This window comes from Balaenoptera ricei, chromosome 1, assembly GCF_028023285.1.
Source record: "Balaenoptera ricei isolate mBalRic1 chromosome 1, mBalRic1.hap2, whole genome shotgun sequence".
NCBI classification, from domain to species: domain Eukaryota; kingdom Metazoa; phylum Chordata; class Mammalia; order Artiodactyla; family Balaenopteridae; genus Balaenoptera; species Balaenoptera ricei.
In genome coordinates, this window is record NC_082639.1 from 81,185,921 (window position 1) to 81,467,868 (window position 281,948).

Consider the following 281,948-nt stretch of genomic DNA (forward strand, 5'->3'; position numbering starts at 1 on the left):
AAAGGAAATTAGGAAAATAATCCCATTTACAAAAGCACCAAAAAGAATAAAATACTTAGGAATACACTTAACTAAGGAGGTGAAAGACTTATACACTGAAAACTACAAAACATTGATGAAAGAAGACACAAGTAAATGGAAAGACATCTTGTGTCCATGGATTGGAAGACTTAATACTGTTAACATGTCCATTCTGCCCAAAGTGAACCCATTCATCTTCACTCTGTAGGTGTATATGACCTTTGCCACCATCCTCTCTCAGCCTGAATTTCCTAAAGTGTAAAATTATATAAATACTTTCTTTGCCTTTTCACATTTGTTGTTCAAAACCCAGCCAAAACTGAAGTTCAGTGTGAAATTTCTTGTGTTTTCCTTTGAGCATTCCTTGTAAAATATATATATTTAAATATGTGTATATACACATTCTCATTCCATTTCTAACTGATCTTTTGTTTTGTGATAGTTATGTCTCTACTCTGAGCAGCCTTTAATTTTATTATCAAGTTTGAATCACTTCAGTTTCCTCTCTCTCCTCTTGTCTCCTCAAACTGCCTCTGCTGGAAGGAAAAGCCTTGTTTGTGGATGCCAGTTAAATCAAATAAAATGTTTATAAACTATCTACTGTGGACTAGTATGGAAGAAGATCAAAAATTGAAATATCATTAGAGAAGGCTTCATGGAAATGCTGAGGCATAATCTAAACTACAACATAACCATAGGATTTGAACATTCTAAGAGGAGTGAAAATAACAGACATGAAATTCTGTTACTTATAAACATAGGCCAGCTTTCCTTTTACTACTTTGAGCACCCAAACATTCTCTTTAAAAAAATTAAAATTGAGTTCAGACTTCTGGCCTCTAGAACTTTAAAAGAACAAATTTCCATTGTTTTAAGCTGCTAAGTTTGTGGTAATTTGTTAGGAAACTAACACAAGTCTACTTCACAGTCTTTTGTGATTAATTTTTGCTATTTTTAAAATTTGTTACTTGTTAATTGTTTTTGTTAGCTGTTTTTCTTTCAATGAATGTTTTGCAGACATCAGAGCAAAATTATATATTTAAAATGTGATAGGCAGAGTCAAGATGGCAGCTGGGAAGACAGGAGTTCGTGTCTCCCCACAACTAGGGTGACTGCCAGACACTGGTGGGGGACCTCGATGCCTAAGGAGACAGGAGGGACCCCCAAGCGAACCAGTAGGACATGGGGGGACTGAGGCGGGAGGAGAAGTGGTGGCCAGACAGGACCAGCGCCCCTGAGGGGTGGCTGGGAGGGGGGAAGGGTTCCCACGCCTGGAGAGACCCTTGGGGGCTCGGATCAGGGGGGGAGCATTTCCCCTGCCCACTCAGCCCAGGAAGCCTGCCTGGCTCTCAGTCCTATGCCCTCAGAGGCCCCCTCCAGGCTGCATTGGCCTTGGGGGCGTAGAAGGGAGGCCAGGGGAGAACAGGAGAGGCAGGTGGGAGGGGCCCTCCAGAAGGAGCGGGAGAGGCTCAGAAGGCATTTGCCCAGCCCTCAAGCCCAGGAAGCCTTCCAGGCTCCCAGTCCGGATCCCCCACCCTCTGAGAGCAGAGGCCTGACCCCCTTCTGTTGAGCCTAAGCCCCACCCCACACCATCCCCAGGGCCTTTTCCAGCCCTGTGGGTCCGAAGCATAGGCCCGCATGCCTAAACCGCACCCCTGCCTAAGCCCCGCCCTACAGCCAAGGCCTTTTCGGCTTTTATTTTTTTTCCTCCTTTTTACTATTGTGGTTCTGTTTTACCTTCTGGTTGTTGTTTCATCTCTATTTTTATTTTTATATTCTTTCTAACATATCTGTTAGTTTCCTAGTCTAATTTTATTTTTTCTCTTTGTTATTGTTCTCCATTTTTTTCTTTTTTTTGCCACTCTGCGCAGACTGTGGGATCTTGGTTCATGAGCCAGGGGTCGGGTCGAAGCTCCTGCAGTGGGAGCTCTGAATCCCAACCACTGGACTAACAGAGAACCTCAGACCCCAGGGAATATTCATCGGAATGAGGTCTCTCAGAGGTCCTCATCTCAGCACAAAGACCCAGCTCTACCCAAAAGCCTACAAACTCCAGTGTTGGAAGCCTCAGGCCAAACAACCAGTAAGACAGGAACACGATCCCACCAATCAAAAAAAAATAAGATGGCAAAAATATATGTCACAGATGAAGGAGCAAGGTAAAAACCTACAAGTCCAAATAAATGAAGAGGAAATAGGCAATCTACCTGAAAAATAATTCAGAGTAATGATAGTAAAGATGATCCAGAATCTCGGAAATAGAATGGAGGCACAGATTCAGAAAATACAAGAAATGTTTAACAGAGATCTAGAAGAACTAAAGAACAAACAGAGATGAACAATACAGTAACTGAAATGAAAAATACACTAGAAGGAATCAATAACAGAATAACTGAGGAAGAAGAACGAGTAAGTGAGCTGGAAGACAGAATGGTGGAAAAAATTGCCAAGGAGCAGAATAAAGCAAAAAAAAAAAAGAATTGAAGACAATCTCAAAGACCTCTGGGACAACACTAAATGCACCAACATTTGAATTAGAGCGGTCCCAGAAGAAGAAGAGAAAAAGAAAAGGTCTGAGAAAATATTTGAAGAGATTATAGTGGAAAACTTCCCTAACATGGGAAAGAAAATAGTCATCCAAGTCCAGGAAGTGCAGAGAGTCCCATACAGGATAAACCCTAGGATAAACACACCAAGACACATATTAATCAAAGTAACAAAAATTAAATTCAAAGAAGAAATATTAAAAGCAGTAAGGGAAAAACAAAAAATAACATACAAAGGAATACCCATAAGGTTATCAGCTGATTTTTCAGCAGAAACTCTGCAGGACAGAAGGGAGTGTCAGGATATACTTAAAGTGATGAAAGAGAAAAACCTACAACCAAGATTACTCTACCCAGCAAGGATCTCATTCAGATTCGATGGAGAAATCAAAAGAATTTCAGACAAGCAAAATCTAAGAGAATTCAGCACCACCAAACCAGCTCTACAACAAATGCTAAAGAAACTTCTCTTGGCGGGAAACACAAGAGAAGAAAAAAACCCACGAAAACAAACCCAAAACAATTAAGAAAATGGTAATAGGAACATACATATTGATAATAACTTTGAATGTAAATGGATTAAATGCCCCAACCAAAAGACACAGACTGGCTGAATGGATATAAAAACAAGACCCATATATATGCTGTCTGCAAGAGACCCACTTCAGACCTAGGGACACATACAGACTGAAAGTGAAGGGATGGAAAAAGATATTCCATGCAAATGGAAAACAAAAGAAAGCTGGAGTAGCAATACTTGTATCAGATAAAATAAACTTTAAAGACTGTTACAAGAGATAAGGAAGGACACTACATAATGAACAAGGGATCAATCCAAGAAGAAGATATAACAATTATAAATGTTTATGCACCCAACATAGGAGCACCTCAATACATAAGGCAAACGCTAACAACCATGAAAGGGGAAATTGACAGTAACACAGTAATAGTAGGGGACTTTAACACCCCACTTACACCAATGGACAGGTCATCCAAAATGAAAATAAATAAGGAAACACAAGCTTTAAATGACACAATAGAGCAGATAGATTTAATTGGTATTTATAGAACATTCCACCAAAAAGTGGCAGAATACACTTTCTTAAGTGCACATGGAACATTCTCCAGGATAGATCACATCTTGGGTCACAAATCAAGCCTCGGAAAATTTAAGAAAATTGAAATCGTATCAAGCATCTTATCTGACCACAACACTATGAGATTGGAAATCAGTTACAGGAAAAAAACTGTAAAAACACAAATACATGAAGGCTGAACAGTGAGCTACTAAATAACCAAGAGATCACTGAAGAAATCAAAGAAGAAATTTAAAAACGCATAGAAACAAATGACAAGGAAAACATGACAACTCAAAACCTATGGGACGCAGCAAAAACAGTTCTAAGAAGGTAGTTTATAGCAATTCAATCTCACCTCAAGAACCAAGAAAATCTCAAACAATGTAACCCTACACCTAAAGCAACTAGAGGAAGAAGAACAAAGAAAACCAAAGTCAGTAGAAGGAAAGAAATCATAACGATCAGAGCAGAAATAAATGAAATAGAAACAAAGAAAACAGTAGCAAAGATCAATAAAACTAAAAGTTGGTTCTTTGAGAAGATGAACAAAATTGATAAACCCTTAGCCAGACTCATCAAGAAAAAAAGGGAGAGGATGCAAATCAAGATAATTAGCAATGAAAAGGGAGAAATCACAACTGACACCACAGAAATACAGAGGATTGTAAGAGACTACTACAAACAACTATATGCCAATAAAGTGGACAACCACGAAGAAATGGACAAGTTCTTGGAAAGGTACAATTTTCCAAGACTGAACCAGGAAGAATTAGACCTATAAACAGACCTATCACAAGTAATGAAATTGAAATTGTAATTAAAAATCTTCAAACAAACAAAAATCTAGGACCAGGTGACTTCACACGCGAATTCTATCAAACATTTAGAGAAGAGCTAACACCCATCCTTCTCAAACTCTTCCAAAAAATTGCAGAGGGAGGAACACTCCCAAGTTTGTTCTGTGAAACCACCATCACCCTGATAGCAAAACCAGAAAAAGATATCACAAAAAAAGAAAATTATAGACCAATATCATTGATGAACATAGATGCAAAAATCCTCAACAAAATACTAGCAAACAGAATCCAACAACATATTAAAAGGATCATACACTATGATCAAGTGGGATTTATCCCAGGAATGCAAGGATTCTTAAATATACGCAAATCAATCAATGTGATACACCATATTAACAAATTGAAGAATAAAAACCTTATGATCATCTCAATAGATGCAGAAAAAGCTTTTGTCAAAATTCAACACCCATTTATGATTAAAAAAACTCTCCAGAAAATGGACATAGAGGGAACCTAGCTCAACATAATAAAGGCCATATGTGACAAAACCACAGCCAACATCATACTCAATGGTGAAAAACTGAAAGCATTTCCACTAAGATCAGGAACAAGACAAGGATGTCCACTCTCACCACTCTTATTCAACATAGTTTTGGAAGCCCTAGCCACAGCAATCAGAGAAGAAAAAGAAATAAAAGGAATATAAGTTGGAAAAGAAGAAGTAAAGCTGTCACTGTTTGCAGATGACATGAAACTATACGTAGAAAACCCTAACGATGCCACCAGAAAACTACTAACACTAATCAATGAATTCGGTAAGGTTGCAGGTTACAAAATTAATACACAGAAATCTCTGGCATTCCTATACACTAACAATGAAAAATCAGAAAGAGAAATTAAGGAAACAATCCCATTTACCACTGCAACAAAAAGAATAAAATACCTAGGAATAAACTTACCTAAGGAGGCGAAAGACTTGTACTCAGAAAATTATAAAACACTGATGAAAGGAATCAAAGATGACATAAACAGATGGAGAAATATACCATGTCCCTGGACTGGAAGAATCAATATTGTGAAAATGACTATACTACCCAAAGCAATCTACAGATTCAGTGCAATCCCTATCAAACTACCAATGGCATTCCTCACAGAATTAGAACAAAAAATTTTACAATTTGTGTGGAAACACAAAAGACCCCGAATAGCCAAAGCAATCTTGAGAAAGAAAAATGGAGCTGGAGGAATCAGGCTCCCTGACTTAAAACTATACTACAAAGCCACAGTAATCAAGACAGTATGGTACTGGCACAAAAACAGAAATATAGATCAATGGAACAGGATAGAAAGCCCAGAGATAAGCCTACGCACATATGGTCACCTAATTTACAACAAAGGAGGCAAGAACATACAATGGAGATAAGAGAGCCTCTTCAATAAATGGTGCTGGGAAAACTGGACAGTTACATGTAAAAGAATGAAATTAGAACACTCCCTAACACCATACACAAAAATAAACTCCAAATGGATTAAAGACCTAAATATAAGACTGACACTATAAAACTCTTAGAGGAAAACATAGGAAAAACACTCTATGACATAAACCACAGCAAGGTCTTTTTTGACCCACTTTCTAGAGTAATGAAAATAAAAACAAAAATAAACAAATGGGACCTAATGAAACTTAAAAGCTTTTGCACAGCAAAGGAAACCATAAACAAGATAAAAAGACAACCCTCAGAATGGGAGAAAGTATTTGCAAATGAAACAACAGACAAAGGATTAATCTCCAAAATATACAAACAGCTCATGCAGCTCAACATCACAAAAATGAACAACCCAATTAAAAAATGGGCAGAAGACCTAAATAGACATTTCACCAAAGAAGACATACAGATGGCCAAGAGGCACATGAAAAGATGCTCAACATCACTAATTATTAGAGAAATGCAAATCAAAAGTACACTGAGGTATCACCCCACACCGGTCAGAATGTCCATTATCAAAAAGTCTAGAAACAATAAGTGCTGGAGAGGGTGTGATGAAAAGGGAACCCTTCTGCACTGTTGGTGGGAATGTAAATTGATACAGCCACTATGGAGAACAGTATGGAGGTTCCTTAAAAAACTCAAAATAGAACTACCATACGACCCAGCAATCCCACTACTGGGCATATACCCTGAGAAAACCATAATTCAAAAAGAGTCATGTACCACAATGTTCATTGCAACACTATTTACAATAGCCAGGACATGGAAGCAACCTACATGCCCATCGACAGATGAATGGATAAAGAAGATGTGGTACATATATACAATGGAATATTACTCAGCCATGAAAAGAAATGAAATTGAGTTATTTGTAGGGAGATGGATGGACCTAGAGACTGTCATACAGAATGAAGTAAGTCAGAAAGAGAAAAACAAATACCATATGCTAATGCATATATATGGAATTACAAAAAAAGTGGTACTGATGAACCTAGTGGCAGGGCAGGAATAAAGATGCAGACATAGAGAATGGACTTGAGGACACAGTGGGGGAGGGGAAACATGGCGCAAAGTGAGAGAAGCATCTACATATATACACTACCAAATGTAAAATAGCTAGTGGGAAGCAGCCACATAGCACAGGGAGATCGGCTCGGTGCTTTGCGACGACCTAGAAGGCTGGGATAGGGAGAGTGGGAGAGAGGCTCAAGACGGAGGGGATATGGGGACATATGTATGCATATAGCTGTTTCACTTTGTTGTACAACAGAAACTAACAGCATTGTGAAGCAATTATACTCCAATAAAGATGTATAAAAAAATAATAAAATGTGATGGAGAAATGAAAAAAATTAAAATTATACATTTAGAAATAATCTCGTGTGCATTGGGTTTTTGTTTACCAGTATTTAACATTTATTGAAGCTTACTATATTTAATTATTTATTGATGCAAAGTGCATTTCAATAATGACTACTACTTTACTTACTATGTGTTCCACTGTTTTATTTTAAGTGCTTTATGTATAAACCATTGATCTTCTTAATAGTCCTATGGGGCAGGAAGTATTATTAGCCCCATTTTAAAGATGAGGAAACTGAGGCATGAAGAAGTTAAGTGATTTTCCCAAGGTCAGATCATTTACAACTGGTAGGTAGCAGAGCCAAGGATTCAAATCAGGCAGCCTGGGTCCAGAGGCCACACTTTTAACCAGTATGCTATCTTGCTACTTTTTGATCTGATTTAATCCTCACAAAATTGTTGTAAAAGAGGGACTGTTCTCTGCATTTTAAAATGGAGACAGCTGAGGTTTAGAGAAGTAAAGTAACTTGCCCAAGTGCATGTTAACTAGTAAGTGACAGAACCAGGATTTGAATCTGGGTACTCTAACCCCAGAATCTGCACTCTTGACCATTATGTTATACTGCTCTGAAGATGACTAAGATAGTCTTTTTAAAAATAACCTTAAAAACTGCATATTCTGGCCTTTTAAAAATCTAAATATTCTTGATCCCATTTACTTTTTTGTTTGTTTGTTTATTAATTTATTTATTTTTGGCTGTGTTGAGTCTTTGTTTCTGTGCAAGGGCTTTCTCTAATTGCGGCAAGCAGGGGCCACTCTTCATCACGGTGCGCGGGCCTCTCACTATCGCAGCCTCTCTTGTTGTGGAGCACAGGCTCCAGACACGCAGGCTCAGTAGTTGTGGCTCATGGGCCTAGTTGCTCCGCGGCATGTGGGATCTTCCCAGACCAGGGCTCGAACCTGTGTCCCCTGCATTGGCAGGCAGATTCTCAACCACTGCACCACCAGGGAAGCCCCGATCCCATTTACTTTATGTTTTGATTTTATGTTTGAGAATTCCCAGTATCTGTAGCTCCCAAAGCCATACTGGGTAGATCTCCATGCCAGGTAAACATTGCGCTCTCCTGAGTTTGTCTCAGTTTCCAATCCAGAAAGGTATACTTATCTGGGGCTTCCTTTCTTCTTTTAAGAACTCACCTAGTGCTGTCTTCTTCTTCCCTCCATGTACATAGAACTTATTATTGATATGCCCTCACCTTGGTGATTTCTGTGTTTTAAGAACATGAAGAATAGCTGCTTCTTACAAAAATGTGGGAGATTCCTGTTTCGATAACTAGATCTCTTCCATTTCATACTATTGTAAAAAATCTTACCACTGAAAAGAGATGTTGTGGAAGCAAAGACTTTTTTCTAGCCATATAAGCAGTACACGTTATTTTATCTAAAAGTTGAATGTGTTTTTCCTTTTGGAAAATAATTGGGATATGGTAACTTTGGGGACCTTTTTCAGTGACTATCAAAGTGCTTCAAAATGGTTATTTTTTACTTTTCTTAACAAAAGGTTAGTTTTGCTTTCTTTGCTTGATTTCAGCTGCATGGCATTAATTTTGGTTTGCATTGCTATGGAAAGAGTAAGCAATTGGTAATGGAGTAGCTAGAATTGCTGTAGATTTCAGAACCCCACCATTGGAAGTGTTTGGAATAGCTCCAGTGTTGAACACCTGTGCTTCTTCTTTTGACACAACAGAGTTTGTTAATTAAAAAATGATACACTCATTATTATAAATATATCTATAGCTATATTGAGGTATAATTGATGTGTAATAAATTGCAGTGTATGATACCATGTTTTGATACATTTATACACCTTTGAAATCACCACCAATCAATATAAGGAACATAGCCATCATTCCCAAACGTTTCCTCCTACCCTTTCTAATTCTCCCTTCTGTTCTCATTACTCCTCCATCATAACCAGTCTGTTTTCCATCACTGAATTAGTTTGCATTTTCCAGAGCTTTATATAAAGGGAGTCATACAGTATGTGGTGTTTTTTTGTTTGTTTGTTTGTTTTTTGGCTGCTTTCACTCAGCATAATAATTTTTTAGATTGACCCAGGTTGTTGTGCGAATCAATAGTTCATTCCTTTTCATTGCTAAGTAATACCAGTGTATAGATGTATCCCAATATCCATTCATCTGTTGAGGGACATTTGAGCTGTTTCTAGTTTTTGGCTATTATGAATAAAGCCTTTGTGTTTAAGTCATTGTATAGACATATGCTTTCTTTTTGCTTTGGTAAAATACCTAGGAGTGGGGCTTCTCTGGTGGCGCAGTGCTTAAGAGTCCGCCTGCCAATGCAGGGGACACGGGTTCGAGCCGAGGTCCAGGAAGATCCCACATGCCACGGAGCGCCTAAGCCCGTGCGCTACAACTACTGAGCCTGCGCTGTAGAGCCTGCGAGCCACAACTGCTGAGCCCGTGTGCCACAACTACTGAAGCCCGCGGGCCTAGAGCCCGTGCTCCACAACAAGAGAAGCCACCGCCTGCGCACTTAATCAAAGAATGGCCCCCACTCTCCGCAACTAGGAAAGCCCATGCACCACAGGGAAGATCCAGTGCAGCTAAAAATAAAAATAAATAAATAATAAATTTATTAAAAAAAAAAAACACCTAGGAGTGGAATGGCTGGATTATATGGTAGGTGTATGATTAACTTTTAAAGAAATTGCCAAACTGTTTTCCAAAGTGATTGTACCACATATTTTACAAGTAGCAGTGTATGAGAGTTCCAGTTTCTCCACATCCTTATCGACACTTGATATTGTTAGTCTTTTAAATTTTAGCCATTTTGTTAGGTGTGTAGTGGTATTTCATTGTGGTTTTAATTTGCATTTCCTTAATGACTAACGATGTTGAGTATATTTTCACATGCTTATTTGCCATTTATCTTCTTTGGTGACGTATTTGTTCAAATATTTTGCCTATTTTTAAATTGGGTAGTTAGGTTTCTTGTTAATGAGAGTCTATTTATTTACAGAAATAACTCTTTTTTTAAATTGAAGTATAGTTGATTTAGTTTGTGTTGGTTTCAGGTGTACACTAAAGTGATTCAGTTATATATATATATTTTTTTCAGATTATTTTCCATTATAGGTTATTACAAAATATTGAATATTCTTCCCTGTGCTATACAGTAAATCCTTGTTGCTTATCTATTTTATGTATAGTAGTTTGTATTTGTTCATCCCGTACTCCTAATTTATCCTTCCCCCCTTCCTTTCCACTTTGGTGACTATAAATTTGTTTTCTATGTCTGTGAGTCTGTTTCTGTTTTGTATATAGATTCATTTGTATTATTTCTTAGATTCCACATATAAGTGATATCATATATTTGTCTTTCTCTAACTTACTTCACTAAGTATAATATTCTCTAGATCTATCCATGTTGCTGCAAATGGCAATATTTCATTCTTTTTTATGGCTGAATAATATTCCATTGTATATATACACCACATCTTGTTAAGCCAGTCACCTGTTGATTGGCACTTGTGTTGTTTCCATGTCTTGGCTGTTGTAAATAGTGATGTTATGAACATTGGGGTGCATGTATCTTTTTTTAAAAAATAAATAAATTTATTTATTTATTTATTTATGGCTGCATTGGATCTTTGTTGCTGGGTGTGGGCTTTCTCTAGTTGCGGCAAGCAGGGGTTACTCTTCATTGCAGTGCACAGGCTTCTTGTTGCGGTGGCTTCTGTTGTTGCGGAGCATGGACTCTAGGCGTGCGGGCTTCAGTAGCTGTGGTGCTTGGGCTTAGTTGCTCCACGGCATGTGAGATCTTCCTGGACCAGAGCTCAAACCGGTGTCCCCTGCATTGGCAGGAGGATTCTTAACCACTGTGCCACCAGGGAAGTCCCATGGGGTGCATGTATCTTTTCAAATTAAAGTTCCCATCTTTTGCAGATATACGCCCAGGAGTGGGATTGCTGGATCATATGGTAGCTCTATTTTTCATTTTTAAAGAACCTCCCTACTGTTTTCATAGCAGCTGCACCAATTTACATTCCCACCAACAGTGTAGGAGGGTTCCCTTTTCTCCACACCTTCTCCAGCATCTATTATTTGTAGAATTTTTGATGATAGCCATTCTGACAGGTGTGAGGTGATAACCTCATTGTGGTTTTGATTTGCATTTCTCTGATGATTAGCAATGTTGAGCAGTTTTTCATGTGCCTGTTGGCCATCTGTATGTCTTTGGAGAAATGTCTATTTAGGTCTTCTGCCAATTTATTGATTAAGTTGTTTGGGTTTTTTTGTCATTGAGTCGTGTGAGCTATTTGTATATTTTGGAGATTAAGCCTTGTCAGGTGCATCATTTGCAAATATTTTCTCCCATTCTATAGGTTGTCATTTCGTTTTTGGTGGTTTTTTTTTTAATTTATTTATTTTGGGCTGCTTTGGGTCTTCGTTGCTGCGCATGGGCTTTCTCTATTTGTGGTGAGCGGGGGCTACTCTTCACTGTGGTGCGCGGGCTTCTCACTGTGGTGGCTTCTTTTATTGCAGAGCATGGGCTCTAGGCTCACAGGCTTCAGTAGTTGTGGCACGTGGGCTCAGCAGTTCTGGCATGCGGGCTCAGTAGTTGTGACCCACGGGCTTAGTTGCTCTGAGGCATGTGGGATCTTCCCGGACCAGGGATCGAACCTGTGTCCCCTGCATTGGCAGGCAGATTCTTAACCACTGCGCCATGAGGGAAGTCCTGTCATTTTGTTTTGTTGATGATTTCCTTTGCTGTGGAAAAGCTTATAAGTTTGATTAGGTCCCATTTGTTTATTTTTTCTTTTATTTATTTTATTCCTTGGGAGACTGATCTAAGAAAATACTTCTCCTCTTTAGGTCAGTTAATGTTTTGCCTATGTTCTCTTCCAGGAGTTTTATGGTGTCATGTCTTATATTTAGGTCTTTAAAACCATTTTGAGTTTATTTTTGTATATGGTGTAAGGGGGTGTTCTAATTTCATCAGTTTACATTGTAGCTGTCCAGCTTTCCCAACACCACTTGCTGAAGAGACTGTCTTTTCTCCATTGTTTATTCTTGCCTCCTTTGTCATAGATTAATTGACCATAGTTGTGTGGGTTTATTTCTGGGCTCTCTATTCTGTTCCATTGATCTGTCTGTCTGTCTGTGTGCCAGTACCACACTGTTTTGATTACTGTGTGTTACTTCGTGTTTTCATATAAATTTTAGGATTATTCTAGTTCTGTGAAAAATGTCATGAGTGTTTTGATCATCTTTTAGATGGTAGGTTAGGTTGTTTATTTGAGGTTTTTTTGGTTCCTTGAGGAAAATCTATATCACTACAAACTTCCCTCTTAGAACTGCTTTTGCTGCATTCCATAGATTTTGTAAGGTTGTTTTCATTTTCATTTGTCTTGAGTTATTTTCCAATTTCTTCTTTGATTTTGTTATTGATTTGAGTCTTTAAATATATATTATGTATACAAGTTGTTTACAAGATATACATTTTGCAAGTATTTTCTTCCATTCAGTGGCTTGTATTTTTACTCTCCAGTGTCTTTTGAAGGGGAGGAGTTTTTAATTTTGATAAAGCCCAATTTATCAATTTTTTTCTTTTATAGATTGTGATTTTTGTTTCATATCTAAACCTTCTTTGCCTAACCCAAGGTGACAAAGATGTCACTTTTTTTCTAGAAGATTTATAGTTTATGTTTTGCTCATAGACCTATGAACCATTCTGAGTTAACTTTTGTGTATGATGTTACTTATATATCCAAGTTCTTTTTTTTTTTCTTTTTGACGTATTGACAATAAATGTTCCTTCACACTTTGTTGAAAAGACTATCTTTCTCCATTCAGTTGCCTTGGTACCTTTGTCAAAAATCATTTAACCATAAGTGGAAGGGTTTATGTCTTTATTCAGTTCGCATGATCTATATCTCTGTCCTCATGCCAATATCACAGTCTCTTGTTTGCTGTGGCTTTATAGTAAGTTTTGAAATCAGGTAGTATAAGTCCTCCAAATTTGTTCTTCTTTTCCAAAATTGTTTTGACTATTCTAGGTCATTTCCATATGAATTTTAGGATCAGCTTGAGCAGTTCTACAAGACAAATAAACAAACACCTACTAGAATTTTTTTAATAGGGATTGTATTTGTTGAATCTATAGATTGATTTGGGAAGAATTGCCCTTACTAATATTGAGTTTCCAATCCATGAACATTTATTTAGATCTTCTTTACTTTTTTTTTCTCATTAGACTACCAGTTTATTATAAAAAGGATTTAACTCAGGAACAGCCAGATAGAAGAGATGCATATGGGGAAAGTGCATGGAGCTTCCATGCCCTCTCTAGGTATACCACTCTCCCTGCATCTCCACATGTTCACCAACCCAGAAGTTCTCTGAACCACATCCTTTTGGGTTTTTATGGAGGCTTCATTATATAGGCATGATTGATTAAATCATTGGCCTTTTGTTACTCAGATCTTCTGTAATTTCTTTCACAATGATTGGTTGTTCTCAAGGTATGTCTTACACTTATTTTGTTAAATTTATTTTTAAGTATTTTATTCTTTTTCATATTATTGTGAATGCAGTTGTTTTCTTAATTCCATTTTTAGGTTTTCATTATTGGTATACATTGATCTTATATCCTGCAATCTTGTAAAACTTGCTTATTCATTTTAGTAGTTTGTGTGTTTGTGTATTCTTTAGAATTTTCTAAATGAGGATAATGCCATTTGTAAATAAAGATAACTTTACTTCTTTCCTTTCCAAATTATATTCTAAATGCATATAAAGTGACCAGAGCAGGTATCTTTGCCTTATTTCAGATCCTAAGAAGAAAACATTTGGTATTTCACCATTAAGTATGATGTTGGCTGTAGCATTTTCGTATGTCCCCTTTATTAGGTTGAGGAAGTTTCTTTCTATTCCTGGATTGTTGAGTGTTTGTTTGTTTGTTTTATACATTTATTTATTTTTGGCTTCATTGGGTTTTCATTGCTGCATGCAGGCTTTCTCTAGTTGCAGTGAGCAGGGGCTACTCTTCGTTGTGGTGAGCAGGCTTCTCATTGCGGTGGCTTCTCTTGTTGAGGAGCACGAGCTCTAGGCGCACAGGCTTCAGTAGTTGTGGCACACGGGCTCAGTAGTTGTGGCTCGCAGACTCTAGAGCGCAGGCTCAGTAGTTGTGGCACACGGGATTAGTTGCTCTGCGGCATGTGAGATCTTCCCAGACCAGGGCTCAAACCCGTGTCCCCTGCATTGGCAGGTAGATTCTTAACCACTGCGCCACCAGGGAAGGCCCTGTTGAGTGTTTTTATTATGAATGTTTGTTGGATTTTATCAAATGCTTTTTCTGCTTTTAATGAGATGATCATGTAATTTTTGTCCTTTATTTTATTAACATTCTATATTACAATAATTTTTTGTAACATAAAACCAATCTTGCATGCCTAATGTAACAGTCTTGCATTCCTAACATAAATCCCACTTGGGTTAAAAGGTCTATCATTCTTTTCATATTAAATTTCATATTAAATTTCTGGATTCAGTATGCTGATATTTTGTTAAGGACTTTTCAGTCTATTTCCATGAAGGAACATGGTCTCTAGTTCTCTTGAGATGTATTTTTTGGCTTTGATATCGGAAATACTAACCTCAGAAAATGAATTGGAAACTGTTTCCTTCTCTATTTTCTGAAATAATTATTTGATAGGGTCCACTAATGAAGCCATCTGGATCTCAAGTTATCTTTATGGGAAGGTTTTTCATTACTAACTTGATTTCTTTACTTGTTTATAGACCTTTTTAGATTTCTATTTCCTTATTTCTGTTTCTTCACTATTGGTAATTTATATCTTTCTATAAAAGTGTCCATTTCATCTAAGTCATTGTTTGTTGACACAAAGTTGTTTATTTAATATAATCTTTATAATTTCTGAAATGTTGGCAGTGATTATCCTTCCTTCATTCCAGTCTCTGTAGTGTATATCCTGTCTTTTTTTCTTGGTTATTTTAGCTAAATGTTTGTCAATTTTGTTGATCTTTTCAAAGAACCAACTTTTTATTTCATTAATTTTCTCTGTTGCTTTTCTGTTTTCTAGTTCATTAATTTCTGCTTTAATCTTTGTGACTTCCTTCTTTCTAATTGCTTTGGTTTAATTTGTTCTTCTAGTTTTAAAAAAAATGGAATAAGGTACTAACTTGAGACCTTTCTTCTTTCCTAATTTAGTATATTAAAGCTATACATTTCTCTCTAAGTACTGCTTGAGTTATATACCATAAATTTTGATGTGTTTTGTTTTCATTCAGTTCAAAATATTGTCTGATTTCCATTGTGTTTTCTTCTTTGACTCCTGAGTTATTTATAAGTGTGTGTTTAATTTCCAAGTATTTGGGAATTTCCCAGTTTTTTCTTTATTTATATTGATTTCTAATTTAATTCTGTGGTTAGAGGACCGACTTTTGTTTCATGTATTTTGTGTTTCTGTTAGATGGACATACATTTATAGTTGTTATATATTCCTGATATGTTTGACCCTTTTATCATTATAAAGCATCTGTCTTTGTCTCTAGTGTTATTTGTGATCTTAAAGTCTATTTGTTTTTTACTAATATAACCAGTCCAACTCTCTTATGGTTACTGTTTGTATGGTGTATCTTCTTCTGTTCAATTTCTTTCAATCTACTTATATTCTTGAATCTAAAGACAGCATATAATTGGATTTTGCTTTGACTGGAACATTTTCTTTATGTTAAATGTTCCTTTTTCTTTCTTTTGTCTTCTTTTGGATTTCCAAAGTTGTTTTCTGTGTGTATACCTATTTTTCTCTATTAGCTTGGTCATCTTTTACCATAATTTGATGGCTAACTCAGATATTTCAACATGCATTATTGACTTATAAAGGTCCAACAAAATGACTACGTTTACCACTTTATGAGCAACTTAAGAACCTAAAACACCTTAGGTATATTTACTATTCTCCTGCCTTTTTTGCTATTATTGTCATATATTTCAGTCCTACATCTGTTTTAAACTCCACTGTACATTATCGTTCTTATTTATACAGCCATTACTTATTTAGAGGTACCTATATATTTTATATTTACCCTTTCCATTTCTCTTCATTTTTTATGGCATCTTTGTGCTTCCATGTGCTGTTTGCAGAAGAATTACCCTTAGTATCTCCTTTGAGTGTGGATCTACTAGTGACAAAGTCTCTGACTTTATTTTTCTCTTAATTTTTTTTCTTTCTTTCTCCCTCATCTTCAAAATATATCCCAAATATAAAATACCACGTTGGCAATTATCTTTTTTCAGCACTCAGAAGTTATTATTCATTTATGTCCTAGCTTCCATTGTTCCTACTGAGAGGTCAGCTTTCAGTTTTATTATTCCCCTTTCAAAGTAATATGCCTTATTGCACTGGCATCTTCTTTTTTTTTTTTTATACAGCAGGTTCATAGTAGTCATCCACTTTATACACATCAGTGTATACATGTCATTCCCAATCACCCAATTCATCACACCACCCCCACCACCACCCCCGTGGCTTTCCCCCTTTGGTGTCCATACGTTTGTTCTCTACATCTGTGTCTCAGTTTCTGCTCTGCAAACCAGTTCATCTGTACCATTTTTCTAGGTTCCACATATATGCATTAATATACGATACTTGTTTTTCTCTTTCTGACTTACTTCACTCTGTATGACAGTCTCTAGATCCATCCACGTCTCAACAAATGACTCAATTTCATTCCTTTTTATGGCTGAGTAATATTCCATTGTATATATGTACCACACTTCTTTTATCCATTCGTCTGTCACTGGGCATGTAGGTTGCTTCCATGACCTGGCTATTGTAAATAGTTCTGCAATGAACATTGGGGTGCATGTATCTTTTTGAATTACGGTTTTCTCTGGGTATATGCCCAGTAGTGGGATTTCTGGATCATATGGTAATTCTATTTTTAGTTTTTTAAGGAACCTCCATACTGTTCTCCATAGTGGCTGTATCAATTTACATTCCCACCAACAGTGCAAGAGGGTACCCTTTTCTCCACACCCTCTCCAGCATTTGTTGTTTGTAGATTTTCTGATGATGCCCATTCTAACTGGTGTGAGGTGATACCTCATTGTAGTTTTGATTTGCATTTCTCTAATAATTAGTGATTTTGAGCAGCTTTTCATGTGCTTCTTGGCCATCTGTATGTCTTCTTTGGAGAAATGTCTATTTAGGTCTTCTGCCCATTTTTGGATTGGGTTGTTTGTTTTTTTAATATTGAGCTGCATGAGCTGTTTATATATTTTGGAGATTAATCCATTGTCCGCTGATTCATTTGCAAATATTTTCTCCCATTCTGAGGGTTGTCTTTTTCTCTTGTTTATGGTTTCCTTTGCTGTGCAAAAGCTTTGAAGTTTCATTAGGTCCCATTTGTTTATTTTTGTTTTCATTTCCATTACTCTAGGAGGTGGATCAAAAAAGATCTTGCTGTGATTTATGTCAAAGAGTGTTCTTCCTATGTTTTCCTCTAAGAGTTTTATAGTGTCCCTCTTACATTTAGATCTCTAATCCATTTTGAGTTTATTTTTGTGTATGGTGTCAGGGAGTGTTCTAATTTCATTCTTTTACATGTAGTTGTCCAATTTTCCCAGCACCACTTATTGAAGAGACTGTCTTTTCTCCATTGTATATCCTTGCCTCCTTTGTCATAGATTAGTTGACCATAGGTGCATGGGTTTACCTCTGGGCTTTCTATCTTGTTCCATTGATCTATGTTTCTGTTTTTGTGCCAGTACCATATTGTCTTGATTACTGTATCTTTGTAGTGTAGTCTGAAGTCAGGGGGTCTGATTCCTCCAGCTCCGTTTTTTCCCTCAAGACTGCTTTGGCTATTCGGGGTCTTTTGTGTCTCCATACAAATTTTAAGATTTTTTGTTCTAATTCCATAAAAAATGCCATTGGTAATTTGATAGGAATTGCATTGAATCTGTAGATTGCTTTGGGTAGTATAGTCATTTTCACAATATTGATTATTCCAATCCAAGAACATGGTTTATCTCTTCATCTGTTGGTATCATCTTTAATTTCCTTCATCAGTGTCTTATAGTTTTCTGCATACAGGTCTTTTGTCTCCCTAGGTAGGGTTATTCCTAGGTATTTTATTCTTTTTGTTGCTATGGTAAATGGGAGTGTGTCCTTAATTTCTCTTTCAGATTTTTCATCATTAGTGTATAAGAATGCAAGAGATTTCTGTGCATTAATTTTGTATCCTGCAACTTTACCAAATTCATTGATTCGCTCTAGTAGTTTTCTGGTGGCATCTTTAGGATTCTCTATGTATAGTATCATGTCATCTGCAAACAGTGACAGTTTTACTTCTTCTTTTCCAATTTGTATTCCTTTTATTTCTTTTTCTTCTCTGATTGCCATGGCTAGAAGTTCCAAAACTATGTTGCATAATAGTGGTGAGAGTGGACATCCTTGTCTTGTTCCTGATCTTAGAGGAAATGCTTTTCAATTTTTTTCCATTGAGAATGATGTTTGCTGTGGGTCTGTCGTATATGACCTTTATTATGTTGAGGATGGTTCCCTCTATGCCCACATTCTGGAGAGTTTTTATCATAAATGGGTGTTGAATTTTGTCAAAAGCTTTTTCTGCATCTATTGAGGTGATCATAAGGTTTTTATTCTTCAATTTGTTAATATGGTGTATCACATTGATTGATTTGCATATATTGAAGAATCCTTGAATCCCTGGGATAAATCCCACTTGATCATGGTGTATGATCCTTTTAATGTGCTGTTGGATTCTGTTTGCTAGTATTTTGTTGAGGATTTTTGCATCTATATTCATCAGTGATATTGGTCTGTAATTTTCTTTTTTTGTAGTATCTTTGTCTGGATTTGGTATCAGGGTGATTGTGGCCTCATAGAATGAGTATGGGAGTGTTCCTTCCTCTGCAATTTTTTGGAAGAGTTTGAGAAGGATGGATGTTAGCTCTTCTCTTAACGTTTGGTAGAATTCACCTGTGAAGCCATCTGGTCCTGGACTTCTGTTTGTTGGAAGATTTTTAATCACAGTTTCAATTTTATTACTTGTGATTGGTCTATTCATATTTTCTATTTCTTCCTGGTTCAGTCTTGGAAGGTTATACCTTTCTAAGAATTTGTCCATTTCTTCCAGATTGTCCATTTTATTGGCATAGAGTTTCTTGTAGTAGTCTCTTAGGATGCTTTGTATTTCTGTGGTGTCTGTTGTAATGTCTCCTTTTTCATTTCTAATATTATTGATTTGAGTCCTCTCCCTCTTTTTCTTGATGAGTCTGGCTAATGGTTTATCAGTTTTGTTTATCTTCTCAAAGAAACAGCTTTTAGTTTTATTGATCTTTGCTATTGTTTTCCTTGTTTCTATTTCATTTATTTCTGCTCTGATCTTTATGATTTCTTTCCTTCTGCTAACTTTGGGTTTTGTTTGTTCTTCTTTCTCTAGTTCCTTTAGGTGTAAGGTTAGATTGTTTTCTTGAGATTTTTCTTGTTTCCTGAGGTAGGCTTGTATAGCTATAAACTTCCCTCTTAGAACTGCTTTTGCTGCATCCCATAGGTTTTGGATCATCGTGTTTTCATTGTCATTTGTCTCTAGGTAGTTTTTGATTTCCTCTTTGATTTCTTCAGTGATCTCTTGGTTATTTAGTAACATATTGTTTAGCCTCCATATGTCTGTGTTTTTTACGTTTTTTTTCCCTGTAATTCATTTCTAATCTCATAGCATTGTGGTCAGAAAAGATGCTTGATATGATTTCAATTTTCTTAAATTTACTGAGGCTTCATTTGTGACTCAAGATGTGATCTATCCTGGAGAATGTTCCATGCGCACTTGAGATGAAAGTGTATTCTGCCACTTTTGGGTGGACTGTTCTATAAATATCAATTAGATCCATCTGGTCTATTGTGTCATTTAAAGCTTCTGTTTCCTTATTTATTTTCATTTTGGATGATCTGTCCATTGGTGTAAGTGAGGTGTTAAAGTCCCCCAGTATTATTGTGTTACTGTCAATTTCCTCTTTTATAGCTGTTAGCCATTGCCTTATGTATTGATGTGCTCCTATGTTGGGAGAATATATATTTAGAATTGTTATATCTTCTTCTTTTTTTTTTTTTTATAAATTTATTTATTTATTTATTTTTGGTTGTATTGGGTCTTCGTTTCTGTGCGAGGGCTTTCTCTAGCTGCGGCAAGCGGGGGCCATTCTTCATCGGGATGCGCGGGCCTCTCACTGTCGCGGCCTCTCTTGTTGCGGAGCACAGGCTCCAGATGCGCAGGCTCAGTAGTTGTGGCTCACGGGCCCAGTTGCTCCGTGGCATGTGGGATCTTCCCAGACCATGGCTTGAACCCGTGTCCCCTGCATTGGCAGGCGGATTCTCAACCACTGCACCACCAGGGAAGCCCCTATATCTTCTTCTTGGATTGATCCCTTGATCATTATGTAGTGTCCTTCCTTGTCTTTTGTAACATTCTTTATTTTAAAGTCTATTTTATCTGATATGAGTATTGCTACTCCAGCTTTCTTTTGATTTCCATTTGCATGGAGTATCTTTATCCATCCCCTCACTTTCAGTCTGTATGTGTCCCTAGGTCTGAAGTGGGTCTCTTGCAGACAGCATATAGATGGGTCTTGTGTTTGTATCCATTTAGCAAGCCTGTGTCTTTTGTTTGGAGCATTTAATCCATTCACGTTTAAGGTAATTATCGATATGTATGTTCCTATGACCATTTTCTTAATTGTTTTGGGTTTGTTTTTGTAGGTCCTTTTTTTCTCTTGTGATTCCCACTTAGAGAAGTTCCTTTAGCATTTGTTGTAGAGCTGGTTTGGTGGTGCTGAATTCTCTTAGCTTTTGCTTGTCTGTAAAGCTTTTGATTACCCCATCGAATGTGAATGAGATCCTTGCTGGGTAGAGTAATCTTGGTTGTAGTTTCTTCCCTTTCATCACTTTAAGTATATCATGCCACTCCCTTCTGGCTTGTAGAGTTTCTGCTGAGAAATCAGCTGTTAACCTTATGGGAGTTCCCTTGTATGTTATTTGTCATTTTTCCCTTGCTGCTTTCAATAATTTTTCTTTGTCTTTAATTTTTGCCAATTTGATTACTATGTGTCTCAGCGTGTTTCTCCTTGGGTTTATCCTGTATGGGACTCTCTGGCTATTTCCTTTCCCATGTTAGGGAAGTTTTCGACTATAATCTCTTCAAATATTTTCTCTGGTCCTTTCTCTCTTTCTTCTCCTTCTGGGACCCCTATAGTGCGAATGCTGTTGCGTTTAATGTTGTCCCAGAGGTCTCTTAGGCTGTCTTCATTTCTTTTCATTCTTTTTTCTTTATTCTGTTCCGTAGCAGTCAATTCCACCATTCTGTCTTCCAGGTCACTTATCCTTTCTTCTGCCTCAGTTATTCTGCTATTGATTCCTTCTAGTGTAGTTTTCATTTCAGTTATTGTATTGTTCATCTCTGTTTGTTTGTTCTTTAATTCTTCTAGGTCTTTGTTAAACATTTCTTGCATCTTTTCGATCTCTGCCTCCATTCTTTTTCCGAGGTTCTGGATCATCTTCACTGTCATTATTCTGATTTCTTTCTCTGGAAGGTTGCCTATCTCCACTTCATTTAATTGTTTTTCTGGGGTTTTATCTTGTTCCTTCATCTGGTACATAGCCCTCTGCCTTTTCATCTTGTCTATCTTTCTGTGAATGTGGTTTTTGTTCCACAGGCTGCAGTGTTGTAGTTTTTCTTGCTTCTGCTGTCTCCCCTCTGGTGGATGAGGCTATTTAAGAGGCTTGGCGCACTGGCTTCTTTTACCATTTTCTTCTTTGTCTTTGGTTTTCAGTAGTTTTACTTTGTTAATCCATTACTTTGTTTAATCTGTTTGGAATTTACTATGAATCTTGAACCTGTGACTTAATGTCTTTAGTCATTTTTAGAAAAATTTTGGCCACTTTATTTTCGTATATTGGTCGTCCCTTATTCTCTTCTCTTTTTCTCAGATTTCAGTTATTTCTATGTTAGATCATTTCATATTTCGTGCTAGTAATGTCACATATGTGTATTTTTTCTGTATTCTCCATCTTTTTGTTTAACCTACTTTGTTCTGTGTATTTTCTTCTGACCTATCTTCTTCATTTGTGTTTAATCTGCTATTTAACCCATCCACTGAGTTGTTTCCAGATTTTGTACTTTTCATTTATAGAGTATCCATTTGATTCACTTCTATGGTTTCAAATTCTCTGCCAAAATTGTCATATAATATCTTGAATATATCAGTCACAGTTATTTTATAGTCTGGGTAGGATAATGCCAGTATTTTAATCTCTTGTCAGTCTCTTCTTTATAGTCAGCTTTTTCTCTAGGCTTTCACTTTGTTCTTATCTTTTTGTATTCTTGGGTGTTTTATATTATGTGTTTCATGTTATGATTGCAAAATTATAGTGTTAATTTGTAATTGGAGGCTCTGGATGATGTTATCTTCTTCTGTAGGGGATTTATTTTTTGCTCTGGCAGGAAGTTTTGCTTGATAGTGTGATGAAGTGAGACTCTTCAAAGTCCTAAGTGAAAGCAAATCACCTCCCCACTTCCCACCTCACTACTTGAGACTGCTGAAAGGTCTACTCAGCTTCTCAGGCTCTCAGCCACAGATTTCAAACATAAAATGCCATCAGGGAAAAATGGCACCACATGTTGTGTTTCTCTTTATGATTTAGTTCTCTCTAGGATCTTGGTTAGCAAAGTCTTGAGATCTAGGCTCGGCCATTTCATGAATACATTTGGTCTTATGGTTCTCAGTAGAGGCAGCCTACTAAACACTTGCTTTCAAAGTTCAGTATTTTAAATATCTATTGAGTGTCTACTATTTGCCAGTCATTGTGCTGAACCCTGAAGGTCAAATATGAAGACATAGTCCCTACCCTCAAGGAATTTACAGTTGGAGAGCAAGACAGGTGGATTAACAGGTGATCTCAATACAATGTGGTAAGTCACAAAACTATAAAATGAGAAGCTTGACCTGTAGAGAGTTGTTATAAAAATGAGTAAGATATGTGACGTGCCTAGGACAATACTTGGCGGTAGGAGGTGCCTTATCCCACTGAGAGATGTTAGAATAAGTTATATGAGGTGTTGCCTACAGTTGAAATCATTTCCTTGGTTACTAGAAGCTTACTGTTAATATTAACAGTGTATCTTATCACTAATGTTGTAGGGGCATAATTCATTGACCAACTACTTAATAAACAGTGCTGTACTAAGTGTTAAGGAATTATAAGATTTAGAGGGCAGTTTTCTAATGATACTGGTTAAAGAAAAATACTTGTGGAATAACATTTGTCTGGGAAGGTTTTGTAGTTTGAGATATGAAATTTGGAGTTGTAGAGATAAAAAGGGTGTTTTGAGAGAATTTTGGTAGAGTTTAGAGTAGGGATGGCATATATAAGTGATAGCAAGGGAAATAAAGAAGGAATTAATCAGGATAACACAGGCTTCTAGTTTAAAATGGCAGATTGACTCCATTTATTTATCTTCTCTGCTTCTCCAAACACTTCTGAAATGATAGTAAATAATTTTTTAAAAAAAAATTAACCTACATAGACAAAGATATTGTGAGGAGTAAAATAGCAAATGGGAGATTTGGATGAGTATTGGGAAGCTGGAAACCAGAGAGGAGTGGTAATTGATTTGGTTATAAAAGAAAGTTATCTAAGTGCCTACAGAAAGAGAAATTAATGAGAAGAGAAGAGGTTTGCCTTCTGAACCCCTTGAGAGGCTTAGTACTGTACTTGAAGTATCAGGTATTGGTGCACATTGGGAGCAGGGCGTGGAAGGAGGGAAGATTAGTTGAAAGTTTATATACAAATCCATTAGAATCGCCCCAGGTTCTCTCCTCTATCCTGAATATCTAGGCAAACTACCCTACAGTTCTCCTGTGGAGGAAGCCAGAGGTTTATTTTCTGGAGAAGCTGAACTGGGAAAATAGATTTGGGAATACCAGGCACATCAGAGGCTTGGGGTGAGGTATGTGGCTGAAAACATAGGAATTAAGTGAAATATGTGCATTAAACTATTAAATTCTCAGAATCCTTGCTTTCCACCTCTCCCAGAAAGTTTATAATCCCTTAGGTAGGAGATTGGAAGATTATTCTCCAGAGAAATTAAACAACACTATTAAATAGAACTCTACACATTAACTTGGGGAGATTATCTCTGGGAAAATGCTGATTTGCTGCCTAATCATTCTACTGTGTGCATTAAACTCCAATTGATAAGGCATGGCCAAAAAATAAAAATCTAGTTTGCTTTTTAATGGCTCAATTTAAAATTTTTTTAAATTTATTTTTTATACAATTTTTAAAGGTTACTTTCCGTTTATAGGTATTACAAAATATTGGCTATATAATCTATAAAACTTTTGAATCACTATGTTGTATATCTGAAACTAATATAATATTGTAAATCAAATATTGTAAATCAACTAATATAATATTGTACCTCAATTTAAAAAAAGAAAGTATTTTGGATTAGTTGTAAATGTATATTGCAAACTCTAGGGCAATCAGTAAAAAAAAAAAGTTTTAAAAAATTTCTTAAGAGTTGATTAGGGAAATCACATGGAAGATGACCCCAAAAAATTGAAAACAGGAAAAGACGTTAAAGATCAAGCTATGAGTCTAATACCCAACTAACGCAGTTCCAAAAAAGAGAAAACAGAAGAATGGGAATATCAAATAAATATTCTGAAACAGTTTTCTAGAAATGAAAAACAAGTGTATTCAGATTGAAAGGGCACACTGAGTACTCAGCACAGTGTAGGTAAAAAAAATCTACCCAAAGGCACATTTCTATGAAATTTCAGAACAACAGACATTAAGAAAGACACCAAACATTAAGGTATAAATGTCAATTAAATATAGAGATAGGATAAAGACTTTTCGGACTGCAAGGGCTCAAAATATATCTCTATCTTTATATCTACAGATAAATGTATCTGCCATGCATCCATTTTTTTTCAGAGAACAAGTGAAGAATGCTTCAGCAAACAAAAGAATAAATCAAGGAGAGGGAAACATGGCTCTAACATAGGAGAGAGGTGAAAGGAATTCCCAGGACCACAGCTAATGAATGAGGCCCAGAGAAATATCCAGTTTATATCGAAGAGGGAAGACTAGAGCCTGCAGGAGTGAGAAGAGATCCCTAGGCGAGAAAAATGTAACTGAAGGATTATTTGTGTTGGAGCATTTGAAAAAAGTACTGAAAGTCTTATGAAAGTGGTTTATTGTTTTGGTTTGGTGTAAGGAGTTGGCAAAAGTATATAATGATGGTAATAATACAATATATTTATATTTTAATATGTGTTATGTCATGTGATTTTCTTAACCATTCTCTGAGATAATGGAAAGCCCAGTATTATTCTTCTCATTGTTTGTCATTGTATTCGCGTGAAAATAGGCTCAAAGACATTGAGTGATCACAGTGTTAGATAACGAGACTAGATTCCTGGTCTTTCCACTACACCATGGATCTTCTACCAAAAGATCTGAATGTGTGCCTTATGTTATTCTCCTAAACTAGCTTAATCCATCTCTGTACCACAGATCTCTAACACCTAAGAAAGGCACATGGCAAAAACCTCCCTCTTCTTAGCAATCAACCAGGAACCCCCTTACTTGTTCCCAGTTTGCTGTGACCTTTATTTTGCTTCTGACCTCTGGACTTATTGTTTGAACTTGGTAAAAGTGCCAGGCACTGTGCTAGGCATTGAGAATGCAAAGATGAATAAAACATGGTCCCTCTCCTTGAGGAGCCTCCAATGAGAAGTCTTTTCATTGAGAATACAGCTATGTAAACAAATATTATAACTATATTAATGATTGATATAATAAAGATATGTTTGGACTACTATATTTCCTAATTGCCTGTAGAGAACAGGAAAAGCACAAACTGCTCATTATTAAAATTAAGTAGGAATTGACAAGGAGAGGTGGGGAGTTTTAGTTAAAATATGTAAAGGGACGAGGTGTGAAAAAACATCTTGTTTTGGACTACAAGGTCTTCAGAATAGCTAGAGTATATGTAATATGTTGGGGAATGTCAGGATGTGAGGCTGAAAAGGAAAGAATTTGTATACCTTGAGTTTAAACTTTGTTCTATAGGCCATGGTGAGTTATTGAAGGATTTTAATTGGGGAGGAATATGATATTTGTGGTTTTGAAAGGTAATTCCATGTTATTTCAAAGTCAGTTATAATTGGAAAAATTTGGGAGCAGATCAAATGCCCAATTTAAATTACCAATGATAATTGAAGGGTAGCAGAATATGCCACCTCAGAATATGCCTATTTGGCATAAGGATTATTTTGAGCTGATTATTTTTAAGAAACAGGCACAGAAGAAGATCTGAAAACAGAGTAGAAGTTACTCTTTTGTGAGGGACATTTACATTTATGAAGGAAACCTCCATTTGTAAGTGTCTCCTTGTCTGTGTCTAGAAGAGAAGGATGACTCTAAACCACAAGAAACTCCTATCAGTGGAAATGGCACCAACTTAAATCTGCATAACAAACCTTACCCTTGCTTACTGTGCTTTTCCTGATACCCTTCCATAACTGGCCTCCCTCACAACATCTTTCTTTTGTCCTTAACTGAAGATGGTATTTAAGGTGGTGGCTTGAGCCATCTCAGGGATTTACTCAATTTTTCTGGGTATCTCTCAGGTATACATGAGGTATACATGTTACTAGAATTCTGTTTGTTTTTCTCTTATCTGTCTTTTATTATAGGGGATCTAAGCCAAGAACTCAGAAGGGTGGAGGAAAAATTATTTTTCCTTCCCTACATAATGGGCAAATAAAGTGTGGCCTATCCATACAACAGAAAGTTACTCAGCCTTTACATATTTTTTAAAAATATGTAAGGAATGTGCTATGACACAATGTTAAATGAAAACACTTGAGAATAAGTCCTAAATATATGGAGAGATATATTCATAGATGGAAAGTCTCAAGTTCATAAAATGTTTCGTTTTGGGACTTGACTGGCAGTCTAGTGGTTAAGACTCCACACTTCCACCGCAGGGGGCATGGGTTCGATCCCTGGTCAGGGAACTAAGATCCTGCATGCCATGAGGCACGGCCCAAAAAAAGAAAGTTTAGTTTTTTCCAAATTGTTTTATAGAGAAATGCACTTCTAATTTTAAAAAGTCCCCCAATAGGGTTTTTTGTTTTTGTTTTTATTCTTTGGCATTTTATTTATTTTTAAAAAATATTTATTTGGCTGCGTTGGGTCTTAGTTGTGGCACACAGGCTCAGTAGTTGTGGCGCTAAGGCTTAGTTGCCTGGCGGCACGTGGGATCTTAGTTCCCCAACCAGGGATTGAACCCACATCCCCTGCACTGGAAGGCGGACTGCACCACCAGGGAAGTCCCTATTTTTTGGCATTTTAAATTTAGGTTGTTTAACGTTAAGTCCCTTTTAGGTTGTTTAATGTTAATGTGTTTCCAACAATACAGATTCTGCATCTGCGGCTCCGGTCAGATAACCAGTAGTACACATTAGCTTCAAGATACACACACTGACAGATGGGGATTAATGACATCTGCCTTTTCTAATGTGTGAAAAATCCAGAATATATTAATTTAATTTTACCAAGAATTAAAGGAGGCTTTAAAAAATAAAATTAAAATGAAATAATTTTCCTTTATAAAAAAAAAAAGGATACACACACTGAACAAAAGAGGTTGAGGGAGCTAAGCAGGGGAGGTGGGAGCCAAGGGGAGAAGGAAGGAGAAGAAACAAACAGTTGAACACACATGCAGTCTTTTCCATACCACCTTCAATTCTAACCTGCTTCGGAGGGAAAGTAAAAGTAGGCAGGAGTGAGCAACCACGGATTGTTGAACTGTTACCAGTACCATGCTTTTCAGCAACATTTCAGCAGAGTGTGAAACACTTTTTACAACAAAACCATTACAACAAACTCCCCAAACAACCTTTAACCAACAGGGTTTTTTAAAGCAACTGGCATGGTGACTCAAAGTTTACAGGGAAGAAAAAAGACCAAAGAATAGCTACAGCACAATGGAAAAAGAATAAGATGGAGGGACTTCCCATAAAGATATCAAGACTTTTTATAAAACTATGATCATTAAAAACAGTGTGACTTTGATTTAGGAATAATCAAACTGAGCAGTTGAATAGAGAACCCAGAAATAGACCTATATATATTTGGAAACAATGTATGACTAAGGTGGTATTATAAATGACCAGGGGGAGGAAGGACGACTGAATAAATAGTATTTGGACAGCCAGAAAGACATATTTTTAAAAAATGAAATTGGATCCCTACTTCAGACTCTATACAAAAATCCATATGGACTAAAGACTTAAATTTGAAAGGCCAGACTAAAAATTTAGAAGACAATGAAGGAGAATATTTATGACTTTGGAATAGGGAAGGAAAAGAAACAAAAAAGCACTAACCATAAATAAAAAGATTGATAAATTTGACAATAATGAAAATTTTAACTTGTGTATATCAAATACTACCATAAAGAAGGGGAAAAGACAAGTACAAACTGGGAGAAAACACACATAGCTGATAAAGACTGATATCCAGAATATATAAAGAAATCCTACAAATGAATGAGAAAAGGAAATCTAATAGAAAAATAGGCAGAAGACATACACTTGTCACAGAAGTGGAAATACGGCTTAAGGGTGTTTAGTCTCAATAATAATCAGAAAAGTACCAAATTTAGACCACAATGAAATTCAATTTAATGCTACTAGCTTTGCCGTAATTAATTTTTACCTTTCTTCCCACCCACCTATCTCAGACGTGTATACCTTCAACTTTAATGCACTGAACTTCTTAAAATTCTGTTATTACATCATTTTCTTTTATTGTCTGGTTGCCAGTGTACAGTGCTTTGTTGTTATTGCCACCTAGAATGCTCCTTCTTCCCTTAGTGCAGTGGTTCTTTAAGTGTGGTCCCCAGACCAGCATCAAGCATCACCAATGTATTTGTTAGAAATGCCCCACCACTGAACTGTCTTTTCAAGGATGTTTGTATAGTGAATAACTGTAAGTTAGAGACAGTATTTCACTCTAGAGCAGAGGGCAGGTTTCCTTGCAGCCCCATTAAAAAAGGTTGGGATCTCCTGAGCTCAGGGTTCCTTTCCTATAATGCAACCCACTGTGTGTACACAGTGTTACCTGGCTTTTGTCTCATCACCCGATGGAACTGCCCTTGGGGAACTGCTGGAAGAAAATGATGATACTCTTATTACTGTGAGTAGAAAGCTGTCCCTTTTCTCTAATCCAAGAGTCTTATGTCTTTTGTTATACCCATGAAACTCTGGCAGGCTAACTTTTTAGTTTGCAAGTAGGATAAAATTTCAGACCTTTCATAGTCCTTGACACACGTCTTTCTTCTTTAAGTTAATGCTCTGAAATGGGAACCATTGCTTTTAATAATTCTTAATAGGAAGCATAATATTGAATGAGCTTAATGTATAACAAGACATATATTTTTTCAGTGTCAATTTTTTTTTTTTTTTGGCTGTGTTGCGTTTTCGTTACTGTGTGCGGGCTTCCTCTAGTTGCGGCAAGTGGGGGCTACTCTTTGTTGCGGTGCACAGGCTTCTCATTGCAGTGGCTTCTCTTGTGGAGCATGGGCTCTAGGCACGCGGGCTTCAGTAGTTGTGGCGCACGGGCTCAGTAGTTGCAGTGTGTGGGCTCTAGGGCATTCAGGCTTCAGTAGTTGTGGTGCACGGGCTCTAGAGTGCAGCCTCAGTAGTTGTGGTGCACAGGCTTAGTTGCTCCGTGGTATGTGGGATCTTCCCAGACCAGGGATCAAACCTGTGTCCCCAGCATTGGCAGGCAGATTCTTAACCACTGTGACACAAGGGAAGTCCCAATTTTTTAAAAAAATTTATTTATTTATTTATTTGGCTGCGCCAGGTCTTAGTTGAGGCACACGGGATCTTCGTTGCCACATGCGGAATCTTCATTGCCGCATGCGGGCTCTTTAGTTGTGGCATGCAGGCTCTTAGTTGCGGCATGCAGGATCTAGTTCCCAGACGAGGGATGGGACCCAGGCCCCCTGCATTGCGAGTGTGGAGTCTTAACCACTGGACCACCAGGGAAGTCCCATCAGTGTCAAATTTTGACTTTCAAATATTCTTTAGAATGTCTCCATTACCCTAATTTTATTTCTTTCTGTAATTTACTCATTCATCAAGCAAACATTTCTATGTGTTCTTTTTGTTCTTATTTTTCTCAGATTGTTGGCACCACTAGAAGCTGGCTTGATACGGAGAGATGGCTGAAAGTGATGGAAAAGAAAAAATTAAATGGACAACCACCATTATTATTAGCTCATCTCTTAAGGTAAAAGAGGCATTTGGGCCATTGATCTTGAATTTAAAATTAAAAGCAATAGAACAATATTTTTAAATATCTTTAGCTTGATTATCCAAAGTTGTGTGAATCAGCAAGTACATAATCTAAAATGTATTTTAAAGATAAATTATGAATGTCCCTGCATCCATTTTCCTACTTCTCTAAATATTTGAAGGTTGGAAATTTTCTAAGTTCCTTTTTTTTTTTTTCTCACTAAGCCTATTCTAATAGAGATGTTAAATGATTACAGAAACAATGCATATGCACATATATATTACTTAAGGTTTTTTGGAAGGTAAACAACAGAAACTGATCTGTCTAGACTTAGTGGCCTTGGGAGGAGGCTGTCTCCCTACAGTTTGGATGGGGAGGGAATGGGAGTTGAATGCCTGAGGGCAGTTGGTCACTCCTCAACTGTTTTTAACTCCTCAGCCAACAGGATTTCTCCATTGCCCTGATGTTTATCTTATGGCCACCACCTAATGTCTAGAATGAAGGGGCAAGAAATGATTATTCCATGGTAAATAAGAGAGAGGCTAGAATAAGACTCTGAATACGATTTTTTTTATTCACCCTATCCATTCACTGCTGCCTCAAGCTGCACTTTGCTCTGTTGGCTTTAGCCATCTAGCACCATACCACGTACCCATTTAAGACAGCCTCAAGGGTCATTGGAATTTTTCATGCTTCTTTTTGTTAGGTTTCTGGAATCCATATTTCTCTCTTGTTTCTTTAGCTTTTCCAGACTGATTTTGAGAGCGGGAGACAGCAACCCATGCTAATGTGCTTGTTTTGTGCTTTCTATTTGTCCCACCTTTTCTTTTTTTTATTATTTATTTGTTTGTTTATTTATTTGGCTGTGTCGGGTCTTAGTTGCGGCATGCGGGATCTTTCATTGTGGTGTGCAGGCTCTTCGTTGTGGCATGCGGGCTTCTTTCTAGTTGTGGCGCGTGGGCCCCAGAGCGTGCAGGCTCAGTAGTTGTGGTGTGCAAGGCTCTAGAGCACACAGGTTTAGTTGCCCTGCGGCATGTGGGATTTTAGTTCCCCAGCCAGGGATCGAACCTGTGTCCCCTGCATTGGAAGGCGGATTCTTAACCACTGGACCACCAGGGAAGTCCCACGTCCCACCTCTTCTCTGTTTCTTTTTTCTCTTCTTTTTTGCCTCCTTTTGTATTGATTGGTAATTTTTTCTCATTTTTTTTCTTAACTAGCTTTGAAAGTTATATGCTCTATTTCTGTTTTTTAATAGTTACCCTAGAAAATTTAACATGTATACTTAGCCCCACAAAATCCAAAGTAAATAATTATTTTTATCTTCCTCTTAAATGACAAACAAATCTTAGAACACTAATTCCAATCACCCTTTTCTGTATTATATTTTGTTATCATATACAGTTTAATTCTATCAATTTTTTAACTCAACAAAGTGCTATTATTTTCTAAAGTTAGCGTTTGTTTAGATTTACTCATGTCTTTGTTACTTTCTTTGCTCTTCTTTTCTTCTTTTGGCTCAGACCTTCCATTTTGGATCATTTTCTTTTTTATCTGAAGAATATAATTTAGAAACTACCTAAATGAGGATCCTCTCAGTTTTTGTTAGTATCAAAATACAGTTGACCCTTGAACAACATGGGGTTATAGGCAGTGACGCCCTCACAGTCAAAAATTCACGTTTAACTTTACATTTGGCCCACTGTATCAGCAGTTCTGCATGCGAGGATTCAACCAACCTCAGATTGTATAGTACATGTATTTATAGAAAAAAATCCACATAGAAGTGGATCAACACAGTTCAAACCTGTGTTGTACAAGGATCAGCTATATTTTTGTCTTCCCCTTGATCTTGAAAGATGTTTTAAAAATCAATTTAATTGAAGTATAACTTACATACAATAAAATACACACATTTTAAATGTACAGCTTAATGAATTTTGACAAATGTGTATACCTGTGTAACCATCACCCCAATCAAAATATATAGAACATTTTCATCACTCCAGAAAGTTCCTTCATGCCCTTTTGTAGTCAGTCCTTTTCCAGTTCCCCACCTCAAGCAACCTTTGATCTGATTTATCACTATAATTAGTTTTGCCTGTTGTAGAACTTCATATAAATGGAATGATACAGTTTGTACTCTTGTGTCTGGCTTCTTGCATTAAGCATAATGCTTTTGAGATTCATCCATGTTGTTACATATTACAATAATTTGTTATCTTTTCTTTGCTGAGTAGTAGTGTGTTGTATGAGTGTGTGCCAGTGTATCTATTCACTAATAGATAGATATTTGGGTTGTTTCCAGTTTTTGGCTATTATGAATTAAGCTGCTCTGAACATTCATATATGTCTCTGTTAAGACGCGTTTGAATTTCTCTTATAAATACCTAATAATGGAATTGCTGGGTCGTATGATGAGTGTATGTTTACAAGAGACTACAAACTGTTTTTCGAAGTTCACTACAAATGAACACTGAATCCATTTAACTATATAGCTAAACTAAAACTAAACGCAGGGATTATGGTTTTATATTCCCATCAGCAATGTGTAAGAGTTCAAGTTGCTCCAAACTGAAAGATATTTTCCACTACAGTTACAGTTATTTTCCCTCAGTGTACTGAAAATATCTTCACTGGATTCTGGCTTCTATTGTTTTTTGTTTTTTCTTTTGTTTTGTTTTAATTTTTATTTTTTTAAATATCTTTATTGGAGTATAATTGCTTTACATTGTTGTGTTAGTTGCTGCTATATAACAAAGTGAATCAGCTATACATATACATATATCCCCATATCCCTTCCCTCTTGCCTCTCCCTCCCACTGTCCCTATCCCACCCCTCTAGGTGGTCACAAATCACCGAGCTGATCTCCCTGTGCTATGCGGCTGCTTCCCACTAGCTATCTATTTGACATTTGGTAGTGTATATATGTCAGTGCCAATCTCTCACTTCATCTCAGCTTCCCCTTCCCCATGTCCTCAAATCCATTCTCTATGTCTATGTCTTTATTCCTGTCCTGCCCCTAGGTTCTTCAGAACCTTTTTTTTTTTTTTTTAGATTCCATACATATGTGTTAGCATACAGTATTTGTTTTTCTCTTTCTGACTTACTGCACTCTGTATGACAGACTCTAGGTCCATCCACCTCACTACAAATAACTCAAGTTCGTTTCTTTTTATGGCTGAATAATATTCCATTGCATATATGTGCCACATCTTCTTTATCCATTCATCTGTCGATGGACACTTAGGTTGCTTCCATGTCCTGGCTGTTGTAAATAGAGCTGCAATGAACATTGTGGTACATGACTCTTTTTGAATTGTGGTTTTTTCAGGGTATATGCCCAGTAGTGGGATTGCTGGGTTATATGGTAGTTCTATTTTTAGTTTTTTAAGGAACCTCCATACTGTTCTCCATAGTGGCTGCATCAATTTACATTCCCACCAACAGTGCAAGAGGGTTCCCTTTTCTCCACACCCTCTCCAGCATTTATTGTTTGTAGATTTTTTGATTATGGCCGTTCTGACTGGTGTGAGGGTATACCTCATTGTAGTTTTGATTTGCATTTGTCTAATGATTAGTGACGTTGAGCATCCTTTCATGTGTTTGTTGGCAATCTGTATATCTTCTCTGGAGAAATGTCTATTTAGGTTTTCTGCCCATTTTTGGATTGGGTTTTTTTGTTTTTTTGATATTGAGCTGCATGAGCTGCTTGTATATTTCAGAGATTAATCCTTTGTCAGTTGCTTCATTTGCAAATATTTTCTCCCATTCTGAGGGTTGTCTTTTCATCTTGTTTATGCTTTCCTTTGCTGTGCAAAAGCTTTTAAGTTTCATTAGGTCCCATTTGTTTATTTTTGTTTTTATTTCTGTTTCTCTAGGAGGTGGGTCAAAAAGGATCTTGCTGTGATTTATGTCATACAGTGTTCTGCCTATGTTTTCCTCTAAGAGTTTTATAGTATCTGGCCTTATATTTAGGTCTTTAATCCATTTTGAATTTAGTATTGTGTATGGTGTTAGGGAGTGTTCTAATTTCATTCTTTTACATGTAGTTGTCCAGTTTTCCCAGCACCACTTATTGAAGAGGCTGTCTTTTCTCCATTGTATATTCTTGCCTCCTTTATCAAAGATAAGGTGAGCATAGGTGCTTGGTTTATCTCTGGGCTTTCTATCCTGTTCCATTGATGTATATTTCTGTTTTTGTGCCAGTACCATACTGTCTTGATTACTGTAGCTTTGTAGTATTAGTCTGAAGTCAGGGAGCCTGATTCCTCCAGCTCCATTTTTCTTTCTCAAGATTGCTCTGGCTATTCGGGGTCTTTTGTGTTTCCATACAAATTGTGAAATTTTTTGTTCTAGTTCTGTGAAAAATGCCATTGGTAGTTTGATAGGGATTGCATTGAATCTGTAGATTGCTTGGGGTAGTATAGTCATTTTCACAATGTTGATTCTTCCAGTCCAAGAACATGGTTTGTTTGTATGATCTTTAATTTCTTTCACCAGTGTCTTATAGTTTTCTGCATACATGTCTTTTGTCTCCTTAGGTAGGTTTATTCCTAGGTATTTTATTCTTTTTGTTGCAGTGGGAATGGGAGTGTTTCCTTAATTTCTCTTTCAGATGTTTCATCATTAGTGTATAGGAATGCAAGAGATTTCTGTGCATTAATTTTGTATCCTGCTACTTTACCAAATTCATTGATTAGCTCCAGTAGTTTTCTGGTAGCATCGTTAGGATTCTCTATGTATAGTATCATGCCATCTGCAAACAGTGACAGTTTTACTTCTTCTTTTCCGATTTGGATTCCTTTTATTTCTTTTTCTTCTCTGACTGCTGTGGCTAAAACTTCCAAAACTATGTTGAATAATAGTGGTGAGAGTGGTCAGCCTTGTCTTGTTCCTTATCTTAGTGGAAATGGTTTCAGGTTTTCACCACTGAGAATGATGTTGGCTGTGGGTTTGTCATATATGGCCTTTATTCTGTTGTGGTAAGTTCCCTCTATGCCTATTTTCTGGAGGGTTTTTATCATAAATGGATGTTGAATTTTGTCAAAAGCTTTTTCTGCATCTATTGAGATGATCATACGGTTTTTATCCTTCAATTTGTTAATATGGTGTATCACATTGATTGATTTGCATATATTGAAGAATCCTTGCATTCCTGGGATAAACCCCACTTGATCATGGTGTATGATCCTTTAATGTGCTGTTGGATTCTGTTTGCTAGTATTTTGTTGAGGATTTTGCATCTGTGTTCATCAGTGATATTGGCCTGTAGTTTTCTTTCTTTGTGACATCTTTGTCTGGTTTTGGTATCAGAGTGATTGTGGCCTCGTAGAATGAGTTTGGGAGTGTTCCTCCCTCTGCTATATTTTGGAAGAGTTTGAGAAGGTTAGGTGTTAACTCTTCTCTAAATGTTTGATAGAATTCGCCTGAGAATTCATCAGGTACTGGGCTTTTCTTTGCTGGAAGATTTTTAATCACAGTCTCAATTTCAGTGCTTGTGATTGGTCTGTTTATATTTTCTCTTTCTTCCTGGTTCAGTCTTGGAAGGTTGTGCTTTTCTAAGAATTTGTCCATTTCTTCTAGGTTGTCCATTTTATTGGCATATAGTTGCTTGTAGTAATGTCTCATGATCCTTTGTATTTCTGCAGTGTCAGTTGTTACTTCTTTTTCATTTCTAATTCTATTTGAGTCTATTTGAGTCTTCTCCCTTTTTTTCTTGATGAGTCTGGCTAATGGTTTATCAATTTTGTTTATCTTTTCAAAGAACCAGTTTTTAGTTTTATTGATCTTTGCTAGAGTTTCCTTCATTTCTTTTTCATCTATTTCTGATCTGATCTTTATGATTGCTTTCCTTCTGCTAACTTTGGGGGGTTTTTTGTTCTTCTTTCTCTAATTGCTTTAGGTGTAAGGTTATGTTGTTTATTTGAGATGTTTCTTGTTTCTTAAGGTAGGATTGTGTTGCTATAATCTTCCCTCTTAGAACTGCTTTTGCTGCATCCCATAGGTTTTGGGTCGTCGTGTTTTCATTGTCATTTGTTTCTAGGTACTTTTCGATTTCCTCTTTGATTTCTTCAGTGATCTCTTGGTTATTAAGTAGTGTATTGTTTAGCCTCCATGTATTTGTGGTTTTTAGAGATTTTTTCCTGTAATGATACCTAGTCTCATAATGTTGTGGTCGGAAAAGATACTTGATATGTTTTCAATTTTCTTAAATTTACCAAGGCTTGATTTGTGGCCCAAGATATGATCTATCCTGGAGAATGTTCCATGAGCACTGGAGAAGAAAGTGTATTCTGTTGTTTTTGGATGGAATGCCCTATAAATATCAATTAGGTCCATCTTGTTTAATGTATCCTTTAAAGCTTCTGTTTCCTTATTTATTTTCATTTTGGATGATCTGTCCATTGGTGAAAGTGGGGTGTTAAAGTCCCCTACTATGATTGTGTTACTGTCGATTTCCCCTTTTATGGCTGTTAGCATTTGCCGCATGTATTGAGATGCTCCTATGTTGAGTGCATAAATATTTACCATTGTATATCTTCTTCTTGGATTGATCCCTTCATCATTATGTAGTGTCCTTCTTTGTCTCTTGTAATAGTCTTTATTTTAAAGTCTATTTTGTCTGATATGAGAATTGCTACTCCAGCTTTCTTTTGATTTCCATTTGCATGGAATATCTTTTTCCATCCCCTCACTTTCAGTCTGTATGTGTCCCTAGGTCTGAAGTGTGTCTCTTGTACACAGCATATATACAGGTTTTGTTTTTGTATCCATTCAGCCAGTCTATGTCTTTTGGTTGGAGCATTTAATCCATTTACATTTAAGGTAATTATCGATATGTATGTTCCTATTACCATTTTCTTAATTGTTTTGGGTTTGTTATTATAGGTCTTTTCCTTCTCTTGTGTTTCCTGCCTAGAGAAGTTCCTGTAGCATTTGTTATAAAGCTGATTTGGTGGTGCTGAATTCTCTTAGCTTTTGCTTGTCTGTAAAGTTTTTAATTTCTCCATCAAATCTGAATGAAATCCTTGCTGGGTAGAGTAATCTTGGTTGTAAGTTCTTCCCTTTCATCACTTTCAATATGTCCTGCCACTCCCTTCTGGCTGGCAGAGTTTCTGCTGAAAGCTCAGCTGTTAACCTTGTGGGGCTTCCCTTGTATATTATTTGTTGTTTTTCCCTTGCTGATTTTAATATTTTTTCTTTGTATTTAATTTTTGACAGTTTGATTAATATGTGTCTTGGCGTGTTTCTCCTTGGATTATCCTGTATGGGACTCTCTGCACTTCCTGGACTTGATTGACTATTTCCTTTCCCATATTAGGGGAGTTTTCAACTATAATTCCTTGAAATATTTTCTCAGTCCCTTACTTTTTCTCTTCTTCTTCTGGGACCGCTATAATTCGAATGTTGTTATGTTTAATGTTGTCCCAGAAGTCTCTGAGACTGTCCTCAATTCTTTTCATTCTTTTTTCTTTATTCTGCTCTGCAATAGTTATTTCCACTATTTTATCTTCCAGGAAACTTATCCATTCTTCTTCCTCAGTTATTCTGCTATTGCTTCCTTCTAGAGAATTTTTAATTTCATTTATTGTGCTGTTTATCATAGTTTGTTTGCTCTTCAGTTCTTCTGTGTCCTTGTTGAACATTTCTTGTATTTTCTCCATTCTATTTCCAAGATTTTGGATCATCTCTACTATCATTACTCTGAATTCTTTGTCAGGTAGACTGCCTATTTCCTCTTCATTTTTTTGGTCTGGTGGGTTTTTACCTTGATCCTTCATCTGCTCTGTGTTTCTCTGTCTTTTCATTTTGCTTAACTTACTGTGCTTGGGGTCTCCTTTTCGCAGGCTGCACGTTCGTAGTTCCCATTGTTTTTGGTGTCTGCCCCCAGTGGGTAAGGTTGGTTCAGTGGGTTGTGTAGCCTTCCTGGTGCAGGGGACTAGTGCCTGTGTTCTGGAGGATGAGGCTGGATCTTGTCTTTCTGGTGAGCAGGACCGCATCCGGTGGTGTATTTTGGGGTGTCTGTGACCTTATTATGATTTTAGGCAGCCTCTCTGCTAATGGGTGGGGTTGTGTTCCTGTCTTGCTAGTTGTTTGGCATAGGGTGTCCAGCACTGTAGCTTGCTGCTCGTTGAGTGGAGCTGGGTCTTAGTATTTAGATGGAGATCTCTGGGAGAGCTCTTGCCGTTTGATATTACGTGGAGCCAAGAGGTCTCTGGTGGACCAATGTCCTGAAGTTGGCTCTCCCACCTCAGAGGCACAGGCCTGACACCCGGCCGGAGCACCAAGACCCTGTCAGCCACACAGCTCAGAACAAAAGGGAGAAAAAAAGAAGGAAAGAAAGAAAGAAAAATAAAATAAAGTTATTAAAATAAAAATTATTAAAAATAAAAAAATTAAAAAGTAATAGTAAAAAGAAAAATAAATAGAAAGAAGAGAGCAACCAAACCAAAAAAACAAATGCACTAAAAAGTATGCTAAAAAAAAACAAAAACAAAAACAAAAACAAAAGAACACCGACAGAAAGAACGCTAGGACAAATGGTAAAAGGAAAGCTATACAGACAAAATCACACAAAGAAGCATACACATACACACTCACAAAAAGAGAAAAAGGAAAAAAATATATATGTCATTGCCCCCGAAGTCCACCATCTCAATTTTGGGATGATTCATTGTCTATTCAGGTATTCCACAGATGCAGGGTACATCAAGTTGATTGTGGAGATTTAATCCGCTGCTCCTGAGGCTGCTGAGATATTTCCCTTTCTCTTCTTTGTTCGCACAGCTCCTGGGGTTCAGCTTTGGATTTGGCCCCGCCTCTGTGTGTAGGTCACCTGAGGGCATCTGTTTTTCGCTCAAACAGGACGGGGTTAAAGGAGCAGCTGATTCGGGGGCTCTGGCTCACTCAGGCCGGGGGGAGGGAGGGGTACGGCATGCAGGGCGAGTCTACAGTGGCAGAGGCCAGCATGACATTGCACCAGCCTGAGGCGTGCCATGTGTTCTCTGGGGGAAGTTGTCCCTGGATCACGGGACCCTGGCAGTGGCAGGCTGCACAGGCTCCCTGGAGGGGAGGTGTGGCTAGTGACCTGTGCTTGCACACAGGCTTCTTGGTGGCTGCAGCAGCAGCCTTAGCATCTCATGCCTGTCTCTGGTGTCTGCGCTGATAGCCGCGGCTCACGCCCATCTTTGGAGCTTGTTTAGGTGGTGTTCTGAATCCCCTCTCCTCGCACACCACGAAACAATTGTCTCTTGCCTCTTCGGCAGCTCCAGACTTTTTCCTGGATTCCCTCCCGGCTAGCTGTGGCGCACTAGCACCCTTCAGGCTGTGTTCATGCAGCCAACCCTAGTCCTCTCCCTGAGATCTGACCTCCAAAGCCTGAGCCTCGGCTCCCAGCCCCCGCCCGCCCCAGCGGGTGAGCAGACAAGCCTGTCAGCCTGGTGAGTGCTGGTTGGCAGCGATGCTTTGTGCGGGAATCTTTCCGCTTTGCCCTCCGCACCCCTGTTACTGTGCTCTCCTCCGTGGCTCTGAAGCTTCCCGCCTCTGCCACCTGCAGTCTCCGCAGGCAAAGGGGCTTCCTAGCATGTGGAAACTTTTCCTCCTTCACAGCTCCCCACCACTGGTGCAAGTCCCATCCCTATTCTGTCTTTGTTTTTTCTTTCTTCTTTTGCCCTACCCAGGTACGTGGCGAGTTTCTTGCCTTTTGGGAAGTCTGAGGTCTTCTGCCAGTGTTCAGTAGGTGTTCTGTAGGAGTTGTTCCACATGTAGATATATTTCTGATGTATTTGTGGGGAGGAAGGTGATCTCCACATCTCACTCCTCCACCATCTTCAAGGTCTCTCTCAATGTTTCCCAGTCTTATTTGAATAAGGAACATCTTTTAATATCTCATGGGACTAATATTTAATGAAACATAATTTGGAAAATCTAGTCTTAGCTCCTTGTTATTTTGAAAACTTAACTCTTGAACTTACCTATTTTTTTGTAATTCAATACTTGCTAATTTTATCTTTATTATTTTCTTCTACTATTTTCTTTTTACTTCTCTTAGTTGGCTCCTGGATAGGATAGAATTGAAATTCATCAGCGTGGCATACATGGTCCTAATGATCTGCCATCAGTTATTCCTAACACTGTCTCCAAATTAACTGACTCATACACAAGTAACACACTTAAAAGAATCATACTTTCAGGTCTGAATGCCTTTGTCTTTGTTTTCTTTCTGTCTACGTTCTTCTCACATTTGTCTTCTTCCTTCACTTGTCTGCTTAATAAACTGTTTTCCATTTAAAAGATTTGCCTCAAATTTTATGAAACTTTCCTGACTCTTTCACATCTGTTACATCCTTTTAAATAGTTTCTGGTTCTTTGCCAAAATTCTCAACCTTACCTTTCATCTCCTTGAACATAGTAAACAGCTATTTTAAAGTATATACATGATAACTTTACTATATGTATCCCCTATGACTCTGCTTCTATTACCTGTTGTTTTTCATAGTTCTCTTTCATGTAATTTTTTTTGTATGTCTGATTTTTTAAAAAAATTTATTTATTTATGGCTGTGTTGGGTCTTCGTTTCTGTGCGAGGGCTTTCTCTAGTTGTGGCAAGTGGGGGCCACTCTTCATCATGGTGCGCAGGCCTCTATCGCAGCCTCTCTTGTTGCAGAGCACAGGCTCCAGATGCGCAAGCTCAGTAATTGTGGCTCATGGACCCAGCTGCTCCGCGGCATGTGGGATCTTCCCAGACCAGGGCTCGAACCCGTGTCCCATGCATTGGCAGGCAGATTCTCAACCACTGCACCACCAGGGAAGCCCTGTCTGATTATTTTTAACTGTGTGTTGGAATTTGTATTTGAAAAATTGTAGAAATAATTTGAGGCCTAGAATAGTGTTATATTCCTCTACAGAAACCTTAATTCTGCGAGAGAATTAAACCTATAATGTCCTAAGCAGGGTTGCCAGATAAAATACAGGACACTCAGTTAAATTTGAGTTTCAGATAAACAATGAAGTTAGTGTAATTTCATCCCAAATATTGCACAGGACATACTTATACCAAAAAATTATGTTGTTTATATGAAATTCAAATTTAACTGTATGTTCTATTTTTTTATTTGCTAATCTGGCAACCCAAGCCCTAAGGCTTCTATTTTATGTAATAAAGGAGCTTATCTCCTGTTCATTTAGATGATACTAGTTATGTGAGAATTGAGAATATAGTCATTCAGATAATTTTCTTTGTTCTGTAGTTGAAATGAGGAGATCTAATTGAGAAGGGTCGCTCTAGGGAGTGCTTCTGCAAGGTACTTGGGAGAACTAGTAATACAGTATCACTTTAATACAATTTTAAGGATTGAAATGGTTTGAAGCTAGGCTGCAGCCCCTGTGAGACATGTTCTACTTTTGTCAAACGCTCTGTTCAGCCTCTCGTCTATCTCTTCCTGAACTGACAGGTACCCTCAGGAAAAAAAATCAACTAAGTGCTGATCTCTTATCTTTGAATTTCTGTATAGGTCTTGGTCTTGTAATTTTTCACTATCCTGCTAACTCTCTGATGCATTCAAGCAGATTTTTAAAAATTTCCAGCTTTTCTAGTTGCCTTCAGCAGGAGGGTTGGCCTAAATTACTTAATCTGCCATCACTGGGAGCAATGTGTAACTTTAAAACAGAAGAAAACTCATGCGAAGAGTCTTAATTGAACTCTAGGTCAGGATCTGTTTGAGTACCATCAAATACTCTTTTTAGAAAGGAAGGGAATCAAGTATTCTATATCTAATTCCAACCTGTGTACTTAAAATATACATGTTCTGAGGCTAAATATAAAGTTTATATAAGGGATTTTTATCTACTTGGAGACTAACAAGCTTGAGTTTTAACCAATCCATAAATAGTATAAACCACTTATATTTTAGTGCTTTGGGTAGTATCTAATTACGTGGGTAGAATAGGAAATTAGATGAATTTTGAAACTCTTAGTATTTAAACCAAAAGTCCTACTGCTGTCTTCACGTTTTCTAACTCACCTAAGGCTTAAAACATTTGAAAAGTATACTAAAAGTAACTGTAATGTAAACATGAACTGGAGAATTGGTTGTCTCCTTGTGGTACTCTGTATGGCACTTCATGGTTCTGTCAACCATCTAAGAAACACACCACCATACACCTTCTATTTATACATTAATGCATGTCAGAATCCATCTTCAAGTTGTTTTTCAAAGAGAAGTTTGTGTTTGCTCTTATAGTTTAATTCTTTAATACTGTCCTTATTTTCTTCCCTAAGTAACATAACTAGTACACAACTCATTTCCAAACCACAGTGTGTTTCAAAACTAAATATTTTACTTTTTAAAAAAAATTTTTTATTTATCTATTTATCTATGGCTGTGTTGGGTCTTCGCTTCTGTGCGAGGGCTTCCTCTAGTTGCGGCAAGCGGGGGCCACTCTTCATCGCGGTGCGTGGGCCTCTCACTATCGCGGCCTCTCTTGTTGCAGAGCACAGGCTCCAGATGTGCAGGCTCAGCAATTGTGGCTCACGGGGCCAGTCGCTCTGCGGCATGTGGGATCCTCCCAGACCAGGGCTCGAACCCGTGTCCCCTGCATTGGCAGGCAGATTCCCAACCACTGCGCCACCAGGGAAGCCCTTATATTTTTTAAAGTTTTTTTCTCCATAGAGAGAGCACATTTGGTGTCTCTGATGATCAAATCTTTAAGTGGTATAGTTATAAAAGAAGCTATTAAACTTATTTTAATTTTTTGATTAGCTTTCATTAAACTCTTTAAAACATGTCTTAAGTTTGTATTTCTGAAAATTTTTTTAAGAGTTATGAAGTTGCAACTGCCCTAGAAAATCGAAGCCATAAGGTTCGGTATTCAGATTCAGTGGAAAATGGATCAATTATATTTTCTCTTTCTGGTACAGTATATTTGCTAACTTCCTTGATTTAAGTTTCTTAATAAATATGTAAGTGTAAATTCTAATAATTTGGTAGTTCAGTAATTAAGTAATAAGCTTAAGGTGTTATCTTTTGGGAGAGGTAAATGTATAAAACTTTGTTACTGCTGCAAAAGCAGTACATATGGCCAATTACAAAATATATTCCTTTTTAGATTACAATTGTTGAACTAAAGCTGAACCAGTGGAGTCTGGTAGATGATGGTACAAACTACTTGCTTTGGAACGAAGTTGAAAATAGAACAAAGCCACCCTCCCCAACAATCAACACTTAAAATATTACCCATATTAACAAAGAGGCCAACATCATGATATTGGTCAAAATCCATATACAAAAACAATATAGAAGAATGTTTTTCATGATTCTGTACAAGAGTTTGCTGAACATAATATTGATATAAACAAATACTAACTAAAGGAAACAAATGGGGACAAATGTTCCTAAAATCATAAAACTGTACAACTGTGAGTCATGGGCAAAGTACAGGAAGGAATTAGATTAGGATATGAGAAAGCTGGGGACATGGGAAGGAGGCAGCTCCACTTGTGCTTGGAAAATGACAGAAGTGATAAAAAACATGGAGGTGAAGGATTTTATTAGGATGGTTACAAACAGACCTGTACTCTAGCAGAGATTTTGGAAGACAGGCACTTTCAAAAGCTCCTAGAAATAGACCTCCAGGCTGAAAATGGTCCAACCTCAAATTCATCTTTCCCGGTTGATTAGAGAGCCCTATATGCATTCTCTTATTTAATCCTTTCAACAAACCTATCAAAGAACTATTATTCCAACCTTACAGATGAAGAAATTTAGGTTCAGAGATGTTATATAAATTTTTAGCTCAGGTTGATTCAATTAGTATAATCACACAGTCGCTTTCCTCAGATTGTGTCTTCCCCTCATCTTTTAAAGAGCTAAGTAGATTGTTTCCATTATGGACCATTCTTATAGGCCTGATACTGTTTCAGAGATCCTAGATATCTACTTACTGTTTTAATTTATATAATAGTTTATGTCCTGATATAAAAGATTCTCCAAGAAATAACTAAAGGCTTGCTTAAAACTTTTCTTTAGTTGATTTCCAGCTTTTAAAAATCATTATAACATGAAAAATTAACATGTAACTAAAATTAGGCATTACTTTCATTGTGGATAGTGCCTTAGAGTAAAAAAAAAAAGGTTACTGACCAAGAAAGGGTTTTTCCCTTAAATATTTAGATTATCCTTTTATACAGAACACTTAAAAGAACTACCTAATTAGTTTGTCATGTAAGACTTTCATTATGGTAATTTCCATTTGTTATGGGTTTAGGGACTGGACACTTACAGCTATGTTTTACTTATAGTTATTTTTGTTGATTTTACTGAGTTTACAAAAAAAAATTTTATCAGTATGACGGTGACATTTTATATTATTATACTCACCTTTCCTAGGAGTTGCATTTTTACTGATGGATGCTAAGAAATGCTTTATGTCTGCTGAAGAAACTGAAGAAACATTTCTAGCCAAAATTGGGAAGTTTATTAACATTCACCGAAATAGTTTTTTGGTTCTGTCTGCTGCCCTGCATGGGCCTGAGGAATGGAAACTGATGTTCAGGATTCAGCAGAGGTATGGACAACAGCACTACAGACCTATTTTCCTGAAATTATTTTATTTACTCCGGTTCTGAATTATTTTAGGCAAGCGAATTATGTTTTGCCAAAAGGTAAACTTTATAATGTTAACCTGTCATATTTAATAAAATGCAGGCCAAATAGCTAGTCTATGAATCAGGGTGACAAGTTTCAGAGTGCATGCTGATTTATGGGATTCTCCAGCAAGACTAAATCAGAAGTGAACACTTTTTAGTCAATTAAGTTCTGGCTGTAAAGCCATATCAAATCCTCTGTGGAATAAGGCAGGCATGAATGAATAAACAAATGACAAACAATAAGAGGTTTGTCTCTTCTTTCCACTTAAGATAACAGATGTAAGTCATATGAACTATTTAACTTATGAATTTTTTTTTTCCAGATTCCTGGGTAGTAACCTACGGATACTTCCAGTACACAACACAATAAATGCTATTAATCTTATGTGCACCATAGCTAAGGTAAGTCATCTAAGGAAAATGACATAACGTACATACACAGATACACTTTAAGGTTCTTGACTTCAAAATGCACACCCTCTTCGGTAGAACTGACAAATATTCTACTTCTGTTCCCCTCAGAGAAGTTGCTATTTCCGAACACACGCAACTCTTTCCCAAGCCTGAACTTAGCCTCTCAAGTCTTCTCAATTTACTTCCAGTACCAACTACCAGGATCACTCATTTAGAGCCAAAAGAGCATTTGGCCATATATACACAGTGTTGGCCCTATTGGTTACTTAAATCTTCTTTCAAATTCTAAAGTACAAATATTGGTAGTCATGAACTGTCAGAGTGCATACATACTTTTTTATAACTTCACTGGTTATCCACTTTCTTTTCATACTTATTCTCCTCTGTAAAGTGTGCTCCCAACTCCCATAGGCAGAGTTAGGTGTTCCTTACTCTTATACTTGGAACAGATCCCTGTTGAAGCAATTCTTAATAGTATTCTATTTTTTGGCTTGCACGTCTGAAATCTCTTAAAGACAGAGATCAGGTATTTTTCTATTACTCTAATAACCCATACACAGTACTGACTGATGCTTGTTGAATAAATAATGTTAGGTATTTTATGATGTGACCCTGTAAAAATACCTTATTTCTCAAATAATGTTGCATGTTTATATCTTCTTCCAGATCACCTCCAAACCACACACAGATAGCATCTGCTACAGAATGATAACAACTAAAGCTTACATCATTGAGCAAAGTCCAGTTTGGAAAACACTTCAAAAGATAAAACTGAGTAGTGATACATTTAACCCAAATTAGATTATCAATTATAAATGTTCTTTTGGAAGAATATTAAAATAAAATACATACAATTAAAAATGATTTTATTTTCAGGAGTTCTGTTACTTCCTTTAATAGTGTTCAGAAAAGGGACTTCCCTGGTGGCACAGTGGTTGGGCATCCGTCTGCCAATGCAGGGGACACGGGTTCAATCCCTGGTCCAGGAAGATCCCACATGCCACGGAGCAACTAAGCCCGTGGCCACAACTACTGAGCCTGCACGCCACAACTACTGAAGCCCGCATGCCCTAGAGCCCATGCGCCACAACTACTGAGCCCATGCACCACAAATAATGAAGCCCGCGCGCTCTAGGGCCCACGTGCCGCAACTGCTGAGCTCATGTGCTGCAACTACTGAAGCCTGTGTGCACCTAGACCCCGTGCTCTGCAACAAGAGAAGCCACCACAATGAGAAGCCTGCACACCGCAACGAAGAGTAGCCCCCACTCGCTGCAACTAGAGAAAGCCCGTGCGCAGCAATGAAGACCCAATGCAGCCAAAAAAAAAAAAAAAAAAAATGCAGTATCTGCAAAATGCAGTAAAAAATGAAGTATATAAAAAAAAGTTCAGAAAAAATTGGTACATACATATATTATAAAACTCAGATGCAGTTTCTTAATGATACAAATTAAGTTGGATGAACAAATATTTAATTGGAAATAAATATACAGCATTTTCTAATTAGCTCCTTAGGTTAAAGGAAAAGTCATATATACTTTTTTATAATACAAGCCAGCCAGTATTTCTAAAATTAATCTTCACGTACGCTTTCACATTGTAACTACTGCTGGAGAGCTGGTGATTGATAGGACTCTGCCCCCTAAGACTCCTGAGGCAGGGAAAAAGAAGGAAATTAAGAGAAGTAGTCAGCTGGTCCAAACTCAAAATTTCTCTCTAAGCTCTCTTAGCTCTTAGTGGTGTGATAGCCAGTTTGATACTAGGAGTTCTAAAATGTAACACAGCATCTAACTGGAACATAAAGTGCATCAGTATTTTTATAAACTCACTACAACTGTATGAATGAATAAAGGCAATTCCAGTACATTTTATGAAGTCATAATATAAAATTATTGATTTGTATTGGATTTTCAATAGTAGTATTTAAAATACACATGGGCATTATTTACCATGTAGGTATCTTTTTAAAACCAAACAATACTACTGATCCATAATGTGTCATCGCTGAAACGGATAAATGAGAAAAGCTACATTTATTTTCTATCAGTGTGTTTTACAGAAAAGCTTTTATAAAGGTATTAAATAAACATAATGGAAAATAGTATATTACTAGTTTTTATTTAGGGGATGGAGCTTTCACTTTATCCCTTATTTTCCTCAGAGGTAGACTTTGTTTTTATTTCAATGAGTTCTTCTACTCGAGCCAGAACACTTTCAATCAAATCAAATGTGAAAAGAGCTGAATGTAGGACCTGCAATGCCAAGAAAAATTAGTGTTATTAAGGCTGCCTTTAAAGCAAAACAGAGCAAAAAAGAGAAAAGACTTCAGCTGTATGTAGCTTAGGAAAATTTCATATCTACCTTAAGCTGCATTTCAGGAGGCATATTCGGGATCTCTTCTCTACCTACAGTTAAAGAACAAAGATCTTTAGACTTCTGGACTTCTGTAAGAGAAAAAAAAAATCGTGTCACACTTAATCATTAAAACAACTCTCAGATTTCAATAATAAATTTATAAGCTACTTTAATCATTTACTAACTTAAAAAATGCCAGTTATTTGTGTAAATTAAGCCTTATTGTTTAATAGCTCAGGGTATGCTAAAATCAAGCTATGAACAAACAAAAATATTAAAATTCTGCAACATGTGAATTAATGTTTCTTTAGGTGAACAGTATTTTGGCAACTTTTTTCTTCAATATAAAATCAGAAATATACCTGCCACACTAAAAAAGACAAAATTTTTAGTAATGCCTACAGAAATACCACCATAGTGAAATAGAAAAGATCACAAGATTATTATAATAGAATTGCTGACTTTAAAAAGCAATTCTGGATCTAAGATTCTTTTTCATAATTTGTACAAACTTAGTAGAGGGTGAAGTGGGGGATGGACCCCACAATACTAAAGGAAGTACAATGACATCCAAACAGAAATACTTGTGATACAATTAGATTCTTAATCAGACCTTGAGGTTTGAAACCAGAATATGCTTCAGTTTGGTTTAAATCTTTGTTAACCCAATTTCAGTGTTAACTGGCATATAGATTTGCCAAGAATCATTTTAATTATAAATAAAATGACTTAGCTATCACAGTTCCCTGTTTGCTCTAAGTTAGACAAGTACAAGATAAAGTTCTTTATTTTGAATATAAATGACAGTTCAAAAAAATATGACTAATTTTTAGACCTAACTGAAAATGAAACTTCACATTACCAACCTTGGCTATTTTTAATTTCTGCTTCATAATGTGCTTTTGACATATTAAGACCTGTATGGAGTGGCTTTAAGAAATTATTCTCAATCTTTTCGAGTTCTGTCCATAATCCAGTCTGTTTGGAAGAATTAATGAAACAATTAGTTATTTGGTTCAAGATGTATTGATTGCCTACTAGTATTAAACATGTGCTGACAGTTGGAGAAACAGAAAGGAGTAAGACATGATCCTTGCCTTTCAAGGTAGAGTTGACTGTTTAATAATACATTCATTACTACATCTAGCTATTTTATCTAAATACCAGTCAAAACAAAAATGAACTTGTTCATACACTCATTACTGTGCCATTTGGATAGCTCCTGGTTTTGAGATCTGTAACTTAGAAGTTTTATCCATGAGAAAATTATTTGAGAATAATCCACACGGTCTGAGACATTTCTCTTTCCTTATAAACCATCCCCACAATGACTCTACCTTATAAGTCCCTTCAACTCTTTATCTTTCAAATGATATTCCTGTCACATATCTAGTTCCAGGGGATTAAAAGTTTTTCTAGGGTAGCATTTTTCAAAATATTTTTACCATGACCCACAGTAAGAAATATAATTTACATCACAACTCACATTTATTTATATAGTTGAAACAAAAGTTTCACAGAAATGTCCTTTCTATTTATAACATTAAATATAGCCTGGTCCTTTCCTTTTTATATATTATTTTTTAATGTCAGGTGTATTGAGGTATCATTTACATACAGTAAAATAAACATTTTTTAGCTGTACAGTTCTGAGTTTTGACAAAGATATATAGTTGTATAACCACCACCACTATAGTTTCACAACCCCAGAAGTTCCCTTGTGCCCCTCTGTAGTCAGTTTTCTTCCCCCACCCCCAGAGAATCACTGGTCTGACTTTTGTTTATATAATTTTTGCCTTTTCCAGAATGTCATATAAATGGAATCACTACTGTGTAGCTCTTTATAATAGAGTGATATTGTGATTTATAATAAATATATACTGTATTTGGTCTCCATCCTGTTCCTGGCAAAGAGCTCCTAAAACTCTTGAATTTCCTAAGTGAAGAACAGTAAAACTGTCTTTTGTTATTTATAACAAGCCCTTTCAGCCATGAATGTGACTTTTGGAAAGCCCCTAATAAGAATGGGGGCTGGTTGCCAGAGGAATCAACCATGTGATTACAGGGTTCCAACTTTCAGCTCCTCTCACCACAAACTCCTGGTAGGAGAGACGGGCTGGAGACTGAGCTCAACCACCAATGGCCAGTGATTTAATCAATCACGCCTATGTAATGAAGCTTCCATAAAAACTCAAAAGGATGGGGTTCAGAGAGCTTCTGGGTTGGTGAACACGTAGAGGTGCTGGGACAGTAGTTTAGGAGAGGGCATGAAAACTCAGCACCCCTTCCCTCATACCTTGCCTTATGCATCTCTTCCATCTGGCTGTTCCTGAATTACATCCTTCTATAATAAACCGGTAATCTAGTAAGTAAAATGTTTTCTTGAAGTTCTGTGAACAGCTTTAGCAAATTAATCGAACCTGAGGAAGGGGTCGTGGGAACCTCTGACTGATAGCCAGTCTGTCAGCAGCACAGATCAGTACCTGGACTTATGATTGGTATCGGAAGGGGGCTAATGTTGTGGGACTGAGCCCTTAGCCTGTGTAATCTGATGCTATCTCCAGGTAGAGTGTCAGAAGGAGACTGAATTGTAGGACATCTACTTGGTGTCAAAAAAAATTGCTCGCTATGGGAAAATCGCTACACATTTGGTGACCAGAAGTGTAAAAAATGAAGTGAAGTACTGAGAGTAGAGCAGAAACACTGGAATGTTTTTCCTCTACAGGTAGAAATTGACAAAATTATTCTAAAACTCATATGGAGAAGCAAAGGATCTAGAAGAGCCAAAAATTTTTTTGTTACCATTAAAACATACTTCTAAATAAATCAATAGACACAATCAAACACTGTATATGCTGGGAAAATAATCTTTCCAGGTCCAAATGAGCCATTTTCTCATTTGCCAAATAATATGCAATTATATACGCTGATAATAAAGTTTCTTTTCTACCTCTACAGAGACTAAAAGAAAGTTGGTAACTTTTCATCTTTCAAAACATTAGGGGGCTTCATTCACAAGTTCAGCATGTTGTTTCTAGCTGTCTCTAATTTTGAAAGTTTTAAGCTTTCATTTGCAAGAAAAATTATATTTTAGACTATCATTTTCATTGGGTATTTACTTTTGATGAAACTATCTTAAATAGTCTTAGCTTTAAAGTCTTACACTCATATTCTTTCTTTTTAGAATGTGGCTCAAATTAAGGCTAAGTTTACTAATTATTGAGTCAATACTTTTTTGAATATTGTCACTATTTACAGTTTCAGATCAACAGTTCAATGTGAACATGTTTCTGTATTTTTCATTTATTTTTGTTATTGTCATGAATTTGAAAAAATATATCTCCCTCAATAAAAGTTCATTCTGAAAATACAGATTAAAATAATTTGCTTGTAAAACTTCACAATTTTACTGACAGCAGGTACAATTTATTTCCCAATTAACTACATACTATGTTACTATAAAGTTAAACTGTACATTATCATAGCCTTTCTGCTAACTGACCACTAAATACATCATAAGAGATATTGGTAAGCAACATGCATCTTATTCCTAGCCAATCCGTCATATCCCTTCCACTTTCAAACACTGTTCTTTGCAATTGACCACAAAATTTGCTGCAATATCCATAACTCTTACTAAGAATCTGTGCAAGCAACCTGATGTTTCAATTATATTCTATTTCATTTTGTAAAAATTGCCAATCTGAACCACTAAATTGATTTAATGACTCTCTAATATGCTTGGTTATGACCAGCAATTTGAAGAACACTGTTCTAATTATATAGCTTAGGAGAGAAGTTGCTGAGTTAAGAGTATTTATTCTTCAACTCCACTGGATAACGCCAAATTGCCCAAAAAGGATTATCCACTTTGTTTCATCACTGTGCTGGATCCTAACCTATGCTACCCACCTTTTTTAACATTCGCCATTTTGATGGGTGTGCAGTGGTATCTTACTGCGGTTTTAAGTTACACTTCCATACACACTAGTTATACTGGGAATCTTGTCTTGTGGTTATTGGCCATTTGGGTTTCCTCTTCTGTGAGCTGCCTTGCAATATGTGTATCCTTTACCTATTTTGCTGATTTGTGGTCTTTTTCTTCTTGCTTTGTAGTTATTTTTTTGATACTAACTATTGGATGGAGAAAGGAAGATTTTTTTTTTCTCTTTTTGTGGCTTTTTCAGTTTGTACACATTTTCATTTCTTGAATAGGTTTTAGTTTCAATGTTATTAGGTTTATCAATCTACCTTTTTGTGGTTAGTGCTTTTTTACTTAAGAAACCCTTAAGTCACACAGATCTTCTCTTATAATGTGTTCTAAAAATTTCTAAGTCCCTTTTCAATGTTAAGTCTTTAATCTGTTTGGAATTTTGTTTTGTATATGTGAAATAGGCATCTAATCCCCCCTTCCCCAAACATATGACAAATTACCCAGCATCATCTATTGAAGAGTCCCATTCTTCCCTTCCAATTTGTAATGGCATCTCCATTTCAGACAGGAAGTTCAGTACAATGGTGTAATTAAGAATGCTAGCTCTTGGAGACTGCTCAAGTCCAAAAACTGGCTCCTTCACTAGCTATGTGACTTTGAGCAAGTTCTACTTACCCTCACTACGCCTCAATTTCCTCATCAGTAAAATGAAGAAAAAAGTAATACCTTGCAGGAGGATTAAATGAGTTAATACGTGCTTAAAGCACAACTTGGCAAATGGTTCTTAATAAATATAAGCTACCATTAGCAGCATCATCATACGTATCTATTATATATATTTTCCACAGATATCTATTTTTAGGTCCTCTACTGTTTTCTACTAGTCAATCTATCCAGTCCCATGGTGATACTACTCTAAACTACTGTGGCTTTATAATAAATTATGATATCTGGCAAGGCAAGTTCCTGTCCACACACCTTGTTCCTCAAAGTTGCTGTGGCTATTCTTGGCCCTTAACTGTTCCATATGAAACTTATAATCAATCATCAAATTCCATTTTAAAAAACTAATGGGTGTTTTGAATTATACTGAATTTTTAGATTAATTTGAGAAGAATTGACAACTTTAAGATACCAAATCTTTCCATCCACATACGTATTCAAATCTCTACTTATGTCTTTTTTTATATCTCTCTATAAAGTATTATAATTTTCCTCAAAAAGTTTTACACATATTTTTACATGTTTTCCTAAGTATCTCATATTTTTGTTGCAATTATAATAAAAATATTTTCTGGTTGACTAAGAATTTTTATCACGATTATGTATTGAATGTATCAAATGCTTTTATTTTTCCTGTAACTATGTATTTCCTCTACTTTAACCTATGAATTACATTACCTTGCATTACTGGAATGAAACCAACTTAGTCCAATGACTTAAAAAAAATTTTTTTTCCTAGATCTGGTTTGGTAATATTAGTATCTATATTCATAAGTGAGATGAGCTTGTAACTTTACTTCAGCATACTATCCTAGTCTGTTTTGGTATTAAGGTCATATCTTACTAAACAGATGCATAACATTAAGCACAACTATTCTTTTTCTAGTCTTTTGAACATTTTAAATAAGACTTGAGTATTTGTTTCTTGAAATTATGGTAAAAATTATCTGACCTTGTGATTTCTCTTAGTAGACTGTGGCAGTTTTGTTAGATTATATTTTCTAACAAATTCCATTTTATTGAAGTTTCCAAATTTACTGGTATGTTTTCATGTAATTTTCTTCCTGTTTTCCAATCTGTGCTGTATTTATACTTCCTTTTTAATTAACATATTATGTCTTCATGCATTTTAAAAATCAATCTAAACAAGTATGTATCAGGAATTTTTACAAATCGAATTATATAAGATACCCAGCTGATTTTGATTAGGACCATATGCCGAGAAACAATAATCTAGAATGGCCCTGTCCAATGCCAAGGAGGAATTGAATTTTTAATTAAAAATTTTAAAAAATTAAAATTTAAATAGTCACGTGTGGCTACTGTCTATTGGACAGTGTAACACTAGGAGGTCTTTATTAAGACTTTAGCTGTTCTTAATGGCAATAATTTAATACACAGCCCATAATCTAAAACTTACAATAAGGTAATAAAATGTGCCAAAATTAGGCTAAAGAAAATTTGTGCACATTCTGTTCAGCATAATTCCACAAATTTTTCATGTGATGAACAACAGTAATATTTTTAGAAGCATGTAGGAGTGAAGAAGCTATGGAAATAAGAATATTTTCTCTCTCCTACATTAAGATTACTAGATCTTTAAAATAAAAAAAAAAACACTACAAAGAAAATCATCTTAACATTTGTTTTATCTTCAGTGTCTAGAAAGTAACAAGATGTTAAAAAATAGTATTAAGGATAAAAATTTGAAATGTTCACAATGCTTACTTTAAAATTTTATATCCAAGTAACTCACTGGTGGAGTAGTTCTGAGATCTTTTCAGTTCTAGAGCTTAACTATACATTTCAAATTTCACTGCAGCCTGTCTCACAAAAGAGAGAAGGCAGTTTTATACCACAGTGAAATTTATTGCCAGAACAGACAGGGACCTTGCAAAGGACACAGTCAACCATGCTAATGAAGAAATAAAAAGAAGGAAATGAATAAGACCCAGTTTTCCCTTTCCTAATTTGTGTATCACTTATTTATGAAGTAATATTGTAGAACTTCTATCACTTGTAATATTAAGGAATGTGCATAACCTTAAGTCATTTGGATCTGCAAATAACACAGAAGGGATATGTTTTAATCTTGGAGAAAGAAACAATTTAAATGAGAACCTAAAATGTGGATTATATAGAACTATAAGTATGTGTTTGTATGCCAGATATTTGTTGTGTTTTCCTAAATGAAAAGCATATATGCATACATTACATAATTCAATTTTTAGAAATTCCTGATACATACTTCTGGCCTTTACAATCTTACATTGCTTCCCTTGACCCTGCTTCCATTCTACATATTACAATCACAAATTATTTAGGATAAGAATAGGTAAGCAGGTGGACAGGAAAGGATATGAGTAGATGGGACAGAAGGTGAGGGATAAATTATTATGGGCTATGTATTAGAATAAATTACTATAATTAAACAATTAACACTTACTTAAAGATACCTACCAAATAGTAGGGAACACTAGGTCTAAAAATTAAGTTGGTTTTACCAGTACAGATAGATGGAGGTTCAAGGTCCAAGAAGTTATGTCAAACTGAAGTGTGGGAGAAAGTGCCTTCAACTTATGCAAAGAGATAAAGAGACATGAAATAGTAAGGTAAGGAGGGGAATGATTTATGAAAAGAATAAGTCAGTTGACAGTAACCCAATATAGCAGGGAAAGAAATGGATTATTATTCAATTATGAATCACTTTTTTTCGTATTTTAATGATTGTTCTTATTTAATTTTTCTATACACCTTTTTGATTGCTTTTCAGCTTTTCATCTGACTAGTTACCACCTCAGCACACTTAACTGCTCAAAAATAGGTACTGGTAGGAATCCTTTTGAATAAAACTACCCACAATTCAGCATCACTAGAGTATCATTTTGTTTCTCCTTTAATCGCAATTTCTAAAACTCAGAAGACTCTTATTTTTTGATTAACCACAGCAGACAGATTTGCCTCTCATTTATATACATGACCTACTGTGACTACACTTGGAAGAAATGCTTCCATGATGAACAAGCTGCCTCAAAGATGTTAGGTTGCCATCTTGGACTGATTTTTTGGCCAATTTCCTTGGTATGATAATTCTTACAGTAACTTGCATGGCAATACTATGGAATATTTGATCCCTAAGAAAAAACTTTAAAAACCATTAAATAAGAAAGCAATCTTATAAGCTGGTTATATCCTTTTCTTCACTGTACAATGTTCAAGCTAAATACATGTGAGGTATTATCTGTGGATATCATAGTAGACATTGCACAATGCTAAAACTGCTTTGCCTTCCCTCTCTAGGCAGAGGCCCGTTTGCTGCCCCTGTAGGACACTGTGCTCACTCTTAATCAGAAAGATTCTTTTTCGTCCTGTCAGGCAAATCAGATCATTTCTAGGTATGGCCTCATCCTGATGAAAGTAAAAACTCATACCATACTCTAAGGACATCTTCCTGAAGCCTCAGGACTTCCACTGCCACTGAATTTACTTGTTATCTTTCTCTTTTTATCATAAAAAAGGAGTTAGGATTTAGTTTGTGATTCAAAGGTTCTGGTCACTGCCTGGGGTCATAGCTATTTCTGCCACTTACTAGGTATATGCCCTTGTGCAAGTTAAAGATTCTTTCTGTGCTAACACTGTCTATGAAAAATAAAAACTAAAGAGCACTTATAGCATAGTGAAGTAAATGATAGCACCTGGCCAGAATAGAGCTGCCACTGGCAGGGGCTAGGGATGGGTGTGGAATGATGACGTCAGAATTAACTGGGAGGAAAAAAGGGAACTTATTGTGATGATAGTAATGTTCTATATTTGGTAAGGATTTGGATAACAGATCTAAGCATTTGTTAAACCTCAGTGAATGTACAATTAAAATTTGGGCATTTCATTTTATGTAAACTTTAACTCAAAGAAAAACTACAGACAAATATTTAACTCTTCTTAATGAAATACATGCTGAAATATTTATGGTAAAGTATGCTGATGTTTGCAGTTTATCTTGAAATGCATCAAAAAATAAGAGACTGGTGGATGGAGGGTGGAGAGATGGGTAAGTGATAAAAGCAGAGTAAAATGTTAACAGTAGAATCTTGGTGGTGGGTAAATCAGTGATCACTGTAAAATTCTTTCAACTTGGCTTTATGTTTGAGGGAAGGAAACTACTACTTTTTCCATAAACTTTTGATCCCAAATTATGATTTACTTAAACTAAAAAAGAAAAAAAAAACCCTCTGGCATTCTTATATAAAAATCAATTACTTGCATTTCATTTATTACTTTCTAAAACGTTTAATCACGCATGTAACTCAGGTAGTTACAGTTAATAAGATGACACATATACAGAAAGCAACTATTAGAATAGAGTAGGTAGGGACTTCCCTGGTGGCGCAGTGGTTAAGAATCCGCCTGCCAACGCAGGGGACACGGGTTCAAACCCTGGTCCAGGAAGATCCCACATGCCACGGAGCAACTAAGCCCGTGCGCCACAACTACTGAGCCTGCGCTCTAGAGCCCGAGAGCCACAACTCCTAAGCGCATGTGCCACAACTACTGAAGCCCAAGCACCTAGAGCCTGTGCTCCGCAACAAGAGAAGCCAGCGCAATGAGAAGCCTGCTCACCACAACAAAGAATAGCCCCCGCTCTCCACCATTTGAGAAAGCCCGCGCGCAGCAACAAAGACCAAACGCAGCCAAATAAAAAAAGAAAAAAAAAAAGAAAAGAGTAGGTAGAAAGAGAGAAGATAAAAAGCAAATGTAATTTTACTGTATGACAAATCTCCCTCAAATAGTTTTCTATTTATTGAATACCTCTAATGGTGCACTATTTTAAAAAATTTCAACTGCCTACACATTATTCAAAAGGTGCTGTTAATGGATTTAGTGCTGAAAATGCTTCAATTTGTCATTTCTGATGAGGGGATAGCAAATGATCAATGATTTTATTTTATATAGCTCAGACTTAAATCATGAGCGATAGGTGGAGGTTAATGAACAAGATACGCAAATATATGTCGAGTTTCAAAAGGTTAGTTAAGTTAGGAGCTGCAACTTATCTACCTAACAAGGTTAAGCAATGTTTATAGCAAGAGAGCAGAGGTACAACAGGAAAAGAAAAGGGAAAGCTGGATGTGGGGTGGTAAGCGCTCCTGGGAATTAACTTCAAGTTTAAAGAATAATTGTTGGCACTTATCGGAGCTTCACAGCTGGGTAAAATATTAATTATGGCTTAAGTAGGTATTGATAAGAAAATACAAAACGCTCCTTATGCATTTGCATAATAGTTTCTTTTTCAAAAAATTCACTTACTTGATTGTCATTTTCATTATCTTTGATAACCAAATACCTCAGTAAGTTTAATGAAGCCATTATCCTGTTAATTAAAAATATATAATTTGTTACGTACAGTACAGGTTCATATAATCAACAATTTCAATGAATAAAGGTAAGTTAAAACCTTGGGTATATTTCTACAATTACGTTTGCCATTAGAAACCTTTCCCTTTAAAATATCTTATCAGCAAATGACGAGGTGGGCGAGTGGTTAAGGCGATGGACTGCTAAAATATCTTATCACATATCTTACCCCCTTAACATAACTTACTACTTTTGTTCTCCAAGTTCACAAAATATAATTGTGAAAATTACTATTCGTTTTTCCCCCAAGGGAGACTTGTTATCTTTAATGTCCGAGAGTACTGTCTTTTGTTTCCTGAATTTTAAGATTCCTTTTAAAAATGCTTACAACCATTTCTCAACATTCATTCGAGTATACTGAAAGTAAAATTACATGTTGTATATGAAAAAAATTGATGTATGTCCTGGAAATAAAACAATAAAATCCAAATGTATAAGCCTTTTATAAGTTATATACACGAAATTCTTAGTGTTTAGTCACCAGTGCTATAGTCCCAAATCTCTATGAGCTAGGTACATCAAAGGTACAAAATCATACTGTTAGTCATAGTTCTGGAAAGAATTTTTGATTTTGTCTTTATACAATATCTAATTACTTAAATATGAAAATCTTTATGTAATTTGATGAACTAACCACTGATTATAAAATCACAGGAAAATATGTTTTATTTTAGTTAAGGTTCCCAAAGCAGGGGTTTCACATTTTATTCTGAATTTACTATGTAAACCTTAGTAATGGTCACCTCACCTATCTGAGTTTTGCAGTAGATCTGTTTCAGCACCCTCTGGGAGAAAAAGTACCAAATCTAGAAGGGAAATCAGCTGCGGTCCTGTAAACCATTTGTTATATGTTCTCTGAGAAGCAAAAGAAAAATTGAGAAAGGCTTTAAATAATAGGTTGTTAGATATATGTGTTTTTCTAATACCTTGATACTATAAAAATAAGTTATTACACATTTAAAATATATATTTTTAACTTTAACTTCCATTCTTTCATTCACTATTTCTGGACACCTAGAACAAACTCTGCTAGTTTGAAAGCACTGGTGTGCTCTTTCTCTGTTCTCTATATAGAATTACTGAGTATTCACAAATAGACTTCAGTTTCCATTAACATTTCACAAGTATACAGCAGAACAAAAAAGTCATATTATCAGTTTGAAAAATTAATACAATTTAAGTCTATAGTTTAACAAATTTCAAAATCCAGGTTTTTAAAAAAGAGTAGAAATGGAGAAAAAAATATACAGGCATACCTCATTTTACTGCATTTCCCTTTACTGCATTTTTTACATATTGAAGGTTTATGGCAACTCTGTGTCAAGCAACTCTATCAGCACCATTTTTCCAACAGCATTTACTCACTTCACATCTGTGTCACATTTTGATAATTCTCAAAATTTTCAAACTTTCATTAATATATATTTGTCATGGTGATCTGTGATCAGTGATCTCTGATGTTACAATCGTTAACTCCTTTGGGGCACCACGAACCACGCTCATATAAGATGATGAACTTAATCAAAACGTGCTGTGTGTGTGTGTGTGTGTGTGTGTTCCAACTGCTCCAATGACTGGCCATTCCCCCCCATCTCTCTCTTTCTCCTTGGACCTCCCTATTCCCTGAGACACAACAATATTGAAATTAGGCCAATTAATAACCCTACAAAGTACTTAAGTGAAAGGAAGAGTCATATATGTCTCATTTTAAATCAAAAGCTAGAAATGATTAAGCTTAGTGAGGAAGCATGTCAAAGGCCGAGATAGGCCTCTTGTGCCAAACAGTTAAGCCAAATTGTGAAGGCAAAGGAATAGTTCTTGAAGGAAATTAAAAGTGCTGCTCCAGTGAACACATGAATGATAAGAAAGTGAAACAGCCTTATTGCGGACATGGAGATGGTTTTAGTGGTCTGGATAGAAGATCAAACCAGCCACAACATTCTCTTAAGCCAAAACGTAATCCAGAGCAAGGTCCTAACTCTTCAATTTTATGAAGGCTAAGAGAGGTGAGAAAGCTGCAGAAGAAAAGTTTGAAGCTAGCAGAGGTTGGTTCATGAGATTTAAGGAAAGCAGCCATCTCCAGAACATAAAAGTGCAAGGTGAAGCAGCAAGTGCTGATACAGAAGCTGCAGTAAGTTATCCAGAAAATCTAGCTAAGGTAATTAATGAAGGTAGCTATACTAACCAAAAGATTTTCAATGTAGATGAAAACAGTCTTACACTGAAACAAGATGCCATCTAGGCTTCACAGCTAGAGGAGAAAATTCCTGACTTCAAAGCTTCAAAGGACAGGCTGACTCTCAGAGTAATACAGCTGGTGGCTTGAAGTTGAAGCCAATGCTTAATTTTTACCATTCCAAAAATTCTAGGGACTGTAAGAATCATGCCAAATCTACTCTGCCTGTGCTGTATAAATGGAATAACAAAACCTTGATGACAGCACATATGTTTATAACATGGTTTACTGAATATCTTAACCCTACTGTTGAGACCTACTGCTCAGAAAAAAAGACTACTTTCAAAATATTACTGCTCACTGACAATGTACCTCATCCCCCAAAAGCTCTAATGGAGATGTAAAATGAGATTAATGTTGTCTTCACGCCTGCTAACACAATATCCATTCTGCAGCCCATGGAAAAAGGAGTAATTTCAATTTCAACTTTAAAGTCTTATTCTTTAAGAAGTACATTTCATAAAGCTATAGCTGCCATAGACAGTGATTCTTCTGATGGATCTGCACAGAGCAAATTGAAAACCTTCTGGAATCATTCCTGATTCATGGGAAAAGGTCAAAATATCAACCTTCACAGTTTGGAAGAAGTTGATTCCAACCCTCAAAGATGACTAGGAAGAGTTCAAGACTTCAGTGGAGGAAGTAACTACAAATGTGGTGGAAATAGCAAGAGAACTAGAATTAGAGGTGGAGCCTGAAGATGTGACTGAATTGCTGCAATCTCAATGATAAAATCTGAACAGATGAAGAATTGCTTCACATGGGTGGGCAAAGAAAATTGTTTCTTGACACGGAATGGACTCCTGGTGAAGATGCTATGAAGACTGTTGAAATAACAACAAAGGATTTAGAATATTACATAAACTTAGTTGATACAGCGGTGGCAGAGTTTGAGAGGACTGACTCCAATTTTCAAAGAAGTTCTACTGTAGGTAAAATGCTGTCAAACAGCATTGCATGTTACAGAGAAATCATTCGTGAAAGGAAGAGTCAATCTATGTGGCAATCTTCATTGTTGTCTTATGTTAAGAAATTGCCTCAGACACCCCAACCTTCAGCAACCACCGCCTTGATCAGTCAGCTGCCATCAACATCGAGGCAAGACCCTCCACCAGCAAAAAGATTACAAGTCACTGAAAGCTCAGATGATGGTTAGCATTTTTTAGAAATAAAGTATTTTAAAATTAAGGTATTTACATTGTTTTTTAAGACATAATATTACACTTAACAGACTAAATTATAGTGTAATTAACTTTGATATGCACTGGGAAACCAAAAAATTTGTGTGACTCGCTTTACTGAGATTTTTGCTTTATCGTGGTGATCTGGAACTAAACCCGTACTATCTCTGAGGTATGCCTGTACCCTAATACTAGAGATATAAAACATCCATAGAGCAAAATTCCACTTTAATATATTCCACAAATGAACAAATATATCCTAAAAAATAAAATAAATTGATAAGTGACACCTTAGTTATGCTCTTACCTTTAATGACATGTCAATTTGATTTTTGATATTTTGAATAATAAAGGCCTCCACACCTGAGTGATTACTTGTATTCAGTAAGCACCTTTAAAGCAAAATTACAATACATTTGAAATTATCTAGACTGCATATAATTAAGTGAAGATGAAAGTTTTACAAATTCAAATAGGGCATGTGCTATTTCTAGGAATACAAAAACCAGTGCCGACAACTAGCAAGGTGATCAACCAATTACAAAGTCATCTATTATGACTTCTGCCCTCACTAACTGGCAAATTCTATTTTAACTGGGTCTTTCCAACACGAAATTTCTATTAAACCAAATTTGAATCTTTTTATGCATATAGTTGCAATGATTTAACATGGCAAGGATGGTCACTAGTGTAATAGCCTAAAAACTCCCCAAATTATTCCCTGTTAGACTAGTCTGGTTAGACTAACTTAATTGCAAAGAAAGGAAACTTAGTAATGAGCTTAAGAAGAAGGGAGAGATTTTTGGGTAGGAATACAGGTAGATCAGAATAGGAAGCTGGTATAAGACATAAGCATCAAACTGAGGTTTCATAAACCTGCTCTGACTCTATCAATAGAAATGAAAAAAAGATAGAATCAAGAGTGCTAGCATTGGCCAATCCCAAAGAACACTTCTTAGCACTCTGACATTGCCCCAATTTGGTTTTAACTCATTTTTATTACCTAGGTATCAACAAACTAAGGTCTGTAGGCCAAATCCAGCCTACTGCTGTTTTGTTTTATTGTAACACTTACCCCCACTACAAAGTTGAGCAGCTGCAACAGAGACTGTGTGGCCCACAAAGTCTATACTTACTTATGGCCCTTTAAGAAAGTTTGCTGATCTTCAACTCAGAGAGTTGCTAGAATCTTTTCCTCCTCAAACAGTACTATTAATAAGCTCCACTGTTAAGGTGTATATAGCCTGTCAAAAGTTATAACTCCAAAGCCATTAATTTCAACTGTGAATAATGGACATTATTGACATATGTAAAGCTCTAGCAGGAGCCCCACCAATCTCAGTTTAACCTTCTAAGTCTATTTTAATTTTAGAGTATTTCAATTAAACTGAAATATATACTATTATTCATGTAATATATATTTATATATGTATCCATAATTTTTGATTAACCCTTCACTACCTATCACAGAGAAGAGAATTTAATATGGCTTCCAAGTAGAGAAGAATTACATGTAAAACATACCGAAATACAGTAACCTAGAATAATTAATGGCATTAATTTGGTTTTTAATCCACCACACATTTCACAATTAACCATTGATACATACCTAAATAAAGTATATTTCCCTTGTGGATCCAACTTGTTAATATACAGCTGAAGCATAGCTAAACCCTTTTTCCTCTAAAATGGAACAAATAATATTGTTACATAAACTAAAGATTAAATTGTTTATTAAAATTTCTCACTGCAACTCATTTAGTTCCAGACATTTACATACCAATGTCTCAGTGGGGCAGAGTGTCATTACTTTGACTAAGCCCTGGAAATAAAAAAAATTTTAATTCAAACGTTAGATTATACTGACTACAAAGAAACAACTATATTATCAATGGACACTAAAAATTCAGAGAAATGAGGGTAAGAGATTTAAAGATGAAGTAAATTTTTCCCTGAGCCTTTCATTCTACTGTTTTGTCTACAGGGAGCTTAGTACAATCCATTTTGTAAGTGCTATTGAGTGGGTGTTACAAAGTATATCATTAGAAGTAATTTTCAATTATGTCTAGAGTGGCCAAAAAAATGAAACCGAACATACAGAAATATAATCCATTAATTTAAAATAATCAGGCTTATTATACTAACAAAAGCCATATTTTTCTATTTAAATAGTGGAAAAACAATTTTCTACATTGACATCTAAGACCTACTTGGCTATGATAACTAATAAACAGGCAAAATAAATCACAGGAGGGAAAAAAAAATGTCTTTGTAGTAATGAGTTATACACGCCTTGATGGAGTCCTGAGGACTTGAGTTATGATAAAAGTAAGGAGCTTCATTTTCCAGGATTTCTACAGAACCAAAGTGTTGAGGACGCAAGTTATATTTTTCCACTAGATGCTATGCTGTCAACTATAGCAGCCACTAGCCACATATAGCTATTTAAGTTTAAATTAATTTAAATTAAATAAAATTTAGAATTTAGTTCCACATTTCAAGTGAACATCTCCGGTGTTCAATGTGGCTAGTGGCTTTCAAACTGTATGGCACAGATAATAGGACGATTTTACCATCACAAAAAGTTCTATTGGACAGCAAGGCACTAGAGTTTTCAAAGGATATGGAGAAGAAGGTGGGAGAGGAGTCTGAAAAGACCTTTACTTAAGTTCAGAATAGGAAAGGGGCTTTTTTCAAGATCAGAATACATATTTTACTTACCTGAGGTACAGTAAGAAAACTCTTGATTTCTAAGTACTGGTGAAGTAGACTGTTGTCCTCTATTCTCAATAAACCATTCTCCAACAGATCCTACAGGTGAAAATATATGCAGAGATACATATATGGTAAAGTCAACAGCTGTATTTGTCAACATGACTATGTATTTAAATGGGTGCAAACAAGTCTTACCAATCCTTTGGAGAAAACAGACTCCTCTGTTCTGGAAGAGAATATTAAAATTTATCAACATGGTTTTCTAAACTGCTCTAGAATTATTCTTCATTTTAGGAAAAATAAAGCAAAAATTGAAATTTAAATACTTAAAAAATGCATATTAAGGAGAAATTCTGTTGAAGAACCTAGTCAAAATTCTTAACCCACCTTTGATCTGTCTTTTGATTTGGCTACTGATATCCAAATCTAACCAAAAGCAGCCCACTCAGGGCTTATTTCCTGGTATCAGATCAGTAGATCTTCCACAGCAAGTGCTAAGAAATCAATTATACCTGATATAATACTAAGTATTCTAATTGATTAATTGGTAAAATCTTTTCAATTCTTTATATATATATATAAATTAATGCTTTCCATTTGTGATTATTAAGTTCTACAATCATTGTTAACTAAATATTTAAGATCTGTGGCAAAAAATATTATCTCAGGCTCCAGGTTCTTATTCTAACCATAAAAGGAATTAAAAATGTTATGTTTTTTGGCTCAATGACTAAACAGTTTGGAAATCTTAAGACTATAGAACTTAAGATTGAAATCAATACATATTCTCATTTTATGAATATAACAGAAGCTAAGTAAAAATGTAAAATCATTAAGACATACATAATACAGTAAATTTACAGAGTTAATAACTACTTGTGCCAGGAGACCCTTGGAAATTCCTGCCTTGTAGGCCGAGGCTTTGGACATTTGCCATGTTACAAATCTTCCTTCACCTGGGAAGAGATGGGATTAATAAACTGTCACTAGTATTCCTAGAGGATAGTACTGAAAGGCCCTGACTGATCTCAAGAGATAATTTAAACATGTTATAGAAAAAGAAAACAAAGCATATAGAGTTTTGCAAAATTCTTAAATTTTATCTGTCTGGGAAAACTATGCATACCCGTTACTCGGTAATTTTTTGTTAAAAGAGAAAGTCTTCCTTCTTATTAGTGCCTCAAATGAGAAAAGCTATTGAATGATATCACTATCAATAATCTAAGTTATAAAAGGTGGAGTTAAGACACTTCCTTCCTTTTGATGCAGTTCACAGATTGTGTCCATGAAGCAAAACCAAGGATGAATTTCTTTTATTGACCACCCCTCCTTAGATCAGACAAGGCTGCAGTGGGATAGAGGTGGTTTAATTTATCAACTTCTGAAATAAGCAAAGAAACCTTAGAAGCAGATGACTGGAAACCTCTTTAGAAGACAATATTTTAAAATTATCTTTCGTTTAAAATAAGAGATTTTGTTGTAAAAACATCTTTGGTTCACTTCTATCTCTGCTGTGAATATCTGCTTCACTATTTTATAAAATAATCAATTAATTAACTAGGGTCTGGCAAAGAGAAAGTAGTCTCCCCTGATCTTGACAAGAACTATTTTAACATTACTATTTAATTCTGAGATGCCATCTAAATGATCTTACCTTTGTAAAAGGACTTCAATATGCCCCATATTAAACTGCAAAAGGTATGATGGGCTAAAATAGAAAAAACATGTATATATAAACACACGCACACACACACACACACATACACATGCACTTTTAGAAGTTTTACATACATAAATACTGTTATGGGTTGAATTGTGTCCTCTCAAAAAAGATATGCTGTAGTCCTAACTGCCAGTACCTCAGCATACGACCTTATTTGGAGAAAAAGTCTCTCTTTTTTAAAAAGTTGGGGTAGTGATAGGCAGGGACAGAGCAGGAACCCCCCACCCTGGGGACAGGATCTTTACAGAGGTAATCAAGATGAACTGCGGTCATTAATATGAGTCTTAATCCAATATGACTGCTAAAGGGAGTCATAAAAAAGGGAAATGTGGACAGAGACAAGCACACAGGGAGAATTCTATATGAACATGAAGGCAGAGACTGGAGTGATGCACCTACAAGCCAAGGAACATCAAGGAAGGAACCAATCCTGACCACACCTTGACATCAGACTTCTAACCTCTAGAATGATAAGATAATAAATTTCCGTTATTTTAAGCTATCCACAGTTTGTGGTACTTTGTTATGGCAGCTCTAGCAAACTAATATACATACGTAAGTCCTTTTGGTGGCAGAGTATGATTAAGGGTCTATGCTCTGGGGTCAGACAGAACTATGTTTGAATTCCACCTATCCTACTAACTAGTTGTATGATCTTGGGTGGTATGTATCATAACTTGTCTAAGCTAGTTATTTTCACCTGTAAAATGAGATAGTGCTCTATTTAAAAGGGTTATTATAAAGATTAGATAATGTATACAAAGCTGTTATAGTGTTTAATACATGGTAAACATGAAAGTGGTAGCTATTATTGCTATATTTACATACAAATATATCTCCAGGTATATTCATACCTAAATATACAAATTACACAAATACACCCAAGGACTGCAACACAAATACACAATCCTTATTATCATGGACCTTAAAGTCTAAAAGGTGTTACATTATAGAAATATGTATTGAGAGAGGAACCAAGATGGCGGAGTAGAAGGACAAGAGCACCAGAATCACAACTAGCTGCTGGACAATCATCGACAAGAAGACACTGGAACTCACCAAAAAAGATACCCCACATCCAAAGACAAAGGAGAAGCCACAATGAGACGGTAGGAGGGGCACAATCAGAGTAAAATCAAATCCCGTAACTGATGGGTGGGTGACTCACAGACTGGCGAACACTTATACCACAGAAGTCCGCCCACTGGAGTGAAGGTTCTGAGCCCCACGTCAGGCTTCCCAACCTGGGGGTCCGGCAATGGGAGGAGGAATTCATGGAGAATCAGACTTTGAAGCCTAGTGGGAATTGATTGCAGGACTTCGACAGGACTGGGGGAAACAGAGACCCCACTCTTGGAGGGCGCACACAAAATAGTGTGCGCATCAGGACCCAGGGGAAGGAGCAGTGACCCCGGGGGAGACTGAACCAGACCTACCTGCTAGTGTTGGAAGGTCTCCGGCAGAGGCGGGGGGTGGCTCTGTTTCACCGTGGGGACAAGGACATTGGCAGCAGAAGTTCTGGGAAGTACTCCTTGGCATGAGCACTCCCAGAGTCTGTCATTAGCCCCACCAAAGAGCCCAGGTAGGCTCCAGTGTTGCGTTGCCTCAGGCAAAACAACCAACAGGGAGGGAACCCAGCCCCACCCATCAACAGTCAAGTGGATTAAAGTTGTACTGAGCTCTGACCACCACAGCAACAGTCAGCTCTACCCACCACCAGAGCCTCCCATCAAGCCTCTTAGATAGCCTCAACCACCAGAGGGCAGACAGCAGAAGCAAGAAAAACTATAATCCTGCAGCCTGTGGAACAAAAACCACATTCACAGAAAGACAGACAAGATGAAAAGGCAGAGGGCTACATACCAGATGAAGGAACAAGATAAAACCCCAGAAAAACAACTAAATGAAGTGGAGATAGGCAACCTTCCAGAAAAAGAATTCAGAATAATGATAGTGAAGATGATCGAGGACCTCGGAATAAGAATGGAGGCAAAGATTGAGAAGATGCAAGAAATGTTTAACAAAGACCTAGAAGAATTAAAGAACAAACAAACAGAGATGAACAATACAATAACTGAAATGAAAACTACACTAGAAGGAAGCAATAGCAGAATAACTGAGGCAGAAGAACGGATAAGTGACCTGGAAGACAGAATGGTGGAATTCACTGCCACGGAACAGACTAAAGAAAAAAGAATGAAAAGAAATGAAGACAGCCTAAGAGACCTCTGGGACAACATTAAACGCAACAACATTCGCATTATAGGGTTCCCAGAAGGAGAAGAGAGAGAGAAAGGACCAGAAAAAATATTTGAAGAGATTATAATCGAAAACTTCCCTAACATGGGAAAGGAAATAGCCACCCAAGTCCAGGAAGCGCAGCGAGTCCCATATAGGATAAACCCAAGGAGAAACACGCCGAGACACACAGTAATCAAATTGGCAAAAATTAAAGACAAAGAAAAATTATTGAAAGCAGCAAGGGAAAAACGACAAATAACATACAAGGGAACTCCCAGAAGGTTAACAGCTGATTTCTCAGCAGAAACTCTACAAGCCAGAAGCGAGTGGCATGATATACTTAAAGTGATGAAAGGGAAGAACCTACAACCAAGATTACTCTACCCAGCAAGGATCTCATTCAGATTCAATGGAGAAATCAAAAGCTTTACAGACAAGCAAAAGCTAAGAGAATTCAGCACCACCAAACCAGCTCTACAACAAATGCTAAAGGAACTTCTCTAAGTGGGAAACACAAGAGAAGAAAAGGACCTACAAAAACAAACCCAAAACAATTAAGAAAATGGTCATAGGAATATACATATCGATAATTACCTTAAACGTGAATGGATTAAATGCTCCAACCAAAAGACACAGGCTTGCTGAATGGATACAAAAACAAGACCCATCTATATGCTGTCTACAAGAGACCCACTTCAGACCTGGGGACACATACAGACTGAAAGTGAGGGGATGGAAAAAGATATTCCATGCAAATGGAAATCAAAAGAAAGCTGGAGTAGCAATACTCATATCAGATAAAATAGACTTTAAAATAAAGAATGTTACAAGAGACAAGGAAGGACACTACATAATGATCAAGGGATCAATCCAAGAAGAAGATATAACAATTGTAAATATTTATGCACCCAACATAGGAGCACCTCAATACATAAGGCAATGGCTAACAGCTATAAAAGAGGAAATTGACAGTAACACAGAAATAGTGGGGGACTTTAACACCTCACTTACACCAATGGACAGATCATCCAAAATGAAAATAAATAAGGAAACAGAAGCTGTAAATGACACAATAGACCAGATAGATTTAATTGATATTTATAGGACATTCCATCCAAAAACAGCAGATTACAGTTTCTTCTCAAGTGCACATGGAACAGTCTCCAGGATAGATCACATCTTGGGTCACAAATCAAGCCTCAGTAAATTTAAGAAAATTGAAATCATATCAAGCATCTTTTCTGACCACAATGCTATGAGATTAGAAATGAATTACAGGGAAAAAAACGTAAAAAACACAAACACAGGGAGGCTAAACAATACGTTACTAAATAACCAAGAGGTCACTGAAGAAATCAAAGAGGTAATGAAAAAATACCTACAGACAAATGACAATGAAAACACGACGATCCAAAACCTACGGGATGCAGCAAAAGAAGTTCTAAGAAGAAAGTTTATAGCTATACAAGCCTACCTAAAGAAACAAGAAAAATCTCAACAATCTAACCTTACACCTAAAGGAACTAGAGGAAGAAGAACAAACAAAACCCAAAGTTAGCAGAAGGAAAGAAATCATAAAGATCAGAGCAGAAATAAATGAAATAGAAACAAAGAAAACAATAGCAAAGATCAATAAAACTAAAAGCTGGTTCTTTGAGAAGATAAACAAAATTGATAAGCCGTTAGCCAGACTCATCAAGAAAAAGAGGGAGAGGACTCAAATCAATAAAATTAGAAATGAAAAAGGAGAAGTTACAACAGACACCACAGAAATACAAAGCATCCTACGAGACTACTACAAGCAACTCTATGCCAATAAAATGGACAACCTGGAAGAAATGGACAAATTATTACAAAGGTATAACCTTCCAAGACCGAACCAGGAAGAAACAGAAAATATGAACAGACCAATCACAAGTAATGAAATTGAAACTGTGATTAAAAATCTTCCAACAAACAAAAGTCCAGGACCAGATGGCTTCACAGGTGAATTCTATCAAACATTTAGAGAACAGCTAACACCCATCTTTCTCAAACTCTTCCAAAAAATTGCAGAGGAAGGAACACTCCCAAACTCATTCTATGAGGCCACCATCACCCTGATACCGAAACCAGACAAAGATACTACAAAAAAAGAAAATTACAGACCATTATCACTGATGAATATAGATGCAAAAATCCTCAATCAACAAAATACTGGCAAACAGAATCCAAGAACACATTAAAAGGATCATACACCACGATCAAGTGGGATTTATCCCAGGGATGCAAGGATTCTTCAATATACGCAATTCAATCAATGTGATACACCATATTAACAAACTGAAGAAGAAAAACCATATGATCATCTCAATAGATGCAGAAAAAGCTTTTGACAAAGTTCAACACCCATTTATGATAAAAACCCTCCAGAAAGTGGGCATAGAGGGAACCTACCTCAACATAATAAAGGCCATATATGACAAACCCACAGCAAACATCATTCTCAATGGTGAAAAACTGGAAGCATTTCCTCTAAGATCAGGAACAAGACAAGGATGTCCACTCTCACCACTATTATCCAACATAGTTTTGGAAGTCCTAGCCACGGCAATCAGAGAAGAAAAAGAAATAAAAGGAATACAAATTGGAAAAGAAGAAGTAAAACTGTCACTGTTTGCAGATGACATGATACTATACATAGAGAATCCTAAAAATGCCACCAGAAAACTACTAGAGCTAATCAATGAATTTGGTAAAGTTGCAGGATACAAAATTAATGCACAGAAATCTCTTGCATTCCTATACACCAATGATGAAAAATCTGAAAGAGAAATTAAGGAAACACTCTTATTTACCATTGCAACAAAAAGAATAAAATATCTAGGAATAAACCTACCTCTGAAGACAAAAGACCTGTATGCAGAAAACTATAAGACGCTGATGAAAGAAATTAAAGTTGATACCAACAGATGGAGAGATATACCATGTTCTTGGATTGGAAGAATCAGTATTGTGAAAATGACTATACTACCCAAAGCAATCTACAGATTCAATGCAATCCCTATGAAATTACCAATGGCATTTTTTACAGAACTAGAACAAATCATCTTAAAATTTGTATGGAGACACAAAAGACCCTGAATAGCCAAAGCAGTCTTGAGGGAAAAAAACGGAGCTGGAGGAATCAGACTCCCTGACTTCAGACTACACTACAAAGCTACAGTAATCAAGACAATATGGTACTGGCACAAAAACAGAAACATAGATCAATGGAACAAGATAGAAAGCCCAGAGATAAACCAACGCACCTATGGTCAACTAATCTATGACAAAGGAGGCAAAGATATACAATGGAGAAAAGACAGTCTCTTCAATAAGTGGTGCTGGGAAAACTGGACAGCTACATGTAAAAGAATGAAATTAGAACAGTCCCTAACACCCTACACAAAAATAAACTCAAAATGGATTTGAGACCTAAATGTAAGACCGGACACTATAAAACTCTCAGAGGAAAACATAGGAAGAACACTCTTTGACATCAATCATAGCAAGATCTTTTTTGATCCACCTCCTAGAGTAATGGAAATAAAAACAAAAATAAACAAATGGGACCTAATGAAACTTCAAAGCTTTTGCACAGCAAAGGAAACCATAAACAAGACGAAAAGACAACCCTCAGAATGGGAGAAAATATTTGCAAACGAATCAACAGACAAAGGATTAATCTCCAAAATATATAAACAGCTCATTCAGCTCAATATTAAAGAAACAAACAACCCAATCCAAAAATGGGCAGAAGACCTAAATAGACATTTCTCCAAAGAAGACATACAGATGGCCAAGAAGCACATGAAAAGATGCTGAACATCACTAATTATTAGAGAAATGAAAATCAAAACTACAATGAGGTATCACCTCACACTAGTTAGAATGGGCATCATCAGAAAATCTACAAACAAGAAATGCTGGAGAGGGTGTGGAGAAAAGGGAACCCTCTTCCACTGTTGGTGGGAATGTAAATTGATACCGCCACTATGGAGAACAGTATGGAGGTTCCTTAAAAAACTAAAAATAGAATTACCATATGACCCAGCAATCCCACTACTGGGCATATACCCAGAGAAAACCATAATTCAAAAAGACACATGCACCCCAATGTTCATTGCAGCACTATTTACAATAGCCAGGTCATGGAAGCAACCTACAACCCATCGACAGACGAATGGATAAAGAAGATGTGGTACATATATACAATGGAATATTACTCAGCCATAAAAAGGAACGAAATTGAGTCATTTCCTGAGACGTGGATAGATCTAGAGACTGTCATACAGAGTGAAGTAAGTCAGAAAGAGAAAAACAAATATCGTATATTAACGCATGTATGTGGAACCTAGAAAAATGGTACAGATGAGCCGGTTTGCAGGGCAGAAGTTGAGACACAGATGTAGAGAACAGACATATGGACACCAACGGGGGAAAACTGCGGTGGGGTGGGGATGGTGGTGTGCTGAATTGGGCGACTGAGATTGACATGTATACACTGATGTGTATAAAACTGATGACTAATAAGAACCTGCAGTATAAAACAAACAAACAAACAAAACAACTAATACTAAAGTTTCATTGGGTTATTTGTATGGAAATATGTTAATATAAATGTTTCAGACATTACATGAAATTTCTAAAAATCTTATATGTTCTGGTATAATGTTATAAGTCATAATTCTAGTTATTACTTTAAAATGTATATCTCAGAAATAACTAAATTTCCTTGTCAATTGCATTATTATGAACTTTCATCAAATCTTTAACCGTGGTCATTTTTAGGTCTTTTGTCATTTGCGGACAGTTCTGGGTGTACTGTGATGCTTTTGCAAATATGTTCCTATAGGGGGGTTTCATCTTCAACGAATTCGTGGAGAGGATTCTGACAGGTGCAGGTTTCTGGTGGCTGACTGTACTGCTGGACTGAATGAATGAGCATTTTCGGAGCTCTGGAGGAAAACTGATGAACTTGTAGGGGTGCTAACAAAGGATCAAGATGAAAAAAGAATTAATTGCATGGGACTGAGTGAACTGATGAGGACTGATTATAGTTTTTGTGACTTTCTGTTTGAATTGAAAAAAAAAATCCCACAAGGACTCAGAGGCAAAGAATATACAAATCAATTTTCACTGCAAAGTAAAGGAGCTGTTACAGTGGAGGATTACTGGACTGAATGTCAATATTATGACATAGCATGAGTGTGTTTCGTGTTTGGTAATTGCAATCATTGTTGCTTTTGTTGTGGTCATCCATTTACAATGCTTGGTGTCAGTCTATTTATCTCTTGTAAAAATAAAATACAGTGTGTGTGTGTGTGTGTGTGTGTGTGTGTGTGAAAAAAAAAAATTGAATTCACGTGTCCCCAGTTATGAAATTAAAGGTTATTCCAGACTTGATTTGTCAGGATGTTGCCTTTCAGGAGAGGAGGGTGTAAAAACATAATTATTTATTCAATTTAATTGTATTAATAAATAATGCTATCCTCAGAAAAAAAAAAAGAAAGAAATATGTATTTATTTTTTAAAGTTTTGATTAAAAATTTAGTTTAAAAACTTTATGGGAAATGAAACACAAGGTCAAGGTCATTATAACAGGAAGATTCAACCTAAACTGGGTGGTAAAGAAGGTTTTCCTCAGAAAGCTATATTTAAGGATAAAGATGGTTCTAAGCATGTACAAAGGTCCTATAGCAGGAAGGTTCATGACACATGTGAACAAGATACCAAAAGAAGATCTGTGTTACTGGAGCACAGTAAACAAGAGGAAAGGTGGTAGGAGATGAATCAGGACAATAAAGCAAGGACCAGATCATGCATAAGCTTGTCTCATGGGAAGGCATTTAAGACTATTCTTAGAGCCATTTAGGAAGCCACTGAAGGGTTTTCATTACGGAATGACTCTTAAAAGCTTCACTTTCTATGTGTTGAGAATAAATTGAATTAAAAGGGATTGAGAGTAGATATATAAATATCCACTCAGGATTACATTAATAATCCAGTGAAAAGATGATGGCAATTTAGACCACCCTATTGGTAACTGGCCCAATAGCTTCAAAACCAAGCTCAGTTTAACACTTTGTGACTCTTGTCCCAATCATTCCTTATGTCTATTTCAACACCCACCCACCCAACCACTTTCACTACTTGATGACTACTGGCTTTAACGGATTATACGCAGTAATATTTAGCATAAAAATAGGTTTTGTTTATACTTCACTGAAAATGTACTAGTACATTAATAAACACATATTGGACATTAGATAAATGAGTTTGATGCTATTCCTTTCAGAATACATAAATAAACAATAACTCCTACCTTAAGACCATTGGAAGCTGATCAATACTGATGCCCTGTACAAATACTAGATATGCCAGAGAAGCCATAGAGTCTGATAACTGTTTGTCTTCTTCTTCCTCAAATTCAAGATAATCCCAAGTCTTCTTTTTCCTTCCATGATTAAAAATCATTTTGAGGAAAGGGTGTCCAATTGCTGATAAAAATCCCTACGAAACGGATAAAAAAGGAAGCTACAGCAGACACTCTACTGTGCCCTCTCCCACCCCATATTCACATCCTATAAAATCCCCTCCTCTTGAGTGTGGATGGGACCTGTGAGACTTGCTTGTAACCAACAGAATATGGCAAGATGCCACCCCTATGATTAGATTATGTTATATGACAAAAATGAAGGGATTTTTGCAGATGTAATTAAAGTCCCAAGTCAGCTGATTTGAGTTGAGAAGAGACACTATCCTCCATGGACCCGACTTAACAGGAAGAACGTTTTTAAACAGGATCCAGACCCTCCTTAAGAGTCAGAAACTCACCCCTGCTGGCTTTAAAGAACTAAGCTGCCAAGTTGTGAGGGGGCCTATGAAGAGGGCTGTCTGTCCAGGAACCACAGGCAGCTTCTAGAAACTGAAAGTGGTCCCTGGCCAGCAAGAAAATGGGGACCTCAATCCTACAGCTTCAAGAAGATAAGTTTTTGCCAACAACCTGAAGGAACTAAGTGGGTGGGAAGATGAAACAGTTCTGGAGATGGATGGTGGTGATCGTTACACAACAATGTGAATGTACTTAATGCCACTGAACTATACAGTTAATGGTTAAAATGGTAAATTTTATATATATTTCATCACAGTTTAAAAAATGCTTCAGAGATATTTGAGAACAATCTAAAAATGTGAGACATACAAGTATCATGAAATGATAGTAAACTACTCAAATGAAGAATACTCTAGGAACAATGCTCTACTGACCACTGTCTGCCTGGATATGGAGTGGGCAGGAGGAACACTGGCCAGTGGCTGAACAGACAGAGGAAACAGTACTGATACCTCAGGTCATATGGGCTCTTGTGTTATAAGAGAAAGAGACGCATCCTTGCCTGAGTTAACTGACTACAGTTTTATGTTTGATCATTTGTTTTAAGGGGGGAAGGAAAGAGAAAAAGAGAGACTTAAGAAATACAAGGTCACTCCTACACCTCTTATACCATTTCCAATTCTAGTGTGCTGGAAAGCACCTGACCTTCAGTATCCAATGAAATTAATCTGAGTTTTGGCTCTACCACCTATTAGCTGTTAGATACTGGGTTAGTTACCTAACCTCTTTAAAGCCTCAGTTTCCTTATCTAGAAAATGACATAATACGTATGTCAATATTTATTGAGAAGCCCCACAAAAAAAGTTTGAGAAAGTTAAGGTCACAACAAACTACTATATAGAAGTCAACGGAATGACAGAAACAACTGAGCTAAAGCTGACCTTCCACATATTCACTCGTTTATTCAGTAAATACTTGAGTGCCAGGCACTGGGCCTGCCACTGTGGAGAATTAGAAAGCCAAATAACACTTTTCTGGCCTTCAGGGAGTTAAAACCTGCCTACTCCAGATGGCTCCATTAGTCATTTCAGAACACAAAAATGAACCATGGAAAATAATCCTCAGTCACAAGAGACTGCTATTCAGCCACCAGATACTTAAATACATACTGCTGTACTGATTTTCGAAGCCTTGTATTCTTGTTATATCCATAAAACAAAAATTTACTGTATTCAGATTCCAAATGTCCTCTTAATCATGAAGCTCCATTTCTTAATTCAGCCAATGCTAGATGTGTGTTGGGTTTTTTTTCCAGAGTAAGGTTATTAGCCTTTTAAAAAATCATTATATGTAACCAGATCCTACAGTGCTGCTGTAGGTATTTGGGGTCCACCTGTGTCCAATTAGGGTCTTCACTATCCATCCACACACCATCCAGCAGCCTTGCTCAGACCCAACATACCTGCCCCTCTACAATTTCTCATGGCAGTCTTTGCCCTTTCATGAAATGTTCCTACGCTGCAGCCCCTGGGACATTCAAGCAGTTCTATACCAAAACAACTTGTGCCAGAGGGATGGCTGAGGCATGCCACATTTACCTATACTTCTTCAGCATAGAAAAGAAGGCACCTCCTCACTTCACTTCCTACACTGATTTCACTTCTATTTCTTAACTGCTTTGTGCTTCCTCACTGCTGGCTTTACTTGTAATGGGCCTTCCACTGACTGAGACCTTAGAACCTCTTCCCTATACCCTCAACCTCTTCATAGGATGCTTACTCTATCTCACTGCTCTCATTAAACCTGACTGGTTTCTGGTGGGAGCTGCTCATACTCTCACACCTCTTACATTGCACAGCCAGGAAGGCAGCAGTAGGAAAGGGTGGTATGGGTAGAGGCTTAGTATTATCTTGGTTCTTCCTGCACTCTCAGGCAAAAGCACATTTTCCTTTGAGGCAGGTGCCATACTGCCCTTTATCTGTCCTCATCTCTGTCATATGCTGACTTCCTGGTCATTTCCCCATGTTCACTGAAGACTGGTACCTGCTCACATCCTTTTTCTCTATCCAGCTCCTGCTATGATCCTAGAAAAATTGAATGTTCATGTAGATAACTCCTGTAACAGGCCAGCCTCATGGTTTTTCTGACCACTAAATTCTAATGACCTTAATTTCTAATCCGTTTTGGCATCTAATTCCATCCTGGATCTCTATCAAAATTTGGAGCTATTCCATATTAGATACCTAAACTCCAGCATCTCATTTTCTGACCACAATTTCTTATTTTACCTCCCATGCCAACCTACTCATCTACCTCTAACTTCTCTAGTCTTGTTATGCCTTCATTTTAACCTACCCATCTGTCCCCTCTTAATCCCCTTCTTTCCCTAACCAACCAATGCACTATTAGTTATTTGAACTATCTGCACCCTATATTTCTGTTAGCTACGTCTACCCAACAAAATGCCAGCCTTGGAAAAACAGCTACAAACCACCTTCTCTACTTCTACACCCAGGTAGCTGAGTACTGCTCGAGAAAAATCACACAAAAATAGTATTATCACTATAGTTGTGGTCTCCAACCACAGTCGCCAAGTGCTTAGCACTACTGACTAATGTTTTCTTCGTCTTCTACCTCTCTTTTCTCTCCACTCAATATTCCAAACCTTTACCAGTTGCCTGAAGCCCCTTGTTCAATCCTCATTTCCACCTCTCATTCTTAAGGAATCTGAGGACAGTGGGTCTGATTCCCTCAATTATAATAGCATTAATAATTATATTATAATAATAATATAATTCCCTCAATTATAATACTCCATTTCTGCTACAAATTTTTCTACCTGCATACCAGTTCTTGCCTCTTCCTCTCCAGGTGTCCTCAATCCTATGCCCAGCTGTCTGCTCTCCTTGAGCCACATTATTTCAGTTATCCCATAACACTTCTCTTTTCCCCTGTGATGGTTCCCACCCCTTCAGCCTATAAACATGCTCACACCTCACACCGGTCTCCCCCAATTACCTTCCTATCTAAGGCCATGTCTTCTCTGTTGCCTCTCTTCTTCCTTATTCATCCAAACTCTTAAAGAATAGCTTATACTAGTCATCTCCTTTTTCTCATTTTTCATGCACTCCTTTATCTAGTCCACTGATTTTTGTCTCCCACACTCCACTCAAACTGCTCTTGCTAAGATTATCAATGCCATCTTCCTAAATCCAACGGATGCTTTTCAACTCCTACTCTACAGACTATCTTTCCTGCATTTAACAGTAGCAATCATTTCCTTCTTCCTGAGCTCTACCACCCCAGTTTCTGTGATATTTTCATCACCTCTTTGACTCTCCTTTCTTGGTCTCTTTGGTGGGCTCATCTTAAGTGCTGGTACCCTACAGGATTCAGTCCTGAACACTTTTCTTTTCTCACATTGATCTACCGCTTTGGGTAATCTCATCTACTCTTTTCCAAAATTTGCTCCTTAAAAACCTGTTCTCTCTGGGTATTAGAGATACATATATTAGAAATTATTGTTACTCTTGTTAGGTGTCATAATGGCATTGTGGTTATGTTTTTTAAAAAGTCTTTACCAATTAGAGAAGCATACATAAAGACTCACAGATGAAATGATATATGTAGACTTTCTATAAAATACTACAGCAAAAAAAGAGGGAGGCTGGGGGTGGGGGGGAGGGATGAACTGGGAGATTGGGACTGACATACACGTACTACTATATATAAAATAGGGCTTCCCTGGTGGCGCAGTGGTTAAGAGTCTGCCTGCCGATGCAGGGGACACGGGTTCAAGCCCTGGTCTGGGAGGATCCCACATGCCGCGGAGCAACTAAGCCCGTGAGCCACAATTACTGAGCCTGCGCGTCTGGAGCCTGTGCTCCGCAACAAGAGAGGCTGCGATAGTGAGAGGACCACGCACCGCGATGAAGAGTGGCCCCCGCTTGCCACAACTAGAGAAAGCCCTCGCACAGAAACGAAGACCCAACACAGCCATAAATAAATAAATTTTTTTTAAAAATTACTTACCTTCCCTCCTTAAAAAAAACAAAATAGATCACTAACAAGGACCTACTGTATAGCACAGGGACTCTACTCAGTACTCTGTAATGCCCTATTACAGAGTAAGAGTAAGAGTGGATATATGTATATGTATAACTGAATCACTTTGCTGTACACCTAAAACTAACACAACATTGTGTATCAACTATATGCCAATAAAAATTAATTTTAAAAAATTAAAAAAAAAATAACCTAACTTTACATTGCTTATCAACTCAAAAAAAAAAAAGACGGAGGCTAGATAAAACAAGACTGGCAAAAAGGTTGATAATTGTTAAAGCGGAGCAGGAGATACAGCAGAGTATGTTATATTGTTCTATTTTTATGAATGTCTTAAATTTCCATAATAAAAAAAATTTTTTTTTAAGCACAAAACCCCCTACTGCTTGCTGTGTATTCTCTATCTTAATTATTGGCAACTTCACCTGTCCTGTTAACTAAGCAAAAAACCTTGTCCATAACTCAACCTTTTTACTATTCTTCTAAATCCAATCCATTACCAAACTTTGCTAATTTTATCTACCGATAAAGTTCTCAAATCTGCCTTCTCTTCCTTCCATACTCAGGCTCTCATCATTATCACTTAACTCCCAAAAGACACCTAACCCATCTCCCTTCTACTCTTAGTTAAGTTCATCCTCCAATAAAGTGATGAACTCAAAACAGCTTGATTACATCACTCCCAGGCTTAAAATCCTTAACAGTTTCCAACTTTCATAGACATCTTGGGGTACATATATCACATATGGTGCTGTTTGTATTGGATCCAGAGGTTTACACTGTACTCTAGCATTGGCAACAATGAAGAGGCCCCAGGCTCTTATGTGCTCCTGGGAAAATGCCTTCCCCCATCCCTCTTCATCACTCATAACCTCTTTACTGCTACCTTGACCATCAGCATTAACCCCATTAAACTATGTATCTGTGTATATCAGTTACCAAATCATCTCTCATCCTCAGAAGCTATTTCCCCTAAAGTTCTGGCATCTCCTCTCCTAACTCCCCCTATCCCTCCTCAAATTTCAAATTCAGGATACAGAGGGCTGACTGTAAGTTATACACAGATTTCTGACTGAGCAGAGTTGTGGTGCCCCTACCCTCTGAGCGTTGTTCAAGGGTCAACTATATAATATGATAGGATCTTTTTAAAAATTATATATGTATATATTTATTTATTTATAAGTATTAGAGCAGAAAAAATTCTGGAAGGTGCTGTGAGATAACAGAAAATATATATATATTGGTTTCTGCTACTGGTTGCTGGCACGGGGCTCCTGAAACCCTTTTTTTTCTTTTTTTTCCTGAAACCCTTATAACTTCCTAAGTGATAACAGCACTAGGAACATCTCTTGTTCTAATGTTTGTCTTTAACCCTGTCCCTGACAAAGAGCTCTAAAACCTCTGTAAATTCTTAAGGGATAAGACACTAGGAGCATCTTTTGTTCTATTAAAGTGACTCGGAGTGGGCACTAAGATGGTTCCTGGATGGGGGGTGGTAATGAGAAAGACCAAGCCATGATTAGAAGCTTGGAATTTTAGCCCCATCCCCCAGTTCTGTAGAGAGGGGAGAGGGACTGGAAATGGAGTTAATATCTTATCAAGCCTAAATGAGGAAGCCTCCATAAAATCCCCAAGGTATGGGTTTCAGAGAGCTTCCAGGTTAGTAAACACATCCACATACTGGGAGCGTGACGCACTCCAACATCATGAGAACAGAAGCTCATGCACTTGGGACCCTCCCAGACCTTGACCTATGTATAATTATGTCTTCATTTGGCTGTTCTATCTCTTCATTTGGCTGTTCACCTGTATCCTTTATCATATCCTTTAATAAACTAATAAACATAAGTAAGGGTTTCCTTTAATTCTGTGAGCCATTCTAGCAAATAATCGAACCCAAAGAGGAGGAGGTCATGGAACCTCTGATTTGTAGCCAAGTCAAACAGAAGTTGTGGGTAACCTGGGGACCTAACACGAGCAATTGGCATCTGAAATAGGGAGCAGTCTCATGGGACTGAGCCCTTAACCTGCTGAATCTATCTCCAGGTAGTTAGTGTCAAAATTGAGTTTAACTGTAGGACACCCAGCTGGTGCTGCAGAATTGTTTCGTGTGGGAAAGAAACCCCATGGGACTCCCCTGGTGGCTGCATTGGTAGGGTGATTCTCTCAGCGGTTAGGAATCTGCTTACCAATGCAGGGGACACAGGTTCGAGCCCTGGTCCAGGAAGATCCCACATACGGCGGAGCAACTAAGCCCGTGCGTCGCAACTACTGAGCCTGCGCTCTAGAGCCCATGAGACACAACTACTGAAGCCTGCGTGCCTAGAGCCAGTGCTCTGCAACGAGAAGCCACCGCAATGAGTAGCACACGCACCACAATGAAGAGTAGCCCCCGCTCGCCACAACTAGAGAAAGCCCATGTGCAGCAACGAAGACCCAACACAGCCAAAAATAAATAAATAAATAAATTTATTTTTAAAAAAAGAAAGAAAAGATAAAAACCCCACACATTTTGTGACCAGAAATGTCAGAAGTGAAGTGTTCTGAGTGAAAGTAAAGGAAAAAGACACAGAAGGAGAACTGTAGATTTTTCCAATACAGGTGTTAATATTATTTATATCTAGTTATTGAAATTATTGCTGTTTGTTTTTCATCTTTTTGTTTATCTATATTCTATAAAAAATACATATTGCTTTATTAATAAATGTATCAATTTACATGCCCATGTGCAGTATATGAGAATATAGCAGGTAATATTTTAGATTATAGCAGATTTTATAACATTAAATTAGCTGTACTTACTATTATTTCAGATGCAAAACACCTTAAAGGATCATCTCCAGTGTCATCAGACTGCTCAAGAAATTGTGCTGTCAGCAAAGGGCATTTCAAGCTTCTGAAACAACTAAAATTTAAGAAATGGGTAACGATGAATACAGCACTTCCTAAGTATAAAATAACTAGTTTTCACATGAAAAATAACATAAGCACCAATAACGCAATGGCCTATAAAACTGGTGATATAAGATCCTTCTTACTAGTAATGGGGAGAGCATGAGACTACCTTGCTAGATTCAATGTAGAGAGAGTCACTTCCATGTCTGGACTATACCAGTGGATACTGAATATTTGTCTTAGGACCAATGCTAGTGTATATGTAGTTTTCATTAGTTTAAGGAAAATCAGGACAATGCAGTAATTTTTTCATAAAGCTATATTTGTTTTATTTAGAAAATCAAATTTATTCTGTGATTAAGCCTTACCTATTTTAGTTAAAATATGTTTTCTTTCATGAAATAATGGGTTTTATAAATGGTAAAAAATGCTTTAATGTCCTAACCTGACAAAATAGAAAGCTAACAGTGGTTTTAGTCTCAAAATTTTAAAAATAAAATTACTGGTCCATGTTGTTCAATATAATCCAGTCCAGCACTATCCAAGAGTCCCATATATAATTAAAGCCCCATATATAATTTAAAATTTTTTAGTAGTCACATTAAAAAAGTAGTGAGACAAGAAAAATTAATTTAAATAATTTATCTTATCAACCCATATATCAGAGACATTATTTCAATATGTTACCAGTATAAAAATTATTGAGGTATTTTAGTATTTCTTTTAATAACAAGTCTTCGAAATACAGGGAGGATTTTACACTTAGAGCACTAAATTTGGACTAACTATATGTCAAGTGCTTGACAGCCATACTGAACAGTGCATACATAGTCTACAGCAGGGGTCCCCAACCCCTGGGCCACGGACCGGTACTGGTCCTCGGCCTGTTAGGAACCGGGCCGCACAGCAGGAGGTGAGCGGCGGGCAAGCGGGCAAGCAAGCAAAGCTTCATCTGCTGCTCCCCATCACTCGCATTGCCGCCTGAACCATCCTCCCCTCCCCCGGCCCTCCCCATCTGTGGAAAAATTGTCTTCCACGAAACTGGTCTACAGTAACCCTGGAGTGAATGCTACTGGGTTCTCTGCTACTGTTTTTGTTGTCAAATTGGAAGTTAAACTGTCTGGTGCATCTTCTGCTGCTTTCAAAGGGAGAGTAAAAACATAATTCCCCTGCAGAAAACCAGATTCTTTGAGCTACACCTATCTATTTCCTTCACTGCTATTATTCACTTACCATGATGAGTAAAGGCAATCCATAGAAGAATATAAGTAAACTAAACAAATGGATTTTGGTTTCATTTTTTTAAAAATATCGATGCTTCATTAAATGCCCATGTTGTATCAACTGAACCCCATATTCTTCTAAAATTCAAAATTAGAAACTAGATTTAAATTTCCATTGCAAACAAATAAAACAAAGAAACATAAAATAACTGAACTATCACTTAAGTCCATTATGAATTATTCTTAAAAATATACTTACAATTTCAGTATTTCATCCTTTAATTTTTCATTTTCCATTGAGTTTTCCTTGTTATCAATGACATCTTCCACAAAAGGCTTAGTGAACTCTATTAAGGCCTTGCAGCACTGACAAAGGCCATAGTCATCTGCTCGTATTTGCTCTTTTGAGTATGGAACAGGAAGGAGAGACAGCTGACTCCAAAGCGTAGACAATGCTAATCCAACTGAATATGCCTTGTTGTTACGAAGTTGCTGAATCACTAAAACAGAGACCGAGCTGTTACTTGAGGCAGCCTCATCAAGTATGCTAAACGTGGGAGAAGTCCAATAAATGTAGAAGTACAACACATATTTCCCCCCCATATTTTGACAACTCTGATATCAGGATGACATATGATAGCTTAACTGGCAGTATTTTTTTCCTTCTTAGGGGTTCATAAAATAATGGAGCATCTTACAATCATGGCACTTTACAACAGGTGCCATGAAATTTTGTTTAGGTATGTTTATACCACAGGTTACATACTTAAAACGGAAACACTTCTTTCCATATTTTTTGGTTGTTATAAGTATAAAATAGGAACAAGTGTCTTGTAAACTACAAAGCACTGTAAAAATGAAAGGTAATAGTATTAGATTTTTTTTCTAGAAGACTTTAAATATTTCAAGTTATACAAAGCTGTTGGGCATTCACATTTAAAATAAATTTACTCTAGCTTCTGATTTTGGGTCCTTCTACCAGACTCTGAGTTATATGTACGTTATAAAATGAAAAAGTGGTCTCTTCCCATGCATAAATACTGTCTGCCTTGGTTGCCAAAGTCCATTACTTACCAATACTGTTTTTGCACTCAGTTATGGAAACTTTTCTTTCCACACTTGTTTCATTGTTCAGTAGTACCTTTGTTATTCCCAATCCCAACCTCCTAAAGCAAAGGCTGAGCAATGCCCTGCCCAATACTGTTCTTAATTAAGATACATGACTACCTCAATGCTATCAAACTGAGCACTGCAGAGGCAATCCTTTAAATATGTTTACAGGAAAAATTCTAAATATAAGTTGCAGATAGGAAGATTAAGCAAAAAGCTATAGGTCACAACAAAGCACACGAAAAAGAGCATGACATTCAACAAAATATTTACTGGGTACCATCTCTGTGCCAGGTATTGCCATCTTTCTGTGAGCAGCAGGATTCAAACTGGCATTGCTATTACTAGTTTAAGCAGAGTACTAAATAATTAGGCATAAACTATGGGACTTTCCTGGTGGCACAGTGGTTAAGAATCCACCTGCCAATGCAGGGGACACAGATTCAAGCCCTGGTCCAGGAAGATCCCACATGCTGCGGAGGAAATAAGCCCGTGCACCACAACTACTGAGCCTGTACTCTAGAACCCACGAGCCACAACTACTGAGCCTGCGAGCCACAACTATAGAAGCCTGAGCACCTAGAGCCCGTGCTCCTCAACAAGAGAAGCCACTGCAATAAGAAGCCCGTGCACCGCAACGAAGAGTAGTCCCCGCTCGCTGCAACTAGAGAAAGCCCATGCACAGCAACGAAGACCCAATGCAGCCAAAAATAAAAAAATAAATTTATATAAAAAAAAATAATTAGGCACAAACTTTGCTATAGTGTTGACATCTTGGAGTAATATCAAGGCACTTACACAAATAAAACAAGAAACACTTAGATGTCAATATACTCATTACCTGTTTGTAATGGCCGAAGTAAAAGAAGAATAATTTGGGATATCTGTTTTCCAGAGGGCTCTTCAATCAGCTCAAGCAAACCCAACAATAATTCCTTTGGATTACATAACTATAAAAATATTCACAATTGAACCTGTTTAATATAAGTTGTATTTAAAGCCACATGATTATTATTTTTAAAAGGCATATACTGAGATAGTATAATTATTTTTGTTTAACAGTAAAACACCTCATAAAAATGTTTTTAAAAAATACACTAGCAGGGAGAATGGATACATGTATATGTATGGCTGAGTTTTGCTGTGCACTCGAAACTATCACAACATTGTTAATCGGCTATACTCCAATATAAAATAAAAAGTTAAAAAATTAAATTAAAAAAAATACACTAGCAAAACACAGAGTCTGAGATTCTGTGAAAGCAAGAAGTCAAGGGTCTCCCAATGGACAACTACATTTAAGAGACTTAAATTCCTGACTAATGGAAAAGTTAGAGAAATAGGGGAAGGGAGACCCTGAACACCAGAGCTGAGGTTTCCTTTGAGCTTTGCCTGTCTACTCTGAAGGTTGCCTTTGTCTCCCAGGGCTTCCAGCAGGTGGAATCTTTCTGTCTCATACCACCAGGGTACTTAGATGAGTGCAGAGTCTCTTCTGTTTTTCCTGAACAGACAAAACTTTGCGTTGCTTTCTGACTGGTCATATCTTATCGCCTCACTTGCCTTGTTTCTCTAAAAGCTCTCATAGTTAATAACTAATATCTAGGGAGTTCCCTCTTTTCAAGTACATATTTGTGTCTATTTACAGTGATCTCTAAGTGGCTTCTTATAATGTCCTTTTTCTTAGAATTTCTCTCTTGTAACCATCATTTTTGGCTTATAACTCTATTAACCTTTTACTCAGAGTCTCTATCTAAGGCTGTCAGTCACAACTAATCTATTTCCTACTCTTATTTCCTCTGTTATAACTGCCATTCTAGGTTTTTCATATTCTTTTAGGGAACATACCATAGACGAAAGAACACTCAGATTTGATTTTACTCCCAGCGTTGCCAAAACATCAGTGTGGCCTGAAACTACCTCTTTAAAGCATGAATTTCACATCTGAACAATAAGCTACTTTTTAAAAAATAGAGCTTTTTAGGTCTCTCTCTGAAGATTCTGAATCAGTGGGTCTAAGATGAGGTCAGATAATTCTTATATCCAGAAAATTTGGGAAAAATGAAATGGACTGGCCCATCCAATAAATAAGGATGGGCCTTTTATCCAAAGAGTTCCCGCCTATACTTTCATGAACTAAAAGCTTTCTCACCAAAAACATTAAAGAGAATTATAAAATACTGCTGTGTATTGTGATAAAGAGAATCTAGTTGTGTTAACTTACCTTTACCAATAAATCAAGCATCAGAAAATAATACTTTCTTTTATCATGTTCCTTATCATTCCATAAAAGGCATCGAACAACAGGACGAACAAGATTCCAGCCCATATTCTTAATGATGACCTGTAAAAACATTTTCAGAGTACAATAAAGCAAATACTGCCATCTACAGGACTCTCACAGTGAGCTTTCTTAACCTGGAGGAGCTGACAATTTCCTCTAAAACAGGAAAGATGAGGCAAGTGAATCCATGGACATCTCACCATTGACTTCCTAGGGTTGTGTTAACAGATAACAGCATTCTAAAATAGTTTTTAATACTTTCACTGAGGAAAGGCAAATGGGTCTTTACTTTTAACCAGGTAATTTGGTCTTCCCCAGGATTTAAATAGCTCCTCTAGGGCTTCCCTGGTGGCGCAGTGGTTGAGAATCCGCCTGCCAATGCAGGGGACACGGGTTCATGCCCTGGTCCGGGAAGATCCACATGCTGCGGAGCAACTAAGCCCATGCGCCACAACTACTGAGCCTGCACTCTAGAGCCCGCGAGCCACAGCTACTGAGCCCGAGTGCTACAACTACTGAAGCCCACGCACCTAGAGCCTGTGCTCCACAACAAGAGAAGCCACCACAATGAGAAGCCCGAGCACCGCAACGAAGAGTAGCCCCCACTCGCCACAACTAGAGGAAGCCCACGCGCAGCAACGGAGACCCAACAAAGCCAAAAAATAAATAAAATAAAATAAATTTTAAAAATAAATAAATAAATAAATAAATAAATAGTTCCTCTATTTCCAACAAGGGAGATAATTTGCTTAATATGAGCAATACTTAATTTTCATGGAGAATTTTGCTCCCAATTCATAAAGAAATCCAGCCAACAATCACGAACCTTTTAAAGTTCACTGGAGAATCTCTAAATACAGTATAATCATGTAACTTATGTAAAAGGAGGGGATACCACTTCATTAATTTTCTATTCTACAAACAAGCAGCTTCTATTTTCAAAGATATTTCAGAATGCTTACACAAGTAAAAGTCTATCTTTATAATTAGTGATTCACATTCATTATCAAAGCCACTGATTTTGTTTTTCTTTTTTTTCCAAAGCAATTATTTAATAAGATGCATTATAGGGATTTCCCTGGTAGCACAGTGGTTAAGAATCTGCCTGCCAATGCAGGGGACACGGGTTCAAGTCCTGGTCTGGGAAGATCCCACATGCCGCAGAGCAACTAAACCCATGCGCCACAACTACTGAGCCTGCACTTTAGCACCCACGAGCCACAACTACTGAGCCCACATGCCACAAATATTGAAACCCACGTGCCTAGAGCCCATGCTCCCCAACAAGGGATGCCACCACAATGAGAAGCCTGCGCACCACAACGAAGAGTAGCCCCCACTAGCCGCAACTAGAGAAAGCCCGCACGCAGCAATGAAGACCCAATGCAGTGAAAAATAAATTAAAAAAAATAAAAGATGTATTATAGGCTGCCAATTGTTTGGAGCAAAGGGAAAGGCTTCACCCCAATTTCTCAACATCTGGCCTTTGGATGACTTAAAAGATAAAAGGAGATACCAGAATATTTTTATGACTGAGTAACAATTTCTAGAAATTTTCCATTAATTAATTTTCCATTAATTTTCCATAAAAATGAAATTTTCCATTTTTCAGTCATTTGCTTCTCGTGATTAGAACTTGGTGACATGTTTTACTGTAAGTGTTCAGCTTATTGAAATCCAATGCAAAATAGAAAATGTTGCAATGCAAAATGAAATGTCGGTGTCATTCTCTTTTTAAGGCAGGAAAGTCAGTTTTCTAGCCAAACCCTATCTTCCCTTCAAGTGTATTCGTTTTCCACTTTCCCCAGCCTATTTTTTAAAGTTTTCTTTCTTAATTTAGGCTTTTTCAAAATCAACTTTAATAAATAGAAATTCCCTACTACCCATTCTAAACTCAGAAATCTAAGTTATAGTTCATAAAGAACTTTTCAAAGGAAAAAATACAAGCCACTCCAGAGCAAAACCACTGATTTTCAAAACCATAACAATATACTCGATTTCTCTGGCCTGCATTCTACTTCAACTCATTAGTATTTATCAAGCATATATATCAGGTCCCTAGACTATTCTAGATGCAGGAAATAAAGCAAGAAACACATCAGATAAGAAGTCTATCCTCAGGACTTCCCTGGTGGCACAGTGGTTAAGACTCCACACTCCCAATGCAGGGGGTCCGTGTTTGATCCATGGTCAGGGAACTAGATCCCACATGCATGCCACAACTAATAGAGTTCGCATGCCACAACTAAGGAGCCAGCATGCCGCAAACTAAGGAGTATGCCGGCCGCAACTAAGACCCAGGGCAACCAAATGAAAAAAATAAATAAGTTATAAAAAGAAAAAAATAAAAAAAAGAAGTGCTGCTTTAAAAAAAAAAAAATCGATCTTCATAGAGTTTACATTCTAGGTTCATTTGAAAGAAAATACATCTAGGAAGAAGACAAATAGGTACAATACCCCCTCTATGACCCCAGTCTTATAAGGTAATAAAGGTAGAGTATAAAGTATAGCAGGAGTGACTTCCCTGGTGGCGCAGTGGTTAAGAATCTGCCTGCCAATGGAGGGGACAGAGGTTCGAGCCCTGGTCCGGGAAGATCCCACAGGCCGAGGAATAACTAAGCCCATGCGCCACAACTACTGAGCCTGCACTCTAGAGCCCGTGAGCCACACGTACTGAGCCTGCATGCCACAACTACTGAAGCCCACGCGCCTAGTGCCCGTGCTCTGCGTCAACAGAAGCCCGCGCACTGCAATGAAGAGGAGCCCCTGCTTGCTGCAACTAGAGAAACCCTGCGTGCAGCAATGAAGACCCAACGCAGCCAAAAATAAATTAATTAATTAATTTTTTTAAAAATGCTAAAGTATAGCAGGAGAATAGTCACTTCTACCTGGGGAAGGCAAGAAAGTCTTCCCAGAATAGGTGATAGCTATGCTAAGGCTTGTTAAAGAAACATAAGTTTATCAGGCATAGATAGGTGGGAAATACATTCAAGGCTCTGAAACAGCATTGTGCTAGGTAGGACTCAACATGTCCTAGAGAACTAGCAACAGAAAAATGTCAGGGTATGTGGATACATAGTTTGGAAAAGAGGAGATGCTATCTGTTTACATCTTTATCAACTGGAAGTTTTAGTGTTTGTCTTATCAACCTGCATGAGGTCCCTATATGTTAATATTCACGTCACTGTATTTACGACAAATTGTCATTTGGTTTTTTGGTTGTCCTAATTTTTTATACAGCAAAATACAGTGATTTTTTTTCTTTGGTCCCTTTTCTAGTGCTTTTAGGTCTAAAACGGTTTTCCCCTTGAGAGATATAAACACTCATTTAAATTAGAAAAAATATATATATATACACATATACTTATATATATATACATATATATACTTATATATATATACATATATATACTTATATATATATACATATATATACTTATATACACACACATACACATATATATCGCCTTTCTTTTTATTAAGATTTACATTGGAAACATGGCATAAAATGAAGCCTTAAATTGATTTTTTTTAAACAAATAGCAAAACAATCATGTTTTTTATCTAATGGGACAGACAGTTCCGTTGATCTCTCTGAATATTCTTTTTGCACTAGTTTTTAATTCTGCCTGGCACACTCTTACCCAGAGAGTCCCATAGTTTACTGTGGGACTGTCTCTGCTTCCTTCAAATTTCTGTGCAATTTCACCCAACACAACCCATCCCCCTAACCATGCTGCATCATTCTCTATAGAATTTATCACTTTCTAACCTACTAAATGATTTATCTGTCTTTGCTAGAATTTAAGATCCATATGGGCACTGATTTTTGTTCATTACTGTATCTATTCCCAGCATCTAGAGTAGGGCCTGTTACAAAACAGATGTTCCACAAATACAGGTTGAATGATGTCTATTACTTCTAAGCATGACAAATTATCCTCTCTCCAAAGATTTGATATTATGTCTTGTTCTCTTCTATCTTTTGTGTGGCCTAACTTTTAATATTTAGGTCTTCACTAATCAGGAATTTATGTTATATGTTATTATAACACATATAATTTTTCCAAATTACTAAATATCAACAGTGCTGATGTTGAAAACCCCTGCACTGTAGTGTCTTAGGACAAACTACCATTCCTGTGACTTTAAAAAAAATTTTTTTACACAAAGCAGATTAATAGCAAATCTTGATCAATCTTGATTGTGTCACCTGCAAGTAAACTAAGGTGCAGTTTTAAACTCTGTCTTATCAATATCTGAACCTTTGAATTTAGAAGACCACATTACAAAGGTGATCCTCAAGCTATCAAGGCTAAGCCTCACTATGCTTAAGTCTATCACAATCACCTAATCTCTAAGAGTGACACACAAATCTACATCTTAATCTTGTATTTCTCCACTGAGCTCTAAATATTACTTTTCGATTGCCTGCTGCATCTTAAACTCAACGTTGCCAAACAATGCCAACTTATTTGTCCTCTGCCAGGGAACTTTCTCTCCTCCTTAAGTTGCCTGTTTCTGTTCAGGATGTATTGTCTTCTCAGAGGCTAGAAACCCCATCATCTTTGTCACCTCACTCTCTCTCACCCTCACAGTCAGTCCTCTCTCTTCTACTCTAAAACTTCCTTGCAAGTGCTACGTTGTGCTAACCAGAGGCAGAGCAGAATCGTTAAGAGCTCTGGAAACAGGCTGCACAGGTCTGAATGCCCGATGCCACATAAAAGCTGATACTTTTGTGCAAATCACTTATCATTCAGTGACTCTTTCCTTATCTAGAAAATCCTATCTCACGGGATTCAGGAGAGACTAAGTGAGTTAAAAGATGTAAAGCACCTAAGACAACACCTGGCACATAGTAGATCTCAATAAATATTATTAGCTTTTATTAATTTTATTATTAGCTAAAAGTAAGGTACTCTCAAAGATAATCCTTTGAGAATGCAATTGGGAAAAATCAAGGAGTTAAAGAAAGCATTAAATTTATTTTATTTGGGGCTACAAAGGTATTATAAACACATATCAAAAACAAATGTACTAAATAAAATGTGCTAATTTTTATTTTAAAAAATTATAAATAAAAAGGGATAAGACCTTTGAACTAGTAAGAGATTCTATAACAATGTATGATTAAAAAGTTTTAGCAATCTCCTAAATACAATCCAGGTGCCCTGGATATAATCCTAGGCCAGCATGACTAGATTGTGATATCAACAAAGAAAGAAAATTTTTTTTTTTTTTTTTGGCCATGCCGCATACCATGCGGGATGTGAGTTCCCTGAGCAGGGATCAAACCTGCGCCCCCTGCAGTGGAAGCACAGAGTCTTAACCACTGGACCGCCAGGGAAGTCCCTACAAAGAAAACTTCTGTATAAATAAACAGGACTATAAATGAAGACCGATTATGTTCCTGGAAAGAAGATGATCTTCCCTTATATAAGAAGAGGGGGGGGATGGGGGAGGGGTTCAAAGACACAAAATTAGGCAGTGTTGTCAACACTGTGTCCCAGCTGTTCCTGATCCCAAAAACATCCTTTCTCATTGTGCAGAATGATTTCTCAGACAATCGTAGCTGGATGATATTGGCCAGTAAGGTCATCCAGCTCTCCCAAAATATGATCTTACTTAATATTTGGCTTCCCATATACACCTGGCTGAAGGAAAAGAATGTGCTGATGACCAAAAATGAATATGTAGCCTGCCTGATACTTATATTTCTCAATGTAAATTGCTAATTCAAATACCACTTTGATCTCTAAACCAGAAGTAATCCCCACTCCTCTAAAGCATTTTACTTATATTTCAACTATAACACTTATTCTGGAGAAGCTAAACGAGTTAACAGATGTAAAGTATCTGTTTATTCTGCCTCCTTATTGCTAGTTCTTTACATGTTTATCTCTTCCACCAGACTGTAAGCACCTTAAAGTATATAATTAGTCCTAATTCCTTTTTATTTTCCACAGTTTTCTACTGTGGAAATTTGATTCTTAAATGTTTGCTGAAAAAAATAAATGGATGAATAATAGCATCATGTGGCTATTCTCTTCCTAGTAAAGACTGAAAAGTACATACAAAGATTATACTTACCTTATTCTTTTCATTTTGAATAATTTCTAATAGCTGATCTATGTGCCCTTCATCTATGCATCTTTGGCCTGCTAACTGAAACAGGCCAAAATCTTCCTCTTTAAAGTCTTGCTCTTCTAGGATTTGCTGGCAAAAACAAAATAAACAAAAAAACCAGTAATTTTAGGCAAATGGAAATTCAATAACTACTTGACTTATTTTATCTCCCTCTAAAAAAAGAAATGTTTAAATTCTAGATAAGGTGCACATAAGCATATATATGAAAATTAGGATTAGCCTAAAAATACTTTAATAAATCATCTTGAAATCCACTGTACCAAAGAAATCTATGAGAAGGATCAGTACTAAAATTATAAAGATTATTTCTCCAAGTGACATACTCCAATCTGTCTTCCTGCCTTCATGCTATTTATTCATAGGTCAAAAAAAAGCAAGGATTAAAGAAGATTAACAATTTGAGTGACCGCAGATGTAATTAAAAGTAATCTGTGCTCTGCCCATATTTTGAAAGATTATTTAACTTCATAAAAAGAAAAAAAAGAAAAAATTACTTACACATCTCTTTATTATGGAATGAAGTTCCTCCACAGCCATTCCTTCCTATTTTTTCCTAGTTTTGATGCTGAAATGTACTAACATAAGACAAACTGTTAACTATCAGTAATACTATATTGAAATATTAATAAGTTGTTTCATTCTGATTATTAATAAATACAATAAAGAAAATAGAAAGTTTTAAAGCTGAAATGGTTTTACTGAAAGTTAGTATGTTAGCCTAAGAAAATTTTTTTAAAAAAGCCTCCTGTTTCATCTTTTAAGTTTCCTTGGAGCATAATTTTGAAAGATAAACTCAAGGAAAAAAAAAAATCCTCTAGTGCACTCCCAAGAGGCAGCGCAAATTTGGACTACAAGGGCTTAAAAAGGCAGTCTTTTTTTCTCCAAAAGGTGGGCCTGAAATCAGTTCTAATCATCAGGGAATTTTTTATTTTTTAACGTCCCACTTGACGGAAAATGGAGTAAAACACAGCTCACCCGGAGGGGGTTAAAGTTGAGATGTCCTCCACCGCAAGTGTGACCGGGGCATTTGTACGAGATGTAGTCCCCCCAATATAATCAATCGAGCTAGTGAAATCACTGTATCGCACGGAGGCAAGGCAACAGGCCGCCCTCAGGACAACACCGTTGCGTTCCCACAGGCCATCGTTTCCCCCGGAGGGAAGGCCCGTTCCATGCCCCGCAGGAGGGGCGGGGGTCGGCCGTATCCTCACAGCAGCGCACTCCAGGGCGGTTAAAACCCCAGCGCGCGTGCAGGCGGCATCCAAGGGAAGCCATTTCTCCCGGTTCCCGACTGCGTCGGCCTTCGGGCCCCAGACCTCGCGGGGGCGGTCGGCCCGCGGCGCCGGGTTCTCTGAGACTCACCGTCCACCGCAAGCCCCGGCCGCCCGGGACCCTCGATGCTCCCACTTACTCGCCAAGCCTCTCGCCCCTCTCGCCCCTCTCGCCGCTCTCCTCCTCCTCCTCCTCCGGCAGAGCAGGCCGCTCTCCCGGCCCCGCCCCGCCCCAGCTGGCCCCGCCCCGCGCTACGCGACGGGAGGCGGAGTCTTGGGGGAAAGACTCCTGGGCCGGTTCCGACGCCGACTACGCTCCCCATGGCGGACTGGGTAGAGACGTGCTCTGCCGGCCGCAAGGCCCGGGGTCCTCGCGCCTCCCGAAACGTCGCAGGTAGGAAGAAGGGCCTGTTCCCACGTTTGGAACTGAAAACTGGTCCCCGACATAATTCCAGACTGAGGCGTGCGGGGCGCTCCCGAAAGGTTGCCCCAGGGGAGGAGGTCTTCGGGGCAGAGAAGGCCGAGAGATTCCCACCGCCGAACTCTGGCCTTCTGGGAAAGACCTTCGGCCAGACCCCCACCTCTTTACACTAGTGTTCCGAGATTTCCCTCAGAATGGGCTGTGCTCCAGGCTCTGAGGGAATGAGCAGTAGAGGTCCTGGGAGCCTGCAGCTGGGGTCGCCAGAGTGGGCAAGTGACCAGGGCAGCGTCGGCAGGCCGAGTGCAGCTGACCTCGACTCAGGCACTGGTCCTTCTTCCAGATGTGCTGCTGCTTTGGTGCCCTGGTTCTCTGAGGTGTCAGACCCCTCTTTACCCGGGAGCGAACATTTAGGGGGACGGAGAGCGGTTGCCCCTAGAAGTACCCAGATCTCGGACTTTCAGGAGTGCTTAGCTATGCAGCTGTGATACAAGAAAAAATTCAATCCTGAGAGAGATACATTTTAACCAAGAAAAATAATTAGTTTTCAAAACCAAATTGGATTCCCTTCTCATTTCATTTGATTTTCACACAGGATTGGAAGTGAAATGTGTGGAAAAGAAGAAAAGATGGTCTACAGTTTATTTGGGCAAGAATCTGTCCTGTAAGCTGGTGTGTTTGTGTAGACTTGACCTACTGTGTTTTGTTTCTTTTAATTGTAGGTACTAAGCAGACAAGTGCCTTGAAACAAGAAGACGCTTCTAAAAGGTATGAGAACTACTCAGACAGCTGCTTTCACTTATCTGTTAATCACATATTAATTGAACCATTTTTAAAAACAATAATGGGTGCTACCTCAGAGAAAATTATTTTGAGAGAAGGGGAAGATCTGGGAAGTACGATAAATTCTCAAATAGATTGTTATTTTCCCTACTCCACGCCTTAAGAAAGTCCAATGGACACTTTTAGATTGCTGGTGAAGGTATGAGTTATCTGTAGAAAGATGTCAATGGGAATAAACATTCCTGAATTAACCAGGTGCTTTTTTTTCATCTTTTCAGATAGTTTCCTTTTTTTGCATTATATGCCAGAGACTCCAAGAAACCTTTTTTGTTGTTGTTGTTGTTTGCTTACGTCATGTCCATATTTTCAGCAAAAAGTTGTCCTGTACTGTTTACAGGCATCTCCTAAAAAGGCTTTATCTCCTGTCACAAAAGGTTTTTAGAATAGATGTAGTCTGTGAGGATGATTAAAGTATACATATCTATAAGGTATCATTTTATAAAGTATTGGCTTTGGCCTTAATTTACTCATTCTTTCAAAAATTATTTACTGAATGTAAGATATGCCAGATTTGTGTTAGGCCCTGAGGATATGATTTTTAAAAATTTTTTAATTGAACTATAGTTGATTTACAATATTATATTAGTTTCAGATGTACAATATAAAGAGTAAATATTTTTGTAGATTACACTCCATGTAGAGTTATTACAAAATAATGGCTAAATTTCCCTGTACTGTACAATACCTTCTTGTTGCTTATGTATTTTATACATAGTTTGTGTCTCTCAGTCCCATACCCTACTCTTGCCCCTCCCCCTGCTGTCTCCCCACTGGTAACCACTAGTTTGTCCTCTATATAAGTGATCTCATATAATATTTGTCTTTCTCTGTCTGACTTACTTCACTAAGCATGATACCCTCTGGGTATATCCACATTGTTGCAAATTGCAGAATTTCATTCTTTTTATGGCTGAGTAGTATTCCATGGCATGTATAAACCACATCTTCTTTATCCATTTATCTGTTGATAGACATTTAGGTTGCTTCTATATCTTGGCTACTGTAAATAATGCTGCTATGAACATTGGGGGGCATGTATCTTTTCAAACTAGTGCTGTAATTTTCTTCAGATATATACCCAGGAGTGGAGTTGCTGGATCATATGGTAGTTCTAGTTTCAGTTTTTTAGGGAACCTCTGTACTGTTTTCCATAGTGGCTGTACCAATTTACATTCCCACCAACAGTATTGGAGGGATCCCTTTTCTCCACATTCTCACCAACATTTGTTATTTGTAGACTTTTTGATGATAGCCATTCTGATAGGTGTGAGGTGATATCTCATTGTGGTTTTGATTTGCATTTCTCTGATGATTAGCAATATTGAGCAGTTTTTCACGTTCCTGTTGGCCATGTATATATCCTTGGGAAAATGTCTATTCAGGTCTTCTGACCATTTTTTAATTGGGTTGTTTGCTTGTTTGTTTTAATTAATTTATTTGATTTTTTTTTTTTTAGGGCTTTATTCATTTATCTATTTATTTATTTATTTATCCATTTATGGTTGTGTTGCGTCTTCGCCTCTGTGCGAGGGCCCTCTCCAGTTGCGGCAAGTGGGGGCCACTCCTCATCGCGGTGCGTGGGGCTCTCACTATCGCGGCCTCTCTTGTTGCGGAGCACAGGCTCCAGACGCGCAGGCTCAGCAATTGTGGCTCACGGGCCTAGTCGCTCCGCCGCATGTGGGATCTTCCCAGACCAGGGCTCGAACCCGTGTCCCCTGCATTGGCAGGCAGACTCTTAACCACTGCGCCACCAGGGAAGCCCTGTTTGTTTGTTTTTATATTGAGTTGTATCAGCTGTTTATATATTTTGGGTATTAACCCCTTATTGGTCATATCATTTGCAAATATTTTCTCCCATTCAGTAGGTTGTCTTTTCGTTTTGTGGATGGCTTCCTTTGCTGTGCAAAAGCTTTTATGTTTAATTAGGTCCCATTTGTTTATTTTTGCTTTTGTTTCCTTAGCCTTAGGAGACAGATACAAAAAAATATTGCTGAGTTTTATGTCAAAGAGTTTTCTGACTATGTTCTCTTCTGGGAGTTTTATGGTTTCAGAGGCCCTGAGGATATGATTTTGAACAGAATAGACACAGTTCCTGTCTAGTGGAACAGAGAAATACCAATTATCACAAATAAATACATAATTACAAATTATGATGAGTGCTATAAAGGAGAAGACTGTGATGGAGGAACTAAAAACGGGGGTACAGTAAAGCTGGAGGTTGGCAGGAAGGGTGGTAGGTTTTCAGGGAAAGGCTTCTCCAAGAAAGTAATAATTAAACTAAGACCTGAAGGCTAAGTAGGCATTTACCAGACCAAGAGTAGTGAGGAGAGACCTCCAGCCAGAAGTGGCAATATGTGTGACAAGAAAAAACTTAGTCATTTAAAAAAAAGGAGAGATGCTGAGGGTGGTATGCAGCTTTCTGAGCAAAGGAAGAAAGCAGCATAGGAAAAGGTTAGAGGCGGGTTCCATTCAAACAGTACCTGGTAGGCCATGGTGAGAAATTCAGATTTTCTAAGTGCAAATGGGAAAACTTTAATAAAGTAGTAGAATTTAAGTTTTAAAAATTGTAAGATGTTAGGGATAGTGTTCATTTGGGAGTGGAGAAATTAGATGAATTTGAGATCTGTTTTGAAGAGTATTCTCCTGTGGAGCAGCATGATTATACTGACTTGGCTTTAGGAAATATTATTGGGTGGGCCAAAAAGTGCCTTCAGTTTTTTAAGTAAAAATAAAAGACACATTTTTCATTTTCACCAAGAACTTTATTGAACATCATATTCACCCTTTTGTTCCAGTACCTTCTGCCATTTTATAGGCAACTTCATAATTCCATCTTACCAAAACTTTTTATCTTTTTGAGCAAGGAACTGTTCCAGGTGCCTTTTACCGTCTTCCAGGGAATTGAAATTTTTTCCATTAAGAGAATTTTGTAAGACCGAAATAAATGGAAATCCAAAGGTGCAATGTCTGGTGAATTGGGTGGATGAGTCAGAACTTCCCAGCCAAGCTGTAACAGTTTTTGCCTGGTCATCAAAGAAACATGCTGTCTTGTGTTATCCTGATGAAAGACGATGAGTTTTCTGTTGGCTAATTCCGGACGCTTTTCATCCATTGCTGCTTTCAGTTGGTCTAATTGGAAGCAGTACTTGCTAGAATTAATTGTTTGGTTTTCTGGAAGGAGCTCATAATAGAGGACTCCCTTCCAATCCCACCATATACACAACATCACCTTCTTTGGATGAAAAGACCGGCCTTTGGTATGGTTGGTGGTGGTTTCATTTCGCTTGTCCCATGATCTCTTCCATTCCACGTTGTTGTACAGTATCCACTTTTCATTGCCCATCACAGTTTGTTTTAAAAACAGAATGTTTTCATTCCATTTCAGTTGAGAATCTCATGGGGAAATATAGTCAAGAAGGGTTTATTTTGTTTTTTTGAAGGGTTTTTTTTGTTTTTGTTAATTATTTATTTTTGGCTGCGTTGGGTCTTCATTGCTGCGCGTGGCCTTTCTCTAATTGCGGTGAGCAGAGGCTACTCTTCGTTGCAGTGCACGGGCTGCTTATTGCAGTGGCTTCTCTTGTTGTGGAGCACGGGCTCTTGGCGTACAGGCTTCAGTAGTTGTGGCTTGCAGGCTGTAGAGCGCAGGCTCAGTAGTTGTGGTGCACATGCTTAGTTGCTGCACAGCATGTGGGATCTTCCCGGACCAAGGACTCGAACCTGTGTCCCCTGCATTGGCAGGCGGATTCTTAACCACTGCGCCACCAGGGAAGTTCTGGTCAAGAAGGTTTTTTTCGCTTAACTTATGTGGAACCCAAACATCAAAGCAATTCACATAAACAAGCTGGTGCAAATGATTTTCAAGGCTTGATTTGGATATTTTGAGTGTATCTTCTATCTCCCGTGTGGTATGATGTTGATTGTTCTCAATTATTGTTTCGATTTGATTGCTGTCAACTTCAACTGGTCCACCCAACTCTGGAGCATCATCCAGTGAGAAATCTATAGCACGAAACTTCTCAAACCACTTTTGACACGTTCGATCAGTCCCAGCACCTTCTCCATACACTGCACAAATCTTTTTTTGCGTTTCAGTTGTGTTTTTACCTTTCTTGAAATAATAAAGCATAATATGCCAAAAATGTTGCTTTTTTCTTCCATCTTCAATGTTAAAATGGCTACACAAAAATTCACCAATTTTGATAAGTTTTTTTTTTTTTAATGTACGCTGATATGACAGTTGTCACATACAATCTAACAAAATTGTTTCGAATGAAGTTAAAGACAACTAAGTGCTACTAGAGCCATCTTATGGAAAAAACCTAACAAACCTTTTGGCCAACCCAATACAAGAGTAAAGTTTAGTTAATAATGATAACAATGTAATTTGCAACTCTCTTCAACATGGATCTGACCACAAGCTTGAGGAGATTATATTTTATTCTAAGCACTACGATTTGAAGACTATAGATAAGCCGAGATGTATTTTGAGCAGATCACCCAGGATGATGAAACAATTAAAAATCCTTGGGGTAGCCAACTAGTTGTTGAAAGGAGTGATCCTTCATAAATTTATTCCAACTGAAAAATACTTCTACATTCAATCCAGGTGAATAGTATTAAGCCAGAAATTAAAGAGCTTTGCAAAAATATAAAACAATTCCACTCTTCACAATAAATTTTTCATTTAAAAGTATGTTAAGCGCTTCCCTGGTGGTTCAGTGGTTAAGAACCCACCTGCCAATGCAGGGGACACGGGTTCAAGCCCTGGTCCGGGAAGATCTCAAATGCCGCGGAGCAACTAAGCCTGTGCACCACAACTACTGAGCCTGCGCTCTAGAGCCTGCAAGCCACAACTACTGAACCCATGTGCCACAACTACGGAAGCCCATGCACCTAGAGCCCATGCTCCACAACAAGAGAAGCCACCGCAATGAGAAGCCCATGCACCACAACGAACAGTAGCCCCTGCTCGCGGCAACTAGAGAAAGCCCGCGCACAGCAACAAAGACCCAATGCAGCCAAAAATAAATAATAAATAAATTTATTTTAAAAAATATGTTAACATGTAATGGGTGCATTCCTATTAAATGAGTTAATGAATGCTTGAAATTTTTTCACCTTTAATCCTAGTATGGTAAATATCAACAGATATAATCTATATAAGCAAAAGCTAAGAGTATAAAGGAGCACTGAAACCAAAAAGTTTGAGAACCACTGCCGTACACCACACTACCTGTCATTTGGGTTAGGGCAGCAGTGAGACAGGGCTATCCATGGGAAACAGCTGTAGGTATCCATCAGTTAAGAGGAGTGCGGCTGTTCCTGCAGGTTGAGGTAATTAACTGCTTAAGTTAGCAACTCCTAATGTACATTCTGTTCTGATCTTAGTATATGACATAGCTTTTAGTGGTAGGCAGCAAAATGAGAAAAAAAATAATGTTTTTCATAAAGCTGAATATATATATATTCAATACAAAGAACTGTCTTTTAATCTGTGTCCATGTCTTTTTTACATATTTGACGTAAGATTGGTCTTTATGAAATGGTGGGAGAACAGGTGTTAATTGCAAGTTTCTTCTTGTTTTAATGTCCCTATTTGTCCCTAGCTGGCAATCTTGTGTCATTTCTCCAAATTGTTTTTGTAAGACATATTGCTCCAGGCCAGGAACTAGAGTCTAAAGTCTTGGAAGTCAGTGAAGGAAGGGAGAAAAGGTGAGTACATTCTAGGTCCAGGTATGAGAGTCTAGTCAAGGTCCAAGAGGGCAGCAAAGGTTGTTCTGGTAGGCAAGTAGAAACTAGTGTAGGAAAGGAGCTAAGTCACCAAGATAGTTGGTATCTTTGGTCCCATGGTAGTGGTTCTCAACCCTGTTACACACTAAGATTATCTGGAACACTTAAGAAAACACCAGTAACCAGGCCCCATCCTCAAAGACTGTGATTTAATTAGCCTGCAATGGGACCTGAGCATGCTATCTTTTTAAAAAATCTCATCAGATGATCGTAAAGTGCAGCTAGACTTGAGAACCACTGTCCTAGGGCCATTGTTTGATCAGATAGCCTCTGCTTTTATATTCATGATGTGTATTCATGGGGCCAGCAAAGGCTGACAGAGTCCCACTGCTGCCAGGATAAGGTCCAGCCCTCCTAGGAAGATTGTTGTTTTCCTAAACTATATAGTCATATCAATATAGTTATTTAATAAGACTTTACAACAAAAGTAAGTAAATACTTCTTTGCACATATGACTCTGTCCTGTCAAACTGGGCCAGCCACTACTTAACTTTTGAGAATTAGCACAAAGAAATTTTTACTTATAAAAACAGCCAAAATCCTCTTTTACCTCTCCAGTCACTTCTGATTTCTAACGATTTCAGGGAAAAGCCTCCATTTTTAGGTACACACAGGAGTGATAGAGTATAAACTCTAACTGGCAAAAAGATTTCCCCTCATTTTCTTTGCTGTAGGAGACTCTAAGTTCTTCCTTGTCCTCTGAGCTCTGGAAGTCAAATAATTCTGTTGTTATGGCAGACATCAATGTGTGCAGTATAACAAGTAGCTTGTTTCCTTTTTGAAAAGTATTGGATCAAAAGAAACAGCATTTAAAAATATACATTTAGCTTAAATGGCAAAATAGTAAGTTGTTAGTGTTGTATTTTAAAATATAGAAAATTAGCTATGCTAAAACTTATAAGTAGAATAACCTTTAAATTAAAAATATATATATTTTTAATTTTAGGAAAGCAGAACTAGAAGCAGTTGTCAGAAAGAAGATTGAGTTTGAGAGAAAAGCTCTACGTATTGTTGAACAGCTTTTAGAAGAGAATATTACAGAAGAATTCCTAAGGGAGTGTGTATGTGTTGATAAATTATTACTTTTGTAGTATAAGATCTTTAAATATGTGTAATGTGAAACTTCTTTGCATTATTAAAATCTTTGAATCTATTGTCAGCTACATACTATACAATTTATGCATTTAAAAATAATCAACTATTATGCATTCCTTGTTTTATAGTGACTTTAAAATGCACTAAGGAGAGATAACATGCATATTTTACCCCTTCGTGCTAGTTCTTTTAACCAGTCTGCTAATCTCACTTGATTTTCATTGCTTTGCACTGCTGAACCCCACATCACTTTTCATATTCTGTATGTTATCCTATTTTAGTAATGGAAGATCATTATTTTTTGTTAATGTAATTTCATTAATTTTGATATTTTAAAAACCTGAAATATAGACCATTTATAGTTTAACACATAACAAGAGAATTATCATCTGCATTAAAAATCTTTTTTTTGTTTTCTTTAATGGCTTATTGCATTAAAAACTTGAATGGAAATGTCTGTTATATCCTCATAATCCTTAAGAGAAAAAAGAAATGGAAAATTAAAGCTCAGAGCTTTTATTGCAGAAATAATTCTTAGTGTGGCTTAGAGATTTTCCTAAACAAGAGGAATATAAATATGACAATATTTAAATTCATATAGGTAACTGCATCAGAATCTCCATACTTGATGACTTTAAAGACAGACCAGAAATGTTGGTTTGTCTCAAGAACTGAGATTATTTGAACATGAAAATGTCAAAGGAAAATATTTGGCGTTAGCTTATAACTATCACCTCACTGTTCTGTACAGTTTTTTCAGAAGATAGAAGATTTTGCACAAAAATTTGTTCAGGAGTCACAATGACACCTTTAGTATACTTCGTTTTTGAGCTTGTGCTTTAAGAAATAGGTAAAATTATATCTTATTATTTTATTTGGTTTATTTTTGAGTAATACTTTTTTTATTATTATTTAATTGTTTTTGGCTGCATTGGGTCTTCGTTGCTGCACACAGGCTTTCTCTAGTTACAGGGAGTGGGGGGCTACTCTTCGTTATGGTGCGCTGGCTTCTCATTGCGGTGGCTTCTCTTGTTGCAGAGCATGAGCTCTAGGCGCACAGGCTTCAGTAGTTGTGGCTCGTGGGCTTAGTTGCTCTGTGGCATGTGGGATCTTCCTGGGCCAGGGCTCGAACTGGTGTCCCCTGCAATGGCAGGCAGATTCTTAACCACTGTGCCACCAGGGAAGTCCCAAGTAATACTTTTATAAATATAATATAAATAAATATAAATAAATAAACATAAATAAATATAAATAAATATAAATAAAATATACTATCAATATTTTCCTTTGGTATAGCAGTCACTATAGCATCACTTCTTCCTCCTGCCTCAGAATTATTTCATGAATTGTATAATCTACAAGGATGCATAGTCTACGATGGCAGAAGTTTTTGGGGCTTTGTGGGTTGTTTGTTTGTTTTTTTTTAAATAATAGCTGACATTTTCTGAGTACTTAGTATGTGTCAAGAAGCACTTTTTTGAGTACTTTTCCTTTATTTTTTCTTCTGATTCTTACATCAAACCTATGAGATAGGTACTGTTATGATCCCTGTGTTTTCAGATGAGATCGATAAGGCTTAAAGAGCTGATAAATAAACTTTTCCAATAATCTGGTGGGGGAAATGCCCCTCTCATTTCTTTATAGGGGAAGTTCATCACACCTGCTCACTATAGTGATGTCGTGGATGAGCGTTCTATTATCAAACTCTGCGGCTATCCCTTATGTCGGAAGAAGCTAGGAATTGTAAGTGACTACATTTTTTAACATGTAGACTTTTAATTTTTATATTTAGCAAAATACTGTGTAGAAAGAACAATAAATGAAACTGAGGTCATGAACTAATGATATGGGTTAGCCAAAGATATGATATGTAGATGACTTAATCTTGTTAACTGCAAAGTTCATGTTTATTATTGGAATTCTTTTGTAAGCTATACGTTCTTTTCTTTAGGTACCAAAACAGAAATATAAAATTTCTACCAAAACCAATAAAGTCTATGATATTACTGAAAGAAAGGTAAGTTTAAAGGCTATTTTTAATATTATACTAAATGGAATTCTAAAAATATCTGTTTAAAATCTTGCCTTTTAGAAAATAGCCATGTTAAAAGTTTTTCATTTATAAATATTTCATTCAAGGTGTTAAAAAAAAAAAACTCTTTGCTTATACTTTACTTAATATGTGAACTTTTAAAAATTAAAAGTGCATATTGGCACAAATTCAGGTGAGTGAATCATAGGACAGAATAGAGAGCCAGAAACAGACTCACTACTTATGTGGACACTGGACATAAGACATCAGGAGTATTTTAGATCAGTGGAGAAAGGATTGGTTTTTTTAAATAAATTGTACTGTCATGATTAGTTATCCATATGGAAATAATGAAAACTGACACCTATTTCAGTGTACATACAAAGATCAGTTTTAGGTAGATTAAGGACCTAAATGTAAAAGAGATACCTTTTCAAAGACAGTATGAGAGAATATCTTTATAAACTTGGACTAGAGAGAATTTCTTAAATAAGATAGAAAATTATAGACCATAGAGGAAAAATTGATACATTTTTCTACATTAAAATAGAAAACATTTGCTCATTAGACGTTTCTTTAAAAAGAGAGTGAAAAGATACGCTACAAATCAGAAGGAGTTATATTTCTCACATGTAACTGGCCATAGATTCCTAACCAGAGTACGTCATCTATAAGAAAAAGACAAAAAACTTAATTAAAAAAATTTTATGGAAAGAACTTGAATGACTAATGAATATATGAAAAGATGCTCAGCCTTATCAGTAATCAGGAAAACAGCAAATGAAAACACATTGAGTTACATTTTTACAGTCCCCAAATTAGCAAAATTATAAAAATCTGACAGCATTAGTAACTCCTTATACTGCTAGTCAAATAAAAATTGGTACAACATTTTTGAGCAACTGTTTGGCAAAGTCAAATTTACACATTCTTTGTGACCATTCTTTCTATTCTTTGGTATAAATCCTTGCCCATATGCACAAGTATATATGTGTATAAATGTTCCTAGTAGGATAAGCAAAATATGGTACATACATAGAATGGAATAATTATTTGACCTTAAAAAGGAAGGAAATTCTGACACAAGCTACAACTGAATGTACTTTGAAGACGTTATCCTAAGTGAGATAAGCCAGCACAAAAAGAAAAATATTATATGGTTCTACTTATATGAGGTAATTAGAGTAGTCAAATTTATAGAGACAGAAAGTAGAATGGTTTTTGTCAGAGGAGGTGGAAATGGGGAGTTATGGTTTAATGGGTGTGGAGTTTCAGTTTTGCAAGATGAAAAGAGTTCTGGAGCTGGATGATGGTGATGGTTGCAAAACAGTTAAGAAGGTACTTAATGCCACTGAACTATATACTTAAAAATGCTTAGATGGGAGCTTCCCTGGTGGCGCAGTGGTTGAGAGTCTGCCTGCCAATGCAGGGGACACGGGTTCGAGCCCTGGTCTGGGAAGATCCCACATGCCACGGAGCAGCTGGGCCCGTGAGCCACAATTACTGAGCCTGCGCGTCTGGAGCCTGTGCTCCGCAACAAGGGAGGCCGCGATAGTGAGAAGCCCGCGCACCGCGATGAGGAGTGGCCCCCGCTTGCCGCAGCTAGAGAAAGCCCTCGCACAGAAAGGAAGACCCGACACAGCCAAAAATAAATAAATAAATAAATAAACTTGAAAAAAGACCACAAGCCAAAAAAAAAGGACTCACAGCAAATATCCTATATAAAAAAAAAAAAAAAAAAAAATGCTTAGATGGTAAATTTTGTGTATTATACCACAATTTTTTTAATTAAAAAAATTGTTATTAAAAAAAGGTTCATAGTAACATTGTAATGATAACAAAAAATTACAAACAACTCAACTGTCCTTAAACAGTCAGTAACTAAAAGGCAGTATACTTAGGCAATGGAATATAATACACAGTGTAAATGAATAAGCTATAGCTACACAAATGAGTCTTAAAAACATAATATGGAACAGAAGAATACAAGAATACATAACAATATGATTCCATTTAGACAAAGTTTAAAAATAGGCAAAACCGAATGATATATTTTATAGGCTATGTATGTAAGTAGCAACACTAAAAGAAAGCAAAAGAATGAATAACACAAAATTTGTAATAGTGGTTACCTCTGGGGAATGTGGAGAGTGATACCATCGGGGAGGGATACATAGAAGCCTTCAAAGGTACTAAATCTTACTTCTTACCTTGGGTGGTAGATTCATGGGTTTTCGGTTTTTTCTGTGAACTACATATTTATGTTTTATATTCTCTTCTGTACATAAGTTGTATTTCACAATAAGAAAAAATAATTTGCTAGTTTTAAAATGTTCTTTTCAGTGTTTTTGCAGCAATTTTTGTTATAAAGCATCTAAGTTTTTTGAAGCACAAATTCCTGAAACTCCAGTGTGGGTTCGAGAAGAAGAAAGGTAATTTAAATCATTATGTATACATTTGTTCATAAATTCTAATAATTTCTTTCTATTTTTTGAGATATGCAAAAAGTAGGTATAGTTTTCTTTGGAATGCGTTTACTGTACTCATTTTAATTGTGGGGAAATGGTTATATTTCAAGCAGAGCTTTTGAGGATTTTACACTTAAAATCAGAAAATTAATACATACAAATGTTATGTGTTTGCTGTTTTAGCTTTAAGCACAAAATCTGAACTTTGCTTCCTATTGTGATGGTTATTTCTATTAATTCTATTAATATAATCCTGGGATAAGAATTATAAATTTTTTCAGAAGGTACTGGATTTTGGGATCCAACTGAACTCACTTTGTTGTTAGGAAACTATATACTAATGTTAAAAAGTTCAGGTTACTAATTCATTTAATCTGTATTAAAAATCAGTACAATATAAATTTAAAGAAAGCCAATTTAAAGAGTCATTTTTAGCAAAAAAGTTTATAGACATTCCTGGGATTTTGCCTTTTGAGAAATGTTTAGACATTTATAACATTTTATTAGTTGCTGGATTTGAAAGAGAATTTATTACTGAGGGGACAATTACATAATATTAAAAAGGTAACAAAAATTATTGTTATGTAACTGAACTGTATTGTCTAGAAATTCCAAACAAAGGCTTAAATTAATGAGATAATGTCTCAGGTAATTCATGTTTGATAGAGAATATTACAACAACACAAGGCAGTGTTATTTGGGGTAAAATAGGATCTATGCTAAATAAACTTAAAGTCTTATTTGATACACAAGTAACATGACACTACTGTATGTTCAACTAGCATTAATTTTACTGATGACAGTACCTTTGTTTGCAGACACCTTTGCCTGCTGCTCCAATTCTGTGTGGTTCAGAATATGTAAAATATACTACAGTATGGCCTTTGTTAATTGAATTCAACATAATGAAGACTAAATTGCTCATCATTTCTCTACCAGCCTATCCAACTTTCTTGTTTGGAGGATAAAAGATTGTAGCATTGTCCAAAGTGACTGGGAAGCTAAGAGCACCTTTCTAACTATCACTTTTTCTCTTTTCTTAACATTTCTTTTGCCAGCACTGCCCATTACCTCCTCAGTCCTAATGACAGTGACATATTCCATTTCCCAGTGTTAAGACCGGTGTTTCCTTGAGTTGTTTTTAACTTTGCTTCCAGAGATCTCTACTTCTTGAAGTTAGCTCTCTCATTTAGCCCATACTCATATCTGCTTCAAAACCATTTATCAAAGCACCTTTGCTGTCATCTCTGTTTTCTTCAGATATAGTTATTGGTACTTCCTTCAGCTAATTTAAAACAGTTCTTCCCTCTAACCTTTTCCCAAAATCTTACCATGCTCTCTTCAGAATGCCCACTTTTTCCCAAAACATGAAGCTCTGTCATTTTATATTTGTGGTTCTTGAAATTCTCCCTTATCTATATGCCCTTTCTTATTACCTCACTTAAAAAAGAAAGATGAAAATGACCTTGGTTTCCCTAAACTAATCAATTTAATTTACATTTAAAGTGTATAGCATGCTCTTACTACCCAGCAGGCTACACATGTGTAAAAACCAACCTGTGAGTTTAAATTTAAATCTCATTGGGATGACAGAACAAATATACATGAGTGAAACAAGTTTGTACTTATTCTAATGGGGACCTGTAATGTAAGTTAGTGAGGATAAAGCATTGCATAATGAAAAACTGTAAGCAGAGGTGAGAAAATAAACTCATAGGAATAGGTTGGTATTGGAAGTAGATAGAACATTAGCTCACTTGAAATAAGGGATATGTTTGGGGAAAAAATAGAAAATAATGATACGTATCAAGGAGCCAAGCTAAGTTTGGTATATCCTCAAGTTCTGGGGAGATATCAAGTGTTTTTGAATAGAATTTAGTCTGGCATTGGTGTACAAGATGAATTAAAGAGAGGATCATAATGAAAGAACTGAAAGGGTCCTTAGAGAAAATTTAATCCAACCTTATTATCAAACAAACTCAGAAAGATTAAGTGTATTTCTTAAGCTAGTGATAGATTCTGAACAAGGCTAGGATTCTTTTGTCATATTCCTCTTGATTGGAAGTAACCAGTGAGTAATCTATAAATATACAATTGTCACATTGTACATAGTGTAACTATAGCCCTTATTTATGTATAATACTTGTCTGTATATAATGACCATGTCAGTATTTTTCATATCTGGATGCGTCATGTTACCTTAATTTCTAAATTCCTAGGGGCAAGGATTATGTCAGTTTATCTAATCCACTAGAGGTCACTGTGTTTTCACAGAGAATGTTTGATATTTTTATGTGTGCGAATGATCAGAATTCTGGAATTCAGTATTTGTTTAAAAAGCTTGTCTAGCTATTGTACATATAAGCTCTACAGAAATGTATTTTAAAGAAAGTCTGTTCACATATAGTATGGGGTATAATATTCATAACCTATCTTCTTTTAAAGGGGAAAAATGGCTTTTTTTTGGATGGCAGCATTAAGTATTTAATGCAGATATTTTTATTAGCTTAGAGTGAGTTGTAATAAATAATAAGCTATATCACCATCATAATTTTAAGTTATAATTTTATTAATATAAGTACTATTTTTATTATAATTTAAAAATAATAATAAATTTTAAAATTCACTCAAAGAATCAGTTATTTTATTGTAATGACTTCCAAAATCTTTCTTTAATTGAAATATAGTTGACATATAGTATTATATTAGTTTCAGGTATACTACATGGTGATTTGACATTTCCATACGTTATGGAATGATCACCACAATAAGTCCATTAACCATCTGTCCGCATACAAAGTTATTACAATATTATTGAACATATTCCTCATGCTGTACTTAACATCTCTATGGCTTCTTTATTTTATAACTGGAGGTTTGTACCTCTTAATCTACCCTTCACCTATTTCATCGACATTTGTTTGTTCTCTGTATCCATGAATGATTTCCAAAATTTTTGACCACTGTAATAATTGCATTTTACATTATCCAGCACATACATAGAACTGAAGCAAAAGTTTTAGGAAACAATTTTTATCCTCACTACATGAAAAGCCTCTGATATTTTCTACTCTGTTGCTTTTTTGAAATGCTGATAGCAACCCCCTTAATTGGTTGGTCCTGATCTGTAGTTTTTGTTTGTTTGTTTTTATAAATTTATTTTATTTATTTTATGTTTGGCTGCATTGGGTCTTCTTTGCTGCATGTGGGCTTTCTCTAGTTGTGGTGAGTGGGGGAGGCTCTTCATTGCAGTGTGTGGGCTTCTTATTGTGGAGCATGAGCTCTAGGCGCACCGGCTTCAGTAGTTGTGGCATGCAGGCTCAGTAGTTGTGGCTTGCAGGCTCTAGAGCGCAGGCTCAGTAGTTGTCGCGCATGGGCTTAGTTGCTCCGCGGCATGTGGGATCTTCCCAGACCAGGGATAGAACCCATGTCCCCTGCGTTGGCAGGCGGATTCTTAACCACTGTGCCACCAGGGAAGCCCCTGATCTGTAGTTTTAAGAGCACTGTTTTGTTGGATCTAGCTTAGATTTTTAGTTGTTTTACTGTAAGAAAGTCTGTTACCAGCACTGAATCTTATTTTCCTCATTTGTAAGTAGAAAGTTGCATTTAACCTTAGTTCCCTTTAGTTCTAATGTTTTACAATTCTAAGTCAGTCAGTGCTGCTATAGTGAAAGTTTTCTAGGTAAGGAAATGTCTCATTGATAAAAATGATGAAAATTAAAATGATCAGTATAAGCCTAGGGAAATTTATACCACCTTGTAGAGAAGTCTGTCTCATTTAAGAGTACAGAATACAGTATTAGAATACAAATTACTGACTAAATAAATTTGAACTCTTCAGTCTGTAAAAGATAAAGACTGATAAAGGATTGAATTAAAGTTTTTAAATTATGAAGAAAAACCAAGAATATTTTATATTTTATAGTATGTCCAGAACAACTTGAAGTTTACATCTTTAGGGACACCATGGTCTTACATACCATTTGGAAATAGAATATTCAATTTGACAATTTGACTCAATTTGTTTTTTCTTACATTATTGTGAAAGCTAATATAAATTTATTCACCAGATTCTAAAATACTAAAACCTATAGTAAAATTTACTATAAGATAAATTTATAAGAAACTATTTTTTTTTAAACATCTTTATTGAAGTATAATTGCCTTACAATGGTGTGTTAGCTTCTGCTTTATAACAAAGTTAATCAGTTATACATATACAATATGTTCCCATATCTCTTCCCTCTTGCATCTCCCTCCCTCCCACCCTCCCCATCCCACCCCTCTAGGTGGTCACAAAGCACCGAGCTGATCTCCCTGTGCTATGCGGCTGCTTCCCACTAGCTATCTATTTTACGTTTGGTAGTGTATATATGTCCATGACACTCTCTCACCCTGTCACATCTCACCCCACCCCCTCCCCATATCCTCAAGTCCATTCTCTAGTAGGTCTGTGTCTTTATTCCCGTCTTGCCACTAGGTTCTTCATGGCTTTTTTTTCCCTTAGATTCCGTATATATGTGTTAGCATACTGTATTTGTTTTTCTCTTTCTGACTTACTTCACTCTGTATGACAGACTCTAACTCCATCCACCTCATTACAAATACCTCCATTTCATTTCTTTTTATGGCTGAGTAATATTCCATTGTATATATGTGCCACATCTTCTTTATCCATTCATCTGTCGATGGACATTTAGGTTGCTTCCATGTCCTGGCTATTGTAAATAGAGCTGCAATGAACATTTTGGTACATGACTCTTTTTGAACTATGGTTTTCTCAGGGTATATGCCCAGTAGTGGGATTGCTGGATCGTATGGTAGTTCTATTTGTAGTTTTTTAAGGAACCTCCATACTGTTCTCCATAGTGGCTGTATCAATTTACATTCCCACCAACAGTGCAAGAGAGTTCCCTTTCCTCCACACCCTCTCCAGCATTTATTGTTTCTAGATTTTTTGATGATGGCCATTCTGACCGGTGTGAGATGATATCTCATTGTAGTTTTGATTTGCATTTCTCTAATGATTAATGATGTTGAGCATTCTTTCATGTGTCTGTAGGCCATCTGTGTATCTTCTTTGGAGAAATGTCTATTTAGGTCTTCTGCCCATTTTTGGATTGGGTTGTTCGTTTTTTTGTTATTGAGCTGCATGAGCTGCTTGTAAATCTTGGAGATTAATCCTTTGTCAGTTGCTTCATTTGCAAATATTTTCTCCCATTCTGATGGTTGTCTTTTGGTCTTGTTTATGGTTTCCTTTGCTGTGCAAAAGCTTTTAAGTTTCATTAGGTCCCATTTGTTTATTTGTGTTCTTATTTCCATTTCTCTGGGAGCTGGGTCAAAAAGAATCTTGCTGTGATGTATGTCATAGAGTGTTCTGCCTATGTTTTCCTCTAAGAGTTTGATAGTGTCTGGTCTTACACTTAGGTCTTTAATCCATTTTGAGTTTATTTTTGTGCATGGTGTCAGGGAGTGTTCTAATTTCATACTTTTACATGTATCTGTCCAATTTTCCCAGCACCACTTATTGAAGAGGCTGTCTTTTCTCCACTGTATATGCTTGCCTCCTTTATCAAAGATAAGGTGACCATATGTGCGTGGGTTTATAAGAAACTATTTTGTACCATAATAAACTCACTGTCTCATTGGTAAAGACGTATAAATCAATTTAAGAAAAACTTAGACAAATTCATGAATTCTACCTCCATACTTCTTTTGAGGCTTTGGAGTCAAAAAGGGTCTTAGAGGTTTTATAGTCCTTCATTTTCGTTATTAAGGTAAAAATATCTGGAGTATATCTTTAATGTCATGAATAACAGCAGTGCTTTACACAAAATGTCTCCTGATGCTCTGTCAGAGACAAAACATTGACCATGACGCAGTATGATGCGTCTCATGTTGTGAGTTAGAAATTTTTCACCCACTTGGTGACCAGAAACAGACCACATACAGTTTTGTTCCTCTGAGACAGTATGCTCGTTTAGGTAGTCATATAGTTACATTTATAAATCCTGTTTGGTTGACTGTAGGCTCTGACAAGTCTTTGAAGGAGGGAAATTTCTTGAATTGTAACATTAAAAAATCAGGAGTTAAAGCTGAGAAGGAAGGACAAATGTTTAGAATCAAATTTTGATTTAGAAGATGAAATTGGGGTGAATGGTTAATGCTGACAGTGCTAAAAGCGCCATCATGTGGCCCAGAGTAGGGGATTTTCACACATGCTTCTTAGCAATAAACAGTATAATCTCAGAGGTGCGGAAGCCAAAAACCTCTGCAGAACAACTTCTATAACCTCTTCCTGAATAGTGTTGCTTGGTAGACAGAATAAAAACTTTCTGAAACAGGTTTTAACATGTTTCATATTGTATTTCAAAAATTCCCACCACAGGGGGAAATTGTAGCCTGCTGCTTCTGTTGGTTTATATATAGTACACATATTCTAAGTGATACACACACACCAAGGTCTTTTGGCGTGCTATTTCTAGTTTTAGATGTACTTTGCTAAAGTTACAGTTAATCATCTAATTTGTACTTTAGTGAAAATAATGTGAAAATGTTTATGAAGAACGAGCTTGAAGGTATTCTTTAACTAAGATAGTTACTTATTTTTTAAATTGAGCTTATCTGAATTAAATGTCTCAGGACACGTAAACTTTGAAAGGAATGGAAGATACTTAGATTGACGAGAAATGGTACTTTTAGCAAAGAAAAAGCTTTTGAATTTCATCTAAAAAAGGATAGAAAAGAAAGAGCAATGTAACTTGGTGCCTTGTTTCTAAAACAGCTCATAGCAAAAACAAACTGAATTTTATATTGAACCTTTTGTCCAGTACCTCATTAAACTCAATTTTGGTTTATCTTAGTGTCAGGTGCCATTCTCCCTTTTATAGATTAGGAATCAGAGAGTATTAAAGGCACTCATAAAGCATCTAGAAACAATGTTCAACGTAGTTTTCTTTATGTGAAGTCAGAAAACTGAAACAAAGGAGAGGAAAATAGTAAAGTATATTGAATTCCTTTGGGAGGGGATAAGTAAAGATGGTATCCTCACAACTTTTGGGGTTCCTTTTTCTGGCTTTAATTAGAGGCATCATGTTAGAAAGAGAGAACTTAGACTTTGAAAGACCTAAATTCAAATCCTAGATTTACTACTCGATACGTGTAGTGATCTTAGGAACTCAGTTAACCCCTCAGAGCTTCAGTTTCCTCATCTATAAAAATAAAGTTGTTAGTTATGTGGAGATTAAATGAAATAATATATATAACCATGTAGCAGAAAGTGTGGGAAGATGAAAAGGTCCTGGAGATGGTGATAGTTGCACAACAGTGTGAATGTACTTGATACCACTGAACTGTAACTAAAAATGGTTTAAATGTCAATTTTATGTAATGTATATTTTACCACAATTTAAAAAAAAATTCACTTACCATATAATAAGCAATCAATATATGCTAATTTTCCCCTTCATTACAGATTGAATTTTCTTTTAATTCTTAGTGTTTTTCTAAAAAACTATCAAGTTGTATTGCTGGAGATTTCTCATAAAACTACTTAAATTGTATTCATGATTTAGAATAATGTTTACATTTTTATTACCCCTTGATTCAGCCATGCTTGGACCTCATTCTTATTTGGAACCATTCTGCCTCCAAGATCTTGAAATAAGAGCTTCCCGTCTCTGACCACAACCTCTATCTCATCAACATCTGTCACTCCTGAGTGTGCTTTGTGACCTCGTTGTGACCTCCTGTCTCTACCTCAGCTCTATTCTTCTAGGTTGGCAGACCCTCATTAAATTCGTTTTCTTGAGTTCCACTGTCAGCAGTTGTAATACCATCCTCTCAAACGATCCCAGATTCTTTCTCCCTTAACTTCTACCATGTCCACCCTTCCCAAGCTTCAGTCATCCTTCTTTTCTGTTGCTGAAGATTATTGGGTAAAGTTCTCAAATAAGATCATTAGCACTTTCGATATGCTGTCTCATTTAATTCAATCCTCACAACATCCTTGGGGAAGTACCATTACCCATTTTATGGATGGTGAAACTGAGGCTTAGAGAGGTTTAGTGACTCTCTCAAGAACACTTAGCTTATATATATAGATTTGGGATTTAAACGCAGATTTGTCTGGCACCAAAGCCTGCACTCTTTGCATTCCTGTGACCCTGTTCCAGTTCATTCTGTCTAGTCTCAACAGTGTCTTCACGTGTTTATTCTTTGTTTCTTAATGACTCTGATACATTCAGACCTTTTCTCCTCTCCTTAAACTTTGAACCCCACCCCCAACTCATAGTAGATATAACCTACTACTTAACTGAAATGATTGAGGGCATCCACCAGAAGCTCCTTCAACATTATTTTCTTCATATGCTCTCTCATTTCTCTGCCTCCTCGTTGCTAATATAGTACCTCTGTGTTACCGATTCTGTTCTCCTCTCACCAAGGCCTTGCTTTATGGTTTATTACTATTTTCTTACTCTTTCAAACTCTCCTTTCATTCTAATTCTTTTTCCTGTACTTTAAAAAGGAAAAAAAAAATCCTGAAAAATATCCTTTAGATTTAGCAGTCCTATGGTAATTGGTGATCTTAGCAAGAGCCATTTCAGTAGAGTAATGCATACAGATTCCAGGAGGCAGAGGGTTGACGACTGAAGAGGAGATACGAAATTGGAAATGATGAGTGCAGACTTCTTTAAAGAAGTCTGACGATGAAAGGGGGAGGGATTGTATGGCTCAAGGACAGGGTTGTTTTGTGTTTTTGTTTGTTTAAGAGATGGGCTAAGTTTAAGCATGGTAGTTTACTGAAAGGAAAGAGAAAAAAGGGAGAGAGGTTTGTGGAGTAAAACCTCAGAGTAAAATCCATAGGATTAGCCTCAAATGCCTCTATATACAAACTATATTGATCTTTATAGGCCCAGCTGAATCTGAAGCTTTTCTTCATTGGCTCAGCCAGAAGTTTTTCTTTCTTCTCTAATTTTCTGGAGCAGCTCATCTCTCTCTCATGAATTATACGATACAAGAGTATAGTTCTTATGAGCCATTCTGGCTGGCTGGGATTCCTGGCTTTACCACTTACTAGCTGTGTGACTTTCGGCACATTAGTCAGTCTTTCAGTACTCGGTCTTTTTATCTGTAATGTGGGATGGTAGTAGTAGCTATATCATTCTTATGAGGATTATTATTTATAAGTCTCTTGGAACACATGCTTTCCTCCTACTAAATTGTAATGTCCTTAAAAATAGGAACCTATTCTTTGTATTACTTAACATACCCAACATAGTCCATACATATAATAGTTCAGAATTTTATTTTTGAAGGAATTTGTTGAATGATGGAATATACCCTGCATTTGCAGGTTAGCCATTTAGTTAGTGTAAGAATCCAATTGAGAATCACTGTGTCTACACATATTTTTTTTTCCCTACAGTGATACTCAGATCCTGGTGTAGGACAAAATACCAGACAGCTGCATGGTACTGAACCTTGATAACTTTAGCCAGGAAGACTTGGGCGGGGAAGTGGGATAGGAAGAGTGAGAGAACTACAAATGGAAGTGAGAGGAAGTAGTCAACAGGCAGTAAAACACTCTGTTGTAAACGTTAGCATATTATTTAGTATGCTAAAAAAGCTCTTAATGGGAGTTATAAATATCCCCTGGAGTAGTCAAGGCTAGTCACCATCCAAGCAGTGTCATTTGTTTTCTTTGAGTAACACCAAACCAAGGTAGCTTCTGTGACTAGAATTTTCGTGAGTGGGAAGAAGGAGGGTAAACAGGGTAATTTGGATGATTGGGAAAGGACACACCTCGATTGGCTGAAGGACTAAGGAAGAAGAAAAAATAGATTAAATTTTTACTGTCAGGGAACTTACTGCCTACTGCCTTGTTTTGTCTTTTTCTTCTAAATTTGTTATTATTGGTCTTGGGGGAATTCCTGAACTGCAGGGAAATCTCTAGAGCAGGGATGTACGCCTCCTGATGTGTGGTACTTAGATGTTTAATGGGAAAGAATGCCTTGATCAGTTAGCAATGCCTCCCATAGCTAAGGAGAGGATTGGCAACAAATCCATTCCCTGCAGTGCCTTGTATGCTTGCGACTGAACAAAAGATGAATGGATTATCTAGGCAGTAGTTATATGATTGATGCTGTGATGTTTAATTGTATAGAAAAATACTTGGAACTGATATTTTTGATTGGTAACCTTTAAATGTAATAACTCAAATGACTTCTAGTTCCATCTATCCATTTAGCTTGACTTTTTTTTTAATTAATTTTTATTGGAGTATAGTTGCTTTACAATATTGTATTTCTGCTGCACAGCAAAGTGAATCAGCTATATGTATACATATATCCCTTCTCTTTTGGATTTCCTTCCCATTTAGGTCACCACAGAGCACTGAGTAGAGTTCTCTGTGCATAGGTTCTCATTAGTTATCTGTTTTATACATAGTAGTGTATGTATATAAATCCCAATCTCCCAAATCATCCCACCCCTTCTCCCCCCTTGGTGTCCATATGTTTGTTCTCTACGTCTGTGTCTCTATTTCTGCTTTGCAAATAAGATCATCTATACCATTTTCCTAGATTCCACATATATGCATTAATATACGATATTTGTTTTTATCTTTCTGACTTACTCTGTATGATGGTCTCTAGGTCCATCCACATCTCTGCAAATGACACAGTTTCGTTCCTTTTTGTGGCTGAGTAGTATTCCATTGTATATATATACCACATCTTCTTTATCCACTCCTCTGTTGATGGACATTTAGGTTGCTTCCATGTCCTGGCTATTGTAAGTAGTGCTGCATTGAACATTGGGATGCATGTATCTTTTTGAATTATGGTTTTCTCTGGGTATATGCATAGTAGTGGGATTGCTGGGTCATATGGTAGTTCTATTTTTAGTTTTTTAAGGAACCTCCATACTGTTCTCCATAGTGGCTGTATCAATTTACATTCCCACCAACAGTGCAGGAGGGTCCCTTTTCTCCACACCCTCTCCAGCATTTAATGTTTGTAACTTGACTTTTTTTAATCAAAGGTTTTTGCAATATGACCTTCATTACAGCCCTATTTTGCCCTTTAAATGGGATTTATGTTCAGTGCCTTAGCTTCTCTTTAGTGCACACCTATTTTCTTGTATTTTTTTCTATTAATTGACTTTGTTTTTTACTTTTATTATTTTTTTAAATTAATTTATTTGGTTGCACTGGGTCTTAGTTGCGGCAGGCGGGCTCCTTAGTTGCGGCTCACCGGCTCCTTAGTTGCGCTCACAGGCTCCTTAGTTGCGCTCACATGCTCTTTAGTTGCAGCTCACCGGCTCCTTAGTTGTGGCTCGCCAGTGCCTTAGTTGTGGCTCGCCGGTGCCTTAGTTGCAGCATGGGAACTCTCAGTTGTGACACGCATGTGGGATCTAGTTCCCTGACCAGGGATCAAACCCAGGCCCTCTGCATTGGGAGCTCAGAGTCTTAACCACTGCACCACCAGGGAAGTCCCAATTGACTTTGTTTTTTGAGCAATTTTGGGTTCACAGCAAAATGGAGAGGAAGGTTCAGAGATTTCCCATAAACCCCCTGCCCACACACATGCATAACCTCCCCCATTATCAGCATCCCCCATCAAAATGGTACATTTCTTACCATTGATGAGCCTGCATTGACACATCATTACCACCCACATCCATGGTTTACATTAGGGTTCACTCTTAGTGTTGTACACTTTTGGGTTTGGACAAATGTGTAATGACTTGAATCTACCATTACAGTGTCATACAGAGTAGTTTTATAGCCCTAAGAATCCTCTATGCTCCATCTATTCGTCTCCTACCCCCAAACCTCTGTAACCCCTTATCTTTTTACTGTCACCATAGTTTTACCTTTTCCAGAATGTCATATAGTTGGAGTCCTATAGTATGTAGGCTCTTCAAACTGGATTCTGTCACTTAGTAAAAAGCATTTAAGTTTCTCCCTGTCTTTTCATAGCTTGCTATCTCATTGCTTTTTAGCACTGAATAATATTTCATTGTCTGAATGTACCATAGTATTTATCCCTTTACTTAGTGAAGAACATCTTGGTTGCTTCCAAGTTTTGGCAAATATGAATAGAGCTGCTGTAAACATAGCATACAGTTTTTTGTATAGACATGTTTTCAATTCCTTTGGGTAAATACCAAGGCGTATGATTTCTGGATTGTATGGTTAGAGTATGTTTAGTTTTGTAAGACGTCTCTAAGATGTCTTCCAAAGTGATTGTACCATTTTGCATTCCCACCAGCAGTGAGTGAGAGTTTCTGTTGCTTCACATCCTCACCAACATTTGATGGTGTCAGTGCTCTGGATTTTGGCTGTTCTAATAGGTGTGTAGTAATATCTCATTATTATTTTAATATGCATTTCTCTGATGATATATGAGGTGGAGCATCTTTTCATATGCTTGTTTGCCAGCTGTATATCTTCTTTGGTGAGGTCTTTTGTGCATGTCTTAGTCTGTTCAGGCTGCTATAACAAAATAGCATGGATTGGGTAGCTTAAAAACAAGAGGAATTTCTTCTCACAGCTATAGAGGTTTTAAATCTGAGGTCAGGGTGCCACTATGGTTGGGTGAGCACCTCTTCTGGGTTGAAGACTTCTGGTTATGTCCTCACATGGTAGAATGGGAAGGGATCTCTCTGGCCTCTCTTATAAAGACACTAATCCCATTCAGGAAATATTTGCCCTCATGACCTAATCACCTCCCAAAGGCCCCATCTCCTAATAGTATCACATTGGGTTAGGATTTTTTTTTTTTTTTTTTTTTTTTTTTTTTTAATGGCTGCGTTGGGTCTTCGTTGCTGCGTGCGGCTTTCTCTAGTTGTGGTGAGTGGGAGCTGCTCTTCATTGCGGTGCGCAGGCTTCTCGTTGCAGTGGCTTCTCTTGTTGCAGAGCACGGGCTCTAGGTGCACAGGCTTCAGTAGTTGTGGCACACAGGCTCAGTAGTTGTGGCTCACCGGCTCTAGAGCGCAGGCTCAGTAGTTGTGGCGCATGGGCTTCGTTGCTCCACGGCATGTGGGATCTTCCTGGACCAGGGCTGGAACCTGTGTCCCCTGCATTGGCAGGTGGATCCTTAACCACTGCACCACCAGGGAAGCCCTGGATTAGGATTTAACATATGATTTGGGGGTGAAGGGATACAAACATTCAGACCCTTTGATCTTGTCAGTGTTCTGGATTTTGGTTATTCTAATAGATGTATAGTGGTATCTTGTTGTATTAATTTGCATTTCCCTGATGACTTATGTAGAGCAGGGGTCCCCAACCCCCGGACCACAGACCAATACTGGTCGGTGGCCTGTTAGGAACTGGGCTGCACAGCAGGAGGTGAGCAGCGGGTGGGCGGGCGAGCGAAGCTTCGTCTGTATTTACAGCCGCTCCTCATTGCTCACATTACCGCCTGAGCTCTGCCTCCTGTCAGATCAGCAGCGGCATTAGGTTCTCATAGGAGCTTGAACCCTACTGTGAACTACACACGCAAGGGATCTAGGTTACGTGCTCCTTATAAGAATCTAATGCCTGATGATCTGAGGTGGAGCTGAGGTGGTGATGCTAGTGCTGGGGAGTGGCTGCAACTACAGATTATCATTAGTTGAGAGGTCTGACTGCACAGAGACCATAATAAATCAATTGCTTGCAGACTCATCAAAACCCTATCAGTAAAAAAACAAAAACAAAAACAAAAAACCCTATCAGTGAGTGGCAAGTGAAAACAAGCTCAGGGCTCCCACTGATTCTGCATTATGGTGAGTTGTATTTTATTATATATTACAATGTAATAATAATAGAAATAAAGTGCACAATAAATGTAATGCGTTTGAGCCATCCCGAAACCATCCCCCCATCCTGGTCCGTGGAAAAATTAACTTCCATGAAACCAGTCGCTGGTGCCAAAAAGGTTGGGGACTGCTGTTGTAGAGCATCTTTTCATATGCTTATTTACCATCTGTTTATCTTCTTTGGTGAGGTATCTGTTAAGGCCTTGGGCCCACTTTTTAATTGAGTTGCTTGTTTTCTTACTGTTGAGTTTTAAGTGTGCTTTGATATTTTCGATAACAGTCCTTTATCAGATATGTGTTTTGCAAATGTTTTCTCCTAGTCTGTGTCTTATCTTTTTATTCTGTTGACAGTATTTTTCACAGAACAGAAACTTTTAATTTTAATGAAGTCTGACTTATCAATTCTTTTTTCATGGATCATGCCTTTGGTGTGTATCTAAAAAGTCATCAAGGTTTTCTCCTGTATTATCTTCTAGGAGTTTTGTTGTTGTGTTTTGTTGTTGATGTTTTTAAATTTTATTTATTTATTTATTTATTGGCCACACCAAGCAGCACGCAGGGTCTTAGTTCCCCAACCAGGGATCAAACCTGGGTCCCCTGCAGTGCTGCAATGGAAGCATGGAGTCCTAACCACTGGACCACCAGGGTAGTCCCTCTTCTAGGAGCTTTATAGTTTTGCATTTTACTTTTTAAGTCTGTGATCCATTTTGAGTTAATTTTTGTGAAGAGTGTAAGGTCTGTGTCTAGATTAATTTTTTTGCATGTGGAACATCACTTGTGGAAAAGACTATATTTTCTCCATTGTGTTGCCTTTGTTCTTTTGTCAGAGATCATGACTGTATTCCTGTGGGTCTATTCTGGTCTCTCTATTTTGTTCCAATGATCTTTTTTGTCTCTTCTTTCACCAGTGCCACACTGCACTGTCTTGATTACTGTAGCTTTATAGTAAGTCTTAAAGTCAGGTAGTGTCAATTCTCCAACTTTGTCCTTCTCCTTCAATATTATGTTTTCTATTTTGGATCTTTGCCTCTCCATAAAAACTTTAGAATGAATTTGTCAATATCCATAAAATAATTTGCTGGGATTTTGATTGGGAGTGCATTGAATCACAGATCAATTTGAGAAGAACTAACCTCTTGACAATATTGAATCTTTCTATCAGTGCACATAGAATATTGATCCATTTATTTAGTTCTTTGAATATTTACTTTTATTTAACATGTTTTGTAGTCTTTAGAAGCCACTTTTTCTGAGTACTTCAGAAGCACTTTACAGAGTTTTCCTGTCCTCTTGGATTCATTTGCTATTACATTTGTTCCTCTTTGTATTTGGCTTTTTCAGAGCTTTTTCCTCCCCCTTTTTAATGCCCAGCCATATGTGATTTCTAGCATTGCATAGCAAAATTGTTCCTAGAGTTAAATCACCTGACCTACATACCTCACATCCATGCTACAATACAACTGCTTTCTCAAAATTAGGGCAAAAAGTCTTATTGACCATATAAAGGAAATACAGGAGAATTATAATATTGAATAAAATAATCTCTGACCTCAACAAGCTTGTAGTCTAGTTAAGAAACTAGACTTAAACATACGAAAAGTAAGACATTTAGATAAAATTTCTGTGTTGGGTCATAGAAGAGCACATGATTAATGTGTATTAACTCTACAGACAATGATGACTCTGGAATTTAGAGAAGGGAGAGATTTACTTTAGCAGGTTAGTCAAGGAAAACCTAATTGGGCTAGTGGAAGTTGAACTTAGTCCTGAAATGTAAGTAAATTTTGGATTAGAAAGATTAATTCGTATTTCTTGTGGATGAGTTTTATAATATGTTGTAGTTTAATGTTTTTCTTTAAAAAATCTTTATATGAACTATTTCCTTTTAATTATATTTTCTATCCAAAGTGGTTATAATAAACACTTGAAAGTGTTTGACATATCAATTGCTTTCAATTTTTTACTTCTGTGTTTTTGTCACAGACCTCCTGATTTTCAGCTGCTACAGGAAGGACAAAGGTATGGTTGAATCAGTATCACTTACCTTCTATGTATTCTTGTTAATAGAAGCATTAAGAGTAAACCAGGTGATATGAACTCTTGGACTTCCTGTGCTGATGCATTATGTAAGTGCCCATTTAGCCCACAAAAAGAAATATTTGCCTTGTACAGCTTTTTTTTCTTTTGTGATGGTAAGATGATGTGTTTGATCTGTATGATTTACTGTACAGCTGTTCCTACCAAGGAGGTCTAATTGAACCTGTTGAAATATGACACAAACACAGCTTCCATCTGAGATATTGTGCTTCTTTGTCAACTAGATTGTGCCGGTTACATTTGTTGAAAGGTTTTTATAGTTTTACAGAATTTCAAAACATTAATATATCAGTTATTTAATTATTTGAAAGAGTGTCTAAAGCAGTAATAGAAATTCCAAGTTGTGATTTTTTTTTTCTAAACTTTCCTCATGGTATTGCTTGCCCCAACCATGATCATCTCTCAAAACATATCCTTTTATCTTCCAGAATAAATTTTCCTAGTTATTAGTCACTACCTTAGTTAGATGGAATTGAGCACAAGTGAGAGATATTTATTATTTGCTATAAATCTTTAACTTACAGCTTCAAAATAGTATAGAAAAATATAATTACCATACAATTCCAAGAGAAAGTATGCATGAAAATTGAGTTTTTCTAAGTTTTTTGAAATTGTACTTACTTCAGATACAAGAGACTGTGGCTATGTAGGCTAGACTCTAACTAAAAAATGTTATAAAATACTGAATGAACTTATTTTTTTTCTCCATTCCCATCTACAACCTTATTTTCAACTGTTTTTCTTCTTCTTTTACACTTCCCCGAAGCATGCTTTTTTGTTTATTGCTGAATTATTTTATTTCATTTTATTTTTAAAAATTGTAATAGGCTTTTGCGGGGAGCAGTTTTAGGTTTACAGAAAAATTGTGTGAGAAGTAGAGAGTTCCCATATACCCTTTCACCACCCTCCAAGTGCTTCTTGACCTAGAATCCTTGCCATCCTGATCTTTTAAAGTTATTATATGTGCATTTGCTTAAGGGTAATTGCTCTCCTATCCTTATTTATCTCAAGTTTGTATAGACAAAGCTCTCTTTGCCTCTGCTCTTTCATATTTTTTAATCTTTTATAAACCTAATCTGAAAATTAAAGGAACATAGTCAAAGGGAAAACTGTTGTCTTATTATTATCATTGTGATTTAACTCTGGGATTTTCAAGTATAAGTATCTTTCATTGATAAATGTTGACTTGCCAACTTTATTTCCTGCTATGACTTTCTTGAATTTTTCATTCAATGGAATTTTCTGCATAACTATCAACCAGAATTGGAAAATGCTTAAACGTCTCTTTTTATTTTTATGTTTCAAAATCTAGACAGTTCCTCTCATTTTTTTTTTGAGAAACCAATAATGAAGTTTTCAAAAGAATCCTTTTTAAAAAAAAGATATATAAAGCAGTTACAGAAATGGAGCAAGCAAAAATCAAAATAATTCAGTAGGATGGAATTATCAAATGTTTGTTTGTGGGGTTTTTGTTTTTGTGTGTATATGGTTTGGTTTTTGGGTTTTTTTGTTGTGTTTTTTTTTTTTTGCTATACTCATAACACTTTTAAAATAATTGGAGAGAAAATACAAGGGAAGAAGATGGAAAGAGAATTATATCAAATAAATAAGATGTAGAGAAATTATAGAATTATAACTTTCTTCTGAAATGTGTATGTATGTGTATATATAGGCCTAGGTAAATATAAGCCTATAAATAAGGCCTTGCCTAGGGAATAAAAGTTTCTACCTTGAAAGTTACAAAGTATAAATACTGTGGGACATGTTGCTTTTCTGTTACAGTTGTTTTGTTTCCTTCCCTCAACAGTGGTTGTTCTGGAGAAGAAATACAGTTATGCAGTAAGGCCATTAAAACATCAGATGTTGACAGTCCTGGCCATTTTGAGAAGCATGATGAATCTAGTTCTTCTGGCACTCATAGTGATAGTAGCAGTGATAATGAGCAAGACTTTGTTTCCTCCATTCTACAAGGAAACAGACCAAATGCAACGGGTATAAGGCCACAGCTGCACAAAAAAAGCATAATGAAGAAGAAAGCTGGTCAAAAGGTTAACTCCAAACATGAAAGCAAAGAACAGACAGTAATAGATGTCACTGAGCAGTTAGGCAATTGCAGATTAGATAGTGAGGAGAAAGCTGCTGCTTGTGAACTTCCTTTACAGAATGTAAATACTCAGATTTCTTCAAATAGGTCTCCGCAAGAAAAATTAGAAGCTTTAAAAATTTCTGAAAATAAATACAATAGTTCAAAAATAACTCTTGTAGGCATAAGTAAGAAAAGTGCTGAGCATTTTAAGAGGAAATTTGCCAAATCGAACCAAGTTTCTAGGTCAGCTTCTAGTTCAGTGCAGGTGTGCCCTGAAGTTGCAAAGGCAAACTTACTTAAAGCGCTGAAGGAGACTTTGATTGAGTGGAAGACAGAAGAAACTTTGAGGTTTTTGTATGGCCAGAATTATGCTTCTGTATGTCTGAAACTCTCTTCAGCCCCTCTGGTTAAGGAAGAAGAACTTGATGAAGATGATGTGAACTGTGACCCAGACAGTCATTCCCCTGCCTTGCAGGAATCTCAGAACAGCTTGGATGAGTCTTTACCGTTTAGAGCCTCAGATACAGCCATTAAACCACTGCCAAGTTATGAGAACTTGAAAAAAGAAACTGAAACATTAAATCTAAGGATCAGGGAGTTTTATAGAGGACGATATGTTTTGAATGAAGAAACCACCAAATCACAAGACTCGGAAGAGGTATGTCTTAATGATAATGATTTTTCCATACTGCTAACGTGGAACACTCACCATAGTAAATCTTGGAGCAGGAAGAAAAGTACTGAAGGAATAATTTTTTTAATTTTCAGAAGACTTCTTTAGTCTTCCAGTCTTTTGGTTTAAAATGCCATCTCCAGTATTGACATTATTATTTTCCAAATAAGTTAAAGTTTGCCCCAGGAAATTTTCATCAATATTTAACATTTTTCTCTAATGTAGAAATAGCCTACAATTGTGGGACAAAGTTTTCTTTAAAACCTGATTCTTCATATAATATCTAGACTCTCTGAAAAGGCTTGTTTTTTCTTCGTTGGTATGTATGCTTTCAGATTTCTACAGAGGGTGTGTATCTTTGTGTTTTATTTCCAATGGGACTATATGCAGTGGAGTAGACTTACTAATTGAATAGTAAAATATTTGTCTGGATAATATTTGGCAAGCATGCTCACTTAAAATATTATGAGTGAAAATTATTTAGCAAAGGAGACTTACTGGGGAAATAGTGGACATAGGAGAAAATGGAAAGAGCACATTCAGGTAACGTAGATTTGATTATCTGCTCTGTCATTTACTAGCTGTATGAAAACTTGAGTCTCTTGAGTCTGATTGCTTATCTGTAAATGGGATTATAAATGGCTTCCCTTACTCAATTTTTATGTTTTAAAGATAATGCGTATAAAGCATTTATCCCAGTGCCTGACATATAATTGGTACTCAGTTATATGTAAATAGTTATATGTAGAAACTGATGTTATGCTGCTGAGATTTAATGAGGTTCTTTCAATATTTCCATTACCCATTTTTGGTTGATGTGTAGTTTGGGAAAGGAAGTCATTTGGCATGAAGAGGAATAGGTGATAACCTTGTTTTTACCATAGGAGTTTGTTTTCTGAGTAAATATGGCTCTAAATTTAAGAACACATTTGGAGATTTAAAGAGTGTGAAAGTGGAAATACAGTAAAACTTTAGAAATTTCTTATATTTCTACAGAATGTTACCTAGCCCAACACTGTATTTGAAATCACTTCAACTGGGTTATTAGACAGCATCCATAACTTTATATGAAGCCTGGAGAAACATTGATCTCTGTCACTAAGCTGCATAACTTTAGTATATCACTTGTTTTATTGTTTTTATGCTAATAAGCCTTAAGAAGGAAAAAGTAATCCCTGAAATTTGACTGCTTCTCTGTTGCTAAAACTTTTTCATTGCAGAAACTAACACAACATTGTAAAGCAATTATACTCCAATAAAGATGTTAAAAACATTTTTTTTAATATATATTAGAAAAAAAACACTTTTTCATTGAAGTGTAACTCAGATAGTAAGTGTACAGCTCATTGCGTTATCACAAGTGAACACACCAGTGTAATCACTACCCAGGCCAAGAAATTTGAGTAAACCAGAAGCCCCACTATGTCTCCTCCAAATCATTACCTCTTTCCCAAATTAATGACTACAATAGCATAGATTAATTTTCCTAATTTTGAACTGAATGTAAATGGATTCACTCAGTGTATGTTCTTTGGTATCCAATTTATTTTGTGCAGCATTATGTTCGTGAGTCATTTGTGTTGCAGATACTTGTAGTTTATTCTTTCATTGCTGCATAATATTCCATTATATAAATAGACCACAATTTATTAATGTTAATAAGCATTTAGGCTGTTTCCAGTTTGGGGCTATTATGAACTATGCTGTTATGAACTTTTCTTGTATATGTCTCTCTTTTAATGTGTATGCATTTCTGATGGGTATGTACCTAGGACTAGAATTTCTGGGTCAGAGTGTATACATATATGCAACTCTACTAGATAATGCCAAACAGTTTTCCAAAATGGTTCTGCCATTTTATATTCTACTATCACTGTATGAGAGTTTACATGACTCCACATTCTCACCAATACTTGATATTGTTATTTTCACTATTCCGATGGTACTGATTTTAGGTTATAATACATTTCTCTGATGATTAATGAGTTGAGCACTGTTTCACCTGCTTATGAACCATTTGGATAGTCTCTTTTGTGAAGTGCCTGTTCAAGTCTTTTTTTCCATTTATCTATTGGAATATCAGGAATTCTTTATGTATTCAGGATTCAAGCCCATTTTTGTGTATTACAAATATCTTCCACTCTGAGACTTGCCTTTTCACTCTCATTAATGGTGTCTTGAGTCCAGTTTACTAATGGTTCCCTTTAGTGACTTCTTTAAGAAACCTTTACTTAGCCCAGGTTATTTCATCTTCTAGAAGCTTTGTTTTTCCTTTAACATTTAGATCTGTAATTCATCTGGAATTGATTTTTGTTTATGGTGAGGAGTATTGGTCAGATTTCATTGTTTCTCTCTGGGGAAATGTGTGCACGTTAAAGCACTGTTGATTTTTCTTTTTCTTTTCTTTTCTTCTCTTTCTTTCTTTTTTCCTTCTTTCTTTTCTGTTTTGTTTGTTTGCTCATTCCTTAAGTTACTGAGAGAGATGGGCAAGGTGAGTTAAAATCTCTCAGCATAATTATAAATTGATTATTTTTCCTTTTAGTTTTGTGAATTTTACTTTTAATATTTTGAGACCATAATCTTGGGTGCAAATGTGAGATTGTTATGTCTTCCTGGTAAATCTAACCTCTTAGCATACGGAATGACTTTGCTCTCCATTGATTTTATTTATTTATTTATTTATTTATTTATTTATTTATTTATTGTTGGCTTTACAAGATCTACTTTCCTGACACTTGCATTCTTTTATTAGTATTTTCAAGGTCTATCTTTTTTTTTAAAATCTAGGTTGACAATCTTTGTCCTTTATGTGGAGAATTTAGTCCATTTACATTTAGTGTCATAATTGATATATTTGGGTTTAAATCTAGCATCTCACTTGTTGCTTTCTGCATGTCCCACCTGTTCTGTGTTCTTCTCTCCTTTCTTGCTTTCTTTGAATCAGATATCATATTCCATTTTTTGCCCTCTGTTAGCTAGTTTTTATACATTCTTTTACTGATCATTAATTGGTTTCCCTAAAGATTAAAAACTGAATCTGTGTCTTATTAAAATCTAATATAAGTTAATACTTTTATTGCTTCCTGGACAATTAGTACCTTAGAAACTTTAATTCCATTTACCCCATCTTGACTTAACGTGCTCTGTTGTTGTGTACTTTTATTTTCTCTTTCTTTTTATTTTTATTAAATCCTACAAGATTGTTTATGGTCAGTATTAAGTTGGATTTATCCAATTAATTACTCTTTTACTGTTCTTCATGCCTTCCTGCATCTCCATTCTTTCATCTGGGATCGTTCACCTTGGGCCTGAAGACTATCCTTTATTTCCATTAGTGCCAGTTTGCTAATGATGAATCTTCTCAGTTTTGTCAGGACATTCTTTATTTTACTTTCACTTTTGAAAGATGTTTTCCTGGACATTGAATTCTAAATTAATTCTAAATTACTAGTTATTTTCTTGCAGCCCGTTGAAAATACATATTCATTGTCTTTTGGCTTCCATTTATTTCTCTTATTTGAAAATACTGTTTCTTCCTTTAGCTACTTTTAAGATTTTTTTTTTTTTTTGTCTTTGGTTACCATCAATTTTAGAATGCTTTGCCTAGGTGTGATTATATTTGTATTTATTCTTTTGGCTGTTGTATACTTAAATCTGTGACTTGATTTTTTTTTTTATCAGTTTTGGAATATTCTCAGTTATTATCTCTTCAGGTATTGCTTCTGTCCCATTCTCCCTTTCCTCTCTACCTGGTACTCCAATTGCAGATATGTTAGTCTTTTTCACTGTATCTTCTGTTTTTTATATTCTCTTGTGCTTTGCATTACCCCAAGCTGGGGGGTGGGAGGAGAGGGGTGTGTGTCTGTGCTTCATTCTGGATATTTTCCAAATCAGTATTCTCTGTTCAGTCTTTTCTACTATGTTATTAAATCTATCCATTGAGTTCTTTTAAGTACTGTATTTTTCAGTTACTAGGAGTTTTGTTTGGTTTTTTTATATAGCTTCCAGTTCTCTGCTAAAATTTTCCATCTTGTTATTTTTCTTTGAATATATTCAGCATAGTTATTCTAAATAAGGTTGATAACTTCATTACATGGATTTCCTAGGGGTTGATTTCTATGAGCTAATGTTTCAGATTTTGATCATATTGTCTTGTTTTCTTATTGTTTTATTATGTGGCAAACATTGCATAATAAAAATTAGAGACAACTTGAAACCCAGGCTGATGTTATCTTACTCTAGAACAGATCTGTGTTTGCTTCTGGCAGATGATTTGCTGGTCTAGTTCCCTGACCAGGAATTGAACCCGGGCCCCCTTCATTGGGAGTGCAGAGTCTTACCCACTGGACCACCAGGGAAGTCCCCCCAAATCACTTTAATCCAATCAGTGATTAAGGTGATTTGAAGCTGGGCTTCAGTCCCTGCAAGAGCCAGTTTGTTTCCTCTTCATTCTTAACTCCTGGAGTATGGTCCTTCTAAGTCCTGGTCTCAAGTTTGGGGTAGGTTGACACTACCTCTTCCTTCTTGGCATGCCCTGAACTCTGATGCTCAGGTTCTCATTATCTAAATTGCCTCTTCTGAAATTAGTCAGTGCCTTCTCTGGAATTACTTTCTCCAGAATCTCAGACCATAATTCTTTACTACCTTATTAGCACTCTGATGCTTTCAAACAATCGTGGGTTTTTTCCCAGTTTTTTCAGTTTTTGTCAGCAGAAGAAGTGGTTTGAATTATCTTGTTTGCCATTTCTAGAAGTGGAATTTCCCATAATACATTTACAGTATTTGATAATTTTAGTCCTTTAATCTCCTACATTTATATAGCATTTAGCATTTTACAAAGTCTTTTTATATACATTTTCTCATTTAATAAAGAAGGTATTAGTATCCCTATTATACAGATGAGAAAATGCTCTCAAAAGAGGGCAGATGACTCAAGCAAGTTCATACCAGCCTACTGACTGAGCCGATACTCAAATTTAAATATTCTAATTCTGAAGTCTGATTTTTATTCTACCATACCACAGGTATAAACTTTTTGTGTTTTAATGTTTGTTGTTCTTATCAAAGAAAGAATGTAAATTTATGATTTTATTTTGCTTTGTTTGAAAATGTGATTCAGCATGATCCCACCTTTCCACTGATAGATTCAAGTTCTCAGAACCAGATTAGAAAACGCATCGTACTTGAAAAATTGAGTAAAGTGTAAGTATGTAATTATCATTCCATGTTTATAATATTTAAAAATTAATTTGGTATTTGTGGATTCATAACTTATTGGTGTAATCCTTGAATTTTGAACAGAAGAATAATGTGTAAAGTTTACATGGATTTCGTCCCCTGAGAAATTTAGATTTTTAAGATGTCCTACCAAAGAATATTGAAATTGTTTTGTGTAGAAGACATAGAGACATGTAATAAAGAGGAAGGTTGAAATTATGGGAGTAGAAAACCAAACTACCTCACTCCCATTTAATAATCTAGTGAAGTCTGGGAAAAAATATCAGAGCTAGACCCATTTAAATACTGATTTGTGGTAAATGTGTCACGTCAGTTTCACGTGTAAATAAGATTTTATAAAGGTTTAACGGTTTATTGACTTATTCTGTATACATATTCATAGAACCATTTCACACTCAGCAACTTGAGTTTTGCACTTTAGTTTTAAGCTTCCCGTAGTGGAAGTTGTTGTTCTTGTAATTAGCCCAGTGATAAATGACATTTGAAAATTGCAATCTTGGTTTCTCTTTCAAAAGGAGCTTGAAAACCTTTTTTTCAGAGGTGTGACGGCTGTCTTCAACTTTTCAACCAGCATTTTTTTTCTTCAGCAGAAAAGACAGAAAGGTGTTTTCAGTCATTATTTAAGGTCCTGTGCATGTGGAGAGGTCTAATTTTGTAGTAGTTCAAAAATAAGAAAAGCCTATTTTCTAGAAGCCATAGTATTTTGAACAGCTTACTTCTCTAAATTTTACATGTTAAATAAGTGTTTAAATTAATATTTATTGAATGCCTGTTATGTGTTAGACTCTTCATATATAATAAATCTGTTTTGTCTTTTACCTGCTCTTTATACTTATACATTTGTTTCAGTTAAATATTATTTTAGACAACAGTGTAAGTCACCATCTGTCTGATTCATAGGATAAGAAAATATCAGTCCTTGATTTTAGTTACATAGGTTTTGAAAGTTGGGATAGATTAGCTATACTGGCATGTAATTAGTAGGTAGGGATTTATGTGGAAATAGTTTTCTAGACTTTTTATCTAATGAAAGTACCCAGTTTTAAATTTAAGACCACATAGGCATGTCATTGAAGGAATTCTGTTCCTTATGGGTTTTGGCTACCACAGAAGATACCAAAAGGAACCCTGCTAGAAAACCAAGTTATCGATTTTAGGGCAAGAACTAAATTTGAGAAGTGGTGGAATAATTTAAGAAGAAGCACAAAGAACACTGAAAACAAAATAATTATAGTGACATAGGGATTTTTTTGGTTGGTTGTTTATGAAAGCAGTTGAGTTTTTTCTCATTGTAAAAGTAGCACCAACTGTACAAAAAACTTTTAGAGAATCAAAGAACATGAAATATGCACTGAGTATTAGATGATATTAAGGAATTATTGTTAATTTGGTTAGGTGTGATGGTTTTATTATGATTATATACGAAAATGCACTTGTATTTAGAGATAAATAAGGAATAATTTAGGGGTCAAATGACATGATGTCAGGGATTTACTTTAAGATATTGCAAAAAAAAAGAAGGAAGGAAAAATGAAGCAAATGTAACAAAATACAGGGAGGTTGAATCTGGGACTAGAAATATGGGGTTATTATTGTTACTGTCTCCATTTTGAAACGTGTTTTAAACTTTTATAATAAGTTTTTTTAAAAAGTAATACATGTTCATTCCAGAAGATTTAGGCTGTAGAAAGTGATATAAATAAGGAAGTGAAAATCACCTGTAATCCCACCTCTCAACAGTAACTATTAATATTTTGATGTTTATCCCTGACATATATGTGGTATAGATGGTGTGTGTATATTCATTCCCTTTTGGTTCCCTCTGGTATAGTCTAAACCTAGAGAGAATGACATATGTTTGATATATACTATGTGTGATATGCAATTGCATTATAACATGTATGTTTTTATAAAAATGGAACAATACTACATATGCATTTTTCACTTAACATTTATCATGAATATCTTTCTACATTAAAAAAGATAGATTTATATTATTTTAAAGATTTTATTATTATATGGTTATATCATAATTTATTTAACCACCTATTGATGGACATTTGTTACCAGTTTTTCACTACTAAAAATATTTCTCCAATAACCATCTTTTTTATGTTTGATTATTTCTTTAGGATAAATTTTTTCATAATAAAACTATTGGGTCAAAGAGTGTCCACATTTAAAATATTAGTATATATTGTCAAATTGCTCTCTAGAAATGTACCAATGTTTACTCTTACCATAAGGATGCAATAAGAAATATGCCACACTCCCATATTGGACCATTTGGAGGGCAGTTCTTCTGGCCTGTGTTCTTTCCATTTATTTAATATTTGAAAGTAAAAAGGTAAGAAATACTAGAGACAAGAATATAGATGGCAGCCAAAATGATATTTTGCATTTCAGTGCCTCTTTCTGTAGCATAGGCTACAAAATAGAGTGTGGAGTTATTTTGAAATATTTCTTTATGACTTCTTACCAGTTATAACCTCGCTTAATTGTCTCCACCTCAGTGATTCCCTATGGAAAATCCAGACTTAGGCAAGACCCCCAGAAATGTATCTATATAATTATATTTTAAAGGAAATATAATTTTTTATTTTCAGATTGCCTGGACTTTTGGGGCCTCTTCAGATTACATTAGGAGATGTTTACGCACAACTTAAAAATCTTGTCCGAACTTTCAGGTTAGTGTTAATATTAGGATTTTCCTTCTCAGTTATTTTGACTTTATGTAATTGCCTTGCAGAATCCATAGTAGACTAAGGCATGAAGAAAGTAAATGAGTTACCTTCATTGTCTTAAATCTAAATACTGTTTTATTTTCTCTTCCAGTAAACATTACTTATATCTTTTGTTTTCTTTTGTTTTTGTTTAATTTTTATTGTAGTTGATTTACAGTGTTAGTTTCAGGTGTACAGCAAAGTGAATCAGTTATACGTATACATATATCCACTCTTTTTTAGATTCTTTTCCCATCCCTGTGCTATACAGTAGGAAGGTCCTTATTAGTTATCTGTTTTATATGTAGTAGTGTGTATATGTCAAGCCCAATCTCCCAATTTGTCCCTCCCCCTCCAGCTTATATCTCTTGTTAAATGCAACCCCTTATTTGCTCAAACCTTGATATGTTTAGTTTTGGATAGTTTACTTATGGAATAGTCTAAAATTAAGAAGGAGAATATCTGAGACACAAAGGTGGTTAGTCAGTGACATCTTGGATTTTAGTGAATTAGTAAATATATATCAGATGACCAGCACTATGGACAATACAGAAGAAGATTAATGCCCACCCTCGAGGAAGAACTGTGAGAAGACAAGGTGAGCACAGATAGCAGTGCAAAACAGTGGATAATTTGGCTTTGAGTAGTGTGGAACAGACTTAAAGTGATAAGACAAGGACAGGAAGAATAGAGAATATCAATTACGAAGTGGAGCAGTTGGGATTTTTCTGCAACTATCAAGGTAAAAATATTCAACAGGCTAAGACGAGGTTCTCTACTAAGAAGCATAGAGATAGGCCTCTAAAAACGTTATTAGTAGAGGTGTACCAAATACACATTTTGGCCCAATGCCAGTGACCCAAAGTTAAATTAATATTTGTCTGTGGCTAAAGCCAGATAGCAGCAACATAGGATGAACTTCTAGGGTAAAAGAATCATTTCATCCAAAAAATCAATAATTATTATAGTTTATTGCCAACAATAGTAGTAAGATTTTTAAAGTTTACAATTATAATACAGGAACAATTTCTTGGCACTGTCAGCAATTAGATTTCTCTTGCTACATAGGTAATACCAAATAGATATACACTTTCAACCAGCACATTTGAAAACATCACTAACCTTTTTGAGTGCCACAAAGTAATTCAGGAAAATGTTTTCCAATAAATTATTTTAATAGGAACTAGGATTCGAAGTTTAGGCATATCTCAAAAATTCTTCATCTTCAGCTACTGAAAAAGGATTGGTTGTAACACTTTATGTTTGAATCTTCAGCCTTCATAGACCTAAGACTATATTAAGACATTCTTGTAGAGTTGTTTACTGTGACGTTTTACTAAACAAAATGTGTTTGGGGTACCCTAATTTTCTCTAACAGGTTTGTCTTAACATCTTAAAAATTATTTTGATTAGAGATTATATTTGAATTATTGCCCATCTGTTATTTACATAGTTCAGGTATTTTTCCATCCCATGGTATTATGAGGTAACATTGTTTTTAATTCATCATCACAAGGTGTGAAGAATTCCCCAATAGGATGTTTTCTTGAAAAATTTATGACTTAAATGGGAGTAAATAACTGAAATTTAAATACAGCTCTTAAATGTTATTTTCTTTAATGTTATGAATGATAGTACATGATACAGTTCTACAAAGACTGAATTATGATAAATCTAATCTCTATTATTTTGTCTTACATTATTTGAATTTTTATAAACATTTTTTCCCAGATATAGTGTTCTTGAGGAAGTTATCTATTTAATGTATGACATATTTGTATTAACTGTCAATCTATTTTGCTAAATAACTGAAAATATTTACTAATTCTTTTATGCATAAAATTAAGTTTTCATAAGCCACATTAATTACTACAGCATTTTACTCTTATATTGACTGATAAAACAAGCACATAAGAACATTTTCACTCCATTTCATCTAGAATGTTTATATTTGAAAGTGAATGTTCAGGGAATAACAATAAATCTGAATGACATGATTGTGCTAATTACTGACATTGTTACACTCATTGGATGTCATGGTAACTATGCAATCACAAGATCATTGATCACACACAAGTTTAAGAATGCCAGAAATGATGCTCAGATTGGCCTAGGCCTTTGGAAGACTGACTAAATGCTTTGCTAAAAGGAGAGTTTGGGCCAAATACCAAGACCAAAGCTGAACTTCTTTGCATTTCTATTTAGTTAGGAAGAGAGAGACACTTGTTTTTTAGGTCTAGGTTGTATACCTGTCACAAAACCATGCATCCAAAAGAAAACAAAAGTGTTTTTCAACTGTCTACACTGATGATAAAGTTTGAATAGATATGCACAGTGTGGAAGCACTGAAGTTTAGGATCTGTTCAGGATTTATTAGGAAGTAAATATCATATTAAGAAAGGTTAGCTGAGGGAAGATGAAGACCAGGTGCTACTCTGTTTCATTGATTTTTAAAAGACTTGTTACTCAATTTCTTGCAGACAGTGTTTATTTAATCACCATTCTGAGCAAACTGGTAAAGTTACTGAAGACACATTAGATGAAATATTAGAATAAAGCCTTTGATCTTGAACTACAAATATGAATTTTGTACTTCATTTTTTACCCCACTCGTTTAGAATAGATGAACAAGTGATTCAACTTACTCTGCCTATATTTTCTAAAGCTGTTTTTCTATCTAATTGTATGTTTTCTTTCTTTTTTTTTTTAACTATTCTGAGGTTCTCAGAACTTACTAGAAACCCATTGGAAAAAAATGGCTACAACTGCAGGATTGCCACATTATTACTTTCATGTGCCCTAGAAATTTAGGTATTTCAGGTTGGAAACCACTCACTGTCCAGGCTATTTGTTATTTTGGTCTTTTGAAGCAGCCCTGGTAATAATGTTTAGTCCATGTCAATACGTGTATTCAATGTAGTACTTATTATCTACCGGACTGTGCTTGGCACTTTACACATTTAATTTCCAAAAAATAGTGGTATTATCCTCATTTTACAGATGAGAGATGAGAGATTAAGTAATCTCAAATCACACAACTAGTAGTTGGGTTTAGACCCCAAATCTAAGTCGAGAGGATAGATCTTAAGTGGCCTCACCAGAAAGAAAGAAAGAAAGAGAGAGAGAGAGGGAGGGAGGGAGGGAGGGAGGAAGGAAGGAAGGAAGGAAGGAAGAAAATGGTAACTCTATGTGATAGAAATGTAAATTAGCTTGATTGTGGTGGTCATTTCACATCGTATACATATATCAAAACATCTTGTGTACCTTAAATATATAAAATTACTATGTGTCAATTATACCTCAGTAAAGCTGAAAAAAAATTTTTTTTATAAATTTATTTATTTATTTTTGGCTGCATTGGGTCTTCTTTGCTGGGTGTGGGCTTTCTCTAGTTGTGGCAAGCGGGGGCTACACTTTATTGTGGTGCGTGGGCTTCTCATTGTGGTGGCTTCTCTTGTTGCATAGCATGGGCTGTAGGCGCGTGGGCTCAGTGGTTGTGGCTCATGGGCTCTAGAGCGCAGGCTCAGTAGTTGTGGCACACGGGCTTAGTAGCTCTGTGGCATGTGGGATCTTCCCGGACAGGGCTCGAACCCGTGTCCCCTGCATTGGCAGGTGGATTCTTTTTTTTTTTTTTTTTAATTTATTGTTTGTTTTTATTTTTGGCTGTGTTGGGTCTTCATTGCTGTGCGCGGGCTTTCTCTAGTGGCAGCGAGAGGGTGCTACTCTTCATTGTGGTGCGCGGGCTTCTAACTGCAGTGGTTTCTCTTGTTGTGGAGCACAGGCTCTAGGCGCACGGGCTTCAGTAGTTATGGCTCACAGGCTCAGTAGTTGTGGCGCGCGGGCTCTAGAGTGCAGGCTTAGTAGTTGTGGCACACAGGCCTAGTTGCTCTGTTGCATGTGGGATCTTCCAAGAGCAGGGCTCGAACCCGTGTCCCCTGCATTGGCAGGTGGATTCTTAACCACTGCGCCACCAGGGAAGCCCTGGCAGGTGGATTCTTAACCATTGTGCCACCAGGGAAGCCCCTGAAAAAAAAATTTTTTTAAGGAATCTATTGGTTGTCTCGGTAATTATTAGTATTAAAGATTTTCTTTTAAAAAAAAGTAATTTCATTTATCACCACTCTAGACCCCAAGTAAGAACTCTACTTGAGCGGATTCTGTTACCTGTGCCTTCTGTGACACATAAGCTAGCCAAGACAAGAGGCACAGTGTTCTTTAGTAAGAGGTAGCCAACAGACTGCAGAAATGAGGAGACTCAAATGTCATTTTCCTTTTATATTTATAAACTGTTACTTTATCACCTTTTTCTGTCATTCTTACTATGTAAGTATAAGTTTTTTCAAGTTACTTTCTGCATTATTTACACTAAATTAAAATAAAGCCTAGATGAAACAATATGATGTGTGGAATTTGCTTCATAATTATCCAGGTTAGGGTGATGTTGAATATGAGGTTGTATAGATGAAACATGATTGACCAGGAGTTGATAATTGTCAAAGTTGTGATAGCTATATGGGAGTTGATTTTATGTTCTATTTTTATATATGTTTGAAATTCAACAAGTTCTGCAGAAATAAGCCAAAAAATTCTTCTTTGTTTTGGTGTAGTGGATGGTATATATAAAAACGTTGTTGTTAAGTTATTTTTGAAAATATTTACTCTTTAGTACCTGCAAGTCAAAGTCTGTAGCTTTAATAAAAATTGCTTAAATTGACTTTGCTGCTTTTTAGCAAAATGTCAGTTACAATACAGAAAGATCTCTGGTAAGATAACGCGTTTTGGGGTCTTCAGATTGTGGCAGGACAATTTTAACAGGTATGTGACCACAGGCTAGGTCTTCTAGGTGAAGTCTCTGGGAAAACGCCGTATTGATGACAGTGACTAGTGTTGGGAGATCTTTTCAGTCAATACTGGTGGTGGGAGAGTTGACATAAATAACCATATCTTTCTCTTTGAAATGATAATCAATAATAGGAACTTGTAGAACAGTGATTCTTAAGCCAGTTGTGCATCAGAATTACCTGGGGAGCTTTTAACAACTGCAGATGCCTGGCTCCACCCCTAGAGATTGAGTTTCATTTGGCTGGGGTTGGGCTCAGACATTAGTGTTTTTCAGAAGCCCCCCAGGTGATCCTAATATTCAGCCAGACTTGAGAGCCTGTTAGAAGTAAACATGAAGCAGCTTTTTCAGCTCTTTGAAGAATCTTTCCCCAGTGAATAGAGCTGTGCTTTCCACTGAATTGCATCATAGTCATTTATCTGGAATGTTACATTGATTTACCTGTCATAGTGGTTCCATCAGAAGCTGCTTGGTAATGATTCACTGTTGTCACTGTTGAAGCAAGATATTTTTCTAAATATGATTTGAATTAAAATTGTATTTTGACACACAAGTCCTTTTTAAATTTCATCAGTGATGACTCAATGTATTTTTTCTAAATCTGTATTGAATTTCCAATTATATTTTAAAACTGTGCTTTTAAAATGTTTTCTATCAAATATTACTGTTTTAATTTTTGAATTATCACTCAGAAAATAGTTAAGTATGATAATTTAGCATCTGTGCTTGAAATTATTTTGGCTCAGCAAAAGGGGAAATATGATAGCAGGTAAAAATTTTGCTGTTCTGCCACTTAAAGTACTTTGAAGTGAAAGCAGAGATCTTGTGTTTTCCCCAATGCCTGAAATGGTAGCATAGAGCAGGCAGTCACTAGATTTTTTTCTGAACGAGTAAATAAATTCATGAAATCTTAAATTTGTCTTGGCTTTGGGAGATTTGAATATAGAAAAGGAAATTCTATTTAACTGTTTTTGACATTTTTTTTTTTCTTACATGCTTACCCTTCTTTGGCCTTTTTTGGTTATGTGCTAGATTCTGTTTTAGTTGCTACAGATAAAACAGTGAACAAAATGAAAAAAATTCCTTCTCTCATTATTCTAATGGAGAGGATATGTAAAATTTTAAAGACAATATGTGTGTTATTATGTGGTGATATACCTTTTTCCCTTTCCCAGTTCATTCTCCTCCTTTTCTCTCCAGAAGCAGGGAAAAGGGGATGGTACTAAGGAGGAAGATGTGATTTTTAAATAGGCTGGTTAGGGAAGACCTCATTGAGAAGGTGCCATCTGTATAAAGACCTAACACTTGGTGAGGGAACAAGCCGTGTTGCTATCTGTGAAAATATATCAGACAGGGAACAACAGGTGCAAATGCCCTGAAGCAGAAGCAGGCCTGGTATGTTCACAGAATATTAAGGATGCTGGTGAGGCTGGAGAAATGAGCAGAGGCAAAGGTACAAAGAGATATGGTCAGAGAAGTAAAGGGCAGGGAATGGCTATAGTATAGTTATATAGTCCTTGGAGCCATGGTCATTCTTTGACTTTACCTCTTGAGTGAGATGGAGAGCAGTTTGTGGATTCTGAATAGGGGAAGGATGTGATCTGACATATATTTTTAGCAGTATCACTCTGTCTGCTGATTTGAGAATTGTAGTAGATGGTCAGAGGCAGGAAGACCGTTTAGATGCTGTTTAGGATGTTGTTTCAGTAATCTAGGCAAGAAATGATGTTGACCAAGGTGAAAGTAGTGGAGGTAATAAAAAGTGATAAGATTTTATTTTGAAAATAGAACCATCAGGATTTGATGACTGATTTGACATGGGATATGAAGAGAGTCGAGGTTACCCACCAAATTTTTGGCTTGAGCAGCTGGATTCTAGAAGGATTGGGTAGCCATTTACTGAGATGGAGATACCTGCAGGAGGACCCAGTTTGCGGGGGAAGATAAGGAAATCAATTTTGGCTGTACTAAAGTTGAGATGCCTATTAGACATTCAAGTGGAAATGAAGGTAGATCATTAGATATAGAAGTCTGTAATTCAAGAAAGAGGTACAGACTAGACATAATAAATTTAAGAGTTGTGAGCACATAGTTATCTAATATTTAAAACTATGAGATTGGATGACATCACCAAGGGAATGAGCACATATAGAGGAGAGGAGAGACACAAGGGCAGAGGCCCTGGGGTGATCCAAAATCTCAGAAGGAGTGCCAGTCAGAGGGGAGGAGAATCAGGCGAGGGGAAACCAAGTGAAGAAAGTGTTCCAAGGAGAAGGGAGTGATCAACTGCGTCAAATACTCCTGGTAGATTAAGGTGGGAACTGAGAAATGTCCATTGGATTTGGCAACATGGATGTTGTTTGTACGTTTAATCCTCACAAGAACCCTGTGAGGTAGGTAGTACTATTGTCCCCATTTTACTAAATTAAAAAAAAAAAAGTTTCAGTGGGCTTCTCTGGTGGCACAGTGGTTAAGAACCCGCCTGCCAATGCAGAGGACACGGGTTTGAGCCCTGGTCCGGGAAGATCCCACATGCCGCGGAGTGACTAAGCCTGCGAGCCGCAACTACTGAGCCCGCATGCCACAACTACTGAAGCCCACTCACCTAGAGCCTGTGCTCCGCAGCAAGAGAAGCCACCGCAATGAGAAGCCCGCGCACCACAACAAAGAGTAGCCCCTGCTCACCTCAACTAGAGAAAGCCTGTGCGCAGCAACAAAGACCCAATGCAGCCAAAAATAACATACATAAATAAATTAAAAAAAAAAAAAGTTTTACAGCCATTGAATGTGTCCAATGTAAAACACTACTAATGACAGATCTGAATATTGAACCCATATCTGTCAGACTCTTTAACCACTATACTGTACTTGCTTTTTATATCATATAGACTTTTAACTATGGAAACATTTGTAGACATTTTAACTATGGAAAAAATTCAGAATAATGTAACAAAGATACACATATTCTCCACTCAGAATTAATAGATTTTAATATTTTATTAGATTTGATTAAGACATACATTTTTAAATAAAATAAATAAAATGTTATAAGTTCATTCATTCAGATAAAATTAAATGAATCTCTTCTGACTCTTATTCTGGGCACTTGTAATAAATATGTGAAGAACACAAAGATTCCTGCCCTCAGCCCAGGCAAAACAGATAATAAACAATAACTGTATGTTAGAAGGTGGTAAGTGGTACGAGGATAAAGAAAAATATATAGCAGGATAAGGAAAGTCAAGAGTTTGGGGCTGGGAGGTGGAGGGAGTTGCACTTACTAATAGTGTGGCCCAGGTAGACCCTACTGCAAAGGTGACATAAGAAAACTTATCTATCATTCAGGCAGATGGAATCACCAATGCAAAAGACCTAAAACATGAAGTCCTCTTTGTCCTCTTCCCCAGTCCATTCTCCTTTCCTCCCAGAAGCAACCAGTACTGTGAATTTCATGTATATCTTTCCAGTCTTTGTTTTTATACTTTTAGTACGTATATTTGTGTCCATAAATGTGAATATTGTCTGTTCTTGATTTGTATAAATAATGTCATACCATACTTGCTTTCATTCAAATTATGATGAGCAAAATGTGTAAGTTTAGTTCATTTTTTTTTTTTTTTTTTTTTTTTTTTTTATTTATGGCTGTGCTGGGTCTTCGTTTCTGTGCGAGGGCTTTCTCTAGTTGTGGCAAGTGGGGGCCACTCTTCATCGCGGTGCGCGGGCCTTTCACTATTGGCCTCTCTTGTTGCGGAGCACAGGCTCCAGACGCGCAGGCTCAGCAATTGTGGCTCACGGGCCTAGTCACTCTGCGGCATGTGGGATCTTCCCAGACCAGGGCTCGAACCCGTGTCCCCTGCATTGGCAGGCAGATTCTCAACCACTGCGCCACCAGGGAAGCCCTAGTTCATTCATTTTAACAGCTATTTAGTATTCTATAAAAATGCCACGATTTATCATTTTTTATATTATAAGCAGTGTCACATCAGACATCTTCATATACATTTCCTTACGCATAGTGAGAGAGTTTAAGGTTTATATTTAGAAGTTATTCATATGCATTTTCAGTATTATTAGATATTGCTAAATTGTTTGATTACGCACATCAACAGTGTGTTAAAAGCAATATTTCTTCATGTCCTTACCAACCCTTGGTATTGTTAATCTTTTCTTTTTGCCAATGTAATGGAGTGAATTATTTTTATATTAATTTCCCGGATTAATAGTGAGATTGAGCTCCTTTTCAAGTGTTTACTGGCCATTCAATTTTCCGCCTCTGTAAATTGCCTGCTCATGTCCTTTGCTAATTTGTTTATTGGCTGATTTTTTTTCCAAAGACTTTATTTAAAATCAGTTTTAGGTTCATAGCAAAATTGGGAGAAAGGTACAGAGATTTTCCTTATGCCCCCTTCCCCCACACACGTAGCCTTCCCCGTTAAAACCATCCCCCACCAGAGTCATACATTTGCTATAATTGATGCACCTATGCTAATGACATCATTATCACCCAGAGTCCATAGTTCACTCTTGGTGTTGTGCATTCTATGGGTTTGGACAAATGTATAATGACATCTATCCATTATTATAGTAACAGAGTAGTTTCACTGGCCTAAAAATCCTCTGCACTCCACCTATTCATCTATCCTCCCTTACCTCACAACTCCTGGCAACCACTGATCTAGCTAGCTAGCTATTTGGCTGCACCGGGTCTTAGTTGCCGCGTGCAGGATCTTCGTTGCCGCATGCAGGATCTTCAGTTGCAGCATGCAGGATCTTTTAGTTGAGGCATGAGGGCTCTTAGTTGTGGCATGCCAGTTCTAGTTCCTTGACCAGGGATCGAACCCGGGCCCCCTGCTCTGGGAGCTCAGAATCTTAACCAGTGGACCACTAGGGAAGTCCCTGATCTTTTTACTATCTCCATAATTTTACCTTTTCCATAATGTCATATACTTGGAATCATACAGTTTGTAGCCTTTTCAGACTGGCTTCTTTCACTTAAATAATATGCATTTAAATTTCACTTAAATAATATGCATTTAAAATACCTCTTTGTCTTTTAATGGCTTGATAGCCCTTTTTTTTAATGGTGTTATTTATTTATTTATTTGGCTGCATCAAGTCTTAGTTTCGGCACTTGGGATCTTCGTTGCGGCATGCGGGATCTTTCGTTGCAGCACATGGGCTTCTCTCTAGTTGTGGCGCGCAGGCTCCAGAGCGCGCGGGCTCAGTAGTTGCGGCGCGTGGGCTTAGTTGCCCTGCGACATGTGGGATCTTAGTTCCCCAACCAGGGATCAAACCCACGTCCCGTGCATCGGAAGGCGGAGTCTTAACCGCTAGACCACCAGGGAAGTCCCACTAGCTCATTTCTTTTTAGGGCTGAATAATATTCTAGTGTCCGGATGTACCACAGTTTATCCATTTACCTACTAAAGAGTATCTTGGTTGCTTTCCAGTTTTTGACAGTTATATTAGTAGAGCTTCTATAAACATTCATGTGCAGGTTTTTGTGTGGGCATAAGTTTTCGACTCCTTTGGGTAAATAAATACCAAGGAGTGTGATTGCTGGATTATATGATAGGAGTATGTTTAGTTTTGTGAGAAATACCAGACTGTCATCCAAAATTGCTGTGCCGTTTTTTTTTTTCCACCAGCAATGAATGAGTGTTCCTCTTATTTCACATCCTTGCCAGCATTTGGTTATGTTGATGGTCAGGATATTGGCCATTCTAATAGTGTGGTATATCTCATTGTTTTAATTTCCATCTCCCTGATGACATATGATGTGGAGCATCTTTTCATAAGCTTATTTGCCATCTGTATATCTTCTCTAATGAGGTGTCTGTTGAAGTCTTGGACCCAATTTTTAATTGGGCAGTTTGTTTTCCTATTGTTAAGTTTTAAGATTTCTTTAATATTTTGGATAACAGTCCTTTATCAGATGTTGTTGGCTGTTTTTTTAATTGATTTATAAATGATATTTTTAAAATGCTTTCTGAGAAATAAGATGACTACAATGTATTTTATTGTCATCAACTGCTAAGTGATAGAATTTACTTCTGATTTTTTAAAACTTAAGTTTTCTTGAATAAAGACCTAGTATTACAATTTATTAAGTCAACTCTCATTTCTGTAAATTATGGATTATGACATCCCTTAATTGCCTGCTGCCAACCTAGCACAAGGTAGAAAGGTACAAAAGGTGAATTAAAATTAAAATCAGAAATTGCTTACCTTGTCAGCTTTAATAAAACATTTGATTAGGGAAAAACATAGAGGATATGGTTACAGGGAGGTGTATGTGTTTGTGTATTTTAATAAACCATGCAATTCAGTTTCCCATATTGTTCCTATATCACCATCTTGTCTAATAGTAGTATTGTTATAAATATATAAAAGTGGGGCTAGAACACTTCCTTTTGAGATGGCCATTATTAGATACTGAATATCAAGCCACATTGTTATACTATTGACTCTTTTCTATCAAATATAACAAGAATTAAAAAATAGTTCTCTTTAACACACGATATCATAAATCTGATTATATCTAAAAATGGAAAGGTTATGTATTTAACAATCTTTGGGTAAATTTTATCTCACTGTCTTTCAGATTAACAAACAGAAATATTATACATAAACCTGCAGAGTGGACATTAATTGCTTTGGTGTTGCTGTCATTGTAAGTACTCTTTCATATTTTTAACTCTAAATACTAAATATGAAGAATTTTGATTAGGGGAAAACAAAGTTATTCATTGATTTTCTAAACTTTCTTGGAAAATATTGTACCTCTATTTTGTGCCTATTTTCCTTTCCTATATGATAAAATAACTTTCATGTAAAGTGATATGCTATATTTTGATAAGTTGTAATCATTCTCTTTATATTTTTTACTATCTTTTCTTTTAAGGGCATTTTTCTTCTCAAATATTATTTGTAATCATTTGAAAGAGAAGAACATCTCCATGTGGGATATGATATATGCAGGCTAGTCTCTTAATTTCATTTTTAACAGTACATTTTATTAATGTTGAATGGCCTCATTATGTTACATCTGTATTTTTACCAATATAGCTAATGCTATTTCATTTTTCATCAGCATTTTTATCAGTGATATCATCAGAAAAGTTTTGCTTTCCAAATTAATGTGCATCTTTAAAATCAAACAGATTTAAAGGAACTAAAGTAGATACTACACAAGCATATATAAAACATTTAATACTCATTCACCTTTTAAGAAATCACTAGTGTTGTCTAAGGCTGTCTTTCAATAGAGTTAAAACCATCTAGTAAGTGTAGTGTTTTTCAGCTTGAATTGCAAAAGTCTTCTTTTGAAGACCATTCATTACTGCATTACTGTTGCTACTTGGTACTTGTTAGGTCATTGAAGCCCATAGGACATTGAATACTTACTGGACACTCACAGGTTAAGAAGTGTTATGAGCCAACCTCATAGCATCTCCAGCCCTACTTTTCTTTCTTTGATGTTACTTCAGTCTGACATGTTATTCTGGCCTCACTGTCCCACGGAAGGCTGTGCTGGGAGGCATTAGAGTAGGCTTCAGTGAGCCAGCATCCGTGTCACCCAACGAGATACAGCTCACATGATTCGTTAAATCAGAACACAGAAAATAACTTTACTTGAATGCCCTGACATAAATTTTTTATCAACCATAAGAACAAATCTTTTGTCATTTCTGCTATTCAGTGTTCCAGTTGAATTGGTAATTTGTGAAACAGATCTTATTAATTTTTTAGAAAGTTCTTTCCAGTTTATGAAATTTGTAAATATTTTGGTCACTGGCAAAAAAAATATCACTACCTCTGCTCACCCACCATATCCTATGCCTGCTAATAAACCCTCATAGATAACTGTTCAACTGTACTTCTGTAGTTCATTATACTAAAGGGGAAGTAGCTTTTTTGGTTGACAAGTCAGAGGCCCAGGCTCAGCAGTAATCTCAGAATCTTGCTTTCTGAGCCAGTAACTGGAAGTATTATCTTAATGAGCAGCTGCTTACCGAGGACACGTTAGGTCCTACTTCTTTTTGTATCAAACTATTGCCTCATCTTCTCCAAAATGTATAGCAAGGAACAACAACAGAAAAAAGTATGGAAAATGAAATTTAAAAGTCTACCATCAAAATTTCCTAAGTTTATTCCATATAAAAGTATACCTCTGGTATTTGATTTTAATAGAGGCACCCATGTGGCCCAAAATACTGAAAGCTTTGCTAGTCCTTTTATTTGACTTGCCTAACTTTGGATGTAGTGTAGGTATTTCAAGGGTCAGTAACCCATAAAAATAGTAACTTAATTGAATTCAAGAAACAAAACTGCACACCTCTTAGACGTATTGCATATTTCACATTGTGCAGTCAGTCTTAAGGTTGTAGCAGTAAACACTGTTTCCTTTTGTCATTCACCTTGAATACTTCTCTTTCATTATTCCCTAAGCCCTACAGTTAGATCTACCCATCTTTCTCCTAGTCTTTGGTCCTTTTGATCCCTTGACAACTAAAAACCTTTCCAGTTAGGGCCCTTTTGGCTTCTTTTAAAATCTTTGGTCACTATAGACACCAAGTTAGCTGGTACCTCTTGGGTTTTGCCTTTCAAATCTTGTTTTCTCATAATTTTCTGTAACTTTTGCTATAGGCCCTCTTTGAACATTCTTTATCTTCCCTAGCTGAATCTCCTTATTGTTTGGTCATCTGATCCTAAGACTTCTGTCTCCTGTCCCCATATTATTTTATTTCTTATTTCCTCATTTCTCAGAAAATCCCCTTTAGCTTTTCATATTTCTGCCCCCCAGGGAATCTGTGACTCAACCGATAGCCCCTTTCCTACTCAGCCTGTCCTTTTTTCATCTTTTTAGAATAAGTATTACTATATGAGATGGGGATAAAATTAAAATATATATCCATTATGTTAAAACTAATCCCATTGGCTTCTGTAAAGTATAATTATACTTTAATTTGTATTTGCTCCCCTCTTTCCTCCCACTTACAGTTCACAGTTACTTTTTAGGGAAGGTATTTTGTTACTGGGGAAAGAAAAAGTAGGCATGAGGGCCAGCATTAGATAAAGAACCTTAAACCCAGTGGAAAATATGGAGACTTTAGACACTCAAAGAGGTATGTGCATATGAAGAGAAAGGAGGTCAACACTCACATGTATTTGTAGAACATTAACCCCTCATTCAGCCTTTTGATTTATCGCCGCTAAGATTGAACGTAGGCATACATGGGATTACCTTTTTTTATAATAATTATCCTATGATTCAGAAAATCTTTGTATCCACTCTCAAATTGCCAATGGAATTTTTTTAGTCATTGTAGACATTTCTGGAATTCATATTAAAAAGTGAACTTCTGGGGCTTCCCTGGTGGCGCAGTGGTTGAGAATCTGCCTGCCAATGCAGGGGACATGGGTTCGAGCCCTGGTCTGGGAAGATGCCACATGCCGTGGAGCAACTAGGCCCGTGAGCCACAGTTACTGAGCCTGCGCGTCTGGAGCCTGTGCTCCGCAGCAAGAGAGGCCACGATAATAAGAGGCCCACGCACCGCGATGAACAGTGGCCCCCACTTGCCGCAACTAGAAAAAACCCTCACACAGAAACGAAGACCCAACACAGCCATAAATAAATAAATAAACAAATAAATAAAAAGTGAACTTCTTATAAATCTTTATAGCTAGGAAAAAGGTTCTGAATGGCAGTTGTAGACACTGCAGATGAATATAGTAAGATAATACGCTCAGTATTATTATAACAATGGTACTGTTCTTTGTATATGAATATTGCAAAGTTTTGTTATTAGCATTTGTTTAATGCATGAAAGGTGTTTTCAAAATTCCTCATGAGAACCACTTAGAAAAGGATACATATACACATATATAATTTTATTAGTAAAATAAATGGCTCAAGTCTAGCTCTTGTTAGAGGGAAAAATCAACATTTTGAGCAAAACATGATAGTCCAGATGAAAGAAATCTGGGTCTTGAATTTTCACATCTGTATCCTTAAAAGTAGATAAGGTGTCTCTGTAGCAAATCATCTTTTCCTAGTAACTTCCCTTGCACTTTCACAGATGTATTAACATTTTAAAAATTTGAACCACAGTGTGTAATTTATCAGTGTATACTGATGGGAATTTTATACCCATATAATCTCAGAAGGAACTTCATCAAATCAAATTGGTTCACTTGATCTTTCCACACTCAATGCATCTATATATAAAAATATAATATGACTCATTCACACTTCATTTAGATTTCTCACTAGTTCCATAGGACTTGGATGGCCAGTGTGACTGCAACATTTATTGATATTTATACTATGCATTCAGACCCTAAATAGTTACCAAGAGCATACTGAAAGACCTTCAAAGCTTAAGCAGTATACATTTATTTTTTTTTTTTGCTGCGTTGGGTCTTCGTTGCTACACGCGGGCTTTCTCTATTTGCAGCGAAGGGGGGCTGCTTTTCATTGCGGTGCGCAGGCTTCTCATTGCAGTGGCTTCTCTTGTTGTGGAGCACAGGCTCTAGGTGCACAGGCTTCAGTAGTTGTGGCTCACAGGCTTCAGTAGTTGTGGCACACCGTCTCTAGAGCGCAAGCTCAGTAGTTGTGGCGCACGGGCTTAGTTGCTCCGCGGCATGTGGGGTCTTCCTGGACCAGGGCTCGAACCCATGTCCCCTGCATTGGCAGGCGGATTCTTAACCACTGCACCACCAGGGAAGTCCCAGTATACATTTATTTAACAGTGAAGGAATTAATGTTCCTTTACTCCTCTCATTTTTATTTAATAAATGTTATAATTAACAAAGATAAGTTCTCAAGAACTCCTTACACATAGAAGGACATCTATAATAGTGATAATGCTGTTTTTGTTTGTTTTTGCTTTTAATAACTGATTAGAAATGCAATAAAGTAACCTGGTAGTTGGTGTTATTGCTTAAACTCCTGGCTATAGTAATATTTTTTTGTTGAACCTTATCATACTTTATGATTACATACTATATGTTGAAATAATACAAAATCAAATTTGATTTTCTCACATAAATATGCTCTAATAAAGATATTAGGCTCTTTCCACAGTCTTGATACATGATTTTTCATAAAAATGTATATGAATATATATAGTCTGCTGTAAATATTTTAGTACCTGTATGCTCTACTGTGTAAAGCTTTTAATGTATTTATATATTTTGATGTGTTTATACAGCAAATTAGAAAGCACAATAAATTACATTAAAGTGTGTTTTCTGATGCCTCCTCATAGTATATCATATATTTGTTTTTATATTCTCATAATTTTCATCTACCCTTACCCTACCCTTCTGTATAGGAAAACAGAAACTGAAGGATCACTTTTTATCATGGTCATGGTTTTCAGAGTAGTTTTTCTCTGAAAAGATTTTGACTGGTATTTTGAGATTTTATAGCTGTAGGACACCTGCCTCAGCTCGGTCCTTATCCTCCTTTCCCTCTTCCCTTTGCCCTTAGTCTTCCCAGTGTTCTTTGACCTCTGTCATTATACTTGAGCCTGTAACACGAGTGGGGACTATGCAGATGTTGACCTAAAGCTGAGAAATCTAGGGAAGGGTCCAGACCAAGGCTGGCAGCCAAATAGAAGCCATATAGAAGGCTATGGAGAAGCAAATTGACTGGCCTGAGTTCTATGTGCAGCACACATGCCAGAAATACAATAACTTCTTGTATTTAAAATGTAACTTTTTCACCCAAGTTTAATGTGGAACCTTTGTAAAAAGCCCACTGCTTATGTATTGTGATGATCTATGGTTAATTTTAGCATAGGAGTCCAGAGTCTCTTTGTGGATAGCCAGGGAGAGGTGTGTATTGTGCTCCATGGGAATGATTTGGTTATCTAATGAAGGAGTAAGTAGGTAAATACTTACTTACTTTGTGCTACTTAGAAAGAATGGAGGGTAGAAAGTGACTTGTGGTAGTCTAACATGGATACATGCTATTCCTAGTTTTATGCCCTTGATGTTCTCTAATGGAAAGCTTTCAAGATCATCTCCAAAAATGTCTGCTTTCATTTTATTTATCTGAACTGTCTGTTTTCAGTGAACTGTGGCCCACTTCCTAGACAGAGACCATGCAGTAGTTTATTCCCCCTAAAAGCTTTGAGTATTCCCGTCGTTCCGGGAGTAGCATGTAAGTCCTGGGAAATGGTATTTAAATAAGCTCAACTTGACCATGATCACGAAACAAAAGCCTTCACTGGACGTGGGCAGCCACTTTAGGTAACCATCATAAAGATAGACACTCAGGAGAGTCACTTCCCTAGGGCACTAGGCATGAATGGAAAGATGTGACCAAGGCTTTTTGCCTCAGCAGATTGTTTTTTATAGCGTGCCCATCACTAATTTCCTTAGAGAAATATGTGAGCACACCATGAAAATGAAGAGATGGTTCCTTAGAAATTTATTGGTTCTCAGAAGTATTCCAAAGCCTTTCTCTTAACATTCCCAATTTAGTTCTCAGTATTTGCGACCATAATAGAAGATCATTGAAATAATTTTTGTTTCCTTATAATTATGGAATTTTTTTATACTTAATTGAATTTTATTGAGATATAATTCCTATAACTTAAAATTCACCATTTTAAAATGTATAATTCACTGGTTTTTAGTATATTCACTGTTTTGTACAACTATCACCACTGTCTGATTCCAGAACATTTTCATCACCCCAAAAAGAAACCTCATATCTATTAGCTTAGTCCCAGTTTCCCCTTCCTCCATCCCCTAGCAACCACTAATCTACTTTCTGTCTCTATGGATTTACCTATTCTGAACATTTCATATAAATGGAATCATATAATATGTTGCCTTTTGTATCTGGCTCCTCTCACTTAATGTATTCAAGGTTCATTCATGTTGTAGCATGTAACAGTACTTAATTCCTTTTTATGGTTGAGTAATATTCCATTGTATGGATATACCACATTTCATTTATCCATTCATCAGTTGATGGACATCTGGGTTGTTTCCACTCTTTGGCTCTCATGAACATTTGTTTACAAGTTTTTATGTGAACGTAAGTTTTCGGTTCTCTTAGGTATATACCTAGGAGTGGAATTAGTGGGTCATGTGCTAACTCTGTTTAACCTTTTGAGGAACTGCCAGACTGTTTTCCACAGTGGCCGCACTGTTTTAAATTTCCACTGGCACTCCATAGATTGAACTTCAAAGGTCATCTCTTTTTGCCTTAAACCCAGTAGTCCCACCAGGCTTATGTTTGCAGTTTTTCCAAACTTTTAATATGCTTGTTCGTATTAAATTTAGACCTTCGTGGACTTGTAACATCAATTTTTTATGTTCTAGGAATTTCTACTACGTATGCGAAATGAGTACCTATGAGCCCCCTCACAGAAAAAAAAAAAAAGATCATAGTGTTGAGTATGAGACCATATAAATTAAATGCTGAACCATAACTAGTGGTATTTATTTTGGATTCCTCAATATCCATAAAATTCCTGTTTTGTTTTGTTTTTTGCTTGTGTAAATCTTGGATTTGTTTATCTTATGATATTTACTATCACAATACCCTTGTCATTGTGAAGTTTAAGTAAAGTACTTATTTACTGAGGGTTAAATAATAATTAGATTATTTCTAAACCCCCTATACTTATTGCTGAGAGTTTATCTAAGAAAAATAAAATATTTTTTAATTGAAGTAACTTTATCCTCAGCCAGCAGGCTGTGTGGGAACCCAGATATTTTCTAAAGGAAAAATAATACTTGTGTAAATTTTTAACCAAAGACTGCTTTCTTCAGTGATTTTTTTTTCCCTCAGAATTCCTCATATTTTTGGCAATTTTATAATGTTGTTTTTTTAATCCATAAGTAGCTAAGAGTCCCCAACCTTGGGCCAGAATACATATTAAAGTCACCAAGGATCCTCAGCAAAAAGATATGCTCCCAGCTTCCCCTTCCCAAGCAGCGCAGTAACAGCAGTGGTGACAGCTAGTATCAGGCAGCATTTAGCCCTTACCAGTCACAGCCTCGACTTGAGGAGTCAGTCTCCCTATGTACTCTTGATATCTTTACATCCTGACTGAGCTCACTGAGAGCACAGGTCGGGGGAAGCCAGGAAGCATGAGGCGTAAGGGCATTGTTATCCCTAGCCTCAGGGTTCTGCACCGTAAGAGTGTGATAATCATTGTGTGTGGACACCACTGGTTGGTCCCATTTCTGTCTTAGGGCACTGAAAAAGTTGGAGCCACTATGCTGAGAGAATTGTTACATAGCAGTAGTTATGAAGAAAAGTTTTTCCAACACACATCTCCAAAGCTGCGCTATAGAGCTGTCACAAACAGGATCTAGATATAAAGTTTAAAGTCACTACAGCCCAGCCCTTTAAACAAACCTATGTGTAATATATCACTACTAAGTGAATTACAAAGAACTTGTTTCTTTTCAATTAGAAATATCAATGGAAAGCATCCCTGCTTCCTTATTAATAGGTAATCCTAAAGCATTAAACGCAAACATTATCAGGACATAAACCATCTGTTATAAGAAAAACATTTTATTTTATTTGGCTGTCATGGTATTTTATATAATCAAAGTTTTTATCAAAGTTTTTATCTCAGTTTTTTAGACAATAGTTCTGAAATAGAAAGCTCATGATGACATACTTCTTCATGGTATGTTCTTGTCTATTTTTCTTTTAGAAGTCCTTAATAGTAATAGCCTCACATGCCTCTTGGTTTTTTCAGATTTGGGGACTTTAGATTTGTGCCTAGGATAAAATTAAATTTATGTAAATTATTATTAAGCATTGTTATGGTATTTTTAGTAAATGTAATTCCCTTACCCCAAAGACCACCTTTAACTATGCAAGGGTCTCTTAAAATCCTAAGTTGAGTCTCATTCTGGATTTTCCCTTGCACTAGCAGTGTAGCCTTGCACAAGTTTCTTAACCTCCTTGTGCATTTTTTGTCTTATTGGCAGTAAGAGGGGACTAAATCCTGGTTAAATCAACTTGGCAGTGTGAGTTCAACTATGAGATGTTATAAGTAAGAAACAGTTTTAACGCAGTATGTCAAAGGCTACTGAAGGAGACAATGGAGATGAGTATATTTAGCATAGGAAACAATGTAATTGTGCTGATAGCCATGGTGACACTGCCCAAGTGTTACTACTTTGGTATCTTAGTCCTTAAGCTTGGCCAAGAAATACGTTGAATAATATTGCTAGCCATTCTTTCTGTGGAAAGATTACAGAGTACTCATTTAAGTAAATGGGTTGAACACCCCCCAAGATTCCTTAACTGTCTTTCTACTACAGACCTAGCTGACATTATATTGCTCTCCACATCAAAGATGAGGGACCTGCCCTGGATATTTAAGGAAACAGTGAAGTGATGTAGTACCTCAGCAGTATAAATACTAAAGGTGGTGAAGAGCAAAGTAAAATGTGTAAGTTGATTTTTTTAATGTAAAATTATGCTTTAGAACTCATTTTCTTACAGAATCCTCACTATAACCATGGATCTTTTCTCCCCCGCTTCCATATCATTCTTTTTTTTTCTTTTTCTTTTTTTTTTTCCATATTATTCTTTACATTTTATTCTGGGAATAAGTCTTAACAAATAGGGACATCTAGAAACCTGATGTTTTATGTCAGAATTTCTGATTCTTTGTTCAGATCACATTTAAGGAAATTTTTGTTTTTAATTTATTTTTTATTTTTGGCTGCATTGGGTCCTCGTTGCTGCCCATGGGCTTTCTCTAGTTGTGGTGAGCAGGGGCTACTCTTCGTTGCGGCGCGCAGGCTTCTCATTGCAGTGGATTCTCGTTGCAGAGCACAGGCTCTAGGCATGCGGGCTTCAGTAGTCGTAGCACACGGGCTCTAGAGCGCAGGCTCAGCAGTTGTGGCGCACGGGCTTAGTTGCTCTGCAGCATGTGGGATCTTCCCGGACCAGGGCTCGAACCTGTGTCCCCTGCATTGGCAGGCGGATTCTTAACCACTGCACCACCAGGGAAGCCCCAAGGAAAATTTTTAAAGTAGTTCTAGAATAACTTTTTTTTCTTTTATTGATGAAAAGATCCCAACCATTCATTGATATAATTTCTTTGAACTAGGTATGTTGGAGTAATCTGAGTTTCGTCTTGGAGATAGTAGATTGTTAGCTAAAGGAATAATAAGCTACCTTGCCTATAGCCCTGATTTTCCTTCTAAAGAGTTTATTTGCACTTTTTTTTAATGTTTTTAATATCATGCCACTAAAACCAGCATAAGTAGAGCCCACATTATACCAGGAAAGGATGAGACTCACACTTTGCTGTAGCATCATAACTGTAAATCAGTGTAGAGGCTGACTATACAATAATGGAAAAGTTTTCAAATATTAGAAATCTGACTTTAAAATAACCAACGAATGTTTATTGAGCAGCTGCTATGGGTAAGACTGTATCTTAGGCCTTGTGGGGGATACAAAGATTAAACAAAGATCCTGCCCTGGAAGACTACCGGAGGTGGAGGAAAGGGGGAGATAGATATGTGCACAGGTGACTGCAGTAAAAAGTTGAATGTATTATTAAATGGCAAGAAAGAAACACAAACTGTTTGGGGGTTCAGAGAAGCAAAAGAGCTCTGCTAGGGAGATCAAAAAAGGTTTCACAGAAGTGGGATTTGTGATGGGCCCAAAAGATAGAAAGTGTTTCAAGAAATAGAAATGAAAGGATGCGAGCATTCTAGGAAGTACCTGTGTAATGAAAAAAGCATAAAGAAGAGATGTAGTGAAGAGTATAAGATAACTGGAAAGAGTGGTTGGGAAGTTGGGTGTATTGTAAAGATAGAACCTTTTAATGGCAAGGAAAGTTATTTTAGTGGACAGTGAAAGTCATTTAAGTTTTGAGCAGAGAGTACCATCATGAAGCCAGTGTTTTAGGAAGATCAGTCTTGCTGGAGTTGCATCTGATCCTGTCTTCCACCTTGTGCCAGTCCTTCAAAGGCTTCCAGTTGCTCTTATTGTGGCCTACATGGCCCTGCGTCATCCAGCCCCTTCTTCTCCAGCCTCATCTCACATCACCCTACCTTGTTCTCCCATTCCTACTAATCTGACCTTCTTTCCAGCCCTTCTCATCATACTCTCCCTCAGCATAGGACACAGGTTGTTCTCTATATCCAAAATGTTCTTCCCTCCCCTCTTCCTTTGGTTAATTCCCCTTCATCTCTCAGAACTTGAGGAAGTGTTTCTTCCTCAAGAAACGTTTCGTGGACTTCCCTGACTAGATCAAGTATCTTTATAATACGCTATCATAACACCATGTACTTATCTTTCCTAGCACTTGCCCTGTTTTCAGTTTTATATTTAGTTGTATGATTACTTGATTAATGTCTGTCTCTCTCAACTTGAAGATTTTAGGGGCAGGTTCTATGTCTGATTTTACTCACCATTATATAGCCAGCACTTCAGCATCGTGCCTAGAACATCATAGATTTACAATAAATACCTGGCAATGAATGAATGATTATTTAGGAAGCTATCATTTCTAGCTTTTTGTTGACTTCTTCCCTCCTGCCTTCAAGTGCTTATTCATCTTTAAAGTTTAAAAAACAAAACAGAAAAAAAAAAAAAACCTATCCTTTGTCCGTAACTTCACTGACCCCCCAGACTATCATCCTTTCATTTGCCAAACTGCTTGAAGAGCTAGTCTGCTGTCAGTGATTCCTGTGCTTTTCATTAATCCCTTGCATTCTGGCTCTTGCCCACAGCATTTATGAAATTGATTTTCTCAAGGCCTCCACTAGTAACAGCCTAGTTAACCAGCGAGCACTGAGACAGTGAACTAAAATGATTACAATGAAAATGAAATGGGAGAGACAGACGACAAGAGACATTACAGCACCAGAATCTACAAAGTTTAGCAGTGGGGGTAAAGGGAGCCAAACATGATTTCACAAAATTAAGACAGATAACTGGGAAAAATAGTGGTTCTTTTAGGGAAGAGAGTATGAGGAACTAATTGAAGGAAATACTGCATTTGGTTTAATACCTGTTCTCCAAGCACTGAGACTGTTCCTGTTCAGGGAGATTCAAGGTTAAGGCAGATTATCCAGTTGGGCAGTTCCTCAGTAGGAGTTGAAAATGTGGAATTGAAGCTAAAGAGTGGTAAGAAAAATCATAGACTCAGATTTTAGAGTCATTATTGAGATGGGTGAGAGGCAGAGGTAGAGGGTATTAAGTGCAGAGAAAAGAGAATCTGTGGAACAGCTGCATCTATGCCAAGGTTGCCTGAGGAGTACAGAAAAAGGCAGAAAGAGGGGAGGAACAAACATTTGTTTTTTGGAACACCAACTCACACATGCTAGACTCTTTACCTACATTATTTCATTTGATCCTCACAATTCAGTGAGGTCAGTGGTAGTGTCCCACTTCCCAGAGAAAGAAACAGACCATGGGAAGACAAGCACTTTGTCCAAGGTCACAGCTGGGATTTTGATTTCAAAATGTGTGCACTAGCCACTGCCCAGTGTACCTTAGAAAGGTATGTGTACAATCAGAACACTGTCAAGGAATCCAAAGCAGGTTTGAGGTTCAAGAAAGAGGTAGTAACTACCTTCCTGAGAACCAGGCAGCTATCCTCTGCTGAACAAAGACAAGGGCTGAACAAAGGCTATGGTTTGGGCAACCACAGTTGTGGGTGACCTTCAAGGAAGCAGTTTCCGTAGAATGATAGTGGAGACCAGATTGCAAAGGCTGCTCTAGTAGACAGTTGTGAAGATACTAGACATAGCAAATGTTGACCACTCTTCATATGGTTGGCATAAAAGGAAAGAAGAGAGGGATTATAATCCAATAGGACATGGTAAATCTTCAGAAGACTTCTCAGGATAGTGGAGGCTTGAGCATGTTGGCAGCAAAGGGGAAGGAGAAGTCATACAGGCAGGGTTGGGAGTACTAAAAAGACAGTGTAACTGATGGGATGTGTTCCATGAAGAAACTGGGAATGTCATCAAAGGCATATTTGCCAATTATTTTTTCTTCCCTGATCCCTGTCACCCACCTCCCTTAACCACTTTCCCCCACATGTTTCTCCCTCCTTGCCTTGAATGTCAGTGTTGTTTGGTAACATTTTGCCTCCTGTACTTAATTTCAAAAGTGAATGGACCAAATCTTGTATGTTTCTCCTTCCAAAAACTCATATTAGTGTTATCATTTCATTACTTGTTCTAGTTTATCCCCCTCCACCACAGGTTAGTGATCTGCTTTAGAATTAATTTAGGGCAGCATTTCTAAGTTTGACCTGTATAGCTACTGTGTTTAATTCTGGTGTCTAACTTTTTTTTTTTCAGATTTATGATTTTTACCTGCCTTCTCATCTTTTATAATCCACAAATCAGTCTTCGGGACATATACATGTACTTCACAAAAAAATACACACATATACACACACATACATACACACACACACACAGTTTCTACATGAGAATAAGAGACTTTCCATTCATCCAAAAATTGTGTTTGGACAGTGTGTAAACAATACTAAACCAGGAAAGATGTCTACAGTAAGTGAGGCAAATTTGAAACTGTTTTCTTACCAAAACATAATCTCCATGCAGCCAAGGACATTGTCTAGATTACTTTTGTCTCCCTAAATCTGGCACTCAATCTGGCATTTAGTAAGCACTAAGTGAATATTTGTAGAATAAATCGAATGAATGGACAGGAAAAACTTGGATAAATTATTGTTGGTGTTATGAACTTCAAAATAGAATTGGTAGCACTGGTAAAATTGCACAGGAAAAAAACAAATAGTTGCTTACTATCATGAGTAAAAAGAAGGACAGTAACCTTTGTCTTGGTAATGATTCGTATTTTCCAGGGTGGATATTGTCTGATAAGGATGTGACTAGCCTAAAAATGACTGCTGCTTTTAACCACATCTAGCATTGCTTTTTTGCAAATAGATATTTATAAAATCTTTAATAGAATTAATGAAAAACAAAACTAGATGTAACTGGGAAATTATCTTTTAATTCATATAATTATAAAATTAGTAAGCATTTTAATTTTTTTAAATGTCTTTGATTTTAAAACTATATTTCAAATACTGCTTTTCTCTGATTTCCATGGACTTACTCTTTCATATTCTATGGACTGATAAATAGAAGAATTGATTATACAGCAGTTAATCACCAAGTATGTAGATATGGCACTAAATCTTTTATTTATCTGATGCATCACAGACACAATTCTGGAGAATTCTTTAAATGTTTTACATGTTGGTATTTGTTCGTTGAATTGGAAGCGTTTATCAAATATTAATGGGTCTTAATGGAAAATTTCACTCTAGAGGCAAACTCTTCCTTTAACTAGTCTTACTGAATGTATTTTACTAACTAGTCTTGCAAACTTGCATGAAAATTATAAGGAAAAAAAATTATTATTCCTAGGCATATTGAGTGCTTGTTAAATTCAAGAACCAAATCACCTAGTGTGTTTTTTCTCTGTTGTCTTTAAACACTTCCATTTAGATTGTGTATTATAGAGACTTAACACCTTTTTAATATTTTTCCTGCCTCTGACTTTTCTCATTCTTATAGTTCTAGTTAACAGTAAAGTCATATGGTTCCTGAAGGCAAAACTAAAATACTTCCGATTTACTCCTGGTTTAAATATTTTTACAAAGTTTTAGAGCAGATTATAAAGGCCAAAGGGTAAAACGAGGCTTGCTGTTATCTAGTTCTCACTATTGCTGTTTGTGTCATCCCATATCCACTTTCAGGGAGCAGTCTGAGAGTTGGCTCTTTGTCATTTTAGTACAGCTCAGGTATACTCTGCCTTAAAAGACAAAACATATCAAAATACATAAAGCTTAATACTGAAAATTCCATTGGAGCAAAAGTACTCAGGAAACTGCTTGAACACCTGTAATTTCTGTGGAGGTGAAATCACATTATAGTAACTGAATTGTCTGTACAATTTCACAGTTTTATTTATTTACTGATTTTCTTTCCAATGAGTTTTTCAGGCCCCACATTATGATGTTGTCTGTCACATGGAGGTTTTTAATTTCAATGAGTGACAAATCAGCCACACTGCAAAAATGTTTTTTAAGAATATGCAACTGCCAGGTTATAACTAGTATTCCTGTGGTTTCAGTGCAGAGAAGTATGTTGCTCATCCAAAACACTAACACTTATACAACTTTCATATGCTCCAGAATTCCTCAAACTGTGTAAAACTAAATGCCACTAATCCTCTACAGCACACATTACAGATTGAGAGATATGGTTATACGTTGAAAGTAGGAATAAAGTTATGTATTCTTTCCCCAAAGGAAAAAAAAAATACACATTTGGAAGAAAAAAAAACAAAAAAACCTTTTTATATAATTTGAAGGACTATATGAACCCCAGTATCCCAGGTTAACATGAGGAAGTGGAGTCAGCAAATATAGGTTTCTCTTTTGAGAAAACTGATAAGAGTAGGAAAGAAATTGAACTGCAACAATTTGTTTTGGAGAAAAGAGACTTAAGCATGTTTGTAGGGTATGGAGAAGGAGCCAGTTAAAAAACAAAAAGAATCTGAAGCTGAGGGCAGGGTTGGGGGGTAGACATGCATGGTGGAACAGGGTCCCAGAGGAGGTACAAAGAAGTGGGATCATGGTTACAGGCAGCAGTAGCTTGAACAGGAGAGAGATACATCTTCTGGGGCAGGAAGAAAATAAGTGAAGAGTAATGTGACTATAGGTAAGTGTGTAAGTAGAAGGGAGATATTTATTTATGTATTTATGTATGGCCGTGTTGGGTCTTCGTTGCTATGCGTGGACTTTCTCTAGTTGCAGCGAGCGGGGACTACTCTTCGTTGTGGTGAGCGGGCTTCTCATTGTGGTGGCTTCTCTTGTTGCGGAGCATGGGTTCTAGAGCGCAGGCTCAGTAGTTGTGGCACATGGGCTTAGTTGCTCCGTGGCATGTGGATCTTCCCGGACCAGGGCTCAAATCCGTGTCCCCTGCATTGGCAGGCGGATTCTGACCCACTGCACCACCAGGGAAGTCCCTAGAAGGGAGATTTTTAAATTACGCCTGACAACTTCAAGTAAGATATGATGTGTTCTAAGAGTGAAGAGATGATGGTTGAGTAGGGCGTGAATAAAAGAGGTAACAGTCATTGAGAGTATCTGGAAAAGGACCTAACCAAGTGCCAGAGAAAATTGACAAGTTACCCAGCTGAAGCCAGAGATCATGGGTTTGTAGTTGTATCAGTCTTCGAAGTTCCCTTTTTCCTGCCACTTTCCTATCCTCCAGTAGTTTTCAGCCATCCTGTTGTAGGTGTGGAGAAAGCAGGTTGTAGCACTACTTAGTTGTAGTTTTGATGAATAGGAAAGCTAAGACAAGGATGCAAGAGATTCAGAAGAGTGCTGGTGAAAGATTAGTTCAAGAAATCAGGACAGATATAACTGGTAAAGGGTAATGGAGTTATCTTAGGAAGAAAATTGGTTGTCCTAATGAAATGTTTCTTTTGTTCCTCCCCGCAAAGTTGTGTCTTCAGCTCTGACATTTCTCCTAGGTTGCAAACCAAAATTTTATGGGGGTGGGGGAGCATCTCCATTTGATATCCCTCAAGCAATTCACACTCAGAAATCTGGGACTGAGCTGATCTTCCCTTTCTTTTCCTTTGGTGGCATTTCCATCTTCCTTATTACCCAGAATTGAAGTTTGACTTGGCTTTGGTGCTTCCTTTGCCCTTATCTCCCATATCTAATCAATTGCTAAAGCCTTCCTTCCTAACTTCTCTTACCCAATTGTTTTTCTCCTTTCCTGCTGCTACCAACCCACATCAGGCTTTCATTACTTGCCTAGACTGCTGCAATTATAGCCTTCTTAAACACGTCTCTTGCCATGTGTCTCTTCCCTCAAGTAGTCCATGCTTCCTCCAGCTACCAGAGTAATCTCACTAAAGCTCAGTTCTGATCAGGGCAGGCCTTTGTTCAGAAACCTTCTAATACCCCATTTCTTATCATGTAATTTTGCTTGAAATTCAAGGCCTTCCTTAAGTGGCCCCAACCTGCCTACCCAACTATTTCTCTTTTGTGTCCTTACATTGTATCCACTGACTCTTTTCCCCTACAAGCATCTCTGTTAGCTTGTATCTTTGTGGACTCTGCTTAAAATGCCTTTCCTTTTCATGTTCGTGGGTCCTAGCATTCAAGACCCACTTCAAATGTCACTACCTCCTTAGAAGTCTTTCTTAACCCCCCAGGGGTACAAATAATATCTTCCTTGTACAAATTTCTGTAGGTGAGACCTTTCTTTTGGACTGTATTACCTTCTGCTTTGTTACATAGGTATTTATATAGAGATCTCATTTCCTTTGCTATTCAGTTTTGTCCAGCAGTGTAGTTAACAAGTATAACAAATGATCAGAACTGCACAGATTATCTCAATTCAAAAATTTAACAGTGGTTCTAAACACTGGTTGTCCATTAGAATCACATAGGGAGCTTTTAAAAATTACTAATACTTGGGAATTCCCTGGCGGTCCAGTGGTTAGGATCCCACTCTTTCACTGCCGAGGGCGTGGGTTCAGTCCCTGGTTGGGGAACTAAGAACCCGCAAGCCTCGCCGTGTGGCCAAAAATAAATAAATAAAATAAAAGTTACAAATACCTGATCCAAAGATTTTGATTGACTGTTCTAGGGTGGAGGCTGGACATATGTATTTTTAAGTTCCGCAACTGTAATTTGTGCAGACAGAATTGACAACCACTATCCTTAATTCTAGTGCAATTATTAGTGTGCTAGATAAAGATATGCTAAATCAGTTAATTTAACTATGTCTGCCAGGATTTGCTTGCTGAGAGGCATGTCTTAACCTTCTTCTAAAGTCTTCATTAGTTGATGATGTTGGAAGATGCTTCTTGGCTGTCACAGAAAGGATGAATTAGAAACAACAGAATTGTCTGTTTTCATTAGCATGTTTTATTTTGTAATGACAGATATCAAAAATTATTTGAAGAGCATATACAAGTGGGCCTTTGAAATCATAAGGTCTACTCAGTTCTTAAAATGAATCAGACATGTGAGCTTGTGTGGTATAGTGGTTAGAAGTGTCGACCCGTGGGAGTACTTCTGGGGTTATTTGCTCATCTCTTACTGACTACGTGACCTTAAGAAAGTCACTGGAGTCTCACTTTGGAGTTAACACTTGCTGTAACTTCACAGAAAGGTTGAAGATCAACAAGTTAGTTTCATCAAGAAAAATTTCTTTTTACAAACTTGGAAATCACTGTAGCTTCTTATGTTTGACTCAGTGGTTGAGATCCTGCCACAAAAGGAGTAACTGGGAAAAAGAACTGGTGTTCTTCAAAGTAAACAATTTGCTCTAATTTAGAAAGCCACCCACCACCCATTTTAAAGTATCTGAATTTTAAACTGAGCTCTGACCTCTTGGCATTTGTTTCCTTGTCAAACTGTTTACTGAAAAACAACATCAAGAGCAGCTTAGGAAAGTGCCATGAAGGAGTTATCTCTGCACGTGGCCCAGTCCATGTTATTTTATGGAAAAGGAAAAGCTCTTCCACAGGTTGACTTTTTTGGTTCTTTCCCTGTGCCCCCGGGGCTATTGTGTTACTTCAGGGAGGAGGCCAGGGGCCACAGATTAGACAAATATTTTTAGAGAATCACTGACAGAGTTGAATCTTCTTCTGCCTTCTCCCCAGTAAGAAACATGTAAGGTGGAAAAAGAGTTATATAAATATGAGCCCTGAATATACAGATGAAATCCCTTTTGAAAGTTTATACTAAAAATTTTTTTTATATCTTAAAGAGACGTTTTAGAAAATGCCTTGGGTTTGTGTGAGCCCTCAAATTTCTGAAAATAGATGACATTCTGACCCTTTGCATTACTTACTGGTCACAGCTCTCCTTTGTTTCAGTTTTGAGTGTATGTTTTCACAGACAGAGGTTATCATTTTGCACTTCTTCATGTAGAGAAGGAGGGAAAATCCCAACTCATTTTTTTGAAGAATACAAAGTATGGGTAAAGTGACAATTGTTACTGCAGTGCATGAAGGAATATCGAGACTTCATAGATAAGCAAGATACCCTTGTGATAAAGGTGTCCATTTTCAGCACTGTTCTTAACCAGTGTGATCCTGGATAAATCCCTTACCCTGTCCAAAGCCTCTGATACTTGCGCTGTCAAAAGGAAACTAGCTGGGTTGTTGAGACTAATCACACTTGAGGAAATTAAGTGGTATAGCCTCATCAAAGAAGACTGTGCAGTTAAACCTCATCTTTCAGATTTTTCAGTTACTCAGGCCAATATTAATAAAGATGCCTCATCTATCCCGGAAGACTTTCGGTTTTGTTTGATTCTAAGCCCCTGAAGTGTCAGGTATTGTAGTATCTGTTCTGTTTTCACTGGTAAAGTAACAAGCATAGTGCCTGTGCATGTAAACATTGAAAGTACTTCTTTTTAACAGAAATACTCCTCCTTCCCAGCCCTAAGTTCTGAAGGATGAGAGAGTGAGTGTTAAAAAAATTTCTTTTAAGCCCAGCATTATCTTTTAGCGGTTTGCATATTCATCACCTTTATGCGTGGTAATCAGCAGAACAGGTTTCCCTACTGCAACAGAACTCTGTAGGAACCCAGTAATTTCTCAAATCTGATAGGTACAGAAAAGTGTGGCTTTTCACTTCCTATCCTTTCCTCCAACCCCAAACCATAGAGAAGCATGCTTTCTGGTGACATTTATTCATATAGACATTCTCACAGCATTTTCTTCACTTAAGATTATATTGAATATGAGGAGTGTTGTTCAGTGTCATTTTACAGCAGCCTACCAGTTTGATTGTTCAAGTTTGGAAATCAGTAATAAACCCTTAGGAAACTCTGAGAGTTACTGCTGCTTAGTGTTGACGGTCAGGTTAAGGGATGTCTGTGCTATATCATTTAAGGCAAATGCCTGATGTGATCTTCACCCATATTACCCAGATTATTCAGGAAACGATAAATCAGACCATGCTGTGATTTCCAGTGTTCCAAGAGTCGCACTATATATTCCCCAATGGGAATGAATGCAGTGATCAAAGCAATACGGACCACAATGGGAAGACCATTTAAATATCCAAGTTCATTACTGACTTTTAATGCACTACAGGAGATGGATAACCTAGAGACCCATCAGTTGTTTAGCTCCACTTCTTCAGTAAACCACAACTTTAACTCTTTATATAGCTTTCTCTGTTGATGTGAAACAAACCAGTGACTCACAAAATCATAGGTAACTTTCTTCTGAGCCTTAATCAAGAGTTTGTACAGCTCTGAATCCTTGGATATAAAGATTTATAAAAAGGCCACTTTTAATTAAAAATCTCTTGTTTCAGTTGTCAAACTTTGAAACTCCTCTTACTTCTGTGTATAATAATTCCTGTTAACCAGATGTTGTTTGATAGCTCAGTAATAACAAATGGAGGGTACCTGTCCTAACCTGACTTCCAATCTCTCCTTTTGATGTGTAGCATATGTGGAGCAGTCAGCTAAATAAAGGTCTTATCAATAAGATGCAGTTTGACACTTGGCTTTTTTTGCTTTTGTCGTCATGCCATTTACCATATGGTAAAGAACTGGTTATAGAAGGCTCCCTTTCTTTTCAGAATAGAGATTTGAATCAGTGGAGTTTTCATGAGAAGTTTCCTCTCTTGTTTGTGATTTATACATCTGCAAGTTATGTCATTTTTGTCATATTATATTCTCCAGGATACAGACTTTTTGTGGTAAACCATCCTTTTAGTGTCACCTTTAGAGGTTTTTATTCATATTTAAAAGTACATGAAGGAAATAAATTGAAACATAAAAATATTTTGTTCTTACTCACTGCCAATCACAATTTCTGTTGATTATTTTAAAGGTATTTCCTACATAAAGCACATTGTTAAATACCAACTATGGTATATTACTATATTATTTAAGTAGAGTAGTTATTTGGGCCCAGTTTATTGTAGTTTTCTTTGATATTCACTATTAGAAGTTGTAGGACTGGAACAGAGGTTTGAGTCCCTTTCAATATATAACAGGGTGGAAGTTGTTCTTTAATTAAAAGGGTAAACAGGTAAGTGATTAGCATACACAGATAAAGGATTAAAAGGAAAGGAGGAGCCTAGGGACTCTAACAAAAAAGGGGAGAAGGTTGATAAGATTCTGAGATTGTACTTCAAAGATAACTTAGATGTGAAAGATTTTACATCATGATATCTTTCTCTGAAGGTATATTGTTCTATGTTTTGAAGTAATGAATTTAAAAAATATTTATATTCTGGGACATTGCATTTTAGGAAAATGAGAAGCTATAAGTGGGGGACATAGGGAATAACACCAATCTGAATAAGGAGCAGTTAGATGGCATCTATTAGGAAAGATTAAAAGGACTTGGAATTGAGAACCATTTTCAAGAACATGAAGGAATAACTTTTAAGAGCTGGCCCCCAAAAAATTCTGCAAGGGCCATTTAGATTATATACGAGGAACAATGTCCAGGATTTAAAATGCGTTAACCGTTGCAGCATGCTACACATAGAGGTATAGAATCTCCCTCCTTCACAATCATGGAGGTAGTTTATTAACTGTCTTGTGTAAAGGGTCCCAATCACTACATCAAGAAAGGATCTTGAGTCTCTTCTTAGATCTTTTAACTCTTAATGGGAGGAGACTAAAAGGGAGTATAGATTCCAAAAACAACTGAGTCCTCATTTTGTGGCTACATTCTGTTACTTTCATTGATCTAGAAAGAATAAGAACACACCCCATTCAAAAACAGTAGTAACAGCCAGAAATACACAGAAAGAAAGACCGGTATTAGTTGGATTGTAGAAATCCTGAAGTGCTCTTCCTTTTGGCCAAGTGTCATCTCCTTTAGAGTGAAAGGAATTTCCTTTCCTTTCACATTTAACCTGTGAGGCTAAAGTACTTTTGCTCCAGAGGAAGGCACCAAGCAACCACTCAAGGGCCAGCCCCTTGCTCCACAGTTTCCTCTACAGGACTGGAGTGAATTAAGCGACAAACCAAGCCTGCTCAGTGGCACTTAGCCCTACTCACTCTTGGCCAACACTGAGTTTCAGGACACATGGAAGGGAGGAGGGGAAATGCAGGAACAAGTGATAGGTCTTGATTTAATGCTTGGCCTACCTGATGAATTTAAAGCTCATCTCACCTCACTGATAGATATTCTGAAATATTCTAGCAGGAAGATGCCACTACGTGCGAGCAGGAGGAGTCAAGAACATGTTTCCTCCCTTCCTTCCTCTAAAAATGAAAGGAGGAACATTTTATGAAGAAGAAAACATATTTCAGTAAGCACAATAAATTAGTGACCTCTTAAGCTATTTCTTCATTCAACAACTAATTAGTGATCATTTACAATGTGTCAGGCATGAGGGATACAGTGAATGCAGTGAATACACGAGTCATTGTGCTCGTGACATTCACCTTCTTTTGGATGAGAGATAGACGGTAAACAAGCAAACAAATAATAGAACTAAATAATAGTAAGGACTATGAGACAAATAAAACAAGTAGGTAGGTAGAGAGGGCGAAAGTGAGGATAGATTTCACGTGGGAGAGGTGACATTTAAACAAAACAATTACATGAAGGAGAACACCATGTAGAGATCTGGGGGAAGAGCACCCCAGGAAAGAAAACAGCCAGCCCTTAAGTGAGGACAAACTAAACCTTGGCATAATTGAGGCAAGGTTGGTCAGTTTGGCTGGAGTGGAGTCAGCCAGGGAAAGTTCTCTCTCCACCTGGTAGATTTTATGAGATATTTTTGGTTTTGTTAAGCATCTTCCATACTTAAGTGATTCAGTGTACAGGAGATCTTTCACAGACCAGACCTTGAATATCCTAGAGCCAAGTGGTTCCTTTGGATTTCTCATCTCCTATTTTAATAACTCCCATCATCAGACTTATAGTATATAAAACATTATATTAGTGACTGAGTTATTCACTTTAAATTAAAGTTGGTACATAATAATCTTCTAGTATAAGAGTTGGCAAACTTTCTGTAAAGGGCCAAATTATAAATATTTTCAGCTTTGCTGGCCCTACAGTTCCAACTACTCAACTCTGCTGTTGTAGCACAAAAAGCAGCTGTAGAATACATAAATAAATGGGCATGGCTGTTTTTCAGTTTATTTACGAAAGTAAATTATTTACAAAAGTAAATTATTTACAAAAGCAGCAAGCCAGATTTGGCCCACAGACCATAGTTTGTCCAGGACCTGTTGTAGTACACTGAGAAGTGCTAGTATGGGGTAGCAGCAGTTTCAGTTCTATAATCATTCACCAAATTATGTATTAAGAGAACAAGCCTGTGAGGAATACAAGATGGATGAGTAAAATGTGATCCCAGTCTTCCACCTTTCTGCTTGGTGCGAAAAATATATACAACTAACAATATATACTTTCATATTATTTGAAATATTTATGAAAATATTCATGTGATAGAAACAAGGAAAATAAAAGGCCCAAAGAAATTTGATTCCTCCTGTAAGTAGTTATTAAAGCAAGAGAGTGACTTAATCATATCTGTGAGAGAGGATTGTGGTGGCAATGTGGAGACTGGACTGGAGTGGGAGACCACTTAGGCTATAGCTGTAGTCCAAGCAGGAGATGATGCATCTGAATTAGGACAGGGACGGTGAGAGTGGGGGAGATGAAATGGATTCAAGAAGCACCTCAGAGGAGAATCAGCAGGATTTGGTAACTGACTGAACAAAGAACATTAAGGGTTAAGAGTTAAAGATGACTGAGATTTCTAATACTAGAAGGTTTTGATGAAGATGAGAGCTCAGAATTTCAGGTTTGAACATAATGTATTTGAGGTACCTTTTGGACATCCAAGTGGAGAAAAATCCCAAGAGAGAAGTTAAAGATTTGAATCATTGATAATCAGAGCCATGAGATGGGATGTAGTGCAGAAGAGGGTCAATATGAAATCATAGGTAAGACCTATCATTATTAATGGGCTGATAAAAAAAAAGAAACGCCAACAAGAGAGATCATAAAGATTCAGTAGGAGGAGGAGAACTGTGACAGAGAGTTCCTGAAAAGCCAAAGAAGGAGAATTCTAGGAAAGGAGGAAGTGATTGAGGACATCAAATACTGCAGTCAGCTGGAAAAAGAACTAAGAAGAGGCTTTCAGATGTGGCAATTAAGGGACCATAATTGACCATGTAAAGAATAGTTCCAGTAATAAGTCTTTGTTCATTTGTCCTTGGGCCTGGTTCTAAGCACACATAGACTATGTTGCATAGTGCTTTGTGCTTTCCAAAGCCCTCTTCCATGGTCACTGCTAACAAAAGCAGATTCTGCACAGAACCCTGTCTCCAAGCTCAGTGCAGTGCTCCTCACACCCCAGATAGGTCCTCACACCCCATTCAGCCGATGATGCCTATCATTAGGGTGGCATGTACCCTAAAAAGAATCCTTGCAGTTTATTAGTTGCATCTTTGGCAGTGGCAACAGCCAACTCTTATCATTGACCAAAACCATAACAGTCTGATAAAAAGTTATGATCTTGCCTCAGATTCATCTGTGCAAATAGGCACAGAAGCCTCTTGCTACAGAGATGACATGGAAATTCAGCAGATGTCCAGTAAGCAGTCAGTCTGGTAGAGTGGGCAGGTAGCCAGTTGCTATTAAGTAATAAAACATGTTAAAGTAGATGAGTCAAGGAATCTGGAAAACATAAAGATTATATATAGCCCTTATTCAACTTTAAATGTAAATTACTTTGGAGATAGAAGCAAATCATAATTCTTTTGAAAGAATCATTCATAAAATTATTATATTTTCAGGGTTTAGCATCTTTCTTGACATATTATTATGACTTTATAACTTGTCAAAACCATCCTTTTTTTTTGTATTAGCCTGGTTTCTAGGGAGGATATGTTAAAAGGAAAACCACAATTTTTACATGACTCCCCAAAAGTAATCCACTGGATTACTAATGTTTAGAGGTGCACAGGAACTATTAGAGTATTTATTTATTTATATCTCAGCTTATTCCAAAAAGGATTTAAGTCAACTTAAAATTTTTAGAAAGCTAACATATTTCTTATGATCATTACCTTCTGTGTTAGGGACTGGGGGATGGGGAAGAAGTCTTTTCAGTTAAAGATTGAAGGAGAAACACAAGGGAATAAATAAGGTTAAAGGAAATCTCATTGGCTAACTTTCCAGGAGTATAATTATGCAACAACTCTTAGGGCTCAAGTGTTAAGAGTAGTCAGGAAATCCTGGCTCCAGATGCCTAAGGATTGCTATCTATCTGCTTGATGACTTGCTGCAGAAATCCCCAGGTCCCAAACTGCTATTCCTGTCTCCTAACAGACACCAGACCTTGCGTGATTCCTCTGTTAGCATTTCCTTCTGCCTGCCAGCTACTAGCCATTTTTATATTTGTAGTCCTCTAGTTCTCGAAAGCAAATTTAAAACATTCTGTTTCTTCTGCATGCTCATTGAGGGCACAGTACACATCAATCAGGCAAGTAAAGATTAAATTTATATAGTGTTCTATAACCTGCAGAGAATGAAAGCCATAGCCTACAAAGTATGAAAACTTGCATATTAGCGAAGAGCATGGGCTTTTTGAGATAAGTTGCCTGGGTTCAAAGCCCTGACCTGCCACTTACTATCTTTGTGACCTTGGGGAAGGTACTTCCATTTTTTGTGCCTTTCTTTCCTCACTCATAAAATGGGAACAGCACTATACCCCCAGCATCATTGTGCAGTTAAAGGAGATAATTCATGCTTAGAACAAGTACATAGTAAAACTCCAAGGTAGCACATGGTAAATGGTATTATAATCATTATTATAATTGATTTTTTTAAAACCTGTTTACAGTATCCTACTTGACTTTTGCAATAATAACTTCTAAGGAACTTAAGTATTATTAGCCCTACTTTATAGATAGACCCTAAGGCTTTGATATTCAACTTGCCAGAAATCATAACAAGTGGTTGCTCAGAGCCCTATTTTGAGGAGTCTCAAAACAGGTCCAAGCTCATTAAGAAAAGAATGATTGATTCACCGTATTTGTCATGGGCTCAGGAGCGAGATTGCATTGTTACTTTCCTTTTTCTTTTCACTCCTAGCTAAAGTTTCTCGTTAACTCTAATTTTTCTTTATGAATTTATTTATTTATTTTTGGCTCTGTTGGGTCTTTGTTGCTGCACGTGGGCTTTTCTCTAGTTGCGGGGAGTGGGGGCTACTCTTTGTTGTGGTGCGCGGGCTTCTCATTGCAGTGGCTTCTCTTGTTTCGGAGCACAGGCTCCAGGTACTCGGGCTTCAGTAGTTGCAGCACGCGGGCTCAGTAGTCGTGGCTCGCAGGCTCTAGAGCGCAGGCTCAGTAGTTGTGGTGCACGGGCTTAGTTGCTCCACCGCACGTGGGATCTTCCTGGACCAGGGCTCAAACCCATGTCCCCTGCGTTGGCAGGTGGATTCTTAACCACTGCGCCTCCAGGGAAGTCCCCCAAAATATTTTCTAACTAGGGTAACTGATAGACCAATTCTCTTACAAACTTTTTATCTATAATGCTTTTAATTTTCTGCTTTTATGTAGGCAAACAAGTTGAGAAATCTAGTAGTCACCATTTATTTCTAATTTGAGGGTTAAGTTTTAAACATATTAATGGCACTTTGAGAAGTAATTGAGAAAACTTTGTTTTCATATATGAGCCGAACAGTAGTCTTGTTGAAAATCAGAGAAGTTGTTTTGGATATATCATATATTTACCATCTTTAAAACACACAAAAACTAGATTTCTATGGAGCTGACAGCTGATCTGAAGAAAAAGAAATACAAATTAGGAAAGAAGAAGTAAAACTGTCACTGTTTGCAGATGACATGATACTATACATAGAGAATCCTAAAGATGCCACCAGAAAACTACTAGAGCTAATCAATGAATTTGGTAAAGTTGCAGGATACAAAATTAATGCACAGAAATCTCTTGCATTCCTATACACTAATGATGAAAAATCTGAAAGAGAAATTAAGGAAACACTCCCATTTACCACTGCAACAAAAAGAATAAAATACCTAGGAATAAACCTACCTAGGGAGACAAAAGACCTGTATGCAGAAAACTATAAGACACTGATGAAAGAAATTAAAGATGAAACCAACAGATGGAGAGATATACCATGGTCTTGGATTGGAAGAATCAATATTGTGAAAATGACTATACTACCCAAAGCAATCTACAGATTCAATGCAATCCCTATCAAATTACCAATGGCGTTTTTTACGGAACTAGAACAAAAAATCTTAAAATTTGTATGGAGACACAAAAGACCCTGAATAGCCAAAGCTGTCTTGAGGGAAAAAAACAGCTGGAGGAATCAGACTCCCTGACTTCAGACTATACTATAAAGCTACAGTAATCAAGACAATATGGTACTGGCACAAAAACAGAAACATAGATCAGTGGAACAAGATAGAAAGCCTAGAGATAAACCCACACACCTATGGTCAACTAATCTATAACAAAGGAGGCAAGGATATACAATGGAGAAAAGACAGCCTCTTCAATAAGTGGTGCTGGGAAAACTGGACAGCAACATGTAAAAGAATGAAATTAGAACACTCCCTAACACCATACACAAAAATAAACTCAAAATGGATTCGAGACCTAAATGTAAGACTGGACACTGTAAAACTCTTAGTGGAAAACATAGGAAGAACACTCTTTGACATCAATCACAGCAAGATCTTTTTTGATCCACCTCCTAGAGTAATGGAAATAAAAACAAAAATAAACAAACAGGACCTAATGAAACTTCAAAGCTTTTGCATAGCAAAGGAAACCATAAACAAGACGAAAAGACAACCCTCAGAATGGGAGAAAATATTTGCAAGTGAATCAACGGACAAAGGATTAATCTCCAAAATATATAAACAGCTCATGCAGCTCAATATTAAAAAAACAACCCAATCCAAAAATGGGCAGAAGACCTAAATAGACATTTCTCCAAAGAAGACATACAGATGGCCAAGAAGCACATGAAAAGCTGCTCAACATCACTAATTATTAGAGAAATGAAAATCAAAACTACAATGAGGTATCACCTCACACCAGTTAGAATGGGCATCATCAGAAAATCTACAAACAACAAATGCTGGAGAGGGTGTGGAGAAAAGGGAACCCTCTTGCACTGTTGGTGGGAATGTAAATTGATACAGCCACTATGGAGAACAGTATGGAGGTTCTTTAAAAAACTAAAAATAGAATTACCATATGACCCAGCAATCCCACTACTGGGCATATACCCAGAGAAAACCATAATTCAAAAAGACACATGCACCCCAATGTTCATTGCAGCACTTTTTACAGTAGCCAGGTCATGGAGCAACCTAAATGCCCATCAACAGAGGAATGGATAAAGAAGTTGTGGTACATACATACAATGGAATATTACTCAGCCATAAAAAGGAACGAAATTGAGTCATTTGTTGAGACGTGGATGGATCTAGAGACTGTCATACAAAGTCTTACAGTTGTTTTTCTGAAGTAAGTCAGAAAGAGAAAAACAAATATCATATATTAATGCATGTATGTGGAACCTAGAAAAATGGTACAGATGAACCGGTTTGCAGGGCAGAAGTTGAGACACAGATGTAGAGGACAAACGTGTGGACACCAAGGGGGGAAAACCGCAGGGGGGTGGGGATGGTGGTGTGCTGAATTGGGTGATTGGGATTGACATGTATACACTGATGTGTATAAAATTGATGACTAATAAGAACCTGCTGTATAAAAAATAAAATTCAAAAACTAAAAAAAAAAAAAAACACACACAAAAACTAGATTTCTGTGGAGATGACAGCTGATCTGACTGCTCTGACTTCTTGTTTTTAGCCAGTGCTATCCCATCACCAGTATCTTTGGTCTTCAGCAACTTGATATTTTAATGTTGACATCACCTACGTATGAGAAAAGCCAACAGAGCTGACTTCTGGGTTCCACTTTCTCTGCAGGAAAATGCCTCAGGAAAAGCTGGGCACAACTGCCTATAAGTTCACCCAAGTACCCAGCTTGAGCTTGGCATTAGAAGACTTGGGTAGTCCTATTTTCAAGTATAAACTACCTTTGGAGCATACCTGCAGACAAAGCTCATATGAGAAACTGGTACTCCATCCGCTCGCTGTAAAGAAATAGAGGAGAGGTGGGGAAGGAATAAGTGGTTTTCTTGGGTAGAACTCTAGATTTCACTGGACTGTTAGAGTTACCTAGTCTCTAATTCTTGCTAAAATACCTTCAGGAATATAGAGAATCTACCACCTCCTCAGAGTCTAGGGCATCTTTGGACAATTCTAACAAATTTGTCCTTTTATTTCTGCTTTCTCTATGAGATGGCTAATAAGCAAGGAAGAAATCTGTCTCAGAAAATAACATTTCTCATTCCATACTCACTACTGTGGAATTGTTCTGCTCTGATTTCTTGAGCATTATTGATTTAAATCAGAGAGTTATTTTATTTATATTTGATGTGCCCACTGGCAACGACCAAGGTTAAATAAGCATCTGTAAGAGGTTTGTGTGGGAAGTATAGACTATTTGGGGAAAAAAGAATTTTCTTCCAAAAAACTTCCCAGAATGTTCTTGCAAAGGCTCTGTGAAGCATGCTCTCTGGAGATACAAAAACTTATGAAAAGGAACAGTCTGCACAGTTTGTGATTAGATATTTTTCACTTTTTTAAAATCATGTTTACTAATCACATTCAATGAAAATTACTTTTAAGAATCTATTATAGGACTTCCCTGGTGGCACAGTGCTTAAGAATCCACCTGCCAATGCAGCGGACATGGGTTCAAGCCCTGGTCCGGGAAGATCCCACATGCTGCGGAGCAGCTAAGCCTGTGCGCCACACTACTGAGCCTGTGCTCTAGAGCCCGCAGGCCACAACTACTGAGCCTGTGTGCCACAACTACTGAAGCCCATGCACCTAGAGCCCGTGCTCCACAACAAGAGAAGCCACTGCAATAAGAAGCCCGCACACCGCAGCAAAGAGTAGCCCCTGCTAGCCACAACTAGAGAAAGCCCATGCACAGCAACGAAGACCAAACACAGCCAAAAATAAATAAATAAAATAAATAAGTTTTTTAAAAAAAGAATCTATTATATGTAATCAGTCTTTAGGGATATTTACTGGAAATGGTTAGAGAAGAAAGCATTGTGTTCCTTGTGAAGTTTGTATTAAGTGCCTTTTAAGATGAAATTCATCTGTTTAGTGTTACAAAAATTAAAATGTTAAGGTTTCATCCAAAAGGTAATCTTGTTCTTTGTCTTTTTTTTTCAGGTGATATAATCTAAACAGTTGATATAAATTATGTTTTTTAAAGCAGTTCTCACCTCTAAGCTTCTCTACACAACCTCCTTTCACCATGTGGTTAATTTTCTTTTCTGGGCAGAATTTTGGTAGTTTTTGCTGGCATAATGAAGAACATGTTTTGGAGTAAGGCTTTTAGGCTTCTTTCCTTATGTAACAATATGTTTGATTTTTCAGTCTTTTCCTGAGATTTCTCTTCAGCTTTAGTAAAGCCTTCTCTCTCTGGGAATTTTGTTAAATCAGAGAGACTTCATTATCCTCACAAAAATCCCCTCTGCCATGTTAGAGACTGGAGCCCCTTAGTCCTTCCAATTTCATGGATATGCATTTAATATTTTTGGTGTTTCAGACTGACCTCAATTCTTGGCATTCAGAAGCATTCTCAGGAAAATGTAATGTTTACACAGTTTTTGACCACCCTGCTTGAAGAATTACACTTACAGAATGAAGACCTTGAAAGTTTAACCATCATATTTAGAACCAGCTGTTAACCACAGTGGTGAGTTGAATTGTGTTTTACTTTAGTTTTTTGTTGTTGTTGTTTGTTTTTGTTTTTTTTCATTTGTTGCCTATTTGGATTCTGTTTTCAAATTGGAAATTTTAAAAATCAAGTAGAGACCTCCAGATGACTTCAGCTTGCTATGGTAGGACACAATATCCTGTAGTTCTCAGCTGCTCCAGTCATTTCCTGTTCACTCTTGTTACTTCATGCCCATCTTTGTTGTTATTTTTCCTTTATAGGCTACCACAGTTAGTTCTGTTTCTTACAATCCAGGAAACTCCCTGCTATCAGCTTCATACTCAAATCTAGACCATCCCATCCTGCATGTCCCATCTGATGTTTCTTCCCAGCAAGTAGCAGTGTACTTCAACCAAACTACTGCAGTGATCTTTGAAAATATCCTCATCCTACTTCCCTCCTCAGCCCAGCCAATACCTTAGTCATCTCATGTGCAGATAAGCAGGTGAATTTTCAAGTCTGGCTTTGCCGCATCCTGACCTTGCTCCCAGATACATAAGCCCTCTTCTACTATCCCAAGTTTTTGCCTCTTTTTAAGAACTACCGCCCCTCAAAAAAAAAAACTGCCCATCAGAATGTCCCCTCCCTGATCCTGCCTTAATCACAACTTTCCATCTCTTCCTCCCTTTACTTCTTACTTCACATACTCTCAAGTGCTCAGATAGGTATTGATTTAATGTTATGATTAATGAAATTCATTCTGAACTACTAATGAGACCCTCTTGAGGATTTCCTCTTTTTTAACTTTCAATTATTTTTTAAATTACAAAAGCAATACAAGTTGCTTGTAAAAATTAAACAGTACAGAATTGCATGTATAATTTTAAAAAGCAAAATTCCCCCCTCACTTCTGCCTCCAGTCCTGTCTCCTTCCCAGAAGTACACTACTGACCTATATCATTTTACATTTTATTATTTGAATATTTGTTTAAAAAACACAGCTCTTCAAGTAAATCTGTAAATATATGACAAGGATATTTGAGAGCCATATTTGGCAGGCAAGAAAGAATGCCATCATCACTTTACTGAATCTGCTAGAGAATAGAAAATAAGGAATTAGCACTGTAACTGCCTCCAGACTTACACCTAGTGACCTTTTCATGCAACCCTGCTCCCCTGAGGACCCTGTAAAATAAAGACTTTTACTTAGGCAGTGAGCTCAGGTTGGCCTGTGGAAGCACCAGTTCAAAGGCCCTTCTAAGAATATAGTAAGTTTGGAGTTTTTTTGTTTTATTGAGCTTCAGGTACAGAAGACTGAATTAATCATACCCCTCAGGGTTCATGACACCCTATCTCCATTGGTTGAAAGGTTGCTTTTCCAGATAGACTGAGAACAAAGAGTGCCTAACCAGAGGTCCTTCCAGACCTGCTTTAATGAATAGGTACCAATTAAGAACCATTTTTAATTAGCATAGTTAATGCTTATATATAAACAAATGGTGTTAAAGTACTTTTTTTTTTAAAGCTGAAACTTCAAATTAGTCTTTTTATGCAATTCATGATTTTTTTAACATATTTATTGGAGTATAAATGCTTTACAATGGTGTGTTAGTTTCTGCGCTATACATATACATATATCCCCATATCTCCTCCCTCTTGCGTCTCCCTCCCACCCTCCCTATCCACCCCTCTAGGTGGACACAAAGCACCAACCTGATCTCCCTGTGCCATGCGGCTGCTTCCCACTAGCTATCTATTTTACATTTGGTAGTGTACATATGTCCATGCCACTCTCTCACTTCGTCCCAGCTTACCCTTCCCCCTTCCCGTGTCCTCAAGTCCATTCTCTACATCTGCGTCTTTATTCCTGTGCTGCCCCTAGGTTCTTCAGAACCTTTTTTTTTTTTTTTAGATTCCATATATATGTGTTAGCATATGGTAAGTACTTTTAAGGATCAAACCCAGGCCGCAGCAGTGAAAGCGCCGGGTCCTAACCACTGGACTGCCAGGGAATTCCCTAAACAATAGATGTTTTAAGTGGACTTAACAGTTGCCCTGTGATCACTGTTTTTTTTACATTGTTTATTTGTGTAAGTAATCAAAGGTAAATCTTTGCCCAGACTTTGTCAGTATTAAAAGGGACACTGAATGAGTGAGGCCTTATTACATGAGTGAGGCCTTATTACATAATTTTCCATATGAGAAATGGAGATGGTTGTGAATAGGTAGATGGGGTTTTTATTGTTGTTTGTATGATATTTGTAAACCATAAGTTCACAAAATTATTTGTGTATAATATGTCATACCCTTTTCAAGATTAGATTACTACTAGCTAGTATGTGTTAATATGCTTTCAGTTACAAATAACAGGAAAGAAAAAAAAAAACCCAGCTCAAACTAGCTTTTCTTATGGTAGTATATTAATTATCTTTTGCAGCTTAACAAATTACTGTAAAATTTAGTGGCTTAAAACAACAAACTTTTTTTTAAATCTCAGTTTCTGTGAGTCGGGAATCTGGGCACAATTTGGCTTAGGGCCTCTGCCTCAGAGTCTCTCATGAGGTTGCAGTTAAGCTCTCTGACAGGGCTGCAGTGTCATCTGAAGGCTCAACTGGAGGAAGATTCCCTTCCAAGCTCACTCATGTGGTTATTGGCAGGATTTAGTTCCTCACAGGCTGTTGAATTCGGGGCCTCAATTTCTCACTCTCTGTTGTCTAGAGACCTCTCCCAGTTCTTTGCCACATGGGCCACTCCATAGTGTGCCTCACAGCTTGGCATGTGGCTTCCCTCAGATTGAGCAAGTGAGATGAAACCCAAGATGAAAGCCACAGTCTTTTTGTAACTAATCTCAGAAGTAACATCCATCACTTTTTCTGTATTCCATGACTAGTTAGTTAGAAACTAATCACTGGATTCAGCCCACATTGAAGGTGAGTGGATTATATAAGGGGATGAATACCAGAAGGCAGAGTTCATTGGGGGTCATTTTAGAAGCTGTCTACTACAGGTGGCAGAATCATTCAGTAGTTCCCAGCTTTACAGCATACCTCACTGTCCTACTGAGAGTCTTAAACTTTTCACACTAATTGAGGGCACTTCTGAACTAATCCATGTCATTCTAGCAAGGAATGGAGGAGAGAGAAGAGGATTTTCTAATTGACCTAGACCTATCAGGGCCTACCCCTCAAGCTGAATATGAAGCTGGGTTTATTCTACCCAAACCACTATTGCTACATAATAGGGGTAAATGAAATGTATATTGGGGAGACAACACAGTGTTCCCAAAAACTGGTAAAAATATTTTAGGTGTCTTATTCAGGTGTCCTTTTTTGCTTCACAGGTAATCCGTGAAGACCAAATAGATGAACTTACATTGACCATTTCTGGAATTCTAGCCACAATAATTGTACAGTTAGAGCTACTTATCAGTCACCACTGGACAGAGTGACTTCCGCAGATAGAGGAGAACCATTATCCCAACAAGGATAACCAAGTCCTTGCATCCTAGATACAAGACATAGTATTTCTACTTATTTGAAAATGAAAGCTGAAATCTTAAGTTGAAACCTCAAGAAAATATAATGACCTATTTCTTCTGGATTATTACAGCCATCATATCAGTTGACCAGAAAATTGAGAAAAGTCCCATTTTAGCCTCATAGTCGAACTCTCCATTATAAAGAACAGTAAAGAATTAGGTCAATAAATACAATTTAGGGCTTCCCTGGTGGTGCAGTGGTTAAGAATCCACCTGCCAATGCAGGGGACACAGGTTCGAGCCCTCCCAGGAAGATCCCACATGGAGCAACTAAGATCCCGTGGAGCAACTAAGCCCGTGCACCACAACTACTGAGCCTGTGCTCTAGAGGCCACATGCCACAACTACTGAAGCCCGAGTGCCTAGAGCCTGCGCTCCACAACAAAAGAAGCCACCGCAGTAAGCCCATGCACCACAAAGAAGAACAGCCCCTCCCTGCTCACCACAACTAGAAAAAGCCTGCAGGCAGCAATGAAGACCCAATGCAGCCAAAAATAAATAATTTATAAAAATAAATAAATACAATTTAAGATGAAACCTTTTGGAAGTCTAGTCTTTATTCTTTTAAAGAAGCTGGCTATGCTATAAAGTGGTCCTGAGCAATGTACACCTGAAACTTACATAATAGGAAAAGAAAAACATTAAGAAAATGAACTGACAAACCACAGACTAGGATAAAATATTTTCAACTCAATTATTCTTAAAACTCAAAAGTAAGGCAACTCAATTTTTAAGTGGGCAAAAATTTGAATAGACATTTCAGAAAGAAGATATCCAAATGGCTTGGCATATGAAAAGATGCTCAACATCACTAGTCATTAGGGAAATGCAAGTTAAAACCAAAATTAGATGATACCACTTCACAGCCACTAGGATGACTATAATAAAGACAAAGAAAGATGGTGTTCATGAGGATGTGGAGAAACGAGCCCTAGTACACTGCTGGTGGAAATGTAAAATGATGCAGCCACTTTGGAAAGTGATCTGGCAGTTTCTTAAAAAGTTAAGCAGTTTACCATATGACCCAGCAATTCCATTCAATGTTCCATCCTAAGAGAAATGAAAACTGTTCACAAAGACTTGTAGGTGCATGTTCATAACATGATTCATACTAGTGAAAAAGTGGAAACAATCCAAATGGCCATCAACTGCAAATGGGTAAACAAAAAATTCATAAAATAGAATACTGATATATGCTACTACATGGATGAACCTCAGAAACATCATGCTAGGTAAAAGAAGTTTGACACATAAGCCATATAAGGTATGATTCCATTTATAATGAAACGACAGAAAAGGAAAATGTCTAAAACAGATGATACTAAATTGGTGGTTACATGGGAGTGGGGATCGTCTGCAAATGGCCACAGGGATCTCTTTGGGGTGATGAAACTGTTCTACAACTAAATTGTGATTTTTGCACAGTTTTATAAACTTTAAAAATATTTGTGCACTTAAAACAGGTTGAATGTAATGTATATAAATTACACCTTAATAAAGCTATTAGAAATAATAATGTCCATACTACCAAAGCAATCTACAGATTTGGTGCACTCCAATGGCATTTTTCATAGAACTAATAATCCTAAAATTTCTATGGAACTACGGAAGACCCCGAATAGCAAAATCAATCTTGAAAAAGAAGAACAAAGCCAGAGACATTACAACCCCTGGTTTCAAACTACATTATAAAGCTATAGTAATCAAAACTGTGTGGTACTGGCACAAAAACAGACATGTAGATCAATGCAACAGAACAGAAAGCCCAGATATAAACCCATGCATATATATGGTCAGTTGATTTACAACAAAGGAGCCAAGAATATACAGATGGGGAAAGAAAGAACTGTCTCTTCAGTAAATGGTTTTGGGAAAACTGGACCATTATCTCACACCTTACACAAAAATTAACTCAAAATGGATTAAAGACTTGGACATAAGACCTGAAACCATAAAACTCCTAGAAGAAAACATAGGCAGTGAGCCCCTGACATCAGTCTTGGCAATATTTTGGATTTGACAATCCAAAAATAAATGGGACTACATCAAACTAAAAAGCTTCTGTGCAGCAAAGAAAACCATCAAGAAAATGAAAATGCAACCTACTGACTGGGAGAAAATATTTGCAAACCATATATCTGATAAGGGGTTAATATCCAAAATATATATAGTCATACAACTCAATAGCAAAAAAAAAAAAAAAAAATCATTTAAAAATGGGCAGAGGATCTAAAGAGACATTTTTTACAAAGAAGACATGCAGATGGCCAGCCAACAGGCACATGGAAAGACGCTCATCACTAATCAGAGAAATGCAAATCAAAAGCACAATGAAATATCACCTCATACCTGTTAGAATGGCTGTTATGAAAAAGACAAGTAAGTGTAGGCAAGAATGTGGAGAAAAGGGAACCCTTGTGGTGTTTTGGTGGGAATGTAAATTGGTGCAGCCACTATGAAAACAGTATGGCAGTTCCTCAAAAAATTAAAAGTAGAACTACCATATGATCCAGCAAATCCACTTCTGGCTATTTATCCCCAAAAATGAAAACACTAATTCAAAAAGATATATACACCTCTATGTTCATTGCAGCATTATTTATAAAAGCCAAAATATGGAAACAACCAAAGTGCCCATTGATGGATGAATGGGTAAAGAAGATGTAGTATATATTTATGCAATGGAATATTATTCAGCCATGAAAAAGAAGAAAATCTTGCCATTTGTGACAATATGGATGGAACTTGTGAGCATTATGCTAAGTAAAATAAGTCAGAGAAAGACAAATACTGTATGATCTTATAAGTGGAATCTGTTTTTTTTTAAAAGGTCATAGATGGAATGTGTTTTAAAAAATAAGCTCATAGGTACAGAGAACAGGTTGGTGGTTGCCAGAGGCAGGGTGTTGGGGGTGGGCAAAATGGGTGAGAGGGGTTGAAAGGTACAAATTTCCAGTTATAAAATATGTAGATGTAATGTACAGCATGATGACTATAGTTAATACTGTATTGCATATTTGAAAGTTGCTAAGAGTAGATCTTGAAAGCTCTCATTACAAAAAAATGTGATATGGTAATGGATGTTAACTATACTTACTGTGATGGTCATTTTGCAACATATACAAATATCAAATCATGTTATACACCTGAAACTAATATAATTTTAAATGTCAGTTATACCTCACATACTACAATTATATCCCAATAAATTGGACAAACCAGAAGAAATGGACAAATTTTGAGAAACATACACCCTTCCAAAACTGAATCAAAAAGAAATAGACAATATGAACAGAACAACCACTACTAGTGAAGTTGAAATTTTAACCAAAAAAAACTTGCACCAAACTAAAATCCAGGACCAGACAACTTCACAGGGGAATTCTATCAAACATAAAAAGAAAAGCTAATACCTATCCTCAAACTATTCCAAAAAATTGAAGGAGAGGGAACACTCCCAATTTCATTCTATAAGACCACCATTACCCTGATAGCAAAACCAAAGACACTAAACAAAAGGAAAATTACAGGCCAGTATCTCTGATGAATATAGATGCAAAAATCCTCAACAAAATATTAGCAAACTAAATCCAACAATCCTTTTTATGAAAAGGGTCATACTCCATGATCAAGTGGGATTTATCCCAGAGATGAAAGGATGGTTCACTATCCACACTCAATCAGTGTGATACACCACATTAACAAAAGGAAGGATAAAAATCACATGATCATCTCAATAGATGCAGAAAAAGCATTTGACAAAATTCAACATCCATTAATGATAAATTCTCTCATCATAGTTGGTATAGAGAGAACACATCTCAATATAAGAAGGGCCATTTGTGACAAACCCACAGCTAACAGCATACTCAACAGTGAAAAATTAACTTTTCCTCTAAAATCAAGAACAAGACAAGGATACCTACTCTCACCACTTCTATTTGACACAGTATTGGAAGTCCAACTGACAAGAGAAAGAAATAAAAGGAATCCAGATTGTAAGGGTAGAAGTAAAACTGTCACTGTTTGTAGATGGCATGATACTATATACAGAAAACCCTAAAGTATCCACCAAAAAACTATTAGAACTAATAAATGAATTCAGTAAAGTTGCAGGATACAAGATTAACATACAGAAATCTGTTACCTTTCTATACACTAATAATGAACTGTCAGAGAATTCCAGAAAACAGTTTCATTTACAACTGTATCAAAAAGAAAATACCTATGAATAAACTTAACCAAGCAGGTGAACGACCTATACTCTGGAAACCATGAGATACTGGTGAAGGAAATTGAAGACAATACAAATAAGTGAAAAGATATCCCATGTTCATGGATCGGAAGAATTAATAGTTAAAATCTCCATTCTACCCAAATTAATCTACAAATTTAATGCAATTATCAAAATACCCATGACAGTTTTCACACAACTAGAACAAATAATCCTAAAATTTATATAGAACCACAGAAGACCCCAAATAGCCAGAGTAATTTTGAGAAAAAGGAAGAAAGCTGGAAGTATCACGCTCCCTGACTGCAGACTATACTACAAAGCTACAGTAGTCAAAACAGTATGGTAGACCTTCAAGATGGCAGAGGAGTAAGACATGGAGATCACCTTCTTCCCCACAAATACATCAGAAATACATCTACATGTGGAACAACTCCTGCAGAACACCTACTGAACGCTGGCAGAAGACCCCAGACTTCCCAAAAGCCATGTGGCTGACAGGGTCTTGGTGCTCCAGCCGGGTGTCAGGCCTGTGCCTCTGAGGTGGGAGAGCCAAGTTCAGGACATTGGTCCACCAGAGACCTCCCGGCTCCACATAATATCAAACGGTGAAAGCTCTCCCAGAGATCTCCATCTCAACGCTAAGACCCAGCTCCACTCAACAACCAGCAACCTACACTGCTGGACACCCTATGCCAAACAACTAGCAAGACAGGAACACAACCCCACCCATTAGCAGAGAGGCTGCCTAAAATCATAAAAAGATCACAGACACCCCAAAACACACCACCAAACACAGTCCTGCCCACCAGAAAGACAAGATCCAGCCTCATCCACCAGAACACAGGCATCAGTCCTCTCCACCAGGAAGCCTACACAAGCCACTGAACCAACCTTAGCCACTGGGGGCAGACACCAAAAACAACGGGAACTACGAACCTGCAGCCTGCGAAAAGGAGACCCCAAACACAGTAAGTTAAGCAAAATGAGAAGACACAGAAACAGAGCAGATGAAGGATCAAGGTAAAAACCCACCAGACCAAACAAATGAAGAGGAAATAGGCAATCTACCTGAAAAACAATTCAGAGTAACGATAGTAAAGATGATCCAAAATCTTGGAAACAGAATGGAGAAAATACAACAAATGTTTAACAAGGACCTAGAAGAACTAAAGAGCAAAAAAAACAATGAACAACACAATAAATGAAATTAAGAATTCTCTAGAAGGAATCAATAGCAGGATAACTGAGGCAGAAGAACGGATAAGAGACCTGGAAGATAAAATAGTGGAAATAACTACCGCAGAGCAGAATAAAGGAAAAACAAAAAGAATTGAGGACAGTCTCAGAGACCTCTGGGACAACATTAAATGCACCAACATTCGAATTATAGGGGTCCCAGAAGAAGAAGAGAAAAAGAAAGGGACTGCGAAAATATTTGAACAGATTATAGTTGAAAACTTCTCTAATATGGGAAATAGTCAATCAAGTCCAGGAAGCGCAGAGGATTTATCCATACAGGATATACCCAAGGAAAAACACACCAAAACACATATTAATCAAACTATCAAAAATTGGACTTCCCTGATGGTGCGGTGGTTAAGAATCCACCTGCCAATGCACGGGACACGGGTTTGAGCCCTGGTCTGGGAAGATCCCACGTGCCGTGGATCAACCAAGCCCGTGCACTAACAACTACTGAGCCTGCACTCCAGAGCCCGTGAGCCACAACTACTGAGCCTGTGTGCCACAACTACTGAAGCCCATGCACTGAGAGCCCATGCTCTGCAACAAGAGAAGCGACCACGATGAGAAGCCCGCGCACTGCAACAAAGAGTAGACCCCACTTGCCGCAATTAGAGAAAGCCTGCACACAGCAACGAAGACCCAACGCAGCCAAAAATAAAATAAAATTTTTTTTAAAACCTATCAAAAATTAAATACAAAGAAAAAATATTAAAAGCAGCAAGGGAAAAACAACAAATAACATACAAGGGAATCCCCATAAGGTTAACAGCTGATCTTTCAGCAGAAACTCTGCAAGCCAGAAGGGAGTGGCAGGACATATTTAAAGTGATAAAAGGGAAAAACTAACAACCAAGATTACTCTACACAGCAAGGATCTCATTCAGATTCGACAGAGAAATTAAAACCTTTACAGACAAGCAAAAGCTAAGAGGATTCAGCACCACCATACCAGCTTTATAACAAATGCTAAAGGAACTTCTCTAGGCAGGAAGCACAGAGAAGGAAAAGACCTACAATAACAAACCCAAAACAATTAAGAAAATGGTAATAGGAACATACATATCGATAATTACCTTAAACGTGAATGGATTAAATGCTCCAAACAAAAGACACAGGCTTGCTAAATGGATACAAACACAAGACCCATCTATATGCTGTCTGCAAGAGACCCACTTCAGACCTAGGGACACATACAGACTGAAAGTGAGGGGATGGATAAAGATACTCCATGCAAATGGAAATCAAAAGAAAGCTGGAGTAGCAATACTCATATCAGATAAAATAGACTTTAAAATAAAGAATGTTACAAAACACAAGGAAGGACACTACATAATGATCAAGGGATCAATCCAAGAAGAAGATATAACAATTGTAAATATTTATGCACCCAACATAGGAGCACCTCAATGCATAAGGCAAAAGCTAACAGCCATAAGAGGGGAAATTGATAGTAACACAATCATAGTAGGGAACTTTAACACCCCACTTTCACCAATGGACAGATCATCCAAAATGAAAATAAATAAGGAAACACAAGCTTTCAATGATACATTAAACAAGATGGACTTAATTGATATTTATAGGACATTCCATCCAAAAACAACAGAATACACTTTCTTCTCAAGTGCTCATGGAACATTCTCCAGGATAGATCGTATCTTGGGTCACAAATCAAGCCTTGGTAAATTTAAGAAAGTTGAAATCGTATCAAGTATCTTTTCCCACCACACTATAAGACTAGGTATCAATTACAGGAAAAAATCTGTAAAATATACAAACACATGGAGGCTACTAAATAACCAAGAGATCACTGAAGAAATCAAAGAGGAAATCAAAAAATACCTAGAAACAAATGACAATGAAAACACAACGACCCAAAACCTATGGGATGCAGCAAAAGCAGTTCTAAGAGGGAAGTTTATAGGAATACAATCCTACCTCAAGAAACACACCTAAAGCAATTAGAGAAAGAACAAAAAAAAAAAAAAAACCGCCAAAGTTAGCAGAAGGAAAGAAATCATAAAGATCAGATCAGAAATAAAGGAAAAAGAAATGAAGGAAACAATAGCAAAGATCAATAAAACTAAAAGCTGGTTCTTTGAGAAGATAAACAAAATTGATAAACCATTAGCCAGACTCATCAAGAAAAGGAGAAGACTCAAATCAATAGAATTAGAAATGAAAAAGGAGAAGTAACAACTGACGCTGCCGAAAAACAAAGGATCGTGAGAGATTACTACAAGCAACTATATGCCAATAAAATGGACAACCTGGAAGAAATGGACAAACTCTTAGAAAAGCACAACCTTCCAGGACTGAACCAGGAAGAAATAGAAAATATAAACAGACCAATCACAAGCACTGAAATTGAGACTGTGATTAAAAATCTTCCAACAAACAAAAGCCCAGGACCAGATGGCTTCACAGGCGAATTCTATCAAACATTTAGAGAAGAGCTAACACCTATCCTTCTCAAACTCTTCCAAAATATAGCAGAGGGAGGAACACTCCGAAACTCATTCTACGAGGCCACTATCACCCTGATGCCAAAACCAGACAAAGATGTCACAAAGGAAAAAAAAAGGCCAATATCACTGATGAACATAGATGCAAAAATTCTCAACAAAATACTAGCAAACAGAATCCAACAGCACATTAAAAGGATCATACACCATGATCAAGTGGAGTTTTTCCCAAGAATGCAAGGATTCTTCAATATATGCAAATCAATCAATGTGATAAACCATCTTAAACAAACTGAAGGAGAAAAACCATATGATCATCTCAATAGATGCAGAAAAAGCTTTTGACAAAATTCAACACCCATTTATGATAAAAACCCTCCAGAAAGTAGGCATAGACGGAACTTACCTCAACATAATAAAGGCCATATATGACAAACACACAGCCATCATCGTTCTCAATGGTGAAAAACTGAAACCATCTCATCTAAGATCAGGAACAAGACAAGGTTGTCCACTCTCACCACTATTATTCAACATAGTTTTGGAAGTTTTAGCCACAGCAATCATAAAAGAAAAAGGGAATAAAGGAAAAAATAAATAAAAAATAAAAGGAATCCAAATCGGAGAAGAAGCAGTAAAGCTGTCACTGTTTGCAGATGACATGATACTATACATAGAGAATCCTAAAGATGCTACCAGAAAACTACTAGAGCTAATCAATGAATTTGGTAAAGTAGCAGGATACAAAGTTAATGCACAGAAATCTCTTGCATTGCTATACACTAATGAAAAAATCTGAAAGAGAAATTAAGGAAACACTCCCATTTACCATTGCAACAAAAAGAATAAAATTCCTAGGAATAAACCTACCTAAGGAGACAAAAGACCTGTATGCAGAAAACTATAAGACACTGATGAAAGAAATTGAAGATGACACTAATAGATGGAGAGCTATACAATGTTCTTGGATTGGAAGAATCAACATTGTGAAAATGACTGTACTACCCAAAGCAATCTACAGATTCAATGCAATCCCTATCAAACTACCAATGGCATTTTTCACAGAACTAGAACAAAAAATTTCACAATTTGTACGGAAACACAAAAGACCCCGAACAGCCAAAGCAATCTTGAGAACGAAAAAAGGAGGGCGCAGTGGTTAGGAATCCGCCTGCTATGCAGGGGACACGGGTTCGAGCCCTGGTCCAGGAAGATCCCACATGCCGCGGAGCAACTAAGCCCGTGCACCACAACTACTGAGCCTGCGCTCTAGAGCCTGCGAGCCACAACTACTGAGCCCACATGCCCCAACTACTGAAGCCTGGACGCCTAGAGCCTGTGCTCCACAACAAGAGAAGCCACCACAATGAGAAGCCCATGCACCGCAACTAGAGAAAGCCCGTGCAGAGCAACGAAGACCCAACACAGCCCCCAAAAAAAATTTAATAAAAAAAAAGAAAAAAGGAGCTGGAGGAATCAGGCTACTACACTACAAAGCTACAGTAATCAAGACAGTATGGTACTGGCACAAAAACAGAAATATACATCAGTGGAACAAGATAGAAAGCCCAGAGATAAACCCACGCACGTATGGCCACCTTATTTTTGATAAAGCAGGCAAGAATATACAATGGAGAAAAGACAGCCTCTTCAATAAGTGGTGCTGGGAAAACTGGACAACTACATGTAAAAGAATGAAATTAGAACACTCCCTAACACCATACACAAAAATAAACTCAAAATGGATTAAAGACCTAAATGTAAGGCCAGACACTATAAAACTCTTAGAGGAAAACATAGGCACAACACTCTATGACCTAAATCACAGCAAGATCCTTTTTGACCCACCTCCTACAGAAATGGAAATAAAAACAAAAATAAATGGGACCTAATGAAACTTAAAAGCTTTTGCACAGCAAAGGAAACCATAAACAAGACAAAAAGACAACCCTCAGAATGGGAGAAAATGTTTGCAAATGAAGCAACTGACAAAGGACTAATCTCCAAAATTTACAAGCAACTCGTGCAGCTCAATATCAAAAAAACAACCCAATCCAAAAATGGGCAGAAAACCTAAATAGACATTTCTGCAAAGAAGATATACAGATTGCCAACAAACACATGAAAGGATGCTCAACATCCCTAATCATTAGAGAAATGCAAATCAAAACTACAATGAGGTATCACCTCATAATGGTCACCATCAAAAAATCTACAAACAGTAAGTGCTGGAGAGGGTGTGGAGAAAAGGGAGACCTCTTGCCCTGTTGGTGGGAATGTAAATTGATACAGCCACTATGGAGAACAGTATGGAAGTTCCTTAAAAAGCTAAAAATAGAACTACCATACAACGCAGCAATCCCACTACTGGGCATACACCCTGAGAAAAACATAATTCAAAAAGAGTCATGTACCACAGTGTTCACTGCAGCTCTATTTACAGTAGCCAGGACATGGAAGCAACCTAAGTGTCCATCGACAGATGAATGGATAAAGAAGATGTGGCACATATATACAATAGAATATTACTCAGCCATAAATAGAAATGAAATTGAGTTATCTGTAGTGAGGTGGACGGACCTAGAGTCTGTCATACAGAGTGAAGTCAGTCAGAAAGAGAAAAACAAATACCATATGCTAACACATATATATGGAATCTAAAAAAAAAAAAAAAGGTTCTGAAGAACCTAGGGGCAGCACAGGAATAAAGACGCAGACGTAGAGAATGGACTTGAGGACACGGGGAGTGGGAAGGGTAAACTGGGACGAAGTGAAAGAGTGGCATGGACATATATACACTAACAAATGTAAAATAGCTAGCTAGTGGGAAGCAGCCGTATGGCACAGGGAGATCAGGTTGGTGCTTTGTGTCCACGTAGAGGGGTGGATAGGGAGGGTGGGAGGGAGACACAAGAGGGAGGAGATATGGGGATATATGTATATGTATAGCTGATTCACTTTGTTATAAAGCAGAGACCAACACACCATTGTAAAGCAATTATACTCCAGTAAAGACGTTAAAAAAAAAACAAAACACAGTATGGTACTGGCACAAAAACAGACACATAGATCAATGGAACAGCACAGAGATCCCAGGAATAAACCTACGTACCTATGGTCAATTAACCTACAACAAAGGAGGCAAGAACATACAATGGAGAAAAGACAATGTCTTCAGTATGTGGTGCTGGGAAAACTGGACAGCTACGTGTAAAAGAATGAAATTAGAACATTTTCTCACACCATATACAAAAATAAGCTCAACATGGATTAAAGTCCTAAATGTAAGACCCGAAACCATAAAGCTCCTAGAAGAAATCATAGGCAGACACTCTGACATAAATCATAGCAATTGTTTTTTTGGATGTGTCTCATAAGGCAAAGGAAACAAAAGCAAAAATAAACTAATGGGACCTAATTAAACTTAAAAGCTTTGGCACAGCAAAGGAAACCATCTAACAAAATGAAAAGACAACCTACTGAATGGGAGAAAATATTTGCAAATCATATATCAGATATGGGGTTAATATCCAAAATATATAAAGTCATCATACAACTCAATAGCAAAAAAAAAAAGAAAAAATTATTTTAAAATGGGCAGAGGATCTGAAGAGACATTTTTACAGAGACATACAGATGGCCAACAGGCACATGAAAGAATATTCAATGTCATTAATAATCAGAGAAATGCAAACCAAAACCACAATAAGGTATCACCTCACACCTGTCAGAATGGCTATCATCAAAAAGTCTACAAATAACAAATGTTGGTGAGGATGTTGAGAAAAGGGAACCCTTGTACATTGTTGGTGGGAATGTAAATTGATGCAGCCGCTATGGAAAACAGTATGGAGGTTTCCCAAAAAACTGAAAATAGAAATGCCATATGAGCCTGTAATTCCACTCCTGAGTATATATCTGAGGAGAATGAAAACACTAATTTGAAAAGATACACGCACCCCAATGTTCATAGGAGCATTATTTACAATAGCCAAGCAACCTAAGTGTTCATCAACAGACGAATGCATAAAAAAGATATGGTGTGTATATATACAATGGAATATTACTCATCCATAAAATAGAATGAAATTCTTCAATTTGCAACAAAGTGAATGGACCTATAGAGCATTACGCTTAGTGAAATAAGTCAGAGAAATACAAATACTGTATGTTATCACTTACATGTGGAATCTAAAAAATAAAACAAATGTATATAACAAAAGAGAAACAGACCCACAGATATAGAGAACAAACTAGTTCTGGTTACCAGTGGGGAGAGGGAAGGCAGGAGGGGCAAGGTAAGGGCAGGGGATTAACTGGTACAAACTACTACTATGTATAAAATAAATAAGCTACAAGGACATATTGTACAGCACAGGGAAATATAGCCATTATTTTATAATAACTTTAAATGGAGTATAATTAATCTATAAAAATATTGAATCACTATGTTGTACACCTGAAACCAATATTGTAAATAAACTACAATTAAAAATAAAGTGAATTAACATTTCACATTACTAAATAATTTAATTTGCTCTCTATATTATTTATGAGAACTTACTCTATACTCTGCAAAATAATCAATTATGACTCCACTGGAATACTATGGTTTATGAACACATTTTCCTATTCATTTAAACACAACAACACTATTTTTATAAGTGTGTTAACTCAAATAAACCTCAAATTGCAAAACAAACATTTATACCTCAATTTTTTAAATTAATAATAAATTTTTTAAAAATCATAGATGACAGGGCCCCTCCCTCTGATCTATTAGTGACAACTCTCCAGGATAAAGAGGGGAAGAAGCTGCAGTATCCCACTGCTCCCCTCCCTGTGCCCAGAAACACCTCTTTAGTTATCTCCCACACCCTGCAGGTCTAGGACCTCAGGTGAAGGGCCAGTAGCTCACTAGAAACATTAGGAAGCCAAATGGACTGATGCCCAAGTGGACCACTACTGCTTCTGCCACAAGGTCACTGCGGGGCCAGCAGCTTTTCTGGGTGCTGCATCTGCCTCCCTCACACTCCTGCCAGGTTTATGTTAACTTGGGAGGACTTGAGCGGACTTCAGTTTAGCTCAGAGAACTATGCTAGATCTTGATTTCTAAATGTCGTTAAAGGAACTAAATGTCATAAAAGGAACCAGAGATCCTTGGGAAAATAGCTAGTTCTAGGGCTGGGGCAGAGAAAATACAAGTGTGGAGCACCTTATAGTACCGTAAGGTTAAGCAAGTGCTCAAAAACCAAAATGAACTATGTCAAAGGGACACAGGAACCAACCTGAAAGCACCCACTGGCCAATGCCGTGACAATTTCAGCAATAAAATAAATAACAATATAGTACGGAATTATGATCCAAAGTATAAAATAAATATACATACTGATATAAGTGACTGAAAAATAAATGAGGTAGAAGAGACACATCTTCCTTACAGAAGCACTCCAAGTGATATATGTAGAGCCCTTCTGCACTACCAGAGAGGGATCCATATGGCATTGTCCTCCATTCCCGTAACAACTTAAAGGGGAATTTTCATGATGTCCACAGTTCTTGATGTCCTGCAAATGAAAGAGGAGAATGTCCTCAAATTCCTTGCAGCAGGAACCCACTTAGGTGGGACCAACCTTGAGTTCCAAGTGGAACATTTCTTCTACAAAAGGAAAAATGATGGCATCTATATCATAAATCTAAAGAGGACTCAGGAGAAGCTTCCACTGGCAGTTCATGCCATTGTTGCCATGAAAAACCTGGTTGATGTCAGTGTCATCCTCCAGGGATACTGGCCAGCAGCCTCTGCTGAAGTTTGCTGCTGCCACTGGAACGACTCCTGTTGCTAGGTGCTTCACTCCTGGAACCTTCCCTAATCAGATCCAGACAGCCTTCCAGAAGCCTCATTCTTCTGGTGGATATCACCCCAGGGCTGACAACCAGCCTCTATGTTAACCTGTCTACCATCACTCTGTGTAACTCAGAGTCTCCCTTTTTGCTACGTGGACACTGTCATCCCCTGCAGTGACAAGGAAGCTCACTCAGTGGGTCTGATGTGGTGGAGGCTGGTCCAGGAAGTTCTGTGCAGGCTTCTGTGAACACCCATGAGCGGTCATGTGTGATTCTACTTATACAGAGATCCTGAAAGGACTGAAAAGGAAGAGCAGGGAGTGCTAAAAAGGCTGTGACCGTGGAGGCTTTCCAAGCGAATGAACTGCTTCAGCTTCTGACTTTACTGCTGCTCAACCTGAGGTTACAGGCTGGCCTGAAGGCAAGCATGTGCCCTCTGTGCCTATCTGCAGAACACTGGAGTGCTCAGCCTGCCACTGAAGGCTGGCCTGCAGCTCCCACTGCTCAGGACACTGAATGGGTGGGAACAACCACTGGGTGGTCTTAAGCTGTTCTTCCACAGGCTGTTAAACAGAAAGCAGAGATAAGGTTGCCAGAAAATAATGTTTTGAAATAAGTACATGAATAAAACTATATGTAGATACTATCCCTTCCAGGAGGTAGAGTTAGAGGTTCTTCCACCCTTTGAGAGGAGATTAAACTTAGTGACTTGTTCCCAGTGAACAGAATAGGGAAAGGAAAAACACATTCCCCAAGTGATGAAGGTTCACATCCCCAGTGATGTCATGTGCGTAACGTGTGTCGCCTGATACGTATGATGAAAAGGGCACTTCGCCTCTGTGGTATATTTCCCCCAAACCCATAACCTCAGTCTAACCCTGAGAAAACAGACAAATCAAGTTTGGGGGACATTTCTGCAGGAAACTTTGCCAGTACCCCTCAAGACTGTCATGAAAAACAAGGGAAGACTGAAAAATTGTCACAGACTAGGGGAAACATGTAAACCAAATGCAGTATGGTATCCTGGTCTGGACCAGAACAGAAAGAGGACATTAATGGAAAAATTGGTGAAATCCAAATAAAGTCTGAAGTTTAATTAACAGTAATAAACCAATGCAGTTTCTTAGTTTTAACAAATGTATCATGGAAATGCAAAATGTAAACGATGGGGGGAAATTGGGTGAGGGATATACAGGAACTCTGTACTACCTTTGCCACTTTCTGTAAATCTAAAATTATTTCAAAATAAAAAGTTTATTTTTTAAAAAGTATACTAACTGGGCTTCCCTGGTGGCACAGTGGTTAAGAATCCGCCTGCTAATGCAGGGGACAAGGGTTCAAGCCCTGGACCGGGAAGATCCCCCATGCCGAGGAGCAACTAAGCCCATGCACCACAACTACTGAGCCTGCGCTCTAGAGCCCACAAGCCACAACTACTGAGCCCACGAGCCACAACTACTGAAGCCCATGTGCCGAGAGCCCGTGCTCTGCAACAAGAGAAGCCACCGCAATGAGAAGCCCACGCACCGCAACAAAGAGTAACGCCCATTCACCACAACCTAGAGAAAGCCCGCACGCAGCAACGAAGACCCAACGCAGCCAAAAATAAATAAATAAAATAAATTTTAAAAGTATATATATATAAACTACTAACTGGACATGAGAAGGGATGCAAAGATGAGACAGTCATTGCCCTCAGAATCTTCAGCCTGCCTATGGAAGAGGCAAGACTACAGTAAATGACCTGAAATGGAACATCCATCCTGGTTTGCCTGAGACGGTCCCTAGTATATAACTGTAAGCTCAGCATCATTATTAATTACAAGTACCCCCTCTTACTTCCAAAAGTATTCTGATTTAGACATTAAATTATATGCTCATACCACCTAAAAAGCACAGGGTATGCTGTGGTGGTCAGAGATAGGAGGGGACATTTGTGAAGGCATGGAAGGATGGATGGGGAGCTATGAAGTGGAGATAGAAGTCAGAGAGATAGGAAGGGGGAGGAATGGCCCAGGCAGGGGCGGCTTCAAGAAGAAAGTCCCAGAGGCAGCTAAGCCCCAGGGTGTGTTCTTTTCAAGACACAGATATTTGAATTTGGAGAAAACTCTGATTAAGAAGAGGGGGTCAACTGGGGTTTGGAGCAGGCTAAATGGACTAGAACTTTATTGGGGCAGTAATGTATTTTCAAGCACATAGGAGGGAAAGTGACCAAACCACCCTACAAATGAAAAACCTACAAAATTAATTTTCTTGAGAAAGATCCTTTTTTTTCCCCTTATATATCCATTCTTTCCCTAACTTTTCTTATAATCTCTCTAGGCCCTTGATACACACTGAGCTCCAGCTCACCTAAGCTAACTCTCAAAGGTATCGTGAGATCCCTCTAAACACTGATATTGCCATTTACTAAGCTCTCAACCTATACAAGATTAAGCAGCTGCTTCCCTAGGCCTCTGGTGTCTGACCCAATCTGTGGTTCAGTCATGTGCTCTGCTACCTCAGAGCCTACACTGTCTTCTCTCCAGGACACCACTCCCTGACCACGTGGCATTCTTCATTATTGAAGTAAAGTGTTGCCTTCAATAAAGCATAACCCCCAGGTTTTCATATGATCTCCAAATTTCAAAGAATGGGAAGAAATATTTTACAAAAACCCTGTTGCTCTTTCAGGGAAGAAGATTTGAATTCTCAATAGCTTTTACTCTGGAAGGTAAACAGTATGATTCAGTTTCACTTTCTATTTAAATACTTCAGGAACTAACTCATATGCTGTTATATTCAGAGAATGGTGACCTTTTTTTAAATCTTGCCCTTTGAATAATTCCATTTCCTTCAGATTCTCAAACACTTAAAATCCCCACCAGGCTTAGTATATTTAGTGGAGTCTCTTTAAGGTATTATTTAGCATCTTCTGCTTATGGTCATGTCCAAAAGCCAGGTAATCTTCCTACTCATTTACCTAGACTCAAGGAAGGTGATATCATTGTGAAGTTTGAAAATGTTTAAAAGCTTTACATTATAAGCCCTGGTAGAAAAAGAAGAGGAAGGATATCTGGAAGGCCACCTCTGCTGGGCTGAGGGTGGGGTAGGGAGCAGGGGTGACTTTATCTGTAATGTGCCTAGAAAAGCCTGAGTGAGGTTGGGGCTGGCTCCCGGGGCCTCTGATGTCCAGGTTCTCCTCTCACTGCAGCACAACCTGGAGCTAAGAGATATGGGGCAATGACTGTATAGGGATGCCCAGTGTGATTGCTGAGGAAATACCCTGATGAAATTTGTTCTTCTGCAATAAAGCTCGTTTTCTTTGGGAATTCGTGTGTCCTTTTCCAAATTAAACTAGCAAAATAGGAATTTTTGTAACATCTCAGCCTTCTGGCTCTCTTCTCTCTAAATTTTCAAGCTTTGTGTCTCCTACCTTCAGCAAAAATACTTGTCTTTTGGAAAACTGATTACCAGTGAAGGAACCAGGAGGTGGAACTGGATCACAGTACCTTTAGTTGGAAGCAGTGGCACCAAGCCCTTCCCTCTAAATGAGCTGGCCTCGCCTCTGGGGGGCCTATGGAGAAAAGCCCGCTCCAAGGTGCTAGTTTTCAGTTTGCTTCTCAGCACCCGTGCAGTCATAACTAAAGCGAAGGAGAATATTGCATGACTTCAGAAGAAAGCCAGCCACCTTGCAACATCTTCAGGAAATTCTGCACTCCCCTAGGGCTTGCAAAACTCCCTATGTCTTGCAGACCAAAGGCAAGATCTCAGTCACCTAGCTCTAGTTTGCATAATTAAAGAAAGTGGAAGCTGGTTTTTTTCTGGGTGACCCTTGACCCAACCAAGCTCACAGGGCCTATCACAGAAATAAGATAGCATAAAATGAAGTGTTGTAGTAATGAAAGCTGTTATCATTTAGATGAGCAGGAAAAGCCAGGTCCCTGGATGACCATCTGAGCCCTGACTTACTAGGGTCATACAGCCAAGACAGTGTCCACTTAAGGTACTATAATGTTATTCTTTTGAGTTGGCATACATACAACAATATAATTTCATGTCATAATTTGTAAGACATTTCAGAGAAACCATGTACTAATATCTTCTATAATGTCTTTTATCGGGACTTCCCTGGTGGCACAGTGATTAAGAATCCGCCTGCCAACGCAGGGGACACGGGTTCGAGCCCTGGTCCAGGAAGATCCCACACACCGCAGAGCAACTAGGCCCGTGCGCCACAACTACTGAGCCTGCGCTCTGGAGCCCACGAGCCACAACTACTGAGCCCATGTGCCACAACTACTGAAGCCCACACTTAGAGCCCGTGCTCTGCAACAAGAGAAGCCACTGCCATGAGAAGCCCACAAAAAAGAGTAGCTCCCGCTCTCTGCAACTAGAGAAAGCCCGCACGCAGCAATGAAGACCCAATGCAGCCAAAAATAAATAAATAAATAAATAAATTTATAAAATGCTATTGTTCATTGGCGGCAAGGATGTGGGAAACCACTGTACTCATATGTTTGTGGTAAATAGCCCCTTGTGAAATATTAACATTTATCCATAGTCATTACCATTTGTGTCCATGCCTGGAAATTTATCATAAGTCACCAATTCAATAAAGGAAAAATCTGTATGCTTGAGGCTGTCTATTGAATGAAAAAAATCTAACGTCCAAAAATAAAATTATAAAAAAAAAACCCTTTTATCTCCATTTTTTATATGGAAGCATAGCCAATGATCTGTTAACTCCCTCCCTCCCACATCACTACCTCTTTCTTGTCTTTCTCCCATTGTCCTATTAATGTATTATCCATCTTTGGGGAAAAAAATTAAAACAATTTTAAAACCACATTCAGTATGGCCACATGATGGGGGAGAGAGTCCACCTTCAAGTCAAGCAGCTCTACCTCTTTTCCATATTGGGCATCCAGACAGATTTCCTTTGTACAAAGAGTCTTGCAACTAGGGGAAAGAGTTTGAAAATCACTGGGCTGGTGTAAATCCCTTACTGTAAAAAAGCACAAACTAAGACCCAGCGCAGTTACCTGACATGAGTTCAAGCGACTTTTAGCAGAGTGATTGCTAGAAATCAGGTCTCAAACTCCTAGTCTATGGCAACAAAAAAGCCCAATGAGCTTTGAAGAGAGAGAGGAACTCAAAACAGGACTCTTTCGATCAAAACCCACCTGGTATCAGGGCAGCCACCCTGTCTGGGTGAGCTAAACTGAGATTCCTCCACCTCCGCCCCCACTTCCGTTACAGAACAAGGGTCATTGCCACAGGAGAGCTGAACTTGTGGACTGGGTTTGGGTTTGAGTCAGAACAATTTGGTTTTAAGGCTCAGAAATTTTTGTTTGAAGCCTCCAAGCTTGATTAGAGGTTAAAAGATCATGGGACCACCGAGCAGCCCTTGGCTTTCTAGAGTTTGGGAAAACGACTCAGTTGCATTAGAAGTTTCTCAGGTGGGACTTCCCTGGTGGCGCAGTGGTTAAGAATCCACCTGCCAGTGCAGGGGCCAGGGGATTGATCCCTGGTCCGGGATGCCTCAGAGCAACTAAGCCCGTGCACCACAACTACTGAAGCCCGCGCGCCTAGAGCCCACGTGCCACAACTACTGAAGCCTGTGCGCCTAGAGCTTGTGCTCCACAAGAGAAGCCACCACAATGAGAAGCCCGCGCACCGCAATGAAGAGTAGCCCCCGCTCGCCGCAACTAGAGAAAGCCCGCGCACAGCAATGAAGACCCAACACAGCCAGAAATAAATAAATAAATAAATAAATTTAAAATATGTACAGCTTTAAAAAAAAAGAAGTTTCTCAGGGTAAGGCCTCTAGGACAGAGAAGGAATATTCACTAAGTGGGAGAGGAAGCTAGTACTTAAGACCTTTCTAACCCATTTCTGTGAGGTTCAACTCAATAAAACCAGCAAACACACCCACAACTTTGTTTTCTCTGTGATTAAAACCTTGAGTATTTTTGTGGAAAGTGACACACCAAGAAGGCCAGCTTGCTCATGTTGGTGACAGAAGCAAGGATATCTACACAAGTAGGGTTCTGGGCCATTTGGTGGGGGGGGGGGGGGGGGTGGGAGAAATAAGTTAGCATTAATATGAGGATCTGTGAACGTTTCTGGGTTAATTTTTTAGGAATATATGGAATTCACTGGCTGGGTAAATGCAGTCACACTCAGTCTTCAGCTTGTTCAGCTCCAGGCCCTGGGATGAGGGTGGGCAGGCCTGACAAAGCAGCGTGGAGCTTTTAGAGTCTCCCCTGAAGCTGTTTCCTCACTCCCCACACCCCTCAGCCTGCATTCCTGGGGAGCATCTTAACATCTGCCCAGGGCTTCAGAACCCTGCACACTCATTCATTCATTCAACAAATATTTGTTCAGCACTTACCATGCGCCAGGCCTTCCCATCAGGAACTACTCACTGAGTGTCTTCCATGATGCCCTGTGCAATTTCTCCACTAGGCATGTAGGACTACACCCTGCTCACTCCCTCACTCCCCACAGGAGCTTATGATCTAGCTTGGGCTGTGAAACATTCAGTAAACCATGAGCACAGGAGGCAAATGGGAAAAGGCTGGGATCTGTGGCCAGACTGGCCCAACTGAAATCCTGACATTAAGGCAATTGGCAATAATTAGCTGGTTGATCTTGGGCAGGTGTTTAACTTCCCTGAGCCTCAACTTATTTAAAAATGGAGACCAGGGACTTCCCTGGTGGTCCAGTGGGTAAGACTCCGTGCTCCCAATGCAGGGGGCCCGGGTTCTAATCCCTGGTCAGGGAACTAAATCCCACGTGCCGCAACTAAGACCTGGCACGGCCTAAATACATAAATAAAATTTTAATGGAGAATAATAAAATATATTCCTTACAGGGTTATTGATTTAATGGGACATAAAGACATAGAGACCACCAATATTAGGTAAATACATAAAGGCCACCAATATTAGGTAAAACCTTTTAAGATTCAGCAAAATTTTGTTTTTATTTTCATTTTAATACTTTTCAAAGTAATGCCTATGCATAATTATAACAGTAACTCACAGCACTTACCTTGTACTGGACACTAGTCCAAGTATTTTACATAGATTAAATTAGTTCACTCTAAAAACAGCTTTCTGAGGAAAGCACATTATTACACTAATTTGCAACAAAATATGTAACCGAGCAACAGAGAGGTTAAGTGACTTGCCAAGGTCACACAGCTAGTAAGTGGCAGTACCAGGCTTCAAATCATGTTCATATGCACATAGTTCAACAACTCAAAAAACTCTACAAGACTTATGAAAAACAGCCACCCTCTTCATTCCCTTCCCTGCCCTTCCCACTCTATATATTCAACTAATATGCTTATAGAAGATAAGGACTTAAGTCTCTTTTACCACTACTGGAAACCACCACATACCTGTGACACTCCACATTTTCCCTCTTCCATCCTTTCAATATCATTTCTAATTAGATTAATATTCAATGTTTACATTATTATCATCTGTAATGCGATTACAGGCAAGCCCTGCAGTATGCTATCTTTCTCTTTCCTCCTTATACAACTAGTAACAAGAATTAATACTGGTCTTATTACTTTTCTTAGTTTCTATGCATCTTCCACTAATCTATCACCAAACTCTCCATCCTGTTCATCTCCACTCCTTCTACTTAAACACATCAAAAGTTTATCAATCCCTTGAACTCACCTTTCCCAGAGCCTTTCTGCTCCAATCTAGACTGGATGACTCTAGTTCTGCTGCACAGCCATATCTTAGGAGCTCCTTTCATCATCTCTGTAATTACATTTGCTTCTTTCTTGGGCTAGTTCACCTGGGTTCTTTAAATTTTGATGAAGTTAAATTTCAATTTTCTTTTCATTTGTGGTTTTTGTGTCCTACTGAAGAAATCCTTGCCTACTCCAAAGTCGTGAAATTTTTCTAAGTTTTCTTCTAGAAGCTTTATAATTTTAGCTTTTCTGTTTAGGTCTGGGATCCATTTCAGTTACTTTTTGTGCATGGCGTGAGGTAAGGGATAAGGTTCTTTATTTCCATATAGCTATCCAGTTGATCCAGCATCACTTCTTGAAAAGATTTTCCTTTTCCCCATTGAAATACCTCAGACACTTTGTCAAAAATCAATTGACTATATGTGTTTGGGTCTATATCTGAACTCTCTATTATCTTCTATTGACCCATATATCTATCCTTATGCCAATACCTAGAATGTCTTGATAACTGTAACTTTATAGTAAGTCTTCAAATTAAGTAGTGTAAGACTTCCTTCTAACTTTGCTCTTTTCAAAATTGTTTTGGCCATTCTAGGTCTTCTGCATTACCCTATAAATTTTAGAATCAGCTTGATTGTGATTGCATTGAATCTACAGGTCAATTTGGAGAAACTGATATCTTAACAATATTAAGTCTTCCAATTCATGAACATGGCATACCTCTCCATTTATTTAGGTCTCCTTTCATTTATCTTAGCAATGTTTTGTACTTTTTAGTGTACAAGTCTCACATAAGTCTTGTAAAATATGTCCCCGAGTACTTCACGTGTGTTTTTTTAAAAATAAACTTTATTTTTTAGAGCAGTTTTAGGTTTATGGCAAAATCCAAGTACAGAGAGTTCCCATATGCCCCCCACCCCCACATACACACAACTGCCCCCACCACAGGTGTTTTTTATGCTATTATAGTAAGTAGTATTTTTTAAATTGCATTTCCAATTGTTCATTGCTGGTATAGAGAAAAAGAATTTTTATATTTGACCTTGTATCCTGTGAACTTGCCAACCTACTTATTAGTTCTAGTAGCTTTTCTGTAGAATTTTAGGATTTTCCACATACCCAATCATGTCACCTGCAAATAAATATTATTTTACTTCTTCTTTGCCAATCTGTATGTCTTGCCTTATTGCCCTGGCTAGGACCTTCACAGCAATATTAAAAATAAGTGGTGAAAAAAAAAGTGGCAAAAGCAGACATCCTTAGATCTTAGAGGGAAAATAGTCTTTCACCGTTAAGAATAAGATGTAGGTTTTCGGATGGGAGGGATTGGGGAGTTGGGATTGACACATATACACTACTGATACTGTGCATAAGATAGACAACTGAGGGAAACATACTGTATAGCACAGGGGACTCTACTTAATGCACTGTGGTGTCCTAAATGGGAGGGAGATCCAAAAGGGAGGGGATATGTGTATGTATATGGCTGATTCATTTTGCTGTGCAGTAGAAGCTAATACAACATTGTGAAGCAACTATCCTCCAATAAAAATTAATTAAAAAATAAATTAAAAAAAATTTTTTTAACTAAAAAGAAAAGATGTAGGTTTTCATGGAAGACCTTTATCAAGTTGAAGAAGTTCCCTGGTACTCATAGTTTACTGGAAGGTTTTCATAAATGGGTGTTGAATTTTGCCAAAGGCTTTCAATGCATATCTATAAAGATATATTTTCTTCACTTCTAATGTTGTAAATTACACTTATTGATTTTTTTTTAACTTTTTTTTAAAATTTATTTATTTTAGGATCTGTTGGGTCTTCGTTGCTGCACATGGGCTTCCTCTAGTTGCGGCGAGTGGGGGCTACTCTTTGTTGTGGTGTGCGGGCTTCTTATTGCAGTGGCTTCTCTTGTTCCGGAGCGCAGGCTCTAGGTGCGTGGGCTTCAGTAGTTGCAGCACGCAGGCTCAGTAGTTGTGGCTCGCGGGCTCTAGAGCCAGGCTCAGTAGTTGTGGCGCACGGGCTTAGTTGCTCTGCGGCATGTGGGATCTTCCCGGAGCAGGGATCGAACCCATGTCCCCTGCATTGGCAGGTGGATTCTTAACCACTGTGCCACCAGGGAAGCACCCAATTATTGATATTTCAATGTTAAATTAACCTTGCATTCCTGGGATAAGCCCTACTGAATCGTGACATATTTACCTGTTAGTATATTGCTGCATTCATTTTGCTAATAGTTGAAGGACTTTTCCTTGTTCCTGATGGATATTGGTTTATAATATTTTTCTTGTAATGTCTTTGTCTGGTTTAATATCAGCCTCATAAAATGAACTGGAAAGTATACTATCCAATTCTATTTTCTGAACGTTCTTCAGGGCTAAAGGATTGGTATTATCTCTTCCTTAAATGTTTGACATAATTCACCAATACTACCATCTGGGCCTAGGAATTTGTGAAAACATTTTTTTTTGTGTGTGTGTGAAAACATTTCTTAATATGACTTTAATCACTTTTATTGACATATGGATATTCAGAAATGTTTCTTCTTGAGTCACTATTGGAAAATTGTGTCTTGCAAGGAATTTTTCCATTTCATCTAAGTTTTCAAATGTATTTGCAGTTATTCATAATATCTTTTTATTATCCCCTTAATTAATGTAGGATTTTAGTAGTGTTTTCTCTTTTCCCAGATACTGATAATTTATGTCTTGTTTTTCTTGATCATTCTATTTAGATGTTGTCAACTTTATTGATTTTAAAAAACCTAAATCTTTTATTTCATTGATTTTCTCTATTTTTCTTTTTTTTTTTTTTTAATTTTTGGCTGCCTTGGGTCTTCATTGCTGCACGCGGGCTTTCCCTAGTTGCAGCGAGCGTTGCGGTGCGCAGGCTTCTCATTGCGGTGGCTTCTCTTGTTGCAGAGCACAGGCTCCAGGAGCGTGGGCTTCAGTAGTCGCAGCACATGAGCTCAGTAATTGTGGCTCATGGGCTCCAGAGCGCAGGCTCAGTTGTTGTGGTGCATGGGCTTAGTTGCCACACCATGTGGGATCTTCCTGGACCAGGGTTTGAACCTGTGTCCCCTGCATTGGCAGGCGGATTCTTAACCACTGCGCCATGAGGGAAGCCCTCTATTTTTCTGTTTTCTGATCTTTATTATTTCCTTCCTTCTACTTCCTTTGGACTCAAATTGCTCCTCTTCTCCTAGCTTCTTAAGGTAAAAGCCTCAATCACTGATTGGAGAACTTTCTTCTTTTCTAAGCTATTAATTATCTTCTGAGCACTGCCTTAGCTGTATCCCATTAATTCTGAAAAGTTTCTTCACCTTTATTCAAAATATTTTAAAGTTTCCTTTATGATTTCTAATTTGACCATTACATTATTTAGAGGTGCATTGTTTTTACCAAATATCTTTGTTATTGATTTTTAATTTAATTCCATTCTTATTAGAAAACATACTCTGTATGATTTTAATTGTTTTACATTTATGGAGACTTGTTCTATGACTCATAATATGGCCTAATGCTATTGTTGGCTAGAGTGTTCTATAAATGTCAATTAGGTCATGTTGGTTGATAGTATTATTAATATCATCCATATCCCTACTGATATTGTCAGTTTGTCCTGTTAGTTACTGAAAAAGGAATGTTGAAATCTCTAACAATAATAGTGGGTTTGTTAATTTCTTTATTAGTTTTTGTTGCCATGTATTTTGAAGCTCTGTTATTGGATGTACACACACTTAGAATTTTTATGTCCTCCTGATGAATTGTACTCTCAACTACTATGAAATGACCTTCTTGGGGCTTCCCTGGTGGCACAGTGGTTGAGAATCTGCCTGCCAATGCAGGGGACATGGATTCGAGCCCTGGTCTGGGAAGATCCCACGTGCCGCGGAGCAACTAGGCCTGTGATCCACAACTACTGAGCCTGTGCGTCTGGAGCCCGTGCTCCACAACAAGAGAGGCCGTGACAGTGAGAGGCCCGCGCATCGCGATGAAGGGTGGCCCCCGCTTGCCACAACTGGAGAAAGCCCTCGCACAGAAATGAAGACCCAACACAGCCAAAAATTAATTAAAAAAAAAAAATGACCTTCTTTATCCCATATGAAATTTCTTGTTCTAAGACACCCTTTGATATTAATATAGTCATGCTAGCTTTTTTATGATTGGTGTTTGCATGGTGTAACTTTTCCATCCTTTTACTTTTAATCTACCTGTGTATTTATATTTAGATTCCCTCTAGAAAGTGCATAGTTGGGTTTTGCTTTTTTATCCAGTTGGTCTATCTCTGCCTTATAATTGGGGTGTTTAGAACCTTTATATTTGATAACAGTTATTAATATGGTTGGGCTTAAGTCTACCATCTTCATATTTTGTCCTATCTTTTTTCCCCTTTTGCTTGTCTAATTTTGTGTTGAGTATTTTTAGTACTCCAATTTATCTCCAAAACTGATTTATTAGCTAGAGCTCTCTGGGTTTTTGTCTTTGGGGTTTTTTTTTGTGTGCGTGTGGTTGCTCTGGGGTTTATAACACGCATACTTTACTTGATCCAGAATGTACTTCCAGGTAAAAGCCTAGGTGATGATAGAGCTCACCTCATTTGTCTCTCTTCCCTTAGGGAATCACAGTCCTGTACTACCTCTAGTCCAACATCAGAAAACAGGTGTTTCATACATTTTGTACAGTTTCTAGTTGTTTACAGTGGCAGGGTAAATGTGGCCCCTATTACTCCATCATAGATTAAAGCAGAAGTCCACTTATGCTTTTTTAAAAATCCATTTACTAACAATTTTGAGGAAGTAGTGGAAAGTAAACACATGTGTTCAGTCTACCACATTTAGCTGGGAACCCACTTCAATTTTTAAAATTATAAACAAAACATAATACTTTTCAAATTAATAATTATCCCAAAACAGTGAGAAGGATAAAAATTGTTTTCAACTTTTCCCCAAAGTGTCTATATAGTCAGATCAGTGAGGACTGACTTGAGCCATAAGTCAGGTTCCACATCTAACTGTTTTCGTTACTTACTTTCAGAAGGATCTCTTGATAAAAAGAATTGTGCCCAAAGCTTGTTCTGCTTTCTCTCCAAGCCCAATACTTATCATTAGCTCAGCTTAAGCTGGTTATTCAGGTGTCTTCACAGCAATATGACTTGTATATGATTTTGCTCTAATAAGTACAACTCTGAACAATATTTTTGTAGTTTTGGTCTCCTCCCTACCTTTACTGACAAAATTAATCAGTTTCCTATACTTACTCTGGAAAATATCATTTGCTTTGCCAGAGACATAACCATACTTTGTTTAAAAATTGTAGGGAGTTCCCTGGCGGGCTAGTGGTTAGGATTCCGGGCTTTCACTGCCATGGCCCAGGTTCAGTCTCTGGGTGGGGAACTGAGATCCTGCAAGGCACATGGAGTAGCCAAAAAAAAAAAAAAAAAATGTGTCAAAATTTGATGGCTTTGTGCCACTATAGGACAAAGTCCTATAGAAACAATATCCTTAGGGACCATTACAATAAAGTCCACTTTTCAAACATTCAGCACTATATTTCTTATTTGAACTTCTCATTTTCAGCTACTGTGCCAAATCAACACTCCTATAAAATATTTTGTCCTAGCTCATACAGATTCATGGTGTATATTCATACTAGAGCTGTATTCAATATTTACACTTAGAGAGTTATCCTGTATTGCACTATTGATAATATTATCTTCATCATTCATTTTACTCTTCAATGAACTACTTTGGAATCATGAGAAATTTAATGCAACACAAGAGTAACAACAAAAATGTAGATTTTTACAATTAAGAATTTTAACACTGTCCTGATATGAAACACATTATCTAAAATAATCTATAACTGATAACTGAAATTAGCTATGATGAACTGACCAATGCAGTCCTTGCAGTGAATATGATGAAACAATTATTAAGAAAGTAATAGAATTTCTTAATCTTTCATTTTAGATTAGTTAGGTGTATGTGAACAAAAATGTTCCATCAGTTTTTCCTCTAAAACCATCAAATCACTTGCAAACTCCTGGATAGATCACCAGTTTGTGGACCACCTTTGAGAAACCCTGTTTTAAGGATAGGCATTTGTATCTCTAATCAGTGGTAGTAATTACTGATTTTCAGTGCTTCACACAAAGAAGATATTTAATACCCACATAATAAATTTTTAAACAATATTTTTTGGTTTTGTACGTGTCAAGCACTATTCTAAACTCTGAGGATAGAGCAGTGAACAAGACAGGTATTGTCTTCCTCTCTACTGGAAAGAAGCAGACAATATAAAGAAAACAGGTAAGTTCAGAAAATGTTAATGATATAAAGGAAATAGTGTAATGAGATAAAGTGTGACTTGAGGAGGGCAGGAACTACTTTAGATAGGGTGGTCAGGAAATACCTCACTAAGGAGACCACAGTCGAACAGAATGCTGAGAGATGAGAAGGAGGCAGACATTGAGAAACTGAGAACATTCTAGACAGAAGGCCCAGAAAGTGCAAAGATCTTGAGGGAGTGGTAGTGGTGTGGCCTTTTGGGGGAACAGAGAGAAGGCTGAGGTGCCTGAGGCAGAATGAGCAAGAGGAATGACAGGATGAGGAAAGGCTGGGAAGGCACTCAAGTGCCAGATTAGTAGAGCCTTGTGGGCTGTGGTGGGTGAGGAGTGTGGGTAGCTACTAGAAGATTGTAAGCAGGGGAGTGACAGGAGCTAATTTATCTTTACAAAAGATGGCTGGATGCTCCACAGAGTATGGAAAGGTTGGAGAGAAGCAGAGCAAGAGCAAGGAGACCAGTTACAAGGGTATTTAATAATTGAAGCAAGAGGTGACTAGGGTGGGAGCAGTAGAGATGGAGAGAACTAGATGGATTGGGGAAGTATTTTTCATAGAGAATGGGCAAGACTTGCCAATGCATTGAATAAATTAATGAACGAGATAATTAATGAATAGTCACTAAAATGGGGAGATCCACAAGGAGAAAGGTCAGCATGTTCTGTAGAAGAAGTTAAGGAAAGCTTTCTGGAGGAGGCAGAATGAGAGCTGGGCTTGAGAGATGATCTAGCTATGGCTAAGAAGCGAAGCAGTAGGGATCCAACTGCAAACAAATCAATGAAGTGGGACTGACTTTCTATGTGTTTGGAGACTCATGAGTTGCTAGCTTGGTGTAGGTGTTGACTGTTGAGGAACAAGCAGGATAATGGGGTAGAACAGGATGGGAAGGGGCTGAATCATGGAAGATCCTGGAAAGCCCAGAGGGGTGAACTCTGTGCCTACACCCTACCTAATCCCCAGGACAGCTGTTCCTTAGACTTCCCACCAAGCAGACTAGCAATGAGCCCTTTCGCCAAGTTCCATGCCTGGACCCAGGCACCCATCTCACTGCCTCCCAGGAAAGGCCCAGAGCACTCACTGATCTGCCCAACATCAAGGTGACCTATGAGTCAGTGGGCTGGGAGCTGGAACAGGTCCCTGGTACATTTACTGTCCCTGGCAAATATGGCAACTCCTAACACTCTATAAATGTCTCAGATAACAAATAAATTATACCTTTTTTTTTTTTTTGGCATCAGTCTGTCTCTGCCAAAGGTGGTGGGTTTTTGCCAACACCAGATAGGAAGCTCCGCCAGGACCACCTTGGAGACCACCCACCCCCTCCTCTCAGCAGTCTGGCAGCCCAGCCTTTCCTGTCTCCACCAAGGAAGGGGTGTGCTCCACCACTCCATAATAAGAATCTGTTACACCTGAAGAGGAGGCCTGACTCTTTGACAGACCACACTGGTGAGGATTCCCAGATTCTGCCCCCTCTATGACTGTACTAGATATTTCTCTGCCACGTGGTTCCAGCTCAACTGTGAGCTCCATATGGGCAAGGACACTGCCTGTCTTGTATATGTTTGCCCCAGCCACTGACACAGTGAGTGTTTGGAACACATTTTCTGAACAAATGAATAAATGATTGACTTTGTTGTGGATTTGGGGGAGGGGACACAAAAACTACTCAATGCAGAAACAGCTCTCCTGGAGGTCTGCTCACTCCCCTCATGGAGACAACAGCTGCCTTTTACTCGGTTGTGTACAATGTACAACACAGGTGCTAGGCACATTTCCCACATTAGCTCATTTAATAGTCACAACAGCATCCCCCCTTTAGTGCGCTCTTATCCTCATTTTACTGATGAGGAAACTGAAGGTCAGACAACTTAAGGTCATACTGTTAGCAAGAGGCAGAGTCAGGACTCCTACCTAGAGCTGACCAACCCCAAAGCCCTCATCCTTTCAGATCATAGTCCTAGAGCGACTCCATGGGCAAAGGCACCGGAGTCTCCCACCTGCCACTCTGGAGGGCAATTCAGCAGATCTTCAGCTCACCCTCCCACCTTAGCAGGAAGCCGTTTATCAGATTAACAACCCACCTGCTCCCACAGCAGAGAGCAGGGCCCTGAGGAAATAGAACTCGGATTGGCTGGAACTTCTGTGAGGACAAAAGACACAGGGACACTTCAGGCCTTGGAGCAGGGAAGCAATCTTGTGCTTTTCCCTTTCCCAGGGGGAGACTGGGATGTGTCCTTTGACTTAAGTGTCAGCATGAAGTAACGAATAGAACACAGGATTTGGAGCCAGACAGATGTGGGTTTGAGTTCTGACATGCGGAGTGACCTTGGACAAACCACTTAGCCTTTCCAATTCTCAGTTCCTTCAGCTGAAGAATGGTTTAATGCCTCCTCCTTCATGGGATTGTCTTGGGTATTAAATGAAGTGGCATATTTAAGGTGCTCACTCCACAACTCAAGCAAGACCTGTCCTTTTCTCTCTCAACTGGATAGGGTACCCATTACTGGTCCCACTTGTCAGATGAGCAAACTGAGGCTCCAAGATATTGAGTGGCCTACATTAGGAATAGAGGCCATCTCCTAACTCACAAAATGAGGCTCTTTCCACTGCTTTTTTTTGGCTTGCTCCTCAAAAGCAAAAACAGTAAACCCCCTAAAACTGGTAGTTTCACCTTAAATATGTAACTGTCTGGATCCTCCTCCTCTTCTTGCTCCCCTTCCCTGAATTCTTATCTCACCAGTCTCTTTGCACACAAATCAGACTGATCATCATAAAGCAATAGAGAGGTTCATGGGCAGAATGGGAGGTAAACACAATTCTCTCCACAAGCAAGACAAGCCCTCTCTGTTGGTGTAAAATCATGACTCACTCAAGGCCTTTTATGAGGGCCAGATGCTGAGCACGTCTAAATTGCTTCAAATTGCTTCTATGCTGTGTGTTGGTGGTGGGGAGGGGAACAGCCAACATCTATATATATTTATACATTTACCAGGAAATGTGTTGATATTGTTTTCCAATCAGGATTTACCATAAGCCAGAAGTCCCACACCTATTGAATAGGCCAAACCCAGCCCACTGTCAACAGAGAAAAGTTTATCTCAAACATAAAAGATTTTAAATCAAAATGGATGTTAGAAGAGCAGGATTCCCAGCATTGTTGGGCAGCCAGGGCTGTCTCTAGCAGCTGACAGGGTGAGTGATGGTTGTTTCTGAGCTCAGACTTCATCCTGGGAGCCCTAGAAGCTAGGCAAGGGAAGCTTCCAAGGAAGGAAAGGATCTCTTTTTGGACTGCAACTGCTCTACATGTAGGTCTTCGGAAATTCCTGGTATGGCCTCTGAGCACCCAGAGCCTATCTGTGGGTTGGCCCGCTGTCAGCAGCCCCGCACCAGCCCGACTCTCTATGGAGCCACAGCTTGGGTGTTCCCCAAGGCAACCTGACCCCAGAGATCTGCGTGGACCCCCCATGCCTAGATGTTACATCTTGTAGACTTAAGTCACTGTCCAACACGTAAGCTTTCTCCTTTTTTCTCTCTCGCATTTTCAAGCTCACACTCTTCTAAGAAGTCTCTTCTCCCAAATGCCAGCTGCTCCTCTTCCCTGCAAAGCTTTCCTCTGTGCCCACTGGACTCCTTATTCCATGGCAAATCAATGTCCTTCATCCTTCACCTCCTCACAGAAGGCTCTCTTCTCTTCTTGGACCTCACTGAGACCTGGTCACAGGCACCTCCTGCAGCCATCCTCAGTGATGACTTTTTGCTCTCTCATACATGTTTATCTGCCTGAGTCAGCAGATGAAGCCAGATGGTGGGGCCAGTGTCCTCACACCCCCGTGTGCAAGACCATTGCTCCCCACGAGCGTAACTCCCTTGGGGCTCACACTGTCTGGCTGCACCAGCTTGCCTGTGTTCCCCTGTCTCCCTGCTCCCACCATCGTCCTGGAGCAGTTCAGTGTGCAGGGGGAGGACCCTCCCATGCCATGCCTTACCCCTTGCATCGAGTCATCCTGGTCTCCCACGTCCATCACCTGCTGCCACAGACACACTGTTCGTCTCGTCACTGCCATATATGCCATTCACTGGCTCAGGCTCCCAACCCTCTAGCTGTATATCTGTTTGATCCCTCCTCTTTCTCCCAGTCCATCATCCTCAAACGGCCTTCTCTCCTTTCGAACCAAGCTTAAACTATTCTCTCGCCCACACCCTCCATGCCTGACACCCCTATTCTTCTGCTGTCCCCCACCCCAGCCCAGTCCTCTGCACCATGTGCCATTCACCTTCTCCTTCTCCTTCTGTGCCAACAGCTGAGAGCTACAGAAGAAAATCACATGCCCCACATCCCCACAAATATGCCTGCACCAGACACGGCTGGTTGCCAGTTCCAATATGTCTATTATCACCATCTTAGAATCTTGATTTAGATAAAAATCTTTATAATCTTTAGAATTTTGATCTTGAATAAAAATATTCCCCAACAGTCCTTGGAGCTAGACATGGCTATATATAACTTAGTTCTGACCAATAGGATTAGCAGAATTATTGTTTGGCAGCTTCTGGGAAATTTCTTTAAGATACACCTGGGATGTGCCCTTTGTCTCTTCCTCCTCGTCCCTCATCCTCCTGCTTGGAACATTGATGCGATGCCTGGAGTTCATCTTGGACCATAATGATGAGGGCCATATCTGAAGGACAGCAGAAAGCAGTCTGGGTTTCTGAGTACTGTAGAGCCTGAATTGCCTACAGTAGACTTCTTTTATGTAAGAGAGAAATAAATGTTACTCTGCTTAATCCACTGTTTTTTAGGTCTCCATTACTCACAGCTGCTCACAGTAGAAATGAACTTAACACAGTGCCCTGAACACACAATCAATTCTTCTTCTTGTCCTTGGTCTGCTTTCTTTCCTGATACCCTCAGGCTCCAGGCCAAGCTAGCCCTGTACCCCATAGACCGCAACACATTCAACTCCCACCTCTTCCCCAATCTCACTAAGTGACCTTACATTCTTTGGTAGGTGGCTGGATATAAAATAAGCATTAAAAAATTCATAACTTTATTCTACTGGAAAACAGTAGCAAAGGAAATAAGGAAAGTATTACATTTAAGCAACCAAAATTACAACACACTTAGAGATCTATATAATAAGAAGGAGACAGGACTTAAATGAAGTAAATGTATTGGAATATATAAAATGAGATCTGGATAATGGAAAATTATACTATGTTTTTGGAGCAGAAGACCTACTAAGTAAAAATTTCAGTTTCCTCAAATTATTAATATATACATTGAATTAGTTCCAATTAGAATATAAACAATGTATTCAATGGAATTTTATAAAATTATCTTCAAATTCATGTGAAGAATAAATGACTGAAAATGGCTAAGAAAATTGTGAAAAGAAGAAAAGTTAAAGGGTTTTGCCTTACCAGAACATATTATAGAGTCAAACAGAAATAGAAAAACAGGTCAGTAAAAAAAAAAAAAGAAAGAAAGAAAATCCACATCAATAGCAGTATTTATGAAAAGTTAACATGGGAATTCCCTGGCAGTCCAGTGGTTAGGACTCCTCACTTTCACCACTGAGGGCCAGGGATCAATCCCTGGTCAGGGAACTAAGATCCCACAAGCCATGTGGAGGGGCAAAAAAAAAAAGTTAACACATGATACACGTGGAAGTTCAATTTGGTAGGAAGAGAACAGACTATTTAATAAATGATGCTGGCACAACTGATTATCCATGTGGGAGGAAGTAAAAAGGGATTCTAATCTTATACATTATACAAAAAAAAGAATTCCAGACAGATAAAAAAATAAAAGTAAAGAGTAAAACAGTGAAAAAAATATTGCAAGAAAACTTTGGAGACTATATTATAAACTGAAGATAGGGGAGACCTTCCTAACAAAGACTGGAAACCTGGAGACTCTAAAAAAGATGAAAGATTATTTTAACCATATAAATGTTTATAACTTTCGTACCATAAACAAAAGCCATAGAGAAATAAAGTATCTGGGAAAATATTAATTTGTATTTTTTTAAAAAAGTAGGCAACTATGATGCAAAGAGTACATTAAAATGACCCCAAGATCATGTGTATGTATATATGTGTCTGTATGTGTGTCTGCAAAGATTATATTGGGGCTCCAAGAAGTTCTCTATGAATAGCACCCCTCTTTCTTGCTCAAGGTTCTGAAAAAGTTGAAAGTAAACAAAGAGTAAAAATGGGGACCAAAATATCCAATTTTTAATGATAGAGGTTAAGTCCCCTTTGCTGTGTTCCACCCAGACCCTTAAGCCTCTCCTCTATTAAACTCTAGGTTGCTCATAGTCAGGCTGAAAACTTACATCCTTCCTCATTCAGTCACATAGAAAAGGTGACTCTTCTGGTAGCTCTTAAAATTTCTAGTTTCTCCTTGATTCCCTATTTCTGAGTATACCCCCATTCCTGAACTGATCACAGTGTCAGAATGAGACATACTGATTGGCTTTAACAATCAGACCCTGGAGTTAGTGGGGGAGGGTGTCAGTCATACGAACTGGGAGACTAACTATGAGGGAGCTGTGAATTTCCCCAACAAGTCCAAGAACTTCCTGTAAGGGAAGAGGGGAAATGGAAGTGCAAGCGCCCCCTACCCAGCGGAAATGTGAGGTCCATAGCCTTGGAGAGCCCCAGGTGACAGGCAAGCTGAGACCTGAAGAATGAAAAGGAGTTAGCAGGGGAAAAGAAGGGTGGAAGGCATTCCAGGCGGAGCAAACAGCATGTATAAAGCTCTGGAGATAAGAGATAATATGAAGCGCGCAGAAACTGCTAGTATTTCAATATGTCTGGAGCACAGGGTGAGATGGGCATTGACAAGAGATGATACTGAACTGGTGGGCAGAGAGCAGACAAAGATTGTGCGCTCTTTGATATAGGGATGGAATTTATATTTCCTAGTCAGTTTAGTACAGGCTTGAGATAAACAGATATGGGATTGGGTTCAATCCCAAATCTCTCTCAATAGTTATGGGCAACCTCTCTGAGCTTCAGGTTTTTCTTTTTTTCTTTTTTCTTTTTTTTTTTAAACTATCTAATCTATAAAATGCAACTATTAATAGCTCCCTCACAGAGTTGCTAGAGGATTAAATGACAAGGTGTATGTATGGCCTCTGACATATAGATGGTCTGGATAAAAAGTAGCTGTTATTATTACTATCCGTGCCTCTCGCAGGCCTAGCATTCCTGCCCTCAAAGACCAAACAATGCCTAGGTAGCATGAGTGAACACTTGTGGGCTGAAGGACTAGCACCCCATGAATTTGCCCCTGGACATGGCTCCTTACTCCAGCAGTCCCTTAGCACTCCCAACCCTACGGTGCCCTCCCCAATCTCAAGGTGCTCACAACTGCCAAGAAGCACCTAAAACTCAGATACCAAAGGGCTGGGGCCCCAGACTCCTCAGCCTCCAGAGATGACTCTGCCCCATAGATGTACTCTGGCTGGCAGGTCCTGAAATGACAAAGTAATCAGGGCTAATCTGGACTGGGGAGGGGCCAGGAGGAGCCCAAGGAGAGTCATAGCTGCCTGAGGGAGATTTGGGGAGGGCTGGGATGGGTGAGACTTCTCAAAGCCTTTGTTGGCCTACTCTGGGAAGCCTGGGAGACTAACTCCCTCTAGCAGGAACTCTAGAGCCTTAGCACCCCTTTCAGGGCCTTTGCAAGTGAAAAGGCTTACCATGTCTGAATATCTGGACACTAGGTCTGTCACTCATATCTCCCCGGAGGCTGAAGGCCGTTAGGTGTCTCTGTTCAGAAGCTGTTGGACACAGACTTTTTCTAGGTACTCCTGAAGGGTCTAGGGAAATGGCAGGTGTTGACTATACGATACCTACTTGGATCACAGATATGCACAGTCTATAAAAGCTTCAACTTTGAAGTCACACAGAACAGGGTTTGAACCTCAGCTCTGCTCCTCACTCACTGTGTGACCTTGGGAAAGGTTCCTTACACCCTCATCCTCAATTTTCTCATCTGTAAAATAGGGAATAGTACTGTTGAGAAGATTAAATAAGATAACATATGTGAGGTACTAGATATGATCCTTCATAAATCAGTTCCTATCCTTCCTTTGATGCCACCAGGCTCCTTTTCCCACTCTTGGATCCTTTCTCTTATTCTTTAGCCCCTATCTAGTCTCCTATCCAAGTGGAGTTACCCAGCTGGTGACCTGAATATACGGGTCTGACATTTACAGAAAGACAGACAGGTAGAAGAAATGATGTTGAGAAACACCAGCATGTAAATCATTAAAACCATGGGGACAGATGATGGCTGTCTATCCCCAGGAAGAGTATGGCAAGGGAGAAAAAGAGAGGGTCTGGGGTGGACACCAGCCTTAAAATCAGGTGGAGAAAGAACTCATGAAGGTGTCAGAGATGGAACAGCTAGAAGAGTAGGAAGAAAATCAAGAGGTCATGGTGCCTTAGAGGAAAAACAGTTTGGAAGAGGGAATGAACAATAGTGTCAAACAGTCTGAGAGGTCAAGGAAGATGAAGACTCAAAAGTGACGTTGACATGCCCATCAGGATCTCTGGGTTTCCTGGGAGGTGCCACTCAGAATGATCCTAGATAGGAAGGGCAGGCAATGGAGCCTCTGTCCTGCTTATGGCTGTATCTGAGCTGACCTTTGCCCTTTGCTTTCTAGTTCCAACAGTGCAGGACCCAAACCTTGTCACTACACTCTCTCAGCCTGGCCTGTTACATTTTGTGTTCTATAAAGTCTCCTCAGATGGAAAGGGCTACAAACCATGAGTACAGCACACATAACACACCTGGGAAAGGCACCAGTCCTGGTGCATCTCGAATTTTCTCTTTGATCCTGAGCAAGCCATAGTTCCTCAATGGACCTCAGTTTTCCCATCAGTAACTTAGAGGATCAGAGGGGATTACCTTTAAGGGCTCCTTCCATATTCCATGATCCAATAAGCCACATGAAGAGACAGACTCTTGCTTAGCTTTTTCTGAGCAGGGACCATTTTCTGATGTAAAATGCTTGCTCAGAAATCACAGGCTGTGTGTTAATTAGCCATGGGCAAGAAAGCATAAGCCCGCCTGAGTAACTCCCTCACTCTGCATCCAACTGCAGGACCTACAGTCATGTAGATTTCAAACACAATGAAGAAAGGATATCACACTGAATAGATGTTTGACTTCAGAGAAAGCCCTGCTCTTTAAGCCCTTTGGTGCTTGTGTCCAATGAGGGACAGCATAAGATTGGTGACTAAGCCCAGCTTCAAATCCCTACTTATGAGTTGTGTTACCTCAGGCAAATTATCTAGCCTTTCTGTATATTGTTTTTCTCTACCGTTAAATAAGGATAATAATATACCTATTTCGTAAGACTGACATGCTGATTAAATGAGTTAATATTTATAAAGCACGTAGAACAGCACCTGGCATGTAAGAAACATAACACACATGATTGTTAAATTAAATAATAATAATAATACATACATGCACGCATATGCTGATTCACTCTGTGTCTCTGCTCTGTCTTCCAGGATGCCAGCTTCATCTTCCACACAGCCTGCAGGCAGCTCCAGGCACCCCTTCATGCTGGCAAAATGGGTAAACAATTCTACCTTAAATCTTTATGATACAACATGTAGGGGGAGAGAAACACATCTTCTAGCAGCTGTTACAGAACTAAAAGAAAGCTTTTCTTTTCAAAAAAAAAAAAAGTTTTCTTGTCATTTGCTATAATTGGGTAATGTGGCCAATAAGGACTTACCCCTTCGATAGGGAATAGGTCAGTCCCACCCAAACCTATGGCTCAAGAGTAAGGCAGTGGTGAGGTCCCCAGAGGAAGATCAGAGTATGATTTGATTAAGGGATGGAAGACGTTTCCTACAAGTCTCTATTCGATGACAAGTACCATGCTACGCTCTGGGGATACAATTCTCAAAGTCACAATTCCTGCCCTCCAGGAGCTCACAGCTTAAAGGAGGAGACAGGCAGTTACAAGGAAGGAAACACAAACATGAGAGTATAAAGAAGGGTCACCCTAGTCAGCCAGGCCAAGGGGCAAGGAGGCATAAAAGAGTGGAAGTGGGGGGTTGTCAAGGAGCTTCCTAAAAGAGGTGAATTTTGAAGGATAAGTAGAACTTCATCAAGTGAAGAAGGGGAGAAGGAATTTCTAGGCACAGAGCACAGCAGGATCAAAGGCATAGTAAATGCAATTAGTTCAGAATGACTGGGGCATATATGGATGGGGAGAGGAAGCTATAAGGGAAGAGCGGTGAGATGTGAGGATGCAGAGGCCAGCAGACCCCAAATCAGGTCAAATTTATGCTGAGATCTATGTGGCAGTGGCATGAACTCAATAGTTGAAAATCTAGAGCAAGAGGAGAGAATAAGTAAAAGATCAGGCAGAAGAAAAGGAACCAGGAAAGAGTCTGAAAATGTGTTACCAGAGAAGTCAAAGGACTCAGATAAAATGGTAGGAAAAAGTATTTTTCAAAGAAAAGCACAGAAAGTGGCAGTTGCTGCAAAGAGATTAGGCCAGATAAAGCCTGGGAAGACTTGTGATTAGTAATCAATGTTGACCTTAACCTCTGACAGAGCAGCTTCAGTGATGGTGGAAGGGCCAGGACTGCTTGGAATTTAGTGAATGGGAGTTAAAAGTTGAAGGGATGATAGTAGGCTACTCTTTCAAAAATGTTTATATTTTGCAATAAAATATGCACTCAGGAACTTCCCTTCAGAAATTTATACTAAAGAAATAATCAGGAATATGTGAAAAGATTTATTTGCAAAGGTTGTACTATAATGTTAATTATAGCAAACAGTGAGAAATAACCCTATGATTGTGGTTTAAAATGGCTAAATTACAATTCATCCATACAATGGAAATTTTAATGCAATAATTAAAAATCATGTAGAAGAATATTTACTGACAGAAGAAAAGTGTCAGCTTACAAAATAGAATATCCAGAATGCTCTCGATGTTGAAATAAATGAATATTATAAGTGCATAGAAATAATATTGGAAGGATAGAAACCCAAATGTTAACACTGGTGATTACTTCCAGAACTGTGATTATGAGTGTTCAAAATATGTTCCATTATTTGTACTTCCCAATTTTTCTACTACTATGTTACTTTTATAATGAGGGAAAAAGTTAAGAACTTGCCAGTAATGAAAGGAGAAATAAATTAACTTCAAGGGAAATATGGTTAGGCTTCTATAGGTTGAGGAATATTTGAGCTTGTTCATGAGTGAAGGAAAAAGAAGAGGAGAGATTGAAGCTAGGAGAGAGGGAGTAAATGAAGGAGCCAGGCCCTGAAAGACAAGGCGGGGACTTGGATATAAGAGCCCCAGGGAGATGAGGAGAAGATGACAGAGGACCCAAAGGCAGTGGGAAAGAGAAATGATCACAGAGGCACAATCACCTGCCGCTCAGTGTATGGAGAGCAGGGAGAAGATTAAGGGGATGGAGGAGAGTGGAAGAGGTTTACTTATAACAGCTGCTGTGGGGAATTAGGAAATCAATTAGCAATAAGTGAAGGGATTGTAAAGAGGCTCCAAGGGAGGGCCCAGCTGCCACTGAGGAGCAGGAACTGACTCCACTGTCAGTTAATTTATTAGCTACAGCTAAAGAGAAATCCAATGAATGTCCAAATAATATCCAGAAAATCTGACCCAGAATAAGTACACCCACTAAGGACTATACTAATGTATTGGCTTATATAAGCCCTGCTTGTCTCTTCTAGTTTGGTCTCAGGCAGTCTCTTCACTGTAATCATTATTTTTAAAAATAAATAAAGGAAATGAGTAAAGGTAATAAAATGAAAAAGGGTTTAAGGAAATGGCACTTTATCAGCCAAAATGATGAAGTGTTAAAAGATCACTAACACACTGGACCAAAATACATAGCCAGCTGTTTCCAAGACTGCTGGTGCTTGTTCACTTCCTAGATGAGTGACTGCAGAAGCTGTCCTAGTGTCTGATAATAAATAGTCTCTGCTTTGGCCTTACAGGTAGGTGATTACAAGATATCCCAGTCTCATAAATAAATGGTATCAGACTTTCCTATCTGACAGTATAATCATTACTATTCACCTTGAAGGGGCAGTATCAGGAAACTCAAGATTGTTAGAAACCAAGCAGAATCCTCATATTATGTAGTTTGTGTTTATTGGAGTCACTTCCTGGACTGAAGGAAAGGAGCTATCATCCGTTACGCATCTACTATGTACATAGTCTTTGCTAGGCCCCTTACATTTACTATTCTCATTTAATACAAAGTTCTGCAAGGTAGATATAATTTTCTTCATTTTATAGACAACAAAAGAAGCTCAGGGATGGTTAAAGTGGTGAAAATGATAGCACCTACTTCATAAGACTGTTCTGAGTATTAAGTGAGATAATACATGTAAAACATTTAACACACAGCAGTATTTAGTACTCTCCTCATAAACATTAACCACAATAATGACTATTAGCCATAATAGTCATTCCAGCATTTATGCTATTGTTTGGATTCTTCTTATCATCCCCATTTCACAACAAATGAAACTGGCTTAACTGAGGTTCCAGCAAGGCTCTCTATAGTCAATATTTGAACAATTGCTTTCACTAGGCTCTGCTGAACCACCATGATTCAGTACTAGATTTGAGTTCATCATGTCTTCATTTTGTTCACAGTTAAATAACTTTACAATCCCTTGAGCACATACCTGTGAGGGTGAGGAAACCCCAGAGAAGCAGTCTGGCCTCCAGCCAGAATAAGTCTGGCATCAGAAAAGCACTACTCATAGGGAAAGGAAAGTCTTTTCAACAAATAGTGCCCATAAAACTGGATATCCGGGCTTCCTTGGTGGCGCAGTGGTTGAGAATCTGCCTGCCAATGCAGGGGACACGGGTTCGTGCCCCGGTCTGGGAAGATCCCACATGCCGCGGAGCAACTAGGCCCGTGAGCCACAACTACTGAGCCTGCGCGTCTGGAGCCTGTGCTCCGCAACAAGAGAGGCCGTGACAGTCAGAGGCCCGTGCACCGCGATGAAGAGTGGTCCCCGCTCGCCGCAACTAGAGAAAGCCCTCGCACAGAAACGAAGACCCAACACAGCCAAATAAATAAATAAATAAAATTTATTTAAAAAAAAAAAAAAACTGGATATCCACATGCAAAAGATTGAAATTGGACTCCTACGTTACACCATACACAAAAATTAACTCAAAATGGATCAAAGACCTAATGGTGAGACCTGAAAAACTATAAAACTCATAGAAGAAAACATAGGGAAAAGTTTCATGACATTGGATTTTCTTGGATATGACACCAAAAGCATAGACAACAAAAGAAAAAAATAGATAAACTGGACTTCTTCAAAATTAAAAACTTTTGTGCAAAGCACACTATCAATAGAAAGAAAAGGCACATTACAGAAAACATTTGCAAATCATAAATCTGATAAGGGATTGATATTAAGAGTATACAAAAACTCCTACAATGCAACTACAAATATAACCCAATTATAAAGTGGACAAAGGATGGGAATAGACATTTCTCCAAAGAACATATACTAATGGCCAACAGACACACAAAAAGTGCTCAATATCACTAGGGAAATACAAATCAAAACCACAGTGAGATTTCACTTCACACCCGTTAGGATGGAGATTTTTTTTTTTTTAAGGTAAATAACAAGTGTTGGCAAGGATATGAAGAAATTTGGAACCCTTGTGCATTGCTAGTGGGAATGTAAAACGGCGCAGCTGCTGTGAAAAACAGTGTAGTGGTCCACAAGAAATTAATCATAGAATTAGCATATGATCCAGCAATGCCATTTCTGGGTATATACCTAAAATAATTGAAATCAGGAATTCAAACAGATATTTTTACACCAATGTTCATAGTAACATTATTCACAATAGCCAAAAGGTGGAAATAACCCAAATGTCCCTTGATGGATGAATGAATAAACAAAATGTACATATATACAATGGGTTTTTGTTCAGCCTTAAAATAATGAAGTTCTGATATATGCTACAACATGGATGAATCTTAAAAACATAGTGCTAAGTGAAATAAGCCAGAAACAAAAGGACAAATACTGCATGATTTCACTTATATGGGGTAACTAAAGTAGTTATATTCACAGAGACAGAAGATAGACTAATGGTTGTCAGGATCTGGGGGAAAGAAGAATGGGGAGTTATTGTTTAATAGATATAGAGTTTCAGTTTGGGATAATGAAAAAGTTCTTGTGTTGGAAAGTCATGATGGATGCACAATAATGTGAATGTACTTAATGCTACTGAATTATACACTTAAAAATGGTTAAAATGGTATATTTTATGTTATAAATATATTTTATCGCAGTAAAAGTTCTATTTTAAAAAGTGCTGAACATACAAAAAAGATGGGAAAGTTACATTTAAAGGTTCTAGCAGTTACCTTTAGGGTTTGGGATCACAGGTTCTGTGTCTTTTTCTTTACACTTTTTTCTTATTTTCCACATAATGAACTTCTGAAATGAGAAAAAAGGTGTTTATTTTTTTAAACTGCTGTACCTCCACTGGGATAACAGTGAAGGTGATAAAATATTTCATCAAGCACCAATTTTTAAAATGTCAATAATGATTTTCTCCAGAGCAAATATGGAGTTTACTTTAACACTATGCATAAAATAGTTAAAAGTAGTCTGAATAGCAGAGAATCAATTTTGATACTTTTTTGGCAGAGGCTGATTTGGAATTTTTTTTTTCAGATGATTATTTACTGTGTCAGCAATAAACTTTAAATTACCAATATATACTGAAGATAAGATGCAGCTTCTTAGTCAATTCAACAAACATTAGTTGAACACTCAGGGTGTGTTGGACCTGAGCCATGGTGCTCAAAAAACCCTTGCCCTTTGAGCCTAAAATATAATGGGGTGATCTTGATTGACTGAAAGTTCTCTCACCCTTTCCTATCACTACTTCTACCGCTGGGGGTAACCATGGTTAATAATTTGGAGTATATGCCTCCAAACATTTTTCAATGCACACCATATAAAAATATTCTTTTTACAAATATAGTTTTAAAAATTACTTTTTAAATTCCACACTTACTAACATCCTTCCTTGTTAGTACATGAAGAACTACCTTTTATTTTAAGTTACACAGTATTTCAAAGTAAAGATACTTCATTATTTATTATTTATTTAGTCATTTCCTCACTTATGTACATTTAAATTGCCTACAATTTTTTGCACAATTACAAAAATGATACAACAAAAACCCTTGAATATTTATCCTTGTAAGCTCCTGTAATTATTTCTGAAGCACGAATACCTAAAAGTGAAATTGCTGGATCATGTCATACACTTTTAATTTATGCTACTTAATTGTATTTTATAATCCATGTGAGTCACCTTAAACCTTTCCTGGAACAATGTATAAACACATAGGGTGGGGATTTACTTTCAAAAGACACAAAACTGAAAATATTTGCAAACGAAGCAACTGACAAAGGATTAATCTCCAAAATATACATGCAGCTCGGTATCACAAAAACAACCAACCCAATCCAAAAATGGGCAGAAGACTTACATAGACATTTCTCCAAAGAAGACATACAGATGGCCAACAAATACATGAAAAGATGCTCAAGATCACTAATCATTAGAGAAATGCAAATCAAAACCACAATGAGGTATCACCTCACACCAGTCAGAATGGCCATCATCAAAAAATCTACAAACAATAAATGCTGGAGAGGGTGTGGAGAAAAGGGAACCCTCCTGCACTGTTGGTGGGAATGTAAATTGATACAGCCACTATGGAGAACAGTATGGAGGTTCCTTAAAAAACTAAAAATAGAACTACCATGTGACCCAGCAGTCCCACTACTGGGCATATACCCTGAGAAAACCATAACTCAAAAAGATAACATGTACCGCAATGTTCACTGCAACACTATTTACTATAGCCAGGACATGGAAGCAACCTAAATGTCCATCAACAGATGAATGGATAAAGAAGATGTGGCACATATATATAATGGAATATTACTCAACCATAAAAAGGAACGAAATTGAGTTATTTGTAGTGAGGTGGATGGACCTAGAATCTGTCATATAGAGTGAAGTAAGTCAGAAAGAGAAAACCAAATACCATATGCTAACTCACATATATATAAAATGCATTCCATATACGGAATTTTAAAAAGCGGTACTGATGAACCTAGTGGTAGGGCAGGAATAAAGACAGAGACATAGAGAATGGACTTGAGGGCACAGGTGGGGTGGGGGGAAGCTGGGATGAAGTGAGAGAGTAGCATTGACATATATACACTATCAAATGTAAAATGGATGGCTAATGGGAAGCAGCCGCATAGCACAGGGAGATCAGCTCAGTGCTTTGTGACCACCTAGAGGGGTGGGATAGGGAGGGTGGGAGGGAGGCAAGAGGGAGGAGATATGAGGATATATGTATACATATAGCTGATTCACTTTGTTGTACAGCAGAAATTAACACAACATTGTAAAGCATTTATACTCCAATAAAGATGTGAAAAAAAAACCCCACAAAACTGAAAGAGGGAACTTTGCATCTTTTCAGGAAGCCCACAGAACTGGAAGTGGGTCAGGAATGTTTGGTGGAAGTAGGGTAGACTGAGGGATTTTATTCTTTGTGGTCCTCACTCTCCTTTTTACCTTTCTTCTTATTTAGACAATAGAAAACCATTTTGGACAACGGCCTGTAGCTTATACCAACAAATAAAAAGAAGACATTCTAGGGGACTTCCCTGGTGGCACAGTGGTTAAGACTCTGCGCTCCCAATGCAGGGGGCCCAGGTTCAATCCCTGGCCAGGGAACTAGATCCCACATGCATGCTGCAACTAAGGAGCCTGCCTGCTGCAACTAAGACCTGGAACAACCAAATAAATAAATATTTTTTAAAAAAGAAGAAGAAGAAGACATTCTAACTAATGAAGCTGCCCACCAACAGACTGGAGATCCCCAAGAAGCTTCCCATTATAGGAACTGTTCAACCTGAGGTGAAATGGCCTACAAGAGAGGCCACACACTGTGCTGGTTAAAAGCACAAACCCTGGAGTCAGGATGCCTGGATTTGAGTCCTGGTTCTGTTACTTAGCTGGGAGACATTGGGCAAGTTACTGAAACTTTTTGTGCCCCAGTTTCTTCATCAGTAAAACAGGAATAATAACAGTACCTACCTGATAGAGTTGTTATACATCACTTGTTCTCTCCGGGTTTAAAAATATCTTTCAAAAGAAACAAGGAGGAAATTCACTTTCGAAGATTATATACCTTGTGGCAGTTAAAAAAAAAAAATCCCCATAGAAGTTAAATCATCCAAGATGGGGTTGGGAGAGGGAAGATCTTGAGGGTAAGACACTGATGAAGAATTCTGGCTCCCAATCCCTCAGAAGTGGGTGAATTCCAGAGCTGTCTGGGGAGCAGCATCATAATGAGGAAACTAGCAAAACACAGGAGTTGGAGAAACCATTATGAGAGAATATTCAAAGTACTTATAGGAAATTCTCTGGAGGGAAACGGGAAGTTAGGCATCATATCTCATTATGGTGAGGTGGAAAGAAAACTGGATGGCAGCCAGAGGATGGGGTTTCGGTTCTGACACTTGTGCCACCTTGGTCAACTGACTTCACCTGTCGGAGCCTCATTTTCCTTAAAACAAAATTATCTCTAGGCACTTTACTCTTCAGCTCTCAAAATCTTTGATCCTAGCAATCAGAGGTCAAGTTCAGGATATATTTGATAGTCGGGGCCCTCAAACTAAGACAAATGAAAGGCTGTAGTATACAAAGCCCCTCCATCAAGGAGGCCAATCAAGGGACTCCTGGAAGGCTGAGATGTGGAACTGGGTGCTCACTGAGGGCTGATCTCTAGGGAACAATTTGGCTTAGTTGCCTCTTTCAAAGTCACAGAGCCATAGACTGCCAGAATTGGAAAGTACCCAGCCTCACCCTCTCACTCTGCAGGTAAGAGGAGGCTCAGAAAAGTTAACTGACCTGGCCAAGGTCATCTAGCAAGACATGGCAGAGCCAAGACTAGACCTCGATCCTCTTGACAAATCAGAGTTTTTCCCACTACCCCTGCTGTCTGGAAATGTGGATGCTCAAGGGCCTAGCACACAAGTACCCACTTACATATGATTTCTGGTTGAACAGAATCTTGGACACAGCAGGGCTGGGGCTAGGGTAAGGCAAAGGAGGCACTAGTGTCAGGTGCCAGATTAAAGGGAGGAGCACAAAAAACTCAGCATTCGAAACAAATAATATTTTTAATGCACTATTTAAAAAATTTAAAATTCATGAAAATACACAATATCAAAATTTTAAATAAAGACAGAATTGGACCCTGCACTTGTGCAAACCTGCCTCACCCATCTCATCCTATTGGAACCCTGGTTCCAATAAAATTTTGTTTACAAAAGAAGGTGACAAGCCATAGCCGTAGTTTGCACATTTGATTGTTCATCATATTGCATTAAAACATTATTTATCTTCATTTCTGACCTTTTTGATGCCCCCCCCCCCTTAAATTTTGTGCCCATGGGGAATGCCTTACTTTCTGCACCCTAGTCCGGCCCCTGGGCAAGACAAGGAACGTCCCTGTCCTCAGGCCCAGAACATGCTATAGCTAAAATCTAAGGTTTCCTGACCTGGGGTGGACGGCTCCCCCAAGGGAGTATGTGGATGGGTTCTGGGGATTCACGAATCTCCTCAGATTATAGGCAAAACACTGTGTTCACAGATCATTTCCTGGGGAAAAGATTTCGTTCCCATTTAATTGGCTTATTTGTTGTTAATAAGTTGGCAACACAAGGAAGGGCGAGGGTGTGCTCTCAGGCAGGCTCCTGCGCAGGGCGGGCTCAGGCAGGAGACGCTGCCCTGGGGCAGGAGCAGGGCAGGGTAAGGCCACCCTGTGGCACAGGGATGGAAGGAAAAGCACCCCCCGCCCCGACTTCTGGGGGAAACCCCTGGCATGAACACAGCGGCCACACAGCAAAGGGTCCTTACCTTTCATTGCGTCTCAAAAGGACCCCCAAAAGATTAGGAAGCCCAGCCACAGAATGAGGCAGGAAGTTTGCTTCTAATACACACCCACCCTACCCGCCCCTCTCCCCCCCCCCATTTTCCTGTCTCCTCATTCCTCCTTTATTATTCTTCCTGCATAAAATGCACCTCTTTAAGAAAAGGCTTTCTCACTGAAGTGCAAATGACTTGATAGAGCACAAAGCCCAGTTTATTCATTTAGCTCAAAAGCCTAGGGCCCATGTTAGGAGTCTCTTAAGGCAGCAATTTAAGTAATAGCAACAGGCTTTAGGAGGCATCTCCCCGGCCCTTCCACCTCAAATCACGTCTATCACCACGCGTCCTCAAAGACTTCCTAACACTTCCCTGGTGTGTCTCGACACTTCCAAATGGCCACAACCAACACCCTTCGACAAGTCGTGGAGTGTAGGTAAAAAGCAACACCTCCTGAAAAAGAAACGACCTCTGAGAACGAAGCAACTCAGCACACCGGCCACCCTTCCTCCCTGCGCTTCGCCGGCACAGGCCTCAGGAAAGATCCAGCCCCCAGCACGCAGGACAGGAAGCGCGGGGCAGAGGCCGCGCGGGGGCTCACGGGAAAGGGCGGGGCCGCTACACCCTTAAGGCTGCGCGGGCCCTGATTGAAAGTTGATTGATGACGCCCGGCTTCAGGCTACCAATGTTACTGCAATTGAACTGGCAAATATTTACCTTGGAATCCGAGTGACTGAAAATATTTGGTTGGAGCCAGATGCGTCGCGTGTCTGTCACAGAAATATTAGCTAAAGGAGTGATTTAGGAAAATAAAATGATGGGTGGGGTGCCTGCCTGACCGAGATGTTTACTTTTCTTTGGCTCCTGCGGAGCAAGGGGAGCTTCTGACAATCCCGGAGGGAATGTGAACAGCTGGGAAGCAGGCCAGAATGGGAGAGAGAGAGAGAGAGTCAGTTTTGGTTTGGGGCGGATAGTTTTACATGAATCAAAGATGTGGAAATTACATCTTCCTTAAAGGCTCTTAGTAATGCTCTCAAAACAATTGACCCTGGAGACATAAACTGTGAAGTGGTTTTGTTATATTTTCAGTTCTAGAGTTTATCTAAAATAAGGGCACGGTGCTACAACTTGGGAACCAACAACTCCTATCAGGAATGCTGTTTTCTGAGCGGTTTGTCTGTCCTGAGGTGTGGGTGAGCCAATTCATATAGCTTAACGTTGAAAAGATGCTTTCAACATGCCTGGCACTGTGGTCAACTACACTAGCCCATTGCCTAGCAATTCTCACAACCAGCACAAACCCGGGATGAGTTATCATTAGCTAGCTCCATTTTACAGATGAGAATCAGCTACAGAAACATTGAATGACTTGCCCAAGATCTCACGACTCACGAGTGGCAGAGCTGGAATTGAAACCCAGACAGTCTGACTCTGCTCTTTGCCTCCCCTTGAGAGCGTCAGTGATCGTGAGGTGCATCTCTGGCCTGTAATTCTACAGGTGAGGGGAATGAGACTCCTGCTGCTGACTGGGAGGCTTTGTGTGTCTGTGGCCAAAACCTCTTTTATTGATCTCTGTTGCTATCCTATGTGGTGCCAGGAGATGCTGCTAGTGAGGAGAGTAAAATTTAAATGTAACTAAAATAAGCCTCTAGTAAAGAATTCCAAAAAAGGAGTCAATATTTGATTTCTTTTTCAAATGTAAAGAGAATACAAGGTATATGGTGGTGTGGACTCAAGTGACAGTCTTCATCTCTCAAGGGAAGAAACAAATACTCAGAGGAGGCATATTGAGTACCTGACACCCATTACAGATTGGACCCACTTTCTCCAACCATCCTTAACATACTCTTAAACTAGAATCTGTGTCTAAAGACATGACTTTTTTAAAGAGGTTACATTCAATCAAATAGTTACTTTACATTCAATCAAACAACTGATTTTTTGGGGGGATCAACTGATTGTTTTAAATTGAACTAAGCACTGTTTTTCTAGATCTAATTCTGTGTTAACAGAGACCCTGTGATATGAAATTGGAGTTACCAAAATATAATTTCCAGATTCCCAGTCTCTTAGCCTAGAAACCTTCAAATCATCTTAGCCCCTGTCTCGCCTTTGCTACTCACATCTTCCTCAAAACTTTCAGCGACTCCCCTCTGCGTTGAGATGACCACCAAGCTTTAGCCTACCATTCTAGGCAGTCCTTGATCTGTCCCAGGCTAACTGGAAGCACAAATGTGGGAACCAAGAGAGCCTGAGGTTTAATTCCATCCCTACTACTGAATAACTGAGGAGACTTCCTTTCTCTGTGGGCTTTAGTGCCTTCATCTCTAAAATGAAGATGTTGGGATAAATGATTCACTGGCCCTCATTAGGGGAATACCCTTGGCATCTGCCCCTCTAGCCTTCTTTCCTGTGTCTCCCCTTCATGTACCACAAACCTGAGCCCCAGTACACCCAGGAGCCTGCACATTCCCATCTCTGCCTTATCTGGAATGTCCCTCCTCCCTCTTCTCCAGATAACCAAATCCTTTGCTTAAAGACTCAAATGTAATGCCATCTCTCTCATGAAGCTTTCTCGATTTCCTTGGTGGGAAGTCATTTATTCAGTCTAGCAATGGCATAACCTAGTAGCTGACCCTCCTTTTGAGCACAGAGCCATATTTGGATCATCTATATACCTTCAGGGTCCAGGTCATCTTTGTATCCTCTCCAATGCCAGGCAAAAAGAAGGCATTAAAAGCAGCAGGTAATAAATGGGAATTAAATGCTAGCTTGTGTTAACTACCAGCAAGTAGTATATACCTATTAAATGTAAGCTATTCTTTTTTAATGTTGATAATAATAGATATGTATTGAATGAGTGAATGAATGAAATAAATTGCAAACAAAAAAAACCTACGAAAATATGCCAAGTTTTGTTAGGCTGGGTCTCTAGACATGAAGTAAAAGAACTTATATTTTTCCTGGAAACATCCAGTAAACTGAGGCAATATTTGGGGTCAGAATTTCCAGTTGTGCATGTATAGACATGTTTAAAATTTAAAGAGCCATAGGAACCTTAAAGTTTTGAATGGGTAGTCTACATCAGATTTTATAAATTTATTTTATTTATTCATTTTTTTGGCTGCATTGGGTCTTCGTTGCTGCGCACAGGCTTTCTCTAGTTGCAGTGAGCGGGGGCTACTCTTCATTGCGATGCACAGGCTTCTCATTGTGATGGCTTCTCTTGTTGTAAAGCACGGGCTCTAGACATGTGGGCTTCAGTAGTTATGGCGCACAGCTCAGTAGTTGTGGCTCGTGGGCTTCGCTGCTCCATGGCATGTGGGAACTTCCCGGACCAGGGCTCGAACCCGTGTCCCCTGAATTGGCAGGAGGATTCTTAACCACAGCACCACCAGGGAAGCCCCTACATCAGATTTTAATCTCAGCACCTTGAAATTCTCCATTCTTTCTGTTGCAATAAATATCCTCATAAATTGAGTACTTTTTTAAAAAGTAAACTCTAAAATAGAAAAAAATGACTTTATCAGTTTAACCAAAAGTGATATATAAATAAATTTCAAACTCAGTGGTCAAATACTACATGTATTCTAATATATAAATGCCTACTGGTACAACATGTCCTGTTGAGAACAGAGCCATTGCAAATGAGTGAAGGCAATAAGCTGCTGTTGCGTTCTGTGGAATAAAATCTGCAACTATGGAAATAGAGTGCCTCTGTCTTGAGGAAAAAGCATTTGACCGTGAAAGCAACTCAGCACCAATCCTCATCTTGGCTAAGGAGAGGGTACAACATCAAGACCCAGGGGTCCAAGGAATGAAGTGTTTCTAACACTGCCTTTCTTTCCTTCCGTCTTTCCTTCCTTCCTCACTTCTTCTCTTGTTTTGATCCAAAAGGAATACAAAGTTATATAAAACTGAAACATTATAAACACAGCACATACAGCGAAATCTCGAAATCTCCCAAATTCCATCCCACTTCATCCCATCCCCAAGTATCATTGTTAACATTTTGGCCCACATTCCTCCAATTTTTTCCCTACATATACTAAAATTATTATTGTTACCATTGATTTTTATCACAATGGAATCATACTTTATATACCACTCAGTGACTTGCTTTGCTACATGTCGAATTCCTAGCTTTACAATATATTGCCCACAACTCTGCTGATGGGTTTTTACTGATATTCCAAAATTTTAAACAGTGCTCTGGTGAACATCCTTGTACACATACTATTTTGCTTATGACACTGCTTTCAGACAGGGCAGATTCCATCTTCAAAAGCTGCAGAGGAGGAACTTTAGTTCAGTAGATTTTTTAGTGATAAAGCAGTCAGTCAGTGGGGCAGTTTCAAGGTAGATTAGATAAAACCATTCTTGGGAACAGAAGGAATCACACCACACCTAAATTCAAGGGAACTTCCCAAGAGGCTCTCTGCCCTCCTCCCTCAGCATCCATCACACAGGCCTGGTTTACCTTTGGAAGCTGAGCCAGTTATCTTTGATACCTGAGTTCCCTTGGCAACACCTAGATCTGAAGTGCATCATCGTATCACAGTGTATGTAAAATGCATAAAGGGTAGGCATTTGCATCTGTGAATTAGGAGGATGACAGGTAGGGGGATTCAAGAAGTTCAACAATCAAGGCTTTCAGACGACAAGGGTGCATTTGAAAAGTCTTTTGTAATTAGGGGTAAGGAGAGTGGGTTTGTTTGATAGCTTCTTGCTGTCTGGCAGCCCAACCCCAGTGCTTTGGTGCAGAGCTCTGAGCCTGCTGGCTCCTCTGAGAGCCTCTGGAATCCCTTCCATCCTGGCCGGGAAGGGTAACTTTGACAAGTCTCTTCTGAGTGGGGGCTTTCCTTTGTCCCTGGTCAGTGGCCTCCAAGCTTGTCAGGTTCTGGTATGGGGTAAAAAGACCTACTGCTTCCTACTCTGTGGGGACAGAACTTCTTGTGTCTGTTGTGAGTGTTGCGAGATGGCCACTCACCCAAATAAACTATTTCTGAACACCCTCCCCTCCCCTTTTGTTTGTTTGTTTTTGGTCTGAGTCAGGAGATTTTCTCATTCTTTAGGTTAATGAGGATTTAAAAATACAGAACCATCCAATTTGAACTTGTCTTCCAACCCCTCCGACTGCCTTATTTTATAGATGAGGAAATGACTGGCCTAAGGTTATAAACCTTGAGAATCATAGAGCTTTTAAATCCCTACAGATTACTGTCTTTTAATTAGTATTATTGACTTGTTAACATCAAGGAACTATGAGAACCAGTAGAACATGCTTGTTAAAGGGTCCTTGTCTTGAATGCCACAGAGAGGTTTATCGACACAGAAATAACAGTTATAATAATAACAACAAATTATTATATTATATACGTGTATATTATTCTTTAATAAAAGAATAATAATAATTATTAAAATGATAACATCAGGCACCATTCTAAACGCTCTAGATCCTGTTACTATCTGTTCCTTTTTTTTCTCTTTCTTGCTTTGCCTCCTCTTGAATTGATTTTTTTCTTCTACTTCCATTTCCCTCTAATTGTTTGGAAAGCATATGCACTGTCTATTATTTCAGTGATTACACTAGCTGGTTTAGCATGCTGACTTAAAGTCTGAAGTAACTGTCTTTACCTCTAAATAATCAAGGACTTTGGACAATTTTAATTCTACTATAAGCCCAGTATTTTTGTTTTTGCTTTGTTTTGTTTTGTTTTTTGGCCGTGCCATGCGGCATGCCGGATCTTAGTTCTGCGACCAGGGATCAAACCTGTGCCCCTTCGTTGGGAGCTTGGAGTCTTAACCACTGGACCACCAGGAAAGTCCCTCAGTATTTTTATTCTAGTCTATTTTCCCTCCAAAAATTAGACATTGTTATAGTATGTTTTTCCATAGTCCATATTTGCTGAGATGTGACCTCATATTTACCAATATGTTTATTCAATGGTCCTTTTTGCACCTCAGGTTTTTTCATTTTTTATTCTGCTAAAGTACATCCTTTAGGATCTCCTTTAGTGAGGGTCTTTGTGTGACACATTTTCTCAGGTTATTGGGAGCAGGGAGGGCTGTTTTTATTTCTTTTCTCTGTTTTGATTTCCTAGAAATATTCTTTGTATAATACCTTTTCTTGAAATAAAGCTTCACTGGACATGGACTTCTAGGTTGATAGCTATCTTCTCTCAGCACATTGAAGAAATTCTTACAATATATTCTCTTCCGTAGTTGCTCTTACAAAGTAAATTATGAGTGTAATTGCTCATTTTTTAAAATTAATTAATTTATTATGTATTATGGCTGTGCTGGCTCTTCGTTGCAGCATGTGGACTCCTCGGTGTGGTGCGCAGGCTTCTCTAGTTGCGGCGCGCGGGCTGTAGAGCACAAAGGCTCAGTAGTTGCAGCACACCTGCTTAGTTGCGGTATGTGGGATCTTACTTCCCCAACCAGGGATCGAACCTGGGCCCCCTGCATTGAGAGCGTGGTGTCTTAACCACTGGACCACAAGGGAAGTCCCTAATTGCTCATTTTATAGGTGATTTTTTTTTTCTCTCTGGTTACTTTAAGATCTCTCTCTTTCTCTCTTTCAACTGTTTTGTATTCTGCTATTTCACTATGATTTCACTATGATGTGTCTAGGGGAGACTTTTTTTTTTATACATGCTGCTTGAAATTCACTGGGTTTCCTGAATCTAAGAAATACCGGCTCTTTTGCATTCTTATTATATTTTCCTGGAACTCTGTTTGTTGGACCTTTACACTAGCCTTAGTCTCTTTATAATATGTTCCTCTTTTTATCTCAGTCTAATACATGTGGATAATATCTTCAGATCCAGTTTTCTAATTCTTTCTTCAGCTATGTCTGACTTCTTTTTAATGCATTGAGGTGTTCTGGTACAGCTTTACTGAGGCATAATCAACATACAATAAACTGTACATATTCAAAGTGTACACTTTGTTGAATTTGGACATATGCATATACTCATGAAATCATCACCACAACCAGTATAATAAATAAATCCTTCATCCCTAAAAGTTTCCTTATGTCACTTTGTAATTCTTTTCTCCAGTTCTTCCCTACCACTACCCCTTGTCAAACAATCATTGATTTGCTTTCTTATAGATTAATTTTCATTTTCTAGAATTTTACACATATGGATTTATACAACATGACTTCTTTTTCTGAGTCTGATTTCTTTCACTCAACAAAATTATTCTGAATTTGTCCATGTTGTTAGGTCTATCAATTGTTATTGTTGTTGTTGTTGTTGTTGTTTTTATTTCTGCATAGTACTCCATTGTACGGCTATAACACCATTTATCTTGTCACTTGTTGGATATTTCCAGTTCTTGGCTACTACAAATAAAGTTGTTATGAACATTCATGTACATCTTTTTAATTTTTTTTTAAGACAATAATGCTTCATATTTCCACAAACAACTTGTGAGATAACCTTTTTTTTTTTTTTTAAAGACAAAGAGCTTTTTAATTTTTATTTATTTATTTATTTATTTTTGGCTGTGTTGGGTCTTCATTTCTGTGCGAGGGCTTTCTCCAGTTGCGGCAAGCGGGGGCCACTCTTCATCGCAGTGCGTGGGCCTCTCACTATCGCGGCCTCTCTAGTTGCGGAGCACAGGCTCCAGACGGGCAGGCTCAGTAGTTGTGGCTCACGGGCCTAGTTGCTCCGCGGCATGTGGGATCTTCCCAGACCAGGGCTCGAACCCGTGTCCCCTGCATCGGCAGGCAGATTCTCAACCACTGCGCCACCAGGGAAGCCCCTCATGTACATCTTGTTATGGACATGTGCTTTCATTTCTTGGGTAAATATTTAGGAATGGAATAGCTGAATTATATTATATGCATATGTTTAACTTTTTTAAAGACACTGCCAAAGGGTATTCCAAAGTGGTTGTACCATTTTACATTCCCACCAGCAGTCAATGAGCATTCCAGTTCTCCACATCCTTGTGGTATTATGAGGCTTTTTGCTGGTAGCTATTCTAGTAGATATGTAATTGTATCACACTGTGGTTTTAATTTGAATTATCTAATGATTAATGATGCTGAGCATCTTTTCATGTGCTTATTTGCCATCCATACATCTTCTTTGGTGAAATGTCTGTTTAAATGTTTTGCCTACTTTTAAATTGGTTTGTTCTGTTATTATTGAATTATAATAATTCTTGACATATTTTAGATATAAGAATTGTGTCATAGATATATTTTGCAAATATCTTTTCCCAGTCTGTAGCTTGCCTTTTAATTTTTTAATGGTGTCCTTCAAAGAGAAAAAGTTTTAAATTTTGATGAAATATAAGTTATTGATGTTTCTATTATAGTTATGATTTTTGTGTCATATTTTAAAAAGATCTTTGACAAAACTTCTAAAATTTAAAACAGATGAATGAATATAACAAAACAGAAAAAAAAAATCTTTGACAAAGCCCAGGTAAGTAACATCGTCTTGTACATTTATACCTGGAAATTTTACAGTTTTAATTCTATATGTTTTGGTCAATGATACATTGAGTTAATTTTTAATTGGTAGGATGCAGAATCAAGGTTGATATTTTTCCATATGGCTACTCAATTGTTCCAACACCATTTGTTGAAATGATTATTCTCTCCCCCCATTGAATTACCTTGGTACCTTTGTTGAAAATCAAGTTACCTTATATGCCTTTGACTCTTTCTTGACTATTCTGTTATATTAATTTGTCTATCTTTACATCAATACCATACTGTCCTAACTACTGTAGTTTTATAAGTTTTGAGATCCAGTAGTGTAAGTACGCCAACTTTATTTTTGTTTTCTGGTTTTGTCTGCTTTCTTTTCAAAGTTGTTTTAGTTATTCTAAGTCTTTTTCATTTCTATATAAATTTCAGAATCAGGTCATCAATTTATTTTTTTAAAACCTGTTGGGATTTTAACTGGGATAATAAATCAATTTGGGGAGGACTGATGCTTTAACAATCTCAGGTCTTTTGTTCCATGAACATGATATATCTCTCCATCTTTCTAGGTCTTCTTTAGTTTCTTTCACCAATGTTTTCTAGTTATCATTATATAGTTATTGTACATCTTTTGTCAAATTTATTTCTATTTCATATTTTTATGCTATTGTAAATGGTATTGCTTTTGTAATTTTAATTTCTAATTTTTCATTGCTTATATATGGAAACACAATTGATTTTTGCACTATGATCATGTATCCTGAACTCATGCTAAATTTGCCTATTAGTTCTAGTACATTCTTTTTGTAGAATCCATAGGATTATCTACAAAGATAATCATGATGTCAGCAAATATAGTTATTTTTTTCTTCTTCCTTCCCAATCTGTATACCTTTAATTTTTTTTCTTGACTTATTGCACTGGCTAGAACTGCCAGCATAATATTGAATAGAAATGGTGAGAACAAACATGCATGCCTTGTTACTGATCTTAGGGGGAAAGAATTTTCAGTTTTTCACCATTAAGTATGATGTTAGCTGTAGATTTTCTATAATATACCTTATTAGGTCAAGAAAGTCTTTTCTATTACTAGTTTGATTAGAATTTTTATCAGGAAAAATGCTTTTTCTGCATCTATTGAGATAAGCATATGGTTTTTCTGTTTTTTAGTCTGTCAGTATGGTGAATTATATCAGTTAATTTTTAAATGTTAAACTAAGCTTGTGTTCCCGGAATAAAACTCTCCTGGTTATGATGTATTATCCTTTTTATGTATTTTTGGATTTGGTTGACTAAAACTGTTATGAATTTTTGCATCTATGTTCATGAGGGATATTGGTCAGCAGTTTCCTTATAATGTCTTTCTTTGGTTTCAGTATCAGGGTAATACTGGCTTCGTAGTATGTGATAAATATTCTCTCCTCTGCACTTATCTGGAAGTGTTTTTATAGAATTTGTATTATTTCTTCCATAAATATTTAGTAGAATTTACCAGTGAAGCCAGTCAGGAGTAGTTTTCTTTGTGGGAAGGCTTAAGTTCAAGCTCTTAAGTAGATATAGGGCTAATTCAAGTCATCTATTTCTTCTTGAGTGAAGTTTGGCAGATTGTGTCTTTCAATGAATTTATCCACTTGTAAGTTGTTGCATTTATTGACATAAAATTACACAACATTGTAAATCAACTATACTTCATCTAAAAATAATAAAAAATAAAATTATTCATAATTTCTTTATTATCCTTTGATATCTGTAGCATCTGTAGTGATATCACCTTTCTCATTCTTATGGCAACTTGATAAGTTGCCTCATAAATCTAGCTAGAGGTTTATTATTTCTGTTTTCCTTTCATTGATTTCTGGTCTTATCTTTTTATTGCCTTTCTCCTCCTTACCTTAGGTATAATTTTTTCTTCCTTTTCTAGTTTCTTAAGGTGGAAGCTGGGGTAATATTTTCCTTCTTTTGTAATATAGGTATTCAGTGCTATAAATTTCCCTCTAAGCACTGTTTGCTGAATCCCTCAGATTTTGATAAGTGTATTTTTATTTTTATCAGTTCAAAATACTTTCTAAATTCCCTTTTGATTTCCTCTTTGACTCATGTGATAATTAGAAGTTTGATATTTAGTTTTTAAATGTTTGGATATTTCAAGATATCTTTCTGTAATTGATTTCTAATTTAATTCCATTATGATCAGAAATAAATTTTTCATATTTTAATCACTTTAAATACATTGGTATTTCTTCTGTGGCTCAGAATATGGTCTATCTTGGTAAATAATCTTATTTTTTCACTTTAGAAAGAGTATGTGTTCTATGTGTACTTTATTTTTTTAATATTTATTTATTTATTTATTTAGGCTGCTCCAGGTCTTAGTTGCGGCACACGGGATCTTTGTTGCAGCACATGGTCTTCTTAGTTGCGGCATGCAGACTCTTAGTTGCTGCATGCACGTGGGATCTAGTTCCCCGACCAGGGATCGAACCTGGGCCCCCTGCATTGGGAGCGTGGAGTCTTGCCTTACCCACTGGACCACCAGGGAAGTCCCTCTATGTGTACTTTACTTTTATTATTATTTTTTAATGTAGTTTAATTTTTTTTTTTTTAGAAATTTATTTTTATTTATTTATTTTTGGCTGCATTGGGTCTTCGTTGCTGCACGCGGGCTTTCTCTAGTTGTGGGGAGCGGGGGCTACTCTTTGTTGTGGTACACGGGCTTCTCATTGCAGTGGCTTCTCTTGTTGCAGAGCATAGGTTCTAGGTGCTCGGGCTTCAGTAGTTGTGGCTCTAGAGCACAGGCTCAGTGGTTATGGCGCATGGGCTTAGTTGCTCCATGGCATGTGGGAATCTTCCCGGGCCAGGGACCGAACCCGTGTCCCCTGCATTGGCAGGTGGATTCTTAACCGCTGTGCCACCAGGGAAGTCCTCTATGTGTACCTTAAAAGAATATGTAGGGACTTCCCTGGTGGCACAGTGGTTAAGAATCCACCTGCCAATGCAGGGGACACGGGTTCTGTCCCTGGCCCGGGAAGATCCCACATGCCGCAGAGCAACTAAGCCCGTGCACCACAAACACTGAGCCTGCACTCTAGAAGCCCAGGAGCCACAACTACTGAAGCCTGCGCACCTAGACCCCATGCTCTGCAACAAGGGAAGCCACTGCAGTGAGAAGCCCGTGCACCGCAACAAAGAGTAGCTCCCGCTCGCCACAGCTAGAGAAAGCCCACGCGCAGCAACGACGACCCAACGCAGCCAAAAATAAATAAATTAAAAAAAAAAAAAGAATATGTATTCTGTTCTTGTTGGATAGAATGTTCTATATATGTCAGTTGATCAAGTTTATTGATAGTGTTGCTTATATCTATTTGTTCTACCAATTATTTAGAGAGTAGAGTTGAAAAATCCGACTGTAATTGTGTGTATATCTTTTTTCTTTGCAGTTTTGTTAGTTTTTCCTTCATATATTTTGAAGCTCTGTTTTTTAGTTGCATAATATTTAGGACTGTGACATTTTCTTGAGGAATTGTTCCCTCTGTCCCCATGAAATGAATCTCTTTATCTCTGGTAATTTTTCCTCTGAAATCAGTTTGGTCTGACATTAATACAGGTTCACTGGCTTTCTTTTAATTAGTTTTATCATGATACGTCTCCTTCTATTCTCTTACTTTTAACCTATTTGTGTCTATATTTAAAATAGATCTTTTTTGTAGGCAGCATATAATTAGATCTTGCTTTCTCATTAGCTCAGATAATCTCTGTCTTTTAATTGGAATGTTTGGAACTGTGCTGCCCAATACGGTAGCCACCAGCCATATATGCCTGTTTAAATTTAAATTAATTAAAATTTAAAAATCAGATCCTCAGTCACACAAGTTGCATTTTAAGTGCTCAACAGCCACATGTGGCTAGTAGCTGCTGTATTGGACAGCACTGGTTTAAACCATTTACCTTTATATATAATGGGATTATTGATATGGTTGGGTTTGAGTCTAACATCTTGTTATTTGTTTTCTATTTATCCCATCTGTTCTTTGTTCCCTTTTTATTTCTAGAAGTTCTATTTGCTTTCAAATCTGCTTGGTCATTCTTTATTGTCATTATTCTCTGCTCGTAATTTCAAACATTCATTTAATTTCTTTAAATATATTAAACATAGATATTTCCTTTTTTGTGTCAATAATTCCAACATCTGAAACATCTGTTGGTCTATATTTGCTGAAATTTGTTTCTGATGGTTCTCATTCATGGTGTCTTGTTTTCAATGTTTGTCTTGTGATTAAAAAAAAAAATTGCAGGGCTTCCCTGGTGGTGCAGTGGGTAAGAATTTGCCTGCCAATGCGGGGGACACGGGTTCGAGCCCTGGTCCGGGAAGATCCCACATGCCATGGAGCAACTAAGCCCGTGCGCCACAACTACTGAGCCTGCACTCTAGAGCCTGTGAGCCACAACTACTGAGCCTGCGTGCTGCAACTACGGAAGCCCATGTGCCTAGAGCCCATGCTCCGCAACAAGAGAAGCCACTGCAATGAGAAGCCCGCGCACCGCAACGAAGAGTAGCCCCCGCTCACCGCAACTAGAGAAAGCCCGCGCACAGCAATGAAGACCCAGTGCAGCCAAAAACAAATAAATAAAAATAAATTAATTAATTTTTAAAAAATTGCAGTACCTCATTGTAGTTTTGATTTGCATTTCTCTAATAATTAGTGATACTGAGCATCTTTTCATGTACCTACTGGCCATCTGTATGTCTTCTTTGGAAAAATGTCTATTAAGATCTTCTACCCATTTTTTGACTGGGTTGTTTGTTTTTTGTTGTTGTTGAGTTGTATGAGTTGTATATTTTGGAGATTAAGCCCTTGTTGGTCACATTGTTTGCAAATATTTTCTCCTATTCCATAGATTGTCTTTTCATTTTTTTTTTTTATGATTTCCTTTGCTGTACAAAAGCTTGCAAGGTTAATTAGGTCCCATTTGTTTATTTTTGTTTTTATTTCTATTGCCTTGAGAGACTGAACTAAGAAAACATTGGTACGATTTATGTCAGAGAATGTTTTGCCTATGCTCTCTTCTAGGAGTTTTATGGTGACATGTCTTATGTTTAAGTCTTTAAGTCATTTTGAGTTTATTTTTGTACATGGTGTGAGGGTGTGTTCTAATTTCATTGATTTACATGCAGCTGTCCAACTTTCCCAGAACCATTGCTGAAGAGACTTTCTTTTTCCCATTTTATATTCTTGCCTCCTTTGTGGAAGATTAATTGACTGTAGGTGTGCGGGTTTATTTCTGGGCTCTCTATTCTGTTCCACTGAGCCGTATGTCTGTTTCTGTACCAATACCACACTGTTTTGATTACTGTAGTTTTGTATTGTCTGAAGTCTGGGAGAGTTATGCCTCCTGCTTTGTTTTTTTCCCTCAGGACCGCTTTGGCAATACTGGCTCTTTCAGAATAGCCATCATTAAAACGTAGACAAATAACAAATACTGGAGATGGTGTGGAGAAAAGGGAACTCTTCTACACTGTTGGTAGGAATGTAAGTTGGTGCTACCACTATGGAAAACAGTATGGAGGTTCTTCAGAAAATTAAAAATAGAATTACCATATGATCCAGCAATCCCAGTCCTGGGCATATACCCAGACGAAACTATAACTGAAAAAGATACATGCACCCCTATGTTCATAGGAGTGCTATTCACAATAGCCAAAACATGGAAACAACCTAAATGTCCATCAACAGATGAATGGATAAAGATGTGGTACATATATACAATGGAATACTACTCAGCCATAAGAAGAACAAAATAATGCAATTTGCAGCAACATGGATGCAACGTAGCATGGATGCGTGCTGCAACTACTGAAGCCCACGCACCTAGAACCCATGCTCTGCAACAAGAGAAGCCACCTCAGTGAGAAGCCCGTGCACCACATCAGAGAGTAGCCCCCGCTCCGCCGCACACAGCAGCCTGTGCACAGCAATGCACAGCAATGAAGACCCACGGCAGCCAAAAAATAAATAAATAAACAAATAAAACAAAACAAAAAGAGACTATCATACTAAATGAAGTAAGTCAGAAAAAGAAAGACAAATACCATATGATATCACTTATATGTGGAATCTAAAATATGGCACAAATGAACCTATCTACAAAACAGAAACACACTCACAGAGAGATCTGACTTGTGGTTGCCAAGGGGGGGGGGGGGGAAGGGAGAGGGATGGACTGGGAGTTTAGGGTTGGAAGATGCAAACTATTACATTTAGAATGGATAAAAAAACAAGGTCCTACTGTATAGCACAAGGAACTATATCCAATCTCCCGGGATAAAACATAATGGAACAGAATATTAAAAAAAGAATGTTTATATGTGTATAACTGAGTCACTGTGCTGTACAGCAGAGATTGGCACGACATTGTAAATCAACTGTACTTCAATTAAAAAAAATTCTAGGGACTTCCCTCGTGGTCCAGTGGTAAAGAATCTGCCTTCCAATGCAGGGTATGCAGGTTCGATTCCTGGCTGGGGAACTAAGATCCCACATGCCACGGGGTAACTAAGCCCATGTGCCACAACTACTGAGCTTGTGCGCTCTGGAGCCCGCCAGCCACAACTAGAGAAGAGAAAAACTTGCATGCCACAACTGGAGAGAAGCCCGCATGCCACAACTAGAGAGAAGCCCGAGTGCCGCAACGAAGAGCCCACATGCCACAACGGAAAGATCCCGCATGCCTCAACCAAGATCCCGTGTGCCTGCAACTAAGACCCAACGCAGCCAAAATAAATTAATTAATTAATTACTTAAACAAAGAATCATGAAAAAAAATGCTAGCTGTAAAATAAATAAGTCACAGGGATGTAATACACAGCATAGGGAATATGGTCAATAATATTATAACAACTTTGTATCCTGACAGATGGTAACTAGACTTATTGTGGTGAACATTTCATAATGCATAAAAATATCGAATCACTATGTTATATGCCTGAAACTCATATAATATTGTATGTTAATTATAATTCAATAAAATAAAATTTAAAATTTTCCTTAGAACTCAACAGGCAGGAATTCTTTGAGATCTGAATTAAAGTTAGGTTCCTCCAGAGAAACTTCCATTAGTTTCTATCATTTGCCTGGAGTGCTACCAATCTGGGACTATAGTTAGATTAAAATTTTAACCTAAAATTCAGCATTTAAATGAAAGTGAATCCTGACAGAAAATACATGTGAGGACCAACATGATTTATGAATTCTTGAGGAAGATTTCTGCCCCTTCCACCAACACCAAGGTGAAAATAGGCGTTTCTTCATTATCGCCTGTGCAGTGTGATTTCTTATTCACCCTTGCACTGAGGGTATAATAGGGTAGGTTTTCTATTAGACTCTCCACCTTGGTCAGCCCAGGCTTTAACTCCCAATTCCATGCTCTGCTTCATGCAGGCATCAAGGAGGAACGACCCTCTGGAGTTTGAAAAAAGCCTCAGGGTGATAGCCAGCTTGGCACTTGTTTCCTGACCAGATTTCCTACTTTCACTACTGGTTTTGAAATCAACAGATTCCTTACTTTGGATGTATTTACAATTATTTTAAAATATTTTACCCAGAATTTTAGTTGCCTCCATCTGGAGGGTTGTTCCCATAATACTACCAGAAATGGAAGTTTCCAGCGCTGTTGTGTTTCAAATTGGGTGCTACATGATAAATTTCAGAGCCATCGGTTAACAATAGCAGCATAACAACCATTATGCATTGAATGCCTGCTCTGGTTCAGGTATTTTTACATGCATAATCCCCAATTCTCACAATAACGCTACAAGTAGATACTCTTCTTTGCATTTAACAGGTGAAGCAACTAGGATTAAATTGTCCAAAGTCACACAACCAGTCAGCAAAGGAATTTGAACTCTGCCCTTTGCAATCAATCCTGATCTCCTTTTCAAGCTGCTGAGTCTTTTTGTGTGTGTGTGGGATCATAGTTCCCCCACCAGGGATCGAACCTGTGCCCCCTGCAGTGGAAGCACAATGTCCTAACCACTGGACAGCCAGGGAGTTCCCAGAGTCTTTTTCCTTAATACTGAGAGCACACAGTGGCTTTTATATTTAACAGCAGGCACTGAAAGCAAGTTGAGCAGAGAAGAGATTTTAAGGGGTAAGATTTTCCATTTTAGTGTCCCAACTCATAGGCTCCCATCATCTCAACCCATATCCCTGACATTCTTCTTCATCAGATTCAAAATGCTCTTCAGTGAAATGGTCATGCAGAAACTGACTTCATAACATTACTAGTCAGAACTCTCAGATCTCCCCATTTCTCTACAATTCCAAAGCGCCAGGTGATCTTTATTTGCATGAGACACAAAACCCATTATCTGAATTCTCTTTTAGACCACGATATATCTAGTGGGACTTTCTCACAACTGCAGCCTTTAGATGTCATTTTTCTTCATTTTTTGGGTTGGTGGCTTTTGTCCTTAGCAGCTGTGGCCTTCAGCTTTATCTGGGTTTGCAATCAGGAAGCTGTGATACTTCCTGAGACTGTTCGGGGGTGCAATTTACACAATACAACTTGAGTTCACTTTCTTCACTTTGGAGCTGCTCTAGGCTCCTGAAAGGGTTGGCTGTGCTTTGTCCAGTTTTCTACAGGTTGAATCCAGCAGTTGGTGAGAACCAACCTCTGTGGTTTACAACTACTTGTGCTTCCTGAGCAACATATGTGGAGAATTTGGAAAGAAGGCAATGATTAGGATTGGAGGCTAGAAAACCGTTAAGAAGGAGGAAGTTTATCAACGCAGTGGGAGTAAATCTGCAAACCACCTTCAGAATGCTAACATGCACACACTGTTCCTCGTTGCCAGGACCAATCAGCAGGTTGTTGACGAAAAACAACCCAATACCAGAGGCAGAGAGAAGCTGGAGGAGAATCATCATTTTTAGATATTCAGATCCTTTGACCAAAGAAACAGAATCAGGAATGGCATTAGTGGGTGCCACTGATTATACACAAGCTTCTTCATTCGTGAAATGCTCCCAAAGCTGTGACCATCATTCTGTGTTTAAAAGTTGTTTCCTTGCTGGCTATACCTTGGTACTCTGTGATAAGCTAACCTATTTTTATATTTATTGATATAAAATGTAAACTATTTTAAAATATTATGAAACTATTTGTGAGCTTATCATTGAGTTTGTGTGCTAGGAGTCTTGTTTCTGGGCCTTCTTCCCCAGGGTCCTGTCTTTGTATCATTTTGGTGAGAGGACTTGGAGGAGTAGGAGAGGGGCAGATACACAAATCAATCTGTGTGAGCAGATTTGGTATATGGAAATGGGTGAGCACAGGGGTGACCTGAATTTGGGGATCATGTCTGCATTAGAGGTGTTCAGCTTTCCTGGTCTCCATAAATGATGGTCCAGAACTAAATGTCCACTCACTGCCTGACCCCTAGAAACTAATATAAACAATGTCTTTGATGGCTATAGTATCTATCCTCTAAAATTCTAAGGATTACTGTACTAAGCCCCACAAAGTCCCTGTGAAGTGAATGGATAGGATTGGTGTTACCATTTCCACAAGAAAGGAGGGGGGCAGATATCTAGGAATGAGATTGCCTGATTCTCATTAGGCTGGACCGTCTCCCCGACCCATCATACCCACAGAAGACTTGGATTCAAATATTGGCTCTACCACTTAGTACCTGTGTGACCGTGGGCAATTGCTTCTCTGAGTTTCAGTTTTCTCATCTGTCATACACACATAAGAACAATTACCTAATAAGAATTTTGAATTGGGAAAAGACTGGCAAAAAACTTGACACATTATAGGCATTTAAGAGATGCATGTTCTCTTCCCCTCCCTCACAGTTCACAGAGCCTAAATTATCATTGCATGTTTTCTATACTTGGAATGGAATAAAAGTATCTGAATATCCTTGAGGCTGGCAGACATGCAGTCAAACCACACTCCATTGAAGATGTGCTAAACAAGGTTTTTAAGAAAGTGACCACATGGGGGAATAAAAGAGACATTTATAATGGCAACCAACACAGAAAAAACCCACAAGGATACAATGAAAACTGAAACCACAATAATCTCTAAATAGAGAAGTAATAATTGTAGCCTATATTTAAGTGTACGGGAAGCAAGGGTTTGGGGAGGGGGTGTGCCTGCCATGGAAATCATGCTTATTATTTCTAAGTTTGTGGAGAGAACTAGAACTGATTTTTTTTCCAAGTCACAAAATGTTTCAAGTCTTTCTAGTCTTACCAAGAAAAGTATACAAATAAAAGAAGTAATAAAGAGTGATGCTGAAAGAAATGGGCCAGGGCAGGAGTATACAGGTAGAGTCAATGGGTATTGATAAAGTTCTCATTTTTAAGCTTGGGCTGGAATCGCAGTTGTTCAGTTTTACTATTATACTCACAGCTTACACTTTCATTACATATATTTTTCTGTATACAGCAAATATTATATAATAAAATTTTTTTAATGAATTGGAAATTTGGTGAGTTCCATAGCAATAAAAAAAGAGAATATTCAATAACTGTGAGGAGATTCTGTCCAAAATCAAAGATGGTATGTGTAATCCCACTTCCCAAATACTGCCAGAGAATATATTTGCCTTTCTAATTTTAGAATCAGTAAGTTAGTGAAAAAAGAGAGTATAGTTTTCCCTCTGGACATCAGTAAATTTCTGGATCAGGTGTCTTATACAATTGTACTTATTCAAGGTCACAGAGAAGTCTGATCTCCATCAGACAGATGGAAACAACTTGGGTGATAGCGTCAAAGGACATCAGGCAATGGAATGGTTTCAGGCTTGAGAGAGTCGGTCTATAAATTGCAGCCCTCCACAAAGAGTGGCTGATTTCTTAAATACCCTTGTGAATTGTTTGAAAGAAGAAATATACTTCTCTTAATTGAATGTATGTGATTTAATAATAAATTATTAGGGTTTCTAGAATAAAAACTTGTCATATTTGGGACTTCCCTGGTGGTCCTGTGGCTAAGACTCCATGCTCCCAATGCAGGGGGCCCGGGTTCGACCTCTAGTCAGGGAACTAGATCCCGCATGCATGCCGCAACTGAGAGTCCAAATGCCACAGCTAAGTCCACATGCCACAACCAAGAAGCCCGCATGCCGCAGCAAAGATCCCGAGTGCTGCAACTAAGACCCAGTGCAGCCAAATAAATAAAATTTTAAAAAAATAAAAACATTTTTTTAAATGGGACTTCCCTGGTGGTCCATGGTTAAGAATCCATCTTGCAATGCAGGGCACGCTGGTTTGATCCCTGGTTGGGGAACTAGAATCCCACATGCCTCAGGGCAACTAAGCCCACGGGCCGCAACTACAGAGCCCACGCGCTCTGGAGTCCACACGCCTCAGTGAAGAGCCTGTGCGCCGCAACAAAAGATCCCACATGCCGAAACTAAGACCTGATGCAGCCAATAAATAAATAAATATTTTTTTTAAAAAACTTGTCATGTTCTAATTGAGAAATAAAATCAACCAGTGACATGACCTGTCCCCAAAGAAGGGTGCAAATAACCTGAGATCAGCCTTGAGAGCCAGACAGACTGCCTAGTTCTGTTTCTCTGGAGAGCCTTGACTAATAAAATATTTCATAGGAATATCGTTAGGATTAAATGAGAAAATGCATGCAGCTCACTTAGCACAGTTCTTAGCACAGAGTAAAGTCTTAATAAGTGGCAGTTACTAATATGAGAAGGTATCAATAATGATACAAATATTAACAACAGTAGGGCCATTTATTGAGTTCCTACTCCACACTAGACTCTTGACTTATATGACTTTTTTGCTCCTTTTGTTTGCAGACTTATCTTACAAATTGTGTTTAATTTGTAAGGTGGGGTGGTGAATAAAGAGACAATGATCACAGTGAAACTGAAAGCATAAGCTAAGGAGAGCTCAGTCACACTTTTTCTTCAGGGACAAGAAGATCTGCAGGACAGCTAGATTTTATTTGATACACAAATAAGAAGTAGAGCTAATTTCTATACTTCATGGGACTAAAAAGAGACAGCTACACTCTCTAGGTTAGAAATGCATGCTCAAAAAAAAAAAAAAAAAAAGAAATGCATGCTCATACTCTGAAACTGACCGTTGTCCAAAGTAAGGACAATTTGGCACATAGTCTTCTTTGTGGAGAAAGTGCAGCTCAACTGAATGCTGACAGCATATGCTTCCCGGCCTGGAGAAACAGCACTCACACCCTGTTTTAACCTTTCTGAACCCCCAAGTTTAGGTTAAACCATGAGGGATTGTCTGTTATTGGTCTCTTGCTCATTATTCTAAAATTACTAGTGTTAACAGTAAACTTAGGTAAGATTAAAACATTACTAAGTAGGCAAATATATGGATGTATTACTAACATAATTTCCCCAAGAAATCCTATTGCCCCAAACTTAGACTAAATTTAAAAATTTTCAGTAATACTTATTCATTCAAAAATATTTACTTTATGCCAGGCACCATTATAGGCCCTGGAGATGCAGTAGTAAATAAAGTAGACAGGATATCAGACTTTGTGGAGTTTAAAATCCAATGGGGAGTCAGATAATAGACAAATAAATTAAAAATCATCAGAAAGTAAAGAAAAAAAAAACTTGTGAACACACTCACTCTGACACAGCCCAGTCTTTTGTGAAACCCTCTTTTAGGCTATCTGGGGCTGAGGTGTATATAGCCTTTGCCCCTCTCTGTTGGTACTCTAGAATCTTAGGGAAGGAGCCCAAGCGGTCATCACTTTTAACAGCATGAGAATTGTAAGAAGAGGCGATAAGGAGGAAGTTTCATGGTCACATTAGTATTTGCACAAATACTGGGTAAGAGGGGGCTGGCACCATGACCTAGGGTAAGGCTATATACCCTGAGAGAGGGGGTTATCTTGAATCTTGGGAACTTTAGGAAGTGAATAAACTTCCCAGAGGCTGCAGGTGTAGACCAGAAAATCCTTGGGGGCACACTGAGCACTGTTCTTCCCTCTTGGACTGGGAGAGACCATCTCCAAGCTGAGTGTTTACAGGGCCCAGCCAGGGTTTTGATAGAATTATAGAACTTAGATGGTCAGAGCTGGAAAGTCCCTTAGAGAACGTTTAGTCCATCCTCCTCACTTTACAAGGAAGGAAATAGGCTCAGAGAGGGGATAAGCCCAAGTTTAAAAGCTGGTTAGGGCTCTGGCAAAGACTGGCTAGATAGAAAGAGCTGAGATCTCTCAATCACCTGTGAAGGCAGCAACCTGAACACACCCAAACCAAATGTGACGTGTGTAAGAAATAAACTTTATTGTATAAGCCACTGAGATTTTGGATTTGTTACGCAACTAGTGCTCTCTACTATGACAAATACACTGACAGTTTGGAGACTGTGATGGTTAATTTTAAGTGTCAACTTAACTGGGCCATGGGGCGCCCAGACATTTGATCAAACATTATTCTGGGTTGTCCGTGAGGGTGTTTCTGGATGAGATTAACATTTGAATTGGTAGACTGAGTATAGCAGATTTTCCTTCCTACTGTACGTAGGTCTTACCCAATCAATTGAAGACCAAACCAACTGAATTGAGCCAAAAGGCTCAGAGGGAACTTTGCCGGCATGATGGCATGTGCTAGGACACTGGTCTTCTCCTGCTCTTGGACTGGAACTTATACCATCAACTCTCCTGGTTCTCAGGCCTTTGCAATCAGACTGGGAACTACACCACAGGCTTTCCTGGATCTCCAGCTTGCTGACTGCTGATCTTAGGACTTCTCAGCCCCCCTAATCATGTAAGTAAATTCTGTATTTTTTTATATATATATATATACATACATACACACACATACATATATAGGTTCTGTTTCTCTGGAGAACCCTGACTGATACAGAGACTATACGTCAGACCTTCTGACTCCCAATTCAATGCTGTTTTTCACTAAAATATTATATCTCTCCAAGCAAATACAGAGAAGTTTCCCTAGGAAACTTCATACTCACTTGCCATACCTAGAACCTCCCAGTCTAGGTCCAAGAGTGAAAGTGAAAAATAAATCTCCATGAGGACACCAGGGGATCCTTAGCAATGCACAAAGTATAAGTTTGTGAGTGCCCTGGGATCAGCTAACCCTCTGGCACTAGTGCTTAGACTACAATGTGTCTCCCAATCTACTGTCCACTATTTCATGTGCCTAATAAGAGCACATGTGCCCAGCAGTCTGTCAGCCAGAGAACTCTACCTTGATCAGTACTGCTACACACCTAATAATCACCTGAAGCTTGAACTGTGAATCATCAAATAAAATTAAGTAAAGTTTTAATATTGTATGACTTTGCTATAATCTGATTTTTAATGTAATAATCTATACATGGTACAAACACAGAACCACAGTCCATTGACACAAACTTATAACCATCTACTGACTAGAATTGTCTATTCCTGTCTTCTCTGAACTACAGATGGAGAGACAGATTACCAGATGGAGAGAGATTATCAGATGAAATAGCTAGTCACAAAGCTTCCATCCCCGGGCAACTGGTGAAATGGAGTGATCTGGATCTCTTTTCCATAGCTTCATGATATTATCTCTCTTCTGAGTGAAAGGACTTAGTTGGACATACCTGAAACATATCTCTATAGTTGTTATTTTAGATAAACTCTTAGAAAAAAAAAAAGAAAACTTAAAATCAGAGAACCTTTGGATTGAAAAAGTTTTGGAGTTCATCTGATTCTTCATTTAAATCTTTTAATTTTATATGTTCTTTAGTGCCTAAACATGTGATATAACCAGTGACCACACAAAGATAAATCAGAAAGATGGCGTGCAAAAATATGATACTGTGGTAGGACTCCCTCGGCTGGGTTAAGAACTTGTCATCCTTGTTTATTAGAGTCCCGTGAATGGTAGTTTCGGTACAAAGAAAGAGGAAGTCAAGTTTGTGTGAAATCTCTGGGAAGGTACGTCCAAGAGATAAAATATAGACAAGTCTACCGAAAGGTAATGAAAGGGTGGTTCCTGACTCTTCCGAAAGTCAGCTGATAGGAGATATCCAGTCAGCCTTTCTTACCCTAAGAACAACTAAGGAATTGCCATTGCAGCAAAATCTTATAGAGGCACGTCAATCAGTTCTACTTCTCAGAAAGGGCAACCTAGGAAATTGTCTAATTCATGCTAAAAGACAGAATTGAAACTATGCTTCCTAATTTACCAAAAATAAAAAAATTCTCAATGAAGTTTGTAGAACTAGCATCAAGAAGCAAGTCTAACTTCCTGCTGTTTCTCCTCTACAGTTACAAAAAATTCAGGCTTTAAAAACCTTGCAAATTAGGATCCTTCCTCAAATACCAGAAAATGAACTGGCAGAGTAAAGCAATATATAGTCTTTTGGACAGAGTAATTGAGTACATTTTTCTCTCAAGTGTGTGTGTGATCAAAATGTCAGGTGCTTTAATACACACACACACACACACACACACACACACACACAATCAAACAGTATCAGAAATTAAGATTTCGATTGGAAATTATATTTTACTCATGTCTGAAAGACTTCTAAAAAGTAAATAATATAAAGAGCAACAAAAGGAAAGTTGGCATAACTATACTGTCATCAGCAATCAGAAAACATACATTATCTATAAAAATTGACCATGGATAAGGCTACAAAATAAATCTCAACAAATAGTATCAAGAGAATTAATATCATGCAGGTCATGTTCTCTGATCAAAATGTAATTAAATTATAATTCATAAAAAAATTACTGAAAAAACATGATTAGAAATTTTAAATGCACTTCTAAATAATACATCTGCCAAGTAAGAAATCTTTTTAGCTAAGATGTAGAAATAAATGAAAACATGCTGCAAAAACTAACAAAATAGAGACCTTTGGCAAAATTGATCAAGAAAAAGATAAAGGCACAAGTAACAATATTACAATGAAATACTGAATGTAATTATAGGTACAGTAGGGATGTTTTTTTTAATCAGAGAATACTATGATTTTTCATAGTATTTCATAATGATTTTTAAATACTGTGACAATTAATTTGAAAACTTAGAAGAAACAAAACACCTCCTGAAATATATAATCTATTACAGCCGATTTAGGAAGAAAGTGAAAAACTAAATGGACCTATAGTCACTAAAGCTTAAAGTATACCCTCCTCTTCCCTTTCCAAAAAAAAAAAAAAAGGCCCAGATGAGTTCTATCAAATACTCAAAGAACACCTAATCTCAATCTTTCACAAATTGTTCCAGAAAACAGAAAAAGAGGAAATGCTACCCTATTCATTCTGAGACAAGTAAACCCTTGATATCAAAACTACATAAGGGGCTTCCCTGGTGGCGCAGTGGTTGAGAATCTGCCTGCTAATGCAGGGGACAAGGGTTCGAGCCCTGGTCTGGGAAGATCCCACATGCCACGGAGCAACTGGGCCCGTGAGCCACAACTGCTGAGCCTGCGCGTCTGGAGCCTGTGCTCCACAACAAGAGAGGCCACGATACTGAGAGGCCCGCGCACCGCGATGAAGAGTGGCCCCCGCTTGCTGCAGCTAGAGGAAGCCCTCACACAGAAACGAAGACCCAACACAGCCCAAAAAATAAATAAATAAATAATAATTAAAGGTGCTAAAAAATAAATAAATAAATGTATTAATCTTAAAAAAAAAAAAAAAAAAACTACATAAGGACAGTATAAGAAAGAAAGATTATAAGCCAATTTCACTAATAAGCATAAACGCAAAAACCCTACGTAAGGTTCAGCAAACCAAATCAGCAATGTAGTTATTCAAAATGACCAAGTTGGGGTTTGTTCCCCCCAGCAATGCAAGGATAATTTACCATTAGAAAACCTAGAAAGTCATTTGCCACACTGACAAGTTAAAGAACAAGAGCCATAAGATTTAGAAACTAAATAACACACATTTCTCAACAGATGCCTAAAAATCATACAATAAAATTAAATACTCATGAACACAAACAGAAATTCTTATCAAATAGTAATAGAAATTCTTAACCTGATATTTCAAGTTATCTACCAAAACCTACTCCCCAAATCACACTAAAATGTGAAAAATTAAAAGCATTTCCCTGGAAATTAGGAATAAGACAAGGATGCCTACTATTCTCCCCCTATTTAATACAGTGTTAGCTACCGCAGTAATAAGAGTACATTAGAAAGACCAAAATTCATTTGCATATTTTATGATTATCTTACATGGAAAATCTAAAATAATCTGCAACAAACTGAAGTTTCAGCAAAGTTGCAGAATACAAGATCAACATACAAAAATAATAATTTTGCTCCCATACACCAGCAGCAAGCAGTTAGAAAATGCAATTTTAAAAAAGAACTATGAGAGCAGTGAACAAAAAAAAAAAGACAGAAAATTATGCCCCAAATTATAAAGTGTTATTGAAAGACATAACAGAAGATCTTAATAAATGAGCAATATACCATATTGATGGATGGGAAGAATCAATATCAAAATGATTTCAGTTCGTCCCAATTAAATAATAAGTGCAGTACAAATAAAAATTCCAACAGAGTTTTTCACAAGCAAGAGCAAAGGACCAAGGGTAGCCAAGACATTCCTGAAGAGAACGAAATAGGTCAAAGGAAAGCCTTCCCTACTAGCTACTAAGAGTTTATTACAAGTTTAATTGAGACACTACAGCTTTGGCTTAGAGATCGACAAAATGACCAATGGAACAGATCAGGAAGCCCAGAAGCAGAACTATACAGAAATAGAAACTTGACATATGATGGCAAAATGGCATTAAAATCAGAGGGAAAAGGATGTAATTTGCTATAAATAATGTTGGCGTAATTGGTTATCCATGTAGGAAAAAAATGTTTAATTAGATCCTATTTCATATCATACACATATAAGTAGATTAAAAAGCTAATGTTGGGCTTCCCACCACAAAGAGTAACCCCCACTCACCGCAACCAGAGAAAATCCTGTGCAGAGCAAGGGAGACACAATGCAGCCAAAAATAAAATAAATAAACTAAAATAAATAAATTTTTTTTAAAAAGCGGGGACAGTGGTTAAGAATCCGCCTGCCAATGCAGGGGACATGGGTTCGATACCTGATCCGGGAAGATCCCACATGCCGCGGAGCAACTAAGCCCGTGCACCACAACTACTGAGCCTGCGCTCTACAGCCCGCAAGCCACAACTGCTGAAGCCCGCACGCCTAGAGCCCGTGCTCCGCAACAAGAGAAGCCACCGCAATGAGAAGCCTGTGCACGCAAGGAAGAGTAGCCCCCGCTCGCGGCAACTAGAGAAAGCCCGCGCACAGCAACAAAGACCCAACTCAGCCAATTAAAAAAAAAAAAAAAAAAAAGCTAATGTTATAAGTAAGCATTTTAATGCTTTTAGAAGAAAGTATAGGGGATAAGCTTATGATCACCAATTAGGGAAAGGTTTCTTAATTCAGACATAAAAAAGCATAAACCATTAGGGAAAAGACAAATACATTTTAATACATTAACACAAAGACAAAAACAAACAAATCCTCTCTTCAACCAAAATGAAAAGGCAAGCTACAGACTGGGAGATGTGTGCAACATATTTAACTAACAAAACAGTGAGTAGTGAGAACACAGTTAGAAAAATTCATTGATAAAAAGCAAGCAACCCTATCAAAAAAATGGACAAAGTACATGAATAGGCATTTCACAGAAAAGGAAACCTGTCAGGCCAATAAACTTATGAAAAGATTCTCAACCTCACTAGGAATCAGGAAATGCAAATTACATTAACATTTTACATCCACCTGATTGGCAAACATTTTTAAAGTCTGACAATACCAAGTGTTGGTAAGATGTGGAGCAACAGGAATTCTCTCATACTATTGATGGGAATGTAAATTGGTACAACTTTGGAGAGCAATTTGGTAATATCCAGCATTCCCATTCCCAGGAACATACCCTGAAGAATCTCTTTCACAAAGAGATATGTAAAAGGTTGCTTGCATCAGAATTGTTTGTGATAACGAAAACTGGAAATATCCAAAACTCTCCCAACAGGAGAATACATAATTAGTCACCAAGTATTCATACAATGAATTTTATATGCAGCAGTTAAAATAACTGAACAAAACTGCATGTACCAACGTGGATAAATCTCAAAAAACAAAGTATTGAGGGAAAAAAAGCAAGGTGCAGAAGGATATATACACTATGACACCATTTATATTAAGTTAAAATATGCTAAACAGTATTACATGTTGTTTATGAGAATATGTATAAGTAAAGGTATAAAAATATTCACGGTGATGATAGTGTGCCAGTTTGGGTATAGTGGATGCCTCTGATGAGACAGGAAAGGGATAAACATATTCCAGAAGTTATTCAACCATGTCTGTAATATTTTATTTTAAAAATAAAGTCTGAAGTAAATATGGCAGAACAATGGGTAAAACGCCGTTTATTGTATTATTAGTCTTTTTAATTTTCCATATGCTTGATATGTTTCAGTTAAAAAGTGAATAACTTTAAAATAAAACTTCAGAAAAGACTTCATCTTAATGGCTGATAAAATCCTTAATAACTACTAAGATTTCAATAAAATTTAACCATAAAATGGTCAAAATTCTCATTGTGAAACATAAATATTTCAGTTTTAAGCAAATATGTGTCCATAATATCAATCAATAAATAAAAGAGCTATCTAGACATAAATTGATAGCAGGGTAAAAAATACATAAATATACACACATGTGGGTAGATTGGAAATGAGCACTAAAAAATTAACATAAGCTTGTAAGCTAGAAGGGTTTGGGATGAAATTCCTCTTCTTAAAAAAAAAAATTGACTCAATGAATGAAGTGTTGAATAAACGTTAAGGAACAAGTGTATAGTGTACTTCCTGAAAAGTTACTTTAGAAATCATATAGCAGCAGAGATTTAAACAGTGCTCTAGAAATGCACAGTAAAAAGTAGTCAAGTCCTTTTTGGCCTTCCTCTCAATTCATTTCTTTCTGTTAAATGATCAGGTTAAACAAGCAGGCACACAACAAAATGACACAGGTCAAATCACTATCGACACTTCAATAGAAAAAAAAAAATCACTATCAACACCCAATTTTCAAGGGCAATGGCACTCAAGAACTCACCCAGAGTGATACTTTGCTATGCCTTTAATTAAGGCGGGGCTTTTAAAGCTCAATTGTTCCATTCGTGTCTCAAATCAATCAGATGAATTTCACCTTTTACGTGGCCTGAATCCTGATAGCTCGGCACACTTGATAGGTAATTTAATCATCCGTGGTGTAGATGAACGCAAACTCAAATTAGCTACTGAAAGAGTTGGTCTTCTCTGAGATAGCTGTGCTTTTCCACTTTTATGCAAGAGCTGAGCTTCACCAACTGGCTAGCTGGAGGTGTTATTAAAAATTTAGTGAAAGAAACAAAGGTGTGCTCTGGTGTCTCTTGTTACCCTTTCTACTGTTACTCCAGTGGACAAAAGGCATAGGGTCTGCCTCATGAATAATGTGACATGGAATATTCACATGTATTTTTAATGGAGTCAAGTAATAACATTAAGAGAGATATTTGCAATCTTCAAATTTCACACGGTAACAGGCACAGTAATTTGTTTTGATTCTGAACTGAGGATATCAGGATATTATTTTTCCCCAAAAAAGCACACTATTAACATCAAAATCAAAATTCCACATTTATAGCATAAATAGGAATTATGAAAATGGGCCAAAGTTCTAAAAGTCACAAGGGTAGAGCAGGACAGGGCAGCCAATTAGATTTCAATCAGTTCTACTTACCCCCCAGTGTAACTTCTTTACTTTTCAAACCAAGTTGGAAATAATCAACCAGTGTGCACAGTGAATCCTGTGAGAAGGTCGTTTTGTGATCTTTATTCACTGGGAACTTTGTTTCCCAGGACACTAGAAAGAGCTTCCTGGATGCTGCAACTGTTCACCCAACAGTTCTGGAAAATTATCTTAAACTGCCTTATAGAGTGAACAAATTTCAATTTTGAATGAGAGTAAATGACATGAAAAGACATGGTGTTGAAAACCAAGTGAGGATAGCCAAACACCGAGATTTGGAGAGACCGGAGAAAAGCACGCTCAAAGCCAGGGAGAGTCCTATGTGTTAGATTTGCTTCCTTGGCCCTCAAGCAATTTCTCTTCCCTTTGTGCTGGAGAGAGCAGAGCCAGCCAGGATGAAGCAGGAGTTTATTTTCTCTGCTTATTCACTTACCACCTCAGCAAATATTTATTGATCTCCTACTGTGTGCCAGGCACTGTTCTGGGAGCTGAAGATTCAGCAGTGACCAAATATATAAAGCTCCACAGGACACTGTGCTCACTGCTGTATTCCTAGCACCTAGAACAGTGCCAGGCACATACTCGGCACTCAATCAATATGGGTGAAATTGATTTGAACAGAAATGGACAAGCTGCTGATGGTCACCATGGGCTGTGCAATACCTTGGCTGAGTATTAGAAAGAGTACAGGTAGTTGGGATTTAGGCCAGGACCTTATTCTGGTTTCATTCTTTTAAAGGACTGATTTATGCCAGAAATTCCCAAAGGTGGGATAGAGCCAGAAATAACCCAGATGCCAATTTTACTGCCCCTCATCAGTCTTCAGATTTATAACTTGCCTTAGGTGAGGCAGCTAATCGGTCTCAGATACTTTCTTTCCCCTCTGTCTCCAGAGAATCAAAGTAGTCAGGTTCGGATTGTGATGACAGAACCATATCTTCATTGTATGGTGAAGGAAACCAGTATCGGGAAGGTCAAAGGATTTGCCCAAGTCACATGGTATGTTGGTGACAGAGTCGTGACTAAGACTCAGTCTCTAGACCTAAGGCTCGTAATGCCTTTATTCATCTGGGAGCCTTCTGTCCTGTTTAAAAACAAAAACAAAAAACCTGAAACTCTCAGAATAAAAAGCCCATGTACATGTAGGACATCAGAGACTCGGCAAGGTAGGAACTTACTTTTGTATCCCTAGTTCTTCTGCTAAGAAAGAAGGAGCTCAGGCACAGAAGAAAAGAAAAAAGCACATGAAAACCAGAGCAATTGGATTTTACTCTCTTCTGGATGTTAGCTTGTCTGCTTTACTTTTATACTCTGCTCCAGTTTCCTTCAGTGCCAACTGCCCCTAGAGACCAAAACAAAGTTCTTTCCCAAATTCCCTGCCTAAATGAAAAGCAATATGTAAGAGTCTTAATACTTTATTAACTTAAAACATCACTCTAATAAATATGTATTAACAAACATAATGCACTCCAGAAGATCTAAAAACATTTACAAACTTCATCATAGTAAAAACACCACTTTTTTTTTTTCCTCTGTGGTACACATGGAGGGTTCAAAGAGTTGAAGACAGAGCCTTCACATGCCTGCTAGCTTAGACATCTTAAAAATATCAGCTTAACAATAAAAAAACTGAATATACACAAAAATCTTTGAAGTATCTGTTCAGCTATTTTTCATTTATGTTTGATAAAATCCAAACAGTCAGAAGGGAAGTTTCAAGATTCTGTTTTACCTTCTCAGAATTCCTTTGGGCGGGGGGAGAATAGACCCAGCTACTCGGAGTTGTGGGGCAGAGGCAGACAGAGACTTTACTCTCTGGCTCCCCAGTACCTAGCATAGGGCCTGAAACCATGGTAACTGGTGGTCAATAGACATTTGCTGAATGAATGGATGACAATCTTGTCCAAAGGCATTGCTCTGTGCTTCCACCTCTTCTGAAGAAGCCTTCACAGGCCTCCTGGAGGGAGGACGTCTAATCTCTTCTCCTCACCAAGCCGACTTTTCTTCTGCTCCTTCTTGGGGCAGGATCCACAGTGTATCTTGTAATTTCAAAAGTATGAAATCCCTTTCCCAAATCAGTTTCTGAACCAGTCTCCCAGTGGAAGAAATGATTCCTCCAACCTTTATAGGCAGCACCCAACAAGAAGGGGTCAAAAAACTCCCCAGAAGGAAAACAATAAAATAACACTCATTCTTCATTCCAGATAAAAACATTAATATGTTTACCTTGTAAATGATGATTCCTCCTCCTCCACACAAGTATCTGGGGTAGGTCAGAAGGAGGAGGGAAGAAACCTGAAGGACCTTCCTATCTGTGGAACAGGGCTGGGAATAGGAAGGACTGTGAGGCCCGAGATTTTATCTGATTGCCTCTCCACGTGGAGTCTTCAGATGTAGAGGAGCCTATTCGGTGAGTCCCATACCCAGGCAGTCATTTGGTTCCCACTCCAGGCTGAAATTCGAAAAGGTAACTTATCCCCTCTGGCGGCTCCAGGGAGAAAAGGGAAGGGGGATCACCTTGGTGGGATCTGTGGAAGTGGCTGGTGGCAAGTGGGGAGGCTGCCCTCCGTAGTGTTGCGTGCCTAACTGCGCCTGCAGCCGGCCAAGGCGCTCACTTGAGCCCATGCTGTGTCTCCCGGTGCCGCCTGAGGTCCACCTTCCTCTGGAAGCCCTTTCCACACAGGTCGCAGCCGAAGGGCTTGAAGCCTGTGTGCTTGCGGCTGTGGGTGATGAGGTTGGAGCTCTGGCTGAATGCCTTGCCACACACCTGGCACTTGTGGGGCTTCTCACCTACAGGGATGGAAGGGGGAGGGGAGGAAGCATGAGTCTATGATAGAGCTAGAGGGGACTCACTGTGACCCGCAAGCTCTTGGCAGCGGCTGGCTGCACCACAGTCTAGGGCCTCTGAGCAGCTTGGAGGGTGCCGTGTGTGGCAGTGCAAGTCCCGGGAAGCCAGGGGTGCACCAGGTGAAAGGGAGACTCGCCGGGTGGGGGTTCCCAGCCAGAGGCCTCAAACGGTTTCCTGCTAAACGGAAACAGAGCAAAGGCCACGTGCCCTCCCCAGACACGCAGCTGAATCCGCCCTGGGAGGACTCCCTTGGCTTTAGAAGTAGAGAGCTCCCACAGCAGATGTTCAGCGCAAGGGGCTGGGGTGCTGTCTTTCAAACCATGTGACTCTGTTCTAATTGAGAGGAAGTTTTCAAATCTGAGTTTCCAAGTGAGTGTTGGTTTGTATGGACCAGTGAGCCTGTCTTCTTTCTTGCTCTTGGAGGACAACAGGATGTATTTGAAAGCATGGGCATTTCTAGAAGTCTTATTTTAAAAAATCCACGTCTGGGTCACAAAGTATTTCTTAAGGCAGCTGATCCTTTTCTGTCTTGATTTTACTTTCTTTTTATGAGGTTAATCACAGGATTCTTTATATACCAGCGACTCTTCACCATAGATTAATAAATAGCAGATAGGCTTCCCTGGTGGCACAGTCGTTAAGAATCCGCCTGCCAATGCAGGGGACACGGGTTCGAGTCCTGGTCTGCGAAGATCTCACATGCCGTGGAACAACTAAGCCCGTGTGCCACAACTACTGAGCCTGCGCTCCAGAGCCCGCGAGCCACAACTCCTGAAGCCCGGGCGCCTAGAGCCCGTGCTCTGCAACAAGAGAAGCCACCGCAATGAGAAGCCCACGCACCGCAATGAAGAGTAGCCCCCCGCTTGCCACAACTAGAGAAAGCCCAAGCGCAGCAACAAAGACCCAACGCAGCCAAAAATAAATAAATAAAATACCTTTAAATAAGTAATAGAAAAGGGTTTGTTTTCCCCCCAGTTCATATGCTGTTTAACATTTGGGAAAGTAGCATGATTTTCCAAATAGCCTCAGCAGGCATTATAGTCAGGGTTTGGCCTTGGAAAAAATGCAAAATAGAAGAAGTCTGTTTTTGAGGAACCCTCTGTTCCTCTTGCTGTACCCCTTTCTATCTTTGTGCTTCAGATTTCCTTGATAAGGAACCAATCATCAAAACTTATCCTATCCCTTAGGGTCAAACAAATCTGAGAAACCAATTCTAGCTATAATGTAAATGTTTGATAAGGGCTTAATGTTTCATTCAGTCAAGATCCTAGTTGCATTTTGGTGAGCGTCTTGAATACCTTTACTCAAAAGGAGCGAGTTGCATGGAAATTTCAGGCAAGAAAGCATGATTAAAGTAGGATGTTTTTCTAGGTTTTCTGATGGGGGCATCTACACTGCCCAAGCATATTTGTAAACATCAACGGTGACTGTTTGGAACACACTGCAATTTGTTTTAAGTCAGTATTCATCTTCTAAAATAAAATAAAATTCTGGATCTTGTGTAAATGTCTTGTTGACTATTAAAGAGAGTGTTCCTGGCATTAAAACTGCCACCTACACACAATCAAAATGTTAGAGAAAGAGTTCAGGATTGGAAGCCAGAGCATTCCACAGCCCTATGATTTACTCTCAGTCTGACCTTTGGTAAATCATTCCATCTCTCTGAGTTTCAGGATGGTAAGAGCAGCTCCTTCTACTATATGGGACGGCAGTAAGAATCGAATGAAGAGATAAATTTGAAAGCACTTTGTACATTATAAAGCATCATAATAGGCTAAAGACTCATCATTGTTATGACAAACTTGCTGATATTTTGAAAAGGGCAATAAGTGAATAGAAGCTTTCTATATCCACCAATCCCCTTGGCTTTGAAAATAGAATATAATAAACAGTGGTCAACAGGATAGACATTTGAGAGCAGACAGACCTGAATTCAAGTCCTGGCTTTGCCACTTGCTAGCAATATGACCCTGGGCAGGTGCCTCACTTTCCTCATCTCTAAAATGGGGATAAGGAGTAGTCTACCTCCCTGAGTTGTTGTGAGCATAAAATGAGATAATGCATTTTAAAAGCGCTTAGCAGAAAAAGCCTAGTAATAGTTACCATTTTTTCCCTTGTTCAGTTAGAATAAGCTGTCAGACTCCTAAAAATGCAGCCAAAAGGTCACACATAAGACCCTCCCGCAAAAGGCTGGGTGGTAGCCCTAGAGAAAGTCTCAATCTCTAGGTAAACATTTAGAGCAACACTCTGAGAGGACCCTGGAGCTTCATGTCTCACCTAGAGCAGGCAGCAGTTGGAGCAGCTGCTAAACTAGAGGAAAATATTCTTTGCAAGGATAGAAAACTTGCAGCTGACCTGCTGAGTGGTTCTTCAGATATAACCCCAAATCAAAGCCTCTCTGGGGAGAACCACGTACGTAAATGAACCTAAGAGAATCTGTGCCTCCTTGTTTTTTTTTTTGTTTTTTTTAACACACATGCAGTGATTAACTCCATCTGGAAGGCCATTTCCACCACTCATTCTGGGGCAAGAATATCACAGAGAAGGTGAATTATGTTGGCCTCAGGGAGAAAATCAATGACCTCCACCCCCCACTTTCCACCCCTCAACAGGTGTTTCCTACAAGCCAGGGGCCTTCAGCTCACCAGTGTGGATGAAGGTGTGTTTCTTCATGTCTGATTTCTGGTGGAACCTCTTGCCACAGTACTGACAGGGGTAGGGCCGGGTGTCTGAGTGGATGAGTAGGTGTGTGGACAGTGTAGATGACCTCTTGAAGCTCTTGCCACAGATCTTACAGTCAAAGCTCCGTTCCTGTGGAGAGAAAGAGGTGGCATTACTATTGCAATGGTCTAGGCTGCCATTCTCCTCACCACCAACCTGACACTAGCCCAAAGCTAGGGCTCTCCCTTCCTTCAGACTCCCCTTCCCCATAGCCTGCCCCATTATCCTCTCTCCTCCCATTTATTTCCAACCTCTACCCTTCCCACCCATATCCTCTACCCCTTTAACACTTTTTCAACCCAAACACTTTTCAGCCACAAACTTCCACACCCCTTGGTCAAAACGTATCCCCACCCTGCTTTTTTGACACCAATTTACAAACACTTCTCCACCCTCCTCAACAGGAGGCTTAGACCTCAGTCACTTGAGAGGCTCCTCCCGCCTCCCCCCAGCCAGTGTGGGTGTTGAAGGAGACGGGAGATTACTCTTTTTAGTAAATAGGTCTCTGTAAGTAAGCATTCTTCTGTCATAGTAACTTGCGAACTTATTTGCTTATCTACATAGCCTCTATCTCTCAGCTAAACTGTAATCTCTGTGAGGGTATCCTGTCAAGGATACCTGGTGTGTTACTGGATTCTCATGTACCTAGCACCTGGAAGTTGAGCAACAAATATTTATAAGTGAATAACTGAAAGAACAGCGGGACAAATACTGGATGCTCTAAATGAGCTGAGATTCCTCTTCTTCAGTCAGGAGGGGTCAATGCAGATTAAGTGACAGCCATTTGGTAAAAACAAAGAGGCCAAGAAACAGAGCTAATAAATCTGACATATCCGCTGCAAGAGTGCATACAAGCCCTTCTCAAACCCAAAGTAATGATGGGGGGATCACATTCTGGAGTCTCACAATGATGTGACACCAAACTCCAGGGCTGCTTCGAGCCCTGAGCCGGCAACCACGCACCTTTCCCTGCACGCCTACGTCTGAGTAAGGGGACGTGGCAGAGGATACTGGGGGCAGTCGGGGGAAGTCCAAGGAGAAAGGTGCCAGGCAGAGAGCGGTCGGTGCTGCACAGAGAAGCAGAAGATGCCAGAACGCGAAAACCTGAGCAGGGCGGCGCGCGGCCGTGCGTCCCGCGCTTACCTGCGAGTGCACGGCTTTGTGCTGCTCCAGGCTCACCGCGTGCCCGAAGGTCTTGCCGCATATCTCGCACGCAAAGGGTCTCGTGCCGCTGTGGGACCTGCGCACGTGCACCTCGAGCCCGTGCGGTGTGGAGAACACCTGAGGCGGGTGGGGCCGGGGAGAGGGCCGCTGAGAGGGGCCGAGGGGCGCGGACGCTGGCTGGGCGCGGGCCGGGGGCGGGGGCGCGGGGCCGCTAAAGCCAGGCGCGAGGGAGCCTCACCTTGCTGCACTTGATGCACTTGTAGGCGCCGCCGCCCATCAGCAGGCGGGTGCACAGCAGCTCCGACTCCACCTTGACGCCGGTGCCCTTGTCGCCGTGCAGCCCGTGGCCGCTCTCCGGGTACAGCCCGCCGGTCGCCGGCCTCTCGTACAGTCCTGCCGCCGCGGGCCCAAAGTCGCGGTAGAGCCCCAGGCCCGCGCCGCCGGCAACTCCGCCTCCTGCGCTGCCTCCCCCGGGCGCCCCGGCCCCCGCGCCGCCAGCAGCCCGCTCCCGGCCGTAGAGCGCCGCGGGGTGGCCTGGCTCCGGGGCGCGCTCGCAGAAGAGGCCCAGGCCAGCGCCGCGCTCCAGGGCCGCGCACGGCCTGTAGCTCTGCACCAGGTGCCGCAGGTCGGAACCCGCCAGACCGCTCCACGAGTACGGCTTGAAGGGCAGGGAGAAGGGCTGAACTTCGTCCAGCGAGGGGCACACCGACTTCTCCGAGGCTGTGGAAGCACAAGAGGGCGTCCGGTTAGGTCAGGCCCGAGACCCGGCGGCGTCGGCCAGTCGGTGTGTCTGCGAAGTGCCAGGCACCCTGCCGTTGTGCAGCACTCGGTGCGCCAGGCCTCTCGCAGCGTGCCAGGGAAGCCCCCAGGCTCAAACGCTGGCCGGGTCCCTGGGGCCTCGAGGACCACTGGAGGCGACAAGGCAGCACACAGAAACTTAAAATGACAGCAGGTGAGGAGAGAGGTAAATTCTGTGCCAGGTCAGCGGAAGCGCATGGCATTAAGAGAGTCTTTTCTGGCTGGACCAGCACATCTGGCGGCCCCATAGAGAAAGACGCGCCACGCTTCAAAAATGCTCCGAGCAGAGCGGAGCTGCGCGGGAGGAGAAAGCGGCGGCCGTTCCGGCCCTGGGCCGAGCTTGTGGGCAGAGGGCCCAGCTCCGGCGCTCTCCCGGCCCCTACGTGTTCTACTCCTTTTTCTTTCCCGGAATCGGGAAGGAGGGAGGCAGAGAGGACCAATAAAATGCGGCCCGCCCTATCCCTATCCGAGACATATCTGTCTAGGAAAAAATAAAAAACGGGAAGGCGTTAACATTTCTCAGTTATTAAATACCCAATGCAGGTAGCAAAGGGCCAGTGGGAAGGGGGCTCGGGCTTGCTAAATACTCCCTATTCCCAGTCCTGTCATAATTTGACAGAGAAAAAAGAAAAAATCCCACGAATTTCTTAGAGGAATAATTTACAATTTAAGGTTTAGTCACCACCTGCCAGACAAACAGCTTTCCGAATTCGCGGCCTTCTGCACCCCGACCCATGCAAATTTTGCTAAAACCAAATACCAATATATACTTTTCCCTAAGTGCATACGGATTTACTAATCTGTTCACAGACACCGCAGACTTCAGCCCAGGCTAGCCGCTTCAGTGAGAAGCTGCATTTCGAGTTTCCGTCGGAGATTCCGGCGGTGCCCAGTCCTTGCGCGGCGGTGTCCTGCACAGCCAAGGAGGACCCTCGGGTCGCCGGCTCCCAGACGCACTCTCTTTAGCCAAGTCGACGCACTGAGTGTGGGACGGGGTTGGGGGTATCTTTTAAAACTAGTAAATTAAATCTGGAAATAACCCTCGGCAGAATCCCGCTGTTCTGCGCTCTCCATTCCCCACCGCCGGAACCGGAGACTCGCTCCCACCCAACGTGCAGTCGGTTTGCGCGAAGCTCGATTGCTGGCTGGAAATGAAACCAACGGGCGGGTCCCCAAAGCCGGGCCAACCCGGCAGAACGAAAAATGAAGTAGGCCCCCAATCCGCGCCTGCGAAGACCTAGCGGGGGGCCGAGATTTTCGTCCTGGACCGGTCCCTCCCGCTTGGTGCCCAGCTCTGTCAGGCCCAACGCCGCGGGAGCGAGCTTAATTTTTAAAGGCAACGACACTTTTCTCTCAGACTGCCCAGGTCTCCGTTTGAGACTCGGGGGTCTGGATTCTGGGATCCCAGCACTGCCTGGGATCCAAGCAGCCGACCCCGCGAGCAGGCTGTCCCTGTCCCAGAGAAGCCGATGCCTCCCTGCGGGGCCCATGAACAAGCTCCCTCCTCTCAGAAAGACTCTCCGCCATCCATTTGGCATTTCTGTGCCCAAAGCCGCTCCGGTTCATTCCTCACCGCGGGGTCTCTGCCGCCCGGGCCCCAGAGCTCCCAACGGGTCCCTACCTGGAGACACAGAAGGCGACGGAGGCCTCCAGAAGTCCTCAGACTCCGAGCTCCGATCGCAGACGCTGCCCTCACAGCTGCCGGGGGACGTGGAGGCTCTGTCGGGGGCTTCGGTCAGCTGAGACTCGGGGGACAAACGACCCCGGGGCTCCGCCTTCGCCCCGCCTGTGCTCGAGGTGCTGTCTGCGGAGAGGAGGCAGGATAGGGGCTCAGGTTGGGTCTGGATGGGCCCGATGGTTCTGAAGCGGCGCCCCCCAGACCGTGGCACCTGGGCTCCCTCAGCTCTCCCCAGACCCGGCCGGAACCCTCCCGGATCCAAGGGCGGGAGCAGAGAGGCCTTGGCACCTAGGCGACAAGCCCGGAAGGAACCTGAAAGGTAGGTAACAAAAAAGGCAGCAAAGGGGCTTCGGGACCGCCCTTCCCGGTTCCTGGGGGATGGTGTGGCGGGACACAGAGTCTATGGCCCCGGGAGCGGCCCCGCCCGGCCCGCGCACGCCCCGCACCTGCTCCGCCTGGCGCCAGTACATTCTCCAGGCGGAGGGAATAGTCGGGTCCCGGGGAGCGCGGCTGGTGGTAACTGTGAGCCTTTTTGCTCTTAACCAGGAACGAACGCGGCATGGTGGTCGGGCGCGCTCCCCACTCTGCTCCAAGGGTCCCTGGAGCCTCCGTCAGCCCACCGTAAGCCCCAGTCTGGCGGAGACCTGCGAGAGGAGAACAGGGTGGAAACGTGGGTCAGCACGCTCCGAGACCCGGGACTGGGCAGCGGAGTAAAGAAAGCTCGGGCCAGGAAGGAGGGAGGAAGGCCCGCGGGAGGAGGGGCTTGGCCCCGCTGCGCCGCGCTCACCAGGTGGCACTCGGACAGGTGTCGCGAGCCAGCCGCCGCCGCTCAGAGGTAAAACCCGTCCCCAGGCTCAGACAGGCCTCTTCCTTCTGCCCTGCCCACGCCCCTCGGCCCCTCCCCTTCCCTAGCAAAACTCGTTTTGGTAATCAAACTCTCCGAGAGCCGAAGTCCCCAACGGGCCAGTTACCCCAACTCGACCACACACCGCTTGTCTGGATCCGCTCTTGGGTTGGGGAGAAAGGCGTAGACGCGCGGATCAATTTAGGGCGGGGGAGGGCGGAATGTGTCGATGGTCGCGGACCGGGTTGAGGCAAAGAACCAAGCCCTCCAAGAGCCGGCTACAGACTGTAGTGAAAGGGGGTCAGGGGCGAGACGCCTACGGCTGATTGAGGGGCGGGGTCGGGGGAACTGCATCAGAAGGACTGGGGGAAGCAAAGGCCGGAGAAAGAAGGCAGGAAGGTAGGGAAGCAGGTGGCAGAGGACCAATCAAGGCCCCGGGAAGAACTCGCTTCCCGGTGATCTTGATCGCCCCTCACTTGTGCCCCACGCAGGGAAAAAATTGGCCCGGAGACGCGGGTGCGGAGGGAACAGGCAGGGATCGGGGCAAAACACACCAGACCATGGAGACCTAACCTCGGAAACAAAGTCCCGGGAAAAAGCACTTTCCGTTCTGCTCACCAAAAGCCTCGCCCTGGGGAAGTCGAGCCGGGTTCGCGCGCGACGGCTATGAAACGCGCGGTGTGCTGGAGTCCGCAGAGAACCAACCGTTTAGAGGACGCGGGAGAGCGCAGGCTGCTCTGGCAGCAGCTAGAGAGTCGGGATCGGGGCGCGGGCCTGGGAGGGAGCTAGCTGCCCGCTACGCCGCTCTCATTAACCCCCCAATCAGTTCACCTAATCCCGGGGTCGAAACCTGAGCCCGGCGGGGAGGCGGGGCAGCGCCTACGGCCTTTCCTGGGGCTCGCTCCGGGGGCGGGACCTGGCGGGCTAGGAGGTTTGGGGAGAACGAATCTGCCTTTCTCTCAGGGTGAAGGCGATGGGGGCCGGGTTCAAGTGCGAGCTGCAGGCTCTTCGGGCAGCGCAGCTCTCGGTTGTCTTGGTTATTTCAGAAACAAGGGCCCTGGGGATCCCGGGTCTGGGAAGGACCCCTCATCTTTGAGCTTCGCGCGACTTATTCTGCCGGACTAGGAACCGTGCGGCTCCCAGAGCAAGATGCAGGACAGAGTCTAAGTCTGCCGGTTGGCGCTCCGGAATCAACACGAGTTCTTGCTCCACGCCCCACCATGTCCCCGTCCCCGGAGGAGGAATGGGACAGGCTTAGGAGAAAAGACCGCTGGGACATATAGCTGAGTCCCAAGGGACGTTTCCCGTGTCCTAAACGCTAGAAGGCCCCTAGGATTGAGGGTGTTGCCCGCCCGTACCCGGGCCGGCCCCTAAGGGTCGGGGCTTCAGGAGGCCTCGGGGTGCTCGGCTGCCCTAGGGCGAAGCACTGCCGATTCAGTTTTCCCTGCGCCCCGGCGTGAGCTGCTCCGTCGGCTGTATACTTAGACACCACAAATCCAAAACCAATTTCTTAAACAACCATGAAGCTCGGAGGAAAAGGAAAATGGGGTGAAAATGTCCCGAGGGCCCTGCTGCGGTTTGGGTCTGCGTTGGCGCGGAGCGGGACAGGGGCGGGAATGCAGGGGGTGAGCTGTCCGCGCCACCGCTGAGTCTGGACTGACTGGCACGGAAGCGACCTCCCGACTCAGGCCACAGCCCTGCGCCTCCTTTTCATCCTGGCTGGCTCTGTCCGTTCCTGGGAGGGTGGAATGGGTAGAGGGGTGGTAGGACCAAGGGCTGATCGCGTGGGAAGGCGACCTCTCGCAGCAGCTGGCGCCCGGGGGCGGGGCGGCCTCCTCGGCGCACGCGGGCCGGCCGGGCCTCTTTTCACTGTCAGGGCCTGGGAAGGCGGGAGCTGGAGGCGCAAGCGGGCAGCCTCCTGAGCCCAGCTGCCTCCGCCTCCCCACCAGATGTTTCCTTCCCGGTGGATCCCGCTCCCCTGCAGAACCACCAAACCGCCTGGCGTGCGCCCCCTGAGCCAGATCCCCAGCCCCTCCGTGCGGGTCGCGCGGGGACCAAGAGGATAGAGCTCTTTTGGTTCCCGAACTGCGGCCGGCAGCGGGTGGGAACCTGGCAGCGCCCTCTGGTCGCCCCCGCAGTGCCGGTGTCCCGCCAGTTCCTGCGTCCGCCCCCGCCAGGGAGGGAGGCGCAGCGGACCTACCTGCGGGGTCAGGGCGCGGGTATCGCGCTCCGAGAGTTTTCAAACTGAGTTGCTTTCGGGAGAGACCGCGCTGTCTCTCTCTCTCTCTCTCTCCTTTTTTAATCTTCCGAGCTCAGCCCCCAAAACCACAAGCTTCACTTCCTGAGCGTTAAGGAGTAGCTCGCTTAGCCCTGTCAGACCTGCCCCCCAAGCCCCAGTCGGGCGGCGGGCGCGCTCCCCCTTTGCGCAAGGGTATAGGAGGCGGACAGGGGGCCTGGCCTTTCTAGCCGCCCTCCCCTGCGGCCCTCCCCGTTTTTTCTCTGCGGGACGGCGGGAGATGGGGAGACCCGGAGGGCCCAAACACCCAGGCACTAGAAATGACTCGAAAGAAAATGAACTATTCTTGGCTCCTGGGAGACTTCCGCAGCGAGAAGAAGTCACAGATTCAGGACACAGATTGACTGGAGCGCAGGGGGTGGGAGCGCCCAGCTCCGAGGAAGCCTCCCCGCCCATCTGGTCCGGGACACCCCCCCACAACCCCGCTGCCTACTTGGGCTGCGCCGCCCCCGGGTCGGGGCCGTGAATCACCCGCCAGCGGTGCCGCCGGCCTGGAGCCCGGCGAGTGGCCGCGGCGTCCGCAGAGCGAAACCTGCCCCGCGGCCCCGAAATAGCTTGTTGTGGAAACACTTCGGGATAAATACGCCCAACAAGGCTGAAAATACCTTGACACCCAATCCCAGAGGTTTGCTCATTTCCCTTCGGATTTAGGTAATGGTTAAATTTGGAAGAGGTGGGCGAGCGCCGAGCCCCCGGCCGAGAGGGCGCAGGCGGCGCGTCCCGCGGGCGCCCGGCTGGACTGGCAGGCGCGCCCTCCCCACGCCGCGATCGCCCGCGCTGGGCCGAGTCCGCTCGGCCGGCGGCTAATTTCCGGTGGTCGGAGCTGCGAAATTAAAGGCCGTGCGGGAGGGAGCGCGCGCGCGGGGGCAGCGACGGCGGCTGCTCGGCTGACCCCGCCCTGCTGGGGCAAGCCAGGGAGAGCCGTACCCAAGGCGCGGGCTCCGCCACCGCCTGAGGTCAACCCAGGCACCTAGTCGGGAGGGGAGCGGTAAAGCGCCATAAAAGCACTACCCTGCTGATTATTGAAACGTCATTCTTCGCTGGGATTGTGTGTTCCCTGAGGGTAGGGGTGGATCTACAGCATTGTGTCCTGGTGGGCTCGTAGCAAAGGTCTGTGGACTGAGTAAATGAATGAATGGCACTAATTAACTAATTAATTGTAGTAGAATAGGAAAAATTAAAACCTCACCCATAAATAAACAAATGCAGCGACCTCCAACGCTAGACTGTATGTCATGAGCCATAGAGTGCGGCCTGTGGTGTGTACTTAAAGCCTAAACCCTTTACTAAGGGGGATGGATATCGTTATAATTACCTTACTTTCCTAAATGAATTGAGTTAGATTTTGATCACTACTTCCTGCACAATAAATTTCCAGTGTCGGATACCGGGAGAAGGGAGTGGTGTTCCTCAGTTCTTGCAAAATAACTTGCTATTTTTTAGATTAATCCAAAGTTGTCATGCTAAAAAAGTCCTTAGAGAATGTTTTTTAAAAATGATTTTTAATTTGCATTGTAAATCTAAAGGTTTGTGGAAAATATTTGACTACTATTGCCGTGCTTCAAGCGTGCTTTAATAATTTAGACGTTTTATACAGCAATGGCTGCACACCTACTATGTGCCAGGTGTGGGACCATACACGCATCTTAATTGTGTGACTGCATCCTCCTTACACCACTGTTCATTTGCTTAACACACTCTTTATAAATAAATGCAGAGGTAAGCAATCTTAATCAGAAGGACTACAAATATTGAATTAGCTGAAGGGAAATTAAGGTCATTTTGTTAAACTTTTTATTTGTGTGCTTTGTTCTGGCCTAAGGTATAAAAATCTTAAAGCAGTAGAAAACACATCTTTCTTTTTTCCTTCTATCTTATGCAACAGCATAAAAAAGACCAAACAAAATTTTTTTAATGATAAATGGGACCATAGAAAATTTAGTATCAACCAAGTTCTAGAGAAATGGCTGAACCATTTCCTTTGCACATTAGCAAGTTCAAAGTCAAAATTTCTTGAAAAGGTGCTGTGATTAGTTAGTAGTTTAGTGTTGCTGTTTGAAGTCTCAGAAAACATGGGGAGACTTTGAAGGGGACAAATAATCACCTTAGAATAAATCCCGTTCATTCAGAGTAAATCTAGTCATCTTGGTTTTTGTTTTTTTCTTTTTCTTTTTTATTGTCCTTCACAGCCTCTGAGTTTGCAAAATAAAACTGGGGACTGGGACAGGGACACCCAGAAAGGAGCAGGTGGGAGGGGAATGGCACCGAATTCCCCTTTACATACTTTATGTTATGAGCCATGTGGATGTATTACTAATTCAAATAAATAAATACACATTAAAAATATTCAGCCATTGAGATCAGGTTATCTCTCAGGTGCATAGTGTTGGAAAGTGATTCTCATGCTTAGGGGGGACAAAGGAGAAAGGTCAGAATAGGGACACCCAGAAAGGTTAAGAAACTTACCAAGGGGCAGCATAGAGCCAGGACTGGAAGTGATGATAGAATGAACCTGACTTCCCACTACTCCAGACTCCCTCTCATTTACCACTAAACGGAGAGTGAGGAGAGTAAGCACCCCCCACCGCCGAAAAGTACACTTTTTTAAATTTAGGAAGAATCCCTCCCCCCAAATATTCCTTTGGAACTGGATATAATGGTAAGCAGAATGTAGGCTTGGGGCATAATTTTCTATAAATACTGGTTTTCCCAAAAGAGGATGTTAAATTTACTAATTTTATCAGTAATTTACTAATTATTATTAAATAACAATAATAATGTATCTACAGATGCCAAATAACAAATGACCTTCTTCATATGGCAAACATTTCCAAGCTCTGGCCAATGGCTCATTTATTTCAAGCAGCATCTCATAGATCAGAATTTCCTTACAACCAAAGATTTGAGACATTTTTAAAAAGAAAATTGTAACAGGATATTACCAGTCTCTTGTTTTTTTCACAAAGCTTTACAGTTACCATCTCTGTTCTATTTGTGGGAGGCACAGGAAGAATGGGTGATCCTGAGGAGGGGTGATGCCTCCATTTCCAGCATACATTTCTGTGATGTTTGCATCATTTGATCCTCACAGCGATGCTATCAGGAGGGGAGAAGTCTGCACTTTTTGTCGATGGTCATTCGTGGTATCGATCTCTGTTCTGCCAGTTACTAGCCCTGTGACCTTGAACAAATTAGCTCAACTCTCCCAGCCTCAGTTTCTCATCTATAAAGTCAGAGTACCTACCAATCTTGCAAGACCATGGAGCAGTCCTTTGATTTCTACTCTTCACAGGATCCTCTGGGCACCAAGAATGGAAGAATGCTCCCAGTGAAGGTGTCCTAGGTTTAACCTCCTTGTCCCAGGTCCTGATTCAATTTGTTCAACTTTGCATAAGTAAACTTTGTGACAGCAATTTGCAGGGACTTGGATTTTTTTTTTTTAATCAAAGGTCAGGGGAAAAAAATGAATCAAGGATCTATTTTCATTTCTAGATATTCTATGGATTTATTTGGGAGAAGTTAAATGAATAACTAACTTGTTTCAGAACTTAGTTTACCCATCTTTAAAACAAGAAATGCCTCCCATGTATCCAATACCATGAGCTATTGGCTGAGGAGTAGCTGTGGGAGAGATATTGAGAGTAAAATCAATGTTTAATACACACAGTAAAAAGAAAAAAAAAAAATCACAGGACGGGACTAGGCATGAGGCTCCTCTGTAAACCAGACAAGAGATTTTGTCTATAAGAAGGTGGTGCTTTATTTTTTAAATATATTTTTCATTATAAATTATATTAGATACAATTTGATAAAGAAAAGAAGAAACCCAAGACGTAATATTTTTGCTCTGCTTCTTTAAAAAAAAAAAGTAATTGTAATCATATCACAGATACAAATGTGTATTCTGTTTTTTCCACTGGATAATAATATTTCTTTCTTCTATTCTCTTTATTTTTTCAGATTTTCTTTAATTGAACAAAAAACTATTTTATAGTAAAAATTATTTAAATAAAAATTGTAACAATCATGTTCCTTGCTTTTATATTGTCTTTTATCATTCTCAATTGCTATAAAAAGAATTCTATCAAGTAGGTTACTATAATTTACTGAATCATGCCTGTCTTAGTATTTAGCATGTTTTCATTTTTTGCTATTTTAAATAATGCAGTGATAAGTTTTCTGGCTATAGCTTTGCCCACATTTTAAATTGTTTCTTTAGAATATCTTTCTAAGTGTGGAATTTCTGGATCCAACAATGAATATTTTTTATGGCTCTTGATACATCCCAGAAAAAGTGTTTTGGATAGCATGTTTGTGTAATGCACAAGCCAAAAAAATTCATATCACTTAGCAAACAGTTAAAAGGTTAAAAAAATCAACTATGGAAAAGTTAGACCTTGATAAAAGACCAGACATAGAACTGGTTTTTATTTTATGCACAAGAAGTATTTGTTAGACAGTGGCCACACCCTGTCATATTGCTATGGTTTTGTTCTCTTGCTATTAAAAAACTATTTAATTTTTGTCTTTGGATTAGCTGTTTTGGTGGGTGAAGTTAGACAGAAATAAGAGATATATATTTTTTTCTAAATTGTATGAATTCAAGGAATATAAATGCAGAGTGATAATTCCGTGATGCCTTAATTGAAATGTTTGAAATGTTAGGTAATATATTTGTCTCCCTTCCACTCTTATAAGTAGCAAGCTATCAAAATAAAATTCAAATGACACTATAAGTCAATAAAATTTGATGGTATCATCATTTATGGAAAGTGGGTAATGCTTTTTTACCAACATATGCAAAAATTGGGAAATGGGGTAAAGGAGAAATTTGGAGATAAAAAAATTAGTATAAGACTTATGCCATGAGTAAGACCCAATCTTGTATTAATATTCAGAACCTTTTCAAACATGAAGAGAAACACTATTTTCCTTTAATAAACATTTTGGAACCGATATATTTAAATCTTGTCACATTATAAAACATGTTCTATTACTATAAAAATCTAAATTAAACTTTTACATAAAGGATTTCAAACATCTGAAGAGGGAGGGGCTGTCAGCTTTGGTGTTCAGAGTTCAAATAAGAAAATTTGTTAACCTCACCACATATATATTTTTACATTGTTCCTAAGAAGAGATTGACTGAATAAAGTGTCATCTTATGTGTGGGCTGCATGAAATGACTCTTCATAGAAACATACCCAGCGTGAACTTTCATGGAAAAAGAAAAGTAGATTTTAGTTGGTGAATGGAAAATGTAACGAGAGAGAAAATGTAAAATTATTTTTCTTTTTTTTTTTTCATTTCCTCCAAGATGTTTGGTGATCATTTTACCATATGTTTACCCCAGATGAAACACTTCAAACAGTAAAGCCTATATATTTTAACTTTAAAAAATTACTTATAAAGCATAGCTCTGCTACAGGGAATGTCTGACTCCATACCTGGAAGCAAGGTGGGAGTTGAGGCTTCTGGAAAACTCAGGCAGGCTGCGAGGCTCAGAAGATCAGGCCTCATGGATATCCCCAGACTCTCCCTGAGAGACAACTCCCTGGGAGAAGGACAGAAGGACCCGTGGTTGGCAGATGCAACCCACTGGGTGTTCTAGCTCTGCCGCTTACTGGCTGCGTGGAGGAGAGGGAAAGGCTGGGACTTCTGAGAGGCAGACATTAGAGTCGTTTCTATTTCTGCATAAGGACACCAGTGGTTTAAGAAGCCCAGGTTCTGATAACTAGCAGCTTTTTAAAACCCAGCCAAATCTGTTGATTCCCAATCTTGTCTCTTTCCACCAAACCATACTAATAGTTCCACATCCAGCACAGGGAGCAAAAGCCTTGAGCCAGAAGCCATGTGCCTGTTAGAGCCTTGGGGAGTGATAAGGATGGGGGAGATCAAGCCGATAACTAAGTTTGATTGGTAGAGGAGAGGGAACACATTTCCTCACCTCCTGCTGCAACCTTGTAACCAACCCCCCCCCCCCACCTCCACCTTGCCCCCGGGCACGCTGCTCATCACAAGCCCAGAAACAGCATTAAATGAGTGAGTTGCTGAAAGTAGACTAGCTGTGTGACAGAACACTTGTAAAGTTAATAAAAGAAAATATTAAAACACACTTCCATATCCCACTACCTTAGCTTAACCACTAGTAATATTTTGGAGTGTTTTTTTCTCAATCTTAAAAAAAAAAAACTCTAGGTGTATATTTTGCATGCTATGATCGTGTTGTATAATTGTCCATGTAAGTGATGTGTTATGATTTTATTTATTAACACTTTTCTGGACAATTGGATTTTTCTCTTTTTCCCTACTATGAATGATGCTGTGATTTTTTTTTTAAAGTGCATTTGGGTTTTTGTGTATACATAATTCTTTCTTTAGGATTGATTGTCAGAAACGGAATTACTGCATCAAAGAATAAGAACCTTTTAAAGTTTATGAACACATATTGACAAATTATTTTCCCAAATGAGTACAATAATTACACCTCTGTCAAGAAAAATTATAAAGACCGTAGTAACCAAGGAACGGCAGAATGTAGTCATTAAAGGCATGGACTCTGAGCCAGATTTCTACAATCTAGAAATTCTGGCTCTGTCATTTATTAGCCTTAGACAAGCTCCTCAACCTCTCAGTCCCTCAACTTCTTTACCTGTGAGCATGCTTATAATAATAGCACCTACCTCATAGTTTGTTGCACTGCACAGATGTAACGAGATAATAGATGTGAAGCATCGAGTAGGCATTTATGAAGTGTTAGTTACTGTCACTATATACCAAGCACTATCGAGGCCCTTTCATACATTTTCTTTAACCATCCCAATAAACATGCTGTGGAAATAGACTTGAAGAGGTTTGCCTTTCCTAGATCACATGGCCAGAGAAGGACAGGGCCGAGATTCAAACCCAAGCCAGCCTGGCTGCAGACCCTGTAGGTGGACTCTTGGAGGTAGGGCCCACAGTGTGGGAGCAGTAGCTTGCATACTCTGGACAATGACCAGGAATTGCCAGGAAGTGTTTTACTACGGATTTCTGACATCCTCAATCAGACTGACCACCTGAGAGATGCGGGCTGTCAGACCTCACCTCCCACAGGAGGCCTTGGGTTCTGGGCTTTCCAGGATTACTTTCAACTCTCATGGTCTGTGTCTCCATCAAATTGAGTAGTTCATCAAGGCTGGGGCTGGTAGAGAGTGGCAAAGGATCATTGCCTCTTCCTAAAATATTCTTCTTATTAATAAACAAATATTTATTTTGTGTTCCCCTTTCTAAAATATTTTTAACTCTTCCTGTTGTCAGGTAAGGGCCAATTCAGTGGTAGGGGCCATGAGGTTTCATTTGAGCTTTAATTAAAACGCACCCACCACACACATACCCCAGCACATGACCCCCAATGAGGACGTATCTGATGAAAGAACGAACAGGGCTTCTGTGCAAATCAGGGATTTGCTTGTGCACTGCATGGTCTCTTTGTTCACTAGTAGAAGAATGTCCTGGCGGCAACAAGGAAACACAAGGGACAGCACCAGAATGAACTCTGACTCAGGATGGTAACCTGGGTGACCAGTGTGGCAGATGAGTTTCAAAGCAGTCCCTGAGGCCTGAAGGATGGAAAGGCAAGTGCTGGCACAGTTGTTCCACAGGAGGATGGAGTTTGTGGATTCAACAGCACGATTCAGTTTAATTCAACAAATATTTAGTGAATACTGGTTGAATGTCATGTACCGTGCCCTATGTGCGGTACAGAGATGGATATGGGGGCCTCTGCTCTCCTTTACCCACCAAGAAGTGACTATAGCAGGGAAGGTAAATAAAAGAAAAAATTAATGAATGAAGAATATTTCCCTCCTACCCCAGGCCTCTGAGATAGCCATTTGGCCTGGCATACAGGGACTTTTTCCTTTTTTCTCTTTTGGCTGCACTGCACGGCTTGTGGGATCTTAGTTCCCTGACCAGGGATCAAACCCAGGTTCACAGCAGTGAAAGCCTGAGTCTTAACCACTGGACCTCCAGGGAATTCCCCAGGGACTTTTCTTTTGACCAGTGTGATAGTTAATTTTTCGTGTCACTTTGACAAAGGGATACCCAGATAGCTGGTAGAACGTTATTTCTGGATGTATCTGTGCGGGTGTTTCCCAAAGAGATTAACATTTGCATCAGTAGATAAAGTAAAGAAGATCACACTTAACTATGTGGGCTGGCCTCATCCAGTCTATTGAAGGCCCTAATAGAACAAAAAGGTGGAGAGGAAGGGTGAATTCTCTCCCCCCCATCCCCCCCCCCCCCCGCCCCGCCTTCTCTCTCATCTTCTCTTAGCCTTGGACATTGGAATTTCTGGTTTTCAGACCTTCAGCCTCAGACTGGAGTTACACCATCAGCTGCCCTGGTTCTCAGGCATTTAGACACAGACTGAATTATACCACTGGTTCCCTGGTTCTCCAGCTTGCAGATCGTGGCACCTCTTGGCCTCCATAACAGTGTGAGCCAATTCCTATAATAAATTTCCTTATATATATCTAGATATATCCTATCGGTTCTATTTCTCTGGAGAACCCTGATGAGTACAGCCAGTCAGCGCCATTGCACAGTTTCTGCTAAAGATTTGAAATTAACAAAATACATGAGGCTGGGGTTAGAATTTTGGAGCATCAAAATATTCGACCAGTTGTGAAGAATGTGATCTACTTTTTGCACAGACATTTTTGCTTCTGGTTTGGGAAGTATTTTGTAGCTTGGATTGTAGAAAGGCATTTATTTGATTTTGGCATATTCCATGATGCTTGTCTAGCCAAAATTTCTCCATGTTTTTGCTTGGATTCTCTGGGAAGGAGTCAGAGAAGGTGGACGAAAATGTTTTCTTTCTTTCTTTCTTTCTTTTTCTTCTCTCTCTCTTTCTTTCTAATAGCAAAGTTGAGATTAACTATTACTATTAACTATTTTTGGTACCAAGACCAGCTGTATTTCTCTCTGGAATCCTAAAAAGTGGTTATTGTGTGATAGAAATGAACAATGTTCTCATACTTCCTTATAATAGATGCAATACTCAATACAATACTCAATACACAGTGTTGATATCACAGAAAAGTACAAATTGGTAAGAATTATACTTTAGGAAACTATGGCACTGTCTAGCAAGGTACCAGTTGTCTAATGATCTGGTTTAATCCATGGATATGTTTTAGACTAGACTGTCTGAAAAAGCACATAAGCTGATGTATGCTTCAAACAATCCTCCCTGAAAATTGCTTCTCCCTACTGAGTTTTTAATAAATATTGGATGGGCTTCCCTGGTGGCGCAGTGGTTAAGAATCTGCCTGCCAATGCAGGAGACATGGGTTGGAGCCCTGATCGGGGAAGATCCCACATGCCGCGGAGCAACTAAGCCTGTGCACCACAACTACTGAGCCTGCGCTCTAGAGCCCACGAGCCACAACTACTGAAGCCCGCACACCTAGAGCCCGTGCTCCTGACAAGAGAAGCCACCACAATGAGAAGCCTGCGCACCACAACGAAGAGTAGCCCCCGCTCTCTGCAACCAGAGAAAAGCCTGCATGCAGCAACAAAGACCCAACGCAGCCAAAAATAAAATAAAATAAAATAATTTAAAATAAATTAAAAAATAAAATAAAAAATAAATATTGAATGACAAAGTGAGATTATATCCCCAGCCAAATCCTGGAATGTAGCTATCCTGAGTTGTCTAAATTCAGACACACATGCCTTAATAGACAATTCAAGGGTAGAGTTTGACCTATTATGAAAGCTGAGGTACCTAAGGACAGCTGGCTGGGTAAAAGGCTTTTGTCACCTACAAGGGAAAACCAAAGTCAGGTGTAGACTTTTCCTGAGGAAATTGTTTTGAGTCTTGGTAGCACACAAACTCGACTCTAAAAGCTCACATACATAGAACATGGCCAAAATGATATTTTTCCAACTTTATATTTTCAGTACAGAAAAGTTCAAAGAATAGTGCAATGAACATCCAAATAATTCTAACTAGATTCAACTCCAACATAACCTTAATATAAAATTTGAATAAAAATATTAACACCAAAAGAAAATCTTAATTAAGCATCCCCAGAATTCATAAGTTTTAGTAGGGCTACTTCCTGCCATATCTACCCTCTGGGTAAAGTATCTGTGATGTACATGGAGATAATTAAACAAAGTAACTTATATAACATTGTTTTAACATTATAAACTAGTTAAAAGATGAGAAATACCTACTGAATACATACCAAATGTAAATTTATTTTGCAAGTATATACCTTCTCTGGCAGCAATTAGCCAAGAGGGTTTTATCAAGAGCTCTGAGTCTGAGATGATAAGACTTGTTTTATCTGCATATACAAAAGTGCTTGCTTTTCTTTTTTTTTTTTTTTTACAGCAGAAGGGAGTTGTCAAGCTCAGCTATGAAAACTGTTTTATTGCTCAGGTTCTTTAAGATTTAATATATGTGTTAATAGGGAGCAGCAGGATAGTGTATCTGTGTTGAACTTGTGCAGATGGCTCCATAACCAATTCCTGCCAACAGACCTAAAGGCTGAGAAAATTTCAAAGGAATATTATGTTGCATATAATAGACAAGCTACGTCTAAAGTCTGCCTATTCCTTATGTACAACACTAGCCAGAAAAACCCAGGCTCAAAATTTGTCAATCAAGATAATAACTCATGTTTTTGGTTGTTGACTGTGAGTTCTTTCCCCATTTTATCTCATTGACTACAACAACCCTATGAGGTAGGCAGTGTTATTGTTATTATTCCTATTTTATGGGTGAGGAAACTGAAGCTGAGAGGTAACTTTGCCCAAAGTCACACAGTAAGTTAATAGGATTCAAACCTAAGTGGATTTGATATTAAAGCCCAGATTTTTTTTTTTTTTAATAAATTTATTTATTTATTTATGGCTGTGTTGGGTCTTCGTTTCTGTGCGAGGGCTTTCTCCAGTTGCGGCGAGCGGGGGCCACTCTTCATCGCGGTGCGCGGGCCTCCCACTACCGCGACCTCTCTTGTTGCGGAGCACAGGCTCCAGACGCACAGGCTCAGTAGTTGTGGCTCACGGGCCCAGTTGCTCCGTGGCATGCGGGATCTTCCCGGACCGGGGCACGAACCCGTGTCCCCTGCATTGGCAGGCGGATTCCTAACCACTGCGCCACCAGGGAAGCCCCAAAGCCCAGATTTTTAACTCTGGTTACGCTACCCCCCTATAATAAGCAAACAGACTAGATGGTCCTTTAATCAGGCTGGGTTTTTCAAAGACAGAATAAATGCTGCTCTTCTGCCAGGCATGGTCATGTCTGTGGAGGGAACAAGTCAGAAATACCTCTTGTTTATAAGGACCAGAGCTTGTAATTCACAGCAATTGCTAAACAGCTCTAGAAATAAAGCCTTGGGTACTTTATCCTCTTTTATAAACTTTCATTGTTATATAATATATATATATATATATATCATATATAAATATATATAAAAATATAGATAGATACAGTAAAAGTGCATAAATCTTAAGAGTATAGCTTGGCTAATTTTTACATAGCTATACACCCAAGTCAAGATCTAGATTATTTTCAGGACCTCAGGTGCTATACTGAATTTGTATTTTTTAACCAGTTGCTTAAAGTGGGAGACCATTACTGAGCTCTGGTTAGAAATTGGCTTGGGGGGCTTCCCTGGTGGTGCAGTGGTTGAGAATCCGCCTGCTAATGCAGGGCACACGGGTTCGAGCCCTGGTCTGGGAGGATCCCACATGCCGCGGAGCGACTGGGCCCGTGAGCCACGGCTGCTGAGCCTGCGCGTCTGGAGCGTGTGCCCCGCAATGGGAGGGGCCGCGATAGTGAGAGGCCCGCACACCGCGATGAAGAGTGGCCCCCACTCGCCGCAACTAGAGAAAGCCCTCGCACGAAACGAAGACCCAACACAGCTAAAACAAACTAACAAATAAATAAATAAATAGAGTAGCTATTAATTAAAAAAAAAAAAAAAAACGCAAATGTCTGTCTGCCTTTGTGTCCAAATTAAAAAAAAAAAAAGAAATTGGCTTGGGAGCTACAAAGATCCAGGCCATTGACCATGGTCTGTAGAGTTGGGTAAAGTGAGCCTCCCATGAGCCAGCTCACATCTGGGTTGCCACTCCATCATCTTGCCTTGGAGATCATGTTCAAAGTGCCAAATCTAATGGCCTGTCTCGGTTTCTTCCAAAAGTTCATAGCAAAGAAGGTTTTATTGTTTTTGTTTTGTTTTCATGGAAAATATCAAACATATATAGATAGAATAGTAAAATGTACCCCATGTACCCATCACCCAGCTTCAACAGTAAATCTATGGCCAAACTTGTTTCATTTTATCATTTATCTCCCCATCCACTGCTCCCCTCCTCCACCTGACTATTTTGAAGTAAATCCCAAATATCATATCATTTCTTCTATAAACATTTCAGGACATCTCTCTAAAGAATAAGGACTCTTCTTATCAACAGTTTTGAGGCAAAGAAAAATTATAGATCTTTGCTTTTATAAGTAAGTAAGTGTCAGGTAGACATTCCAGATTTTGGTTGTTTCATCATTAATCCTATGAAGGTTTTCTTGGCCAACCAGTAGTTCTTGACAAATCATGTACTAGGAAAGTGATACCTTCATTTTCAGGAAAACTGGTTATGAGTTTTCTACATCCAAAGCGGTTTATGTAAAATTCACCTAATGATAAATCACCAGGTGTTTGAAAGCTCTCAGCCACCTTACTCTTGTCAGTGCACCGACCACCCTAATCTAATTCCTAGGTATTATGGCTCTATGACAAGGATGCTCTTAGTTAAGCCAGAGAAGAGAAAATTTTACATGTAATCCAGAGTATTCGTTCTAAGGGTGGTTAGCAGCATAATAATAATATATGTTATAACTACAACATATGAAGCAATCTCTCAGATTAGAGAGGAAAATTTCCCCCAAATGTATTCAATACCATGTTTCCATTTACAAAGAATATACGTCTTCAGTTTAAATTAGCCTGTTCCTAAAAATACGCTCTATAAGGAAAATGAATATTCTTTTATAGTACTAATGAGAATGTTAATTTGTAGAGGATAAATTGGCAATATGTGTCAGAAAAACATATTTAAAATATACATACTCCCTGATGTAGGAATTCCACTTTTAGTAATACATCATAACGAATCAAAGATGTGTTACAACTTATTTTAAGCAGTTTCATGGCAATAATAGGGAACACATGCCCAGTAACAGAATATTGGTCAAATAAAATAAAGAATGTTCATGTGATGTACAGCCATTAAAATACGTAGGAAAAGGTAAGTTTAAAAAATCAGGGCTTCCCTGGTGGCGCAGTGGTTGAGAATCTGCCTGCCAATGCAGGGGATATGGGTTCGAGCTCCTGGTCTGGGAAGATCCCACATGCCGCGGAGCAACTAGGCCCGTGAGCCACAATTACTGAGCCTGCGCGTCTGGAGCCTGTGCTCCGCAACAAGAGAGGCCGCGATAGTGAGAGGCCCGCGCACCGCGATGAAGAGTGGTCCCCACTTGTCGCAACTAGAGAAAGCTCTCGCACAGAAAACGAAGACCCAACACAGCCATAAATAAATAAATTAAAAAAAACAAAAAACAAAAAACAGCAGACACAAGAGAAGCTCTGAAAACCAAGTAGAAGTTGCCTTTAAAAAAAGAAAATCAGGTTACATGACAATGTGTACATATATTCCCAAGTTTGATAACTAACTAAATAAATAAACAAATAAGGAAAACAGGAGAGAAAAAGACATAAAAATAAGAGGAGCAATCCAGGGGTCCCACCATCCCACTGATAGAATAGAAAGGAAATTATCACAGAGATAGAACAATGTTTCCAAATCTAAAGGACATAAGTCTACTTATTGAAAGGATCCAGTGAGGGCCCAACACAATGAAAGAAAAAAGGCCCTATATCATAGGATATCATTGTGAAATTTCAGAACCCCAAGATACTGGGGGACATCAGGCAGTCTCTATCATATTGCCCAAACTATCAATCAAATAGAATAAAAAAGAATAAAAACATTTTCAGACTAGCGACATCTCACAACATTTAACTCCCATGCACCTTCCTTGGGAGGTGACTGAAGGATGTAGTGTAATTTACCTAGAATTTTGGATTGATGATAAAGATGAGAAAAATTCCATCACTTACTAGCAATATGACCCTGGGTAAGTTACTTAAGCTCTTTATGCCTTTATTTCCTCTGTAATGTGAAGATAATTATATTGTTGTGAGGATTAAATTACTTAATATATAAAAAGTACTTAGCTAAATGCAATGCTTTATCCTGGATTAGATCCTGGAATAGAAAAAAAGTACATTAAGTACATAAGTGGAAAAACTGGTGGGATCCGAATAAAGTCTGTAGTTTAGTTAAACCTATTGTACCATTTAAAATGTCTTATTTTGACAAATGTACTATAGTTATGTTAGACATTAGGGGAAGCTGGGTGAAAGGTATATGGGAACTGCACTATCTTTGCAACTGTACTGCAAATCTAAAATTATTCCAAAATAAAAGATTTATTTAAAAAAAAAAGTATTCACCCCTACCTCACACCATATTCAAAATGGATCATCAACCTAAATGTAAAAGCTAAAACTATAAAACTCCTTTATATAAAACTATAAATCATCGTGACCTTGAACTAGGCAATAATTTCTTAAATATGACACCAAAAGCACAAGCAACAAAAGAAAAAATAGACAAAATTGACTTCATCAAAATTAAACACTTTCGTGCTTCAAAGGATACCATTAAGAAAGTGAAAAGACAGCTCATGGAATAGGAAAAAATATTTGTAAACCATATATCTGCTAAGGGACTGGTATGCAGAATATACAAAGTATTCTTACTAATTCAACAATTA

The 281,948-nt window shown here is 38.5% G+C and overlaps 4 protein-coding genes, 1 long non-coding RNA gene and 1 pseudogene across 11 annotated transcripts; 3 read left to right on the forward strand and 3 right to left on the reverse strand.

The window, feature by feature from the left end:
• The first annotated feature begins 30,610 nt into the window (after positions 1-30,610).
• C1H1orf146 (chromosome 1 C1orf146 homolog) lies at positions 30,611-46,548 on the forward strand. Its single transcript, XM_059915953.1, has 5 exons — positions 30,611-30,679; positions 43,506-43,599; positions 45,074-45,251; positions 45,657-45,735; positions 46,414-46,548. The coding sequence occupies exons 1-5, from the start codon at positions 30,611-30,613 to the stop codon at positions 46,546-46,548; spliced, it is 555 nt and encodes a 184-aa protein (XP_059771936.1).
• Positions 46,549-47,846: 1,298 nt separating this feature from the next.
• GLMN (glomulin, FKBP associated protein) lies at positions 47,847-94,333 on the reverse strand. 4 transcript variants are annotated; one of them, XM_059926282.1, is made up of 19 exons: positions 94,256-94,333; positions 93,343-93,419; positions 92,788-92,913; positions 86,638-86,757; positions 85,258-85,366; positions 83,566-83,806; positions 81,991-82,093; positions 74,614-74,801; positions 65,958-66,011; positions 64,499-64,529; positions 64,310-64,399; positions 63,369-63,410; positions 63,198-63,271; positions 61,896-61,980; positions 58,920-59,026; positions 58,064-58,127; positions 48,969-49,080; positions 48,109-48,191; positions 47,847-47,999 (listed from the first exon to the last, which is right to left on the reverse strand). In XM_059926282.1, the coding sequence occupies exons 2-19, from the start codon at positions 93,379-93,381 to the stop codon at positions 47,889-47,891; spliced, it is 1,779 nt and encodes a 592-aa protein (XP_059782265.1). In that variant the 5' UTR covers positions 93,382-93,419; positions 94,256-94,333; the 3' UTR covers positions 47,847-47,888. The 4 variants fall into 4 exon arrangements, with proteins under 4 accessions (XP_059782265.1, XP_059782276.1, XP_059782263.1 ...); XM_059926293.1 differs by having other exon boundaries at positions 48,109-48,152; positions 94,207-94,307; XM_059926280.1 differs by having other exon boundaries at positions 94,207-94,307.
• Positions 94,334-94,401: 68 nt separating this feature from the next.
• Positions 94,402-179,131, forward strand: RPAP2 (RNA polymerase II associated protein 2). 2 transcript variants are annotated; one of them, XR_009503845.1, is made up of 13 exons: positions 94,402-94,509; positions 95,256-95,301; positions 102,113-102,227; positions 103,906-104,004; positions 104,213-104,278; positions 106,637-106,725; positions 122,554-122,589; positions 124,475-125,411; positions 130,546-130,628; positions 133,271-133,351; positions 144,832-144,900; positions 153,540-153,670; positions 174,946-175,029. XR_009503845.1 is itself a non-coding variant. In XM_059926300.1 (13 exons), the coding sequence occupies exons 1-12, from the start codon at positions 94,437-94,439 to the stop codon at positions 175,085-175,087; spliced, it is 1,836 nt and encodes a 611-aa protein (XP_059782283.1). In that variant the 5' UTR covers positions 94,402-94,436; the 3' UTR covers positions 175,088-175,095; positions 178,397-179,131. The 2 variants fall into 2 exon arrangements, 1 of the variants encoding a protein (XP_059782283.1); XM_059926300.1 differs by lacking the exon at positions 153,540-153,670 and adding an exon at positions 178,397-179,131 and having other exon boundaries at positions 174,946-175,095.
• Positions 179,132-192,087: 12,956 nt separating this feature from the next.
• LOC132361379 (small ribosomal subunit protein uS2B-like) lies at positions 192,088-192,636 on the forward strand (annotated as a pseudogene).
• Positions 192,637-210,910: 18,274 nt separating this feature from the next.
• LOC132367726 (uncharacterized) lies at positions 210,911-224,175 on the reverse strand. 3 transcript variants are annotated; one of them, XR_009503846.1, is made up of 4 exons: positions 223,629-224,175; positions 220,858-220,930; positions 215,912-216,013; positions 210,911-211,106 (listed from the first exon to the last, which is right to left on the reverse strand). It is a non-coding gene; the product is annotated as an uncharacterized LOC132367726 (long non-coding RNA). The 3 variants fall into 3 exon arrangements; XR_009503847.1 differs by lacking the exon at positions 210,911-211,106 and adding an exon at positions 211,108-211,174; XR_009503848.1 differs by lacking the exon at positions 210,911-211,106 and adding an exon at positions 214,178-214,253.
• Positions 224,176-257,314: 33,139 nt separating this feature from the next.
• On the reverse strand, positions 257,315-264,503 carry GFI1 (growth factor independent 1 transcriptional repressor). Its single transcript, XM_059900122.1, has 6 exons — positions 264,359-264,503; positions 263,856-264,038; positions 261,675-262,156; positions 261,416-261,553; positions 260,197-260,362; positions 257,315-257,493 (listed from the first exon to the last, which is right to left on the reverse strand). The coding sequence occupies exons 1-6, from the start codon at positions 264,471-264,473 to the stop codon at positions 257,315-257,317; spliced, it is 1,263 nt and encodes a 420-aa protein (XP_059756105.1). The 5' UTR covers positions 264,474-264,503.
• Between the last annotated feature and the right edge of the window lie 17,445 nt (positions 264,504-281,948).

Bases quoted from the DNA above. Each gene is read 5' to 3' on its own strand.
- C1H1orf146 (XM_059915953.1), top strand. From the start codon at position 30,611: ATGGCTGAAAGTGATGGAAAAGAAAAAATTAAATGGACAACCACCATT. The intron at 45,252-45,656 runs GTATGGACAACA...TTTTTTTTCCAG, and splicing joins ATGTTCAGGATTCAGCAGAG to ATTCCTGGGTAGTAACCTAC. The intron at 45,736-46,413 runs GTAAGTCATCTA...ATCTTCTTCCAG, and splicing joins TTATGTGCACCATAGCTAAG to ATCACCTCCAAACCACACAC.
- GLMN (XM_059926282.1), bottom strand. From the start codon at position 93,381: ATGGCTGTGGAGGAACTTCATTCCATAATAAAGAGATGT. The intron at 85,367-86,637 runs GTAAGTTAACAC...ATATTTTTATAG, and splicing joins TGCTTGATTTATTGGTAAAG to TTATGTAATCCAAAGGAATT. The intron at 61,981-63,197 runs GTATGTATCAAT...TTTGCTTTAAAG, and splicing joins GGGAAATATACTTTATTTAG to GTGCTTACTGAATACAAGTA.
- RPAP2 (XM_059926300.1), top strand. From the start codon at position 94,437: ATGGCGGACTGGGTAGAGACGTGCTCTGCCGGCCGCAAGGCCCGGGGT. The intron at 106,726-122,553 runs GTAATTTAAATC...TTTTTGTCACAG, and splicing joins TGGGTTCGAGAAGAAGAAAG to ACCTCCTGATTTTCAGCTGC. The intron at 133,352-144,831 runs GTTAGTGTTAAT...ACTGTCTTTCAG, and splicing joins AATCTTGTCCGAACTTTCAG to ATTAACAAACAGAAATATTA.
- GFI1 (XM_059900122.1), bottom strand. From the start codon at position 264,473: ATGCCGCGTTCGTTCCTGGTTAAGAGCAAAAAGGCTCACAGTTACCAC. The intron at 264,039-264,358 runs GTGCGGGGCGTG...TCCTCTCCGCAG, and splicing joins ACTGGCGCCAGGCGGAGCAG to ACAGCACCTCGAGCACAGGC. The intron at 260,363-261,415 runs GTAAGCGCGGGA...TTCTCTCCACAG, and splicing joins ACAAAGCCGTGCACTCGCAG to GAACGGAGCTTTGACTGTAA.